Source organism: Musa acuminata, chromosome BXJ3-2 (assembly GCF_036884655.1).
Source record: "Musa acuminata AAA Group cultivar baxijiao chromosome BXJ3-2, Cavendish_Baxijiao_AAA, whole genome shotgun sequence".
Lineage (NCBI taxonomy): Eukaryota > Viridiplantae > Streptophyta > Magnoliopsida > Zingiberales > Musaceae > Musa > Musa acuminata.
Genome location: NC_088350.1, coordinates 27,503,522 through 27,786,058, shown reverse-complemented (window position 1 = coordinate 27,786,058; position 282,537 = coordinate 27,503,522). Strand labels below are relative to the sequence as shown.

At 38.5% G+C, this 282,537-nt stretch overlaps 33 protein-coding genes, 2 long non-coding RNA genes and 1 pseudogene across 61 annotated transcripts in view; 15 read left to right on the top strand and 21 right to left on the bottom strand.

The window, feature by feature from the left end:
* Positions 1-28,015, bottom strand: part of LOC135585636 (uncharacterized) — a 30,147-nt gene extending 2,132 nt beyond the window's left edge. Inside the window, exons 1-15 of one of the 3 annotated variants that reach the window (XM_009390943.3) lie at positions 27,462-28,015; positions 23,919-24,324; positions 23,756-23,827; positions 23,577-23,639; positions 20,956-21,168; positions 18,372-18,558; positions 17,980-18,278; positions 13,239-13,985; positions 11,436-11,717; positions 10,630-10,785; positions 7,880-8,277; positions 7,036-7,498; positions 6,602-6,955; positions 4,757-5,543; positions 4,610-4,668 (exon numbers count right to left, since the gene is read on the bottom strand). In XM_009390943.3, the coding sequence (XP_009389218.2) occupies positions 4,610-4,668; positions 4,757-5,543; positions 6,602-6,955; positions 7,036-7,498; positions 7,880-8,277; positions 10,630-10,785; positions 11,436-11,717; positions 13,239-13,985; positions 17,980-18,278; positions 18,372-18,558; positions 20,956-21,168; positions 23,577-23,639; positions 23,756-23,827; positions 23,919-24,324; positions 27,462-28,000 (5,025 nt within the window). In that variant the 5' untranslated portion in view covers positions 28,001-28,015. Of the gene's footprint in view, positions 1-4,609; positions 4,669-4,756; positions 5,544-6,601; positions 6,956-7,035; positions 7,499-7,879; positions 8,278-10,629; positions 10,786-11,435; positions 11,718-13,238; positions 13,986-17,979; positions 18,559-20,955; positions 21,169-23,576; positions 23,640-23,755; positions 23,828-23,918; positions 24,325-27,461 lie in introns of all 3 variants that reach the window. The other 2 variants (XM_009390944.3, XM_065139559.1) reach the window with 2 other exon arrangements.
* A 4,645-nt stretch (positions 28,016-32,660) lies between these two features.
* LOC108952193 (kinase-interacting family protein-like) lies at positions 32,661-36,257 on the top strand. Of its 2 annotated transcripts, XM_065138755.1 has the most exons (4): positions 32,695-32,756; positions 33,772-33,992; positions 34,123-34,262; positions 35,122-36,257. In XM_065138755.1, exons 2-4 carry the CDS (start codon positions 33,985-33,987, stop codon positions 36,072-36,074), a joined length of 1,101 nt encoding a protein of 366 aa, XP_064994827.1. In that variant the 5' UTR covers positions 32,695-32,756; positions 33,772-33,984; the 3' UTR covers positions 36,075-36,257. The 2 variants fall into 2 exon arrangements, with proteins under 2 accessions (XP_018677928.2, XP_064994827.1); XM_018822383.2 differs by lacking the exon at positions 33,772-33,992 and having other exon boundaries at positions 32,661-32,756.
* Positions 36,258-36,644: 387 nt separating this feature from the next.
* On the bottom strand, positions 36,645-65,653 carry LOC103976321 (uncharacterized). Its single transcript, XM_065139316.1, has 7 exons — positions 64,891-65,653; positions 64,072-64,221; positions 62,672-63,890; positions 40,938-41,893; positions 39,224-39,718; positions 38,390-38,497; positions 36,645-38,182 (listed from the first exon to the last, which is right to left on the bottom strand). Exons 1-7 carry the CDS (start codon positions 65,342-65,344, stop codon positions 36,960-36,962), a joined length of 4,605 nt encoding a protein of 1,534 aa, XP_064995388.1. The 5' UTR covers positions 65,345-65,653; the 3' UTR covers positions 36,645-36,959.
* On the bottom strand, positions 49,254-54,071 carry LOC135631124 (putative wall-associated receptor kinase-like 16). 2 transcript variants are annotated; one of them, XM_065138554.1, is made up of 5 exons: positions 53,915-54,071; positions 52,607-53,589; positions 51,618-52,073; positions 50,782-50,934; positions 49,254-50,683 (listed from the first exon to the last, which is right to left on the bottom strand). In XM_065138554.1, the coding sequence occupies exons 3-5, from the start codon at positions 52,048-52,050 to the stop codon at positions 49,461-49,463; spliced, it is 1,809 nt and encodes a 602-aa protein (XP_064994626.1). In that variant the 5' UTR covers positions 52,051-52,073; positions 52,607-53,589; positions 53,915-54,071; the 3' UTR covers positions 49,254-49,460. The 2 variants fall into 2 exon arrangements, with proteins under 2 accessions (XP_064994626.1, XP_064994625.1); XM_065138553.1 differs by having other exon boundaries at positions 51,618-53,589.
* Positions 65,654-82,172: 16,519 nt separating the features above from the next.
* Positions 82,173-87,062, bottom strand: LOC103976322 (wall-associated receptor kinase 3-like). Its single transcript, XM_065137987.1, has 5 exons — positions 86,930-87,062; positions 85,628-86,604; positions 84,616-85,092; positions 83,784-83,933; positions 82,173-83,602 (listed from the first exon to the last, which is right to left on the bottom strand). Exons 1-5 carry the CDS (start codon positions 86,956-86,958, stop codon positions 82,380-82,382), a joined length of 2,856 nt encoding a protein of 951 aa, XP_064994059.1. The 5' UTR covers positions 86,959-87,062; the 3' UTR covers positions 82,173-82,379.
* Positions 87,063-95,300: 8,238 nt separating this feature from the next.
* Positions 95,301-99,454, bottom strand: LOC135630792 (wall-associated receptor kinase 3-like). Of its 2 annotated transcripts, XM_065137985.1 has the most exons (6): positions 99,333-99,381; positions 98,886-98,961; positions 97,751-98,760; positions 97,169-97,642; positions 96,847-96,999; positions 95,301-96,749 (listed from the first exon to the last, which is right to left on the bottom strand). In XM_065137985.1, the coding sequence occupies exons 1-6, from the start codon at positions 99,343-99,345 to the stop codon at positions 95,527-95,529; spliced, it is 2,949 nt and encodes a 982-aa protein (XP_064994057.1). In that variant the 5' UTR covers positions 99,346-99,381; the 3' UTR covers positions 95,301-95,526. The 2 variants fall into 2 exon arrangements, with proteins under 2 accessions (XP_064994057.1, XP_064994058.1); XM_065137986.1 differs by lacking the exon at positions 98,886-98,961 and having other exon boundaries at positions 99,333-99,454.
* A 2,729-nt stretch (positions 99,455-102,183) lies between these two features.
* LOC108952008 (uncharacterized) lies at positions 102,184-104,829 on the bottom strand. The gene is made up of 2 exons (XR_010494441.1): positions 103,881-104,829; positions 102,184-102,578 (listed from the first exon to the last, which is right to left on the bottom strand). It is a non-coding gene; the product is annotated as an uncharacterized LOC108952008 (long non-coding RNA).
* An 839-nt stretch (positions 104,830-105,668) lies between these two features.
* Positions 105,669-120,064, bottom strand: LOC103976329 (uncharacterized). 7 transcript variants are annotated; one of them, XM_065139495.1, is made up of 9 exons: positions 119,742-120,064; positions 117,846-118,268; positions 117,090-117,154; positions 116,596-116,988; positions 113,402-114,755; positions 112,544-112,606; positions 111,372-111,469; positions 109,371-109,509; positions 105,669-106,617 (listed from the first exon to the last, which is right to left on the bottom strand). In XM_065139495.1, exons 1-9 carry the CDS (start codon positions 119,956-119,958, stop codon positions 105,944-105,946), a joined length of 3,426 nt encoding a protein of 1,141 aa, XP_064995567.1. In that variant the 5' UTR covers positions 119,959-120,064; the 3' UTR covers positions 105,669-105,943. The 7 variants fall into 7 exon arrangements, with proteins under 7 accessions (XP_064995567.1, XP_064995565.1, XP_064995566.1 ...); XM_065139493.1 differs by having other exon boundaries at positions 113,402-114,902; positions 119,742-120,062; XM_065139494.1 differs by lacking the exon at positions 112,544-112,606 and having other exon boundaries at positions 113,402-114,902; positions 119,742-120,060.
* A 4,374-nt stretch (positions 120,065-124,438) lies between these two features.
* Positions 124,439-127,792, top strand: LOC135631582 (receptor-like protein EIX2). The gene has a single exon (XM_065139315.1). The coding sequence runs from the start codon at positions 124,439-124,441 to the stop codon at positions 127,790-127,792; it is 3,354 nt and encodes a 1,117-aa protein (XP_064995387.1).
* A 5,985-nt stretch (positions 127,793-133,777) lies between these two features.
* LOC103976331 (receptor-like protein EIX2) lies at positions 133,778-137,215 on the top strand. The gene has a single exon (XM_065138061.1). The coding sequence runs from the start codon at positions 134,008-134,010 to the stop codon at positions 137,035-137,037; it is 3,030 nt and encodes a 1,009-aa protein (XP_064994133.1). The 5' UTR covers positions 133,778-134,007; the 3' UTR covers positions 137,038-137,215.
* Positions 137,216-141,286: 4,071 nt separating this feature from the next.
* LOC135631581 (receptor-like protein EIX2) lies at positions 141,287-144,379 on the top strand. Its single transcript, XM_065139314.1, has one exon. The coding sequence runs from the start codon at positions 141,287-141,289 to the stop codon at positions 144,377-144,379; it is 3,093 nt and encodes a 1,030-aa protein (XP_064995386.1).
* Positions 144,380-144,827: 448 nt separating this feature from the next.
* LOC108952176 (uncharacterized) lies at positions 144,828-145,649 on the bottom strand. Of its 2 annotated transcripts, none has more exons than XR_010494383.1 (3): positions 145,508-145,649; positions 145,266-145,425; positions 144,828-144,919 (listed from the first exon to the last, which is right to left on the bottom strand). It is a non-coding gene; the product is annotated as an uncharacterized LOC108952176 (long non-coding RNA). The 2 variants fall into 2 exon arrangements; XR_001976764.2 differs by lacking the exon at positions 144,828-144,919 and adding an exon at positions 144,997-145,163.
* A 3,056-nt stretch (positions 145,650-148,705) lies between these two features.
* On the top strand, positions 148,706-151,880 carry LOC135631580 (receptor-like protein EIX2). The gene has a single exon (XM_065139313.1). The coding sequence runs from the start codon at positions 148,706-148,708 to the stop codon at positions 151,778-151,780; it is 3,075 nt and encodes a 1,024-aa protein (XP_064995385.1). The 3' UTR covers positions 151,781-151,880.
* A 237-nt stretch (positions 151,881-152,117) lies between these two features.
* On the bottom strand, positions 152,118-155,419 carry LOC103975843 (dihydroceramide fatty acyl 2-hydroxylase FAH1). 5 transcript variants are annotated; one of them, XM_065138787.1, is made up of 8 exons: positions 155,138-155,419; positions 154,574-154,643; positions 153,775-153,867; positions 153,491-153,687; positions 153,305-153,410; positions 152,968-153,114; positions 152,726-152,885; positions 152,118-152,378 (listed from the first exon to the last, which is right to left on the bottom strand). In XM_065138787.1, the coding sequence occupies exons 1-7, from the start codon at positions 155,305-155,307 to the stop codon at positions 152,766-152,768; spliced, it is 903 nt and encodes a 300-aa protein (XP_064994859.1). In that variant the 5' UTR covers positions 155,308-155,419; the 3' UTR covers positions 152,118-152,378; positions 152,726-152,765. The 5 variants fall into 5 exon arrangements, with proteins under 5 accessions (XP_064994859.1, XP_018677269.2, XP_018677258.2 ...); XM_018821724.2 differs by lacking the exon at positions 152,118-152,378 and adding an exon at positions 152,419-152,623 and having other exon boundaries at positions 155,138-155,418; XM_018821713.2 differs by lacking the exons at positions 152,118-152,378; positions 155,138-155,419 and adding exons at positions 152,421-152,623; positions 154,872-155,013.
* A 261-nt stretch (positions 155,420-155,680) lies between these two features.
* On the bottom strand, positions 155,681-158,807 carry LOC135631262 (receptor-like protein EIX1). The gene has a single exon (XM_065138786.1). It carries the CDS (start codon positions 158,773-158,775, stop codon positions 155,845-155,847), a length of 2,931 nt encoding a protein of 976 aa, XP_064994858.1. The 5' UTR covers positions 158,776-158,807; the 3' UTR covers positions 155,681-155,844.
* Positions 158,808-160,735: 1,928 nt separating this feature from the next.
* Positions 160,736-163,674, top strand: LOC135631478 (uncharacterized). The gene is made up of 3 exons (XM_065139189.1): positions 160,736-161,292; positions 161,712-161,842; positions 162,735-163,674. Exons 1-3 carry the CDS (start codon positions 161,065-161,067, stop codon positions 163,447-163,449), a joined length of 1,074 nt encoding a protein of 357 aa, XP_064995261.1. The 5' UTR covers positions 160,736-161,064; the 3' UTR covers positions 163,450-163,674.
* Positions 163,675-163,723: 49 nt separating this feature from the next.
* LOC135631479 (uncharacterized) lies at positions 163,724-165,404 on the bottom strand. The gene is made up of 2 exons (XM_065139191.1): positions 165,087-165,404; positions 163,724-164,275 (listed from the first exon to the last, which is right to left on the bottom strand). The coding sequence occupies exons 1-2, from the start codon at positions 165,312-165,314 to the stop codon at positions 163,883-163,885; spliced, it is 621 nt and encodes a 206-aa protein (XP_064995263.1). The 5' UTR covers positions 165,315-165,404; the 3' UTR covers positions 163,724-163,882.
* A 570-nt stretch (positions 165,405-165,974) lies between these two features.
* On the bottom strand, positions 165,975-167,902 carry LOC135631309 (sugar transport protein 10-like). 2 transcript variants are annotated; one of them, XM_065138869.1, is made up of 2 exons: positions 167,874-167,902; positions 165,975-167,191 (listed from the first exon to the last, which is right to left on the bottom strand). In XM_065138869.1, exons 1-2 carry the CDS (start codon positions 167,900-167,902, stop codon positions 166,123-166,125), a joined length of 1,098 nt encoding a protein of 365 aa, XP_064994941.1. In that variant the 3' UTR covers positions 165,975-166,122. The 2 variants fall into 2 exon arrangements, with proteins under 2 accessions (XP_064994941.1, XP_064994940.1); XM_065138868.1 differs by lacking the exon at positions 167,874-167,902 and adding an exon at positions 167,586-167,724 and having other exon boundaries at positions 165,975-167,510.
* A 761-nt stretch (positions 167,903-168,663) lies between these two features.
* On the bottom strand, positions 168,664-169,248 carry LOC135631579 (E3 ubiquitin-protein ligase RING1-like). The gene has a single exon (XM_065139312.1). It carries the CDS (start codon positions 169,246-169,248, stop codon positions 168,664-168,666), a length of 585 nt encoding a protein of 194 aa, XP_064995384.1.
* A 1,617-nt stretch (positions 169,249-170,865) lies between these two features.
* LOC103976336 (E3 ubiquitin-protein ligase RING1-like) lies at positions 170,866-171,474 on the bottom strand. The gene has a single exon (XM_009391533.3). It carries the CDS (start codon positions 171,472-171,474, stop codon positions 170,866-170,868), a length of 609 nt encoding a protein of 202 aa, XP_009389808.2.
* Positions 171,475-173,321: 1,847 nt separating this feature from the next.
* LOC103975846 (transcription factor TCP7) lies at positions 173,322-174,745 on the bottom strand. Its single transcript, XM_009390949.3, has one exon. The coding sequence runs from the start codon at positions 174,628-174,630 to the stop codon at positions 173,884-173,886; it is 747 nt and encodes a 248-aa protein (XP_009389224.2). The 5' UTR covers positions 174,631-174,745; the 3' UTR covers positions 173,322-173,883.
* Positions 174,746-179,708: 4,963 nt separating this feature from the next.
* On the top strand, positions 179,709-196,506 carry LOC135631990 (myosin-1-like). 2 transcript variants are annotated; one of them, XM_065140207.1, is made up of 22 exons: positions 179,709-180,876; positions 183,051-183,152; positions 183,241-183,384; positions 183,461-183,611; positions 183,706-183,733; positions 185,393-185,558; positions 185,779-185,842; positions 185,964-186,146; positions 186,824-186,927; positions 187,018-187,156; positions 188,073-188,191; positions 188,287-188,439; positions 188,555-188,644; positions 190,654-190,731; positions 191,586-191,744; positions 191,829-192,032; positions 192,175-192,380; positions 192,451-192,583; positions 192,983-193,112; positions 193,254-193,400; positions 193,487-193,575; positions 195,711-196,506. In XM_065140207.1, exons 1-22 carry the CDS (start codon positions 180,208-180,210, stop codon positions 196,377-196,379), a joined length of 3,927 nt encoding a protein of 1,308 aa, XP_064996279.1. In that variant the 5' UTR covers positions 179,709-180,207; the 3' UTR covers positions 196,380-196,506. The 2 variants fall into 2 exon arrangements, with proteins under 2 accessions (XP_064996279.1, XP_064996280.1); XM_065140208.1 differs by having other exon boundaries at positions 179,710-180,876; positions 193,487-193,566.
* A 72-nt stretch (positions 196,507-196,578) lies between these two features.
* LOC103975847 (putative GEM-like protein 8) lies at positions 196,579-197,929 on the bottom strand. The gene is made up of 4 exons (XM_009390950.3): positions 197,698-197,929; positions 197,516-197,581; positions 197,150-197,424; positions 196,579-197,036 (listed from the first exon to the last, which is right to left on the bottom strand). Exons 1-4 carry the CDS (start codon positions 197,912-197,914, stop codon positions 196,860-196,862), a joined length of 735 nt encoding a protein of 244 aa, XP_009389225.2. The 5' UTR covers positions 197,915-197,929; the 3' UTR covers positions 196,579-196,859.
* Positions 197,930-200,974: 3,045 nt separating this feature from the next.
* Positions 200,975-201,679, top strand: LOC103975849 (putative ripening-related protein 1). The gene has a single exon (XM_009390953.3). The coding sequence runs from the start codon at positions 201,001-201,003 to the stop codon at positions 201,562-201,564; it is 564 nt and encodes a 187-aa protein (XP_009389228.2). The 5' UTR covers positions 200,975-201,000; the 3' UTR covers positions 201,565-201,679.
* A 3,167-nt stretch (positions 201,680-204,846) lies between these two features.
* On the bottom strand, positions 204,847-209,356 carry LOC135631227 (CDT1-like protein a, chloroplastic). 2 transcript variants are annotated; one of them, XM_065138714.1, is made up of 9 exons: positions 209,182-209,356; positions 208,673-208,946; positions 208,524-208,593; positions 208,330-208,449; positions 208,027-208,258; positions 206,284-206,979; positions 205,394-205,595; positions 205,212-205,302; positions 204,847-205,043 (listed from the first exon to the last, which is right to left on the bottom strand). In XM_065138714.1, the coding sequence occupies exons 2-9, from the start codon at positions 208,914-208,916 to the stop codon at positions 204,986-204,988; spliced, it is 1,713 nt and encodes a 570-aa protein (XP_064994786.1). In that variant the 5' UTR covers positions 208,917-208,946; positions 209,182-209,356; the 3' UTR covers positions 204,847-204,985. The 2 variants fall into 2 exon arrangements, with proteins under 2 accessions (XP_064994786.1, XP_064994785.1); XM_065138713.1 differs by having other exon boundaries at positions 208,673-208,931.
* An 837-nt stretch (positions 209,357-210,193) lies between these two features.
* LOC135631208 (aquaporin TIP3-1-like) lies at positions 210,194-211,366 on the top strand. The gene is made up of 3 exons (XM_065138688.1): positions 210,194-210,444; positions 210,517-210,764; positions 210,849-211,366. The coding sequence occupies exons 1-3, from the start codon at positions 210,312-210,314 to the stop codon at positions 211,230-211,232; spliced, it is 765 nt and encodes a 254-aa protein (XP_064994760.1). The 5' UTR covers positions 210,194-210,311; the 3' UTR covers positions 211,233-211,366.
* A 4,661-nt stretch (positions 211,367-216,027) lies between these two features.
* Positions 216,028-219,814, top strand: LOC135630876 (alpha-galactosidase-like). Its single transcript, XM_065138141.1, has 15 exons — positions 216,028-216,175; positions 216,428-216,486; positions 216,826-216,882; positions 217,006-217,040; positions 217,165-217,268; positions 217,512-217,587; positions 217,665-217,723; positions 217,836-217,901; positions 218,292-218,375; positions 218,469-218,533; positions 218,625-218,707; positions 218,784-218,874; positions 218,981-219,033; positions 219,312-219,455; positions 219,553-219,814. Exons 1-15 carry the CDS (start codon positions 216,045-216,047, stop codon positions 219,637-219,639), a joined length of 1,194 nt encoding a protein of 397 aa, XP_064994213.1. The 5' UTR covers positions 216,028-216,044; the 3' UTR covers positions 219,640-219,814.
* Positions 219,815-220,817: 1,003 nt separating this feature from the next.
* LOC103975853 (uncharacterized) lies at positions 220,818-223,272 on the bottom strand. The gene is made up of 2 exons (XM_009390958.3): positions 222,167-223,272; positions 220,818-222,076 (listed from the first exon to the last, which is right to left on the bottom strand). Exons 1-2 carry the CDS (start codon positions 223,187-223,189, stop codon positions 221,084-221,086), a joined length of 2,016 nt encoding a protein of 671 aa, XP_009389233.2. The 5' UTR covers positions 223,190-223,272; the 3' UTR covers positions 220,818-221,083.
* Positions 223,273-224,247: 975 nt separating this feature from the next.
* On the bottom strand, positions 224,248-229,633 carry LOC135632135 (ultraviolet-B receptor UVR8-like). Of its 6 annotated transcripts, none has more exons than XM_065140571.1 (8): positions 229,348-229,633; positions 228,928-229,067; positions 228,462-228,825; positions 227,112-227,321; positions 226,921-227,031; positions 225,640-226,008; positions 225,408-225,515; positions 224,248-224,705 (listed from the first exon to the last, which is right to left on the bottom strand). In XM_065140571.1, the coding sequence occupies exons 3-8, from the start codon at positions 228,798-228,800 to the stop codon at positions 224,364-224,366; spliced, it is 1,479 nt and encodes a 492-aa protein (XP_064996643.1). In that variant the 5' UTR covers positions 228,801-228,825; positions 228,928-229,067; positions 229,348-229,633; the 3' UTR covers positions 224,248-224,363. The 6 variants fall into 6 exon arrangements, with proteins under 6 accessions (XP_064996643.1, XP_064996647.1, XP_064996644.1 ...); XM_065140575.1 differs by having other exon boundaries at positions 229,457-229,612; XM_065140572.1 differs by having other exon boundaries at positions 228,462-228,856; positions 229,348-229,607.
* A 603-nt stretch (positions 229,634-230,236) lies between these two features.
* Positions 230,237-230,952, top strand: LOC135582780 (uncharacterized). The gene has a single exon (XM_065140592.1). It carries the CDS (start codon positions 230,313-230,315, stop codon positions 230,820-230,822), a length of 510 nt encoding a protein of 169 aa, XP_064996664.1. The 5' UTR covers positions 230,237-230,312; the 3' UTR covers positions 230,823-230,952.
* Positions 230,953-236,186: 5,234 nt separating this feature from the next.
* On the top strand, positions 236,187-240,487 carry LOC135631341 (uncharacterized). The gene is made up of 6 exons (XM_065138931.1): positions 236,187-236,870; positions 237,069-237,488; positions 238,056-238,763; positions 238,863-238,956; positions 239,028-239,192; positions 239,392-240,487. Exons 1-6 carry the CDS (start codon positions 236,376-236,378, stop codon positions 240,228-240,230), a joined length of 2,721 nt encoding a protein of 906 aa, XP_064995003.1. The 5' UTR covers positions 236,187-236,375; the 3' UTR covers positions 240,231-240,487.
* Positions 240,488-240,946: 459 nt separating this feature from the next.
* On the top strand, positions 240,947-246,243 carry LOC135631728 (monothiol glutaredoxin-S11-like). The gene is made up of 3 exons (XM_065139537.1): positions 240,947-241,177; positions 244,046-244,120; positions 244,727-246,243. The coding sequence occupies exons 1-3, from the start codon at positions 240,986-240,988 to the stop codon at positions 245,975-245,977; spliced, it is 1,518 nt and encodes a 505-aa protein (XP_064995609.1). The 5' UTR covers positions 240,947-240,985; the 3' UTR covers positions 245,978-246,243.
* A 4,050-nt stretch (positions 246,244-250,293) lies between these two features.
* On the bottom strand, positions 250,294-253,459 carry LOC135630867 (membrane steroid-binding protein 1-like; annotated as a pseudogene).
* Positions 253,460-260,796: 7,337 nt separating this feature from the next.
* LOC103975859 (DEAD-box ATP-dependent RNA helicase 8) lies at positions 260,797-272,287 on the top strand. 2 transcript variants are annotated; one of them, XM_009390969.3, is made up of 10 exons: positions 260,797-261,244; positions 263,021-263,081; positions 263,647-263,881; positions 264,283-264,521; positions 265,310-265,561; positions 265,650-265,830; positions 270,543-270,631; positions 271,012-271,085; positions 271,180-271,330; positions 271,993-272,287. In XM_009390969.3, exons 1-9 carry the CDS (start codon positions 260,994-260,996, stop codon positions 271,256-271,258), a joined length of 1,461 nt encoding a protein of 486 aa, XP_009389244.2. In that variant the 5' UTR covers positions 260,797-260,993; the 3' UTR covers positions 271,259-271,330; positions 271,993-272,287. The 2 variants fall into 2 exon arrangements, with proteins under 2 accessions (XP_009389244.2, XP_064996419.1); XM_065140347.1 differs by lacking the exon at positions 271,993-272,287 and having other exon boundaries at positions 270,535-270,631; positions 271,180-271,246.
* Positions 272,288-272,829: 542 nt separating this feature from the next.
* Positions 272,830-274,530, top strand: LOC135631578 (shikimate O-hydroxycinnamoyltransferase-like). Its single transcript, XM_065139310.1, has 4 exons — positions 272,830-272,861; positions 272,961-273,270; positions 273,638-274,000; positions 274,045-274,530. Exons 1-4 carry the CDS (start codon positions 272,830-272,832, stop codon positions 274,528-274,530), a joined length of 1,191 nt encoding a protein of 396 aa, XP_064995382.1.
* Positions 274,531-274,842: 312 nt separating this feature from the next.
* On the bottom strand, positions 274,843-281,071 carry LOC135631447 (uncharacterized). Of its 2 annotated transcripts, none has more exons than XM_065139134.1 (3): positions 280,935-281,071; positions 276,038-278,047; positions 274,843-275,533 (listed from the first exon to the last, which is right to left on the bottom strand). In XM_065139134.1, exons 2-3 carry the CDS (start codon positions 278,030-278,032, stop codon positions 275,207-275,209), a joined length of 2,322 nt encoding a protein of 773 aa, XP_064995206.1. In that variant the 5' UTR covers positions 278,033-278,047; positions 280,935-281,071; the 3' UTR covers positions 274,843-275,206. The 2 variants fall into 2 exon arrangements, with proteins under 2 accessions (XP_064995206.1, XP_064995207.1); XM_065139135.1 differs by having other exon boundaries at positions 276,038-278,044; positions 280,935-281,059.
* Between the last annotated feature and the right edge of the window lie 1,466 nt (positions 281,072-282,537).

Below are 282,537 nucleotides of genomic sequence, written 5' to 3'. Positions count from 1 at the left end.
GATCAACTAATAAACATAAAAAATTATGGTGATATTCTCAGCTAGAAGTGGAGTAAATTACAAACAAATATAGATATCAACGATTAAAGGTTCCTTATACTTTTTGTTAATATTTCTCCTTAAATTATCCAGATTACAGTTTAGGCATTACACAATTCAAAACTACCCAAGCATTGCCTACTCCATGACAATTTAGAGAACAAGGAACAATATTGCATTTATAAAAGTCAGACTAGTGCACAAGTCTCCTTCCAATGCGGCATCTAGAAAGGACCAGCCAATTCCCTACAATCATAGAAGTTTCTGTGACAATTTGAAACCTAGTCACCTGCCACCGAAAAGCAACCTTACTGTGACACCAAGGCTCAACCTCCAAATGCTCAATCTGGCTAAACTATATTTACATACCTAGACCATAATACACTAATAATTATATGTATTATCATGTATGGAATATAGAATAAACTATTGTGTAAAAGCATTTAGTTATTTATCATGTGAGCTAAGGTTATACTGATGAGTTTCAACCTTTTATTATGTTGAATCATGAAGTTAATGAACTTCAGAAGATACATCTTATAAGTAGACTCAAAAGCAAGCTTATTAAATTCGAGTACTAGACCTATGTTGGTCTTGGCCTAGATTGGTGCTGCTCCTAGTCATATCGGCATATGTATCGGTACATACCAATTACCGAGTTTCGGTATTCACTAAAAAAAATTTGAAAAATTATAAAAAAAAGTTACTACCCAATACAGACCATGTATCAGACACATCATCAGGCGTACCTTGGTCCACATGTTGGTAGGTTGTCAGACTGATAAATAACACCCATTACCAAACCATGCTAGGCAGCATTGCAAGACTTGTTCAAATGTTCATGGTCGTTGCAAGAGTCAAAACATCTTGAACGGCTCGTTTTTAACAAATATTTCTAAATTGAATACATGCTATGTCTAACTAAAATAATAATAGTGTGGTCTTCTTGACCGGGACTCATGGTCTAGGTGCTTAACTACTGCATGGATGTTTAAATTAGTAAATCACGTGCCACTTTCTAGGCTTTTTTTATCAAAGATGAAACCATGAATGAAAAGTCAAACATCATTTTATCTCCAATTTTTTCTTTGAAGGAGCCACATGTCTATACCATGATTCTTTGTTGGTGATTCAGGACATCATAAACCAAAGTCCGAAGAGAACTCAAGAAACATGAGGGGAAAATCCAACCAAAAAAATGACATAAGGGGAGGCTTACATAGCAATTTGGGTTGATACAAGTAGTTTGTTAATGTTGAGAACTAGTGAACCATTCAACAGTAAACAAGTGTTCATTAAACAGGAGGTCAACCTAACAAGCTAAAAATCATGAACCAGTTCTGTTTAAAAAGCAATCGTATAAATTTGGCACCCCCAAGTTGCAAAGGAAGAAATTCTTAATCAAAAGAAATTTAAACCATGGTTCACCTTATCGATCCATACCGGTGTACCGATTAGTCATCAATATGGTACGTACCAATATATCGACACATGATACGGTAAAGTATACTGACAGACTAGTATGTACCGCCCATACCAATCCCTTATCGGATCGGTATGTACTGTCCGTACCAATCCTCTGTTGGATCAGTATACACTGCCCGTACCGGTGGTATATCATGGTACGACGAACCTTGATTTAAATCAATAATAAAAATAAAAAAACAATATAGAAATAAATTAGGAGTCCAAAACTGAATATGTTTAAGCACTTAGCACGGAAAAGCACCAGTCTTAGAAAACATTAAAAAGGTATGAAGAATGTGCAACTTCTAAGAATCTGAATCACATTAATTGTGAATGAAGAATTTATGGATTTTTCAATCATCAATTAATTCTTGATACTTCATTCCAAAGTTAAATGGCAAGACAATACGAATGAGGAAAAATCAGCAATAATTGGAAACTTTGCAATCATCACCATATGACTATTTTTTTTAAAAAAAATTGATATGATTTTATGATTCTTATAGATTAAACATATTAAAGAAAGAAGGTGAGAGAGGGAAGAAAGTACAGATTCAATATTGAATATGAAACTATGGAAGTTTTGGATCTATCACCAGTTTATGATGTGCATACTAAATGCTACGGTTCTTAAGGCAATCTGAAATTTAGCTTATAATGATCTCTGTCAGATGGTTGACACAGCAAAACATAATTTTCATCAGGATTTAGTCGGCACTTAAATAAACTTGAACAATAAGAAAACTGAGATTGATCCGCATGGCCTCCATGGGGGAACAATAACACATAGCAAGCAATTGAGCCATCACCAAATCAATGCAGACAAAATAACCAATGGAGTCTTCTTTACTTTCTGATAATTATCCATCAAATGTTGTACTTGTGAACCAAGAATTAAATGGATCTTATACTACAGAAAAGAAGACAAGCTTCAAATTTCACTGCTTGTTGCCACAAGATGAACTGCATGACCCCTTACAGAGAAAATAGAGCAAATATATCATAAGTAGTCAAATCCAGATCCAACCTCGTTAAGAAGGTGAACATAATTTGTCAACATTGCCATCCATGGGTCAGCTTATCTAGGTAGGGTTGCCAGGTTAACTACTACTTTATATTTAAACAATATCAGCAAAAATCTCCAACTGGTACAGGTAGGCCCAACCTCTGTTACTAAAATAAACCTAAAACAATCTCAAACACTGAAAGTTTTATAGTTGTTCAAACTTGTTACCTAAAACAAAAATTTACTTAAATGACAAGGTGAGAACTGCTCAATATAGGCCAATTTTTAGTTCCTTGTGAGATTTTTGTAAACTAGTTATGACTGGTATTTATTAATTCCGCAGCTAATCAGAATACAAACCAAGGGCTTTCACTTGGTTAGGTCTGGTATGGATTGTATCATGTGTATCACGGAGCAAGCCCATTGTAACGGATTTTATTGGACAGTAAACAAAAGGGTACCAAACTGTAACCAGTCCACAAAGGACCTACACAAAGAAGAAAAGGTTCGAAAGGCAAACATGTGGGAAATATACCATCGTCATGCATAAAAAGGGCAAGATAACCGAGATCACAAGCAACACAAAGCAACCAGCTTTTATTAGGCACAAATGACTCTCAAAACGGGTTGAACAAACACACACCAAAGGGGTTCCAAAGGCAGATGCAGGTCCAATATTCACCTAGCATTTTTGTCGAATAGAAAACAAGCACGCAAAAGGAGTTCCAAAGGCATATGCAGGCCCCATCTGCCCACTGCCACCCAGTGGTTCTAAGGTGCTAAGACGGTTGAAGTTTCACATCGCAAGACTGTCAGCAAGAAATTAGCTCATGGTACACAAGAATAGGGTTGTTTTGGCTATTTTTCACTTCGCACGGCATCGTACGTTTCCATGTTTTACATGATAGAAACAAAAAATGAAAACACTAATAACAAATCAAAATGGGGCTAACGGTAGAACTTTCTTCCACATACATACTACCTATAGGAAAACAATTGAAAACATAAAAAAAAACGAGAAACAAGAATTGAAAAGCATCATGGACATGCGTCAAACACCTTGACTTGATTGCTCCATGATAGACCGCTACAGACCGGTCTGGACAAGGTTCGGAACGGTTCCAATACACAAAATGGCAATCCTTCATCCATTGTAGATTAGTTTCACATAGAAGTTTTTTGGCTGTTAAAGATGTTGTATTTTGCTTAATTTTTATGTGATTTTTTCCACAAACCACTTCTTTAATAATTGATCTGAACTTGTATCATCATGTGAAACATTATCTATTTTTCACAAGAGAGAGCTATTTTGAAAATATAAAGCTGATAAAACAACTATAATTTAGATTCTGACAGTACCAGTAATATTAAGTTGACAGAACATGCTTTCAGCACATAATCAGTCAAGTAACTGGACAATTTTAAATAATAGTAACAACCTCTAACTTAAAGTACCTTGGAAATCTGATTAAATAAATGTAATAAATAAAAACCCAATAAAGGTGCTCACACCGAAATCCTGTCAGACAGGTATATACTGACTGGAACAGTATACATCAGTATACTGATGCAAAAAAATGTTAAATATTTGTTTAAAATATTGGTAACTAGCATTCCTCGGCACAGTGACATGCAATACCCAATCAAATCCAGATGTATTTAACAGTATGGAAGGTATGGACTGGTACTTCAATTCATGATGTATTGATTTAAAATAGAAAAAACAAGCCATGAATGGTAAGCAATGCCAATGACATATGTAAGACAAAATTATATATATTCTAGGAAATGAAAGTTCAGGGTGCTGTTTAAGTTGCTACAGCTGATGAGATATACTACCTTGACTTTTGACAATAAAAGATTGTTCATCTAGGAATTATCTAGTATAATTCCTAGATAAAATCACCAATATCTCAAAATTTCATGAGTGAAAAAAGTTCATAAACATCAAAATATGGAAAAAAAATCACTTTCACAATATCAAACGCCTTGTATCTGAAATATGTTGAATAGTAAACAATTTCTGCAAGTAAGAATGCATATTTCGAGACTAGCGGCAAACTATACCCATAATTGAAATGTTGAAAATGAATATACCTTGATTATTAATTGAAATAATTCCATAGTGTCCACGACAACTTCTGTGAATTGCTCCCCTATAAAAAATAAAACAGAAAAATGCATTAGGCTATGCCTTAGATTCTCATTGCATTCTGGTGCATGTGCAAGGGAGACAAAATATACCTTGAATGTCCATAGCTTCAGATAATTCTTTCATGTTCAATCCTTGTTCACCAGCTTGACAAACAGCAGAATGAACAGATTTAAAAAACTCAGGTGAAAAGGTAGTTGCTTTGTTCCCATCAAGCTGTACCGCAGACAAACATTCAGCATAGTTGGCTATGGCATCCCAAGGCACTTCATCAACAACTGCTGTTACACTTCCATAATTCTGACACATTAGATTGCCACGCAAGCCTGCACCAATTTCTTCAGATGAGAGTCCTTGACTGTTCTTGTCATATGAAGAAGAACACTCGAGGTTTTCCTTCATGAGGTTTGAAAATGTGTCAGCTGAAATAATTTTACGTTTTAAAACAACTCTAATGCCTGGGAATCCTTTTTCGCGACGAGAACAATAATCATTGTCGATTATCATTTCAAACTTGGGCTTCTTAATCTTTTTCAAATTCCCTAACTTAGTTTCAGCACATTTTCGTTTTAGGCTATTTGAATTATTAACCTTATCATGTTCCACTGGTTCATCAGTCTCTCCAATCCCTTCCTTTGGCATGCATGGTGAAATAGAGAATTCTCCTGATGAAACAAGAGCGAATAGGTGGCAAATTTCCCCACATTGTAAATCTTGAGTCAGACTTACTCTATTATCTATTAAATCTTTTTCTTGCTTGCTAAGCCAACTAGAAAATTCAACAGCCCTCTTCCCTGAATCAATTGGAAAGGGAGAAGAAGATAAATGATGCCAGAACATTTTTGAAAGGACAAATGGTCGGCTACCATGCCCAACAACCTGTCAACAGGCCAACAGAACTTGTAAGAAAAGATGGAATAGAACAATATCAATAACAAATATGCACAAATTCATCAAAATTTAAATGTAATCGGTTAGTTTGCCATCCTAATGCCATGACATTATTTGTAAACTTTCACACACATTAGACTAGTTGCAACTACTTTGCTTGCACTTGGGTGCTTCTTAGTTCTTACTAAAACTACCGTGGAATTTTGGGACATTACTGGAAGGAATAAAAAACAGCATAGTATCACAATTACCTCATGACAGAAATTAGTACATCTAGTTAAAGGTTCACTAATACCAGTGTTTAAACCTATAAGACCAGTAGGGTCCAGATACTCTGGACAATATACCGGCTTATATTGCAAGATATCAAGGAATAAAATAATTTAACAATTAAAATGAACAATACTGCATTGACATTGAGCTACATGTTGGATTCCGATATTCATTGGACCAATAAACACCAGCCGGTGTATGTACCAATTTGAGCAATATCTAAAACCTTGCTCCAGAACTGCTAACTTCACTAATATATGACATTTCTGGCTGGTATGCGTTGCTTTGATTAGACACAGCATGGACAGAAAACACTGATGCAGCATACCTAGGCACATGTTCAAGCACAAGCCAGCAAGCACAATTCGGCACATCATAGCGAGACATCATTCTATACATAGCGAGACATCATCCTATACAAACATTTTTTTGATAAAGGACCTTCAATGCATTGGTAAGAATGAGGAGATTCTGAGTCGTGTAGATTGGTAATGCACGAGAGAAACCACCCTCATTTTTGTCATTTTGTTACACAATATTGTTCATTTTCCAAACACAAAACCATTCAGATATCCTAGTTATGGTCTTTTTTCCCTTTGCAATAATTTAAACAAAACATGTATAATCTACATCAATTAGTAGAATTGAGATGCATAAGCACAAAATGATTTAAGAGGTTCAAGCAGACACAAATTTTGCCTATCATAATAGTAATGTCAGTTCAAATATTGCAAGTTAGCTCAAAATTTTATAAATATGAAGGCAATACTTACCATGAAGTTCTTTTCTTTGAGATAATTAAATGCTGCAAATATGTCATGTTCTGAATAAAGCTGTAGAGTTGCTACTAAAGAGCTTTGCACTTCAGTTGTTGGAGATGTACTAAGAAAGACAAGCTTAAGGAGCTCGACAGCGTTGGCAACTGCTAATGATTCATACACCTTCCTTTTCATGAAAATGTATCGACTATTCCAAATTTTCACAAGATTCCTGCGAGAATGATGGGACCTCAACCTGCTTGGCCTAGTGGAAAGAACATTCACTTTTTTGTGTCTCAAAATGCGCTTCTGAGATTCATTTCCGCCACATTCTGAAATGATATTTTGGTCCTTCAATGCAGGCTGAGACTAAAAAAGTAAGTTTACTAGTCAGTTAAAAGCTTTGCTTCAAAAACTATGTTTAAAGCCAAATATCATTAATAACATACAAATTCCTGGATATCTGAAGTTTTGCCATCAATCGGAGGAATATCTGGCCACTCTTTTCCTTGTCTGGTTCCTAGTCTCTTAGCATACTGAAATGTTGCTGATCTTTTGCACCGAAGAACTTCATCAACAGCAATCCTTACATCTGGATCTTCAAAGTTGTCCCAGAAATATTGCTGGCAATTCAACTCAGAAATACTTTCATCATGGGTAAGAGACAAATTTTGAGTAGTAACAGGTTCCTTCATTATGCGTATTTTTTCCAGGTATGTAGCATACCGTTCCCCAAGGAGATTACACAATCTCATTATTGATCTTCTGATATGAATATTAGCATTCAAGACAGCCATTCTTCTAGCACAAGTTGAAGGAAGTGCTGGAAGATCAGAAAGTGAGGTCCAATCAACTCGATAAAATCTTGCCCCAAGCATTGCACGATGTCTTGCATACTGCATCACTAGCCGTCTGTAGAAGCAACATGCCAACAAGAAAAGCATAACGGCTTGTAATTAAAACAAAACCCATCAAGCATTCAGAAAATAAAAATATATATTTATTAGAAATATTTTAAATACAGGTTCAACACTGATTTCAACAGCCTGTCAGATTGATGCAATACTGAGACGTCAAACAGTACACTGACATACACCACCTGGTATCACTAGAAAAAGCAGTGTACGGAGCCATGCCAGTACCAACTTGTATGGTCTGTCGCCAATATTTGGCCAGACCATTAAAAATGTCAATCTCAATTTATATTGCCTCGACAAGCATTTTAAGCTATGCTAAAACAAAATACAAATAAAGTTTTAGCAGATCCTACCTATAACAAGTTGACTAATATACCTGTCCAATGTATCAGTCCAGAAGAACCGTTTAGCACGCATGGGTTTTTGCCTTGGAAATGCACAATTGATAAAAGCACTATTTCTACCATCTTCCACATGCATATCAGAATCGCTAGCATGCTTAATGTTATCATGATCTCCTGTAGGAAGTAAGTTTGTTTCCGTGCTTTGATCATCAACACCAATTGAGTGGCATATCTTTGGTTTACCAGTTCTTAAGGATTCATTCTGTTCAAGATCATATTTTGGAGACCCATCTTTAGAAGATCTCTTCCTCTTGCTATTAAACGGTCTACAATTATCTCCATCAATACGGTTGTCCTGCTCACTGGACTTTGAGCTGCTAGAATACCTGTAAAGACGGTTTTGCCGCTTGTCGTATGAAACACGAAGTACCTACGAAAAATGAAGTTCTATATGGATTAAAATCTAGACAAACAATTTCATGATCAGCTGGTGCATAGAAGTGCCAACATGGTTAAGAACCAAACAATTGCCCTATAAAATGCAGGTCAAACCAATAATCTCATATTCGCCATATGCCTTGTGAAGCAACTTGAGAAATAAAATAACCCAACTCATGGTTTTTTCCGAAACTGTATATTACAGCTAAAATGATGAATGACAAGGTATCTTCAGAAAGAATGAGCCTTGGCCAATGATGAATGTAGTAACCTGTATCATAAATGTAAATCCTAATGCTAACCAAGCTAGTAAGTAGATCACTTGGGACCAGTTTGCTTCAAGTTGGAAGTTCACAGTAGAGCACCTTGATAGATGAGACTCTCACTCATGCAAGATCTATGGAGAATCAATATATGTAACTTACGCCATGACAAGAGGTTTTGTTTCCATGACTAAACACTAGACATTCAAACTGCAAAAGAGCAACCTAACAGAACACCAATGCTCAAGAGTCTGGAATCTGGATATACTTGATAATCTTAGTTAGCTTCATTAAAAAACAAGGCCTGAGAGTCTCGATATAATTAATCACCTTGGTTAACATCAAGAAAATTTTAATATGGAAAAATAAGATAGATTTCTTTATCCTCACCCAAAGAAAAAGAAACAAATCCATATGCACAACGCATTTTAGAAGATGCTTTGCTGGATTGTTGACCCATTTGATCCAAATTGGAATGGCCGCCTGATCCAAAAACAACTGAATTTTCTTTTCAAAGGATTGTATATATTTGGCTTTTGATCCCACCTAACCATCCTATCTAATTTCCAGCCAGTCTTGAGAGTCCAGCAAATTTCCATTCAATCAAGCCAACTTTTTGTATTAAATCCAACTTCCAGCAAATTTCCTCAATCGCTCTTCCCTCTGTTCCCCTCTTCCCTGGTCACCGCTGCCCTCCTACCATCCTACAATCCTCGCTCTTCCCTCATTTTTGATGTGTCAAATTTAGAGTATTTGGAATTGTTTCTTTGGATGTTTTTATGCTTGAGTCTTGGATTTTTTTCAGTGAAATTTCTAGAGGTTACGTTTTCTACCCAATCAATAGTAATCGGTTTGGAATTTGGTTGTACAAGAATCTGACATGCATGCAATGAGTGTTTATTACTTATTGTTAATTGGGTGGAAAGCTTTTAGTGGAAATAGCATTTGAGCATTCCCACATAAAGTGGGTCTGTGTATTAGTTTGTATGAATTCATTGGACACCTGATGTTGTTCCAACAGCATTAGGAGGTACTGGACATGCACAAGATACAAGTTTGTGCATGACTGCATGTAAAGTTGCACATCATTGTGCACTGGATCAGTTGAGAACAGCAGCTGCCTGCTATAGTGAACAGTAGCTGCCTGCTCTAGTGAACAGAAGCTGCCTTCTTTGCTGTAGTGAATCAGTAAAATGTCGATTATTATTGCTATTGCTGTAGTGAAATTTGCACATCTTATTTTATTGTCATGTCAGTTATTGGATATGGACAATGTAGTTTGATACTTTAAATGAATCAAAGTTTGATGTGTTATTTTAGTTTTAGTTTATTTTTATTAATCATGATATATAATTTTTAAATTATAACATTCGGGAGTGTCACGTTTTGCTCGGGTGAGCACCTAGTGCCTCGGGCATTTTGGGACCGTGGTGCATAACAGTTTTGACTACACTAAAATGTACATAATTTGGTATCTTGGTAGTAATTATCTTGTATATATAACAATGTAACTCATGTTTTGATTGAAAATTTTGCTTTAATGATTGTCTTAATCCGTAAATAAACTTTTATCAGTTTTGTAAGATAAGTTTCCTGCTTGTTCAGACAAGCAACTAACACTAGATGTTAAAGGATTTTAGTGCCTTATACCACCAAATACAGTTAGCAACATGGGAATAAACACCAAGATCCATATCCTAACCAAGATATACAAGTCCAACTAAAATTGAATAAGGATTACAAATAAAACTTTTTGTATCACGACTTCTAGGTAAAGACAAAAAAATAATGATAAGCAGGTTTTATATTTCTCCATCATACTGTCCCATATACTCATGAGCAATAATCTCTAAATCATATTAAGAAACATTTACCATCATCCATAGAGCCTGTTTGTAGCATAAAAATGAAATGCCCTATGTAGCAACAATGCAGAAATAGCAGCCCTTGAAAATTAAGAAAAATAATTTTTCAAATTTTTTAATGTGCATTTATAACTTAACAGTAACATAATCATCATTTCCATCCATCAATTATAAGATTTAGATGACAAATTAAATGAAGCTGAAATAAATGCTGACCTGTTCAACTGTAAGGTCTAACTCCCTAGCAATCCTTATACAATCTTTAAACGATATTTTTTTCCTTGGGTCAGCATTGTTCACACGCTTCAAAAGCTCTATTCTTTGTTCAGTGTTCATCACTCGAACTGAAGTCCATGAACGAGTATGAAAAACCTAACAAACCACATAGTCATTACTTCAAACTGTTGAAAAAAATTGTGCAGTAAATTTAGAAAATTGGAAGAGTTAAGATTGTGAATTGCAATTATAATGGATCATGTCCAATATATTTTAACAGTGTGTATAAATACAAGATTGTGAACTGCAATTATAATGGATCATATCCAATATATTTTCAGAGTGTATAGGTACAAGAAGGGAATTTCTATAGCACGATCATCATTTTCTACTATGCATACTTAAATGTACTCAAGGAAGATGATTTAAGTCCTAGAGGAATGTTACTATACATATTGTCCTCCCCCATGGTGTAGGGTTGGACACGTAACAGGGATGTCAAACTGTTGTTATGTCTGTAATTAAAAAATATATAGCAAACAAGTATTTCATGATGCACATGGAAGTATACCATGACATTTCAAGTGTATGCATTAAAATAAATTGTTTAATAGGTAACAGATAGCAGAATGCAGAACCAATTGATTTTGAGTTTCAAGCATTTAAAACAACATTTTCATTCTGAATGTGACATTTTTAATTTTGGGCACCATCTTTATGCTCATAACTAATCAGTAAGTTCCTGCAAAGTAATGAAGGATATTTACACCAAAAAAAGCAGAAAATGAGTTTAGAAGAAAATATACATCGCAAACAGAAGAACCAGGAAATGCACATGAAGCTGCTACTTGATCAGCTGCTGCATAGCAATACTCCAATGTTTCCCAATATACATCAACGGCCTCTGGCTTTAAAAGAAGAAAATCATGTCGGATTCTAGGACGAAGGTCAACCTTGAAATGTGAAGGTGTTATTGTTCGTGTCATTGGTTCTTCAATATATGGTTTCAGTTCCATGGCATATGTAAGAACAGCATGTGATAGCCCATTGTCATCTTCAGCAGTTCCTTCTTTCACTACTCGTATCAACTAGAAATATGTGAACAAACCATGTTAGCCTTCACCTATATCTGCTTCAATAATATTATAAAAAAGTAAAAATAACTAAAGAAACTAGTTGCCCAGCATCCTTTGGAATTTGGCAACTCTTGCAAGGCTAAAAGGTATTTCTGCAGCTAGGTGAGAATGAGAGTATATATGGTGTCATAAACTGCAAGAAAAGAAGTTTCACACAAAGCAAGAAACAGATTTGACTGCAGAAGTCTTTGAAAATGTCCTTTTTAATAATTCAGCTGAAAAAATTTGTAATAACCATATACCTGAGGTCCAATCAAATCAAACACTATGGTAAATCTCATATAACATGGAAGCACACAAGAAATGAAGCCAAACAGCAAGGCAAAGAATTCATACACCCTGGGTTACACACCATTGAACTGGTAAAGTGTTTCTACTTTCTATACATAATGGATGGTGGATACAGAAACGGTTAAGAAAAGCTACTATATATAACAAAAGACAGAATAATACTCTGAGTTCTCCATTGGTCATTGATTAGTGTATCCAACAAAGCAAAGCATGTGATAGGCAAATATAAAAGATATAAGATAAGAGAAAAGATTATAAAAAAAGAACGCACAGACAGAAGTAACCATGGTCAAAGAAATAATCATTCATCAAATATGATAAACTGCAACTGTTGTGTGGTAATTTATTTAAATACCTACAAAAAAATCATAAACAAATGAAAGAAATTGCAACAAAAGAACCTTTCTTAGAGGACTCATAATGCTACATAATAAAAAAAATAGGACCTCTACAACTCACCAAACACAGTTCCTAACAACTATAGTATTCCCGATGGAACAGATCAGAACATACCATGCAGAGAGACGTTGTTAGCATGAGTCATATGTCAAACCATACCAGAGGTACTGACATATGACTAAGCCATTTTTGGTTTATGCCAATCAATGGGGGAGCATGCAGACCAGCACAAAACATGAGATATTAGAACTGCATCAGTATGTCCCTGTGCCATGATCTGGCAATCTCTGCACCTAAACAGTATCCCCATGCCATGAACTGGAAATCTCTGCTCCTAAAAGCCACACACGTTTCTTAACTCATATAATACCTAGAATAAAACTAGAACAATATTCAAATTAAGACTCTAGAAACACAACAAAATAAGGACTATTAAGTATTAACAATGACACAAGGACATATATTTCAACCAAATGTTACCTGGACCCTAGTTGTGAATCAATCCTAACTTGAACAAGTCTTATGTTGCATCAAATAGGAGTTTACTACCATTTGTGTCAGATTTCAGGAAAAGAGGTGTGAGAAATCATAATTTTCTAAATTCTAAGCACCAAAACATTATGTAATGGATAACATAAATTTCTGCATACAAATTAAGCACTGGGAATAAATTAACAAGTCCTTGTTGGTGTTTCAAAGTAGAGAATTAAGCATAACTTATCAAGCAAACTAAAAAATTCAGGTTATATCTGTCTCCTGTAGTCCTAGGAACAAGATAATTACCTTCATTCGAACCAGAATATTAATTATATTTGAGAGTCGACATGTCGCTCTGGAGTCAAACAAGCTCTTGTACTCAGAAATAGATACATCAGAGAGCCTTAAGCCAAGTTTACAACGCTCGACCATATTTTCAATCTCCTTTGGAGAACCTACAACTTGCAAGAACAGTTCAAGAGGCATTGTTTTTATAGCTTCATCAAGTGCAAATAATTGGCATGTGCTGGGACTCTTCAGGTCATAGCTGCATTGATTAGAATTAACAGCACCATGCCAACTAGGCAAATTGCTAACATAACTCCACAGAAATCTATGCAAAAGTCTGGCGCGGACCATCCTAGCAGATGCAAAACCATTAGCACGCATAGCCTCAAGCAGAACAGGTTTGTTATCCACATGCTTTGATGTCATTCCCAAACTTGTTAAATTGTGCACAGGTTGTCCAGTCCTTGATCGAGCTGATGCTTGTCCACGAATTCGACCATCAAACTCTCTCTGTCTTCTGTAGATTTTGTCTAAAAGTTCTGGTGACAAGTTGTCGACAGAAGGATGCAAAATCACATCAGTTATGCGATGGCGATTAAAATTTGTCACCACAGGGAAGCTAACCTGGATACATTTGCATAAGCCCTCCTTTTGCAGCTTATTCAGTGTACTAGTTAAAGTTCTCCTGCCCATTTTTGTGTTCTTACCCTTCTCGAGTTCCTCTAGCCACCTATAGAGCTCAGCTGTCAAAATAAACTCCTCTTTCTGCAGGGATGAAGAGTAAGCATGTTAAAGAATACTGCCTACAACCATAATTTAGGAAACAAATTATCTTTATGATGTAGCAGAGATTAGACATGTTTTCTCATGTTATTCTTATAATTTTAGAAAAATGACAAATAAATTATTAAAAGGAAATGTGCAACAAGGGCATTCTAAATGTTGAGTGGCAATCTATACATGTGCATGATACCACATAATAGGACCCTGAACTTGGATTTTGTTTGAAGCAACTATAGAGTATAGACTCAATTTCTTGTAGCAAAGACATAAAATGAAATGGCATTATTAAGCAAGAATGTTGACCTGCCATCAGTGGAACAAAATTCACCAAGCAAATGCAACCTTTAATTTTTATTTATTTATTTATAATATGTTGCACTATTTTTCTAATGAATAACAATATGTTAGCACTATTTATTTTATTTGTAGAAAATATGTTTTCCTTCAACCAATTCTATCTTTTCTTCTTATCCTGCAAAAATAAAATAGATACTGCACTATCTATTACTTTATTTAATGCTGCAACGCCCAGTTGTCCCTCGATCAATAACTATTGCCAAAGATACTCTTCCTCACAATCAAGCTTACAAGAGAGTTCAGTTGATGCCAAACATACATGGATCCAGTGCTAAACGGTTAATATTTATTGTAATTAACAAAATGAGGAAACTGTAGTAGTGCTTTCCAGAAGTATCCCCTGTCTAGATGGCATCTAGTTAATGTTTATTGTACTTATCAAAATGGGTAAGTGTATTTGTGCTTTTCAGAAGTATCCTGTCTATATATATTGCATCTATGTTAGTCACTCATGTCCAGAACAACTCCAGATGGAACCCATCATAAGGCTGCAAAAGGGTTTCACAGCTAGTAAGAGAGGTGTCCATATTGATGTGCAATGCTTGTGAATCAATGGAGGTCTCAATAAATGAGCAAAAATCCACATCTGCAATTTTAAGTGGCAATGGGTCCAGGGAAATGGCCACTCTTAATTTGTGTTGAAGCCTCAATTGTTCAGACCATTAGTTTGCCAAACCCCACACTGCCGGGAGCCCTTGACACTAGGCTTTCCTTTTTTCTTCTGCTATATAATGAGAAAGAGTGGCATTATGGTGAAACATGTCTACGCCACTGCTACAGCACACTTTCACATGCCTAGAATTAATGCAATTAAAGTTCTTAGAACCTGCATTTTAGCAAGTAATTAAATGCAAAACAAGATATGGATCTCATCCAATTACGTGAAAAAATGATAAGATACCCAGGGTTTGTCAAAGATCTGATGCTAATCTATATAGTGAGCCATTACCATCACATACTGATGGACTCCCACAAGGGTGATCAAAATTTGCTATTAAAGTGAAAAAGAATAACTATTACCGTCAGGTAGGCCTTGTACAAGCATTGGTCAAGCATATACCCTAAAAAATATAATGACATTTAACAATCCTCATTCTGTACTATGGTCACATTTGCAACTAAGATAAGTACATATTTACAGAGCAGAACCCTAGACCGCTCCTGTGATGAGCCCACCTTGACTGGCCCAAGACAAGGGCCTTTTGGTTGAATTATCTATTTTTTATGTATTTCACCATATATTAAGTTCTTAATTAAGGTCAATTTTGTACTCATATATCAGGTTATATTCTTATATATAAATCCTATTCTGGTCATAGATAGATTTTAGACTTTGGAGTTTGGAGTATTCCTGAACCATTAAAAGTTGCATTTAGAGAATTTTAGACATATCCTTCAATATGATTTCAGTTTTCCTAAACAGGAAACTTCTCTCCCTAGTTCTGTTGGCTGGTTTATTGTGTATATGGCATATTGTAAGTCTTCTCTCTTGATATTGGTTGCTTCATTATTACAACAGATCTATAAATTCTCCCACTTTTATCCTTGGTTGAAAGTTTCATCCAATTACAGGATACCTTGATAGGGACACGTCTTATCAAAATGTGATGTATTTCTAAAGGAAGCACAACTCAAGAACCTTCGTGTCCTTACAGAGCATGTAATAAATTTGGTGACGTATACAACATAAATGAATGTACGGATGAAGAAAATTCATTGTAAAATGAATAGAAGCCAAGATGAAAATAGGATCCCTGTATAGTAGATATGAAATTAATATGATAACCTTAAACTCCATCTTCTCCAATGTTATAAGCTTATTAAAGCATACAGCAGGCTTGTAGCAGATGTCACTGGGCTGTAAGGTATTTTGAACACAAAGAGGACAACTAATAAATCATCAAAATTTATCTATTAGAAAATCATATTGTATACTGAGCAGAGAACCAAACACCCAATGTTCATATATAGTTTACAACAATTTTTTAAGTAAAGTGGTCAACTGGTCATGATATACAATATCAAATATCCAATAATATGATCATCCACAATTGTAATATGATTTTACCCACAATTATCATCATCAAAAAAATGAGAACTATGAAACCAGTGCCTATACATTTTGTGGGAACAATAGCAAAAAATAATAAATGTGCATTAAATAATAATGATTTCAATCAACATATTCTCAAATGATGAATTTAAACTTAGAGAAAAAGTGTGATAAAACATCATTAATGTGGACAGGTCAAAATCTATTAGACCAGAGGATTTAGCTTAAATTAAACAGTTTTCATTAGTTAACATGGACATCGATCAAAAGGGCATATAGGCCCATTGCTTAATAGCCAACAACTGGCTAGATGCAGCATATATAAGGAGACTACAACTGCAGTTTACAAAGAACAATATGACAGCATGGTGAAAATGCAACTAAATATAGTACCAAGTTGAAGTTCCTAAAAGATATCAAGGTTAATGTATAATATCATCTCGTATAGGTCAAGGTACCCCTTTAAAAGATGGCGGGATGAAAACCTAGCAGTGGACCAGTGATATGTCCGCAAAATAGAAAACAAAGATGTTATTTCCACCAGCAAGACCAATATTTATAAGTGACATGCACTGAAGCAGGTGGCACATACCCTTATGAGCTAAGAACCCTTTGTTTCACCAAAAGTGGATGTGTCAACTGTCAAGTAGACTTCAATTGGCTTGACTTAAGTTTCAAGAAGTTAGCAACACTTTAAAGTGTGTACTTATTGCACTGATGTGATTTTGTGATGGTACCTAAAAAATTTTACAAATATGAAGTTAATCAAACATAACTCAGACCAGCTAGGCTTATCCTCGTGCTTGCTTGACCACCTTGAGGTGTTCGACAGAAGCCTAAACTCGATCAGTTTTACAACATTAAATTTGCTAGTTATATACTTAATAACTCCAAACTAATATAGTCCAAACTTGTCAAACCAAACTGACCTTAAATTTTCTTCCCTACCAATGCCACAACAAACAACAAAAGCTCTATTGAATTTCAAAGCCAAGAACTTGACTTTGGAAAAAACAATCACCTTCAAGTAACTTAAGCTCAAATGAACTTTTATGAGAACATATTCCAAGACCATTTTAAACCTTGTCTCATGGTAGAACATGGTCTCTAAAACACAATAGTTACTACCAAATACCCCTATGAACTCATTATACCTATTATACACCACAGAGCTCCTTTCATCAAGTTACATGCAGGAAGATAGGATTCCCATATTTCAAGCCTTTCCAATACTTTTTTTAGTTTTTGCATCTGAATACCATCATCTCATGCATCTCGTCATGGATTATAACATATCCCCATTATTTCCATGAATAAATCATGCATACACAACAGCGGTTCAATGTTTGTCACCATAAAGGGTATTTACTTTAAGAACAATTCTGAGCAAAATAGAATTATATTTTTACTCTAATAAATAAGAAAAGGAAAAATAAGATTAAGTTGGATGATCATAAGTAAGTTTAAACTGACTGGTAATTTAATTATGCTAAACACAAATATAGGCATCAAGAGGGAACTCAAAAGAAATTAAATAAAAAATGATGGAGAATGATAATTTATAACCTTCAGCTTCTTTACTATTCTTTCTTCCCTCCTAGTTCTATTTGAAGTCGACAATGGGTGATGCCGTTTCACAGCTTTAACTTCGGGCGAAACCGATGAAACAAAACGGCTTTCTTCCCATTGGCAAGCATTCTGTTTCAGCATTATCTCCACAATTGCAGGTTTTGAATCATAAGATACACTTGGAAGTTCAGTGGCATTATTTTGCTGGTCCCCTCTGCATTTGATCTCTTGTGCATCTCGATCATGTTCAGGAGGCATGCCAGAAGGTGCCAATCCAACTGCACAATCTGTTTTCTCTATGGATGAAAGCTCACCAGTGGAGCACGAATTTATCGATTGGAGCTCGAGCAATGTTAAATTTTTTGATTGAAACAAAAGCTCATTTGTACCTTGAAGTGCTTCATGCTTGCCAGGAAAAGTGTTGATTGTGTGATGTGGGTAATTTCTGAATGTCCACATTCGATAAAGTGGCGTTTTCTCATGAATTTCAGCCTGCCAACACATCCTAAACCTCTCACGCATTGAACTAATCCGGCTGTATAGCTTTTTAGGGGTGAACCCAAGTCGTCTGCAAACCTGATTGCAAGTCACAACATTTAATAAAAACACAATTCTCTTGAATAATAAAATAAATAGAATTGAGAAGCTTGCATTAAAGAACTAATTGCTCTATTCTTAAAGAAGACAAAATGACCATTACCTATCCTATCTCAATACTGGTGAGTCAGGATAAATGAATAGATCAAAATTGACTTCTCAATTAAGTAATGAACTATCTATTGTGTAAATTAATACAACTTCAGCCATAATATAGGAAATTAACAGTGTAGCAAACTCCACAGAAATTTACTTGCAGGGACAAGTCAAAGCATGAAATTTTGCACAAGCTGATCACACAATAAACAAGATATAATGTCCACAAATTAGAGTTTGTAAAAACTAAAAAGACCATGATCAGAAACATGGGCATCAAGTAGATACAGTGATGTGATTACAGAAATGCATGACACAGCATAAAAGTAGTAAGGTGGGAACTAAACATCAAAACATAAAAAAATATAGATAACTTGTCAGTAATCATATGGTTGCACCAAATGTTTGAGTCCTTATTTGCACAAGTCATGAATGAACCTAACAACCAAATTCATTTCTCAAGATGATGTTTCTATTATAAGATGGCATCCCATGTTTCTTGTTTGAAGACCAGTCTAAAGGAGAAGGTATATTCTTTTATTTAATTTTTAAATCATTTTAGAGACTTAGAACAGTCTTCTACATATATTATAAGTTGCAGCAAGAAAACATTTTCTACATTTCTAATTACTTATCCATATTCTTAAGAAAGGACGGGCTTGATTAAAGATTCCAAACAAGGATAAAAATCTTGAGCCTGATTGGAGGATCCATTACCACAAGGAAGCTTAATTATCATCAAAGAAAAGGAAGACTATCAACCAAACATCTTATCAAAAAGAGAGTGTATTTGTCAAAACAAATTTGAAAAATATATACCCCCAAAAAAAGAAAGAAGAAATGATTAATATTCCTTGATTTACAGAATGCATTTTTCTTGATCATATAATTTCCATATTTTTGTAGTCTTCTTTTTGTTCGCATACTGTGTGTGCATAAGAAGAAAGGGGATGTAACCAATAACCCAATAATGTCCATGTGTGATATGAAGCCACATCTGTAGGAATGATTTTTTAAGCCAACGCAAGTCTAGTACTTATCCTTCGTTGGTGTGATAATATCGTTTACGCATGAGGCATGTCTAATAAAACGATAGGATTCCTAAGCATGATGCCTAGGAACCAGAGCAAATGTGATATCATCCTCACTCCCTCTATATTTTATCATTTATTTTTCACTATTATTATCTCTCTAGTCTTTCTCATTTTCTTTCCCTATTCTTAAATCCAAAATTCTTGTCTTCATTTGTTTGTCATGTGTCATATTTAACATATGAGCATCTATCCAAAATTAGGTTTGGCATCATAACAATTTTTCTACTAATAGACCCAAACCTTCATTTGTTGCTTCTGCATTCTGTCATGTCCTCCAACATGTCTCTTTCAGTGTCCCCAAATGACCTAGTAGCCCTCCTCACTTTGCCTACCTAATTGGTCGAACCATAGACCGAATTAGGCACTGGTAGAGTAGGCATAAGACGCTTTTCTGATCCAGAAAAAGGCTCTTCAAGTCTCTTCCCAATTAGCAAGGAGACAAGGAGGACCATAGTTCAAAAGTCGATACTGAACCCTATACTTGTTGTTGGCCAGATCTGTACTAGTCTATCAGAATATCATGACACAATACACCAGCATTCGTTCAGCACCATGAAGGAGGGAGAAAGAGGAGGACAAAGAGAGGAGGAGGAGGAGGACAAGGAGATCCAGTGTAGGGGGACGAGGATAAGGAGAGCTGAATAGCAGGTGGAAGATGCGGAGGAGAAGAGGAGGAGAAATAGAATAGAAGAGGAGCAGGAGAAGAGAAGAGAAGAGAAGTACCAGAGGGTCAGCGGGCGAGCTGATAGCCAAAGGTGACACGAGGTGCGACGAGAGAGAGAGAGAGAGAGAGAGAGAGATGAGATTAGTGCACTGCAAGACTTTTTTCTGTGGAAGTGCATTAAAAAATCCTAAGCCCCACTGACCTTGAAAAAAAATACAAGACTTTTGTCCACATGACGATTCAAGCCTGAACCGACAAACTCAGCCAAGTATGTCTTAATCCAGGCAAAATTTAAAACCATATTGGGAACCATTGCTAGCCGCAAAGTTCCTGAATTACATTTATTCATTTGGATAGCCCAAAAGGACTATAATCCTCAACATACAAGGAAGTGACTCAGATTGTGTAAACAGTACATGAGGCCAACAAAAGTAGTATAACCAGAACTCATGAAATTATAGTAGAAAACTAGAATAAAGTTGGAAAGGTAAGAGAAAAGGCCTGCTGATTGTTGATGAGTACCTCAGAAATCGTTAATCCTTTTTGTCCTTCAGAATCAACCATATCATATATGCGATGCTCTAAAGGAAGCTCAACAAACTGATCAGTAATATGACCCCTTTTTCCAATTTTTATCAAATTTTCATTATCAAAGTTATCATGTGAATGCATTCCTTTTTTGGGCTGGAAATCTCTCGAATCAAATTTCTTTAGTAACCTTAAACAACTGACAACCTGCAATAAATGAAAGAAAACCACAAGAGTCTGCGTTCATGACAACTTAAAGCATCCAATAAACTGAAAGCATAAAAAGATAAATTATTGCAGGAACTTTGACAGAAGAAAAATATTTCATGATGCAAAAAATGAGATATGAGCTACAAAATGGAGCACTGATGGTTTTAGAAGTTAGCAAAAAGATTTTATCCTGTGTCCTTTACAACTTCTCCTGAACTTCTTTGCCAACACAAGTTTAAGCTCTTTCTCTTCCAGGAGTGTTTCAGACCATTGATAATTACAGATTTAAAACTGCTGCAATAATCACAAATTTCATTGGACTTCTTCCACAATCATAATTGTGCAGTTCAATAATCCAACCATTAAAACATATGATACTTCCAACCAAGAACAAAAATCTTGATCCAACAACATACCACACTGCCAGCAAAAGAGAGAGTGAAACGACGAGGAGGCAGTGAAGGAAAAAAGAGATGGAAGACGGAGGAGGAACAACACCATGCAGCAAAGTAGATACCATGACATGAACAAGTAATGGAGGAGGGACAGCAGTGGTGCCGGAAAGGATGATGCAATGCTGCAGTCCAACGGAGAGGAGAAGAAACATGGCAATGAAGAGGTGTAATTGCCACCAATTGCAGACCAAACAGGTGTACTTGCAACCAATTCACCATTGCACCTGTAAGAATCGGACTGTACAAACCGGTATGGTCAGTTGATAAAACCTTGCTTTCAAGTTTCGGCCCTTTTTTTTTTCATAAGTTCAGGTTCATGCATGAATTTAAGGTAACCATGTAAAAGTTCAAAAACAAAAATGTGAGAATTTATATCTAAACACTTCTAAAGATCCTCACATGTTACCCGACCCATTAAGTATTACATATGCCTAGACAGGCCCCACAGGCCCACACCATGTATCATGCAGATGTGGTACCCAGCAGACCAGCACTATAAAAATCCTGCTAGTTTACTCTTCCCTCATTCCCTTAAAATTTGAAGAAAAAGAAAAATAACTTTAGAGATCACATGTCTTGCATGAACTCTTCCTTTTGTGTCAAGGCCTGTATTTCAAAAAAGATGTTTGCTTCTAAGTTCTGGATATTATGATCTCTTAGTTGAAAGTTATGCTCCATTAACTTTTGGTACATTGTGAACCAACATAAATTTAATATATACCAGCATGCAGCAAGAATGCAAACAATCAAAATTTTGGAATCCCATCAGCACAACCATTTTCACAAGGAACAAAATGAAAACATTGCATAAAGAGTAGAACAGCTCATTAAATGTGAAAAATTGTGGGCAAGGTTTAAAATTATGGTTCAGTGCTGATACTGGTCGGCAACTAGATGGGTATGGTTTCCTTAGAAGTACAAGCAGAAGAACAACAGCAGAAATTCCAACAGTAAATGATTTATAATAGAAGTTTCATCTGTGCGTGCATAAGAGAAATCTAATAGCGGAAGAAACACGAGAATGTCAGCATAAGGTATAGGATAAGATGTTGTGACTCTCTAATTATTGATAAACATATGAGAAATACAAGCAAAGTTGCAGTGACAGAGTCCCCAACAAAAATTATTCAGAAAAGAAGGTTGATCTGTGTGCAATAAGAGATATCCAATAGCATAAGAGAGCGCAAGAATGCCAGCATACAGCATTAAAGGCAATAAAGTGTTGCAATTAGTCAAAGGTATATCCAGTTAGGGCTATTTATAGATTATCTCCTATAGTTAGCTATGTTTAGTATCACGGTTCCTACCATTTAAAAAGTTATATTAGCATCCCTATACTTACGAAAGTGAAACATTTAACCTTGTTTCTCCTCACACCGTCGATTCTACTAACGGAAGAAACCGCACATGTTGTCACGTGCAAAAATGATGCTAAAAAAAGGATAAAAGGTCATTTCGATCCTCATAGTCCAAAGATATTAATTTCATAGAAGGGTCACTTATGTGAAAGCTTATCTATCCTCTCGGATGACCTACCCAACGACTGTCGGTGGTGATTCTCATCTCCTGAAGTGTCTCATTTCTCCTACTTCGCTATCCTCCCAAACGGCCTACCCAACCACGGTATCGATGGCAATCCTCATCTCTTGCACTGTCTCATTTCTCCTACTTTGCTATCCTACCCAACGCTTTCAGCTTCACGCAAGACCGGTGGCTCTCTGCCAATGGTGAGGATCAAAATTATCTTTTTATCTCTTTTTTAGCACCATTTTTGCACGTGACAACACATGTGGTATCTTCGGTCAGTAAAGTCAACAGCGTAGGAGAAACGGGGTTGAATGTTTCACTTAATTATAAGAATATCAATGTAACTTTTTAAAGTGTAGGGACCAGGCTGCTAAACATAACTAGCCACAGGGGGTAATCTGTAATTACAATTCTTACACTTACCCTCTTGTTCACCTCTGCTTGAAATTCTTCCACAAGATGAGCATCCTTCAGCCTTTGCAAGATCTGTAAATGCATATTATAACAATATCATCAAAATAAAAGTGAAATCTGTTAGAGATATAAAAGAACTATACCCATATCGAACTCAAATAATTGGTCTAGCTCAGTAAACAGCTTACATTTCTCCATGCTCTATGGCCAGTGGTCTTTCTATAGCCAAGAGACATTTTAATATCTGATACAACTGAAACCTGAAAAGAAAAACAACCATAAATAATCAGCAATATGTTAAGTTACATTATTTGAACACATCAATGTACATATGTGCAAACATAGGTTGACCTTCCCACTTGCTTCTTCAAGTTTATCACAAATAGCTTTCATTTCAGGTAGGTAATCTTTTATTGAAACATCATCCTTGGCAAAATCACCAGAAATTTCATCACCATTTACAGAAATCCCATCAACGGTCATACCTTCTAATATGTCTGCCCTTGTAATCTCAAATCTCTGTTGTGAATTTAAATTTAAGTTTTTTGCATAACGGTGTAAATGTAGTAAATTGGTAGACACAACAGAATTATTTTTTGCTGCATTCTCCCATTCAGTTCCTGAATCTTTTGCCCTTACAATGGTTGATTGTCGCACAATCAGATGCTGGGATTCAAGGTGTTTCACTATGTAAAACAAATTATTTCCCTTGATGCGAAATTCTTTACCAAGTTCACTCTGAGTGACTCCATTAGTTCTGCAAACATATAAGATGTATTTCAGAGATTTTTTTAAAAAAAAATTTAAGCACATATATAGTGGGAAGATTTTATTTTTGTGATTGCCGATAGAAATACTGATGCATAGTTTCAAAAGAAAACAAAACATAAAAGAACATATAGGGAGATTCAAGAGTTTTGCAACAAGCAATAAAACCTTGGTTCCATCACAGAAGCAAGTAGAAGAAACCAATGACCACAGTACCATGCCGACCAGTGGTATCGGTCCATGGGCAGACCGACATACGAGTCAATACTGGCGTATGACATGTCAATATGCTGGTACATACCAGTTTTCAGAAAAAGGTTGAAAAATGATCGAAAATTCATAAAAATTCTTTTCTAGATTTTTATCCTAATTTAATGATAATTTTATTGTATTTGATTAAGAAAATAGTGTACATAAGGCATATTTATAAATGCATAAGGCTGGCGTGATTAACCCTAAAAACCCTCAATTTGGTCCTAAATGTAAGACAATAGATACCTTCAAATTGGAATAAATTCCACTAGATATTGAGTTCCAACCCCTCTTTTATCCAAATCAACATTTTGATTACCACTAATCACCAATTAGGAACTTCAATCACAAGCAAGTGTGAGAAATAATGAGAAAGAAAGTGAGTGAAAGGGGGGGAGGTGAGAATTTAAAGACCAAAAGACGCCCCAGTGGTCAATTTGACCGTTGGGGCCAAACTTAAGCCGACATGGGTTGGTATTGGTCAAATTCCAACTGAAACTGACCCATAACGGCCAATACAGCTGATACAGCATGAGTTTCGACCGTATCAGCCGATACATTACCCATACCAATCATTACCTAACCCTTTTCTGCATACTGCCCAAAATGGCATACCGGTCAGTCACGGACCAGTATGTACTGCACGTTTCGTACCGTTTCAAGCAGTACATCAAACCTTGAAAGAAGCTACATATTCATTCAATAAAAACAGAGGTTCTACTTGGTTTTAGTTATAATAATTCTCAACGAAAAGCTTAGGTTATTTCTTAAAAATAGTGTGAAATCCTGTAAATTTAGGTGAGATTTGCATACGGATGCCTCTACAACGAACCTCTTCTATCCTAAAAGAACATTACTCAAAACCCAATGGAGTCAGGTTTGGATGATTTGAGCAACATCATTCATGTAAAAACCATTAAACAAACTCCGATTACATGAAAGTGGCAGGTCGAAGGAAAAAAATATTTTCCATGTAAGACTCAAGATTTAAATACTAGCTAAAAACATCCCGAAAATTAATAACTTCTCTGGTCGCTGGCTATGCAAGTGGTCTTCAGTTACAGATGTGTGTGTTAAGTTATTGATTACAGAGAAGAAAATATAAACATCATATACTTTAAGCAACAATAGAACGCAAAGATCTCAGAGAGTCATAATGACAATGATCCTTGTCAATCATGTTATAAAGCAAAAGGCCACAGCAATATGTAGCATCCACTTAACAGCTACAAAATCAACTTTAAGGTCAGTTAGTCAGAAAGGTATATGATGAAATAGTTGCAACAGTTTTCCTGTTCTCATAACATAAGAGTTGGGTAAGAGTATCATGGCAAACTGCGTCATGCTGGTGCTGGCTATTTAATACTATGATCAAGTCAATTTTCAGACTGTTCCCATCAATACATGGGCATGCCATCACCAACAGTTCGTGCTGGCAACCCACAGACACCCTTGTGCAGTCAATAACTTATCCAGAAACCAGTTTTCGATCCAACCATATAACAGAATCTGGAATCAGGTTCAAGAAAGTTTAGCATGTGAAAAAAAAAGGTTTTGAACAGAAAAACCTCCAGCTACAAATTATTAACCCTTGGACGACCATCCAGGTTTTCTTCTCCCTCCTCATTTCCCCCACTTCCCATATCAAAAATTTATCTAACTGGCCTTGACCTGAGCATCGAAGGGACCAAATCGTGAACACCCCGACAGTGGACTTCTTTTTAAGATGAGGGCACGAGATCTGCCTCAGCTCTGAGGGCCATCATCATCGACTCTCTCCCTTTCCCCTTTTGTGAAGTGCTCATCGTGGATGGCTTCTATTGACTCCGGAACGAGGCCAAATCGGGTTGTCTCTGTAATTCAGATTGACGACCGGTCATGGGACCAACATATGGTGGTGGCAACATTGTTTTGAAAGCCGTGATATAGACAAGTAAAGGAAAGAGAGAGAACCTCAGTTCCATCTATTGCAAGCAACTGTGCATCCAAGTCAATTCTGAAACCCACTTTTGTTCCGAGTCGTTTAGCCTAAACCACACCTAAAGGATATGCTAGATGAAGAAAACAGACATTTTGAACTTGAATCCATGACTTGATGGAACAGCCATGAAATTTAGAATATAGGTGGCAATATTTTTAGCTTAGTATTTGTTTCCGCGTGAAAAATGTATGTCATCCACAGAAAGAGCCTAGAGGAAGTTGACATTTCTTGGGAGGTTGCTACAAAAAACCATAATAGTCTGCTACAGAACTGGGGCACAAGGATACTGCACGTCTATCTATTCAAGCACCAAGAACATATGCTCAAACTCCAATATAGAAAATTACTTCCATTAAAAATCAGTTTTTTAAAGTTTTGATAAAAGATTAACTGAGACTAGCATCTCCAAGAATTGCTATTTTCTTCAATGCTTTCACTTCAATTTCATGAAGATCTCCGACCAGTTCAAAGCTTCTGGTTGCACTATATAAGACATAAGCATGACATGCTACAAAAGATTTTTTAAGGAAAAAAGGAAACTTTACTGATTAATAGTGAAAACGAGTGCAACCATAAAATGAAAGATTCAATAGCAGTTAGAATGCTCCTCGAGCCAGAATATAATCAGCAACGACTTTTTGTTCATAGATCACAGGGGCAAACCTCAGCAGAAGCAAGTCACCCCTCGTTTTCACATGAAACCATAACTTCAGCATAGATAATCGGACTCGTTAAAATAATACGCTTACAACTAAAAACCAAGTTAAATGCAACATCATAATTTAAATGCTTCGAGTAACGAAGCAAGCAATTATTTAGCTTGATTCTACAGGAAAAAGAATGAAAAGAACTGGCATGTATTAGAATCAGACTAAAAGATGTGACCATTGAACCTGGCAGCGGCCAACCGCTCGAGAGCAGCCCTCTGAATCTGAGAAATATCCGAAGAGGAAGCTTTGAGATCATAAATCCCCAGGAAACTATCCCTAAGATGGTCCTCCGCGACGATCCTCACCCCAATCCGCTGCGCCTCCTCCAAGGACTGGATGGACGGGTCTTGGGAGCCGAGAGGCGAACCATGGGCTTCGAATCGGAGCCCTGGGTGGGCGAGGAGACGAATCCATATAACCTTGTAAACGGCGTCGCAAGGGGGAAGACCGGCGCCGGAGAGGGCACCGCGGAGGCTCGGCCAGAGCTCGGCGACATGGATTCCGGCAGCCGCTCGAGCGCAGACCTCTTCAATCGCCACTAAGACGATGCAATCCATGGGTGGATGGCATGAGAGACTATGGCTTTCAGGAGACGGGAAGAGCGTGGGAAATTTAGGGTTTCCTGTGTACTGCTCGAACGATGGTATCCGTTGAAGACGACTCCGTAAGGACCGAGGCCTGTTTTGTGGGAAAACGCCGTTCAGATTGGCTGAATCACACATACCCCACAAGCCACGTTACTCAGGTAGCACTTCTTGGTCGATTCGGTCAGCCTTTGGAGTGGTGTTCCATTTTCCGCTCTTTGGAGGCCATCGGCAACAGATGAGACCGCCTATAAGTTTCCGGTAGATGAAAGAGATGCCCCGTGATCCAACGGTCCTCGTGGCTTGCACGCTGGTGAAAGAATATTTTCCGACGTTTGAGGGGTCTTATTACAATATATGTTGTGTTGGGAGGTGATACTTTGGGTGTCTCCTGTAACGGGGTGTTGCATTATGTTGTTGCACGTGGACGCCATCGTCCGATGTCTCTTCTACGGTCAACGTTGCCCGGGTCGGTTCCCTCGATGAATCTGATCCGTCCATTGTCTCCTGGTGTAGCCCAGGTCGTTCCCTCGATGAATATTAGCCGTCCATCTTTCATCCGACGATACTTTCCCTATCTAGATGCGGTTTCCAAGCTACGTGCTTTTATATTTCTGATGTCCGGCCTGAGACACTTGGATTGGTTGATACAAGTCTACATTTAGAGGTCCTTCCTTCGTTTGTGTATTGTCGTCTCATGTGATCGTCATGGGGAAATGATTAAATATTCTTTAAAAAAACTCATGGAAGTCGATCTTATATAGTTAATTTCAACCCAACTAAAATTTAGGTATGCTTTGTTGAGGAGAGATTTCTTAATCTAAGTCCGAGTTCAATTCGATACAATCCAAAATCAAAAGCACAAGAATGATAACAAGGGTGCTTTTCGAGATGGCTGCAAGGAGAAAGTGTCAAGCTTCCGATGCACTACCTACACTAAGATCGATATCGAAAGAAATTTATTAATCTAATCTCTTTAGTGCTCAAATTACTAATTAAGATCTTTAATGGATCAAGATTATCATCGAGAAGAGTGCCCTTAATATAACGTGAAGGGATAATTTTTATACCTAGTCTTGAAAGGAATAATCTATAACTATCCTAATATCTCTCTCTTGACGTTTAGTTCATATGTGTGATGAATGAGAAATATCTCCGAATGATCTACCTTGAACTGTTGTCCACAAGTGTAACGGGTGAAAGATGACAAGTATCTTTTCCTTCTTTGATAATTTTCACATGGTGATTATATACCGAACAATGATTGATCGTTAATATATTTTCTATCATTTTTATATTTGATTTTTTATTTAAATCCAATTAGAGGTGTTAAATCCGATTTAAGTGGAATTGTTGGACCAACATATAAAAGAATTCTACTCGCTCTCGTCCATAACTCGTAATGATAAAGGATGAAATTTTTGAATCCTATTTGCTAAACAAATGTTACAAGATTATCTATTTTTACTTATATTCATACTAAGGTGCGATTGGAGGATGTCTGAATTAGTTTAAATGGAACAAATATATCTCATAGAAGATGATAGATACTATATTTTTGACGAGAGAAACATAAATAGAAATCATTTGCTTGTGTATTTACGGATCTCACTGCTTTATGACTACCAAGATATTCACCAAGTATAATCCGAACATCAACAACAATGTGAATGATGACTCCCATCAATCCCCTGACTTGTGAAAAAGAATATACATCTAAGAAATTTCCCATTAGTCAGACGTAAAACAAGCTCAAAATCCAAATATAAAATGCAAATATTTTAGCTGTTTAAAACTTCTGTTTTATGGTTGATACGAGATCATGACATAAATAATCCGATGACATATCGTTTTAATTTAACTAACACATTAATCAGATCATAATCTCATGAGGATGACAATGCAACGTGGACAAGGATAGTCATCCAAATGCTGATACTATAATAACATTGGATAATTATAAGCATACGACGAGTCGCATATAATTATAGTTTAATAATTTAATACATGATTTCATGACTCATCGATTAGCAAATAACTTTTGTAACTATTATCAGTATTAATCATGATCTTAACTCAATAATCTACCTATCACGTTATAAATGACACAGAACCCACACATATTCTTTAACTTTGATTATTTTAATGAATCATCCAAATCTCTAATTAATTTATGCATCAGAAATATTTTATCGCGTGCGTTCTAATATAGTCATTATAGAATCTTTATCCGAATGTATGACTTCTTGATACATTAACTTGGATTGGAAGTGAATCCCAATTGACTTTAGATATTTTAAGTGACTTAATAGATCATATAATATGTCAATGAACTTTTATGACTTTATAACATGGATATAGATTGAAATCATAATGAATGGGCATATATAGATCGAAATCATAATAAATTTAGGTATATGTTAGCTGAAAGGGATAATAATCGATATATCCTAAATTTCTTCTGATTATTCGCATACATTCTTTCAATTTCGCCTTGTTATGGCGTGAGAGAAATACTAATGCACAATTTATGCTATTTCCCAATAGGTTTGAATGACAACGTCACAGAAAATGAATTGTTGCCATAGAGATACGAATACGATCCTAACTTCATTTATTGCTAACATCTATAACTTATTTGAAATGTCAGAAATGCAATCGAGTGTAATGGGTCAAACCTAACAAATGTACAATTTTATATCGGATCGATTAATTTATTCTTAACTGACAACGAATTCGAATGTATGAAGATACGAGACACGTCAAATTCATATAAACAGAGCATTCGTTGATAGATTGGCACAGTCTTAACACCGATGAAAGATAAAAAGTATTGATGCTTAGGAACTGATGCGTTGTGGTCGATGAGTCAGCATAGTTTGGTCTACGGGTCAATGTCAGGAGTTCATGATCGGTTGAAGGAAATGCTGAGACTAACTGTATTAGGAAGTTGGGATGCGAACGTCGTTGGAGGAAGATGTCATTCGATCATGACGCTGACTTTGTCGATGGGAAGACCCCTCTTGGTTAGGATGCTGACTCCGCCGATAGGAAGACCTCTCTTGGTCAGGACGTCAAGATCGTCTTCCGGGAGAGGGTCTCTTGGTCGAGGAATGCCGAAATCGTCTTCCGGGAGTGGCTGAGCTCTTGCATAAAAAACCCTCGTCAGGGGATTTCCGACTATGGTCCCTCGTAGCTTAAATTAGTAGTTGTATGTTTCTTTATCTTTTTTTCCCTCCTCCGACCAGATGCCAATCATATTACTATATAAGTAATACACGGCTTTTATATTACTATACGAGGATAGGTCGTACACGGGTTTAGCGCAACGATCGATCCCCAAGCAATGAGTTAGTACCTTTATGCGGTCGTCGCTTGAGACGCACGAAATGACACCAGACGACATCATCCTGAGTTTTTTAGGATGGGACGTACCGCCCTCCTTCGTGCTGATGTGGCAAGGGCGCGGGTGGTGATGAGGAATGAGATGTTGGCTTATTCTTCGTTGCAACAACACGTGTTTCGTTTGAAAGGTGTAGTTATATAAGTAATATGTGGACATCATATAACGAACCAATTACTACAAAGAGAAAAGGCTTATGCATGCGATGAAGGAAAGGTCGCCAAAAAAGACCCCTCTTGGTCAAGATGCTGACTCCACCGATGGGAAGACCCTTCTTAGTCAAGATGCTGACTCCGCCGATGGGAAGACCTCTCTTGGTCGGGACGTCGAGACCGTCTTCCGGGAGGGGGTCTCTTGGTCGAGGAACGTCGACATCATCTTTCGAGGGTGGCTGAGTTCCTGCACAAAAGACCCTCGTCGGGGGATTTCCGACTATGGTCCCTTGTAGCTTAAATTAGTAGTTGTTTATTTCTTTATCTTTTTTGCCCTCCTCCGATCAGATACCAGTCATGGGCTTTTATATTACTGCACGAGGATCGGTCGTACACGGGTTTAGCTCGACGATCGATCCCCGAGCAATGAGTTGGTACCTTTATGCGACCATCGTCCAAGATGCACAAAATGACGCTAGACGATATCATCCTGAGTTTTTCGGGATGGGACATACCGCCCCCCTTCGTGCTGATGTGGCAGGGGCGCGGGTGGTGATGAGGAATGAGATGTTGGCTTATTCTTCGTTGCAACAACTGAACGTGTTTTGTTTGAAAGGTGTAGTTATATAAGGAATATGTGGACATCATATAACGAACTAATTGCTACAAAGAGAAAAGGCTGATGCATGCGATGAAGGAGAGGTCGCCAAAAAAGATACATGTTGAGACGGAAAACACGAGACATGCCGAGATGCACAAGTCCAATAATAATAATAAATGGAAGAGGGCGTCGGATTATAGAAAACAGGAGACATGCTATGTTGCACAAGTCTAATAATAATAATAATAATAAACAGAGGACATGACATCGTGGGGTTGATTATAAGAAAGATTTGTGACATAACGAGACGTAAATTGCCGCCGTGGAATGGAACGAGGAATTCTGCCCATCACAGCGGGGCAATTCCGTGAATACGGGAAAGCTCGGGCAGCGAGGAATCTCCCGTATGCATCAAGGACATCTGCCGATCAGAGTTTGAAAACACGGGAGCCAGGAAGTCCACGCGTCGGTTCTTAATGGCTAAACATCGTACACCGAGAACTGTTCACGACAGCCGTTCATCGTTACCGATTCGAAGAATGGACGTTTCTGATGAACAGAAAAGACTGGTTTCTGTTTTGGACGAATCAGCAGAACGGCTCCAGTATCTGTGTACTATAGTGTAGTTTGTCACTTTAATAGCTCATTCCCTCAGGTCTGCCACTTCTCATACTAATGTCGCTCCCCGGGTAGCGTCGCAGAGCTTCTCCGGCGAGCAGCGACTTTTCCTCGGAAGAGGTATGCTTTCCTTTCAGATCATCTTCTCCATTTCTTTTCTACGTCTTAGTTTTTCTATCTTCATGGATGCTCGATTTACCGGGCAGAAAACTTTAGTTTTGCAAAAGATAGGGAAATCGATTGGGTTTTTTCTTAGAATGGCAGTAGGGATTATGAACATTTTGCAATTCATGTTCTTGGTGATCGAGGAGGAAAAATCCAGTGGCATAGCGAGTACAATGTGTTATCTCGTAGAGTTTCTTAGCATGTTCTTAATTAATGCGGTCAGTAAAACTGGAGTTCTCTTCCTGTAAACTGAGAGTCTGATTCTTCCTGTTCTTTTATGTTGTTCTGCAAAAGAAACAGAGTCTAAAGAAAGAAAAATCCGACCTTCTCTTTTTAAGAATGGCAGTAGGGATCATGAATATTTGTATACGTATGTTCTTGGTGATCAAAGCGACAAAGATCAAGTTGTCCAGGGTAAAAGGTTACTGATATATCATAGGGGAATTGTTCCTTGGATGTTTCTTAATCAATGCTGTAACAAAACTTGTCTTTTTTTTCCCTTGAAGTAAGATTTTCTGATGCTTTTAGCAGGCAGAATTTCTGATAAAGAGAAAAAAAATCCAACCTTCTCTTTTCTCGGAATTACAGAAGGAATCATGAACATTTTGTATTGCATGTTCTAATGATCATGATCAGGGTGGAAAGAACCATTAGCTTGTGCAGCACAGATGAATGTTTCCTTAGAAGTTCTTAGCGAACGCATTCAATCAACCTGAGATTCTCTGCTTCATTCCTGTCTCTGTTTCGCATTCCAAAATTTTCGCTGGTTAACTGCTAAGGCAGTCCAAGCTTTTCCGGTGGCTCTGATTTATTTCCTTTAAAACGATATTATTTTCCAACTTTCTCGATTTAACTTATGGGATTTCATCGGTTTTTAATTATTTTTACTGTCGCCGAGATCACGAGGATAATAGTAAAGCTCTCGACCTTATCGGATTCCATCACCTTCAGCCATTTTTACGGTCTCCAGAATCAAAGCTTTTCACCTCACGGCCGTGCATGTTTGACAACCATCTGAAACAGAGTTCAGAACTCACGCTGCCGTGGGGCTGCTTGCTGTCCTCCTGGCGAACATTATTCACCAGCGCAGCGTCGTACGTTCACATGGCGATCTAACGCGGGTTTCTTTTTCTTTTACCTTTGACGATGAGAGGAACATGATGTAAACCTCGGGCCTCGCGACATGCTCTCGTTCGGTTCCCAAGCCTTCTTGTATTCTTTTACTCTTTACTGCACTGTGACTGTTCTGTTTGGCTGATCTCTTGTCGCGCTCGATTGATGGAGGAGGCCTGCAATGTTTTCTTGTTTTGTTTGATGGCAGCGGTACGAACGGCCACAACAAAGCGGCCTCTGTGGCTACGCATCTCAGCGCGATGGCGACGACGACTGCGACGACAGCGAGCTATCACGCCTCGTGTCGGTCGTCCACATGCCCGCCTTGGCTGCAAGCGGCGCTTGCAGGTGAGCAACCACTGTTCCCCTTTGCTTTTTCTCGCTGCCGCTGCTCTTCTTCTCTCGGATAGAGGTTGGATAGGAACACAACAACACTCACGTACTTGAATGTTTGACAAGTTGCAGGCGAATTATTGAGACGCATTAAGATGCGAAAACATCTCTTCTTTTCATCTCTCTCCTCTTTTAAGCTTCAAATAGCTGTAATGTCGCTGTCTGTGTAGTGTTTCTTCTAGGGGGAGTAAAGTGGTCGAATTGTCTACGATTTCTTTGGATTGCTGCAGTCATCTTCTTTTAGTTTGAATTCGAAATTTAAATTAAATGCAAAGGAAAAGTCAAATTTCATCGGGACATTGTTGTCAAAAAGTAGTGCAATTTAAAGGGGAAGCAGTGTAGCCTGATAGGTTATATAGGTATATAAATCTCCACTGTCCTCTTGTCAATACTTTCTACTACATGTTGGACACTCATTATTGCGACCCATCGTAGTGTTTGTTACCCCTAACATCTGCCTTCTTTTCAGCAAAAGTATATAAAGTTAAATTGCAATCCATGACAAGTGTAGCATCCATTATGACCATCTTAGATTAAAAGTAACATTTTATATTTTTGATGCAGGATGACTTGTAGCTTATTTTTCTATTTCATTCTTCTTTGAAAACACACCATACTCTGTTTAGTTCCAAATCAAAACATGTGTTGTCCATGGCACATACTGCAAGCATTGTGCAAAGATTTACGAGGAGATGTTCATTTTTCCTTCATAACGTCTTATTTCGACGCCCAAAAAATGTCTCTTTTTGACTTTATAAATCACAAAATTCTTTGCGGTGGGAATTGTAAGTTGCATTTGTTGGACCGAGTGCAGATATAGAGCAAAGGGTGCAATCACTTGCGGTGAATATACCGGACGACCCGGAATCGGACTCGTTTGCTGAGCGGGCGGAGAACTACTACCAGAAGCGGCCTCAACTCATCGCCCTCCTCCACGACCTCCACCACCGCTACCTCTACCTGGCCGACCGCTACGCCCAGTCTCTACTCTACCGCCACCACCGTCGCACCTCCTCCGTCCCCTCCGACCTCGACGCCGATGAAGACACCGACCTCCCGGACTCCACGTGCTCCGACGCCGAGAGCTCCCTCTCCTTCCAAACCTTACCCGCTCAGCCCCGTCCGCAGTTCCAAGGTCCGAACCCCGCCGTCGCGGCCGCCGATCTAGACATGATCATGGCGGAGCTGGTGCTGGCAGCGGTGGAGCGGGACCTTGTGGAGGCGGAGGGGGCGGAGGTGGAGCGACGGTTGGCGGAGTCGGCGCGCAAGATCGAGCTGCAGGGGAGCTTGGTTGAAGTGCTCGAGGCAGAGCGGATGGTGCTGCTGGGTGAGAACGCTCGGCTAGGGTTCCGGGCGGCGGCCGCGGAGGAGGAGGCGCGGGCAGTGGCTGCGGAGTTGGGGTACATGCGGCGGCGGGCGGGGGAGCTGGCGCGGGCAGTGGTGAAGCTGCGGGAGGACCACCGGGTGTGCCTGCTGGGCCGGAGGATCGAGGGCCTCCAGGCCCAAATCTATGGCCTGGAGCGGCGCAACCGGGAGTGCTTCGAGGCCATGGCGAGGCGGGAGAAGGAGAAGGGGGAGGCGCGGGCGGAGGTGGACCGCCTCCGGGAGGAGAACCGCCGGCTGAGGCAGGAGGCGGAGGCGGCGCGGGCCAGGCGGCGATCGGGCCGGAGCTGGTGGGAGCGGGTGCGGCGGTTCGACTGGGCCCCAGCCTCGTGTGCGCCGCACGTGAGGGAATCCAAGGTGCCCAAGAATTGTTTCTACATATAGATAAATGCACTTTCTTTTTCGTCTTCGTATGTTTTTGCTTTTTGCGCTCCAAAAATATGGCTATGTGAAGGACAGCACAGAGTTGGTTGTGGAGAGTCCGTGGTAGTCCCCTTGTACTATAATATTATGGGTTGGACTAAACCTATAAGTATGGCAGTGTATCTGATGATACGTTGAGTTGTCTCGCGGGATGGCTGATCGAATCATGGGTGATGGACATGGCAAATTATGTATTCATCACGCTAATTAGTATACATGAGGCGTGCATCGATGATGATGATTTAGGATGGCATTTGCACGCCACATTTACATGTTCGAAGTGATACCAGGGTTTATAGCCGAGGCTATTCATTAAATATTGTTACCAATATTGTAACCATCTTTTAACTAAGTATATGCAAACTCAAACAATTAACGTAGGACATTAAGCGAAGTAGATGCCTATAAATGATCTGATGCACACTAAGGATATCACTGTATTAGCATTTATGGGATACAAACTTTCTAGTGACATAACAACTCATACGAGAACTATACGAAACATTTCGATGTATACAAACAATAACGCTGTATAAACATTTATGGGATACAAACTTTTTGATAATAATACAAGACACAATAATATTCACATGAGGACTACATGAAACAAACTTTTTGATAATAATACAAGACACAATAATATTCACATGAGGACTACATGAAACACTTGACGTACACAAAAGATAACGTTGTATAACCGTTTATGAGACAAACTTTCTAGTGACAATACAAGACACATTAATATTGACACGAGAACTTTATAAAACATGCTCAATATTATACATATAACATGTAATATCACACGAAATAGAGATATAAATATGAATTATTAAGTGGAATACGAGCTCATCGTGGGTTATATAATGACCATAGGAATTCCTTTTCTAAGCTGTAATTTCTGGATGTCCCCTCAGTTGTTTGGTCAACTGAATCAGAAAAGGTATAAGATGAGTCACTTAGCAGATACTCGGTTTCTTCCATACCTTCTGGAATAGGATATCGTTTTTTCTTTCCGATCCTTCTTAAGCTTTGTAATTTATGCTCCACTTCTTTCATCGTTGGCCTTTCAATCCCATTCAACTTCAAACACATTTCTATCAGTTGAATAATTTCCAGAAGCTCTTGTTTAGTTCCTTCTTTCATGATACGATCTTCCACGAGATCAAAAGAATGCTTCTCTCTTATTGCTTGAAGAAAATACATAGATAGGTTTTGCCTATTCTCATGCTCAATGGAGAAAACAGGTTTCTTTCCCGTTAGAAGCTCCAGAAGAATAACCCCAAAGCTATAAACATCACTTTTCTCCGTCAATTGACTAGTCTGGTAATATTCTGGATCCAAGTATCCAAAGGTGCCTTGGATAACAGTAGTTATATGAGTTTCATCAAGTGGGATAAATCTTGAGGCTCCAAAATCCGATACTTTTGCCCTGAAATGATCATCCAAAAGAATATTTGATGACTTAACATCCCTATGTAAAATTGATATTGAAGCTGCCGAGTGCAGATAGGCAAGTGCTCCGGCAGTTTCTGCAGCGATCCTCAGACGAGCTTCCCATGATAATACAGAATTACCATCTGAAACATGGAGGTGGTCTGCAAGGGTCCCGTTGGAGATAAATTCATAGACTAACAAGGGGACTTCTGTTTCTAAACAACATCCAAAAAGCCTGACGATGTTTCTATGTTTAATTTGAGAAAGAATTGCAACCTCATTGATGAATTGATCTATCTCACTCTTTTTTACTATTTTAGATTTCTTTATGGCGACTACACGTTGATCTGATAAAATCCCTTTATAAACTGTGCCATGTCCTCCGCGACCGAGTACTCGAGTTTCATCAAAATTGTTGGTTGCCTTTTCTATCTCTTCTAGAGAAAATATCTTTGTTTTCTCATCAACGTCTTCGTCAGAAGAGATTAACTGTTGTAATAGTAGTCCATGATTTTGGTGGAAGTGTCTTTCTCTTATTTTCTTTTGCTTTCTGATCTTCCATTTCCTTCTTAGGATGATAAAACTTATGCTTAAGAGCAATAAGCCACTGCCAAGACTTACACCGATTATGACACCTGCACAATACCACCCAAGTTTTAGCTTCACAAGTATTTCCTTTTTGTTCTCACACTGCAGATTGTGTACTTCAATATTCAAGCACTTTTTTGTGTGTTTTTTTTTCTATCTAATCAATCATAGGTATTTATGCACTTTTTTATTTATGTCAAACATGGTAATATTCATTTTGGATTTTTGTAAGCAAATAAGTTTCGAGAACTTACCTAACAAAACAGTCTGTTTTTTGTCAGGAAGGCACTCATAACCACCAATCGTATTTCTGCATATCCCATTGCAAACGTTATTGTTGGGACCGCTGCACTCGTCAATATCTAAGAAACCATCAAAAAATTAGTAGTGTTATATCACGTTAACTTCAGAACCCAAATTGCAATATATATATTGTGTCAGAAATAAAAAAAATGATTAGCAGCAAAGGCTTAGTCACATAGTTTATTACATAATAAAATTTTATGAGGTGCACATTGACAATTTGTTTTTTTTTTAAAGCAGAATATATTAACAAAATATGTGAAGTACAAAAAAAACTTAGTCGGTTAGAGCACAAAAGACATGCGCATTGACAATTTAGTTTCCATTTTTAACATCACTATTGATAAAATTAGTTTTGTGATGCACGGTATTCATTCCTAATTAATATTACTTTCTACAGAAGGAAGAAGATTCTGAGCATTTCAGGAGTCCTTTTATCAAATAGAAGAACAAATAGTGTAAACTTGACAGGCTCTGGAAGGTGCGATCATCCTTAAAATCTCGCGTAGTGAAGTTAATTCTAGCATGTAAATTTAGTTGACACCATCTTACATGTATTAGTTCTAATATGTTATGGAGAACATGCAGTTAAAATAGCTTAAGGACCGGTATATGCAAAGATCGACAAGGATATTTAGGGAATTTTGCAAATAACATCTATCGTTGTACTTATGAGGAAGAAAACTTTGGAAGGTTAATGTTTCACGTGTGTTTTGCTTTTCAACATTTTGAGAAGTGGTCCTGTTGTATCCAAGAGAGAGAGAGAGGATTTGGCATTTGAGTACCTTTGCATCCATCGGCAATATATGGATTTCCTTGATAACCATTCTGGCATTTGCAACGATATCCCTGGATATCTTTGGTAGAAGTTTTGGAAACGTCCACACACGAACTGTTTTTGTCGACACATGCGAATGTGGTCATGTTCTTTTTGGCTTCCTCGCAATTCTTAGACTCAATCACCCAACTAAAGGTCGACAGCTGTTCAAGTGGCGTGAACGGTCCAGTTTCATCGAAGTAGTAATAGTTGTCATCAATGTAAGAACTGTCTGTTGTTCTGTTTGGTGCACTGAATTCCAATTGTCCTTCCTCCAATGAGATTTTACGCACTATGTAATTGCCCATGAAGAACAGAATAGGAGGATTGAATGTCGTGTTGCATGTTAGAGCAAATGACTGGCTTCTGTAACAACCCTTGCTTAGCCCGAATGGAAAAGAGATGTTAACACCCCCACATTTTGCTCGACAGCCTTTGCTCGGAACCAAAGTTAAAGATGCATCTGTTGATATGAACAAACAGGTCAGCAGCAGAAATCGCCATAAGCCTACCGTGTTTTCTCTTTTTCGGATTGCTTTAAAACGAGCTGTACAAATGATTTATATCTTAAAAATCAGCATCCACCGAGAGAGCATATGTTTGAAGATGCAGAATTGTAAGCCCAAGTATTATAAATGAGTGAGTAACGATCATAAGAGCTCAAAGCTACAAGATTGTAGTCATGACAACCAGGCCATTTTCTTGTGTTTTTATTGTAAGAATAAAATAATCTAATGCAAAGATCAAGATTAAATAACGATAGATGAAGTTTAGATTTGTATTTCTTTGGATGCTATTTTAGAATATCTTTCATGATTCAAGGAAACAACAATAACATTGATATGTAAAAGTTAGACTCACATTTTTAAGGTCGTATTTATAAAAAGGGATAGAGAATAGATCTCTATTCATCAGCATCGTCATCCTCGTCCACATTTCTAAGAGATCTTATCAATAAATAGATGAAAATCTAAAAAAAATAATTAGGAGAATCTTTATCATCAAGATATCTTCTAAGATATCTTATTATAAGTGAGCATTCTTTATAATCATAATCAAAATTTAATTGAAACTGTAATATATCTTATTCAATTAAACATAATCATACAATCTAAGAAGTAGAGATGGATAAGGCAAATTACCAAGGTTATATAACTGGTAAACTACGATTGTTTTTAGTTTTATCTTTTGCTATTGATTTTAAAAGAAATATACGAGTACAACGGTATAGCCCCACTAAAATATTAATACACAAAATACACTCAATACATTTTAGAATGTGGGTTTTAAAATCTTACATTGAGAGATTTATCTGAAAGGGTCACATTCAATAGGTTTGAGAAAACTAAAGTTGTTTCCTTTTTATATGTTTGATAAAAAAAATCAAATATGATTAGAAATATGTAAATGCCCTTTGTCGAGAAAATCTGGGTCTCATGTATGTTGTACCATTTTATTATCTAATGTGCATGCCATTTGATTCAAACAATCATATGAATTACACACTATTGTTTGACCGATCAAAGTTATCGTTAATCAATCATAACCGAAAACCATGATTCTTTGACAATGTTTAACCTATAAAAAGAAAATTAACATGTCTGAAATAATATCTATCACTTGTTGCACTTCATGCTTATCTAATCAAACTCACACAAAACTGAGATGAGGTGGAATATTACCTTCACAACCATTGGCTAGGTATGGATTGCCTTTATAGTTAAGAGAACATCGACATATGTATCCAATATTATAATTCGTGTAGCCATAATTAAGGAGGTCATAGCAGTCGCTATTGGGATTGCTGCAGGCAAAAGTTTCCATATTCTTCTTGGCCTCTTCACAGGTAGGATAGTCTTTGATGTACCATGATAGGGCAGTCTCCACTTCTGAGCCCCTGCCTTGCACTATTCCTTGGAGATCATCTTTGCTAGCATTGTAATAATCGTACACGAAAACTTTGATACTGGAAGCATGAAGCAAATGAAGGTCACTCTGATTGAGTCGAGTTAATCGAACCTCCAATGAAGTACTATTCCAATAATATAAACTAAGTGAGCACTGCCTGTTGTCAGTGGAAGTGCATCTAGTTATGCAAGTACCGATAGTCTTATTAGTAGTGGGATCCACTAGGTCGGCAACGACGCTGCAACCAGACACATACAAACGATTATATGTATCTATTGTGTAAAAATTCTGTATTTCTTGTTCCAATGATGTTAAAGAGTAAGGCCAATCCTGAAGATCAATTAATGGAGCAGCAATGAACTCCTCAGCTACACTCAAGGTGACAATGGGTGTCTTGACGCGCACAGTCCCAGTATCCAAATCGATTCTAGTGACCTCGAGGATTCCATCGCCCAAGGAGAGCCTTGGAGGTTGGTCGGTATAGTTCGTGCAAGTAAGATTAAATCCCGGTAGATAACAGCCATGGCCTATGCCGAAAGGATACTCAATACTGATGTTACCGCATCTGTTCGTGCAGTTGGAAGGTAAAGTGAAATGTTTCTCTGTGGATGCACTTTCCACTTTTGTTGAACCCAATAAACTCAATGTCAGCGGCAGCAGCAACAGCTCCACCCATCCCATCCCTTCTCTCTCTCTCTCTCTCTCTCGGACTAACCTTGCCCTCTTCCAGCTGCCTCAGTCCTATTTGATAAATGATGAATGGTGCAGGTCAGAAGTTGCTTGAATCGGTGACATGAGCAATACATAAAACACTCTACGGTAACACCATAAACGCAGCTACAGGAGAAGCTATGTATGTCCGATAATTAACAGTAGCAAAATTCCCAAGCATGATAACACTGAGGTTGTCTGCATATTTCTATAGCAGGATATGGAGTATATCTAGCATAAGAGAATTCATCCGATCATATACATTCGTGTGCAGTGAAAAAACCAAGAAGCGGAGCAGAGAAATCAAATGTCAAGCTTGCGAAGAAGACGGGAGTGATGGGAGAGCACCTTGGGCAATACATAGAACACTCTACGGGAACACAATAAGCCCAGCTACAGGAGAAACTATGCATGTATGTATGATAATTAACAGTAGCTAAATTGCCAAGCATGATACGACTGAGGTTGTCTGCATATTTCTAGCTATAGCCCAAGATATGGAGGATCTCTAGCACAAGAATCGAATTTATATGATCATATACATCCGTTTTGCATCGAAGTTACCAAGGAAAACGAAGAAGCGCAGCAAAGAAATTAAATGTCAAGCATGTGAAGAAGACCGGAGTAATGGGAGAGCAAATTCCACTCACTTTCGCGTCTCTGGTTGTTGCTCTATCTTGAAGGACACCTGCAATAGGGAGTTAGGTCGTTGATATAGATGATGTGCTCGAAACAATTGCTGGAGTTATAATTAACCACGCTTGCAGATGGAGATGGCAAGCCAATCAACAAAGTTGACTAGACTTGTAGTGTGTACTGCTTATCTCTTTGAACTCGTCAGAGCTGTTCCATCGGCCACCAATTGTGATGCAATGCATCTTTTTTTCTCCAAACGACTAACTTGGTCGGAATCATTGCCACTTCCAAAGGCTCGGGAAACCTAATTCCATTGTCCATCGTACAAAAACAATATCCGGGTCGATCTCAATGCTACGGTGAAAAAGAAAATAAAATGAACAACCCGCTACTGCATGCAAATATGTCTACTTCGAATTATATGTATGGTTGCTGAACAGCTAAACTGACCAAGTGTTGCGTAATTTACTCGTGTATATTATGACCATTGTGGAATTGTTAATCACGCATAAACAACTGACTTTGGAAGGCTTCCGGGTATCGACCTGAGATCGTACTGGACTCATAAAGTCAACCACACCCTTATAAGCCATAAATTTCGTTCAATGAGAAGCCAGTCTTCCTTCGTTGGTGGCTCGGCTTAAGTATTGTCGTAAAACCGGCATTGTCGTGGTCATATGGCCTCACCTTTTACATTACGTGATTGAGACAACTGAAGTTTGATGAATCGCTTGCATATCTTTCAACGATAAAGTCAATACAACCCATCATCGACGCCAATAGCTTGAATGGGATAGATTGAGAAAAACCCACCTGGAAATTAAACCATTCTCATTCCGTTTCTCACCTGATAAGATGGTCGATGACATCCAATTGCTGCCTCCTATGATCTTTCAAAAGAACAATCGGTTCTTTACTCGGTTTCAAGTTTGCCTTCGGATTCACATCCAACAGGCATTTGTGAATTCCAGGAAAAGAGAACAGAATTAGGAACAACGTGCAACAGCACCTACAATGGAATGCGAATAAATGGGTGGAACGAGAATGGAGCATGATTTCATAATGACAGGGTGAGGATCAATTAAGTTATCATCACACCTGCTTCACAACCATCTATTTAGAGTTTGCATATGGTGGTAATATATATAAGGATAAAAAAAATTGAAAAGTCTCCATTCTTGCAAATATTATAATTGATTTCTTAATTTTATCTGGCATGCCAGTTCAAACAGGAGAAAGATTAATGCCATGAGTATCACATCTCCAAAACGACAATGGACCTTGACTTCCAAGTCTTTACACCGAGTCCTATGGTAGAATATGTTGTGATGCTAAATTGTGTTATCTGTCCTCCCTAGAAAAAAAAATCCCTGTGCTCGTGGAAATTTCAAATAGGAGGCAAAAACATGCATTTTGACTTAAAAACTTGACTTGAGCCCTAAAATAAATAGAACTTACCAATATTTAGATTAATAATTTGCAAGCAAAACGCCTCAGATAATTTAGGAAAACAATTTAAATCAATATTAGAGTAAAATAATAAAACCACATAAGTAAAATTATAATTTTAAAATATTTTTTTTCTGAAGACCCAACCATTCTTGTTTAAGTAATATCTAACCAACACTTCAAAGGTTAATCGGGAATGAATGGGAATAAAAATATAAATGTTGTCTTCCGAGGATTTGTTTCAGAGCAATAATTAGAAAGATACTACGGAACAGGCTTGACTAGAATTGTAGATTATCTATTTCGACTTATTGAAGTTATTATGGCTTGTGAAGTAATGTTTTATCTTTGAAGTTAAATGTAGACTTTAAGGTTAGCATATACTTTTCATATTTTCTCTTATTAGCCTACAGTGATAGTCGTCTAAAGCTTCCATCTATGAGTGAGACATCATGTTTGGATTTTCTATCGGATTATTGGTATCTCTTCGTTCGAAGAGAAACTAATTTAGAGATTTTCACATAAGGCGTTCTCACTTCTATCTTCTTATTACACTATGATTTATTTTGGGTAATATACCATGATTGTAATCTAAAAACTTATGTTATTTAGTTTATGAAGCAATGTTGATAGCGGGACTAATCCTAAACTACTCATTTCTTAATTTATTTTAGATATAAAATTACTTTCTAATAGAATCCCACTAATAGTAACAGAAATAGGGATTTAACTCATATACTAAAAGCCAAACAATGGTCATTTCAACGTCCAAATATGATGGTGCAGTATCGTATAGTTGAAGTTATTGTTGGATTGTCAAGAAATGTCTTTATCTTTGAAGTGTATATATAATTTTTCAACCATAAATATGAACTTTCGGGTAGCTTATCCTTTTCTTTTTCTTTTTTTCTCATCAATCAACGCTTGTAGTCCATTTATGAGTGAGAATCATGTTTGAATTTTTCATTAGGTTGCTGTTCGACATAACTCGTTCTCGCTCCTCTTTGTCACCAAAAGAAGTGACTCGAGGAATCTGATAGGTAAGGCTGATATGAAGACGAGACAGTTTATAGCACAAGAGTGAAGCATTTTTTTTTGAAGTTTTTTTAATTTACCCAAGCTAATATCTATCTCATAAAAATTAATCCTTTAGATTTTTTTTGGTCCCTTAATCTTTCATCATGTGCTATTGTCACGAATCATAGATAACTAATATATTAACTTCTTTATATATATATATATATATATATATATATATATATATATATATATATATATATATATATATATATATCACATAATTTTTACACCTTTTTGTTAGCTGATACTATCTTTGTATTCAAGTTTATATTAATTTAGATTCAAAGTCTTGAGAAATCTAACATCACTTACCTTCATACGAATAACTATATATACGAGTTAATCTTGATGCTATGGTGAAAAAGAAAATAATGAATGAATGACCCATGATTATTGTAAATGGATTGCCAGTTATAGTTATATATGTATGGGTGCTGATCGACTAAACCGTGTCACATATTTTACGCACGGTGTATGAAAATGAAACGTCACATATGTTGAAGATCATTCAAATTAGAAACTAACGGAGTGCTCAAGTACTTAATAATAGTGTCAAATGTTTAAAACAATAACTACAAAGGTTAGAGAGAAGAAATTATGGTTGGCTCCTCTTGACTAACCATCATTTTTCACAATGAAGATAATCACACAGTTTTGAAATAATTCGTTTGACATAGAAAATGATATATTAAAATGGATCGACTTCGCCCTTTCTTGACAACCTCCTGAACTTAAAAGAAAAGTAAAGAGCACGATTCCAATTGATATTAACGTAATGTTTCAACAACTCGTATCTTAGAAAGTCAACAAAGCAGTCAGTTTAAGCCCGCCTCATTAGATCATTAGTGGTCAAAGCAGCAGCACGAGACTATCTAGCGTGAACAGCACGTTCACGCTACAGAAGGTGTGGCCCTTGTGAATCCACCCCTTTGCAGAAGGTGTGGCTGATTTCAATAGAATACAAATTAACATACCAAGTTTCTGTCCCAAAAATATTCTCATTCTATGTGGCTCTCACATGATCTTTGAAATGTATTTGGGATGAAAATTTCAAACACAACATTACCCAAAACAGCATTACATTATATCATTAAACCCAAAGATGATACACTGCAACATTATATAGGCAAACGTGGAGATCAAATGATCAACAAAACATGAATATTTATCGGATACAGACTCACCTTGGATAATTGTGTGACCACAAGAGTTCCGTCTCCAAGCTATAATTTGAGACAGAATTACAACCTTATTTAGAATTGATTTATCTCACTCTTCTTCTTAATTTTTTATTTTTTATGGCAACTACACCTTGATCCGGTATAATTCCTTTTGAACTGCTCCATGTCCTCCACCATCGAGTATTCGATTCTCATAAAAAATTGTTAATTGATTTCTATCTTCTAAAGAAATATTTTTGTTGTTCTCCATGCAATATTTTCAATGGATTAGATTAACTATTGTAGTGGTAATCCATAATTTTGACGGACGTACTTTACCCTTATTTTCTTTTGATATCTTTTCTTCCATTTCTTTCTTAGAACCACAAAAACCTATACATAACAGTAGCAGCCCCGTGCCATTCCTTGCACCGATGATAACACCTGCGCAGTACCAATCAAGTTTTAGCTTCATATAACTTCCCGTTTGTGTTTCATAGCTTTGTCAATGACGTTTAGTTTCTTTTCTATTTCTTTTGCTTTTTTTCCATTTCAATTGCTCAATCATGCAGTTCCACGTACCTAACAAAAGAGTTTACATGCGCACGCAATTGTAGCTGCCGTTCGTATTAGCACAAATCCTATGCCAAACATATTTCTCAAGAAAGCTGCATTCATTGATGTCTAACAGACCATCAAAAGATTAAAAGTTATGTCTAACATCGGGATTTAACTTTTGAATCCAATTTTTAGGGAAGCTACTATTCATAACCTCCTCTTTGAATTGACAATCTCCTTACTATGTGCAATCATTTAAAAAATAATAAAATATTATTTTATTATTAACCATCCTTGTATTATCATTTTATTTTATTTTTATTTTTTTCTTCTCACAATCACTTATTTCATCATCGCAATCAACATTACTTATTGCTACCGCTTGCCGACGACTCTACTCGATCTCAATATCATTTTTTAAGGAGAAGAAAGAAGATGATGATATTTATATCTATTTGTGAGATAATTTTAAAATATTTAAAAAATTAAAATAAAATTATAAATAATAAAAAATGAGTTACAAATAGTAATATCCTCTTTTAAAAAGAAGATTACTTTGTTTAATCTCTTCTTTTATTATAAGATCTTCTATCAGTTTGTACAAGTGTCTCTCTCATTGCCTGAAGAAAATAGATTCTGTTTATTCTTTGGAAAGATAGGTTCTATTTATTCTCGAGACTCCAAAATATGATACTTCTGTCATGAGATGATCACCCAAAAGCATGCTCGACGACTTAACGTGTAAAATAGATATGGAAATAGCTAAGGTGCAAATAGGCAAGTGCTGTATAAGGGATGTTGTCAAGTAAAAGAAAGAAGCGCAGCAAAGAAATTAAATGTCAAACTTGTGAAGAAGACAGGAGTAATGGGAGAGCAATTCCACTCACCTTCGCGTCTCTGGCTGTTGCTCTGGCTTGAAGAACGCCTGCAGATGTATGGGACCTGCAGCAGCTGTGATGGAGGAGCGAGAGACTTGTAATATGAACTCAGATGGTACAGCGGTCAACAAAGTTGATTTGACTTGTCCTATGTACATTCGTAACATGAACTTCATGTTGGTCGGAGCTTGTCTGGGTTCTATTCTAATCGAAATATTAGAATTATAATTGAATCGAAATCGAATTTAGGTGGTTCGATTTTGATATCTGATTTTGGAAAATTAAGATCGATGATTTGGGTTCCAAATCAACTATTTCGATTTCAAACCGTTTAAATATTTTTAAAAATAATTATATATTATATATAGTACAGTGGCTAAAATATTAAATTTAAATCAATGTATATGAGTTTCAGAGCGACTTTACGTTTGATTAAAGGATTTCTTTGAAAAGAGCTATTCAGTTGGATTAAAAATTTTATAATTTTATTTTTTTATAACAGCCTTGCCTATTATAATTATACATATATATATATTTTTTTATTTTAGAAAGGAAATTATTATTTTTATATTTTAAATTATTTTTAATTAAAAATTTTGAGGTTAGAATCGGAACCAAAATAGTCCGAATCAGAACCAAAACCGATGGTTCTGATTTCTAATTTCGAGAAATCAAAACCGATGATTCCGGAATCACGAATCGATCTGGTCAGAGCTGTCCCATTGTGTGTGAATATATATTGATGCTTGGCTTCCTTAAATCGGCAAAGTTGGCATCCACTATTAAACCTTTCTATTATAGAAGTTGGTCCGTTACAATTTTTCGTGGAACAGAGTCTCCTTCTTGGTCGTGATTTTGACCTCAATATGGGAAATTGGTGCCATTACAGTTAACAATAAAATGACAATTTTAACTAATTAATAATTTTAACTAATTTTAACATGACTAATATTTAATTCGTTTGTGGTGAATAAAAGAGTCGGATGTCAAACTAATAAAAGTAATGGGTCCTATTTCTTCGCTTTTCTCGAGTCTAATCAATGCCATCGTGTGTATCCGTTTTTGTCTCATATGTCGGTGATGTAAAATCCTCGTGCATTGTTGAGAGTCGAACAAAATATATCAAAGATACAATATGTATCTGTAGCAACAAAAGTATATCCTGATAGCAATATACGATTGAATCCATTTATAATTTATCAATGAGATTTATGATGGGTGTACGTGAAGGTTATCTAAGAAAGAATATGTCTTTCATTGGTTCTTCATATTTTGATGTTGAAATATACTAGTCATCATAAAGAGACTACTTCTTTGGTGTGGATCAGAAAAAAGCAACCAATATCAATGAGTGACATATCATTAGTTATTGTCATTCTTATATGTATGAAAGTAGTATTTAACTGCTAGAATAAATATCTCATAAGAAGCATCATAATAACTGTCATTAACACTATAAAGAGACTACTTCTTTGGTGTGGATCAGAAAAAAGCAACCAATATCAATGAGTGACATATCATTAGTTATTGTCATTCTTATATGTATGAAAGTAGTATTTAACTGCTAGAATAAATATCTCATAAGAAGCATCATAATAACTGTCATTAACACTATAAATTCAAACAAGAGAAAAATTAACCTGGGCCATTAAGCAAACAAGCTGTGTACATAATATGATTAGATACATATACCTGATAACATATATGAGCGTTTATAAGATACTAGTTATTTGGGTACATAACGTTCCACATGATGACTACATGATATAATGACCTAGGTTATGTTGTCAATACATACAAATGTAAACACTAGTACAATACACACTCATCGTGGGTTATAATGTGACCACATAAATTCTTTTTCTAAACTATAATTCCTGGATGTCCCTTCGGTTGCTTGGTCCATTGAATCAGAGAAAGTATAAGATGAATCGCTCAGCAGGCACTCAGTTTCTTCGTTACCTTCTGAAATATGACGTCCTCCATTCTTTCGAATCCTTCTTAGGCTTTGTAGTTTATACTCCACTTCTTTCATCGTAGGCCTTTCGCTTCCTTTAAACTTCAAGCACATTGCTACTAGTTGAATAATTTCCATAAGCTCTTGTTTAGTCCCTTCTTTCATAACACGATCTTCCACAAGATCAAAGTAGCGTTTGTCTTTTAGTGCTTGGAGAAAATACATTGATAGGTTCTGTTTATTCTCATGTTCGATGGAGAAAATAGGTTTCTTTCCTGTTAAAAGCTCCAGAAGAATGACCCCAAAGCTATAAACATCGCTCTTCTCTGTCAATTGACTTGTTTGATAATACTCTGGATCCAAGTATCCAAAGGTTCCTTGAATACCGGTGACTATATGAGTTTGATCAAGTGGAATAAATCTTGAAGCTCCAAAATCTGATACTTTTGCTGTGAAGTGATCATCCAAGAGAATATTCGATGACTTTACATCCCTGTGTAAAATAGATATTGAAGCAGCCGAGTGCAAATAAGCAAGTGCTCCTGCGGTTTCTGCAGCGATCCTCAGACGAGCTTCCCATGACAATGCAGAACTACCATCTGAAGTATGGAGATGGTCCGAAAGAGCTCCGTTTGAGATAAATTCATAGATCAATAAGGGCACTTCGGTCTCCAAGCAGCATCCAAAAAGCTTTACCACGTTTCTGTGATTAATTTGAGAAAGAATTGCAACCTCATTGACGAATTGATCTATCTCGCTCTTCTTCACAATTTTTGACTTTTTTATGGCGACCACGCGTTGATCCGACAGAATCCCTTTGTAAACTGTTCCGTGTCCTCCGCGACCGAGCACTCGAGTTTCATCAAAATTATTGGTTGCCTTTTCTATCTCTTCCAGAGGAAATATCTTTGTTCTTTCAGCAACATCTTCATGGGAAGAGATGAGTTGTTGTAGCAGTAAACCATGATTCTGACGGAAGTGTTTTTTTCTTATTCTCTTTTGTTTTCTTTTCTTCCATTTCGTCCTTAGGATAATCAAACTCGTACTCAAGAGCAATAAGCCCGCGCCATTACTTACGCCGATGATGACACCTGCACGTTAACACTCAAGTTTTAGCTTTCCCTGACTCTTGGTTAGCTTTGTCGATGGCATTTATCCTCTACTGTGTGAATTGGTATCCAGGACTTACCCAATACAAGAGTATGCTTTTTGCCAGGGATACAGGCTTTTTGAGTAGGATCACCGGACGACCCAGGTGGGCACGTGCAACTATAACTGCCGTTCGTGTTAATACAAGTTCCATAGCAGAAGTATTTGTTGGGGAATTTACACTCATCGATATCTGACAAATCATCAAAAAGAAAGTTAGTAGCTATATCTCACGTTAAACTCAGAACTCGATCTTTTAAATGATCATTACCATGCACACAGTTTGCATAATTTATTTTTCTGAGCTGCACACTGACGATTAATTATTAGTTTTTGACGTCATTTGACAAAATTATTTTTGCGATGAAATGGTACTCTTTGGTAATTAACGTTACTGTTTATAGAAGGAAAAATATTGTAATCATTTCAAGAGTAATTTCTCCCCCATAGAAGAACAAGGAGTGTAAATTTGATAGGTTCTGGACGATAAAATTGTCCTATAAAAAAAATATGTAGGTAGTCATGTACTAAGTCGGCACCATCTTTCACGTAATAAATTCGATTTCGTTATTCGGATATGAAGTTAAGGTAACTGAAGATATCGGTATGCACAATTCTCGAGAAGGATTCGTAGGGAATCATGCAAATAAATAACAGGCACGTATCAGTGCATAAATAAGAAACAAGGAAAACTTTTGAATGGCTAATTGCACAAATAAAAAAAGCGAAGTCTGTGAATGTGAAAGTATTCAGTGTCTATTTCGTGGCTAAAGATTGTATATGTTGTGTTTTTTTTTTTTTGCTTTTAAAATCGTGTAGATTTTAGTTACATGACTAGTTTTCAACATTTAAGAGAGAGGTAAATGAATCAAGTACCTGTGCATCCATTAGGAAGGTATGGATTTCCTTCGTAACCTTTGGAGCAATTGCAACGGTACCCCCAGAAATCTTGACCATCGCTTGTTGTGGTGTTAATGTCCAAACATGAGCTGTGTTCATCGACACATGCAAACATGGTCCTATTGCTTTGAGCATCCTTGCAACGCTGACCCTCAATGACCCAACTAACAATAGGCAGCTCGTCAACGTAGTTGAAAGGTGTCGTTTCAGTATGTTCATACTCAATTTCTATTTGTCCTTTCTCCAACGATATACTGTGCACTCTGTAATACTCTCGGAAGAGGAGAGTGGGAGGACTTGATGTGTCGTAGCACGTTAGAGCAAATGCCCCATCTCTGTAACACCCTTTCTTTAGCCCGAATGGAAAAGGAATGTTAACAGTCCCACATTTTGATGGACAATCATTCATTTGATATAGAGTAAAATTTGTATCTGTTGACATGATCAAGCAGGTCAGCAATGGAAGTTGTCATAAGCTTACCATGTTTTTCTTTTATGGATGGCCAAAAGAAGCTTTGCGATTGACTTATATGTAAAAACTAAGAATTGTAAGCCAAGCTTTGAGAATAAGTGAGTAGCGATCATAAAATCCGGAAGCCGTAGGATTGTAGATACGGCGGCAAGACTTTCTCCTGTGTTATTGTGGGGATGAATAAGGCAAATGGCCTTGGTATCTAATGCATATTGTACCATTTAATTATCTAATGAGCATGCGACTCAAGCCGTTACATGATTTAGACTCTTTTACTATGTAAGAGTCTTATTTAATAGTGAGATGGATGTCTACACAAGTAAACATCTCTTTTACCGGTTTGACCGTCAAAAAAAGAAACCATTATCAGGCATAACAGAGAACCACGAAGAATATTTAAACTTATCATGCGTGTACTATATTTAATCACTTCTATTGCAAATCTTGTTTTTCAAATTGAACTCATACAAAGAGAGATAAGGAGGAATATTACCTTGACAGCCATTTGGTAGGTATGGATTGCCTTGATAATTAAACGAGCATCGACATAAGTACCCAAAATTATAATCAGTGGAGTAATAATATTTAGTGACGTCATAGCAAGCACTATTGAGGCTAAGGCAAGCGTAAGTCGTCGTATTCTTACGAGCCTCTTCACACGTAGGATAGTCTTGGATGTATCATGATAGAGCAGCCTCCACGTTCGTGCTCCTTCCCTTCACTATTCTTTTGAGATCGTCTTTCGTAACATTCCTTGCATCGTATAAAAAGACTTTGATGCTCGATGCATTAAACAATTGGGTGTGAAATCGAGTTAATTGAATCCTCAGTAAAGTACTATTCCAACCAGAGAGGTCAAGTGTGCAGTTTCTATTTCCACCGGAAGTACATATAGTTGTGCAAGCATCAATAGTCCTATTGGTAGCGGAATCCACTAGATGGGCAACGGTGTTACAACCAGACACATAAAATCTCTTATCTGCAAAACCACCTCTTCCTATATAACGTCGTTCTAAGTCCAGTGATTTGAAAGTGTAAGGCCAATTCTCAACATCAATGAACGGAATATTAATGGATTCCACATCCACATCCATGGTGACAATGGGTGTTTTAACGTGCACAATTCCAGTATCCAAATTGATGTTCGTGACCTCCATTTTTCCATCACCCAAGAAAAGCCTCGGAGGTTTGGTGGTGTTGTACGTGCAAGTAAGATTAAAGCCCGGACGATAACAACCATTGCCTATCCCGAAAGGGTACTCGATGCTGATATTACCGCATCTTTTTGTGCAATTGGAAGGTAAAGTGAAAGGTTCCTTTGTCGATGCGCTTTCTACATTTGTTAAACTTATTGAACACAATGTCAGAAGCAGCAGCAACAGTTCCACCCACCCCATCCTCTCTCTCTCTCTCTCTCTCTCTCTCTAACGTTTCCCTCTTCCAGCTGCCTCAGTCCTGTTCGATAAAGCGGGATTCCTGCAGGTCAGAGAGTAACTTGAATCGGCGACATGGGCATGGCATAAAACACTCTACGGTAACACCAAAAACGCAGCTACAGGAGAAGCTATGTATGATAATTAACAGTAGCAAAATTCCCAATCATGATACTACTGAGGTTGTCTGCATATTTCTAGCTATAGCCCAAGATATGGAGGATCTCTAGCACAAGAATCGAAATTATATGATCATATACATCCGTTTTGCATCGATGCTACTAAGGAAAACGAAGAAGCGCAACAAAGAAATTAAATGTAAAGCTTGTGAAGAAGACCGGAGTAATGGGAGAGCAAATTCCACTCACCTTCGCGTCTCTGGTTGTTGCTCTATCATGGACACCTGCAATAGGGAGTTAGGTCGTTGATATAGAAGATGTGCTCGAAACAATTGCTGGAGTTATAACTAACCACGCTTGCAGATGGAGATGGCAAGCCAATCAACAAAGTTGACTAGACTTGTAGTGTGTACTGCTTACCTCTTTGAATTCGTCAGAGCTGTTCCATCGGCCACCAATTATGATGCAATACATCTTTTTTTCTCCAAACGACTAACTTGGTCGGAATCATTGCCACTTCCAAAGGCTCGGGAAATCTAATTCCATTGTCCATCGGACGAAAACAATATCCGGATCGATCTCGATGCTACGGTGAAAAAGAAAATAAAATGAACAACCCGCTACTGCATGCAAATATGTCTACTTCGAATTATATATATGGTTGCTGAAAAGCTATACTAACTAAGTGTTTCGTAATTTACTCGTGTATATTATGACCATTATCGAATTGTTAACTATCCGAGTGCCGAAGTTTTCATGAACTGTAATAGTGTCATATGTTCAAAAAATAACCGTGTTCTTCGGTTCATCACACGTATATGCTGACCTTCAACTAAAGATCATTCTCCGCATTGAGGATATTCACACGGTTTAGATTAAATGAGTTGCAAATATGTGGACTCGATCCGTTCCTGACGACATTATTAACTCAAAGCAAAGAAAACGACATGTGTTTTGAATGATATTAGTGGCTTAGAAATTCTAACGACTCACTTAATGTTTAACGTAGAAAGCACGCCTCGATAGATTATGAGTCAGTTTAGAGCAACGAGACTATCTTAAACATCATAATCACGCATAAACAACTGACTTTAGAAGGCTTCTGGGTATCGACCTGAGCTTGTGCTTGACTCATAAAGTCAACAACACCCTTGTAAGCCATAAATTTCGTTCAATAAGAAGCCACTCTTCCTTCGTTGGTGGCTCGGCTTAAGTATTGTAGTAAAACCAGCATTGTCGTGGTCATATGGCCCCGCTATTTACGTTACGTGATTGAGACAAATGAAGTTTGATGAATCGCTTGCGTATCTTTCAACGATAAAGTGAATACAACCCATCATTGACGCCAATAGCTTGATTGGGATAGATTAAAGTATAACCCACCTGGAAATTATACTATTCTCGCTGCGTTGCTCACCTGATAAGATGTCTGATGACATCCAATTGCTGCCTCGTATGATCTTGCAAAAGAACAATCGGTTTTTTATTCGGTTTCAAGTTTGCCTTCGGATTCACATCCAACAGGCATTTGTGAATTCCAGGAAAAGAGAACAGAATTAGGAACAACGTGCAACAGTACCTACCATGGAATGCGAACTAATGGGAGGAACGAGAATGGAGCATGATTTCATGATGACAGGGTGAGGATCATTTAAGTAATCGTCACACTTGCTTCACAACCATTCCCTATTTAGAGTTTGTATATGGTGGTAATATATAAGGATAAAGAAAAAGGGAAATGTCTCCATTCTTGAAAATATTATAATTGATTTCTTAATTTTATCTGACATGCCAGTTCAAACAGGAGAAAGATTAATGCCATGACTATCACATCTCCAAAACAACAATGGACCTTGACTTCCAAGTCTTTGCACTAAGTCCTATGGTAGAATATGTTGTGATGCTTACTTGTGTTATCTGTCCTCCCTTGAAAAAAAAATCCCTGTGCTCGTGGAAATTTCAAATAGGAGGCAAAACATGCATTTTGACTTGAAAACTTGACTTGAGCACTAAAATAAATAGAACTTACCAATATTTAGATTAATAATTTGCAAGCACAACGCCTCAGATAATTTAGGAAAACAATTTAAATCAATATTAGAGTAAAATAATGAAACCACATAGGTAAAATTAGAATTTTAAAATATTTTTTCTGAAGACCCGACCCTTCTTGTTTAAGTAATATCTAACCAAAACTTAAAAGATTAATTGGGAATGAAGGGGAATAAAAGTATAAATATTGTCTTCCAAGTATTTGTTCAGAGCAATAATTAGAACTACACTAAGGAACAGACTTGACTAGAATTGTAGAGTGTATTGCTATCTGTTTGGACTTGTGGTTGTTCCATCGGGCACGAACAATGATACGATACATTTGTCCCTGCTGAAAAATCGAGTCCGTAACAACATATCACGGTTTAAAGTTTTGATAAAAATATAAAATAGAAATAGTGGACTTGACATCTGTCCCAATTCACGTAATCAGTTTATAATATTTGTGTATCATGTCATTCTGATTACTCCCACTTCATTTGTTGTCTTAGATGTAGCTAGTATGCGAACTAGAACTTCTTTTAGGACATTTATAATATGTGTCTTTTGGATTCCATAAATATGGTATATCCTTCACAACTAGTAACAAAAATTGGTATTTGACTCATGCTAATAGTCGATCAGTTCAAAGTACTAATCGGATAGTGCAGTATGCTATGTTTAAAGTTATTATTGGTTTGTCAAATAATATCTTTATTTTGAGTTCGTCTATACTTTCATATTTTTCTCACTTTAGTCTACGCTTGTAGTTATCTAAAGCATCCATATACAAGTGAGATATCATATTTAGATTTTTTCATCGAGATGCTGTTATCTTCTGATTCAGAGAGAAACTATCCATAGAGACTTTCACGTCAAGTCGTTCTCGCTTCTTATTTTCTGTTATAGTGAGATTTATTCTTCGGATTTAATACGGAACAACTAGTCAAGCCATCAGTAGGGTAATATAGCATTATTGTAATATAAAAACTTATATTATTTAGTTTAGGGACTAATATTGATAGTAGGATTAATCCTGAACTAATCCTTTCTTAATTTATTTTAGATATGAAATTACTTGCTAATAAAATCCCAGAATTAATAACAAAAAATTGGGATTTAACTCATCCACTAATAGCCAAACAATTATCATTTCATTGTACTAATCAAATAGTGTAGTATCATATTATTAAAGTTATTATGGCTTGTCAAGTAATGTTTTTATCTTTGAAGTTAAATGTAGACTTCAAGGTTAGCCTATACTTTTCATATTTTCTCGAGTCTACGCTGGTAGTCGTCTAAAGCTTCAATCTAAGAGTGAGACATCATTTTGGATTTTCTATCGGGTAGTTGTTATTTCTTCATTCGAAGAGAAATTATCCTTGGAGACTTTCACGTGAGTCGTTCTCACTTCTATCTTCTTGTCGCACTATGATTTATTCTTCAGATTTAGATAGGGAACAACTAGTCAAGCCATTAGTAGGGTAATATATCATGATTGTAATCTAAAAACTTATTTTATTTAATTTATGGACCAATATTGATAGCGGGACTAATCCTAAACTACTCATTTCTTAATTTATTTTAGACATGAAATTACTTTCTAGTAAAATCCCATATATTAAGAGCCAAACAATGGTTATTTCAATGTACAAATCTAATGGTGCAGTATCATATCGTTGAAGTCATTGTTGGATTGTCAAGTAATGTCTTTATCTTCGAAGTATATATATAATTTTTCGAGGATAAATGTGAACTTTCGAGTAGCGTATATTTTTCATATTTTCTCTTATTAGTCTATGCTTGTAGTCTATCTACGAGTGAGAGTGAGAAGTGGCTTGCGGAATTATCTATTAGTCTATGCTTGTTTTTCTCTCCTCGTTTAAAGAGGAATTATCTTTAGAGACTTCCACATAACTCGTTCTCGCTCTTCTTTATCGCCAAAAGAAGTGACTTGAGGACTCTTGATAGGTAAGGCTGATATAAAGACTAGTCATTTTGTGGCACAAGAGTTCAATATTTTTTTTATTTTTTTAATCTACCCAAGCTAATATATGTCTCTTACAAACTAATCCTTTAATCTTTTTTTCATCCTTTAATCTTTCATCATGTGCTATTGTTATGAATCGACCTGACAAATAACTAACATATTAACTTTTTTAATCTGAACTATTAACTTAAGGTACTTAAGCATAATTTAGCAGTAATATATCTATCACATAATTTTTTACACCTTCTTGTTAGCTGATACTATATTTATATTACAATAATTTAGATTCAAAGGCTTGAGAAATCTAACTTCATTTACCTTTATATGAAAAACTATATATGAGTTAATCTCGATGCTACGGTCAAAAAGTAAACAATGAACCAACGACCCGTTATAACTATAAATAGATTGCTAGTTATAGTTATATGTATGAGTGTTGAACGGCTAAACCGTATCACATACTTTACGTATGGTATATGAAGACGAAACGGTAAAAACATAGGATGAAGATCATCAAGTTAGAAACTAAGGGAGTGCTGAAGTACTTAATTGAGAATAATAGTGTTAAACAATAACTACAAAGGTTAGAGAGAAAGGAAATTATGGTTGGCTCCTCTTAACTGACCATCATTTTCCACAATGAGGATAATCACACAGTTTTGAAATAATTCATTTGACATAGAAAATGATGTATTAAATTGGATCCTGAACTTTGTAGACTTCGCCCTTTCTTGACAACCTCCTGAACTTGAAAGAAAAGGAAAGAGCACGATTTTAAATTGATATGAGTGGCTTAGAAATTCCAATTGATGTTAACTTAATATTTCAACAACTCGTTTCTTAGAAATTCAACAAGGCAGTCAGTTTAAGCAGCCTCATTAGATCATTAGTCGTCAATGCAGCAGCACGAGTCTATCTAGCGTGAACATGAGGTGTGGGCCTTGTGAATCCACCCATTTGCATTCGTCCCACAGGAACTCGTGCTTGAATCATGTAGTCCAACACTAAGCTACAGCTTTGGATAGAAGAGACAGAGACTCACCTTTTGTTCTACAAGTGGCCTTGTCCTGCTAAAATGACGATGCTACTTGGGTTACACCATGTAGACAAACCAATCACTGTGAGTTACCTTATTCGAAATGAGAATAACGAGTCCATGTAGCGTGAACATCACGTTACCTTATTCGAAATGAGAATAACGAGTCCATGTAGCGTGAACATCACGTTCACGCTGCAGAAGGTGTGGCCCTTGTGAATCCACCCGTTTGCAGAAGGTGTGGCCGATTTCAATAGAACACAGATTAACCTACCAAATTGCTGTCCCAAAAATGTTCTCATTCTATGTGGCTCTCACATGAGCTTCGAAATGTATTTGGGATGAAAATTTCAAACACAACATTACCCAAAACAGCATTACATTATATCATTAAACCCAAAGATGATACACTGCAACATTCAATAGGCATTAATGGAGATCAAATGGTCAACAAAACATGAATATTTATCGAATACAAACTCACCTCGGGTGATCGTGTGACCACAGGAGTCTTTCTCCAAGCTATAATTCATGGATGTGTATCCATGAATTATATTAATTATATGTGTCTTCAAGCTATAATTTGAGAAAGAATTACAACCTTATTTATGAATTGATTTATCTCACTCTTCTTCTTCTTAATTTTTTATTTTTTATGACAGCTACACCTTGATCCGGTAGAATTATTTTGAACTGTTCAGTGTCCTCCACCATCGAGTATTCGATTTCCATAAAAAAATATTAATTGATTTCTATCTTCTAAAGAAAATATATTTGTTGTTCTCCATGCAATATTTTCATTGGAATGGATTAACTGTTGTAGTGGTAATCCATAATTTTGACGGACGTACTTTACCCTTATTTTCTTTTGATTTCTTTTTTTCCATTTCTTTCTTAGAACCACACAAACCTATACATAACAGTAGCAGCCCCGTGGCATTGCTTGCACCGATGATAACCCCTGCGCAGTACCAATCAAGTTTTAGCTTCATATAACTTCCCGTTTGTGTTTCATAGCTTTGTCAATGACGTTTAGTTTCTTTTTATTTCTTTTGCTTTTTTTTTCCATTTCAATTACTCAATCATGCAGTTCCACGTACCTAACAAAAGAGTCTGCTTTTTGTCAGGGATGCACAGTCCATGTTTAGGATCACCGTATGTCCCCGGTTTACAGGCGCATGCAATTGTAGCTGCCGTTCGTAGCAGTACAAATCCCATGCCAAACATATTTCTAGAGAAAGCTGCATTCATTGATATCTAACAGACCATCCAAAGATTAAAAGTTATATCTAACAGTGGGATTGAACTTTTGAATTCAAATTTTAGGGAGGCTATTATTCATATCCTCCTTGTTTCACAATTGATAACTATTTAAAAAATAATAAAATATTATTTTATTTTTCACGACCCTTGTATTATCATTTTATCTTTTTTTTTTCAATAATCCCTGATTTTATCCTCGTGATGTTGTTTATTATTGTTGCTTGCCGATTACCCTCGATCTCTCAATGTTGTTCTCCTAAGAGAAGGAAGAAGAAGATGATATTTACATCTATTTGTGAGATAGCTTATAAATATTAAAAAAATAAAAATAAAATTATAAATAGTAAAAAATTAGTTATAAATAGTAATATCCTCTCCTAAAAAGAAGATTACTTCTAACCTGAAGTACAGTTCTATCATGATGATTTCCATAATATGTTGTTTAGTCCCTTCTTTCATAACAAGGTCTTCTTTCATACAATTGTCTCTCTCTCTCATTGCCCGAAGAAAATACATTGATAGATTCTGTTTATTCTGTGAAAAATATAGGTTTTTTTCCTGTTAAAAGTGCCAAGAGAATGATTCTAAAACTATAAATATCACTCTTCTCCGTCAATTGATTAGTTTGATAATACTTGGATCTAGATCTCCAAAGATACATTGTGTAGCAATGACTATGTGAGTTTGATCAAGAGGAATGAATCTTGAGATTTCAAAATCTGATACTTCTGTCATGAAATGATCATCCAAAAGATTGTTTGACGACGTAAACATCTGTGTGTAAAATAGATATGGTAACCACTTAGGCAAGTGCCGTATAAGTGATGTTGTCAAGTACAAGTAAGAAGCGCAGCAAAGAAATTAAATGTCAAACTTGTGAAGAAGACAGGAGTCATGGGAGAGCAAATTCCACTCACCTTTCGCGTCTCTGGCTGTTGCTCTGGCTTGAAGGACGCCTGCAGGGGTGTACACAGAGAGAGAGAGAGAGAGAGAGAGAGAGATTGTTGATACAGATGATGTATCGAACCTACAGAGGCTGTGGTTGAGGAGCGAGACTTAACGGAGGGACGAATTGCAGAAGCTCACAAAGTGGTATATTGCTGATATAGATGACGATGACTTGGAACGGCAGATGGACTAGAAATTGGCACGACTCAAAAGACGGTACAGCAGTCAACAAAGTTGATTAGACTTGTACTATGTACACCCGTAACATGAACTTCATGTTGGTCGGAGCTTTTCTGGTTATGTTCGAATCCAAATCGAATTAAGTTGAAATTATAATTGAATCAAAATCGACTCTTGGTAGTTCGATTTTAATTTTTGATTTAAAAAAAATAAAACCGATAATTTCAGTTTCAAACTGACGATTTCGATTTTAAATCATTAAAATATTTTTAAAAATAATTATATATTATATATAGTATAGTGACTAAAATGTTAAATTTAAATTAATGAATATGGGTTTGAGTCTTGAGAGAGGTTTTATGTTTGATTAAAGAATTTTTTTGAAATAGGTATTTAGTTGGATTAAAAATTTTATAATTTTGTTTTTTTTTATCAGCCTTGCCTATTATAGTTATACATCTATTTTTTAAAATTTTTAAATAAAATCATGATTTTTTATTATTTTAAATTATTTTTTAATTAACAAATTTGAGGTTAGAATCGACACTGAAATTGTTCAAATCGGAATCAAAACCGATGGTTCCGATTCTTGATTTCAAGAAATCGAAATCGATAATTCCAGAATCACGGTCTAGTTTGGTCGGAGCTGTCCTATTGCATGTGAATACATATTGATGCTAAGCTTCTTTAAATTGGCAAAGTTGGCATTCACTATTAAAACTTTCTATTATAGAAGTTGGTCCGATACATTTTCCATGGAACAGTCTCATTTTTTTTCGTGATTTTGACATCAATATGGTAAATTGGTACCATTACAGCCAATAATAACATGACAATTATAATTACTTGATAACCTGTGATTAATATTTAACTCGTTTTCATGTAAAGAAAAGAACAGGATATCGAACTGGTAAAAGCAGCGGTCCTGTTTCTTCGTGTTCCTCGAGTTTAATCAACACCACCGTGTGTATCTATTTTTGCCCCATATGTTGGCAATGTGAAATCCTCATGCGTTGTTGAGAGTCGAACAAAAGAGAGCAAAGACACGGTGCGCATATGCAACTATAAAAGTATATCTAGACACCAATATATGATTGAACTCATTTAGACCCTACCAATGGAACTTCTTATGGGTGTACGTGAAGTTCATCTTAGAAAGCACATGTTTTTCATTGGTTCTCCATATTTTGATGTTGAAGTATACTACTCATTTGGCATGAACCAGAAAAGAGAAACTAATATTGATGAGTATCGTATCATCAGTTACTATTATTCTCATATCTATGAAACTAGTATTTAACTGCTAGAATAAGCTTTTCATAAGTTTCATCACTATAACTATCATTAACACTACAAATTTAAACAAGAGAAAGATTAAGCAAATATATATATTATGATCAGATACATATACATGACAATATATATGAGCTTTATAAGATACAAACATCCCACTGACAATATTAGTCTCTAACGTTCCCACATGATGACTACACGATCCACGCATAAGATACATTGATTGGTACACACAAATGTAAACACTAGTACAATACACACTCATCGTGGGTTATAATGTGACCACATAAATTCTTTTTCTAAACTATAATTCCTGGATGTCCCTTCGGTTGCTTGGTCCATTGAATCAGAGAAAGTATAAGATGAATCGCTCAGCAGGCACTCAGTTTCTTCGTTACCTTCTGAAATATGACGTCCTCCATTCTTTCGAATCCTTCTTAGGCTTTGTAGTTTATACTCCACTTCTTTCATCGTAGGCCTTTCGCTTCCTTTAAACTTCAAGCACATTGCTACCAGTTGAATAATTTCCATAAGCTCTTGTTTAGTCCCTTCTTTCATAACACGATCTTCCACAAGATCAAAGTAGCGTTTGTCTTTTAGTGCTTGGAGAAAATACATTGACAGGTTCTGTTTATTCTCATGTTCGATGGAGAAAATAGGTTTCTTTCCTGTTAAAAGCTCCAGAAGAATGACCCCAAAGCTATAAACATCGCTCTTCTCTGTCAATTGACTTGTTTGATAATACTCTGGATCCAAGTATCCAAAGGTTCCTTGAATACCTGTGACTATATGAGTTTGATCAAGTGGAATAAATCGTGAAGCCCCAAAATCTGATAGTTTTGCTGTGAAGTGATCATCCAAGAGAATATTCGATGACTTAACATCTCTGTGTAAAATCGATATCGAAGCGGCTGAGTGCAAATAAGCAAGTGCTCCTGCGGTTTCTGCAGCGATCCTCAGACGAGCTTCCCATGACAATGCAGAACTACCATCTGAAGCATGAAGATGGTCCGAAAGAGCACCGTTTGAGATAAATTCATAGATCAATAAGGGCACTTCGGTCTCCAAGCAGCATCCAAAAAGCTTTACCACGTTTCTGTGATTAATTTGAGAAAGAATTGCAACCTCATTGACGAATTGATCTATCTCGCTCTTCTTCACAATCTTTGACTTTTTTATGGCGACTACGCGTTGATCCGACAGAATCCCTTTGTAAACTGTTCCGTGTCCTCCGCGACCGAGCACTCGAGTTTCATCAAAATTATTGGTTGCCTTTTCTATCTCTTCTAGAGGAAATATCTTTGTTCTCTCAGCAACATCTTCACGGGAAGAGATAAGTTGTTGTAGCAGTAAACCATGATTCTGACGGAAGTGTTTTTCTCTTACTCTCTTTTGTTTTCTTTTCTTCCATTTCCTCCTAAGGATGATCAAACTAGTACTCAACAGCAATAGGCCCACGCCATTGCTTACGCCGATGATGACACCTGTAGATACCAACCATTGAGTATTCTATTCTCACATTGCAGCCTGTGTACATTAATTTTTGTGCATGTTTTGGTTCTTTATTTCTATTTGCTCAATCATTTGTATATATACTTTGATTTATATCAGACGTACTAATATTCCTATTGCGTCTTTATAAACCAATAAGTTTGGAGGACTTACCCAATAGAACAGTCTGTTTTTTGTCGGGGATGCATGCTCGTTTAGGATCACCAGTTGTCCCTCGTGGACATGTGCAGCTATAACTGCCCATCGTGTTATTACAAACCCCATTGCAGACGTATTTGTCGGGGAATTTACACTCATCGATATCTGAAAAATCATCAAAAAGAAAGTTAGTAGCTATATCTCACGTTAAACTCAGAACTCGATCTTTTAAATGATAATTACCATGCACACAGTTTACATAATTTATTTTTCTGAGCTGCACACTGACGATTAATTATTAGTTTTTGACGTCATTTGACAAAATTATTTTTGCGATGAAATGGTACTCTTTGGTAATTAACGTTACTGTTTATAGAAGGAAAAATATTGTAATCATTTCAAGAGTAATTTCTCCCCCATAGAAGAACAAGGAGTGCAAATTTGATAGGTTCTGGACGATAAAATTGTCCTATAAAAAAAATATGTCGGTAGTCATGTACTAAGTCGGCACCATCTTACACGTAATAAATTCGATTACGTTATTCGGATATGAAGTTAAGGTAACTGAAGATATCGGTATGGACAATTCTCGAGAAGGATTCGTAGGGAATCATGCAAATAAATAACAGGCACGTATCAGTGCATAAATGAGAAACAAGGAAAACTTTTGAATGGATAATTGGACAAACAAGATAAAAAACGAAGTCTCTGAATGTGAAAGTATTCAGCGTCTATTTCGCGGCTAGCCTTTTTTTTTGTGCTTTTAACAGTGTGTAGATTTTAATTACATGACTAATTTTCAACATTTAAGAGAGAGGTAAAGGAATCAAGTACCTGTACATCCATTACGTAGGTATGGATTTCCTTCATAACCTTTGGAGCAAGTACAACGGTACCTCCAGAAATCTTGACCATCGCTTGTTGTGGTGTTAATGTCCGAACATGAGCTGTGTTCATCGACACATGCAAACATGGTCCTATTGCTTCGAGCATCCTTGCAACGCTGATCCTCAATGACCCAACTAACAATGGGCGGCTCGCGAACATAGATGAAAGGTGTCGTTTCAAAGGTAAAGCTGTAGAGCTCATTGTGTTCATACTTAACTTCTAATTGCCCTTTCACCAACGATATACTACGCACTCTGTAATACTCTTGGAAGAGGAGAGTGGGAGGACTTGATGTGTGGTTGCATGTTAGAGCAAATGCCTGATCTCTGTAACACCCTTTCGTTAGCCCGAATGGAAAAGGAATGTCAACACTCCCACATTTTGATGGACAACCATTCATCGGGTATAGAGTAAAATTTGTATCTGTTGATATGATCAAGCAGGTCAACAAAGGAAGTTGTCATAAGCTTACCATGTTTTTCTTTTTCGGATGGCCAAAAGGAGCTTTGCGATTGACTTATATAAAAAAAATCAGAATTGTAAGCCAAGCATTGAGAATAAGTGAGTAGCGATCATAAAATCCCGAAGCCATAGGATTGTAGATTCGGCGACCAGACTTTCTGCTGTATTATTATGGAGATGGATAAGGCAAATGGCCTTGGGATCGAATGTATGTTGTACCATTTAATTATCTAATGAACATGGGATTCAAACAATTACATGATTTAGACTCTTTTACTATGTAAAAGTCTTATCTGAAAGTGAGATGGAAGGCTACACAAGTAAACATCCCTTTTACCAGTTTGGTTGTAAAAAAAAAAAGAAGAAACCATTGTCAAGCATAACAGAGAACCACGAAGAATTTTTAAACTTATCATGCGTGCACTATATTTAATCACTTGTACTGTAGATCATGCTTATCTAATTGAGCTCACACAAAAAGAGATGAGGAGAAATATTACCTTGACAGCCATTTGGTAGGTATGGATTGCCTTGATGATTAAAAGAACATCGACATAAGTACCCAAAATTATAATCAGTGTAGTTATAATAATTAGTGACGTCATAACAATCACTATTGAGGCTGAGGCAAGCGTAAGTCGCCGTATTGTTACGAGCCTCTTCACACGTAGGATAGTCTTGGATGTACCATGATAGAGCAGCCTCCACGTCCGTGCTCTTTCCCTTCACTATTCTTTTGAGATCGTCTTTCGTAACATTGCTTGCATCGTATAAAAAGACTTTGATGCTCGATGCATTAACCAAATGAAGTTGGGTGTGAAATCGAGTTAATTGAATCCCTAATAAAGTACTATTCCAATCAAAGAGGTCAAGTGTGCAGTTTCTATTTCCACCGGAAGTGCACATAGTTGTGCAAGAATCAATAGTCCTATTGGTAGCGGAATCCACTAGATGGGCAACGGTGTTACAACCAGACACATAAAATCTATTATATGCATAACCACCTCTTTCCATATAACGTCGTCGTTCTAAGTCCAGTGATTTGAAAGTGTAAGGCCAATTCTCAACATCAATGAACGGAATATTAATGGATTCCACATCCACATCCATGGTGACAATGGGTGTTTTAACGTGCACAAATCCAGTATCCAAATTGATGTTCGTGACCTCCATTTTTCCATCACCCAAGAAAAGCCTCGGAGGTTTGGTGGTGTTGTACGTGCAAGTAAGATTAAAGCCCGGACGATAACAACCATTGCCTATCCCGAAAGGGTACTCGATGCTGATATTACCGCATCTTTTTGTGCAATTGGAAGGTAAAGTGAAAGGTTCCTTTGTCGATGCGCTTTCTACATTTGTTAAACCCATTGAACTCAATGTCAGAAACAGCAGCAACAGTTCCACCCACCCCATCCTCTCTCTCTCTCTCTAACGTTTCCCTCTTCCAGCTGCCTCAGTCCTGTTCGATAAAGCGGGATTCCTGCAGGTCAGAGAGTAACTTGAATCGGCGACATGGGCATGGCATAAAACACTCTACGGTAACACCAAAAACGCAGCTACAGGAGAAGCTATGTATGATAATTAACAGTAGCAAAATTCCCAATCATGATACTACTGAGGTTGTCTGCATATTTCTAGCTATAGCCCAAGATATGGAGGATCTCTAGCACAAGAATCGAAATTATATGATCATATACATCCGTTTTGCATCGATGTTACTAAGGAAAACGAAGAAGCGCAACAAAGAAATTAAATGTAAAGCTTGTGAAGAAGACCGGAGTAATGGGAGAGCAAATTCCACTCACCTTCGCGTCTCTGGTTGTTGCTCAATCATGAAGGACACCTGCAATAGGGAGTTAGGTCGTTGATATAGATGATGTGCTCGAAACAATTGCTGGAGTTATAACTAACCACGCTTGCAGATGGAGATGGCAAGCCAATCAACAATGTTGACTAGACTTTTAGTGTGTACTGCTACGTCTTTGAACTCGTCAGAACTGTTCCATCTGCCACCAATTATGATGCAATGCATCTTTTTTTCTCCAAACGACTAAGTTGGTCGGAATCATTGCCACTTCCAAAGGCTCGGGAAATCTAATTCCATTGTCCATCGTACAAAAACAATATCCGGGTCGATCTCAATGCGACGGTGAAAAAGAAAATAAAATGAACAACCCAATACTGCATGCAAATATGTCTACTTCGAATTATATGTATGGTTGCTGAATAGCTATACTGACTAAGTGTTGCGTAATTTACTCGTGTATATTATGACCATTATGGAATTGTTAATCACGCATAAACAACTGACTTTAGAAGGCTTCTGAGTATCGACCTGAGCTTGTACTGTACTCATAAAGTAAACAACACCCTTAAAAGCCATAAATTTGGTTCAATGAGAAGCCGGTCTTCCTTCGTTGGGGCCTCGGACGAAGTATTGGTGCAAAACCGGCCTTGTCGTGGTCATATGGCCTCACCTTTTACGGTACGTTATTGAGACAAATGAAGTTTGATGCATCGCTTGCATATCTTTCAAGGATAAAGTGAATACAAACCATCATCGACGCCAATAGCTTGATTGGGATAGATTGAGTATAACCCACCTGGAAATTAAACCATTCACAGTGCGTTTCTCACCTGATAAGATGGCGGATGACATCCAATTGCTGCCTCCTATGATCTTTCAAAAGAACAATCGGTTCTTTATTCGGTTTCAAGTTTGCCTTCGGATTCACATCCGACAGGCATTTGTGAATTCCAGGAAAAGAGAACAGAATTAGGTACAACGTGCAACAGCACCTACAATGGAATGCGAATAAATTGGTGGAACGAGAATGGAGCATGATTTCATGATGACAGGGTGAGAATCAATTCAAGTTATCATGACACCTGCTTCACAACCATTCCCTCTTTAGAGTTATTATATGGTGGTAATATATACAAGGATAAAAAAAAGGAGAAAAGTCTCCATTCTTGCAAATATTATAATTTATTTATTAATTTTATCTGACATGCCAGTTCAAACAGGAGAAAGATTAATGCCATGACTATCACATCTCCAAAACAACAATGGACTTTGACTTCCTGTCCTCCCTTGGAAACAATTTCTTGTGCTTGTGGAAATTTCAAGTAGGACGCAAAACATGCATTTTGACTTTCAAACTTGACTTGAGCCCTAAGATAGATAGAACTTACCAATATTTATTAGTAATTTGCAAGCACAACGCCTTGGATAATTTAGGAAAAAACTTTAAATCAATTTTAGAGTAAAATAATAAAACCACATAAGTAAAATTAAATTTTTTAAAAATATATATATATTTTTTTCCGAAGACCCAATCCTTCTTGTTTAAGTAATATCTAACAAACACTTAAAAGGTTACATGTGAATGAAGGGGAATAAAAATATAAATGTTGTCTTCGGAGTATTTGTTTCAGAGCAATAATTAGAACTACACTACTGAACAGACTTGACTAGAATTGTAGAGGGTATTGCTATCTGTTTGGACTTGTGGAAGCTGTTCCATCGGGCACGAACAACGATATGATACGTTTCTCCATGCTGAAAAATCAAGTCTTTGTGGTGTATCCTTCACAACTAGTAACAAAAATTGGTATTTGACTCATATACTAAACGAGGGTCATTTCAAAGTATTAATCGGATAGTGCAGCATGGTTGAAGTTATTGTTGGCTTATCAAGTAATATCTTTATTATTGAAGTTAAATGTGAATTTTCAGCTAGTCTATACGTTCACATTTTTTCTCTCATTAGTTACGCTTGTAGCCATCTAAAGCATCCATATACAAGTGAGATACTACCATATTTGGATTTTCCTTTGGTTGCCATTATCTTCATTTGAAGAGAAACTTAGAAATTTTCATGTCAATCATTCTCGTTTCTATCTTCTTGTATGAATATTCTTCAGATTTAGACAGGGAACAACTAGTCAAGTCATCAATAAGGTAATATAGCATGACTGTAATCTAAAAACTTATATTATTTAGTTTACGAACAAAAATTGGGATTTAACTCGTATACTAATAGCCAAACAATGATCATTTTAATGGACTAATCGGATGGTACAATATGAAATTTCAACTATCCTATACTTTTCACATCTTCTCTTATTAATCTATGCTTGTAGTCGTCTAAAGTGTCAATATACAAGTGAGATATCATATTTGAATTTTCCATTGGGTTGCTATTATTTCTTGTTCGAAGAGAAATTATCCTTAGAGACTTTCATGTGAGTCATTCTCGCTTTTGTCTTCTTATTTCAATGTGGTTTATTCTTTGAATTTGGACAAAAAACAACTAGTCAAGCCATCATTGGGGTAATATAGCATGATTGTAATCTAAAATCTTATGCTATTTAGTTTATAGACCAATATTGATAACAGGACTAATCCTGAACTACTCATTTTAAATTTATTTTAGATATAAAATTACTTTTTAATAAAATCCTACAACTAATAACAAAAATAATGATTTAACTCATATACCAACAGCCAACCAATGGTCTTTTCGACGTACTAATTGGATAGTGAAGTATCGTATGGTTGAAGTTATTGTTGGCTTGTCAAATAATATCTTTATCTTTGAAGTTAATTATGCTCTTTCAGGTAGTCTCTACTTTTCACAATTTTCTCTTATTGGTCTATGCTTGTAGTTGTCTAAAGCGTTCATGTATAAGTGAGACATCATGTTCGGATTTTCTATTGAGTTATTGTTCTCCCTTTGTTCGAAGAGAAATTATCCTTAGAAACTTCCATGTGAGTCGTTCTCTGATTTATTCTTCGAATTTGGATAGGAAATAATTAGTCAAGCCGTAATATATCATGATTGTAATATAAAAAACTTATTTAATTTATGGACCAATATTGATAGCAGGACTAATCCTAAACTATTCATTTCTTAATTCATTTTAGATATGAAATTACTTTCTAAAAAAATCTCACAACTAGTGGCAAAAATTAGGACTTAATAGCTAAACAATGATCATTTCAACGTTTTGATGGAATCTGATGGTGCAGTTACGTATAGTTGAAGTTATTGTTGGATTGTCAAGTAATGTCTTTATCTTTGAAGTATATATATATATATATATATATATTCTTGGATAAATGTGGATTTTCAGGTAGTTTATACTTTTCATATTTTCTCTTATTAGTCTATGCTTAGTGGTCCATCTACGAGTGAGACATTATGTTTGGATTTTTCTTTAGGTGTTGTTCTCTAGTTCTTGTTTAAAGAGGAACTATCCCGACTTCCACATAACTCACTCGTTCTCCCTTCTATCTGTCATGAAAAAAAAATAACTCTAGAAATATGACAGGTAAGGTTGATACAAAGACAAATCATTTTATAGCACAAGAGTACAGTATTTTCTTTTTAAAATTTTTTTATTCTATCCAAGCTAATATCTAACTCTTATAAATTAATCCTCAATCTTTCATCATGTCCGTTTGTCTTCAATCAACCTAACAAGATACTAACCTATTAACTTTTTTATATCTGAACTATTAACTCAAGGTGCTTAAGCATAATTTATCAGTAATATATCTATCACACGATTTTTTTACACTTTCTTGTTAGCTGATACTATCTTTATATTCAAGTTTGCATTAATTTATATTTAAAGGCTTGAGAAATCAAACTTTACTTACCTTTCTACGAAAAACTATATATGAGTTAATCTCGTTGCTACGGTGAAAAAGAAAATAATGAATGAATAACCCATTATTACTACAGATGGATTGTTAGTTATAGTTATATATGTATGGTACTGAACGGCTAAACCGTGTCGTATACTTTACGCATAATATGTGAAGATAGAACGGTAAAAATATATGATGAAGATTATGTTGAATCTCGGATTTTGATGATAAAATCAATTGATGGGTTAATTGATCTAATCCATATTATTGAGCTAAGTGTGCAGGATTAACTACGATAACCAGAAAACACAAAGCAAGAATATCGGAGTCAAGATCGATGGACGTTTAAGAGTCCAAAGAATCATCGGAGATGCTACCGGAACCAACCAAGAAGAAATCGGGAACCTATCGGAATTTTCGGAAGTTCGCCGAAGAGATCGTCGGAGGTTCACGGAGATCACCGAGAAGGCTCGGCTACTCGTTAAAGTCATCACAAGATCGGGAGCTTGATGGGAGTCCGTCGGAAGAAGCTCGTCGGAAAGCTCGTCGAAACAAGACTCGACGTTCACGGTTGAAAGCTTGCTTAGGATGTGTTTTTGTTATGTAGTTCACTTGTAATTAGGATTAGGATTAAGAGATAATCCTATATCCTGGTTAGGGGCCAACTGGGCCCAAAGTCAGATATGGTTTGGGCTTAAATTAAGCCAAACCAGTGAAATCGGAGTGCTAGGCGGTGGCACCGCCCAGCACCCGAGAGCTGGGCGGTGACACCTCCTTGGCTGGGCGGTTGCACCATCCAGCACCCGAGCGTTGGGCGGTGGCACCGCCTGGCTAGGCGGTGGCACCTCCAACACCGGGAACCCTAAGAGAATTCAAATTTTGGAGCCCAAAATTTGAATCCTCTTGAGGCCTATAAATACCCCTCAAATCTCAACTGAGGTTACAACTTTTGAGAAGCATTTTGATTGAGAGAAAAGTCTTAGAAAGTCTTAGCAAGTCTTGTTTTCAATTTGCTAGAGAGTTCTCCTCCTCCTTTCTTATTGAAAATTTGTAAGAGGTTGAGCTGCTTGTAAAAGGTTGTAAGAGGGGTGTTTACCCTTCCATTTCAAGAGATTTGCTAGTGGAAGGTGGGAGCCTCATCGAAGAGGGGCATCGCAAGTGGAGTAGGTCATTTGACCGAACCACTCTAAAAATCGGCGTAATCTCTGGTTTGCATTTTATTATTGTCATTTACATTACTGCAAATCTTCTTACTACTTTAGTTCCTTATTACCCTTGCTGCGCAATTTTAAGAATACGCTTTCAAGTTAAACTTTTCAAGTTCCGTTCTTATCGTACGAAAGATCTTGTTAAAATCGAAGTTTTAATCCACTGCACTAATTCACCCCCCCCTCTTAGTGCCGCTCCGATCCTAACAAGTGGTATCAGAGCGAGGTTATCTCTCATATTTGGTTTAATACCCAAGAGAGATGGCTTACTCCGGCATGCAAGAGGGCCACTCTATTGCATGACCACCTTTGTTTAATGGGTCGGATTACACATATTGGAAGACTCGCATGAGGATCTTCCTCATTTCTATGGACTTTGAGCTTTGGTCTATTGTTGAGAATAGATTTCAAAAATCTTCTCTTCCGATGAGCGAATGGAATGAATCGGAGAAGAAGGTTTTTGCTTTAAATGCAAAGGCTATGAATGCCTTGTTTTGTGCATTAGACAAAAACGAATTTAATCGTGTTTCAATGTGTGATTCAGCTTTTGATATTTGGAGAACTCTTGAGGTCACTCATGAAGGCACTAGCCGAGTGAAAGAGTCCAAAATCAACATCCTTGTGCACTCTTACGAACTTTTCCGAATGAAACCAAGTGAGTCCATCGGAGACATGTACACCCGGTTTACGGATGTCATCAATGGACTCAAAGCTCTTGGTAAAGATTTTACTAACTTTGAACTAGTAACTAAAATTTTAAGATCCCTCCCTAAAAGTTGGGATCCAAAAGTTACGGACATTCAAGAGGCCAAAGACCTTAAAACATTCCCTCTTGAAGAACTCATTGGGTCTCTAATGACCTACGAAATGACATGTCAAGCTCATGACGAGCTCGAGAACCCCCTTCCAAAGAACAGGAAGGATATGGCACTCAAATCACAAGAAGACCACTTGAAAGGAACATCAAGTGATGAGGACAGTGACAATGACATTGCACTTTTGACTCAAAAATTTAAAAAATATTTAAGAAAGAACAAACTTAAAAATAATATAAAAAATAAATTTGAACAAAAGAAGGACCAAGTGATTTGCTATGAATGCAAAAAACCGGGACACTACAAGAACGATTGTCCTCAAGCTAAAAAGAGGACATCAAAGAAGAAGGCGCTCAAGGCAACATGGGATGATTCAAGCGCGTCCGAAGAAGAGGAGTCCAACACCGAGCAAGTTGCTCATTACGCGCTAATGGCTTTAGAAGAAGAGGTATGTGATTTATTTAATGAAGATTTATCTTTTGAAGAACTCTCTATCGCTTTTCATGAATTATTTGATGAATGTAGAACTGTTAGCAAGAAGTTAAGTATCTTAAAGAAAGAGCATGCTTTGCTACAAGATAAGTTTGATAGTCTTCAAACTCCTCTATGCTCTAAGTGTGAGCATTTAGAAGCAATAAAAAATGAAAATTTGCTTCTTAAGGAAACCTTAAACAAGTTTAAGGTTGATAGCAAAGGATTAGATATGATCCTTGCACACAAGGGTCACATCGCAAATAGAAATGGAATTGGATTTGTAAAAGGATTACATCAAAATCCTACCACTTTCATAAAAGGACCTACATTACATGTTTCCTCTTATATGAAATGCAACTTCTGTTGCAAATCCGGACATATTGCCTACAAATGTCCATTTAGGAAAATTAGTTCACAAAAATTAATATGAGTTCCTAAAGGAACTATAAAGGATTCAAAAATAAATAACAAGGTTAGTGGGTCAATTTTTGAGGCACCCAAAATCAAATGGGTACCTAAAAATCATCCTCTTTTGTAGACAAACCCACAAGCTAGGAGCAAGAGATGATATCTCGATAGTGGATGCTCAAGACATATGACTGGAGATCCATCTCATTTCTCTATGCTCACTAGCAAAGAAGAAGGGTACGTCACCTTCGGAGACAACAACAAAGGCAAAATCATTGGCAAGGGAACTATTGGTAACAAATTTAGTTTTTCCATTGATGATGTTTTACTAGTTGATGGATTAAAACATAATCTCTTGAGTATTAGTCAACTATGCGATAAAGGTTATATCGTTAGATTTGAATCAAATATGTGCATTATTGAAAAACCAAATCATAACATGACTATGATTGCTTTAAAACAAAATAATGTCTATACCATCAATCTTGATGAACTAGGTAATGAAATGTGTTTCTCCGCCGTAAATAATGATGCTTGGCTTTGGCATAGGAGATTAGGTCACGCAAGCATGAAAACAATATCTAAAATCTCATCTCAAGAATTAGTACGAGGAATTCCGAATATGAAGTTTATTAAGGACAAGGTATACGATGCATGTCAACTAGGCAAACAAATAAAAACAAGCTTCAAACCAAAAAATCAAATTAGCACCACTAGACCATTACAATTGATCCATTTGGACTTATTTGGACCAATTGATACAACAAGTCTAGGTGGAAGCAAATATGCTTTTGTGATTATGGATGACTACTCTAGATACACTTGGACCTATTTCTTAGCTCACAAAAGTGATTGCTTCAAGTGTTTCTCTAAGTTTTGTAAACTCACTCAAAACGAAAAAAGCTTCATGATTTCATCAATTCGGAGTGATCACGGTGGTGAATTCCAAAATCGTGACTTTCAAAATTTTTGCGAAGTAAATGGGTACAATCATAACTTCTCAACTCCAAGAAATCCTCAACAAAATGGAGTAGTTGAAAGGAAAAATAGAAACCTACAAGAAATGGCAAGAACTATGTTAAATGAACATAGTTTACCCAAATATTTTTGGGCCGAAGCCGTAAATACGGCTTGTTACATCATGAATAGGGTCCTAATAAGACCATCTCTATCAAAAACTCCCTATGAATTATGGAATAACAAAAAACCAAATATTTCTTATTTTAAAGTTTTTGGTTGTAAATGCTTCATTTTAAATGAAAAGGATGCCCTAGGTAAATTTGATGCTAAATCCGATGAAGGCATTTTTCTTGGTTACTCCTCCGTTTCTAAGGCCTTTCGTGTCTTTAACAAAAGGACCTTAGTAATAGAAGAGTCTATTCATGTAGTTTTTAATGAAATTTCTGATTTAAAGAAAAATGATTTTGATGATGATCTTGGTTTTGATAATTTGAATTTAAACGAACCGCCTCCTCAAAATAGCCATTTGAATGCATCTTCTTCCGAAATTTCTTTACCCAAAGAATGGAAGTATGTAGATGCTCATCCAAAGGAGCTAATTATAGGAGATACAACAAAAGGGGTTCAAACTCGTTCTTCTTTCAAGAATTTTTGTGCTAATGCCGCTTTCCTTTCTCAAATTGAACCTAAATGCATTGACGAAGCCTTAAAAGATGATTTTTGGGTCATTGCAATGCAAGGAGAATTGAACCAATTTGAGAGGAATGAGGTATGGAAGCTTGTTCCTAGACCAAGTGACCACTTAGTCATAGGTACTAAGTGGGTCTTTAGAAACAAGCAAGATGAAAATGGTATCGTGGTTAGAAACAATGCTAGATTAGTGGCCAAAGGTTTCAACCAAGAAGAAGGTATCGATTACGAAGAAACCTTCGCTCCCGTGGCTCGATTAGAAGCCATAAGGATGCTCCTTGCCTATGCTAGTAGTAATAATTTTAAACTATTTCAAATGGTTGTCAAAAGTGCTTTCTTGAATGGTTTTATTTCCGAAGAAGTATATGTCGAACAACTTCCCGGATTTGAAAATTCTCTTCTTCCTAATCATGTATTCAAATTGACTAAAGCTCTCTATGGCTTGAAACAAGCTCCTAGAGCTTGGTATGAGAGGCTTAGTTCCTTTCTTATTTTAAATAATTTTACCAAAGGCAAGGTTGATACTACATTGTTTATTAAACATTTTGAAAATAATTTTCTTATTGTGCAAATTTATGTTGACGATATTATTTTTGGCTCTTCGGATGAATCACTATGTGAATCATTTGCCAAATGTATGAGTCATGAATTTGAAATGAGTTTAATGGGTGAATTAACTTTCTTTTTAGGATTACAAATCAAACAACTTAGTGATGGTATATTTCTTAACCAATCCAAATATACATTAGAATTGTTAAAACGATTTAACATGGATAATTCAAAAGCAATAAACACCCCTATGAGTACTACGACTAAGTTAGATATGGATGAAAATAGTGAAAATTTCGATCAAAAAACATATAGGTGAATGATAGGTAGTCTACTCTACCTCACCGTGACTAGACCATATATTATGTTTAGTGTAGGACTTTGCGCTAGGTTTCAATCTAATCCTAAATTATCTCATCTAAAGAGTGTTAAAAGAATATTTAGGTATCTTAAAGGAACTCCAAATTTAGGATTGTGGTATCCAAAATCTGAAAAATTCGATCTAATAGCTTATGCAGATGCCGATTTTGGCGGATGCAGGATAGATAGAAAAAGTACATCCGGAACATGCCAATTTTTAGGACATGCACTTGTTTCTTGGACTTCTAAGAAACAAAATTCAGTTGCACTATCTACGACGGAAGCCGAATACATTGCTGCAAGTGCATGTTGTGCACAAGTCATTTGGATGAAAAATACATTAGAAGACTATGGAATTCACTTTAAAAACATTCCCATAAAATGTGATAATACTAGTGCCATATGTCTTACTAAAAATCCAATTCAGCACTCTAGAACTAAGCACATCGACGTTAGGCATCATTTCATACACGATCATGTCCTTAACAATGATGTTGTTCTAGAATTCATTGACACAAAGCATCAATTAGCAGATATATTTACAAAAGCTTTGAATGAAGACCAATTTGAATTCATTAGAAGGGAATTAGGTATGTTAAATTGTCCCTAAGAATAAACTTGTTTGAATGGATTTTTCGTAAAGTTTTTCATTCTCTCTCCGTTCCTCGGTGACTTGTTAAATTATCTTATCCTATCTTGAGTCAAACACCGCTTCCATCTGATCAAGATTAATGATTTTATGATATTTTGAATCTCGAAATTGATTTTGATGGCTTGATTATGAGTTTCAAGTTGACGACTTGAATTTGAATGGATTTGTATTCGAATTATGATCTTGACTTATTGGAGTTACTACTTAAAATTTTTTTTTCTTATCCCAATCTCTTCTTTGTACATCTACAATTTTTGTTATTTATAAAAAGAAGAGATTTGATAATATGGATGAATGCTAAATTTTCCTTTAAGATGAACTCTACGTAAATATTTTAGCATACTTAATTTTGAATGATAAAATCTTTGTATGATCAATGATAATATAGATGAGTGATGTATGATCAATGATAAAATCTTTGTATGATAAATTATGTGCTTCAAGTCTCATTCCCTTTTTTGTTGATGACAAAGGGGGAGAAAAGTGATGACTTGTATCATTTTAATAGCATGACTTATATGAATTGCAAAAGCTTGTGTGATATGAATGTCTTATATGCCTTGTAAAATCCTTGAGAATATCACAAGATTGATTGATCATATTGAAAGCATGCCTTATATCGATATCATGAAATTCATGTTGAAAATCTTTATCTCCTATCGTAGTAAAAATTGTCCCATATCATTTGACTTATGATTTTCATCGAAGTTTCGCATTTACTATTGCTTAATGAGAATAACGATAAGTTCTACGGTTAGAACTTATCGGTTTATGCTTGAATTCAATGGATGAAATTCAAGTGTTTTCATCTTCTCATAATATGGCATATAGATAGGGGGAGTTATGTTTAACTCCGTCATCAATTGATTGTCATCATCAAAAAGGGGGAGATTGTTGAATCTCGGATTTTGATGATAAAATCAATTGATGGGTTAATTGATCTAATCCATATTATTGAGCTAAGTGTGCAGGATTAACTACGATAACCAGAAAACACAAAGCAAGAATACCGGAGTCAAGATCGATGGACGTTTAAGAGTCCGAAGAATCATCGGAGATGCTGCCGGAACCAACCAAGAAGAAATCGGGAACCTATCGGAATTTTCGGAAGTTCGCCGAAGAGATCGTCGGAGGTTCACGGAGATCACCGAGAAGGCTCGGCTACTCGTTAAAGTCATCACAAGATCGGGAGCTTGATGGGAGTCCGTCGGAAGAAGCTCGTCGGAAAGCTCGCCGAAACAAGACTCGACGTTCGCGGTTGAAAGCTTGCTTAGGATGTGTTTTTGTTATGTAGTTCACTTGTAATTAGGATTAGGATTAAGAGATAATCCTATATCCTGGTTAGGGGCCAACTGGGCCCAAAGTCAGATATGGTTTGGGCTTAAATTAAGCCAAACTAGTGAAATCGGAGTGCCAGGCGGTGACACCTCCTTGGCTGGGCGGTTGCACCATCCAGCACCCGAGCGCTGGGCGGTGGCACCTCCAGCACCGGGAACCCTAAGAGAATTCAAATTTTGGAGCCCAAAATTTGAATCCTCTTGAGGCCTATAAATACCCCTCAAATCTCAACTGAGGTTACAACTTTTGAGAAGCATTTTGATTGAGAGAAAAGTCTTAGAAAGTCTTAGCAAGTCTTGTTTTCAATTTGCTAAAGAGTTCTCCTCCTCCTTTCTTATTGAAAATTTGTAAGAGGTTGAGCTGCTTGTAAAAGGTTGTAAGAGGGGTGTTTACCCTTCCATTTCAAGAGATTTGCTAGTGGAAGGTGGGAGCCTCATCGAAGAGGGGCATCGCAAGTGGAGTAGGTCATTTGACCGAACCACTCTAAAAATCGGCGTAATCTCTGGTTTGCATTTTATTATTGTCATTTACATTACTGCAAATCTTTTTACTGCTTTAGTTCCTTATTACTCTTGTTGCGCAATTTTAAGAATACGCTTTCAAGTTAAACTTTTCAAGTTCCGTTCTTATCGTACGAAAGATTTTGTTAAAATCGAAGTTTTAATCCGCTGCACTAATTCACCCCCCCCCCTCTTAGTGCCGCTCCGATCCTAACAGATTATCAAGTTAGAAACTAAGGGAGTGCTGAAGTACTCAATAATAGTGTTAAATGTTTAAAACAATAACTACAAGGCTAGAGAAAGGAAATAATGATTGGCTTCTCTTAATTGACCATCACTTTCCACAATGAGGATAATAACAAATAATTCGTTTGACATAGAAAGTGATATATTAAAATGGATCCTGAGTCTGTAGGCCTCGCCCTTTCTTGACAACCTCCTGAATTAGAAAGAAAAGGAAAGAGCACGATGTTAATTGATTTCTATCTTCTAAAGAAAATATTTTTGTTGTTCTCCATGCAATATTTTCAATGGAATAGATTAACTATTGTAGTGGTAATCCATAATTTTGACGGACGTACTTTACCCTTATTTTCTTTTGATTTCTTTTCTTCCATTTCTTTCTTAGAACCACAAAAACCTATACATAACAGTAGCAGCCCCGTGCCATTCCTTGCACCGATGATAACACCTGCGCAGTACCAATCAAGTTTTAGCTTCATATAACTTCCCGTTTGTGTTTCATAGCTTTGTCAATGACGTTTAGTTTCTTTTCTATTTCTTTTGCTTTTTTTCCATTTCAATTGCTCAATCATGCAGTTTCACGTGCCTAACAAAAGAGTTTACATGCGCACGCAATTGTAGCTGCCGTTCGTATTAGCACAAATCCTATGCCGAACATATTTCTCAAGAAAGTGCATTCATTGATGTCTAACAGACCATCAAAAGATTAAAAGTTATGTTTAACATCGGGATTTAACTTTTGAATCCAATTTTTAGGGAAGCTACTATTCATAACCTCCTCTTTGCAATTGACAATCTCCTTACTATGGGCAATCATTTAAAAAATAATAAAACATTATTTTATTATTAACCATCCTTGTATTATCATTTTATTTTTTTCTTCTCACAATCACTTATTTCATCATCGCAATCAACATTACTTATTGCTACCACTTGCTCGATCTAAATATCATTTTTTTAAGGAGAAGAAAGAAGATGATGATATTTATATCTATTTGTGAGATAATTTTAAAATATTAAAAAATTTAAAACAAAATTATAAATAATAAAAAATGAGTTACAAATAGTAATATCCTCTCTTAAAAAGAAGATTACTTTGTTTGATCCCTTCTTTTATTATAAGATCTTCTATCAGTTTGTACAAGTGTCTCTCTCATTGCCTGAAGAAAATAGATTCTGTTTATTCTTTGGAAAGATAGGTTCTATTTATTCTTGAGACTCCAAAATATGATACTTCTGTCATGAGATGATCACCCAAAAGCATGCTCGACGGCTTAACGTGTAAAATAGATATGGAAATAGCTAAGGTGCAAATAGGCAAGTGCTGTATGAGTGATGTTGTCAAGTAAAAGAAAGAAGCGCAGCAAAGAAATTAAATGTCAAACTTGTGAAGAAGACAGGAGTAATGGGAGAGCAATTCCTCTCACCTTCGCGTCTCTGGCTGTTGCTCTGGCTTGAAGAACGCCAGCAGGGGTGTACACTGAGAGAGAGAGAGAGAGAGAGAATTGATGATACAGTTGATGTCTGGGACCTGCGGCAGATGTGATGGAGGAGAGAGAGACTTGTAATATGAACTCAGATGGCACAGCGGTTAAGTTGATTTGACTTGTCCTATGTACATTCGTAACATGAACTTCATGTTGGTCGGAGCTTGTCTGGGTTCTATTCGAATCGAAATATTAGAATTATTATTGAATCGAAATCGAATTTAGGTGGTTCGATTTTGATTTCTGATTTTGGAAAATTAAGATCGATGATTTGGGTTCCAAATCAACTATTTCGATTTCAAACCGTTTAAATATTTTCAAAAATAATTATATATTATATATAGTATAGTGGCTAAAATATTTAATATATGAGTTTCAGAACGACTTTATGTTTGATTAAAGATTTTCTTTGAAAAGAGCTATTTAGTTGGATTAAAAATTTTATAATTTTTTTTATAACAGTCTTGCCTATTATAGTTATTCATATATTTTTTTAAAATTTTAGAAAGAAAATTATTATTTTTATATTTTAAATTATTTTTAATTAAAAATTTTAAGGTTAGAATCGGAACCAAAATAGTCCGAATCAGAACCAAAATCGATGGTTCTGATGGTTCTGATTTCTAATTTCGAGAAATCAAAACCGATGATTCCGGACTCACGAATCGATCTGGTCAGAGCTGTCCCATTGTGTGTGAATATATATTGATGCTTGGCTTCCTTAAATTGGCAAAGTTGGCATCCACTATTAAAACTTTCTATTGTAGAAGTTGGTCAGTTACAATTTTTCGTGGAACAGAGTCTCCTTCTTGGTCGTGATTTTGACCTCAATATGGGAAATTGGTGCCATTACAGTTAACAATAAAATGACAATTTTAACTAATTAACTAATTAATAATTTTAACTAATTTTAACACGACTAATATTTAATTCATGAAAAAAAGAATAGGATATCGAACTAATAAAAGCAACGTATCATATTTCTTCATTTTTCTCGAGTCTAATCAATGCCACCGTGTGTATTTGTTTTTGTCTCATATGTCGGTGATGTGAAATCCTCATGCGTTGTTGAGAGTCAACAAAACAGAGCAAAGACACAATATGTATCTGTAGCAACAAAAGTATATCCAGATAGCAATATACGATTGAATCCATTTATAACTTACCAATGAGATTTGTGATGGGTGTTCGTGAAGGTTATCTAAGAAAGAATAAGGTTCTTCGTATTTTGATTTTGATGTTGAAATATACTAGTCATCATAAATATACTACTCTTTTGGTGTGGATCAGAAAAAAAACAACCAATATCAATGAGTGACATATCATTAGTTATTGTCATTCTTATATCTATGAAAGTAGCATTTAACTGCTAGAATAAATATCTCATAAGAAGCATCATAATAACTGTCATTAACACTATAAATTCAAACAAGAGAAAAATTAACCTGGGCCATTAAGCAAACAAGCTGTGTACATAATATGATTAGATACATATACCTGATAACATATATGAGCGTTTATAAGATACTAGTTATTTGGCTACATAACGTTCCACATGATGACTACATTATATAATGACCTAGGTTATGTTGTCAATACATACAAATGTAAATACTAGTATAACGCACACTCACCGTGGGTTATAATGTGACCACATGAATTCACTTTCTAAGCTATAATTTCTGGATGTCCCTTCGGTTGCTTGGTCAACTGAATCAGACAAAGTACAAGATGGATCGCTCAGCAGACACTCAGTTTCTTCATTACCTTCTGCAATATGACGTCCCCCATTCTTTCGAATCCTTCTTAGGCTTTGTAGTTTATACTCCACTTCCTTCATTGTAGGCCTTTCGCTTCCTTTAAATTTCAAGCACGTTGCTACTAGTTGAATAACTTCTATAAGCTCTTGTTTAGTCCCTTCTTTCATAACACGATCCTCCACGAGATCAAAATAGCGCTTCTCTTTCAGTTCTTGGAGAAAATACATTGACAGGTTCTGTTTATTCTCATGTTCGATGGAGAAAATAGGTTTCTTTCCCGTTAAAAGCTCCAGAAGAATGACCCCAAAGCTATAAACATCGCTCTTTTCTGTCAATTGACTTGTTTGATAATACTCTGGATCCAAGTATCCAAAGGTCCCTTGAATACCGGTGACTATATGAGTTTGATCAAGTGGAATAAATCTTGAAGCTCCAAAATCTGATACTTTTGCTGTGAAGTGATCATCCAAGAGAATATTCGATGACTTTACATCCCTGTGTAAAATAGATATTGAAGCAGCCGAGTGCAAATAAGCAAGTGCTCCTGCAGTTTCTGCAGCGATCCTCAGACGAGCTTCCCATGACAATGCAGAACTACCATCTGAAGTATGGAGATGGTCCGAAAGAGCTCCGTTTGAGATAAATTCATAGATCAACAAGGGCACTTCGGTCTCCAAGCAGCATCCAAAAAGCTTTACCACGTTTCTGTGATTAATTTGAGAAAGAATTGCAACCTCATTGACGAATTGATCTATCTCGCTCTTCTTCACAATTTTTGACTTTTTTATGGCGACCACGCGTTGATCCGACAGAATCCCTTTGTAAACTGTTCCGTGTCCTCCGCGACCGAGCACTCGAGTTTCATCAAAATTATTGGTTGCCTTTTCTATCTCTTCCAGAGGAAATATCTTTGTTCTTTCAGCAACATCTTCACGGGAAGAGATAAGTTGTTGTAGCAGTAAACCATGATTCTGACGGAAGTGTTTTTCTCTTATTCTCTTTTGTTTTCTTTTCTTCCATTTCCTCCTAAGGATGATCAAACTAGTACTCAACAGCAATAGGCCCACGCCATTGCTTACGCCGATGATGACACCTGTAGATACCAACCATTGAGTTTTCTATTCTCACATTGCAGCCTGTGGACATTAACTTTTGTGTATGTTTTGGTTCTTTATTTATATTTGCTCGATCATATGTATATATACTTTGATTTATATCAGACGTACTAATATTCCTATTGCGTCTTTATAAACCAATAAGTTTGGAGGACTTACCTAATAGAACAGTCTGTTTTTTGTCGGGGATGCATGCTCCTTTAAGATCACCAGTTGTCCCTCGTGGACATGTGCAGCTGTAGCTGCCCATCATATTTCTACAAACCCCATTGCAGACGTATTTGTCGGGGAATTTACACTCATCGATATCTGACAAATCATCAAAAAGAAAGTTAGTAGCTATATCTCACGTTAAACTCAGAACTCGATATTTTAAATTATAATTACCATGCACACAGTTTACATAATTTATTTTTCTGAGCTGCACACTGACGATTAAATATTAGTTTTTGACGTCATTTGACAAAATTATTTTTGCGATGAAATGGTACTCTTTGGTAAGTAACGTTACTGTTTATAGAAGGAAAAATATTGTAAGCATTTCAAGAGTAATTTCTCCCCCATAGAAGAACAAGGAGTGTAAATTTGATAAGTTCTGGATGGGAAAATTGTCCTATAAAAAAATATGTAGGGAGTCATGTACTAAGTTGGCACCATCTTAGACGTCTCAATTCAATTACGTTACGCAGATATGCAGTTTAGGCAGCTGAAGATATCGGTATGCACAATTCTCGATAAGGATCTTTAGGGAATCATGAAAATAACAGGCACGTATCAGTGCATAAATAAGAAACAAGGAAAACTTTTGAATGGCTAATTGCACAAATAAAAAAAGCGAAGTCTGTGAATGTGAAAGTATTCAGTGTCTATTTCGTGGCTAAAGATTGTATATGTTGTGTTTTTTTTTTTTTTTTTTTTTTTTTAAATCGTGTAGATTTTAGTTACATGACTAATTTTCAACATTTAAGAGAGAGGTAAATGAATCAAGTACCTGTACATCCATTAGGAAGGTATGGATTTCCTTCGTAACCTTTGGAGCAATTGCAACGGTACCCCAAGATATTTTGACCATCTCTTGTTGTCGTGTTAATGTCCACACATGAGCTGTGTTCATCGACACATGCAAACATCGTTCTATTGCTTTGAGCATCCTTGCAAAGCTGATTCTCAATGACCCAACTAACAATGGGCTGCTCGTCAACGAAAGTGAAAGGTGTAGTTGTATAGGTATAGCTGTCGGCCCCATTGTATTTATACTCAATTTCTAATTGCCCTTTCTCCAACGATATACTGCGCACTATGTAATTCTCTTGGAAGAGGAGAGTGGGAGGACTTGATGTGTGGTTGCACGTTAGAGCAAATGCCCGATCTCTGTAACACCCTTTCTTTAGCCCGAATGGAAAAGGGATGTCAACACTCCCACATTTTGTTGGACAGCCCTTCACCGGATGTAGAGTAAAATTTGTTTCTGTTGATATGATGAAGCAGGTCAGCAGCAGAAGTTGTCGTAAGCTTACCGTGTTTTTGGTTATCGGATGGACAAAAGGAGCTGTAAGATTGACTTATATCTAAAAAATCAGAATTGTAAGCCAAGCATTGAGAATAAGTGAGTAGCGATCATAAAATCCCGAAGGCGTAGGATTGTAGATACGGCGACCAAACTTTCTCCTGTGTTATTGTGGAGATGGATAAGACAAATGGACTTGGGATCTAATGTATGTTGTACCATTTAATTATCTAATGAACATGGGATTCAAGCCATTACATGACTTATGACTCTTCTACTATGTAACAATCTTATCTAATAGTGAGATGGATGTCTGCACAAGTAAACATCCCTTTTACCAGTTTGATTGTAAAAAAAAAGAAACTATTATCAAGCATAACAGAGAACCACGAAGAATATTTAAACTTATCATGCGTGTACCATATTTAATCACTTCTACTGCAGATCATGCTTATCTAATCGAGCTCACACAAAGAGAGATAAGAAGGAATATTACCTTGACAGCCATTTGATAGGTATGGATTGCCTTCATGATTAAAAGAGCATCGACAGAAGTACCCAAAATTATAATCAGTGTCGTTATAATAATTAATGACATCATAACAGTCGCTATTGGGACTTATGCAGGCATAAGTTTTCATATTCTTCTTGGCCTCTTCACAGCTAGGATAGTCTTTGATGTACCATGATAGGGCAGTCTCCACTTCCGAGCTGCTGCCTTTCACTATTCCTCGGAGACCATCTGTGGTAGTATTGTAATAATCGTACACGAAAACTTTGATACTGGAAGCATAAAGCAAATGAAGATCACTCTGATTGAGTCGAGTTAATCGAACCTCCAATGAAGTACTATTCGAATAATATAAACTAAGTGTGCACTGACTGTTGTCATTGGAAGTGCATCTAGTTATGCAAGTACCGCTAGTCCTATTGGTGGTGGGATCCACTAGGTCGGCAATGACGCTGCAACCAGACACGTACAAAAAATTATATGCATGTATTGTGTAAGAACTCTGCACTTCTTGATACAATGATTTTAAAGAGTAAGGCCAACTCTGTAGATCAATTAACGGAACATTAATGAACTCCTCATCCACACCCATGGTGATAATGGGTGTCATGACGCTCACGGTCCCATTATCCAAATCGATTCTAGTGATCTCGGGTTTTCCATCACCCAAGAAGAGCCTTGGAGGTTGGTCGGTATAGTTCGTGCAAGTAAGATTAAAGCCCCGACGATAACAGCCATTGCCTATGCCGAAAGGATACTCGATATTGATATTACCACATCTTTTTTGGCAATTGGAAGGTAAAGTGAAAGGCTCCTTTGTCGACGCGCTTTCTACATTTGTTAAACCCATTGAACTCACTGTCAGCAGCAGCAGGAGCAACAGCTCCACCCAACCCATCCCTTCTCTCTCTCTCAGAGTAACCTTTCCCTCTTCCAGCTGCCTCGGTCCTGTTCGATAATTCCTGCAGGTCAGAGAGTAACTTGAATCGGCGACATGGGCAAGGCATAAAACACTCTATGGTAGCACCATAAACCCAGTCACAGGAGAAGCTATGTATGATAATTAACAGTAGCGAAATTCCCAAGCATGACACCACTGAGGTTGTTTGCATATTTCTAGCTATAGCCCAAGATATGGAGGATCTGTAGCACAAGAATCGAATTTATTTGATCATATGCATCCGTTTTGCATCGATGTTACTAAGGAAAACGAAGAAGCGCAACAAAGAAATTAAATGTAAAGCTTGTGAAGAAGACCGGAGTAATGGGAGAGCAAATTCCACTCACCTTCGCGTCTCTGGTTGTTGCTCTATCATGAAGGACACCTGCAATAGGGAGTTAGGTCGTTGATATAGATGATGTGCTCGGAACAATTGCTGGAGTTATAACTAACCACGCTTGCAGATGGAGATGGCAAGCCAATCAACAAAGTTGACTAGACTTTTAGTGGGTACTGCTTACCTCTTTGAACTCGTCAGAGCTGTTCCATCGGCCACCAGTTATGATGCAATGCATCTTTTTTCTCCAAACGACTAAGTTGGTCGGAATCATTGCCACTTCCAAAGGCTCGGGAAATCTAATTCCATTGTCCATCGTACAAAAACAATATCCGGGTCGTTCTCAATGCTACGGTGAAAAAGAAAATAAAATGAACAACCCAATACTGCATGCAAATATGTCTACTTCGAATAGCTATACTGACTAAGTGTTGCGTAATTTACTCGTGTATATTATGACCATTATGGAATTGTTAATCACGCATAAACAACTGACTTTAGAAGGCTTCTGTGTATCGATCTGAGCTTGTGCTTGACTCATAAAGTCAACAACACCCTTATAAGCCATAAATTTGGTTCAATGAGAAGCCGGTCTTCCTTCGTTGGGGCCTCGGACGAAGTATTGGTGCAAAACCGGCATTGTCGTGGTCATTTGGCCTCATCTTTTACATTACGTGACTGAGACAACTGAAGTTTGATGAATCGCTTGCATATCTTTCAAAGATAAAGTCAAATACAACCCATCATCGACGCCAATAGCTTGATTGATATAGATTGAGAAAAACCCACCTGGAAATTAAACCATTCACACTGCGTTTCTCACCTGATAAGATGGCTGATGACAACCAATTGCTGCCTCCTATGATCTTTCAAAAGAACAATCGGTTCTTTACTCGGTTTCAAGTTTGCCTTCGGATTCATATCCAACAGGCATTTGTGAATTCCAGGAAAAGAGAACAAAATTAGGTGCAACGTGCAACAGCACCTACAATGGAATGCGAATAAATTGAACGAGAATGGAGCATGATTTCATGATGACAGGGTGAGAATCAATTCAAGTTATCATGACACCTGCTTCACAACCATTCCCTCTTTAGAGTTTGTATATGGTGGTAATATATACAAGGATAAAAAAAAGGAGAAAAGTCTCCATTCTTGCAAATATTATAATTGATTTCTTAATTTTATCTGACATGCCAGTTCAAACAGGAGAAAGATTAATGCCATGACTATCACATCTCCAAAACAACAATGGACTTTGACTTCCAAGTCTTTGCACTAAATCCTACGGTAGAATATTTTGTGATGTTAACTTGCGTTATCTGTTATCTATCCTCCCTTGGAAACAATTTCTTGTGCTTGTGGAAATTTCAAGTAGGACGCAAAACATGCATTTTGACTTTCAAACTTGACTTGAGCCCTAAGATAGATAGAACTTACCAATATTTATTAGTAATTTGCAAGCACAACGCCTTGGATAATTTAGGAAAAAACTTTAAATCAATTTTAGAGTAAAATAATAAAACCACATAAGTAAAATTAAAATTTTAAAAAATATATATATTTTTTCCGAAGACCCAATCCTTCTTGTTTAAGTAATATCTAACAAACACTTAAAAGGTTACATGGGAAAAAAGGGGAATAAAAATATAAATGTTGTCTTCGGAGTATTTGTTTCAGAGCAATAATTAGAACTACACTACTGAACAGACTTGACTAGAATTGTAGAGGGTATTGCTATCTGTTTGGACTTGCGGAAGCTGTTCCATCGGGCACGAACAACATTATGATTCGTTTCTCCATGCTGAAAAATCAAGTCTTTGTGGTGTATCCTTCACAACTAGTAACAAAAATTGGTATTTGACTCATATACTAAACGAGGGTCATTTCAAAGTATTAATCGGATAGTGCAGCATGGTTGAAGTTATTGTTGGCTTATCAAGTAATATCTTTATTATTGAAGTTAAATGTGAATTTTCAGCTAGTCTATACGTTCACATTTTTTCTCTCATTAGTTACGCTTGTAGCCATCCAAAGCATCCATATACAAGTGAGATACCATATTTGGATTTTCCTTTGGTTGCCATTATCTTTTCATTTGAAGAGAAACTTAGAAATTTTCATGTCAATCATTCTCGTTTCTATCTTCTTGTATGAATATTCTTCAGATTTAGACAGGGAACAACTAGTCAAGTCATCAATAAGGTAATATAGCATGACTGTAATCTAAAAACTTATATTATTTAGTTTACGAACCAATATTGATAGCATGATTAATCCTGAACTACTCATTTCTTAATTTATTTTAGATATAAAATTGAGTTTATGACCAATGTTGATAGCATGACTAATCCTGAACTACTCATTTCTTAATTAATAACAAAAATTGGGATTTAACTCGTATACTAACAATGATCATTTTAATGTACTAATCGGATGGTACAATATGAAATTTCAACTAGCCTATACTTTTCACATCTTCTCTTATTAATCTATGCTTGTAGTCGTCTAAAGTGTCAATGTACAAGTGAGATATCATATTTGAATTTTCCATTGGGTTGCTATTATTTCTTGTTCGAAGAGAAATTATCCTTAGAGACTTTCATGTGAGTCATTCTCGCTTTTGTCTTCTTATTTCAATGTGGTTTATTCTTTGAATTTGGACAAAAAACAACTAGTCAAACCATCATTAGGGTAATATAGCATGATTGTAATCTAAAATCTTATGCTATTTAGTTTATAGACCAATATTGATAACAGGACTAATCCTGAACTACTCATTTTAAATTTATTTTAGATATAAAATTACTTTTTAATAAAATCCTACAACTAATAACAAAAATAATGATTTAACTCATATACCAACAGCCAACCAATGGTCTTTTCGACGTACTAATTGGATAGTGAAGTATCGTATGGTTGAAGTTATTGTTGGCTTGTCAAATAATATCTGTATCTTTGAAGTTAAATATGCTCTTTCAGGTAGTCTCTACTTTTCACAATTTTCTCTTATTGGTCTATGCTTGTAGTTGTCTAAAGCGTTCATGTATAAGTGAGATCATGTTCGGATTTTCTATTGAGTTATTGTTCTCCCTTTGTTCGAAGAGAAATTATCCTTAGAAACTTCCATGTGAGTCGTTCTCTAATTTATTCTTCGAATTTGGATAGGTAATAATTAGTCAAGCCATAAGTAGGGTAATATATCATGATTGTAATATAAAAAACTTATTTAATTTATGGACCAATATTGATAGCAGGACTAATCCTAAACTATTCATTTCTTAATTCATTTTAGATATGAAATTACTTTCTAAAAAAATCTCGCTACTAGTGACAAAAATTAGGACTTAACTTATATACTAACAGCTAAACAATGATCATTTCAACATTTTGATGGAATCTGATGGTGCAGTTACGTATAGTTGAAGTTATTGTTGGATTGTCAAGTAATGTCTTTATCTTTGAAGTATATATATATATTTTCTCGGATAAATGTGGATTTTCAGGTAGCTTATTCTTTTCATATTTTCTCTTATTGGTCTACGCTTAGTGGTCCATCTACGAGTGAGACATTATGTTTGGATTTTTCTTTAGGTTGTTGTTCTCTACTTCTTGTTTAAAGAGGAACTATCCTGACTTCCACATAACTCACTAGTTCTCCCTCCTCTCTGTCACAAAAAAAAGTGACTCAAGAAATATGACATGTAAGGTTGATACAAAGATGAATCATTTTATAGCATAAGAGTACAGTATTTTCTTTTTTGAAGTTTTTTTATTCTATCCAAGCTAATATCTGCCTCTTATAAATTAATCTTCATTCTTTCATCATGTCTGTTTGTCACCAATCAACCTAACAAGATACTAACCTATTAACTTCTTTATATATGAACTATTAACTTAAGGTGCTTAAGCATAATTTAGCAGTAATATATCTATCACACAACTTTTTTACACCTTCTTGTTAGCTGATACTATCTTTATATTCAAGTTTGCATTAATTTAGATTTAAAAGCTTTAGAAATCTTACTTTACTTACCTTCCTACTCAAAACTATATATGAGTTAATCTCGTTGCTATGGTGAAAAAGAAAACAATAAATGAATAACCCATTATTACTATGGTTGAATAACTAGTTATAGTTATATATATGTATGGGTGCTAAACGGTTATACCGTGTCATATACTTTACGCATGAAGATAGAACGGTAAAAATATATGATGAATATCATCGAGTTAGAAACTAAGGGAGTGCTGAATTACTCAATAATCGTTTTAAATGTTTAAAACAATAACTACAGAGAAAGAAAATTATGATTGGCTTCTCTTAATTGACCATCACTTTCCACAACGAGGATAATTACAAATAATTCGTTTGACATAGAAAATGATATATTAAAATGGACCCTGACTCTATAGACCTCGCCCTTTCTTGACAACCTCCTGAACTTGAAAGAAAAGGAAAGAGCACGATGTTAAATTTATATGAGTGACTTAGAAATTCCAATTGATGTTAACGTAATATTTCAACAACTCGTCTCTTAGATAGTCAACAAGACAATCAGTTTAAGTCGCCTCATTAGATCATTAGTCGTCAAAACAGCAGCACGAGTCTATCTAGCGTGAACATCACGTTCACGCTTCAGAAGGTGTGGCCTTTGTGCATCCACCCGTCTACATTTGTGCCACAGGAGCTCGTGCTTGAATTATGTAATCCAACATTGCTACTTCTTTGGATAGAAGAGATAGAGACTCACCTTTCGTTCTACAAGTGGCCTTGTCCTGCTACTTGCATTACATCATGTAGACAAATCAATCACCATGGGTCACCTTATGTGAAATGAGAATAAAAAGATCAATGGATTGACTTCCACCAAGTTTTTGCATCGCTCCCTAATGTGGTACGTATTGATAAAACAAATGTATAATGTGCATATGATGTGGTACATACAAAGGCTATACCGAACGAAAATTGACTTTATACAAGCTCATTACCAGCGATTTCAATAGAACACAGATTAACCTACCAAATTTTCGTCGCAAAATTGTTCTCACTCTATGTGGGTATCACATGAACTTTGAAATGTATTTGGGATGAAAATTTCAAACACAACATTACCCAAAACCGCATTACATGATATGGTTAAACCCAAATCTAATACACTGCAACATTATATAGGCATGAGTGGAGATCAAACTCACCTTGGGTAATCGTGTGACCACAAGAGTTCCTTCTCCAAGCTATAATTCATGGATGTGTATCCATGAATTATATAAATTATGTGTCTCCAAGCTATAATTTGAGAAAGAATTACAATCTTATTTTTGAATTGATTTATCTCATTCTCCTTCTTAATTTTTGATTTTTTATGGCAACTGCACCTTGATCCGGTAGAATTCCTTTCGAACTTTTCCATGTCCTCCACCATCGAATATTCGATTCTCATAAAAATTGTTAATTGATTTTATCTTCTACAGAAAATATTTTTGTTCTCCGTGCAATATTTTCATTGGAATAGATAAACTGTTGTAGTGGTAATCCATAATTTTGACGGACGTACTTTACCCGTATTTTCTTTTGATTTCTTTTCTTCCATTTCTTTCTTAGAACCACAAAAACCTACACATAATCAAGTTTTAGCTTCATATAACTTCCCGTTTGTGTTTCATAGCTTTGTCAATGACGTTTAGTTTCTCTTTTATTTCTTTTGTTTTTTTTGTTTTCCATTTCAATTACTCAATCATACAGTTCCACATACCTAACAAAAGAGTATGCCTTTTGTCAGGGATGCACAGTGCATGTTTAGGACCACCGTATGTCCGCGGTTTTTTTAATCCAATTTATAGGGAAGCTACTGTTCATAGCCTCTTTTTTTTACAATTGACAATCTTTCTTACTTTCGACAATCATTTTAAAAAATAAAATATTATGTTATTTGCTGCTGTTCATGTCTAACGTCGCTTGCTGCTTGCCGTAAATCATGCTTATCACTCCTTGACATCATTCCTCAAGGAGAAGAAAGAAGAAGATGATATTTACATCAATAATTTGGAAATATAAAAAAAATTATAAAATAGTAAAAATAGGTTAAAAAGTAATATCTTCTCCTTAAAAGGAAGAATATTATTTATAACCCTTTTTTGTTATTTGTAATTCTATTATACTATCCTCTGTAAATAAAAATAAATATTCTCTTTCCCTTCCTCTTCTTCTTGTTCTTCCTCATTCTCCTTTGTATCATCTTTTTTTTTTTTTTTTTCTAAGAGGACAACGTTCAAGGGACAATAAGTGGGGTCAAACGATATCAAGCGACATCAATAGGATGAAATAAGGGGTTTTGGAGAATAAAAAATATCAATAATACCATAACCATAAATAGTAAAATAATATTTTTATTATTTTAAAAAATTATCAATAATAAAAAGGACTTTAAATTGTCAAAACTACAAAATCTTAACTCAAAGCAAAGAAAACGACATCCCGTTGCTACCCTCGGATTCACATCCAACAGGGATTCCTGAATTCCAAGAAAAAAAGAACAGAACCTGTTATCTATTAACGTTAGGAAAGACGTGTGACCATACATACCTATAATGGAATGCGAACTAAAGGGTGGAACGAGAATGGAGCATGATCTGACCATTCAAACGAGAGAAAGATTAAGCAAGCGCGCAATACACATGATCTGATGCACGTAAAGCATAGCTTGTATGACCATTTATCGGGCATAGTTTAACTTGCCAGTGGAAGTACAAGTCGATAACAATCCTGGAATTATTTGGAACTATATTCTGCAACATCATGCCACCCACATGAGGGTTTCGTGAGATCCTTGACCCCAAATATTATACACACATTATAGTAGGCACAAGAGAAAGAGAGTTCAAGTGGTCAATATAAATGTGAATACTAGTAGAATCCGAACATCACCCACATGAGGGTTATTTGGCGACTACATGAATTCCTTCTCTAAGCTATAATTTCTAGATGTCTCTTAAATTGCTTGGTCAGTTGAATTAGAGAAAACATAAGATCAATCACTTAGCTGATACTTGGTTTCTTCGTCACCATCTACAATATTATATGCTCCTCTATTTTTAATTTTTCTCAGGTTTTGTAAATTGTACTCGTAGGTCTTTCAATTCTTTTTAACCTCAACCACATTTCTATCATCTTGATGATTTCCATAAAATCTTGTTTAGACCATTTCTTTCATAATAAGATCTTTTATGAGTTCGTACAAGTGTCTCTATCTCATTACCTGAAGAAAATACATTGATAGACTCCGTTTGTTCTATGGAAAGGATAGGTTTTTTCCTGTTAAAAGTGCTAAGAGAATGACTCTTAAACTATAAACATCGCTCTTCTCAGTTTATTGATTAGTACGATAATACTCTGGATCTAGGTATCCAAAGGTACCTTGTGTAGCATTGATTATATGAGTTTGACCAAGCGGAATAGATCTTAAGACTCCAAAATCTGATATTTCTGTCATAAAATGATCATCCAAAAATATGTTTGACGACTTAACATCTCCGTCTAAAATAGATTTGGAAACAGCTGAGTGCAAATAGGCAAGTGCTGTATAGTGATGTTGTTTAGTAAAAGTAAGAAGCGCAGCAAAGAAATTTAATGTCAAACTTGTGAAGAAGACAGGAGCAATGGGAGAGCAAATTCCACTCACCTTCGCGTCTCTGGCTGTTGCTCTGGCTTGAAGAACGCCTGCAGAGGTGTACACAGAGAGAGAGATTGTTGATGTATGGGACCTGCAGCAGCTGTGATGGAGGAGCGAGAGACTTGTCCTATGTACACTCGTAACATGAACTTCATGTTGGTCGGAGCATGTCCGGGTTCTGTTACTGTTCTAATCAAAATCGAATTAAGTTGGAATTAAAATTGAATCGGAATCGTGGTTCGGTTTTAATTTTTTATTTTAAAAAAATAAAACCGATGATTTTGATTCCAAACTGATGATTTCGACTTTAAACTGTTGAAATATTTTTAAAAATAATTATATAATATATATAGTATAGTGACTAAAACGTTAAATTTAAATCAATGAATGTGGGTTTGAGTCTTGAGAGTGGTTTTATGTTTGATTACAGATTTTTTTTCGAAGAGTTATTTAGTTTGATTAAAAGTTTTATATATTTTTTTATATCAGCCTTGCCTATTATAGTTATACATCTATTTTTAAATTTTAAAAAATTATGATTTTTTATATTTAAAAATATTTTTTAAAATCGGAATCGAAATCATCCAAATCGGAACCAAAACCGATGGTTTCGATTCTTGATTTTGAGAACTCAACATTTCATAAGTATCATCATCATAACTGTCATTAACACTATAGATTCAAGAAAGGGAAGATTAACATGGGCCATTAAGAAAACAAGTTGTATACATATTATGATCAGATATATAATAAGATACAAGCATACCAATGGCAATACCAGTCCTTAACAATCTTGGGAGTTATTTGGAACCAAAATTTGCTACATAACGTTCTCACGTGATCACCACATGACATATAATGATGACCCACACATAAGATACGTTAGGTTTATATTGCCAATACACACAAATATAAATATTAGTGCAGTACACAATCACCGTGGGTTATAATGTGACCACATGAATTCTTTTTCTAAGCTATAATTCCTGGATGTCCCTTCGGTTGCTTGGTCAACTGAATCAGAGAAAGTATAAGATGAATCGCTCAATAGGTACTCAGTTTCTTCGTTACCTTCTGCAATATGACGTCCTCCATTCTTTCTAATCCTTCTTAGGCTCTGTAGTTTATACTCCACTTCTTTCATCGTAGGCCTTTCGCTTCCTTTAAATTTCAAGCACGTTGCTACTAGTTGAATAACTTCCGCAAGTTCTTGTTTAGTCCCTTCTTTCATAACACGATCTTCCACGAGATCAAAATAGCGCTTCTCTTGTAGTGCTTGGAGAAAATACATTGACAGGTTCTGTTTATTCTCATGTTCGATGGAGAAAATAGGTTTCTTTCCTGTTAAAAGCTCCAGAAGAATGACCCCAAAGCTATAAACATCGCTCTTCTCTGTCAATTGACTCGTTTGATAATACTCTGGATCCAAGTATCCAAAGGTCCCTTGAATACCGGTGACTATATGAGTTTGATCAAGTGGAATAAATCGTGAAGCCCCAAAATCTGATACTTTTGCTGTGAAGTGATCATCCAAGAGAATATTCGATGACTTAACATCTCTGTGTAAAATAGATATCGAAGCGGCTGAGTGCAAATAAGCAAGTGCTCCTGCGGTTTCTGCAGCGATCCTCAGACGAGCTTCCCATGACAATGCAGAACTACCATCTGAAGTATGGAGATGGTCCGAAAGGGCTCCGTTTGAGATAAATTCATAGATCAATAAGGGCACTTCGGTCTCCAAGCTGCATCCAAAAAGCTTAACCACGTTTCTATGATTAATTTGAGAAAGAATTACAACCTCATTGACGAATTGATCTATCTCGCTCTTCTTCACAATCTTTGACTTCTTTATGGCGACTACGCGTTGATCCGACAGAATCCCTTTGTACACTGTTCCGTGTCCTCCACGACCGAGCACTCGAGTTTCATCAAAATTGTTGGTTGCCTTTTCTATCTCTTCAAGAGGAAATATCTTTGTTCTCTCAGCAACATCTTCACGGGAAGAGATGAGTTGTTGTAGCAGTAAACCATGATTCTGACGGAAGTGTTTTTCTCTTATTCTCTTTTGTTTTCTTTTCTTCCATTTCGTCCTTAGGATGATCAAACTCGTACTCAAGAGCAACAGGCCCACGCCATTACTGACGCCGATGATGACACCTGCACGTTAACACTCAAGTTTTAGCTTTCCCCGACTCTTGTTAGCTTCGCCGATGGCATTTACCCTATACTGTGTTAATTGTTATCGAGGACTTACCTAATACAAGAGTCTTCTGTTTGTCCGGGATACAGGCTTTTTGTCTAGGATCACCGTATGAACCAGGTGGGCATGTGCAAGTATAACTGCCCATCGTGTTATTACAAGTTCCATAGCAAACATATTTTTCGGGAAACCTACACTCATCAATGTCTGACAATTCATAAAAAAATATTAGTGATGCTTGAGAAGGAAATTTTAGAAGGTCATTGCAAAAAGAAAAAAGAAGCCTGTGAATGCGGAAAGATAATTCTATAATTAGATGTTGCTTATACGACTAATAATCTTCGTTTCAAAGAGGGAGGGAAACAGTTCCAAGTACCTCCACATCCATTAGGGAGATATGGATTTCCTTCGTAACCATCGTTACATTGGCAACGATATCCTGAAATCTCCTGGCCATTGCTATTAATTTTCTCGTCCTTGCATGAGCTGTGTTCGACACATGCGAATGTGGTCCTGTTCAGCTTAGCATCCTTGCAGGATTGGTCTGTGATTATCCAATTCAAAATGAATAGCTCTTTAAGACCAATGAATGGTTGATTTTCGTATGTGAAGAAAAAGCAGTAATCAGAATATTTTCTCTTGACTTCCAATGTCCCTTCATCCAATGATATATTCATCACTATGTAGTCATCTTGGAAGAAGAGAGTGTGAGGCTCAGTTGTCCTGTTGCATGTTAGAAAAAATGACTGGTCTCTGTAGCAGCCCTCTTCAATCCCAAACGGAAAGAAGATGTTAACATCCCCACATTTTGTTGAACAGTGATTTGACGGAGATTGTGTGAAAGTTTTATCTGTTGAGATGATCAAAATGGTCAGCAACGGAATTAATACAACACAAATTTTCTTTTAATACATTTATACATTTAAATATACACAAAGAGATGAGGATGAAACATTACCTTGGCAGTCATTGGGTACGTAGGGATTGCCTTGATAACTTAATGAGCACCGACACATGTATCCAATAGTATAATTTATGTGTAAAACATCAGGAAAGACATCGTAGCAATCACTATTATAACTATGGCAAGCGTAAGTTGTCATATTATTTTTAGCCTCTTTACATGTAGTGTGATCGGTGATATAATAACCTAGGGTGGTCACTGCCACTTGTGTTTTCATTCCGTTCACAATTCCTTTAATATCTTCCTCAGTGAAATTGCTCGGATTATATATGAAGACCTTAATAGGAGAGGCATTAAATAAATAATGCTCGGTTTGATTGAGTCGAGTTAACCGAACTCCCACGGAAGTCAAATTCTTAATATTCCAAAGATACATGTCAATTGTACAATATCCCGCACCAGATGAGTACCAGTATTCATGTGGACTTGAATTATTGGCATAACAAGTAGTTGAGCAAGTTTGAATGGTTTTATTGGTAGCAAGATCAACTAGATCAGCATCAGCGCTGCAACCAGCGACTAAAATCTCGTTATATGCCAACGAAACACTGTAACTGTCTGTAAGGTTTGCCGCCAAGTTAAAAGAGAAGGGGAAATTCCTCAGATCAATCAATGTGTCGCTGAAATATTCCTTATCGACATCCATGGTGACAATTGGAGTTTTCACGTACACGATTCCATCGTCCATGTCAATATCAATGACCTCAACGGTGCCATCGCCCAAGAAGAGGCTACGAGTAGGAGGATCAGTGGAATGGCTCATGCAGGTAAGGTTAAAACCTGGACGAAAGCAGCCGCTGCCTATACCGAAAGGGTACTCGAAGCTGATGTTACCACAGCTTTTTGGGCAGTTAGGAGGGAGGGCAAAAGTAATGTTTATGTTTGTATTTTCTTCTCCTGTTGAACCCATTGGTCCCACTGTCAGAAATAGTAAGAACAGCACCTCTGCTAACCCCATCCCTTCTCTTCCCTCACTCAAACGCCAACGTCCAGATGTTACCAACCTATTAGAAAAAGAGAGTTGGGCTTAGTTAGGGAAGCTTACTTAAGTTGGCCACATGGACAATACTTATAACAGGAAATCTAACACCATAAAATTAATTAGTGAAAAAGTCGATTTCTGCGACACCAGAGCACTTTCATATCGATCAAATATGGTAGTATTGAAATCTTAAAGATTCTCTGCAGCCCATGAAAAGCACCCCCTGCATATGTATATATTATTAATTTATATCAGTGTCCATTATAAATAATATTTAGCGGTTTGATAGTATAGTGGCGATGACAAGTGTGACCCAGAGCTTATAGAGGATGAGCAGAGGAACTCTGAAAACACGTGGGATAAAGAATGGGCTTGATGAATTCTAAGCAATCAATAATTCTCGGACACAACTCCATGGCATCTGCGAGGTTAGGGAGGTTCTCTCTAACGGATCAGCCAGGATGGGTGGCAAACGGAGGCAGAGAGAAAGTAAGGGAAAACTTGTATTTGACATTAATCTAAGAATACCTTAAGAAGAAAATTGGTTTAATGATATAAGAAATTGCAAGAACAGCCAACGATAGCTCTACTAACCTTCGCATAGCATGAAGCCTAGCAACTCTCTTCACCTTTCTCCTCTCCGCTTCTGGCTCTTACAGGGACGAAACTGTTGCAGTGCACAGAGGGGTAGATTCTCGATGTAGATAAATAACGCTGGGGCAATAATTAGCATTAGACTGGCCAAAGTATTGACTTAGTCTGGATTGCTACCTGTTTGGATTTCTCAGAGCTGTTCCATCGGCCATGAACAACGATGTTATGCATTTCTCGGTGATATCGGATAAGTTCGATTCCTTGGAAAACAATGATTCCACCGATTTATCTAGCTGAAGTATGTATTATCTAATTTCAATCTGATTGGTCTTACTAAAACTTTAGTCAGTATATATTTGCAGTCCACTTCAGGAAAGTGAATCCAGAGTAGTCCATTTGTAGGATGTGACGTGGTTTTCAACAAGTCATTTAAAAAATTATCGTTGACATGTCAACGATATATAATGACAATACCCGTGGGCCCTATTGTTTCAGTTTCCTCCAAAGATCTAATCACGTGATTTCCTTAAGACTTTGAGTCTAGTTTTTCTCTGTGTCTTAGAGTACACTTTGAATTGTCTAAATGACTTTGTTGTGGTACGAAGAATATAATAATATAACTCATACTTCTTTATCGATGAAAGTGATTGTAGGATTAATACTAGGAATTGCAAGTCATTAGTTGAGAGAAGAAGATGACTGACATGAGAGATTAGACTTGATGACACAAACTCCTTTTAATATTATAAGAAAAATTACATGCAATAACTTTCTAAGCGAGGTAGCCCCACGTGCTAACGACATCACTAGGCTTCCAACGTATATATATATCAGGTTTTTTTTTTTCTAAAATAAACAACAAACTTATTTAATAGAAAATATAATAGTTACAAAAATCATCTCACCATCAAAACGAAACAAATAGGTTAAATGGGAGAGAATTCCCTCGCCAAAAGAAATAATGCTTCTTGTATTTTTCTTGGCTATAGGTATCTTAACCTTTGAGATAGCACATACTATAAGATAAATATGGGTAGCTGCGCAAGAGGGTTTGAAACGTGTTTGCATCAAGATGGATTCCAATACAAACATCCTCAACCGATATATTTCTTCACCTAGGTTTTGTTGAGTGTGAATTCACACATACATTTTGTAAGAAAAATAATATTACTAATTGGTTTGCTTTGAGCCACCCAATGTTCTTACGTATACAGACATAATGACTCTATTTCCTATTGGTAAAGTATAGTTTATTTTTTAAAAATAAAAAGTATTAGAAGACTATCCTCTTTGTGTTTGTGTCGTGGTGTTAAGAAAACAAGGACACAAAGGAGTGTTCGATCCAACCTCACTCCATCGGACCGCCTCAAAAGACTTGGTTCCTCACTGCCTACTTTTTGCACAATTCTGCTCAGCGCAGTGGACAACAATCTCAAATTGGGACACCGAGCAGGTTTTCTCAAACATATTTGACTATCCAATTACGTGTGCTCTACGAAATCTCCAGAATAAAAGTATCACATATGTCACAGCAGCCCGTTGGGACAATTTTCTTTTTGGTTAAGTTTTTTTAATCTCCTCAAGCTAATATTTACTTCTTATAAATTAATCCTCAATCTTTCATCATGTGCAGTAATATATCTATTAAATCAAGGTACTTAAGCATATTTAGCAGTAATATATCTATCACACAATTTTTTACGCATGATACTATCTTTGTATTTAATTATGTTAATTTAGATTCAAAGGTTTGAGAAATCTAATTTAACTTATCTTGGTACAAAAAACTATGTATGAGTTGATCTCACTGCTACGATGAAAAAAGAAAACAATGAACGAATAATCTATTATTACTGCAAAAGGATTGCTAGCTATAGTTATATGTATGGGTGCTGAATGACTTCGTATCTTATACTAAATGCACAGTATATGAAGATGAAACGGTAAAAACATATGACGAAGATTATGAAGTTAGAAACAATGGAAGTGCTCAATCGAGAATAATAGTGTCAAATGTTTAAAACAAAAACTACAAGGCCAGGGAATAGTAATTATTGGTTGGCTCCTCTTAACTGATCATCATTTTTCACAATGAGGATAATCACAGAGTTTTGAAATCATTCGTTTGACATAGAAAATGATATATTAAAATGGATTGTGACTATGTAGAATTTGCCCTTTCTTGGTAACCTCCTGAACTCAAAAGAAAAGTAAAGAGCACGATTCCAATTGATGTTAACGTAATATTTCAACAACTCGTCTCTTAGGAAGTCAACAAGGCACTCAGTTTAAGCCGCCTCATTAGATCATTAGTGGTCAATGCAGCAACACCGTGAACATCACGTTCACGCTACAAAAGGTGTGGCCCTTGTGAATCCACCCGTTTGCATTGGTCCCACTGGAGCTCATGTTTGAATCATGCAGTCCACACTATGCTACAGCGTTGGATTGAAGAGATAGAGACTCACCTTTTGTTCTACAAGTGGTCTTGTCCTGCTACATGCGTTACATCATGTGGAAAAATCAATCACCGTGGGTCACCTTATGTGAAATGAGAATAAAAGATCAATGGGCTGACTACCACCAAGTCTTTACATCGCTCCCTGATGTGGTACGCAATGATAAAACAAACAAGAACCTGAGCTGTTTGATAAAACAAACGTATAATGTGCATATGATGTGGTACATACAAAGGCTATATATACTGAACGAAAATTGACTTGACACAAGCTCATCACCCGTAATTTCAATAGATTTAAATACCAAATTTCTGTCCCAAAAATGTTCTCATTCTATGTGGCTCTCACATGAACTTTGAAATGTATTTGGGATGAAAATTTCAAACACAAAATTACCCAAAACAACATTACGTTATATCATTAAACCCAAAGACGATAAACTGCAACATTATATAGGCATAAGTAGAGATCAAATGGTCAATGAATCATGAATATTTACCCAATACAAACTCACCTCAGGTAATTGTGTGACCACAAGAGTTCCTTCTCCAAGCTATAATTCATGGATGTGTACCGTTTACATACACATATTATAATGACATTACTGGTGGGCCCTGTTGCTTCATTTTTCTTCAAAGATCGAATCACATGATCTTCCCAAAACTGAGTATGATTTCTCTCTCGGCAACGTAACGTAAACTTTGAGTTGTTTGAAGGGCTATGTCCTCATTTGAAGAATAGAATGATGTAACTCAAAGTTTCTTTATCGATGAACATGATGGTGGAACTGATACAAGGAACTGTAAGTCATCACTTGAGAAGGAGAGACAATTGATATGGAAGACTAGACTTGGAGGACACAAACTCCTTTATATATATATAAGGATTATATGAGATAATTGAAACTGATATTTTATCTAAACATGTTCAAGGCATAAAAGGTTGAGAGCAAGTAACCAATACAAACATAAGTACTAACCGGAAACAAACTCTTCAAGGAATATTGTATTAGTTGTGGAAATTATTGTTGACATGTCACCTAGCATATTCACTTTGGACTAGCGTATACTGTTCATATACACACATACAATGTAACGACATTACCGGTGGGCCCTGTTGCTTCATTTTCTCCAAAAATCGAATCACGTGGTCTTCCTAAGACCAAGTCTGGTTTCTCCCTCAATAACATAGCGTAAACTACGAGTTGTCTGAATAGCTCTACCCTTGTTTGAAGAATAGAATGATGTCACTCAAGCTTCTTTATCAATGGACATATTGGTGGGACAGATACTAGGAACTACTAAGTCATCACTTGGGAAGGGGAGATGATTGGCAAGCGAGATTAGACTCGGAGGACACAACTCCTTTTGATACTATGATACTATAAGGATAATTGCATGCAACAATATTCTAAGCGAGGTAATCGTGTGTGTGTGTATATATATATATATATATATATATGGGGATTACATGAGATAATTGATACTGAGGTTTTTTCTTAACATGTTGAAGGCATAAGAGGTTGCAAGCAAGTAGCCAATATAAACATAAGTAATAAATGGAAACAAACTCATCAAAGAATATTGTATTAGTTGTGGAAATTATTGTTGACATGTTAACTAGCATATTAACATTGGATTACTGGTAGGCCCTATTGCTTTATTTTTCTTCAAAGATCGAATCACGTGATCTTCCTAAGACTAAGTCCAGTTTTTCCCTCAATAACGAAGAATAGAATGATATAACTCAAGCTTTTTTATCGATGAACATGACAGTGTGACTGATACAAGAAACTGCAAGTCATCACTTGAGAAGGGGAGACGATTGGTATAGAAGTCTAGACTTGGAAGACAAACTCCTTTTAATATTATAAGGAGAATTACATGCAATAATTTTCTAGGTGAGGTAAGCCCATGTGCCAGTGACATCTTCGAACTTCCAAAAAAAAAATATATATATATATATATAAGGATTACATGAGATAATTGAAACTGAGATTTTATCTAAACATGTTCAAGGCATAAGAGGTTGAGAGCAAGTAGCCAATACAAACAAAAGTACTAAATGGAAACAAACTAATCAAACTCACCTTTGATTACCATCCTCATCCTGGATGCAACATCCTTTGCCTCATCAACCCTTGAATCCTTCAACGGACCATGCGTCACTCCTTTCACAACCTCAAATGGTGGTGCCAATTTCTAGTCAAGCACTCCTTACAAATCCCCATTGCCTCGTCGAACTCTCCTTTCTCAATCAAACCTCGGATCAGGAAACCATATATGTCAGCGTCAGGCGACACACCCTCGCTACCATTCATCCTTTTCATGTCCTTCATCCTCCTGAACGCTTGAACTACAGCATTAACGTATTTCCTTCTCAACAGAACCCATCAATATGGTATTAAAAGTGGTCAAGTTAGGTTGGATCCCTTTCAAAACCATAACATTGAGCAACTCTTTGGCTTTAAAGTTATCCGAATTTTGACACAGCTTGGAAATCCTACAATTGTAGGCAACAACATTAGGTTCCAATTCCTTGTTCAAGACTTCCTTCAGAATCTCTTCAAACTAATCGCCATCCCCTTTCTTCAAGTACCCATTCAAGAGAGTCTCGTAAGAGACGATATCCGGCCTAACTCTTGTTTTGCACATTTCGTCGAGCACATTGCGGGCGGTTTCAAGATCACCTTTTTCACACACAGATTGAAGCAGAATGTTATAAGAAACGATGCCAGGAGCAATACAGAGTTCCCTCGGTGCACGATCAACGGTCTCGATGATGAGATCAAATAGGCGATTGTGGAAGTAGACGGAAAAGAGGCCGGAGAGGGATTTATCGGAGCGGGGCCTGCCAAGGAGGTCTGGTATGCGGTCGAAGGGGCGGCGGCGGCGTGGTTAGGCATGCCAGCGGCAGAGTAAAGGGAGATGAGACGGATGATGAAGCAACGGCGGGATTTTGTCAAATAAATCACTTGAAACAGCTAAATAAGATATTACGAGATTGCCATGTGCTTAGCTAGCAATGCCATAAGCATGTGATAGCTAACTAGTGATCCATCATAGTTCATCTACATATCTCGGTGTGCATATTCCAAGGACATTTAAATACGTTCGACAATACATAGGTCAATCTTTGGCCTTGTACATATCCCACCAAGACGCAGCCTTTCCTACTACTAAAAAAATATATAATTACAAATCCCATCTTTCACCATTTACTCTTTGAAAAAAATATATAATTATAAATCCGTATATGATCATGCACAGAGAATAAATACCTCTTCCTGTTCGTACAATGAATCGATACGAGAAATCAATTGTTGCGTCTCACATGCGTACCATTTTTTTATATCTAGATTTAGGTTAGAACACTAGTAACGAATGTTAGAACTTTGACATCAAAATGACTGATGATGCCAGATTCTTTGATTCTGCTATTCTTCCGATGCCCCGTTGTATGATACATAATACATAGAATTTAATTTCTTTAATCAGCTTATGTACAAGTTTCCGCTATTTCTTTATTTGGTCGATTCCCATCGCCGACAGTATTCAAAGTCGAATACATAGACCAGATTAAAAACATATATCCAAGCAGGAGAGTTTGGCAACCAAAATAATGCAGCTAAGGAACTGTTGGGGAAAAAATAAAAATCACATCATCTTTGCATGAAAAGCCCAAAAAAGCAATTAACCACTACTCACCTCAACGGCTTTCAAATACAAAAAAAAAAAAAAAGGAAAGGGCGACAGCGAATATATCATTACTAGTTGTATAGAACATGCTCTTCTAGAAATTAAAAAGATGATTCTGTAATCGTGAATACTTATGATCAAAGGGCAAGGCCAGATCAAAATGTAAAAGGAGCCATGAATTTTCTGAGCAAAGAAAGCTATGATCTACTTTTTTACTTATGAAAATTGTATGCTGAGAAATTTCACAGGTCAAACCTAGAAGAAACGGTTTGTTCCGCTTACAACATCCAAAATTGTACAATTACAAATTCTCATTCAGGCCGTTCATTTGAGTTCCGACTTCTGTGACCAGAGCTGTCAAAACTGCATCATACTGCCTACCTCACGAAGCATCCACCAAATGCATCATTGATCCAATATCTATGTCAAAAGATCTAGGCAGATGGAGAATCTGTTAGTTCTCTGGCCAATCTAAATGTTCAATAGGATCTCCAGTCAGCCGCCATGCTCCTTCTGTAATCTCTTGGAAAAGCTGGTCATATCCCCAACTTGAGAAACCCAAGAAGAACCAATAATCATCAGGAGATTCTTCTTTCAATTTAATTTCTTCAATCACCTGACGTGTTATGACTGGATTTCCAAAATAAACACCTTTCACGATCTCTGTATAACCCTCTTTAGCTTTCCAAATCAAACTGACAAGAGGTAAAGTCTGAAACCTGACAGGACCTCCATAGTAGAGAGGAGCATGCTTTAGTGAAACCAGATCACTGTCTAGTTCCTTAAAAATATCCCAGCTTATCCGTTTGTTAATGATCAAACCTTGGAAACCCTGGTTCTTGTCCATGGTCACTATCAGCACTGTAGAGTTGTCAAATGGAGCAGCATTGAAGAGTTTATCAGTGGCAGCAAGAATGGATCCCACAACTACATGTATGTGTTTATCATGAGAGGTGACTGGTGTACATGTATTAAGGGGATGTTCGCTGTCTGCAGAAATAGCTTTATTCAGCACAATTTTGTTGTATTTGTCTGCTGGTGAATGAGGTTTCTCATCAGCAGCCAAAGTGGATGCATATAACACCTGTTCATCCTTGTTTCCCTTCCTTGAATGGGTCCACAGAAGGCCTAGATATATATAGAAAAAGATTGGACTACATGATGGAGAAAATGAGAGACGAAAACAGTGTGTCAAAAGAGTAGAATGATTCTTCAATTACTGGATATCGATACAAAAGCAGTGCCAAATACTACATTGAATATATGATCTGCTGGACAAAATTTCTGTTCCATTTAGGACTCAAACTCGTGGTAGCTAATCTCAACTTAAAGACATGCAGGCAGTTGAGCTTACTGTTAACTTAAAGGGCAGTTGGCAAAAAAGATTCCTATCAGACAACTAATGTAGATAGTGGCCAGAAAGGAAACTAACTGCAATATCTATTAAGGAACCAAAGATACCACATCTATGTAGGAGCTGTAGAAGTCAAACAGGGCTGGTGTAATAGCTAAGTCATAGTATCCCAGATCATTCTCATTTTAGACTGACATTGAAGATGCCAGGTACATATGAAGAGGCAGTTGTGCTACAATAATTTCTGATGTGTAGTCATCAGATCCATAGACCTTAATACTGTAGCATGTCTATAATTCCATGACCTTTCTGTTTTCCAATCAAACAACAATTGAAGAATTCATGGCATTAGTAATACCATCATCAAAGCCAAAAGTTCTAGGGTGCAAGACCTGATTCACAAACCTTCACAAATATTACTCCACTATTCCTCCGAGAAGCTTTTTCAGACACCAATGTCACATTTCCATGATCATGTAACAAATGACCATTAAGCCTCTGTTTGGTTGCTTAATAAGTAAGAGAAAAGGAAGCTAATAGATGAAATCTAATTTTCCCATTATCTGGCAATGAACAACATTCAGGAAGAGAATTCAAGAAGTAATTCATGGACTTTAGGAGACAATGTTCTAGACAATTTTATCATACTAAAAAACAAACATTGCAATTTCCTTTATAATATTTGTGCAGCTTTTTATCTGACCAAACAAGAGAAAGTTATATATTTCTTTTCTTAGCTAACGTATTCCAAGATAACATACACCAAATCCCATAAGAAATGAGAAATGACATGAAAGGTATGGGGAGGGTCAACGTATGCATCTTTACTCCTACAAGAGGCTGTCCCGTCATCTGAACCCTGATCACCTAAGTTGCAAAGAAACAACCCTCACGTGGCAGCAAGGCTTGCAAACCCTAATCAACCAGATCATAAAGAGATAGTGGTATGCCAAAAAAGTGAATATGCTAATACTACAAGGAAACTGGCCCCTGCGGAGCTTCTCTTTCTTCCCGTGATGAGTGGAGAAGGAGAAGTAAGACGGTCACAGGCCACCTGATGGCAACAATATGAAATCAACTCCACAATAAACTAGGTATCACATAGAAGGACCCAAATATTAGCAGTTTGAAGAAATAGAAAAGAAGCTCATGCAGATAGTTGAAATGGCTATTTCTAATGTCTGGAACATGTTGATCCAACTTATAATCAAGATGTATTATCACAGATGATCTAATCACCTTGGGTTTATGACAACAAATAAATAACCAATACTTAAGAAGTTAGAACAAACTTCAAAAAAAGAATAAATATTGTGACTGTGAATGTAAAAGTTGCAGTTCCGTGCATGAGAGAGTAAAGACTTATAAAGCATGACTCCTACAAGTTAGTAACTGCTCATGGACAAGTGAAAGAAGTAAACAACAAAGGCACAAAGTCCAATACCTTTCAGAAATATTAAATCCTTAAAGTCAGAATAAGCAAAAGACGCCAAGTTTCAGTAACAGAGTTGGCAAAAAAATTTACTAACCTTTACATGTAGACTAAATTTTGACACCCAATTAATACATAGGCTATTTAAAGTCAAACAAAAATATGAGCAATGTCGTCTGCTTTGCAATATTAACATATTCTTCCATTTAGAGTCAATAGACACATGAGAAATGAGATCCAGAGTTGTTTTGTGAAAAACACCATTTTGTTTTCCCAGAGATAACTGTAAGATTACTAACATTCAATGTAGCATTAGATGGGGAGATTCTTTCTCCCTACATGTTCATTTTTCATCCAACAAATGTTGTAAGATTACCCCATTTAAGATCAAAGGCACTTCTATTTCTCATTTATTGTTTGCTGACAACCTTCTCCTTTCTTTTCGTGCCAACAAAAAAATGTGTCAACATTCTTGATTCCAACGTTCAACTGACTAACCTCAAAATTAGTCTTGCTAGGTCCAATGTTTCTTTTCCTATGCATTGTGACCCTTAGACCAAACACCATACTTGCTCCTTTCAAATCAAGGAGAGCTCTTGGCCCATGAAGTGCTTGGGAACTTACTTTCATCCTACTAGTTTTCCTAAAAGATACCAAAACATCATGGTTGATGAAGCCTTAGCCAAGATTAGTTGTTGGTATAAATGTCTCCTGAACCAGACTGGAAAATATTTCTTAATTAATGCTATCATTAACTCTATCACCACTCGTACTCTCAACAGTTAGATTTCTGACCCTGGATATAATCATGAGTATCAAGAATAATTCCATCAAGGACGTCTTAATGATCAAGTCTTTCCATATCAGAATCAAAGCGAGCTCAGAGTCAATACACCTACCTATTAAATTTCGATTGTCCTAAAACTTAGGAAGAATGCCACAAGGAACATACTGCAGCCAAAACAGAAATTCATGAGTTCGATCAAATAGTTGGGTAAGACCAATCTGAACCACATGGAAGTAGTTAAATATGCCCAATAAGCTACATCTGTGTAGAGTTGCTATAATATACAAAGAAATTCAAAATAAAAATACCTTTATAATTATGATTATGAGAATTGCCTCCATAAGATTCTAGAAATTCCATGATACTAACAACTGACATATTGCCTTCATAGGTAATTGCACTTTTGTTCTCAGCACGAAATAACAACAGTATTGGATAATTTTCCTTCTGCAAAATCATTACAAAGAGACAAAAAAGTTACGTGAAAACCTTTTAGTTAAGACTTGCAGGATAGTACTCGTGAGGAATAAGTAAAGACGAGGCTGCTTCCTGTGTAGTTGCAAGCTAGAATCTGAAACGCTACAAGCCTATGTATTACCAACTAACTAATTAACATTAATCTCATAGCTTCAACATGTTTCAAATAAAACTTACCAACAATTTAAGTTCATGGTTCTAAAAATGGGCTGAATTGATCTAGGATTGGATATAGAGCACTGAAATGCTCCTATTTACGAGACCCTTGGTATTTGTTCAACTAGCAAAATATAGTATGTAACTTCATGAAAAATAATCTACATATTATGTGATAGTATATGTTAAGATTTTAACTATCAATCATATCGTCAAAGTTGGGCCAGTTGCCAACTGATATTTACTGGTCAAACCAAGAACCAATAGTAGATTGGTAACTATTCATATTTATTATTATTTTTTTAGTGATATTAAGTGATGTAGATTGATATACCATCCACTACACTGCGGCCCAACCAGTTGGAAAATTTACTAGTAATAGATTGATATAAAAACCTTACAAACATGACACATTACAAATAAAAAGTAACAAAAGCGCATGACAAGATTGTTTATGATATAAGTCATAAAATACATATCATAATTCAATTATTCATAGTTCATAATAACATCAAGAAATAAAGAATATAATAAATTGAGTGTAATCACATCATTGTTACAAAAATATTAAAATGTTAGCTTCAAACTTAAAATTTAAAATTTTAGTTACAAATTATTGATAACTTGAAGAGTTGAAGTAAAATTTTAAAAACTTTAATGAAACTTAATCATCCATTTCCTATCATCTAAGTCAATTGGTCTAAATCAGTCAATCCTGACCTAAATTTAAATGATAATCTAGGATATGATATTATCAAATTTTCAAATGGCATAAATATAGGCCAGCAGAAGTAATGACCAATCAATTGCTGTTATATTAACTATAAGAAATCCTACTCAAAATTTGGAAAATCTTTTACAGGTATATCAAGAATCTATTACAAGATAGGCTATGAGCTTTGCGAGAAAGCACACTATAAGACAGGAGGCCATTATAAATCATATGAGTCAGGAAAATAAGTGCCTTAAAACATCAGTCAATTTTCGCTGGCTTTCTATTGAGAAGCAGTTACAAAATAAAATTACAGATTCATGAGAAACAATTAGACCATCAAATAGACTGAGAAACACTTACACCATCAAATAGACAAATTATAAATGAATCTCCTGCTCAAAAAAAAAAAAAATCAAATACCTTTTTCATTCTAAGCATTTGGTAGAAAGTCTTAATTGATTAAACTACCTATAGCACTTTGGAAAATATATTAAGGATCAACTCCATGCATGTATGTTTTCTATAAGCAATATGAAAATACTTCTACTGAAATGAGTACATATTTTCAACAGAGAATTAAGGAAACTGATATATTTGAGTACACAATGTAAGGGAAAAGAGAAATAAATAGACAAAGCAACACAAACAACATGAGAGAGAGAGAGAAAGGGTCGGCAGATGACATGTAGCCGACCTCATATGATGGGCACCTTATGGTGGGAAAAGATCCATGTTTTGGTTATCGTTGTTAAAGTTTCTATAGATCATTAGTTTATTTTGATGTCCACCAATGTCAGAAAGCAATGGCAATATGGATCTACAAAAGAAAATTCAAAAGCAATAGATATCAACAAGGAAGAAACATGTCAAAAACAGCAATTTCTCCAGGCTCGAACAGTGTGTTTGAGAAAGAGCATAGTTTTAAGTATCTGAAAATGCTTGGCATGTTTAAATTGGTTACCTTGCCAAGTGGCTTTAAGAATAAACCACAATCATTAAGGGTACAATCCATTAAAAATATTGCTGGAAACTTATTCAGCACCAGATCTTCTTTCTTATCTGCAAGGAACTTGTGCACTATTAGTGACCATAAATTCATGCACTGAGAATATGGATTCCAGTGTAGTATTTTAGAAGATAACATCTAGATGGAAAAAGCATACATTTAAAACAATCTTATTTCTGGATAGAGTATAATATAATTATTTTTAGAAGATGACATCCATATGACAAAAAGATACAATCAAAACAAGCTTATTCCTGAATAGAGTAAAATAACATGAATAAATATTTCCACAGGTGATGTTCCTGCTTTCAGTGTCTTGCATTAGAGTAAGGTTTGAGGAAGATAGTTGTACTAAATGGGCAAGATCACTGATGGCACAAATAGGTTTCAATGTCTTTTAACTTGAATATCAAAAGAAAGGACAAATATAACATCATGACAAAACAGCAAGATAATAAAGCAGCAATAAACAAACATATACATTAGTGTTTCTAAAAGTTTATCTTCTCTGGGTATAATTACATATGTGCTTAAAAATAGCAAATGTAATTCCATAGTATGCAATCCACTTAACAAATGAAGCACACATCATCACAGTTATCTAAGTTACTGGATAATCAAGAGAACTACTTTATGCATTTATAAGATGGAATAGATAAAGCTTCTCTTGAACAAGTTGATTAGACACCAAAATAACATGCAAAATGGAACCAAACTCTTGTTGCATTATCATTAGGGGCTACTCATACACAAACATAAAGTATATGTGATGCAAGCTTAACAACAGAGAAACATAATATATGACTTCTTTAAGTTACACGCTCAATGTTGATTTAATAACAGTTAATAGTGACAAATTCTAAACATATCATGAACAATTTGATACTAAAAGAATTATTAATAATATACCTTTTGTTTAGTTTATAGACGTTTATGACTTTCAATAAGTTCAAGTTTAAACTGTCATTGTCTTTGATACAACACCTAGAGTACTCTGTTATTCCAGAATGAAATTCAACAACCAGAATTTAACATCTTTTGTGGAGAACTGGCTGTGGAAAGCTGAAGGCAACATTACCATATTTTTCAGTTTCTTTCTATGAGACCTATCATGAAACTAATCATACCTTTGAAAATAAGAATGAAATCCAAAAGATGAAATCCAAAATGAGCAACCAGAGTTGGCTGACCTAACAAATAATGATCCGAGTCATTATGAATGAACACTAATAGGTACTTTGCAGCACAGTATATGCATATATAGAACAAAAAGACAATATCCCTAATTATTTCATAAATCTCAAATTGCTCATGGTTTCCACTCAGTTCAATTTTTCACCAAATATTCTCCAAAATGGAACCTAAATAAATTATGATCATGCAGATTTTCACAGATTCCATTCATGACTAATTCAACAATGGATTAAATTAGTTAACATACTGTTTGCTTACATTGGTGGCAACTATTATTAATTCATATACATACAACAGTAGGAATTCTTTCCCAATCTTTTCTGTATTAATTAAAAATCTTCATCCTGAAACTCACCTAATACATTTCTGAACAAAAATCATCATCATGGATATTCTAGTTGTTATGTTATGCTACATCATACACCATTCAAGTTATTTTGTATTTTTCTACTTTCTAAACAAGGGACACATACTGGAGATGACATTTTGATTTTCAATCTGGCAAGGTGTTATTTGAATTTGTGCTAAATTATGCAACATTCAAGTTCTTTTGTATTTTTCTTCTTTCTAAACAAGGGGTAAATACTAAACATGACATTTTGACTTTCAATCTGGCAAGGTGTCTTTTGCTTTAGCTCCTTTTCTCTAGCTGATGCACATGAAGTGGCTTCCAGTTGATCTATCTTACGAGAGTACCCACCAAATGGAACATAAAGAAACATAATCATGAAAATATGCAAAACATAAAACAATAAATATTCCCGCACATGCTTTTATTTAAGGTGGAGTACCTTTGATTTGTGTAGGATCATCATTCTTGGATTGACTTATTGAGAAATTTATAGAGTTCTTAAAAGCTCGATGTACTTCACGCACAATCAGCTCCATACGCTGGCAGAATCCACACCAAGGAGTGCTAAAAAGCACCAAAACATCGATCTTCCAAGCAGATTTAAGTTCTCGAGAGTTAGAAAATGGCAATTTATCATTCATTTCACAAGGTATAAAACCTATAACCAGTTCACAAAATGTGCTACTTGTAACTTGAGGTATAGAATCAATTTCATGGAAATCCAAATTCACAAGTGGTGGCTTTGGCATATCTCTAGAAGTTTTAAGAGATAATACTGAATGTTGATATGGTGTAAGACTTCCATTTAAAAATCTGTCTACAAAACTAACTACAGAAGGGTAATTAATATCCGTTGCCTCGGAAAATACGAAGTGCTGTTGCATAACCGGGTCAAGAATTACTAGAGATGGGATCCTAGATTCTGCAGTCAATGTTCTCAGCAACCGGTAGCCACCATCGATGAAGAAAAAAGAGCCTAAGAAAGGTTGGTGCTGATAACATGGTTCATCTGCCTTTCTTAATCTGTTGGATATCCTAATGCTTCCCATATCATCCCCTGCTGAAAGAACTGATGAACTGTGTCCAAAATCTGACTTAACTTGTCTGATGCTTGATGTAGAATCAATTTTATCAGCTTGCTCTTCCTGAACGTGTTCCTCTGGAGTAGGTAACTCTTGTTCCACACAACAAGATCTTTCAACGTGACATGAGAATGCATTGTCATTATCATAAGGAGCTGCTTCACGAGTTTCAAGAAAATTGGCAACATCATCTGGATGCTCAGATTGCTTTCTTTCATCGGTCATAATATTTTCAGTAGTATATAATAACCCACCACTACTCACATCATCCTGGCTTTCAGTAAGTTCATTGGGATCATTTAACATGGTAGTGGTACTCCTACCCATTTCTCTGAACTGATTATCGTCATTATGTGATTGGAACGACTCTATTATCTGAACTTCAAAATCATCAGACAAGAGCTCAAAGCCAGCTTTCTTTGCTACTTCACTTATTTTGGTTTCTTTATTCTTCAGTGCCGGACTTTCTCGCTGAAGTAATCGTGTCAGGATATCATAGACAGGGTTGCCTTGACTTTCAAGTGCAGTGTTTTTCAATGAAATATGTTCACCTTCATTAACTATCATGAAAGCCATATTATCCTTAATTTTCACAACCTTGGGGGTCTGAGAAACTTTTCCTGATTGATGACTAGAGGACCCTGATAAACTTCTGGAACTACTCATGACTCTGCTGTCTCGTCCTCTAACTGTTTGATAGCAAAGCTGATTCTGCAATGAGAATTTTCTAAGAACCTCAAGAGATAACTTGCTCCCTTCCCTAACTTTCGAAGAATTTGAGGATCTATCAATAAATAGAATGATTGAAGGTCTATTTGCTGGAAATGCAGGTTCAAGATTGCGTCCATCAACATCAAACTATGTAACAAAAAAAAAAAAGTAAATCCAATACACTTATGCCCATAAAAGATATAATTTAGTAAATCCAAATAACAAAAGAAAATCAAATATTGAACAAAAGAAAACATTAATCAAACAGATGTCAGAAATGGGCCTTAAGGAAAATACAGTCATGGTTTGTGGATTAATGAAACTGGTATGACATTGAAAAACAAATATCTGTTGCATTGGGTAAATAAACCATGGCAGGTATGCAATAGTATATCATAAATAGAAGGATACTAAATCATCTATCCTGACATGAACTTCAATTAGTTTCTCTATAATGTGCTTAAAGTCAATTAAGTCATTATCTGACTTCCTCTTCAAGAATTTAGATAGTAGATCTCAGCTTCAGCTGGTTCAAGTCAGTGTCATGGAACTTTATTAGTAACTCCATCCATTAAATCTTTCGTAAAATTTCTATAAACACACAGATATCCTCTAGGACATATTGACTAGCAATTGTTAGGTCAATGAACCTGAGTTAATAATCAACATTCAGTAAGCAGAAGAACACTAATAGAGTTGCCTCTAGACCCTCTACTGCATGTGCCACTACACACCGTCCAGAATGTAACACATCAAATAAGTATATGTCAGCATGTGTTGGTAAAAGCTTTTCCAATATACATTGAAGCATGGTTCGCCTTACCGATTCATACCAGTGTACCGATCAGCCATCAGTATAGTATGTACTGACATACTAACACACGGTATGGTATAGTGTACTGATGGACTGATATGAACCGCCCATATCGATCCCCTGTTAGATTGGTACATACCGCTTGTATTGGGCGGTACACCATGGTACGACGAACCTTGCATTAAAGTAGCTTTTAGTTTTTTACTTAATGCTACTTAGAACCCTCCATATGTCAACTGGCAAATACCATTACAACAAAGAATCCCCATTGTACTAGAGCATGTAAATCATAACTCTTCCATGTTTAAATATTCCAATTTTACATTTGAACAATCAGTTAATGTTGTTTGATTTGACACCTAAAAAGTGGCAGAAAGCACTAATAAGTATAAATATTAATTTCTGTCATGCAACTATCAACATAAGACCTTACAGTATAGACATTACACAATTTAAATGAGTGTGTGTATAGATCAATGTGCATGAGACAGAGATGAAAAAATCCATTGTCAATTATGTATAAAACGTCATTCTAAATGTTGGTCATAAAAGGCCATTGGGGAATCTTATTACCAGTAACAGCCTTATAGTTGCAACAAAAGTCAAAAACTTATCTTGTTATAAATGCATATGAGAAGACCCTTAGTTACTCTTGTTTTCTAGAACTCACTCTTAAAAATCTACATACCGATCCATCTGATTACTGGCCAACAGTGAGAATAGTAAACTATGAGAATACAGCACAGTATACCTTGGCATACTACTGGCAAAAAAAAAATTGTAAAACAAAAAAATTATATAGTGTCTGAAGATGTCAGTATGGTTGGTACACATACTGTTTGGCCTCGGACCAATACAGCCTGGTTGTTATTAACTGGTAATTAATTTTTTATGACCTTCGTGTGACTATTAAGATGTAAAAAATATATATTACTGGTAAAGTTGAAGACTTTTGGTGCAATCTTTCAACCCAATTTCATCAAAATGAAAGCATGAAAAGTTGTCAAACAAGTTTCAAGAACATACCTCCATGATCAGAGAGTGATGTGTTTGCAAAATGTTCCTCAGATCATCTCCTTGTTGGACTATCATTGTACAATTAGAACATCCAGAGAAATGAAGCATAACTAACCATTTATCTGGACTGCTAATACCAAGGAAAGATAACAAAGCTCCATCAGATATCAAACCAAACCTTTGTCTCTCAGGAGGTAGAAAAAACTCTCTTGCAATAGCAGTGAACTTCATAAAAAAAGTTTCAAATTGCTTAAACTCTTCATCTGTACACAGCATTCTAGTACCAGCACCTCCATCATCTAATTGCTCTAGAGTACTTTGATTTGCTAAAGTATATTCCTTAAGCCAAACTGATCTTCCTAGTCCATCTTCAACTGCACATGTAAGTCTATTTTCCATTCCCTGTAATGATCACAAATGAATGTGTAATTAGCACTTCCATTACCTTCCTGGATCCCATCTGCTTTTGTACCATAAGGTGCCTAATTTTAAGAGCAAACAACCTTGTGGTGTTCAACATGAAAGTCATCCACCATTTCTCTGTTGATGCTTTGTCCAATTATGCCAACTGCAATATGTTGTTACATAAACAACCTTACTACAAGAATAATGATTTACTCTGAGCATAGAATTAGTTGTGTAATCAACAAAGTATGTCCAAAGGTTGATCATTATGAAAAACAGTGGCTTATGGCAGGTTATCTAGAGATTTTTATCTATAAGAAATTAAAAGGCCAAACAGAAAGGTATAAGGAATGCTTTTTTTTAACTTAGCACAACACCACTTCCAAGATATCTGCAGAACCTCTTAAAAGGAACATACTTTGCAAGCACCTAAAATTGCAGGATGAATGAAAGTGATATCAATTAGATTTATCCAGGCTAAATGGGGTTGAAAATTTTTAATTAAAAACACACTTAAAACGGATATATATGTCAATGTGAACCATTAACTAACACATGGCAGTTTTAAGTGTTGCTATTAGTTAAAAGGTTACTTGCCAAAAAACAACTGGCCTAGTGCTCCATGACAATGAACCTATAGATTATTTTTATACAATAAAAGAAACAAAATCCCTATAATGCAATACCCTTTATCAAATTTGTTTTATGTCTACTAAGAATGTCATTGACATTTGGCATATTAAACAGCAAGGTGTCAGTGCTAAACGAGGGTTGATTCTACATGCTGCTTACATAAAGTAAGAAGACCTGAAATGAGCCATCAATAGGCAAAAGAGTAAGTTAAGATGGAAAACCATTCTCTGAATGATTAAATGCAGACATAGGAGTCTCATAATTTCCATTATTCTTTCTGCGCAACAATTTAGCTGACCATCCACAGAACTCAAGGAGTAGAACAGCTTTATCTGTTGATAGGAAAAAGTTCTCCACGTCTTCTGGAGTTTGCAGCAGCTTCAAAGGAAGTTCCTCAGGTTCAAGTGATTGAAAACGATTGACTGAAGAAAGTATATTTTCTGCACGCAGTCTTCCATGATATTTATATGACATGGAATTATGATAGTAGAATAATGTTATTTCCTCAGTAGCACCAAGGATATCAGCTAGCATCTTCTCAGAACTCCTATATATGACCATTAATTTTAGAAAGTCAAGTTTGTCCTGATTATTAGCCACCAAATGTGCCACTTCCTTCATTAGAGATCGTGACTCCCCAGACCCTGCAAAAAAATTTAGAACAATCATCAAACTTGGAACCCATAGTGCATTAAGAATATCTAGCACCCTGCAGATAGTTTAAGCATTCTTGGAAGGCATCTAATCCCCTGAAGAAGCAAATCTTACAACACTATAACGTGGAAGTTTCGTTTGAACAGGAGAAAGAATAAGTTGGTCCTTTGAATAGCATTTGCTTTTCAATGACAGGAAATCATGTACACCTATCTTAAGCCAAGAATTCTCAAGAACAACTGCTATATGTTTCGATAATTGATAATCTTGCCTACCAGACACATAAACATAGATCTAAGTGTCTTGCCCAATGTCATGCTATTTAATAGTGATTTTGAAAACAACAATGAACAGGAAGTCACAGTTGCTACAAGGGGAATCAGTAATTTCATGGAGATAAAATTATCATTAATTTAAGTAATGTTAAACTTATCAAATTTACCAACCATTAATCACCACATGTCATATTGATACAATTTACAAAATAGGAAATGGATGGTATCAAGTGCACATCACACATCCATAGACACGTCCACTTACATACACGTGGTCACACAAGGCATGCACACTCACACACACTGTTCAAGAGGAAAGGCTCAAAGAAGAAGGTATTAGGACATCAAGAGCCAGAGATTCTATGAAGTCTCAGTTTAGGCAAAAAGAAACATGTTAAATTTGATAAGAGGGGCCAAAAGTAAACAAGCTCTGATACCAAAGAATACAAATACTAATCTTCTTATCAACAATAACCTAGTCAAATACTACCTTAGTTCGTAAAGACTTTGATAATTGATCATAAGGTCCCAGGCTCAAATACCACCATCATCACTTATCCTTTATAAAAAATAAAAATAAAAATAACCCGGCCAAAGAGAAAATAAATTGAAATTTGCTCATAAGGTTCACTACTATGAAATCACAATATACATTTTTCGGCATCACATATATTCTTATCAAGGTAGAACCACATAAATAACTGTTATCCCATTTTAAAAGAAATTTTCATCTATTGGATTTAAATTTTTTATCTCAACGTCTACTACTAAAGTGGCAAGGGCAGATGAATATTAAGAATATTGTTACCAGATAACTTTCGGTCTCACCAACTAAGTCAAACTCTTTTCTCTGTTGGAGCAGAATTACTGAGACCGACCAAAGAAAGCACAAGGATGTGTCTTAACTGCCTATCTACAACCAACTAACCAATTACATTTCACATTGGTAAAGCCCTCTATCATATGCGAAACGGTTTGAATGGCAATAATCGAAGCAATACGATTCAAACATCAAGAATACTCAGAAAGATAACCAGAGCAAAATTAGTTCCAGCAAACCCTTGATCGAAAAAACAGAATCAAGAATGGTATGGACCTCGTGATTCACCTAAAATCCATATTCTTGATCGATCTAGTAGTGCGCGAGCATCAAGACAAAAGGATAATCAAGAAAGGGAAGCGGCGTACAAGGGACGGTAACCATGAGGAGGATCTGGGGATGGAGACGGATCTGCGAGGAGAAATTTCTCTTGGTAAGGATCTGCCATTCCAATCTCGCACCGGAGCTCCTGCTGCTGCTCGCGTCGCCTCCGGTACCGGCGACAGACTCCGAAGAAGACGAGAGCAGCAACGAAGAAAAGATCACGTAGATGAGGAGGAGGAGCTGCGACAGCGGCCCTCCCATCGGCGGCGACACCTTCGACGGGGTTTCTGGAGACCAAGGTGGGTTCTCTCGATCTTCGTCGCCCGTTTGGGCCAAAATTCAATCTAAAATATCATTTGGGCTTTTCGTGATTCGACCGTGTGGTACGGGCTCGGGTTTTGTCGGATCCGATTTCAAGATTAGACTCATCAGCCTGTCTTTTATGTAACCTTCGAGAGTTTGAACAAATTCTGAAGAAGATTCGAGCTCAGAATTTGTAGAAATAAGATATCGTTATAAGCTATTTCACAGGTTAGATAACAAACATGTTTCGGTACAAATTCGGGTACTTGGCCACGATGACACATCATGTGCCAACTTGGCAAAGAGATGGATCGAATTCATATGCCCCATGCCTTGAGCCTTCCATTGTGATGGCAACATAACCAAATATAAGCAATATATACATTGGTACAAGCTTCTTGATCTGAACATTCGAAGGGGTAATGCACCCTTTACGATGGAGCTTGTCCTCCTTCTCTTCTGACAGAAGAACAATGTTTTCTAACAGAACAGACATTAGTGGTGTATGTTAGGATCGAGAGCACTAAGAGGGGGGGGGGGGGGGGGGGGTGAATTAGTGCAGCGGAAATCTTACAGCGATTAAAAACGAAAGCTGCGTTTGTTCGATAAAAACTATTATGATGCAAAAACCGATTCACAGTTTGTATCTAAGTGCAATTTGCGCAGTTTGCGTCTAAATGTAGTTTTGCGTCTAAATGCAGATTGCGTCTAAGCGCAGTTTACATCTAGGCGCAGTTTGCGTCTAAGCGCAGATTGCGTCTAAGCGCAGTTTGCGTCTAAGCACAGTTTGCGTCTAAACACTGTTTACGTCTAAGCGCAATTTGCGTCTAAACACAGTTTGCGTCTAAGCGCAGTTTACGTCTAAACGCAGTTTGCGTCTAAACGCAGTTGGCGTCTAAGCGCAGTTTGCGTCTAAGCGCAGTTTACGTCTAAACGCAGTTTGCGTCTAAACACAGTTTACGTCTAAACACAGTTTACGTCTAAATGCAGTTTGCGTCTAAACGCAGTTGGCGTCTAAGCGCAGATGACAGTTTGCAGTTTTAAATGAAATCAAGACGTAAACGTAAACTGCATAGAAACTTGTTCGTAAAAGCGCAGAAAGACAGTTTTGCGGAATCAAAACGTAAACGTAAACTGTAATGTATGAAAACACCGATTTACGTTTGAATGCAGATTCGGAAAGATCAGCACTTAGAAACTTGTAAAGGCGCAGAGAGCAGTAGCTATGTAGGAGGTTTGCAGTAATGATAAAGTGCTCAAAATAAACGCAAACCAGAGATTTAGAGTGGTTCGGTCAGTCTTGACCTACTCCACTTTTGGCTTCCTCCACCGACGAGGTCACCGACGTCAACTAGAAGCCTTCCTTCAATAGGCGAAGGCAAACTACCCTCTTACAGATTCACTCCTTTTGACGGGCTTAGGAGACAACCCTTACAGAAGTTTTCTCTCCTCTTTTTACAACTCAAACTTGAAGAATAGAAAGATGAGAACTAGCAGTTTTGAGCTCTAAGAAACACAGAAAGATAGCAAGATTTCGAGTGTGTGTTCTTGTTCTTTCAGTGCTGAATGGGTGGGGTATTATAGGCCCCAACCCAATTCAAATTTGGAGCTCAAAACGATCAAATCCCGGAATTCCGGGATCAGGCGGTTGCACCTCCTGACTGGAGAGGTTGCACCGCCTGGCAGAGCTCGAAGACTGAGCCCAGGCGGTGCCACCTCTTGACTGAGGCGGTTGCACCTCTCTGCTAGAGCTCGAAGACCGAGCTCAGGCGGTGCCACCTCTCTGTCAGGGAGGTTGCACCGCCCAGTCTTGCTCGAAGACTGAGCTCAGGCGGTGCCACCTCCTGGCTGGGGAGGTTGCACCGCCCAGTCTCGCTGGGAGGCTTAGCCCAGGCGGTGCCACCTCCTGGCCTAGGCGGTTGCACCTCCTGGTGCAATCAGGGTCCGAATGGTTAGCTCCATTCGGCCCAATTTCAATCTTTCAGGGGCCCAATTGCCCCAAGATTAAGCTAATGGGATCACCTCCCATTTTCCAACTTAATCAACGTGCTAACTACGATTAGATCTAAGACAATTTCTGCAGCTTTGCTTCGGTGCGTCAATCGCTTCTTCCGGCGAGTTTCCGGCGAACTTCCGTCGATCATCCGATGAACCCTCGGTGATGCTCCTGCGGACTTCCGGCAAACTCCTGGACTTTGCGACGATCCACTTGGCAAGTTCCGACGAGCTTCGCTTGGCAAGCTTCTGGACTTCTCGGATCTGTTCTCGCAGAACCTCCGACGACCGTCCGAACTTCCGTCGAACTCTCGAACTCCCAACATGATCATGAACTTGACTCCGGCGCAACTCCTGCTGCTTGTCTATCTTTCATCGTAGTTAATCCTGCACACTCAAAACAAAAACTTCGATCGAGACAATTAATCCTAAGCAATTAACCAAGTTGTCCGGCATGTCATTGGTCCCTCGACGCTTCGTCCGATTCTTCGGCGCATCGTCCTTTCCTGCAGCCTATTGCCCAATCGGCCAGTTGACTCCGCAACTCCGATATCCTTGGCACAATACCCGCTCTTCTTGGCCCGATGCCCGAGTCCACGGCCCGAAGCCTTTTGTCGATACGTCGACCGATCCACCGACCTGACGTCCAATCTTCTGACATGTTCCTCCGGCACAACATGATGTTCCTGCTTTAATTGTCTCATCCTGATCAAAGCATCCTGCGTCACTTAAAACGCAGATTAAATCATAAACATATATCAAGTAGTTTCATCATCAAAATACGAGATTCAACAGTGTAATCGTCCTGAACTATGTAGGAAAAAATAAAGGGTTGTGCTACATCAATTACGATCAATATAAAACTACGTTTTATGTCACTTTTCTTTTTTTATTATTATTTTTATTTAAAGTCATGATAATAATAATAATACATTTGAAATGAAAAATATTATACTAACAATACTAATGCATGTCCTAAGCTCAAACGAAAAAAATTGTAGAGTTATCTAAAGTCACTAATAACCGCCATAATATTGTAAGTCCAAAATCTCATAAAAGATATGCATTTTAATTCATGATATGATAGAGCTACAAATTGGTTAGCTAATTTTGTTTAGAATTTTAAAGTATGTAACTAGGTGAAATAACTGATACCATGAGTTCTATCATACATGAGCGAGGCACGCTCTTTATTATATCTTTAAAATTATATATTTATTTTTTCTTCTCAAAAAAATTCTACTACAAATGCTTCAAACACCATTATACGTCTCTACATCCTTCAATCACGATTGATATGGACATGAGCTGTAGAAAAAACTACTATTTATATTATTATTTGGTTATATACAATCGAGTTATGATTCTATGATAATTGACGAGGCATGACTTGTGTACGCGTCAACTTCTCACTCCTTTATAAGATTAAATAAAATAATTATTGGGTCAACTTTGGTTGGCAAATTCCTCAATCTTTTGAAAGACTAAATACGATAATTATCGGGTCAAGTAAATGATAGTGCTTTTTATCTTTTTTTATTCATTAGTTACTCTTTTCAATAGTAACTAAATTATTAACTAGGCCAAGTGAATGATAAGGATTTTGGTCGTATTTTTCTCTAATACCTTTCTCAGTCATGACTTTCTTCTTTGAATATGGCGTAGTGTCTCTCTCATCTTTTTCTGTCGTCAATTTTATGCTACATTGTCAACCGAAGCGAAAGAGGACTTTTGACTTCCACCACCAATCTCTAATCATACTATTAGATGTCTATATCTGTGGTCAAGCTCGGTTGGTGATACAGTTTGATGTATAGCAAATATATCATTTCCCCCAAGGTTTGATTGATAGATTAGAATTATGATAAAAAAATGCAACACATATGGTGTAAATTAAGCAATGGAAAAGCCTCCCATAGGTGTCGCATTTCTATCAATCAATCAAACCTTGAGGGAAATGATGTATTTATTATACATCAAATTGTATCACTAACCGAGCTTGACTGAACATATAGACATCCCACAGTATGATTAGAGATTGGTGGTCAAAGTGAAAAGCCCTCATTCTCTTCGATTGTCAACCTAGCATAAAATTTACGACAGAAAAAGATGAGAGAGAGAGCCACTACGACATGTTCAAAGAAGAAAGTTATGACTGAGGAAGGTATCAAAGAAAAATGCGACCAAAATCGTTATCATTCGCTTGGCCCAGTAAATAAGTGAGTTTCCAATTTGTTTTGGACATTGACTTGTTTCCATATTACTTGACTTAGACTCGTGACAATTTTGTTAGGGACATCTTCGTGTGGAACGTTCAGCCTCCAAGAGTTCCCTCTTGACAACTTTCCCCTCTAACGGGGCACTCACGCACGCGTTAGGCAAATATGAGCTTATATACACATATGAGAGTTGCCTGCTTTAGGGGCAGAGCTCACCATTAAACATGGGTGGGAGAACTCCTCTTCTTGTCCTCACCTTTTCTCTTGCTGTTCTGAGCATTGAGCTTGGGATTTCTCACGGTTGTCGTGAGAAGGAGAGGAAAGCCCTCATCGACTTCAAGCGTGGACTTCATGATCCTTCCGATCGTCTCTCCCCCTGGGTCGGGGAGGACTGTTGTGCGTGGGAAGGTGTTGGCTGCAGCAACATCTCTGGTCATGTTATCAAGTTGGATCTTCGGAATAGACGTCGAATGGATCTATATGAGGGCTGCTCTCAGCAGGAAGTTAATGATGATCCAGGATGCAAATGGGCAGTGCGTGGTGACATAACTCCATCTCTGCGTTCTCTCCAACAACTTAATCACCTGGACCTCAGCGGCAACTATTTTACGCATAAACCTATCCCCAAGTTCTTGGGAGCTTTCAGAAGACTAACATATCTTAACCTGTCAGGTGCAGGCTTCATGGGTAGAGTACCTGACCAGCTCGGAAATCTATCCACTTTGCAGCATCTCGACCTTTCTTATAACTGCTTTAGGGATGATGAAGGTGGTGGCTTCTTCTGCTTGTACCTTCAGAACACGAGATGGATCTCTATGCTCAATTCCCTTCGGCATCTTAACATGACTGGTGTCCGTTTTACAAATGCGGCCAACTGGTTCCAAGATTTGAATGCACTACCACATATACAAGAGATTGAACTAAGTTCTTGTGACTTGGGGACCTTTCCACGTTCGCTGTCTCATGTCAACTTCACATCTCTTATCACTCTTGATTTACGATACAATTATATAAACTCCACCATACCAGATTGGGTGTTCAATATTACTAGCCTCGAGTTCCTTTATCTTGGTGGGAATGACCTGCATGTATTCTTTCCTGATTCTGTTGCAAAGTTAACATCTCTCAGGGCACTCGACTTGTCTGGGAGTGTGTTCCAAGATGGCTTCATGCAAGTAGCTCCTATATCCAACATCTGCAAGCTCCAAATTCTCTACCTACGCTCTGTTCCTATCCATGATGTGCTTGCCAATCTAGAAATGGTTTTCTCTGGATGTCTTAGGTATAGCATGGAGGAATTAGACCTCAGCAACACCCATCTCAGTGGTTCCTTTCCGGATTGGCTAGGGAACATCAAGAATCTCAAATCTCTTAATCTTTCTTTCAACTCCCTCTATGGATCAGTGCCTCCGTCTATCGGGAATCTGTCATTGCTGCAACATTTGGTTTTATGTTTCAATGATTTGAATGGGACGATTTCGGAAGGCATCGGACAACTGAAGAGCCTTGTTTATTTGGATCTCAATAGTAACTCGTTGAGCTTATCAGAGTTCCAGTTGGCTAATCTATCAAGTTTAAGGTATTTGGACATTTCAAACAACTGCAACTCGAGAAAAAATGGTGATTGGATCCCGCCCTTTTCAGCTTCAAGCTCTTTATATAACATGTTTTTTAATGAAATAGCCTGTTTTCCAAAATGGTTTCAAACACAAGCATCTATTCATGAATTATATTTTTCAGGTGCAGGAGTAATAGACATGATTCTTGACGGGCTTCCTTCTGGTCTTGAGTATTTGGATCTTTCTCACAACTCTCTTAATGGATCATTGCCTGCATCTCTTGGAAATTTCTTGTTGTTGCATTCTTTGATTTTAAGTTCCAATTATTTGACTGGAATGCTTCCGGAAGGCATCAAATGGTTGAAGGGCCTCGTCAGATTGAATCTCTGTAATAACTCTTTGAGATTGTCGGAGGACGACCTTGCTAATCTATCAAGTTTGAAATATTTGGAAATTGCATACAACTCTATACAATTCAACAAAAGCGGTGATTGGATTCCTCCCTTTCAGCTTAACACTCTTTACATGGGATTCTGTCAAATACTGCCCGTGCCTCATTTTCCGAAATGGCTCCGAACACAAAACACTCTTTGTGAATTAGATTTATCAAATACTGGTATCGAAGAAACAATTCCCAACTGGCTTTCATCCAATCTGCGATATTTGTATCTCTCCAATAACAGGATTACTGGTAAGGTGCCACAATTCTTTCCAAAACTGAAGTATTTAATTCTTTCAAACAACTCGTTCTCAGGGGATCTTCCACCAAGAATCTCAAACACAATGCCGCGCTTACAATGGTTAGATCTATCTATGAATAATTTGAGCGGCGGGATTCCCTTCTCTTATTGTCGATCGAGGTATTTGGAAGGGCTACTGCTTTCCGAAAATAATTTGTCAGGAGGTGTTCCTAATTGTTGGAAAAATCCCTCAAATTTACTTCTTTTAGACTTATCAAGCAACAAATTAGTAGGTGGAATCCCTGATTCAGTCTGTAATTTGCAAACGCTGGAGTCACTGCACTTGAGGCGCAATAATTTATCCGGGCCGATTCCTCTTTGTTTAAAGAGTTGCACAGAACTCGTTACTCTAGACCTCGGCCACAACAATTTTATCGGGAATATACCAACTTGGATCGGAGAAAGCCTCTTGTACCTGAAGACACTCAGCTTACGCTCGAATGCTTTCACTGGCAGCATTCCTCGATTATCTTCTCTAGCATCTCTTCGTATCTTGGATTTCTCCAACAACAATCTTTCAGGAATAATACCACGGAGCTTTGGAAACTTCAGTGCATTAAAAAGCACTCCTACCTATCATTGTTGTTACTTCAACAACAATCAACCCTATGAGGAAGTTATGTGGCTTTTCGTAAAAGGAAGTGAAATCAAGTATACTACCACCAGTCAACTTTCAATTGATACACTTATTGATCTCTCCAACAATAACTTATCTGGAAACATCCCTGAAGAGTTGGGGAATTTGCATGGATTGCGGAGCTTAAATCTATCCAAAAATTATCTTATAGGTCAAATACCAAGAAGTATTGACAGAATGAAACAGCTAGAAGTTCTCGATCTATCAAGAAATAATCTCTCGGGTGCAATTCCTTCCGGTTTGGCAACTTTGAATTTCTTGAACCAATTGAATTTATCATATAACAATCTTTCAGGAAGGATTCCCACTGGCAATCAGTTGCAAACTTTTACTGATCCATCTGTCTATGCTGGCAATCCAAATCTTTGTGGCCCTCCTCTCCCTAAAAATTGTACGGTGAATATGACGAAGGCTGATGAAGAAGATCAAGATGAAGATTCTTACGAGAGTAGAATGGAAGCACTTTGGTTATACACGAGCATCACACTGGGATTTATTACTGGATTTTGGGCGATTTGTGGAAGCCTTTTGTTGCGACGAACATGGAGGATCGCGTACTTTCGCGCCATTGATAACATGTATGACAAGCTATACGTGGTGATAGTAGTGACCGTGACAAAATACAAAAGAAAGTTACGATGACTCTGTTGTGAGAGGGGGTCAACATGACTCATCCAACTTCCATAACAATAGCATTAGTATCGATCAGTATGTAATAAGCTCATGGTTTGCATGTCTTATCATAACACACCATCACATGATTTTAATTTTTTCTTTTTGTGCATGCTATAAAGACTCTGTTATATTATCGATTGATGTTTGTCTACGTAGTTGTTTGTCAAAACTTTAGGTCACCAAAATATGAGTTCTCTGCCTATGGTTTATGAGCTGTTATTTACCTCATGCTGCAGTGGAAAGCATAAATTAATGTAAAGATTAATAATAGTGAATCTTTTGTCATCCGAAATTTATCTTTCTGTCAATTGTGTTGCAGTAAGTTGACATCACTGGCGGTATGCATACATGAAACTAGATCTTTACATATTTTTATCAAACTGATAAATATAGGTGATGTGGCTCCTAAACTGGCTAGTCTAAACCTGAGAGCCTTGATTGCTAATGTCCCGTGGAAGGTTAAAAATGATTTCAAATCTAATGAAAAGTACACTAACCGCTATGTGATTCTTCTCAACGTTTCCATCTTACTATTGTTCAGGTGATCATTTGTCTGAAGGACCCAAGGGTTATGCCAATTATATGCAAAATGATACCCTCACTTTGAGAATTGGCATCAGCTCAATTATACTGACTCTAGCAATATGGATGCTGCTGGAGAGACTGGTTTTCTTATCCGGAATAACAATGAGCTTACTTTGATTGTTGCATGCAACCGAACAATGAACATGCCGATACTCTACAATTAATCGGTTGCATCGATGGAAGGGCTTGTTGTTGCATGTAGAACTTGATGCGCTTACATGTGGCAATGGCTATTGCAGCAACAAAATTAAAATTTATATCACAGAATAGCAATTAACCTGATACAAAATGATATCCTTAATACATTGTAATAGACTTTACAATAGAGATTAACACTTCAAAATCAACATAAAAGACATGGTAGTTGATAAAAAAGGATAAGAAATGCTTTGGAGTTAATATTGGCTTAATAATCCATTTAAGAAATGCTTTTTAGTTAATAGAAATAAGAAAATATTGCCACGTTAAAGAATCTGCAACGTATATTAATAAGAAAACTAGCGTCTACGAAAAGTCATCTCCAATGTCGTATTATCTAGGAAAAATCCATTCATTGAAAAGACAAATATCTGGCATCTTCATCAACAAAAAAAAATTCGGGTAATTAATGCATACTAACATAAGCGTTATGGTCAACGTTGCAAGTGCTTCAGCCATCAATGGATTGTGCGTTTTGTATTGAAGCAGACTCAATACCTACAGTGAATTCAAGAGAAGAGAATGAGCCATCACATTGTAAAATATAATCAAAAGCTCCATCCCCTAAAATTAAATTTTTTTTATTGAAATAGTAACAACTTTCATCCAAATTAAAGAAAGACAACAAGAGGATTAGATGATATATCAGAATCACCCACTTTATAAAAACATGAGAACCCATTGGTTCTTAGAAATGCAACAAGCTGATGAACTTTGCTGTCGAGAGCCTTAGGGAAAAAACTGTGAGCAATGATGTGAAGTTTGGCCATCAAAAACTTTACATCAGAAATAATGACAGTAAGGAACCAAGGGATTTCCTCGGCACTGTTCACAATAGATATTAGTGATTTTAAGATCCAATTATTTGAATGGGATACTTTTAGAAAGAAGTTGAAGGATCTCGTCAATTTGGATCTCTACGATATCTCGTTGAGATTGTTGAAAGATGGCCTTACTAATAAATCAAGGTTAAAATATTTGGACATTTCATATAACTCTGTACACTTGAACAAAAGATGATTGGATCCCTCCTTTTCAGCTTAACACACTTCTCATGGGATTCTATCAAATATGGCACAGACCTCATTTTCTAAAATGACTCCTAACACAAATTATTCTTTGTGATTTAGATTTATCAAATACAAGTATTAAAAAAAAGATTCCCAATTGACTTCCATCTTGTCTCGAGTATTTGGATCTCTCCAATAATATAATTGGCGGTGACGTGCCATATTATTTTTCAAATCTAACTACTTTTTCTCTAGGCATCTTTTACTGAGAATCTCAGATACTACCAAGCTTAAAATGGTTTGATATGTCCTTGATCCTCTTTTCTTATTATCGAATCAAGTCTTTACTAATGCTTCGGCTTTCTAAAAATAATTTTACGAGAGAGTTTTCTAAAAATAATCTTAGACTTATCAAGAAATAAATTACAAGGAGGAATTCCCAACTCCCTTAGCAATTTACAAAGTCTAAACCCAGTTATCTCATCTTACATCCCTTCGGATAGTGGCTCTCTCGAATAATCGTTTTCGGGAACAATACCAAGTAGCTTTGACAATTTTAATGCCTTGAAAGGTTCTCCTATAATTTCCATAATTTCTCCTACAATTTTGATGAGTTTTTATTATAAAATAGTATTAATTGAGGATCACATATGACTCTTTATAAAAGGGAGTGAACTCGAATACAACACCAGGGTACTTTCGATCGATGTAGTTATTGATCTCTCTAATAATGATTTGTCAGTGTGCATCTCTAGAGAGTTAAAAATTTTACATGGTCAGCGAAGCTTAAATCTATATGGGAATTACCTAACAGGAGAGATGCCAAACAACATTGATGGAATGCAACAACTAGAAATCCTCGACCTCTCAAGAAACAATCTCTCGAGTATAATTCCTTCGACCTTGGCAGCTTTAAACTTCTTGAATGATTTAAACTTGTCATGTAACAATCTCTCGGATAGACTGATAGTCAATTGCAAACTTTAAATGATCCATCTATCTATATCAGCAATCCAAATCTTTGTGGGTCTCCTCTCCCAAAAAAAAATTGTACAGATGACCTGGCAAAACATCCTGAACAAGAGAACAAAGGAGACTCTGGGAGTAGAACTGAAATAATTTGGCTGTCCATGTGGACTGCACTGGGATTTATCGTGGGATTTTGGACGATCTGTGGAAGCCTCATACTTCCAAGATTTTGATAACATGTATGAGAGGCTCCGCGTGCTGATGGCAATGAACGTGACAATGTTCAATAGATTGCCATCGGTAGGAGGTCGAGATGGTGAATCCAACGTTGGCATTTTCAATTACTGTCGAGCATTATGTAATAGAGTCATAATTTGCATATGTTTTCTTTTCGTAATACGCTGGCCACATGATTTCAGTTTTTGTAAGACTTATCGATTCGTCTTCGATGCAACCTTCCTTCTCTTATCTAAAAAGCTTGGTTCATTGAATTATGTGTTCTCTGCTTATAACAATATAATAATACAAAATAGTGTCACATTTTCACAACCCAATTTATGCTTAATTTGATCACTAACAAATTTCGAAGAAATTTATGATCCCTTGTAGATCGATCCAAGTTGGTGGGTCAATATGACCCATCAAATAATGGATTGATTCAAAATACTTAAATTTAAATTAATAATAATATATACATACAATTATTACAATTGCATTTGTGTTATTTCTTTTGGTATAGGTAGGCCATTGGTCTTAGAATCCCAAAAACCAAATTAATTGGTGGGTTGGAAAATTGAATCCAATAATTCAATCCATGTGATGGTGAGCGTTCACAAACTTTCTCACATATTGACTTGGATGAACTTTTGATTCATGACACGGTTTGTGATACATGTGCTATGACAATTTCAAACTCTCTTTAAATCTCTATATCCTTTGGTTAATGATTGATGTAGACATAAGCTGTGGGAACAACCACTCCATGTACAATTTTCAACAACATGGGTGACATTTCAAATATTTATAAAAAATCATAAAAGTCATATTCTTTATTGATAAATTTGTTTGGAACATTAAGTATCTTCATTTGATCAAGTAAATGAGAGTGATTTAAGTGGTTTTTTTTTCTTGGTTATTCTTTCGTCAAATAAACAAAGTAAATGGGTCAAGTCAATTATAGTGATTTTGAGTATATTTCTCTTTATATTTTTCTATAGTCAATGAACCTCTACAAGTTTCCCCGTTTTACACTAGCAAAATTAGTTCCTTGGAAAAACGAATAGCTGATTGATGATGCATTTAATGTTTGATGATTCTACTAAAAATAATAATATGAATTGTTATAACCATGCAAATGCAATAGATTATTAAAATTTTATATTTTCATTCTCTAAAAGTCTTGTTACAAATATTTGAAACTCCCGATTAGATCTCTACATCCTGCGATAAAGAGTGACGTCCATATAAGCTGTGGAAATAGTTACTGTTTCAAAGATTAGGCAAATGATAGTGATTTAGAGTAGTGTTTTTCTTTGTTATCTTTTGAATGAATATGTACATATCTTCTACACAATATGACAGTATATCTTTTTCTTTTTTTTTAATTATGTCCCTTTTGATGATGATATTTTATATCCCTTTGAAATATCTTTATTCCGTTGAGAGAAATCTATTTTAAAAATCTTCCCTCGTAATTTATATAAATAGAAGAGGGACATGTTAATGCATTCAAGAAAGCTTCTTCAATAAATTTTTTTTAATAATTCTTTTTATCCTCTATTTTCTTATTTTCTATTCTTTCTATTAACTGGATTGTAGACAGATGATCTTCTTGTTTTTGCCGTAAACTTAGTGAAGGATAAGCAATTTAGATGATTGCTTAATAATTCATTTGAGAAATAATTTGGAGTTGATACAAATAAGAAGCTTGCAACTCCTTCGAAAGATTAGACATGTATTTATCTTTTAAAATAAATAAAAAGAATAATTGGGTCAAGTAAATGATAGTAGTTTTAAGTAATTTTTTTTCTAATATTTTCGATGAATGGATTTCTCCTGAACAATACCGGGCACCATCTTTTAGATCCATATTTTAAATTCAACAAAATTAATAAATTAATTATCTCGTCAAATTTGACCACAATAGGATTGACATATTTAAGTTGTATTATTGCTTTGTTAATGAAAGACACTCTACAATCCAATGTATGCTTAATTTAATCACAAACAAAAAAAATTATTGTTTTAATACCTCAATCACGATTGATTTGTCATGATCCCAATTGATGAATCGATATAACCTATCGAATTATTGAGTCAAAACGAAATATACAAAATACTTAAGTTTAAATTAATAATAATAAAATATATAATCCTTACTATTACATTAGTAATACAAGACACAGGCCATTAATCTTAGAATCTTAAAATCTTAATCAAACAGTGGGTTGGAAAATTGAGTCCAATAATTCGAGAATGAACTTTTGATTCATAACACGACATGCAAGATACAATGTGTTCTACGATTATTTCAAACTCTCTCACTCCATTGACAATATCTTATAACATGTGTGACATTACAAACATTTATCATAAATCATAAAAGTGATATCCTTTGTTGCTAAATTTCTTGATTTCTTTAGAACATTAAGTATATTCATTTAGTCAAATACTTGAGAGTGATTTTAAGTGCATTTTTTTCATTGGTTATTCATTCATAGAATAGACAAAGTAGATCAAGCAAATGATAACGATTTTGAGTTTTTTTTTTTTATATTTATTTATCTACAGTGAATGAACATCCATAAATTTTATTGTTTCACACGGACAAAAGTTGAGTCCTTTGGAAAGACGAGTAGTGTTTAATAACTCCTATCGCATATGATAAATGGAATGTCGTAGCCGTGCAAATTTATCGGCTAATTTTGCAAGGCCATGTCTGTAATCATATTGAAATGGGATTGGCACAACGAGCTTCATCATATATTTTCTACAAATGAATGAAGTTGGCTTGCTCTGTATTAGATCATTAAAATTTTAGATTTGCTTTTTCTAAAAGTCTTGTTACAAATATTTGAAACTCTCGAATTTTTACAGCCTCCAATATGAGCAAAGGTATGAAACTCCAAATTGAGATCACCATCGTGTAAAGCGTGGAGGGAAGATGTGGAGGAAAAGCTCCCCGACCTATCTACGGCACCCAATTTCCATTGGGTGTTGAATGATTCTCACCTCAGACGACTTTGACTACCAGCCGAATAATGACATCTATCTATGGATATCCAGCACCCACCAAGTCCATAGTCCTAATGTTCATGTTCACAAGAGGCTAGAGCGGAATATTAATATAAATACACACACATGGACTGCTGCCTGCCGCACGAGTAATAAGAAGTTAGTTAGATCCTCTAATATCCATCCATGGGTGAAAGATCTCCTCTCCTTGTGATCGTCATCTCTCTTTCCGTGCTTTGCATTGATCTCGGGATCTCGGATGGTTTCTCCATGATCCGCTGTCAAGAGACAGAGAGGAAAGCCCTCATGGAGTTCAAGCAACGAGTCCGTGATCCTTCCCGTCGTCTTTCTTCCTGGGTTGGGGAGGATTGTTGTAGTTGGGAAGGCATCCGCTGCAGCAACGTCACTGGCCATGTTATCGAGCTCCACCTTCGCAATAGACATCGGTCGGATGTTTCATACATGGATTGCTCTGAGACTAACTTCGATGATGATGATGTTGGATGCAGATGGGCACTGCACGGTGGCATAACTCCATCATTGCTTTCTCTCCAACACCTTAATCATTTGGATCTTAGCGGCAACAACTTTGAAGGAAATCGTATCCCAGAGTTCTTGGGATCCTTTGGAAGACTAACATATCTTAATCTCTCAGGAGCAGGCTTCGGAGGTAAAGTACCTGATCAGCTGGGAAATCTCTCCACCTTGCACCAACTCGATCTTTCTTATAATTTCTACTCGGAAGATGATTTTTATAAATTCTTATACATCGAAAACATTGGATGGATCTCTCGTTTGACTTCTCTACAGCACCTTAACATGAATTGGGTTAGTTTTAGAAATGTGTCCAACTGGTTACAAGCACTGAACGTGCTCTCTAGTATTCAAGTGGTTGAATTGGCTTATTGTGGCTTGAGGGCCTTTCCCCCTTCACTACCACATGTCAACTTCACATCTCTTACAACTCTAAATTTGTACGATAACTTGATCAACTCTACTGTGCCAGACTGGCTGTTTAACATAACCAGCCTCGAGGTGCTTTCTCTTGGTTGGAATTACCTCTACTGGCACACTCCTGATTCTATTGCCAAGTTGACAAATCTCAGGTCACTCGACTTATCTAGTAATATGTTCCACGACGGCTTCAGACCACAAGCTCTATCCAACCTCTGCAAGCTCCAAATTCTCTACCTAGAAGAGGTACCAATCAACGATATGCTGTCCAATCTAGAATCGGTTTTCTCTGGATGCCTAATGTTTAGCTTAAAGGAATTGGATCTCCACGGCACCCAGTTGAGAGGTTCCTTGCCGGATTGGTTGGGGAACTTCAAGAATCTCAAGTCTCTTGATCTTTCAAACAACTTCCTCTACGGATCAGTTCCTGCATCTCTTGGAAATCTATCATCGCTGCAATCTTTGTTTTTATACTCCAACGATTTGAACGGGTCGATTTCAGAAGGCATCGGAGGACTGAAGGGCCTTATCAATTTGGATCTCTCTAATAACTCATTTCGCTTGTCAGAGGTCGACTTTGCTAAATTATCGAGTTTAAAGTTTTTGGACATTTCTTATAGCTATATTGATTTGAATAAAGGTGATGACTGGATCCCTCCTTTTCAACTTCAAAGTCTCTATATGACCTTTTGCCAAATAGTGCCGAGGCCTCATTTTCCGAAATGGCTCCGATTGCAAACAACTCTTCGTGAATTATCTTTATCAAGTACAAGTATCAAAGGAAGGATTCCCAACTGGCTTCCTTCCTCTCTCGAGTATTTGTATCTTTCCAATAATGAGATTAGCGGTGATGTGCCACAATATCTTCCAAACCTAGTAGATTTGGATCTCTCAAACAACTCGCTGTCAGGCCATCTTCCTCCAAGAATCACAAACATCATGCCACATCTTCAGTTTTTGGATCTCTCAAATAACTCATTCTCAAGCCAACTTCCTCTAAGAATCTCAAATACAATGCGATATTTATATTGGTTTGATTTATCTATGAATCATCTGAGTGGGAGCATCCCCTTGTCGTTTTGTCAAAAGAGGTTTTTGCAAGTGCTTCGACTTTCAAAAAATAATTTATCAGGAGAGCTTCCTAATTGCTGGAAAAATTCCTCAAGTTTGTTTATTTTGGACTTATCGAACAACAAATTCCAAGGAAGAATTCCTGACTCTCTCAGCAATTTGCAAAGCCTACAATCACTGCATCTGAGCAACAATAATTTAGTAGGGCAAATTCCTCTTTCTTTAAAAGGTTGTACAAATTTGGTTACTCTTGATTTGGCTTACAACAACTTCAACGGAAATATACCAGCTTGGATTGGGGAAAGCTTACCACACTTAAAGACTCTCAGCTTACGCTCGAATGCCCTCACCGGAAGAATTCCTGAACTATCTCATCTTACATCTCTTCAAATATTGGATCTCTCAAATAACAATCTTTCAGGAGCAATACCACATACCTTCAGCAACTTCAGTTCATTAAAGAGGTCTTCTTCTTCAAGTGATTTATATTTCAACAACTATAGCTACGACGATGAAATGTGGCTCTTCATAAAAGGGAGTGAACTCGAGTATACTACAAGACAGCTTTCATTTGATAAAGTTATTGATCTCTCCAACAATAGTTTATCTGGCTTTATTCCTGAGGAGTTGGGAAATCTACATGGATTACGGAGCTTGAATCTATCTAGAAATTACCTAACAGGGGAGATACCGAGCAACATTAATGGAATGCAACAATTAGAAATTCTTGATCTCTCTAGAAATAATTTGTCTGGAGCGATTCCTTCAACCTTGGCGGCGTTAAATTTCTTGAGTTATTTGAACTTGTCATATAACAATCTTTCAGGTAGAATTCCAACGGGTAGCCAATTACAAACGCTTACAGATCCATCAATCTATGCCGGCAATTCAGATCTTTGTGGCTCTCCTCTTGCCAAAATTTGTACGGATGATATGCCAACAGAAGGTAAAGAAGAAGAGGAAAATGAAAATTCTAAGGATAGACTTAAAAGTATTTGGCTATACATGTGCCGTGCAGTAGGATTTATCGTGGGATTTTGGACGATTTGTGGAAGCATCTTATTGAACTCGAGATGGAGGATTGCTTACTTCCAAGCTATTGATAGCATGTGTGATAGGCTCTACGTGGTGCTGGTACTGAATGTGGCGATGTTCAAGAGGAAGCTACTGGTAGGAGGTCAAGTTGACTAAGCCGATGGGAGCGTTCACCATTAGTATCAGGCAGTATGTATTGGGCTCATGGTTTGCATGTTTTTTCATAATCCACTGGTGACATGATTTTAATTTTTGCAAGGACTATCGATTTGTCTTTCTGAATTCTCTTAGCATCAAAATTTTAGTTCATCAAAGTATGAGTTCTCTTCCTATAGTCTATAAGCTCTAATTAACATTTAGCCAGCAGTATTGTTCGACTCTGTTTTTGCCATAAGCTACACTGTGGCTTAGTTTATTGAATAGATTCTATTTGTCATGAATCATCTATGAAAATATGTAAAAGTATTCCACCATATGCGATGTGTAATAACATTTGCGATGTGTCACAATCTTTGCCGTAACACTAATTACAGGATTTATAGGACTCCACTCATAACAAGAAAAATCTTTCTAGCCTTATGCCTCGTTTTCACTTGTTGAGTGGTCTATAGCTTATACACATCCTCTATTTTGGATTCTTTTATTTTCCTTTCCATCTCTGCTAAACACAAGACATTCATCACCGTACAGTGTCTTAACAGGAAAAGTTGAAGATAGAGTTCTGCATGATGAAGATTTGGATTAGGATGCAGACCATGAACAAATTACTGACCAATTAAAAACTCATATTAAGCACCATGAGAGCCTCCACTGACATGGCACAGCCATTTTACCTTTGCTGCTAATCGAGACAGTTTAAATTTTTCAAAAAGAGAAAATAGAAGTCATATATACCAAAATGCTCAAAAGCATTAGACGAAACATGGCATGCTCATTAATTCCAGCACATATATAAAATGGATGAGAAAGATAAGTGCTAATACCGGCACACATATGATGGCTGTAGCAGCAGGTGGAAAAACAAGGCGCAGTCCGTCCGTGGGGTACTCGTGATGGCATCCATGAAACAGATAATGAATTGTGTTTCCCCTGCATCATGGTTCTCAACAAGAAGCTAGAAGGTTACTTGCCAATAAGTAACTGGCCCAGTTCTCCATGACAATGAACCTATAGATTATTTTTATACAATAAAAGAAACAAAATCCCTATAATGCATAACCCTTTATCAAATTTGTTTTATATCTACTAAGAGTGTCATTGACATTTGGCGTATTCAACAGCAAGGTGTCAATGCTAAACGAGAGCTGATTCTACATGCTGCTTACATAAAGTAAGAAGACCTGAAATGAGCCATCAGTAGGCAAACAAGTTAAGGTGGAAAAGCATTCTCTGAATGATTAAATGCAGACATATTAGTCCAATAATTTCCATTGTTCTTTCTGCGCAACAATTTGGCTGACCATCCACGGAACTCAAGGAGTAGAACAGCTTTATCTGTTGACAGGAAAAAAGTTCTCTACGTCTTCTGGAGTTTGCAGCAGCTTCAAAGGAAGTTCATCGGGTTTAAGTGATTGAAATTGATAGACTGAAGAAAGTATATTTTCTGCACCCAGGCTCGCATGAAATTTATATGACATGGAATTATGATAGTAGAATAATGTTATTTCCTTCGTTATTTTCTGCACCCAGGCTCGCATCTTCTCGGAACTCCTCCTATACATGGCCGTTAATTTTAGAAAGTCAAGGTTGTCCTGATTATTAGCGACCAAATGTGCCACTTCCTTCGTAAGAGATCGTGATTGCCCAGACCCTGCAGAAAATTTTATAAGGATCATCAAACTTGGAACCCAAAGTGCATTAAGAATGTCGAGCACCCTGCAGATAGCTTAAACATTCTCGGAAGGCATCTAATCCCCTGAAGAAGAAGCAAATCTTACGATACTATCAAGTGGAAGTTTCCTTTGAACAGAGGAGGTACCAAACAACATTGATGGAATGCAATAGCTAGAAATCCTCAACCTCTCAAAAAATAATCTCTCGGGCACAATTCCTTGCACCTTAGCAGTTTTAAATTTCTTGAATGATTTGAACTTGTGGTATAACCATCTCTCGGGTAAAATCCCCACCTAGTAGCCAATCGCAAACTTTAAATGATCCATCTATCTATATCGGCAATCCAAATCTTTGTGGCCTCCTCTCCCAAAAAATTGTATAGACGACCTGGCAAAACATACTGAAGAAAAAGAGAACAATAAGAATTCTGCAAGCAGAACTGAAATAATTTGGCTGTTCATGTGGACTGCACTGGGATTTATCGTGGGATTTTGGACGATCTGTGGAAGCCTCATGCTTCACATGAGATGGAGGATTGTTTACTTTCAAGCTTTTGATAACATGTATGAGAGGCTCCGCGTGCATTTTTTTCTCACATATTGACTTAGATAACATGTATGTTCTCAAGCTTTTTGATAACATGTATGTGATGGTGAGCATCCGCAAACTTTCTCATATATTGACTCAAATGAACTTTTCATTCACGACACCGTTTGTGATACATGTCCTATGACTATTTCAAATTCTCTTTAAATCTCTACATTCTTTGGTTAATGATTGATGTGGACGTAAGCTGTGGGAACAACCCACTCCATGTACAATTTTCAACAACATGTGTGACATTTCAAATATTTATAAAAATGATATTCTTTATTGATAAATTTGTTTGGAACCTTAAGCACATTCGTTTGATCAAGTAAATGAGAGTGAAATGAGAATGATTTAAGTGGTTTTTTTTTCTTTGATTATTCTTTCATCGAATAGGCAAAGTAAATGGGTCAAGTCAATGATAATGATTTTGAGTATATTTTTCTATAGTCAATGAATCTTCGCAAGTTTTCCCGTTTTACACGCGAAATTAGTCCCTTGGAAAGATGAATAGCTGAGTGATGATGAATTTAATGTTTGATGATTCTACTAAAAATAATAATAGGAATTGTTATAACCATGCAAATGCATTAGATTATTAAAATTTTAGATTTGCTTTTTCTGAAAGTCTTGTTACAAATATTTGAAACTCCGATTAGATCTCTACATCATGCGATAAAGATTGACGTCCATGTAAGCTGTACAAATAGCTACTGTTTCAAAGATTCGGCAAATGATAGTGATTTAGAGTAGCATTTTTCTTTATTGTCTTTTCAATAAATACATATCTTCTGCACAACACGACGGAGTATCTTTCTCATTTTTTTTAAATCATAGCCCTTCTAATGATGATATTTTATAATGTCATGACACACGTAACCATCGATCTTCGTTATTATATGTTTCATCTGCTTTGGAGGACTAAACATAGTAATTGAGTAAAGTAAATGCCAGTGATTTCTAGTTGCTTTTTTTTCTTTGGTCAAGTAAATGACAGTCTTGTCTTTGGTAAAGTAACGAATGTCTTATACACAACACACATGGGTTGACTCGAAAACCACATTGAACGTCAAGTAGGAGACTTCAAATTGTGATCACGATCACTATTTAAATGAATCATTCAACATATTAGTTGAGTCAGGCAAATAACAATTATTTAAGTGAAATTTACTAGGTCAAATAAATGATGATGATTCATAATAACTTTCCTTGATTCCCTTACGTGAATAGATTGTTTAACACAATACCCGATTGTAGATAGATGGTGGCTGATAAAAAAGGATAAGCAATTTAAATGACAGTGATTTTAGTAGCTTTTTTTTTGTTATAGTTTTTTTAAAGATTAGACAGATTAATTGAGTCAAGTATATGATAACAATTTTGAGGAGCTCTTTTGTTTGATCAAAGTTTTTAAGTGAAGAAATGTCTGTTACACAACAGGCATATGTTGACTCGAAAACACGCATTAAGCAGCCTCGTATGATCAGTTTTGTAGGATGCGGTGAATTTGAACGACCACCTTTTCCTCCTCTGTGACTACTTTAGGATCATATTTCTACAAAACTTCGCTCTAAATAAGTTATAATCTTGAATCTCCAAATAAGTTATAATCTTGATATGTGATACATAAAAAATCATTTTGATGGAACCATCAACGTATTCGTAAATCTTAAAATCCAATATGAGAAAAGGTAGGAAACTCCAAATTGAGATCACGATCGTGTAAAGTGTGGAGGAAAAGCTACCCGGCCTCTCTACGGCACCCAATTTCCATCGAGTGTTGAATGATTCTCACCTCAGACGACTTTGACTACCAGCGGAATAATGACATCTATCTATGGATATCCAGCATCCACCAAGTCCATAGTCCTAATGTTCATGTTCACAAGAGACTAGAGCAGAATATTCATATAAATACACACACATGGACTACTGCCTGCCGCACGAGTAATAAGAAGTTAGTTAGATCCTCTAATATCCATCCATGGGTGAAAGATCTCCTCTTCTTGTGATCGTCTTCTCTCTTTCCGTACTTTGCATTGAGCTCGGGATCTCGGATGGTTTCTCCATGATCCGCTGTCAAGAGACAGAGAGGAAAGCCCTCATGGAGTTCAAGCAACGACTCCGTGATCCTTCCCATCGTCTTTCTTCCTGGGTTGGGGAGGATTGTTGTAGTTGGGAAGGCATCCGCTGCACCAACGTCACTGGCCATGTTATCGAGCTCCACCTTCGCAATAGACATCGGTCAGATGTTTCATACATGGATTGCTCTGAGACTAACTTCGATGATGATGGATGCAGATGGGCACTGCACGGTGGCATAACTCCATCATTGCTTTCTCTCCAACACCTTAATCATTTGGATCTTAGCGGCAACAACTTTGAAGGAAATCGTATCCCAGAGTTCTTGGGATCCTTTGGAAGACTAACATATCTTAATCTCTCAGGTGCAGGCTTGGCAGGTAGAGTACCTGATCAGCTGGGAAATCTATCCACCTTGCACCAACTCGATCTTTCTTATAATTTCTACCCAGATGATGATTTTTATAAATTCTTATACATCGAAAACATTGGATGGATCTCTCGTTTGACTTCTCTACAGCACCTTAACATGAATCAGGTTAGTTTTAGAAATGTGTCCAACTGGTTACAAGCACTGAACGTGCTCTCTAGTATTCAAGTGATTGAATTAGTTTCTTGTGACTTGAGGACCTTTCCTCCTTCGCTATCTCATGGCAACTTCACATCTCTTACAATTCTAAATTTGGAAGACAACATCATCAACTCTACCGTGCCAGACTGGCTGTTTAATATAACCAGCCTCGAGGTGCTTTCTCTTGGTTGGAATTACCTACATGGGCAAACTCTTGATTCTATTGCCAAGTTGACAAATCTCAGGCAACTCGACTTGTCTTATAATATGTTCCACAACGACTTCAGACCAGAAGCTCTATCCAACCTCTGCAAGCTCCAAATTCTCGACCTAGAAGACGTACCAATCAACGATGTGCTGTCCAATCTAGAATCGGTTTTCTCTGGATGCCTAATGTTTAGCTTAGAGGAATTGGATCTCGGCGACACCCACTTGAGGGGTTCCTTGCCGGATTGGTTGGGGAACTTCAAGAATCTCAAGTATCTTGATCTTTCATACAACTTCCTCTACGGATCAGTGCCTGCGTCTCTTGCGAATCTATCGTCATTACAGTCTTTGATTTTATACTCCAACGATTTGAATGGGACGATTTCAGAAGGCATCGGAGGACTGAAGGGCCTTATCAATTTGGATCTCTCTAATAACTCATTTCGCTTTTCGGAGGTCCACTTTGCTAACTTATCGAGTTTAAAGTTTTTGGACATTTCTTATAGCTATATTGATTTGGATAAAGGTGATGACTGGATCCCTCCTTTTCAACTTCAAAGTCTCTATATGATGTTCTGCCAAATAGTGCCGAGGCCTCATTTTCCGAAATGGCTCCGATTGCAAACAACTCTTCGTGAATTATCTTTATCAAGTACAAACATCAAAGAAAGGATTCCCAACTGGCTTCCTTCCTCTCTCGAGTATTTGTATCTTTCCAATAATGAGATTAGCGGTGATGTGCCACAATATCTTCCAAACCTAATATATTTGGATCTCTCAAACAACTCGCTCTCGGGCCACCTTCCTCCAAGAATCACAAACATCATGCCACATCTTCAGTTTTTAGATCTCTCTGGCAATAAGATTGCTGGCGAGCTGCCACAACATTTTTCAAAGCAAACTTATTATTTGGATCTCTCAAATAACTCGTTCTCGAGTCATCTTTCATCAAAAATCTCAAATGCAATGCAATATTTATATCGGTTTGATTTATCTATGAATCATCTGAGTGGGAGCATCCCCTTGTCGTTTTGCCAAAATAAGTATTTGCTAGTGCTTCGGCTTTCAAAAAATAATTTATCAGGAGAGCTTCCTAATTGCTGGAAAAATTCCTCGAGTTTGTTTATTTTGGATGTATCGAGCAACAAATTACAAGGAAGAATTCCTGACTCTCTCAGCAATTTGCAAAGCCTACAATCACTGCATCTGAGCAACAATAATTTAATAGGGCAAATTCCTCTTTCTTTAAAAGGTTGTACGAACTTGGTTACTCTTGATTTGGCTTACAACAACTTCATCGGAAATATACCAGTTTGGATTGGAGAAAGCCTGTCATATCTAAAGACTCTCAGTTTACGCTCAAATGCCTTCAACGGAAGCATTCCTGAATTATCTCATCTTATATCTCTGCAGATATTGGATCTCTCGAATAATGCTCTTTCAGGATCAATACCACGTAGCTTCGGCAACTTCAGTGCATTGAGAGGCTCTCCTTCATATAATTCATACTTCTATAACTATAGCTTCAGCTATGACGATATAATGTGGCTCTTCATAAAAGGGAGTGAACTCGAGTACACCACAAGACTGCTTTCAATTGATAAAGTTATTGATCTCTCCAACAACAGTTTGTCTGGATACATCCCTGAGGAGTTGGGAAATCTGCATGGATTACGGAGCTTAAATCTATCTAGAAATTACCTAACAGGGGAGATACCGAGCAACATTAATGGAATGCAACAATTAGAAATTCTTGATCTCTCCAGAAATAATTTGTCTGGAGCAATTCCTTCAACCTTGGCGGCGTTAAATTTCCTGAGTGATTTGAACTTATCATATAACAATCTTTCAGGTAGAATTCCCACTGGTAGTCAATTACAAACATTTACTGATCCATCTATCTATATCGGCAATTCAGATCTTTGTGGCCCTCCTCTCACCAAATATTGTCCAGAAGATATGCCAACAAAAGGTAAAGAAGAAGAGGAAAAAAAAAAATCTAAGGACAGAATTGAAAGTATTTGGCTATACATGTGCCGTGCAGTAGGATTTATCGTGGGATTTTGGACGATTTGTGGAAGCATCTTATTGAACTCGAGATGGAGGATTGCTTACTTCCATGCTATTGATAGCATGTGTGATAGGCTCTATGTGGTGCTGGTACTGAATGTGGCAATGTTCAAGAGGAAGCTACTGGTAGGAGGTCAAGTTGACTAAGCCGATGGGAGCGTTCACAATTAGTATCAGGCAGTATGTATTGGGCTCATGGTTTGCATGTTTTTCCATAATCCACTGGTGACATGATTTTAATTTTTGCAAGGACTATCGATTTGTCTTTCTGAATTCTATAAGCTCTAATTAACATTTAGCCAGCAGTATTGTTCGACTCTGTTTTTGCCATAAGCTACACTGTAGCGTTGTTTATTGAATAGATTCTATTTGTCATGAATCATCTATGAAAATATGTAAAAGAATTCCACCATCTGTGATGTGTAATAACATTTGCTTAACACATGACAAGAAATCTTCTCACTGAGTGTCACAATCTTTGCCGTAACACTAATTACAGGATTTATCGTACTCCACTCATAACAAGAAAAATCTTTCTAGTCTTAAGCCTCATTTTCACTTGTTGATTGGTCTATAGCTTATACACATCCTCTATTTTGGATTCTTTTATTTTCCTTTCCACCTCTGCTAAACACAAGACATTCATCACCGTACAGTGTCTTAACAGGAAAAGTTGAAGATAGAGTTCTGCATGATGAAGAGTTGGATTAGGATGCAGACCATGAACAAATTACTGACCAATTAAAAACTCATGTTTCCATATAAACTGGTTTAATACACAAGGTAGCTTTCATCAAATAGTGTCCTCAATACATGATGATCAAGGGCACTGATCTGTGATGTATACAAGGAAAGAATTGGAGAGCATTGTTTATTTATTTGGGATATGCAGGAGGAAAAAAAGGAACCACCAAAGAGAACAGTAGGGAATCTGAAAAAAAAAGAAAAAAAAGAATGAATAATGAATATATGAGAACAGATGGCATCGTGGTTAATGTAAAACTGTTTTAGTGAATAAAGGAAGGAGGCTAACCTCAATAAATTACAAGCTATTCTTGCATTGTCCAAAAGAATCAGTTTTTCTGATGAGAGGTTTTTGCTGGTGGCAATGTGCCAAAGATGATGTCCCAGAGTGAAGAAGTTATTCCAAACCCCTTGTTTTGAACTTTGAAGTGATGGTTTAGATGATACCGCTGTGCAAAAGAAGCAGCATTTTTCCTCTTCAGAACTACATCCGAGGTTGCCAAAACAAAATGCAATCCTTTTCTTTCTCACCTTCAGGTGTTTAGCTGGGTGTTTGGATGGATGTCCATGATGCAGGTAGTAATGGGTGCAGTCATATATAACGTATCCCAACAGGCCACCTCCAAACACGGCAGGCGCAGCTGATGGAGCCGTGAGTAGGTGCAGCAAATGCCAGAACTGAGAGAGAACGTTAAACACCATGAGAGCCTCCACTGGCATTATACAGCATTTTACCTTTGCTGATCGAGACAATTATATTTCATGTCAACTTGATTATGGGCTCATTGGGTCTATTGAAAGACTAATTCAGTAATCTAAAGTTAGGCCTAGTACCACCTATGAGTTTGAAAGTACAAAGTGTACTTTTTCAACAAAAAAAAACCTGATAATAGTACCGTCAAGATCAGTGGTGGTACTGCCTAGTGTTAGATGATGGCACCATCCAAACACAGTCTCCTAGACTGTATCAAGCGATGACACTATCAGTGCACAAGGTGACAGGCGATGGTACCACTAATATCTTGAAAATCTATGTATTTGAATTTTTGACTCCATTTTTGAAGTCAGGCTTATAAATACCTCATTCATTCTTGCTTGAGATAGCAAAAAAAAAAAATTAAAAACTTGTGATTCTAAGTATAAACTCTATTGAGTTCGGGAGATGTAAGAATCACTTATAAAAGAGAGTTGTAAATATTCTCTCCTAAGCCTATAAAAATGAGAAAATTATTATAACAAGGGTAGTTGATCTTTGCCCGTTGAAAAAAAGATCGGTAATGAAAGTCGATAACCTTGAGGGAAGAGGAATCCGGAGTGAACATATGTCGGGATGATCAAACAACTATAAATCGATTTGTATTTTTCTTTATGCTTTTCATTATTATTACTAACTGATTTACTTATTCACTATTCTTACTCACATTTGAAATTAAACATATTTTCGATATGGATTTCATTGAAAGTTTTCGAATTATTTTAACTTTTTCGAAAGCACTAATTGCCTCTCTTTCGGATACGGGTTTCACCAAACGAAAGTCTTTGAATCGTTTCAACCTTTTCAAAAGCACTAATTCACCCCCTTTCCGATTCAAGTTTCATCGAATGAAAGTCTTCGAATCGTTTAAACTTTTTCGAAAGTACTAATTCACCCCCTCTTAGTGTCTTTACGGTCCTAAGATATACAAAGCTTAAATATTTTTAAATTAATATTTCAAACTTAACAAAATTAATAAGTTAATTATCTCATCAAATTGGATCACGATAGCATTGATATTTTTAAGTTGTATTAGTGCTTTGTGAAAGACACTCGTCATTGCTTCTACAATCCAATTTATGGTTAATTTAATCACTAACAAAAAAAATCTTATTTTAATACCTCAATCACAATCTGATTTGTCATGATCCGAATTGATGAATCAATATTACCTGTAAGTTATTAAGTCGAAAACAAATATCCAAAATACTTAAGTTTAAATTAATAATAATAAAATATATAATCCATATTGTTACATTCGTAATACAAGACATAAGCCACTAGTCTTAGAATCTTAAAATCTTAATCCAACAGTGGGTTGGAAAATTGAGTCCAATAATTCAATCATATTGATTTGAGAACAATCTTTTGACTCATGACATGGCTTGTGATACAACATATTCTATGACTATTTCAAACTCTCTCTAAATCACTGTATCCTCTGGTTAACGATTGATGCAATTTCTCGATGTACAATTTCTAATAACATATGTGACATTTCAAATATTTATCATAAATAATAAAAGTGATATCTTTTGTTGCTAAATTTCTCGATTTCTTTGGAACATTACATTAGGTATATCCATTTAGTCAAGTAACTGAGAGTAACTTTAAGTACAATTTTTTCCATTGGTTCTTCATTCATAGAATAGACAAAGTAGGTTAAGAAAATGATAGCGATTTTGAGTTTTTATTTATTTATTTATCTAACATCCACAAATTTTCCTATTTCACACGGACAAAAGTTGAGTCCTTTGGAAAGACGAGTAGTGTTTAATAACTCGTATGATAATTGAAATGTCGTAATTTTGCAAGGCCAAGTCTATAATCATATTGAAATGGGATTGGCACAACAAGCTTCACTATATATTTTCTACAAATGAAGTTGGCTTGCTCTGTATTTGATCACTAAAATTTTAGGTTTGCTTTTTTCTAAAAGTCTTGTTGCAAATATTTGTAACTCTCGAGTTTTACATCCTCGGATAAAGATTGACGTTGATAAAATCTATGAAAATAGCCACTAATTCAAAGATCAGGCAAACTAATTGGGTCAAGTAATTCATAGTGGATTTTCTTTGGTGTCTTTTCAGTAAATGCATTTCTTCTCTTCTGCATAGCATCGGGAATGGCTTTCTCATCATTTTAAATTATAACTCTTCTGTCCATGATATTTTATAAAGTCATGACACGTAACCATCAATTTTCATTATCAAATTTCTCATCTATTTTAGAAGATTAAACATCATAATTGAGTCAAAGTAAATGATAGTGATTTTAGTAGCTTTTTTTCTTGGTTATAGTTTTCAAAGATTGGACAGATTAATTGGGTCAAGTATATGATAACAATTTTGAGGAGCTCTTTTGTTTGATCAAAGTTTGAAGCGAAGAAATGTCTTCTACACAGCACGCATATGTTGACTCGAAAACACGCATTGAGCAGCCTCGTATGATCAGTTTTGTACGATGCGATGAATTTGAACGACCACCTTTTTCTCCTCTGTAACCACTTTAGGATCATATTTCTACGTAACTTCTCTCTAAATGATCTGTACAACAGTGAACAGATTACATTCCCATGTTTTGAATCTCCAAACAAGTTATAATCTTGATATGTGATACATCAAAAATCGTTTTGATGGAACCATCATCGTATTCGTAAATCTTAAAATCCAATACGAGCAAAGGTAGGAAACTCCAAATTGAGATCACAATCGTGTAAAATGTGGAGGAAAAGCTCCCCGGCCTCTCTACGGCACCCAATTTCCAATGTGTTGAATCGTTCTCATTTCAGACTACTTTGACTAGCAACCTAATAACGATATCTATCTATGGATATCCAGCATCCACCAAGTCCATAGTCCTAATGTTCATGTTCACAAGAGACTCGAGCAGAATATTCATATAAATACACACACATGGACTACTGCCTGCCGCACGAGTAATAAGAAGTTAGTTAGATCCTCTAATATCCATCCATGGGTGAAAGATCTCCTCTCCTTGTGATCGTCATCTCTCTTTCCGTGCTTTGCATTGAGCTCGGGTTCTCGGATGGTTTCTCCATGATCCGCTGTCAAGAGACAGAGAGGAAAGCCCTCATGGAGTTCAAGCAACGAGTCCGTGATCCTTCCCATCGTCTTTCTTCCTGGGTTGGGGAGGATTGTTGTAGTTGGAAAGGCATCCGCTGTAGCAACGTCACTGGCCATGTTATCGAGCTCCACCTTCGCAATAGACATCGATCAGATGTCTCATACATGGGTTGCTCTGAGACTAACTTCGATGATGATGATGTTGGATGCAGATGGGCACTGCACGGTGGCATAACTCCATCATTGCTTTCTCTCCAACACCTTAATCATTTGGATCTTAGTGGCAACAATTTTGAGGGAAATCGTATCCCAGAGTTCTTGGGATCCTTTGGAAGACTAACATATCTTAATCTCTCGGGAGCAGGCTTCGGAGGTAAAGTACCTGATCAGCTGGGAAATCTCTCCACTTTACACCAACTCGACCTTTCTTATAATTTCTATCTAGATGATGATTTATACATCGAAAACATTGGATGGATCTCTCGTTTGACTTCTCTACAGCACCTTAACATGGATCAGGTTAGATTTAGAAATGTGTCCAATTGGTTGCAAGCATTGAACGCACTCTCTCGTATTCAAGTGGTTGAAATGGCTTCTTGTGGCTTGGAGACCTTTCCTCCTTCGCTGCCTCATGTCAACTTCACATCTCTCACAACTCTAAATTTGGAAGGCAACATCATCAACTCTACTGTGCCAGACTGGCTATTTAACATAACCAGCCTCGAGGTGCTTTCTCTTGGGTCGAATCACCTATATGGGCAAACTCTTGATTCAATTGCCAAGTTGACAAATCTCAGGCAACTCGACTTGTCTTATAATACGTTCCACGACGGCTTCAAACCAGAACCTCTATCCAACCTCTGCAAGCTCCAAATTCTCGACCTAGATAAAGTGCCTATCAATAATGTGCTAGCCAATCTAGAACAGGTCTTCTCTGGATGTCTAATGCTCATCTTAGAGGAATTGAATCTCAGCGGCACCCAATTGAGGGGTTCCATTCCAGATTGGTTGGGGAACTTCAAAAATCTCAAGTTTCTTGATCTTTCACACAACTCCCTCTCTGGATCAGTTCCTAGATCTCTTGGAAATCTATCATCGCTGCGATCTTTGTTTTTATACTCCAACGATTTGAATGGGTCGATTGCAGAAGGCATCGGAGGACTGAAGGGCCTTATCTATTTGGTTCTTTCTTATAACTCATTTCGCTTGTCGGAGCTCCACTTGGTTAATCTGTCGAGTTTAAAGTATTTGGACATTTCATACAACTACATCGATTTGAATAAAGGTGATGAGTGGATTCCTCCTTTTCAGCTTCGAAGCCTCTATATGACCTTCTGCCAAATATTGCCGAGGCCTCATTTTCCGAGATGGCTCCGATTGCAAACAACTCTTCGTGATTTATCTTTATCAAGTACAAGTATCAAAGAAGGGATTCCCAACTGGCTTCCTTCCTCTCTCGAGTATTTGTCTCTTTCCAATAATGAGATTAGCGGTGATGTGCCACAATATCTTCCAAACCTAATGTATTTGGATCTCTCTAACAACTTGCTCACGGGCCACCTTTCTCCAAGAATCGTAAATATGATGCCAAGTCTTCAGTTTTTGGATCTCTCTAACAATAAGATTACTGGTGAGCTACCACAACTCTTTTCAAAGCAAATTTCTTATTTGGATTTCTCAAAGAACTTATTCTCAGGACATTTTCCATCAAAAATCTCAAACACAATGCCAAACTTAAATTGGTTTGATTTATCTATAAATAATCTGAGCGGGAGCATCCCCTTATCTTTTTGTCCAAATAAGTATTTGCTAGTGCTTCGACTTTTCAAAAATAATTTATCAGGAGAGCTTCCTAATTGCTGGAGAAATTCCTCAAGTTTGTTTATTTTGGACTTATCGAGCAACAAGTTCCAAGGAAGAATTCCCAACTCCCTCAGCAATTTGCAAAGCCTACAATCACTCCATCTGAGCAACAATAATTTAATAGGGCAAATTCCTTTTTCTTTAAAAGGTTGTACGAACTTGGTTACTCTTGATCTGGGGAACAATAATTTTATCGGAAATATACCAGCTTGGATTGGAGAAAGCCTACCATACCTAAAGACTCTCAGCTTACGCTCGAATGCCTTCACCGGAAGAATTCCTGAACTATCTCATCTTACATCTCTTCAAATATTGGATCTCTCGAATAATAATCTTTCAGGAATAATACCACCTAGCTTAGGCAACTTCAGTTCATTGAAGAGATCTTCTTCTTCAAGTGATTTATACTTCAACAACCATAGCGACGAGGATGTAATGTGGCTCTTCATAAAAGGGAGTGAACTCGAGTATACCACAAGATTGCTTTCAATTGATAAAGTTATTGATCTCTCCAACAATGGTTTATCTGGAAGTATACCTGAGGAGTTGGGAAATCTGCATGGATTACGGAGTTTAAATCTATCTAGAAATTACCTAACGGGGAAGATACCGAACAACATTAATGGAATGCAACGATTAGAAATTCTTGATCTCTCCAGAAATAATTTGTCTGGAGCAATTCCTTCAACCTTGGCAGCGTTAAATTTCTTGAATTATTTGAACTTGTCATATAACAATCTTTCAGGTAGAATTCCCACTGGTAGCCAATTACAAACGCTTACTGATCCATCTTTCTATGCCGACAATTCAGATCTTTGTGGCCCTCCTCTCACAAAAAATTGTACAGACAATATTCCAACAAAAGAAGAGGAAAATGAAAATTCTATGGACAGAATTGAAAGTATTTGGGTATACATGTGCCGTGCACTAGGATTTATCGTGGGATTTTGGACGATTTGTGGAAGCATCTTATTGAAATCGAGATGGAGGATTGCTTACTTCCAAGCTATTGATAACATGTGTGATAGGCTCTATGTGGTGCTGGTATTGAATGTAGCAATGTTCAAGAGGAAGCTAATAGTAGGACGTCAAGTTGACTAAGCCGATGGGAGCATTCACCATTAGTATCAAGCAATATGTATTGGGCTCATGGTTTGCATGATTTTTCATTATCCACTGGTCACATGATTTTAATTTTTGCAAGGACTATCGATTTGTCTTTCTGCCTTATCTTGGCATCAATATTTTAGTTCATTAAAGTATGAGTTCTCATCGTATTGTCTATAAGCTTTAATTAACATTCAGCCAGCAGTATTGTTCGACTCTGTTTTATCCATAAGCTACACTGTGGCGTAGTTTATTGAATAGATTCCATTTGTCATGAATCATCTATGAAAATATGTAAAAGCATTCCACCATATGCGATGTGTAATAACATTTGCAAGTTACGTATAACACAAGACAAGAAATCTTCTCACTGAGTGTCACAATCTTTGCCGTAATACTTATTACAGGATTTATAGTACTCCACTCATAACAAGAAAAATCTTTCTAGTCTTTAAGCCTCATTTTCACTTGTTGATTCGACCAGCTTATACACATCTTCTATTTAGATTCTTTTATTTTCCTTTCCACCTCTGCTAAACACGACATTCATCACTGTACAGTGTCTTAACAGGAAAAGTTGAAGATAAGAGTTCTGCATGATGAAGAGTTGGATTAGGATGCAGACAATGAACAAATTACTGACCAATTAAAAACTCATGTTTCCATATAAACCAGTTTAATACATAAGGTAGCTTTCATCAAATAATGCCCTCAATACATGATGATCAAGGGCACTGATCTGTGATGTATCCAAGGAAAGAATTGGAGGGCAATGTTTATTTATTTGGGATATGCAGGAAAAAAAAAAAGGAACCACCAAAGAGAACAGTAGGGAATCTGAAAAAAAAAGAAAAAAAAGAATGAATAATGAATATATGAGAACAGATGGCATCGTGGTTAATGTAAAACTGTTTTAGTGAATAAAGGAAGGAGGCTAACCTCAATAAATTACAAGCTATTCTTGCATTGTCCAAAAGAATCAGTTTTTCTGATGAGAGGTTTTTGCTGGTGGCAATGTGCCAAAGATGATGTCCCAGAGTGAAGAAGTTATTCCAAACCCCTTGTTTTGAACTTTGAAGTGATGGTTTAGATGATACCGCTGTGCAAAAGAAGCAGCATTTTTCCTCTTCAGAACTACATCCGAGGTTGCCAAAACAAAATGCAATCCTTTTCTTTCTCACCTTCAGGTGTTTAGCTGGGTGTTTGGATGGATGTCCATGATGCAGGTAGTAATGGGTGCAGTCATATATAACGTATCCCAACAGGCCACCTCCAAACACGGCAGGCGCAGCTGATGGAGCCGTGAGTAGGTGCAGCAGATGCCAGAACTGAGAGAGAACGTTAAACACCATGAGAGCCTCCACTGACATGACAGCCATTTTACCTTTGCTAATCGAGACAGTTTAAATTTTTCAGAAAGAGAAAATAAAAGTCATACCAAAAGCATTAGACGAAACATGGCATGCTCATCAAATCCGGCACACATATAAAATGGCTGAGAAAAATAAGTGCTAATACCGGCACACATATGATGGCTGTTGCAGCAGGTGGAAAAACAAGGCGCAGTCCGTCCATGGGGTACTTGTGATGGCATCCATGAAACAGATAATGAATTGTGTTTCCCCTGCATCATGGTTCTCAACAAGAAGTTAAAAGGACTCATGAAGTTTACATCAATCATACAAAGACTGGAAACAATTGTACCAGTAGCCTTTTGTTTTCATGTGGAAAAGGAAGCGATGCAAAGAATACTCAATCATGGTCCAGAGAAGAATTCCTGATGACACCAGTGGGACCAATTGAGGGAGTGTGTTGCCCATTCGAATAGAGATGGTCAGACACCAGAAAACAACTGGGAGCCATATCACTGGAACAACCCACCACACTGTTCTCGTTAAGCACTGAATAATTGCAACAAAAGCATATTAGTCAGGAAATCTTATCAAATCTATCATCTCATGCTGCATTAATTCTCGTCAGAGTATTACCTCCATGAAGCCATTTGCAAAGAATCGTGGGATCTCCTTGGTAACGATGGGCCGGTGAACCCAGTCCTCATAATCTTCCCCAAGATGACCAACCTTTAGATATATACATGAGCAAGAATGTGAAATGTTTGAAATGTTAAATCTGTATCAGGTGAGAGCAATGATAAACATTAAAACATGTGGAAAGGATGAGATCATATCTTTATTAGAAATGTGATTGATTTTACTATTCAAGATTCCAATAATTGTGAAGAAATGATATCATCAAAATTGTCAAATCCTCTACATGGTCATCGATGGTGACCTCCTTAGATGTATATGTAAATGTAAAATATATGGAAGCCTATAGTAAAAACAGGTAAAATTTTATGCAAATTCTATGGGTATTCATCAAAAAATTTTAGATTGCTTGATGCAAAATTACTGAAAAGACATCATGGTCTAAGATAATAAAAGCATTGTGACAACTGAAGATGTGGAATATTGAAAAAATTGTTGGCTTTTTCATGTGTAATGATATTGATTTTTCACAAAATAGATTAAGATTCCAAGCAACCTTGAACTTTTGATTAGTTCTTGTTAGGGTATCTATATAAATACAGTAATGATCAGAAATGTTGCAAGAGAGCGAATTAGAACAATTATAACAAAATCAGCATTCATTTTATTGAGATGGTTATGTCGAAGATACTTATGAAATGTATGTGTTTTTGCAGTAAGTTTTTACATTATCTTCACATTGGCTTGGTATAATAAGAAAGAGAAAAGAAATCAAGACATGAAACCACCACAATTGTACCTGGAAAACCAGAGGCTTGTTCAAGTCAACCGAGAACCCCTGGGCAACCATTTCTGTATTGTAAATTCTACTGCAAGCAAATCAATTCATTATTTTGTGCAATATAGAGAGACGGATTATGAAAAAGATCATTCAATTCCTCAAATTGTATGTTCTGCAATCAAATGAACTTTTCAGTATCATATTTTTCAATTCATTAACCAAATCTTACTTTTCAGTATCATGTGTTCTGCAATCAAACAGTACTAACAACGAAACATGTTTGGGGTAGAAATGCATAATGTAAAAAATTACTAACGTGATTGCAGAATGCGCTTTGGAAGAACAAATCAACTTTTTTTCCTTTCGACAGGAATTTATCTGAATAAATGTTACAACATCTGAAACCATCCATTTAGAACCAACGAATCACGAGAGACATAAATCGTCCCCAAAGAGAAAAGACCGCATTGGAATTCCCTACCGAAAAGCAAGCGCAGGGGCGAACCAAAACTCCGTCGACAACTGAGTCGGACCACAAATCCCACAAGAAACCACCACTCTTCTTCAATGGAAGAGGAAAACCTGAAGAATAGCGTGGGAATGAGGGGCGTCGAGAACCGCGGGAGGGATCGCCTCTCCGGCTTCTCCTCTCCGCGCTCCGAGGCGAAAATGCCTAATTCCTCCTCCTTGCTCGTTTCTCGTTCTTTCTCTCGTATAAATAGGAGGCTGTGACTTCGTCGCGGGCCGTACATCGTGTAGCGCTTCCGGAATCGAATCCATGCCGTCGACTTCCCAACGGAACGCCCGGGTGCCAGCTCGGCTTCGCGACGTAAGGATGAGGATTCGATGGCTGAGCCCAACAGGGCCCAATCCAAGAAAGACATGACCGACGCTTTCGAATCGTAGGATTCGGAGCGCGAACCCGTTGATGATCATCGATAAGGATCACAATTCTAAATGGTATCGGATGACACTTAATCGAATCTGTTTAAAGAATGTGACTAAATTGATGTACACAAAGTACTTTCGTTTTCTTGCTCATAATTATTATAGCATGTAATCGTGCTTATTAATCCAATTTGAATGGGAATATCCAACTGCAAGAATCAAGGACGAGGTCATAGATGCGAAGAAAATATCTTGGTTGGCATAAAAGTTAAAGCCGTCTTATTATCGTGAAAGGACACACAAGTAGAAGATACAACTGCAGATAACTAGAAAACCTGTAAACATGCCTCTATCAGGTACTTGATTCTTGATGTTTCCCCTGCCGTAGTGCTTATATCGGATCACCCATCTTGACCACTTCCTCGTAGCTTCCTTCTGAGCTTTGCCATGTTCAATACCGTCACGACGTAGAGCCTATCGGACATGTTATCGATGGCGCGGAAGTAAGCAATCCTCCATCTCCATTGCAACAGTAGGGTTCCACAAATCGTCCAAAATCCTACGATAAATCCCAGCGTGATGCTGGCGTACTCCCAAATAGTTTCGGTTCTGCTGTCAAGATCTTCGCTTTGCTTTTCTTTGTCATCGATGGATATGTCCTTTGGACAGCTTTTGGTAAGAGGAGGGCCACAAAGATTTGGGTTACCGGCATATATAGATGGATCAGTAAAAGTCTGCAATTGGTTACCGGTGGGAATTCTGCCTGAAAGATTATTATATGACAGGTTCAAATGGTTCAAAAAATTCAAGGTGGCCAAGGTTGAAGGAATTGAACCTGAGAGATTATTTCTTGATAGATCCAGAGTTTCTAGTTGTTGCATTCCATTGATATTGTTTGGTATCTCTCCCGTCAGATAATTCCAAGATAGATTTAAGGTCTGAAGACTTTGTAGATTTCCTAACTCCTCGGGGATACTTCCTGACAAGCCATTGTTGGAGAGATCGATCATAGTGACGAGCGGCAGTAGGCTGCTGTACTCAGATTCGATTCCTTTGACAAATAGCCACATATTTTCTGCCGCACCTCCGATATCATAGTCGCCCTTTTGAGGAGAGAGTTTCATGGCAGGGAAGTTGCCGAAGCTCCGAGGGATAGTTCCAGATAGATTGTTGTTCGAAAGATCCAAGATTTGAAGAGATGCCAGATGAGAAAAGCGAGGAATACTGCCGGTGAAGGCATTTGAGCGTAAGCTGAGAGTCTTTAGGTTCAGTAGGTTTTCTCCGATCCCGGGCGGTACATCTCCAACGAAGCTGTTGTAGCCGAGATCAAGAGTTTCCAGTTCTGTGAGACTCTTTAAACAAAGAGGCATCTGACCCGATAGATTATTGTTGCTCAGGTGAAACGACTGTAGCTTTTTCAAATTGCAGATTGAGTGTGGAATCCCCCCTTGTAAAGTGTTGTTTGATAGATCCATGACAACTAGGATTGAGGAATTTTTCCAGCAATTAGGAAGATCTCCCGACAGATTGTTCTGGGCAAGTCGAAGCACGTACAGAAACTTATTTCGACAAAGGGAAAGAGGGAGGCTCCCACTCAGATTATTCGTAGATAAGTAGAGAAATTGTATTGCCGGCATGGTGTCTGCGATTGTCGAGGGAAGGGGCCCTGACACCCGATTATTTGAGAGATCCAAAAAACTTAAGTTTGGAAGATATTGTGGCATGCCTCCGGTGATGCCATTATAGGACAGCTCCAGTTGCTCGAGACTGGGAGGAAGCCAGTTAGGAATAGCGCCTTGGATGCCTGCGCCAGCTAAATCTAAATACGTAAGAGCTGTCTGTGTTCGAAGCCATTTCGGAAACTGGGGTCTTGGCACTATCTCACAGAGTTGCATCGAAAGAGTATTAAGCTTAAAAGGGGGGATCCAGTCATTGCCTTCTTCCAAGATAAACGAGTTGTACGAAATGTCCAAATCCTTCAAATTTGATAGATTGGCCAAGTGGACTTGAGACAATCTCAACGAATTGTCAGTCAGAAACAAAGAGACGAGGCTCTTCATCTGCCCGATGCCATCCGGAATCGACCCATTCAAATCATTAGAACTTACATCCAAAGTTTGCAGCATCGACAGATTTCCAAGCGACGCAGGCAGTGATCCGTAGAGGAAGTTGGAGGAAAGATCAAGAGATTTGAGATTCTCCATGTTTCCTAGCCAGTCCGGCAAGGTACCACTCAGCTGGCTGTGTCTGAGGTACAGTTCCTGCAAGCTAGACATAAGACATCCGGAGAAAATTACTTCTAGATTAGCCAGTGTATCATTGATAGGCACATCTATTAGATAAAGAAATTGGAGCCTGCAGAGGCTGGACAGTGCTGCTGGAATGAAGCCGCCATGGAAGGTATTCTGAGACAAGTCGAGTGCCTTGAGCGACGTCAACTTCGCGATGGACTCAGGAATGAGCCAGTTCAGGTCATTCCCACCAAGATAAAGGAAGTCGAGGCTGGTTATGTTGAAAAGCCAATCTGGTATGGTAGAGTTGATGTTGTTGTATCCTAAATCAAGAGTAGTGAGAGATGTGAAGTTGACAAGAGGCAGGGAAGGAGGAAAGGTCCCCAAGTCACACGACTTCAATTCTACCGCTTCAATGTGAGGGAGTGCATTAAATGCTTGTAACCAATTGGATGCATTTCGAAAGCTGACCCAGCTCATGTTGAGGAGACGAAGGGAAGTGAGACGAGAGAGCCATCCAGGGTCTTCAACGTACAATTTGAGAAGGCCATAAAAATTGTAAGAAAGATCGAGGTGGCGCAAGGTGGAGAGATTTCCGAGCTGCTCGGGCACTCTGCCGGCGACGCCTACGCTCGAGAGATTTAGATACGTTAGTCTCCTCAAAGATCCCAAGAACTCGGGAATCCGGCGACGTTCAAAGACGTTGCCACTAAGGTCCAGGTGTTGAAGGTGTGGGAGAGAGAGCAGCGACGGGCTTATGTCACCGTATAATGTCCATTTGCATCCTTTACTATCACCATACCAGTAGTCAAAATTGTCAGAGCAATCAGAAAATAAATTGACGCGTGCATTCCGAAGGTCGAGCTTGATAACACGGCCGGTGACGTTGCTGCAGCCGACGCCTTCCCACGTACAGCACTCCTTCCCGACCCAGGAAGAGAGACGACCGGAAGGATCATAGAATCCTCGCTTGAACTCGATCAGGGCTTGCCTCTCTGCCTCCTGGCAGAGGACGGTGGTGGAAGCATGAGAAATCGCAAGCTGAATGCTCAGCACTGTAAGAAAGAATGTGATAGAAAGAAGAGGGCATCTCCTCTCCATATCAACCCAACGACAAGGAATTGGGTATTATCACACGCAAGGCAGAAGACAGATCTCCAGCGTCTTATAAAGCTCACAAGAGATGGCGCGTGAATTGGTGGTGCAAGTTCGACGGTCAATTTGGCGACTGGCGTTTGATGACTTGACCCATGACTTTGGCCGCACATTTTCGAGTGGGTGGGGTCATTTTTGGTGGTTGTTCTTTCGCCGACACTGCCGCCCTTCATATTGCAGCGTTTTCCGAGCAAACAAGCGTATATTGTAAGAAGACTTGAGCGGGTCATCGTGGATAGTCATCATCGGACAACTTCAATTTTGACCAAACAAGTGTGAATTAACGTGCCACAGCTTGGACTTAGTGGTGCTTTGTCTTTGAATAAGACCAACTTGTTGACTGTGTGGGTACAGATCAAATCAGCCTACGATAGCGACATCAATAGGTAGGACGTATGTGTGTGTGAACTCGATGTTATGTTTGGATATATAATGATGCATGTGAACCTGTTGAAACAAGATGGATTAGTCTTGGTTTGTCCATCATCTAAATGATTGATATGTCCTTAGTTACACATCATCCTTAAATTATAATTTTTTCATATCAATTAAGTATTAGAAAAAAAATGAAAGTTCAAGATACATCCAATTTGCTGGAGCCCATCAGCCTTCACGATCGCCATCGGTATCTCCTCCCACAGGATCGGCTCTCTCAATTACAGTCGTTGATTGTGCAAGAAACAAAATAGCACGGTAAGGTGAGAACAGAAATGAAAAGAGAGGTGACTAAAAGGTGAGATGGGGAGAGTGTTTTCGGAAATATTTTGGATGTTTTTATTTTGTTTGATTAGTTTAAAATGATACATGGATTTAGTAAGAAATTCATCTATAAATTCATCTAATTAATTAATTAATGGAGGACTATCTTATGTCGGAAGTAATGATTGTAATCGTTTTGTCGAAGGAATATAATTTTATTTTTTTTAATAAGAAAAGTATGAGACAATCAAAATAAATATTGGTAGTTCATTAAATGAAATTTTAAAAAATATATCCATCCTATTTAGCCTAATAAATTTTGTTAGTGAATTTATCAAATAGTTTTTTTAAATATATGTATGAATTTGATTTTCTCAAAAAGATTCAAAATTAAATATATTATAAATAATATTTTATATGACCCTCAGAGTAATAGGTCCTTAGGGAGACGAGGGCGATAGGATGTCACGATGTTAATTATGATAAGAGAAAAAAAATTAAAATAAAAGAAAATATGAGGTGAGGGTGATGAGTAACATAGGCAAAGTTAAAAGTAATTTTATCTTTTAAGACATAAGGATACTATGAAAATGAATAAAAAAAGAGAAAACTAAAAATAAAGTTTTTCTTAAAATTGCCCTTATTTTTTTATCAGTTGTCACCAAAAAAAAGAAAAAAAATGTTAAAACATGAAATGTCCAAATTGAGATATGCATAAAGTTGTCCAATCTTGATGTTTAGGATGTCTACAATATTTGCCATTGCACTTGCTGTAGACTAGATTAATATTGTTAGTCTCACAGGTACCTATAAATTTAGTTATACCGAGATCCAAATCCGTCTAAATATTTAGATATATAAATTCATATTGTTTTTCTTCAAACTTGTTCGAAAGACCCCTAAATTGCACATTTGGATTCGGATATATAATAAAAATTTAACTCATAGTCATCTTTATACATGCATCATTCTCTCATCAATACATTTCCATATTATACATGCATCATTCTCTCATCAATACATTTCCGTAATAGATGATGTTCTCATTACTTTACTCTCCTCTATCATCCTTCTTGTTGTTGTTATTATTATTATTATTATTAAACAACTGGAGCCAAAGATTCGAAAGGTTAAATTTGGTGCTCGCCCGCTTAGAAACCGCGTAGAATGCAACGTACGCGTGCTGTAACTCGTTTCTCGCGGCCTCGCTTCCGTCTGCCTATTTGTGGCCGGATTTTTTGACTTCCATGCCCGATTGCGATCCCAACGGCTTTCGATTCCACGAATTCCATGCGAGGTTAATCGAATCCTCATAGGATCTACCGGTGTAGGTGTGTCTTTCTCTTGCTTCGCCAAGTTCCCTCAACTCTGGATCCCGTCGTGTAGAATTCCCCATTTCTTGGAGGTTTAGCTGTTTGAATCGTACATCGGACTGGGAAGTCGATAAAATTAGGGCTCCATATGTGAGGAAGTCTACATTTTGCTGGAAAGGATTGGGTTTTTTGGCCGAGGGGAAGTGCATTTGCGCCGTCGAAGATGATGCTGGCGGAGGGAAGCAGGAGGAATTCTCAGCTCTTTTCTGATGATTCCTTGGATGGCGACGTCGCCCGTCCAAGAGAGATAGATGGTATCGCGACGATCCCCGTGTCCTCGTCTTTGTCTCCGTCGTCGCCGCCTGGTTTCTCTCTTGAATCTAATCATATCCAGCATCGCGTCTCTAGGATGGATACTCTTGCTGGTGTTGCGATAAAGTATGGCGTCGAGGTAATTAGAGTTCTGTTTGAATGCTTATATTTGTAGTGATCAAATTTTAACCTCATAAAGCAATAATATGTTAAAAAAATTTGAATATCTTGATATATTTTCCTTCATTTTTTGACTAAATTTTGGATTTTGCTTTCGAATAGATTTAATTTAAGAACCATAATTTCTTTTGTATCAGTTCTATCTATGTGCCATTTGTGGTATGAGGTCGATGGATGAATAGGTAGCTAAGGAAAACTAAGAAAAAGAGTAACCAAGTTTTGTATGTGCAGAGCATAAATCTTTGTTCTGTCTATTTAATAATTTTGTTGTGAGACGTAACAATATTGGTTAAATCATATACAATTTAAAAAGACATATATCTGCCTTTTTTTTTTCTCTCATCTGATATGTGATAATTTCTGTTCTTCATTAATTAGGTTGCAGACATCAAACGATTAAATGGATTAGTAACGGACCTTCAGATGTTTGCTCACAAGTCATTGCAGATTCCTCTGCCAGGAAGGCATCCACCGTCGCCTTGTCTATCCGATGGTTCTATTGAGAATGGGTATTTCCTTTTGCCTTTGCCTTCAAACCATATTTCTTCTTAGTGGCTACGAGGTCCTTTTTTTCCCTAATATGGCATTAAGATATTGCTGATCCTCATGAACTGAGACTTTCAATCACAGATTGCTTTGCATTTTTCATATTTTTGTAATTGTTGAATGACCTATTTTTTATTGTCCTGTAATATCAAAAACAGAGTGTTTTTTGCTTGTTACTTTCTCTGTCATCATTGTCCAAATTGTTTTGATTAAATTGAATGATAATAACTGGAAAAATCCTTGGTTATTTCTACACTGATCATCTTGCATTATCATCATTTTGGAAGTCTTCCATTAGCAGTTGAAGGCTTGCATCCGATTGTAACTTTCATCTAAACATTCCAACCTATCCTAGAATCTTACCAAGTCCTAGATATAGCCAGATCTTTCTGAGGGATAAGTGTTGCCCAAAATCTGGGGACATCTTAAATTTCATGATTTTGATTTGATTTTTATACAAATATCATTGCTCCTGCTCTTTCTGTAATTGACCACTAGCCTATCTTTAACAATCATTTGGATGAATGTTCTTTAGTCGAACGATCAGGTGTTGTTGCTGGGTTTCTTCTAATTGTGATAAATACTACATTGCTCTAACCTTTCTTTAACAATGTTTAAGAATGCCATGTACTGTCATGGAGTATGCTAAGTTTTGGATTCAAGATTGTGTGCTGAGTCTTCCTCTTTTTGGTAAAAGTGTGTATTATGAATGTGGCAAGACTGTCTCTAGCAACAGTCAATTCATTATAGATTGAAGTTGAACAACTAGCTGCAGCTTTTGTGCTACATCATGTTTGTTCTACACTCATTCCATCGAGATTACCAGTTCTCTTATCATGGTTGTATTTGTTGCAGAGATCAGAGTCCGCCCCATCGACCTTGTAATGACGTTTTAGAATTGATCGAGTCAATCAACATGAGACCTCGTCCACGTAAAGTTTCTCCTGCCATGAGCAGGTTACAGGGATACTATGGTCTCGGCCACACTAAAAGAAGGCCGGTTCTTGGAGGCGAGGATATGTCACTCTATGGAACAAGAAAATGCTGCTTCGACGATGAACTACTATATAAAAAGTCACCGACTTCTGATCCACCTCCAAGCAGGCACAGGAAGTCTAGGAGTCTGATGAATGGATTCTCACTAGAGAATGGTTATATTGCCGACGAAAAAGCAGTTTTTGAAGCTGGGGAAAACAGTGACATTGAGAGATCTATCAGAAGGCGTCAAAAAACTGATACCCCAGAATTGTTTCTCGAGGACAGCAATGGTGGATTCTCAGGGAGGACAGGAAAGGGTATAGCACCAAGACCGAAATCAGGGTACAGGATCGATACGGATGTGGGTCGGTTGAGTGCTCTACCCAATGGGGACTATGTCAAGAACGAAGCTCTTGCTTCTGTGAGGAAGTCATCCAGCACCTCGTGTTTGCAATCGCAGGACTTCGATAACATCTCTTCCATGTGGCCCATGAGCAAGTGGAGTTTGAAATCAGACGTCCTTGCTAGGCCGATATTTGATGGCTTGCCGAAGTCCATGACTGTGAGGAGAAACAAAGCTGCTCGGGATTAGCCATCCATGGCTCATGTATAGCTCTACGTCTTGGTGTTCACAATTTATGGAGATTCTGATGGGTACTGCACACGAGGCCTTCAATTGTGCAAGACAAAAACTGGCTGCATTCTTTTAGGGCAACTGACCACTGTTCCTGCAGAGCCTGTGTAGAAGGATTCGTTTGTATAAATGCAGTTGTTTGATTAAAGAGGGAAGGAACATCGATTGTTGTACGAATCTTTTAATTTGCATTCATATAAAATTAGCTCCTCATCTGAGTTGCAACTCTTATTCCCTGTTGGACCGTTTCAGCTTTAAGCACTTTTACTGTACTGTATAAAAATGGTATGCTTCCATGCCTTGCTCTCTCTCTCTCTCTCTCTCAGAAAAGAATACAAAATCTATCATGCCTTGCTCTGGTGGATCAACGCATGGTACTGCCCATTCTTCTCTAGCAGTACCAAGTCTTCCACCAGGGCTGGCCACCATAACGCGGCAGAAAGTATAAGCAAGAGCACAAGCAAATGATAGCAGTTGCACGACCGGAGAATACCGTCACTGCCAGTGTCGCCACCACAACCCATGTTCCAACAGAAGGCATGAGCCTGTCGGACTGGACCTGATTACGGGAAGAGGAGGAAGGGGCGGACAGGGATGATCTTGGTCCGCTACTCCTCGCCTCACTTTGAACGGGAGTCTGGTGCGTATTTGGTGGAAGTGGATCTCGGCGAGCATCGATCTCAGTTGAGATCTGCGTGACACTGTTGCCTGGCCGGACCTTGTCCTCTGGGACCGCTTCTTGTTGCTGGTTCTCTATATCGATTTCGCTACCATTGTTACAACCCTGGACTCACAATTTTCATGAACCAGTCTCATTAGATCCTGCAATATGGTTATTTTTGTGGTGAAACAAGTCCTATGTGCTGTTCCTTGTAAATGTATGTGCACCTGTGATTATTGATCATGGCATTATAAAGCATCACCGTGGATTTTATGCATCAGTTTGATAAACATGGATATGGTTCTGAAACACGTAAGACGGACCCCACAAGATCCTATAAATTACAACTCACCGCTCAAATGGACCCACATGATAAAGACACCCGAGCATGTCTGGGGGACGACAGCTAACTCCGCGCGCGGTTAGGTGACGCAGGCCACCTACGGAAAACGAGAAATCTCGTCTTCTAGGAAGATGATGGTGCGAAATTTATCCGTAGAGGTGACCACGTCATCCCTTTTTTTTCCGACAAGAATATCTAATTAAGAAGTTTGCCTTAAGATTCGCACACGGGAAGGATGGACATAGACTTAAGCTCGTAGTGATTGGGTGTGACTTTACCTGTTTATTATACCCATTCTTTTCCTACCTGTTTAAGATATAGCCACTCACCTCCCTGCCTTCTGATTGGAGCTAAACATGATTCGAGGAAACAACATTAGGACTTGAGGATTGTGATAAATCCCTTGAGACTGTAACATTAAAGTGCATCACAAAACATTTCGTTTGAGTCGCGAACGTCTCTGATTCACGGAAAAGTTGTAGAGGGGGTGTGATCGTGTCAGGGATGTAATCAGAGATATGATCCAAGAACCAAAGGTAACGAAACAGGACGCAAACGAAAGCAATATAGGCACGGTTCCGTCTCTCTTACCTTATCAGGTAATGACCTCCCTTGAGCTGATGGCGTCGCATTGGAGGGAACCGCCTTCCTCTTCTTATGCTTCCTTTGGAACCAGGAGAACCGCCATGAGAGCTTGCGCTTGGAGCCCGGCCGCTCTGGCTTCGACTGCTCCGGAGAACCCAAGAAGCAGGCGAAGCAGAAATACGATCTCTTCTTCCCCTTTCGGACCCTGAGGGAGCTGTTCTTGTCGATGGACATAGTTGTATGGGTAGAACGCGGAGCTGGAGAGAGGGCAAAGATATAGTTTCAGTTGTAGACCTGAGTTTCTTGTTTGATAAGTTTCACCAACACGGAAAGGATAATGGCGAAATACGGAATCGATACATTTTGAAATTTGTCAAGTTGTTCCTTCATCAAAGTCTATATATAAAAAAGGCTAAAGCTGACGAGCTTTGCCTGTGATGACGTCCGAGCTAATAGAAGAATTCGCTCACCATGGACTTAAACGACAAAGGGTGCTGTTACATACGTTCGAGGGATGGCTTGTGAACGACAGAGATCTATTCTTCTATTGTGCCACGTTATAATTTTATTGGTCGATAAAGACATTGGGAAATGTTGATTTTGATCCTCGTTCGTCCACGTTATAATCGATCATGATCACCTGATCAGAACAGGAGAGAGACTCCTTAAATTGAGAAAACAGAGGATGATTTGGAGCACATTAATCAACATTCTATCTAAAACTTATAGTGCACGGAGAGAGCTAAGAAGTAAATTTTTATGGAAACATTGCATACTCTTAGTTGATTAATTGTAGTTGTCTTTTTTCTTGGAAAATTAGAAGATCGCAAAACATGTTGGGATGCAAGAATGGTGTTTTACTTGTAAATTGTGAGTATAAACAATAAGGGAAATTTGAGGATATACGAGCCTACACAATTGGCTTGGATGTCCTCTGATGACTTTTCTGGTGTTCTTGGCGCTGCCAATAGCGAGGATACCTTCCCTCCTGTGTGTTGTGTACAAGGAAAAAGAGACATCTCGAAAGAGTTGGCCGTTTGGTTTAAGCTGTTCTGACATGGTCCTCCGGCATGTACTTCTTCCAAAACCAGTGCTTCTTCCACACTAAAGCCATCTCTTCGATGGGCACGCCCTTGGTTTCTGGCACCAGGAAGATGACGAACAACGTCATCACCAGCACGAAGGCCGCGAACAGATAGAACAGCCCGGCCTTGAGGTGGCAGAGCGCCATGAGGAAGAGCTGAGCGATGATGAAGGTGAAGAAGAAGTTGACGCCGACCACGATCGCCTGCCCCGCCGACCGGATGTCCATCGGGAAAATCTCGCTGGGCACTAGCCACCCAAGCGGCCCCCATGACCACGCGAACGCCGCGACATAGATGCAGATGAGTGCCAGCACCAGGTTGGCCATAGCAGGCGAGAGCTTCCCTGTTCCGGCCGAACCGAAGAATGTCCCCAGGATGGCCCCGACAGCCACCTGGCTCACCAGCATCTGCACTCCGCCCTCGAAGAAGAGGATCCTGCGGCCGAACTTGTCGACGGTCCCGATGGATACGGTGGTAGCGAGGACGTTGACGAGGCCGGAGATGACAGCGGACATGAGAGACGCGCTGTTCCCGAAGCCGATGGTCTTGAAGAGCACCGGCGCGTAGAACATGATTACGTTGATGCCAGTGAGCTGCTGGAACGCTGGGATGGCGATGGCCATGATGAGGTGGGGGCGGTGCTCCCGGCGGAGGATGCTCTGCCAGGGGTGGCGCACCTGCTTCGACGCCTCGCTCGCCTCGATCATGTCGTGCAGCTCCACGTCGACGTCCTCGGTGCCCCGGATCTTCTGGAGCGTGGCCTTGGCCTCGGCGCGCAGGCCGCGCTCGACGAGGGAGTTCGGGGTGTCAGGGAGGACGATGGCGCCAACGGTCATGACGAGGGCTGGCACCGCAGCGAGGGCCACCGAGATGCGCCACCCGTATCCGCCCTTGAGCTTAGCCGTGCCATAGTTCACGAGGCTGGCTACGAGGATGCCGATGGTGGTGGCCATCTGGAATCCCATATTCAGCGCTCCTCGGAGCTGCGCCGGGGCCATCTCGGACAGGTAGAGCGGGACGGCCTGGTTGGCGAACCCCACGCCAACGCCGAGCAGGAGGCGGCCAATGATTAGCATGGCTACGTTCATGGAGATGCCGTTGATTGCGGAACCAACGAGGAAGGCTGCTCCTCCAAACAGCATGGAGGTCTTCCGGCCGAAGGTCCGGGTCACCGTGGACGCGAAATACGTGGAGATGAGCCCCGCGATGTAGAGGGATGACGTAAAGGCCGTCAGCAGAGCGCTGTCGAATTGGCACCACTGATTTTTGCCAGCGGCGTTCTTCTCGTCCCTCAACACCGATGGGAAGAACTTCTGGAGGAACTCATCCATGGAAGTCACACCCCCTCCACGACACAACACAACACATTAGCCATTTCTCAGTTAATAGTCAAATAGGCATTTGGGCGTCGATCAATCACCAGAAACGCCGATGTCGTATCCGAAGATGAGACCACCAGAGGCTGCTATCACGCAAGTGACGATCACGAAGACCGTCACATGCCCATTGTAGTGCTTCACCTCACCATCAGGCGTCGGTGCTAATCCTCCACCGGCCATCTCGACACCGAGCAAGCAAGTTTTCCGTTTCTATGGTGATGGAAGCAAAGGTAAAGGTTTTCCACTTCCCTTGGAGCTCCCACGGTTGCAAGGATAATACAGGTGGTCCTTTCCTTTTATATCTCCTCTTACCTCCATTTTTGGTCTCCAAGAACATCAACAGCCTATGATGGGCCATGAAATCCCTAGCCACTCCCACTTTCGTCAACGGATAGGAGGAATTATCTCTGGTCTTATCCGGATAAGGGCTCACCCCGTTGACTTCCAGATTGCGAACCAGAGCATGTACTCTGTCGTGTTCCCCCTGTACCTCGCCCGAACCTTGCCTATGCATCCTTCTGTTGCCTTCATCGACGCTTGCATCTTGTATCAGAAACCAGCCGACACAAGTTGCTATGAATGCAAACATACTCTCTTCCAGCATAATATCATGTCACCACATTTGGGTCATGCAATCCTGACAACTTATTTATGGCCAAACCAATATGCAGTAACCAGATAAATTCGGTCCCACAAAAAAGTCAATATTGACCAGAGCAAGCAATATTGATCCTTCACCTGAGTTTGTGGCTGGGATGGCTGATACCAATCTGTTATGGGCTGCTTTCAACTGAGTTCCAGCCAGACGAACTGGTAGAAACTGGAAATCTCATTAATTTGGTCAACTGGAAATCCCATCCATTGGCCCTGTTTCATCCAACACCTAATTGATCCACACTGCAAGTAACTTTTTAAGTATGTCGTGCATCCTATTCTAAGACAATCAACTAACTAAACCGAAATAACGTAAATATTATTGAGCCGCAAAATCCAGATTGTAAATCATATTCAGCAAAGAAACTAAGTTTGCTACTTCTACATGTTCAGTAAACATACAAGGAAGAAAAAGCAATTCAATGTTTGTGTGTGCATTATGTTCAGAACAATATGCAGTCACAATCATCGGGGCAACTCATATCGACAGAGCGGGCAGGAGTTGTGGCAATCGAGCCACCGGAGGATGCACCGGTCGTGGAACATGTGCTTGCAGGGCATCTGCTTCACCACCTCGCCTGCGTCGAACGACTCCATGCAAACCGAGCAATCGATCGGATCGTCCCCCGGAGCTGCTACGGAGATCTTGACGTCCGGTAGGGCCTCCACGGCGGCCCTCGAAGCTGACTGGGTGCCGGAGCTGGAAGCAGAGAGGTCGATTGGTTCCTCATACCATTGTTCGAATTCTTGCTCTAACTCATCAAGAGACACCACTCTGGCGTTGAGGAACCCCGCGGAGGGCAAGCCGGTGATGGAGGAAGGGAACATGTCAACATCGTCGAAAGGCGCAGGGTCTGGATCATCATCGTCACTGGATGAGGGTTGCTGGTCGCCGAAAATGACCACTCCAGGGTTTGGGTTAGCGAGGACGACGCTTCTGCCGCAGTGGAAGCACCAGATGATGTCGCCGCCATTTACGGCGTTGGCGAGATTGAAGGGAAAAGTGCAGCCGCACTGGCAGCAAAAAAATATATTAGCAGCGGAAGACATGTCTTTCCCGGCGACGAGACAAAGCGACGTTGAGACGAAGAGCAGAACTCCCTGCTACGAATTCTATAAACCTCTGCACATCAACGAAAAGGCTGTTGGAGTATGGCTCGGATAGGATGACATCCACAATAACTTGGTCAGAATTTTATTCGAAATAAATTCTGATTTTTTTTTTCTTCCAAGACAACAAAAAAAACCTGTATTACTAAAAATGGTAAAGAGCTCAAGCCATGCAACTGCTGCTTCCAAAAACAAGAAACCTATTAACCCTAGCAAAATTAATCAACCATAAAGGTTTTGCAACAAAGCCATAATGTGTATGGTGTGGTTAATAAGCTTCCAAGATGGATGAGAATTTGTGTTCAAAATTCTGACCACCAACTCTGCATCTGACTCGATCACCAACTTAGTGCAACCTTCCTTCACGGCCTATTCACCATGCCTTCTTTAACAACCTGCGAAAAGAGAAGTCCACAAGCATGCTGCTCGAAAGAACGATCTTGTAGCACACCAACTATCTTCCCTCAGACTCGCAACCAAAGTTACAGCTCATCAAGTGAGCTATCACCCAGTGTGCCACACCCATAGGAGAAGAATTTTCTTCTTTGGAAATCAATCGTATTATTACGGACCTTTCAGATCAACCTGAAAAGAAAGTATGGCATCCCCTGATTGCCCTTTTTTTGCATTCCTATCTTGCTAACGCGGTGGATGTTCGGGACTGGTGATAACGTTTATGGCAGCTCCAAATTCTACTTAGAACTAAGGTGTTTTGTTGGAAGCTACTACGTATCGTCGCTTAGCTTTAATAGGCATCAATGTGCAGTGCATCTGTAGTTTCTATCGTGGGTTGCAAGCAATCGTTGCTTGCTTTTTCTTTTTGTGCGACGGCTTCCAGAACGAGGAGGATTCCTATGCAATAGTTTCCTCTACTGTTTTGATCCGAATATGTGACTGCCACTATACTTTGGGTGTTCTTGGATGCTCGAAATGATGATATCTTTCATGCTAAGTCACCAAAAGTCATTATCCTATTACACTTAAATCATATTGTATTTGCACTTACTATGAGACCTTCAGTGTCCGAAGAGGACCCTCCCATTCAACCGAACCATATTCTATTGTGGATTGGGTCAAAATTAAGGAGCTTGAGACCACAACTTGATGGTCGTAATAGTTTGTTGCCCGTAAGACTGATGTTTCGTACATTGTTTTTGGATGCATTATGCTCTGCCTTCAACTGAGTTCCAGTGAGAAGTGGTGGTGAAAACTGGACATTTCATTAATTTGGTGAATTAAATCCGAAACCAATAGACGAAGTGGGAAACAAAGATCATGTAAGTATCCCCTCCATTGGCCCCGTTTCATCCAACACCTAATGGGTCGAAACCGCAAGTAATTTGAAGTATAGTGAGCGACATATTCTGAGACAATCAATTAGATCAACCGAAATAACGTAAATATTATATATTGAGCCGTAAAATCCAGATTGTAAATCATATAAGTTTGCTACTTTCACCTATCATCGCCGTCTAAATCGCAAATCTACAAGGAAATAGGAAACCTATTCGATATTTGTGTGTATATTTTGTCCAGAAGAATATGTAGTCGGAATAGTCAGGGCAGCTCAGATCGGCAGAGCGGGCAGGAGTTATGGCTGTCGAGCCACCGGAGAATGCACTTCTTGTGGAACATGTGCTTGCAGGGCAACTGCGTCACCACCGCGCTGGCGTCGAACGAGTCCATGCAAATCGTGCACTCGATCGGATCGGTCCCCGGGGCCGCTTTTTTGATATTGATGTCCGGTAAGGCCTCCACGGCGGCCATCCATGCTGGCTGGGTGCCGCGCCTGGAAGGAGCGAGGTTCAGTGATCGCCTAGACCATCGTTCGAGTTGTTGCTCTATGAACATCGCGTCAAAGTAGAAGTCCGTGACAGACGAGCTAAAAGGGGGCATGATAAGCTCGTCGAAAGGCACAGAGTCTGCATCATGGTCAGAAAGGTGGGAGGGCGAGGGTTGCTGGGCGTCGAGAGAGCCCAAGTCAGAGTTAGGGTTCTCGAGGTTTGGGAAGTTGGATGCCTGGGCGACGCTCCCGCCGCAGTGGACGCAGCAGACGACGCCATGATCTCCGGCGTCGGCGGGGTCGAAGGTGAAAGTGTGGTCGCACTGGGAGCAAAAGTATAAATTCGAAGCGGCGGCACCGCCGGTGGCTCCAGCGGACGACATGTCTTTCCCGGCGACGATACCAACGTTGAAGCCCACATGTCTCCGTATATAGATATATATGCACACAGGCTGTTGAAGTCCAACTTCGATCAGGATTCTGATACTACTCCTGTTTCGACTGGTACTCTGATTTATGTGTCTATATCTTGTTAGAATGATTTAAAATTACTTTGTCAGAATCTTATTCGAAATTACTTTCAATTAGATTTTACTATGAAGTTTATGTTATGATGCTTAGATTATAATTCATTTTTGTCAAAGAAATAAAAGAAGATGTGTCTACTATCTACAAGAATCATTAATGAACAATAAAACATATCTTATTATTGGTCTCAATCTCCATCACAAATGAAACTATAGATCAGCAAGTTCGACAAATATAAGCAATCGAAATCGCAGACAGTAAAGCAGGAGCTGGCAGGCTTTCACCATTACTTCTGAGAACATCCTATTGATGTTCCCGAGTCAGAAAGCAGACCTCTCCACCATCGAGGACTTCATGTGCATTGCTCGCGCATGTCCGCGACAAGCGGAGACGTATCCGTGTGACCGTCCGTCGTTTCATTTCCATTTGTACTTCGTCTAAGGTACTCATCGTACTAAGCAATCCTTCTCTACGGGTCCTTGTTGAATTGCATGAGACTAAAGTGAAACTGACTCTTGCGAGTAACTCTTATTTTGGTATCGCATGTTTAGGCAATCCCCGTTAAAGATCTGCGGCCAATCTCTCCCAGAACTGATACAAATAACGTGTTTTTAGTGCAAGGCTTTTTCGAACACAGGGTTTGAGTAGGATTAGTATAGGCAACCTAAAACCGACATCAGGTATCCATGAAAGAAGCAAAGAGGGCACTGCTGCTTGCAACTCCTGATGTAGAATATATGTGGAGACATCCGAAGCTATAAAGTCATGTCATCAGATGTGTAAGCAACAGCATATGATATTTATAAATGCCAGCATTTGCTTTCCAAAAGCCCAGTTGTGAAGCCAGCAAATAAAGGCACAGAGGTTGGGTGTTCAATCCAACAGTAGAGAGGTAGGTGAGGTGGACACAAATTAAAGATGTCCACCTCCATCATATCAGCACGCCTACTTTATTAGATTAACAAAGTGCCATTACAAGAAGTTGAGCCCAGCCATGACGTACAGGGATCAATCACAGATGTTATATTCCTTCCTTTATATGATTGCAGCTGTAGATTATTCTTATCCCATGTTTGTCAAACAAATAGGCTGCGTTTCACATGCATGACAGTGAACGCTGAAGCAGATGTGAGTCAATTCCACGACCGCAACGAGTACCTGCGGAAGCTTCCCAGCCACAATCTTTATGGGCATGCATAGGCTGCAGTTTTGTTGAAGGAATCAGCATGTTTACATTGTAAGCTTTACAAGATTCAGCTGCCTCTGCTTTCTAAAGTTGAAGGCTATCTGAATCCGTGAAAGCAGATTAATGATATCAAATTCTGCAAATAGAATATAAGCAACATTGTTTCTTTAAATGCGATATCAATCCATCAAATAGCTTAAACTTTTGGTCATACAAATTGACAATAATGCAGAGCAAGAAGGTAAGTGATGGGGCATGTCGAACTGCATAGAGCTCTGTTGATGATGCTCGGGCCACTCTGACTTCATCACAGAATCTGAAACCGGGTAGAGATGAATTATTCCTAGTGTAAAATGGATTTAGGTTTAGATTCTGCAAGTTGTTCAACGACCAACTCTGCTGCATAATGTTCTACAAGAAATTCCCCAAAAAATGCATAAAGCAAGATTAAATTGCGCATGGATAGAAGATTGCAGATGTATCAATCCAAACTATACAGTAGGTAAGATAACAGAATGCAGGAAGAACAACTAGAGTTTATTTGCACTCGCACATCTCAAACAATCCAGAATTACATACGCAGAAACCACGTTATTGTCACACAGGCAAAATCCAAGAAAAAACAGAGAAAATACTCGTAGAGTACACATGGAGCTTTGACAGTGGAGAACTTACGGAACTGGAAACAGAGGCTTCCATGCAATCGGATTCTCTCGGGTTCTCCCAGCCATGCTGATACAAATATGTCACCTATCTAGAATCACAAACCTTACAGCTCCCAGGCCTTGTTCATCATAGCACATTGGACTTCTTGATTTCCAATGCACATCTTCACGGTGCTTCTTCACAGGATTTCAACTTCAGCAGTGTCTACATTTGACTTGATTCCTCCGTCACGAAGCACTCGAGACCAGACAACCATGGAATCTGAACTGAGACTAATCAACAAGAAAGGGGGGTAACGAGAGAACCAATCGAACTCTACTCTAATGCCAATCCAAACTCCACAAACCTAATCTTTTCTAATTCGATAGGAGGTGGGAACACTAATCAGCTAAAGCTAAAAATACCGAAGCTATCAGCGGGTTTCGTCTTCCGCCTGAGCGGCTGCCGCAGCGGAGGTGGCACCAGGTGGTCCTGACAGCGAGGCCAGCAGGTTGAGGTGCCCAGCTAGGGGGAGGTAATTCCCTACTCTTGCAGCGGATGCTTCCCCCATAGGCTGCCCGGCGAACGTCCCGGTGAAGGCGGCATGCTGCGACGCCACCATCTCCGGCGCGGCAAAGCTCCAGACCTGCCCGAAGTCCGCCCGGGCGGGCAAGGCCCAGAACCCGGTCGCTGGCCCGATTCCGATCGTCGCCCCACCTCCGGCAGCAATGAAGCGGTCGTACTTGGCGGAGTCGTCTGCGGCGTCGGCCCGGAGGCGCTTGCCGAGGATGAAGGGCGCCGGAGAGGAGGTGGGCTTCGAGGAGGTGGCGACGGAGGGCGAGGTGGTGGAAAAGGAGGCCGGGATGGTACCGGAACCAGTGGCAGCGATGATGGAGGGCTCGGCCTGGCGGAGAAGCCACTCGATGGTCTGGCCGTCGGACTTGTGACCGAGCTCGCGAGTGAGCTGGAAAACCCGGGCGGCGCAGATGATGGGCATGCGGATGCGCCGCCCTCGCCCGTCCACCTTACTGTGCCGGTCCTTGGGTGGCGCCTTCTTCACGGCCACGGTCCCGCCGCTGCTTCCTCCTCCTCCCCCCACCACCACCCCCGCCGTTATCTGCCTCTTCTGCTGCTGCACTGGCGCGGGCCCGCCGTTCATGGCGCGGTCAGCGGTGCTCATGGCCCCCGCGCGAGAGAAATTGAATAGAAAATAGAACTAGAAAAGGAGAAGGGATGTGGGGTGTTCAGAGAGAGATGACCCAAGTCTAATGATTGAGAGAGAGAGGGAGAGAGAGAGAGAGAGAGAAAGAGGCGGGCGGAGAAGAGGGGACGACGCAGAGAGTGCGGGTGGAGACAAAGAGGGAAAGAGCACATGGGCCGATGGGACCCTCTTGATCACCTGTCTTGCCCGGCCAGGATCACGATGCAAGACACCTACGTGTCATCTTTGCAATGCTTACTATAGCGGGTCGATCATCTCACAGTTTGACATCCACGAGTATCGTCCAACCGGAGGCGACATTTTTGTGTCTCCTGCCTCGGACGATATAGCCCGAACTTGATTTCCCTCATCTCGTCCCCATGAGCTGTCGCCACGATTTTTGAGGCAGTACGGCTGTTCTGGGCATTTACTCATACACTTCACTACTACTTGGCCTGCTGTAATTGGCAGGCGGCAAAGCGAAATCCATCTTTGCTTTCACCTTGTCCAGCAATAGAGGAGTTGCAAATGGATAATGACGACGATGCCACCGAACGACCTTCCGACGACCTCGTGCGCAGTATGGCCGTGCTGCCGTAGGGGGGCAGCACAGTCGGGTATCCCATCAAAGGCACCAAACATGCAAAATAGCTCTCTCATTGGTTACCAGATAGGAACTGTTGGAATACACGACCGACAACCCAATTGGAGAACGCCCTTCTGTGCTCGGTCTCTGGTTCGATGAACAGCGACCGCGGCGAGCCGGAGTCATAGGCGGTCAAACATGGTGGGCTCGAAGTCTCTAACTTTGACGCCGACGGAAGGGTTCGACTTTGTCTTCACTAAGCTGCCACTCTGGTTGCTCGCAATGGGCGAGTCAGTCGGGGGTTTGACAACGGTTGCTACCATTAGCGTGCAGTTGAAGGTCAAACTTGGTGGCTCGATAGTGACCAGGATTACGATCGAGTCCACTAAGTAATCATGACAATTAGCAACATAAATATCACCGTAAAACACTACTATTTTGACAGTAGAAGTGTTTGTTGTTAAAGACTATTATCCCTAGGATTTGAGTATCAAAGCTAGAATCATATTTTTATTTTATGACAATATTAATATTATCAAACATATTAGTCATTCATAAATATTTGTCCCAGATTAATTCATAACTTTATTTAGTACACGCATAAAGAAGCCTGACATTATGTTCCCTCCTATCTTCCCACCGTGCCAGTACTTAGATCACGGTGGATTTGTCGGATGACATCCCAAAAGAAGGTGAAGGTAGATAATCTTAACGAAGACTTGCTGTGGGAGGAGCTATGGGACTAATAAAGATAGTTATCGCATCTCTTCATCGATATTAATCCTACACTTCTCCATGAATACCATACTGGTCCTTCTTTTCCTTATGCATTTCATGAATCTTAGAGCTTAGGGTGTGTTAGCTTCACTTTATTAGGTCAGCGTTGCACTAGCTTGAGTAGCGAATTAACAGAAACAATATTAAAAATATATTACTAGAAAGGATTCTAATAACTAATCTTATAATAAAGGACGAGATAAATCAATTAGGAGAATTGCCTTTACAATACTTGAAGATATTATTTATTGATTATTCCATAAGCTTAAAAGGAGATTAATGTGAAATAAGCTAACAGAAGAGACTACTTTCAAAGAACATAAAATTGTTCACTTATCATTTTTATATTTCTTTTGTCCCACATTGCTAGTTAACTAATTTTCAAGACTTCAAACTGGTATAAATAAAATCCCCTTCTAAATCTATAGAATTATTAAGAAATAATATTTTCAAGTATTATAAAGATCTTCTCTGTTATAAAGATTTGATTTCTCTCGTCCTTCATTATAAATTCAGTCAAATAACAAATTGATCTCATAAGGAAGGACGATAGAAATCAAAATTTTATAATGGAGAAGACCTTTATAATATTTGAAGATATTTTTCTTTGATAATTTTATAAGTTTAGAGGTTATTGATACTAGTTTTAGGTATTTAAAACAAGTTAACTAATAATTTGGGATAAAAAAATATAAAATTGATAAGTAAACAACTTTAAACTGTTTGAAAATAATCTTCTTATATTCCACATTACGAATCTAGCGCTGAACGAGTATGTTTCCTTACATCAGAGTAATATACAGATCGATATTTCATCATTCATGAGACTGAAGTGTTTGCATGACAAAATGCAGAGTGCCACTTTCATCCATATTTTCCTAAATGTTGATCATAATGGTCGGATATCAAGCTTGCATCTATAAACGCAACAGAAGGAACATAAAACTATTGCATCTGCTTACAGACATGGTGATGTACTATGCGAAGCGATCATTAGATTTTGCAGCTCCACCTTAAGACACACGAACTAGCCTAGACATAGTTCGAAACCTGAGTTCAATCAAGGCCATCGATGTCCCGGAGTGTTCGTTTTGTTCATACCAAGGAATATTGGTGAGTTTGCTCGATCGTGTGGGACTTTTCCAACGTCGAGTTGACAGGGAACCAAACTCGATTAATCTTACAAGATTTGAACTGGACTTGCCTTCTAAGGATCCATGGTAGACTTCTTCCTGTGATCTTGAGGTGTCAAGTAGGTCATCCACCTTCCTTTCTCCACCAATTGTGCCACTCGGATCAACGTCCTCGACATGTCGTGGCTTCAGGACTTCCCTCTCGGTGTTGGGGTGTCGGCTTCACGTACATGAGAAGTCAGGCATGGAGCACACGCTTGCATAATTGCCTCATGGCATGGGGGTCACCCCCCAACTTTTTCTTCCCCTCCCTTTTGATTCTTCTTCCCATCCCCCAACTTTTTCTATTATACAACTCATGTTCACACATGCATGGGGTCAGGTGGTTTTGATCCCTCCCCTTCACCATCTCCTGCTTTGTCACTTCTCTACCTATCCTTCACCATCTCCTAGCTCCAAAATCTAGTATGACCTCAAGAGCTGAACTAATAGATGCTGCCATCAAGCAGAATTTTCATTGAGTGCCAACCTCCAATCTGACTCAAAACAGTGGTCGGATTTTGGCAGTAGTGAAACTTAACGTCACAGTCGAGCTCTCCGATGTCACATGAGTTTCACAAACACATCTCTTACCACTCTTAAAAGTTCATGACATGATCTATATCTAATGCATACCTTCTGCTGTTTGTACCGAATGTGGTCAAGGCCATACTAAGGATAATCTATCATTCAAGGTTTTGTAAGAAGGGGTTTGTTGCCCTTGATTTGTGTCAGCTTCTCCATTTTACAGTGGCATCAAAAATCTATTATGCTCTTTATGTCATGGAGTTTGCTCCAACTTGATTAAACCGGAAAAAGTACAAGATAACTCATCTGGCTGTAGACAACTGATGCAACAAAAGATTTGACATTTACTCAGCTGTTTTAACCACTGGTGTTACGAATTAAGAAACATAAACTCATGAAACTAGGAGTTAAATTGAATTTTCTTAGCCATACATAGGCCCTGATTAATTACGATATCCCTTAACTGGGTAAGCTTGTAATGAGATGCATGGAGCATACATTGCCACTGACATCTGCAGATTAATGTCACAGGCATGTGTAGGTAAACTACAGACCTTTGTCCTTCAATGCTGGGAGAGAAGACTGTTGATTCAAGTAACATTTAAGGAAACATCATGAGATATCTAATAATGAGATACAAGAAATTTTCCATTGATTTACTACTACTCAATATTTCTTTTTCGAAGAACAACTGATGTATCTAATCACTTGCAAATTAGGCAAGCTCTCAATATTAAAATTCTCACCAGGATAGTGAAGCAAGAAAAATAATATAATCATTAGTATTAAACCTAAATTTTTTTTGATAAATAATATAAAAGATTACGGATAAAGTTGACTGTACCACATACCCTTATGAGTAAGGGGATAAAATTAATCACACCACTAACTAAGTTATGATTATGGATAAAATTAATTATATTATATATTTTTACGAATAATGAACGATTATGATTATGATTATGATTAAAAATATTCACGAATGATAAACAAAAGAGAATTAGAAAAAAAAGAGAGAGGAGAGCAGGTTGTAACAAAGTTAGCCACACCACTAGAGCAGCCAAGTCTCGAATCAAAGCATTGAAGATTTCGACGATGGAATGGATTTAGTGGAGTTATATTAATTCAATGATGAGGACGTGCTTAACAGTTCCACATACATAAAACAACAACGAGTCAATTATTTTTGATACTGCGTTCGTGACCCCATTGACATGATATATAGCATAACTAATCAAAGCGATCTTTGTTGTACTCTTTTCCTTGTCTTCTTTTCAATTCATTTCTATCTTAAAACAAAGTTCTCTTGTAAACACCATAGTTCTAATGTTACAAATCAACATAAATCATACATCGTTGCATTCCGTACTCTTAATGTGAGTGCAGAATAACAGTATATTAGGGGATCATCCTAATTTTGGCATTGTCACATTCAACATGCATTTATGATGAACAGTGATTTAGATGAAATTGAGAGATCTCATCGCAATAATAATAATGGGTGGGGTAACCACACCGACCGTGCTGGAATCCACCATTCCAACTGACGGCAACAGCCAATTTAAACTTTCTCCTTTCTGTCGGCTCTGTATGAAGCGTACGATCCTGATCCAACGGCCAACGTTCAAAACGGGCTCATGATGTTAACCCGTCCTCCCTCGCTTGCCTCTTTCCTAAAACACGCCTCCTGCGTCCGAAAGCCGGGCGAAGAAGCTAGTTTTAATTACCTTTTTTGTCCCTGCATTAATTCTGAAATAACCCATGTTTTCTTGATATATTAGCCAAAGGAGGTGTAAATTAGTCATTTCGCCCGAGAAATTTCTTCCGGAGAAAAAAAAGGAGGGCAACAACCATTCGAAGGGAGAGAGGTGTACGCGCGTGTAGGTTGCTTACCGACACGCGGCGGTGTCGGCAGCCACGTGGCGATGAAAACCCCGTTTTTTTCATTGTTACTTCTTCTCGGCTTCCTTTCCAAAGCTGATATGTTACCGGCTGAGACGGGCTCCCACCGTTCGGTTGTTGACGTCACCGCGTCCAGATTACGAATGGTACACGCGCGTGTACTCCGTCCATGAGGAGGAGCAAACCATTGCAGTTTGACAGCGGGGAAGAACAGATCGATTCTTTACTCTTTCTCGACTCCCAAACTACTCAATTTTCCTCTTTCCACCCATTTAATTCCCTCCAGTTCTTTCTTGCCTTTGATCCTTTTATTTTGGTGTCTTGGAGACGACCCAGATTGTTCAGATTTGTTCTTTTATCCCCATTGTTGCGGGGATTCTTATTAAAAGATCATTTCTTTGGTTGTTAGTTGTTCGATTTTGTTTCCTGGATGACGTTTCACACCGGAAGATCGTTCAGGTTGTATGGTTTGGATCTCCAGTTACTTTTTCTTTTTGGTTCTCGATTTTTTTAGGGTTCAAGAAAGGACTGTTTTGGAGATCAACAGAACTTTCTAAGGTTTGTTCTTGGGGGCTCTAGACTAGGTTAAATATGTCATCCGCGAGAATGCCGTCGTCCAGAACGCGGGAATCAAGAAAGACAACCAGGACAGAACGGCCGAAGGTGAAGCCCCGCCCACCGACCTCGCTGCAGCCCGTGAGATCGATGCCGCTCGATTCCAGGATTGCTGGCGGCTTGCCTTCCATGGACGGGGGCAGAAAGGTCGAATCGGGTGCGAAATTTGCTTCTTTGAAGGAAAAGGATACGAAAGAGAAGGGTAAGAGGGATGCCAAGCGGAAGGAAAATTTATCGTACAGCTCGAACCGCGACGAGAGACCTTCAGCGGATGCGAAAGATGTGGGGGATGCCATGGGGAACGAGGAATCGCCGTGCAGATTGGAGACCACTTCTGGCGTGGAGAGACCACCGGAGGAAGCAAAGGATATGGGGGACGCCAATTGGAACAAGGATCTATCATACATTTTGAAGAGCCCTAATGGTGAGGACAGATCTCTGGGGGAAGCAAAGGATGTGGGGGACGCCGAGGGGTACGAGGATTCGCCATACAGCTTGAAGACCACTTTTTACAAGAACAGGCCTCTGGAAGAAGAGGAAGGAGAAGTTCGATTGTCGAATCCAGCGACTGCTAAAATGCTTCCAATCTCCCCATCGAGGACCGAGTCCAATTGGGGAGATACCAGTTCGTTTGTGATGAAAAAGGTCAGTCTTGTTCTTCTTTCTTTTAGTTTGTCGTCTGAGATTATTCTATCTGACTTGAGAATAAAGGTGTTACTTTGTTGATTGCAAATTACTGTTCTTTTTCATACAATGTAATTTGTAATACGTAGCTGTTCTTTTTTTTTTTTATCCTGATAAAAACTATCAGGAATATGAAAGAATTATAAAGATTTGTTACGTTCTTTGTGCTTATTAGCTTTAAAAAACATTAAGAAATATGAAATAATTGATTGGACGATTGGTATAATTTATTATTCTTTTTTACTCTGTTATTGTTTTATTTACAAACTTTGCTGGAACTTTCCAGGTGAGAAAGGTCGAATAGTGATCACTGTGATGGTTTGTAGTTCATCTGTTTTGTAAATGAGATTGCTCAATCCCATTGTTAGTGTAAAACAACAGAAGCATATGTCACATCCTATCAAGTGTTATCTTTCTTCAAGGAAGATTGGAACATCCATCTCTTCAAGGAAGAGATGGGGAGAGGGATTAGAGGATTGAGATAGATTTGAAGAAGGTTTGTTGCTGCAGTAATTTTCAGTGTTCATGCCCAAGGGCTAGAATCAAGTATAAATAGACTATTTGGATTCTATATTTGTCTACACTAGCTAAGACTTGAAAAAACATACAAGATCAGACTACTTCACTAGGTTGCTGCCCTACTCTTGACTATCTTGCTCCTAAAACTGTCTACGCTAGTTAGAACTAAAGAAAATATGAAATAAGACTAATTAATTAAGTTGTTGCCATACCCTTGATGAACCATGAGCAAGTGATATGTGCAACTTAAGGCAGACCAGCACTAGGTTGGTGACAGGTGACAAGTGACAAGGGACAACTGTGGCTATTTGTCTCTTGTTTTCCCTGGTTTGGGGTAATTTTCGTCCATCTCCTAAATCGGCTGGGAGTCTTCAACTTCTCTGTTTTGATTTGGAACTACTCCAACAGAGGAAAGTTATGGTGGACCTATCTTGCTGGTTGACAAAACATGCTTGCTCGAATCACAATCAAGTTAAGAATATGCACAGTTTGTGTCAATAAACCTTCTAATTCCCATGTGGCATAATCTCTGTCTCCATTACTCTATCAAAGTACATTTTGGTATCTGAATAATACATTATTGTCATTGCTGTAGAACTTCCAGTAGTTTATGCACACGGTTTTCAATAAGCTCAGGTGGCAAGATGGGCTGAGCATTTGATTCTCCTTGGTTTGGCTTTAGCTTGGATGCATAAACATTTCATGGATTTTTGCCTGAGGTGAGAGTTTAAACCTTTAGGTTGTTGGTCTTTTTTGTTATTCCTGTTAGAAACGTCCATAAAATTGAGGAGATAGATTGTTATAGTTCTTATCCCACACAAAACTTGTTGGTACCATGGTAGTTGAAACAATACCAAGTCACCTGTAAAAGCTTCTAATTATTATGCCGATCATTATGAACTTCTTTCATTCTATTATGGGTGGCTGAAATATGTTTCTTTCATTCTAGATTGATATAATCCTTTTTTCTTTCTTATTCTCAATGCTTACTGCATCAATCTCTTGATTGTTTCCACGTATTATGAAATTGAGAGTGGTGGCCTTATATCATCTCAACGGTGTTATAAATTTAGCAGAGCGGAAGGAAATGCAACAATGATAAGAAATTAACAATGCTTTAGAGTACGTATAACATTAGTAGGCAATGTTTTAGGCTGCATATAGTATCAGTAGGGTTTTCAATCTATATGCAACACCTTGGACTAGTCATCTGTCTGTGAGGGATAGTTAGAGCTTCTGCCAAATCTTGTGCTGCTAAGGGACTATTTTTTGTCAAAAAGGTAATAAAAAATCTTGATATTTATAACATAAAATGGTTTGTTGCATACCATATAGTTTAGCTCCATACTCCACGAATAGTTTGCCCTACATTTTTTAGAGTATGTGGATGAAAATCGACAATAAAATGCACATACTTAGTTTTACCATCTTTAATGGTCTCTGCCACCAAGAAATGTGGAGCTAATGTTTCTCTGTTAATCACCAAAAAAGTGTCAAATATCCTAGAGAAATGTATTGATGCTGCCTTTTTAATTTCTATATCTTCAATTGGTATGATATGATCCACATATCATATATTGATTGCAAGATCTACATGTTAAATTTTACTGTTTCAGAAACTTCAAGTTTGGTGTCAACTTTCTAATGGTGACTGGGCACTAGGGACCATACTATCATCTTCTGGATCAGAGTCTGTAATATCTCTTTCTGAGGGTGGAGTAAGTCTTTCAAGTCTTAGTGGAATTTTCCACGTACTTGACCTGTATATTTGTATTATTCAAATTAGGTAACTTCTTCATTTTTCAGGTTTTAAAGGTCAACACTGAAAGTTTGTTAGCTTCAAACCCTGAAATTCTTGATGGGGTGGATGATCTTATGCAACTTAGTTATCTAAATGAACCATCTGTCTTGTACAACCTACAACTTAGATACTCTCGAGATTCAATATATGTGAGTATTTTTGCTCATTTCTAGCTATCTTCTTGAAGAATGCCTTGATCTATCCATACTTTTTATGTGTTTTTAGACTAAAGCAGGACCAGTTTTGGTTGCTATCAATCCATTTAAAGAAGTACATCTTTATGGAAATGAGTACATTGAAGCATATAAACATAAGTCTATAAACAGTCCACATGTTTATGCAATAGCTGATACTGCCATCCATGAAATGATCCGAGGTATTTCCTATCTTGTTTATAATTTGTTTCAGAAGTGAAACTGACTGTTGCCTCCACTGTAATCTGATTTATGCCGTGGTTACCTCAATTGCAGATGATATCAACCAGTCAATTGTTATAAGGTTGGTATTTGTTTACATAATTAGAGAATGTTTCCTAATTCAGTAGTTCTTAGGATTGCTGTTCCCTCCACTTTCTCCATCTTATGCAACTGTTCATTCTTATATATGGAAGAAAATCTTATTTCCATGCATGAAATATTAAGCTTAAATTCAATATGTTTCATACTGAACTCAATAATAAATTAAGAAAAATAACACACTTCTCCTAGTTGACCAATTGAGAAATATAAATTCCAAGATTAGGCAGATAATTTGATGGTTATTTCAGACAGTTCAGGTTAATCAGGTTTTTGGTTTGTAATTGTGTTTTGATTGATTATGGGTCATTTGTTTGGAGGAGCTTTTCATTGTCAAGGTGTTGGACATTTATTAGCATACCTGATCTGTTGAAGGAAATTGGTCTAGCTTTGTCCTACCAGAAGTGTTTCCTTTTCTAAAAGAAGATTTGTTACATGAAAAGTTGTTAGAAATATGGGAAATCTACATCTTCATTTTAATTGGCCAATAATTAGCTTGCATGTAAAGATTAGAAATTTTGACTTGCATCTTCTATCGTATTCAGTGATCTTGAGCCTTTGTGTCTGTTTTAAGTCCTTGTTTGATGAAGCTGATACTTTTATGAGCCTAGTAAAATAGTGTTGCAGTTTTTGTCCTTTAGTAACAATGATGTCATCTAACAATGTCAGATGCGAATGGAACCCATGGAAGGATATGTAGTATTATATTGTAAGTTTGTAACTAATTTGTTTAACAATGGTTTCTTGTCTTTTTTTCCTATAGTCACATTGATTTCTTGTCTTTTTTCTTGTCCAAGATTAGAACCAAGGATTACAATACCAAATGATACCACCCATATCGGGTGGTACGTACCGGTCCACCAACAGACCGGTACGTGGATCGCCTGCTACCGGGTGGTACCATTGATCTAGCCCCATATCGGATGATACGAGGCTGTATTGGGTGGTAACGGTTGATATTTCAATCGTTACCACCCGAAACAGGTTGGTGACAATCGATTTCGATCGTCGCAGCCCGCTACCGAGCAGTATCAGCCTAGCTACAGCGAGGGAAGAAGAAACGTCGAGGGAGAAGAGGGAGAAGGCGCTCGAAGAAGAGGGAGAATTGAGAGAACCTCGACGCTTCCCGATCCGACACCACCCTCCCTCAACGATCTCGATCTAGGAGGTAATGGAGAGGCGATGACTCGACTTCTTCTTCGCCACGTTCTTCGTCGAAGGCCGGAGACGTTTGCGACCTTCGATGTATTCGCCGAATGTTGCAGATGAGGAGAAGACCACATTATTCTCCTCGTTTGACGCGACGAGGAGAAGAAAAGGAGGCGATGCCGTCGAGGCAGCATACGCCTCCTTTTTTTATATTTTTAATATTATTTTTATATTTTTATATATTGATTTTTATATTTTTTATATTATATATATATATGCACCGGGCGGTACACCCTGACGTACTGCTCGATACGCCCGTACCATACTGTATCAAGCAAGGCTTGATAAGTCAGTATGTTACGAAATTATGAACCTTGATTAGAACAACCTAAATCTAATCCGTCTAAGTTGCTTAATAAGGTAACAAGTTGGAGTTTATGAGGCTGTGCATTTTCGGAAGGTGAAATTGACTAATTCTTTGTTGGATTTGCAGTGGTGAAAGTGGAGCAGGGAAAACTGAAACGGCAAAAATAGCAATGCAATATTTGGCTGCCCTTGGTGGAGGTAGTGGTATTGAATATGAAATTCTACAAACAAATCCAATACTTGAAGCATTTGGGAATGCAAGAACATTACGAAATGATAATTCTAGCCGCTTTGTAAGTCAATTAACTCTTTCTATTCCCCTGCTTCCTATTTAGCCAATTTTTCCCAGAACATTTTAGGGAAACCTTTTATTACCATTTTTTTTTTAAGATATAACAATTTCTCGAATGCACAAACTTAGATTTTGACAGTGTTTGTCATAGTTATCATGTATAGTTATCAGTATCTATCAAGTCTATTATTGTTTACAAAATTTCTGTGTTGCTTTTACAGGGAAAGCTCACTGCAATTCATTTTAGTGTGACTGGCAAAATATCTGGTGCCTCAATTCAAACATGTAAGTGAAATGGTTTTCTGTGCTTTGTTCACTTTCAGTAGTGAATTTGTTCTTTGTTTCTCCGTACTTAATAGCTTCATTCTTTCTGTTTTTTTCTTCTTGACTTTGTACGTGTTGACAGTTTTACTTGAGAAGGTACTCTATCTGCCTGTTAGTCTGATCTTTCCTTTATTTGCTTGCTGTCCATTTTTGATTTGGAGTTCCTTAAACCTCATGCAGTCAAGAGTGGTACAATGTGCAGTGGGTGAGCGATCTTATCATATATTTTATCAGCTATGTGCTGGTGCTCCCAAATCTCTAAGAGGTATGGTATCGTTTCCACTATTTAGCCTCACTTCAGCAATTATTTCTACTGGCACGTCAAGTTGTTAATGCTTGCAAGCAAGATGATTTGAGATGTCAGTTAGTGCTCATCTTTAAGTTAAATTAACTAACTTCAAATTTTATTACAAATAGTTCCTGGTATTTTGTGAACCTGCTATATTGATTCTTTGATGATATTCGATCCCTTTACGCATACCATGACCACAGAAGATAATGATGGTAATTAAATGGTAGGGAATGAAGCATCCAATGCTCCAAATGATCTCATGCCCCTGGTATATTTCTTAACTTGTCTGCATATTCATTCACTGCTAAATGATACATTCTGTTGTTTCTGTAATTTTGGAAATTGTTTTGTGCATTTATCCTGTGAGATCATTTGCTTCTTAGATTTTACATTTGACTTGACTCTTTATGATCTACTTTCTACATGCATTGGTAGGTCTCGTCTCACATATACATTGCATTTTCGTTTTTGGCATATAGGAATTATAATTTTTTAATGCCTTTTTACACTAGGTCATGTTTTGTGAGTTTACATTCTTTATGTTTGCAGGAAAAGTTCTTTCTGTAAATGTAGATCTTCATTAAATTCTTATCAGCAGTTAGTTTATCATGCTACGCTGGCTTGTTAATGTTTTGCTTTTCTGAACTCAGCAAAATTAAATCTGAGGAAAGTGGACGAATATAAATACCTGAAGCAGAGCAATTGCTATACTATTGCTGGGGTTGACGATGTTAAAAGGTTCCATCTCGTTATGGTACATCTTAAACTGCTACAAAAGTTTTCTTATGCATATTCTTGTTAAGGAATGGAGCTTTTTGGTTGACATGCTTAAGAACTATCACAGAAAGCTATGGATGTTGTTCATATCAGCAAAGTGGATCAAGAGAGTGTATTTGCTATACTTGCTGCAGTTTTATGGCTGGGTAACATATCCTTTATGGTGATTGATAACGAAAATCATGTTGAAGTTGTTGCAGATGAAGGTAGAACATTTAGATGTCAATGAAAATTAAAATTTTCCTGTATTAGCTTTTGCTAGTTGATAACAATTTTGGTTCATTTTATAAAGTCAAATACAGAAATTCTTTGTTACCCCATCTTTCCTTTTCTTGTTATTTTCATTATTTAGTCTTTTGTTACTTTATAAATGAGTAAATGACTACTAATTTGTGTCTTCCAGCCTCTTTTCTTCTTCTTATTTGTCTTCTAATTGTTTATTACACTATTAATTTTTCTTCAATTGTCTTCAGTTCTCTCTTTCTGAATAAATTCATTTACCACAATTGTTTAGATGTGTACATGAGATTCCCGAGACTATGACCAAACTGATAAAATCCTAATCATGAATTATAGTTGAATTGATTCTTGACTATTTTACCTCAAACAGCTTAAGGTTCCACCTTTGCACATCTTTCAAATATTCAATCGATTTTCTCCTGTTCCAGTGGGAATTTGTTTTTAGTCACTTGTCATATATGTAGTCTTATTCAAGACAACCTATGAAACTCTGTCAATTGAAACCTATTTTGAAGTTTGAACTACAAAACAGATCCTATTGTCAAGTATGCAGATGATTGCCATTAATACTTGTTGAGATGGTTCCTGGATTAACATAAGATTCCATTTTGACATAAAATTTTCTTGGAGCATGATGTACATGATAAAGAAATCATCACCAGTATGACCAGACCAATATATGTTTTATTGCTTACGATGGGACTGCAATGATCTCTATCAAGAGAATCATGGTAGTCTTCTCCATACTCTTGATTGTCTTCTTGCATCTTTTGTTTTAGTCTCTGGATCATCAATTTTGGTGCTTTTCTTCTTTCTACTATAACATATATATATGCCTTTTTCTAAAAAGCACTCATAATATAATACTGACTGTTGATTCAGGTGCACAAACTGTTTCTAAGCTTATTGGATGCACTGTTTCTGAACTCAATCTTGCCTTGTCAACTCGTAAGATGAAAGTTGGCAATGATAACATTGTCCAGAAGCTTACACTTGCACAGGTTTGTTTTTATCTACCTGGAAGCCAAATTATTGGTTTATTTGGTTTTGTCCTTGGGTGACTCATTTGCTTTCTTTTTTCTTTTTTGTTCCATAGGCAATTGATACAAGAGATGCATTAGCAAAATCATTATATGCTAGTCTCTTTGAGTGGCTTGTAGGACAGATCAATAAATCGCTTGGAATAGGCAAGCGTCACACTGGAAGATCCATCAGTATTCTTGATATCTATGGATTTGAGTCTTTTGATGTAATGTTCTTCCAACATGTGGTTCTACAACTTCTGCCTAATGATTCAGTTGTACACATCTCATGACAAATTCTCTTTCTCTTTGCTTTCTGTTTTTTGTTTTTGTTTCTTGCAGAAGAATAGTTTCGAACAATTTTGCATCAATTATGCTAATGAAAGGCTGCAACAACATTTTAATCGCCACCTGTTTAAACTGGAACAAGAGGTATATTTTATCAAATAAGCAGCTAGTTAATTGTAGTGGGAGCATGGTGGGGCATTACAATTAATTATTAGCTTCTGGTGGAATTGCAGTTTGTGCTTAACTATCAAAACATAGTTTTATTTCAAAACATATTTTTCTCTGTTTGATGCCAGCCCGTACTGAAAGTAAAGGATTGCACTTTGTTCCAATCTGAAACTCCCATTGAGATCCACAAGGCTGAAATTTGTTAATTTCTTCAAATCCACCAGCATGGATTTCTGGATTTATCAAGCATGAGTGCTGAATGAATTTTTATCATACATATTTTTTATTCTGTTAAAGTGAAAAAAATTTTGATGTCATGCTTTTCTAATGCTTATTTACAAGAGACCTAAGTTTGGAAAAATTGAAATAATCTAGCTGACTTATGTAGCTGAAAATTTCTGAAAGTGAAGAAATAACTGAGATTGCTGAAACTATGTAAACAAAAATGCTTTTAGTGGGTTGAAACTGGAAGAGAATTGAAATTAAAATAATTGGATCAAACACTACATTTAGTGTGTCATGATCTATTTATCTGCACTTGTTATTGTCTTTGAGTTTCCTGTCTTTTCTAATATGTTAATCCATCATCAAGTTTTGAATTGGAGTGCAAATTGTATCATTAATCTACAGTACTGTCAGAAAGACCACTAGACATGTCTCCCATTAGGCTGGTCGGTTTATGCTGTTCAAACTGTTCAGTATGGTTTTACTACCATTTTAATTTTGGATCCTTACCATCTTGAAAGCATATTAACAATGACAACTATTAAATGAAAATTTTGAAGTCAATTTAAATGTGTGATATGCAAATTGCAAACATTTTCAGAAATCTAATTATGTACAAACCTTATGTTCCACATATTCTGGTTCTACATCTCTTTGCCAGCTTTCTACTTGTAAATGTTAACTATGCGTCTTTCACATATTTAGAAGTAGCATCTAAATGTTAACTATGCATCTTTCACATGATCATATGTTTTATAGATGTTTTTAAACAAAGCCTGGTCAAAGATAACTTGATCCATAGAAGTGATATATTTGGCCTAAGGATGAGAAATTGTAAGAATTTTTCGAGATTGTGAAATTCTTTTCCTTATGCTTTTCTTTTCCTATATAACACTAAGTTCCAAGTGCTTTTTCTTTAGAGACAACCATAGTATATTCTCTAATCATATTGAATACTAGGTGGCAATTTATTGTAGTCAAATCTCTACCACAATCATCATGTAGCATCTCAGAACCACAAGGGATATGATCTTATTATGCTTCTTGTAAGACAAATTTTATTCACAGACTTTTCCTCATGAAGATTTTTCACCTGGAATTTTGAACTATTCTAAACCATCCTTTCCCACATAATATGGCATGAATTTACCTGTAGGTGATGAGCCCCATGCTGGTTGGCATCCAGATTTGATAATTATCTAGAATGTGATGCTTCTACATGCAATATTTAGCTTACTTTGATCTTTATTTAATCTATAAACTATTTTTAAAAACTATGTTTATGCTTATGCAGTATTTTATAATAAGTTTCACGTATTGTATTTCCCCAAAATTGCATCACCGCATTGTTGGAGCATGCCAATATTGGGCAGGCACATTAAATGATGCTGCATGTAATATGAAACGTGTATTGTGTTTTACTCATTCTAGTGGTGATACAATTAGATGGGCATTGATGTGAACTTAAGTTCTGTGGCAGTTGCTGCTACCTTGGTGGCTTATTACATAACATAGGCGCAGATAGACATGCCTGGAATAATAAATTCTGCATGACACTGCAGTTGTTTTGTATTTGGTTTGAAATTGGTATGCACTTTTTTAACCATAGTTCTATGATTTTTTTCATAATTCAGGAGTCTTGAGTGCTTGCTGAACTGTTACCATTTTCTTTAACAAGTTTGATGCGCTTACCTTCGTTGCAAATTGATGTTCTTGATCCCTTTTTGGATATGTTCACATTGTTATGATATTTTTACCAGGAATATGTTCAAGATGGCATAGACTGGGCAAAAGTTGACTTTGAGGATAATCAGGACTGCCTTAATCTTTTTGAGAAAGTATGTTTTCTACATAAGCTTCACTAGATTGAAGAATTTAACTTCACTTCTATCACTTCAAATTTGAAAGTTACAGTTGCTAGTTCTGTCATTATGGCAATCAGGGAAATAGAATATCATGGCAGCTTTCCTATTAAGTAACTCTTTCCTATATTTATTCTTAGTTTAAAGGTGAAATGGAGATAAATAATTAATTTAAAAACAAAATATAGAAAAGGTTAACCGCGTCCAAGAATCAAAGGAGGCTGAGTTTAAGTTTATGATGTGGAGTACAGAAAATTTTCAAGGCTGAAGGATTTTTTTAAAACTGTTTCATGCTCTCTTTACAATTATCTCTGGCAGACAGATATTTTAGTTAAACAAGAGTCTAAATTGTTGAAATATATACTGATCTTGAGATTATAGGAGTAATATACAAATATGAAGAGTGGAGGGATCAATAAAAAAGCACCATACAATTCAGTGCCTGTTGTTCTGTTACATGGAGCATAAATATTAAAAGAAACAAATTGCTATATTTATTCTTCATTTGGTCGTTATGTGCTCGGAAGTTGGTGATTTGTATATACTTGTGCTTTTAATTACTTTTGCATTCTAAGTTAAAAGGCCTATAATATATGTTATCAGACATTCTATTTGTTGGACCAATCATATTCTATCCATTTGGGACATGCTTGAGATATTATATTTCATTGCACAATTATGATAAACATATGATATTTTTCAGGATTTTGATTATTGTTGCTTATAAAATTGAGACTTCCACTCATTTTCTCTTGCTGTTCTTATTTTTTATATACATTTATCTTAAAATGACAAAAAATTATTAGTTTTTAAGATACTTCTTGGTGCAGAGACCACTAGGGTTGTTGTCTCTTTTGGATGAAGAGTCTACTTTTCCAAACGGGACTGATCTTACATTCGTGAATAAGCTTAAGCAACATCTTCATTCTAGTCCATGCTTTAAAGGAGAAAGAGACAAGGCTTTTACAATACATCACTATGCAGGGGAGGTTGCAATTTAGACATTGTCTATTTTTCATTGGATATTCTTTGGTATTTTGTTCAAAACTTTTGATGATAAGCAACTTAATTAGGTGGTCTATGACACAACTGGGTTTTTGGAGAAGAATAGGGATCTACTGCACATGGATATTATTCAGCTCCTTGCTAATTGTAAATGCCATCTTCCTCAAATCTTTGCTTCAAAAATGCTATCTCAATCTGAAAATTCAGCAGCTAGTCCATATAGATTCAATGTTGCAGATTCCCAAAAGTTAAGTGTTGCATCAAAGTTTAAGGTTAGTATCATTATCAAGTAGATAATTTTCAAGTTGTGAAAAGTTAGGAAATTGCGAGTTCTTTTTTTTTTGTCACAACTCTGATGATTCTGTTAGTTGGGTGAACTCTACACTTTTTCTTCTTTTTCACTCGTTTGTTCAGGGGCAACTATTTCAACTGATGCAAAGACTTGGGAATACAACACCTCATTTCATACGCTGCATTAAACCAAACAACTCGCAACTTCCTGAAACATATGAACAAGGACTTATATTGCAGCAGCTTAGATGTTGTGGAGTTCTAGAAGTGGTTCGTATATCAAGATCTGGTTATCCTACCAGAATGTCTCACCAAAAGTTTGCTAAGAGGTAAAGATATTCCACATGCTGCATAGTTATTGTTTTGTTCATTTTTTGAACTTAATTAAGATTATATCAGGTATGGCTTTCTCCTCGAGAATGTTGCATCTCAAGATCCTCTAAGTGTCTCAGTGGCAATACTCCAACAGTTTAGCATTATTCCAGAGATGTATCAAGTTGGTTACACAAAATTATTTTTCCGAACTGGACAGGTGAGAGTAAAACTTGATATTGATGTGCAATTTTTTTTTCCCTCCTCTCTCTCCCTAGGTTCACAGACTCCCTACCCTAGGTACCATTGCCATTTACCAAAAGAAAGATCTTTCTGCTGGTGTGGCATGTAATAACCACTATCTCCCTCTTTCTCTATCTATTCTCCAGCTTTTCTTCTCTTTCACTTGTCCATTGACCAATAAAACCCTATATAAAAAAGCAGGCTTTTGTACCATAATGCCATCCTTTCTTTCAAGTTTTTTAGGTCATGTGGTGCACATATATGGTGTTTATGGCTTAGATGTGAACAAATGAATATTAGCATTTCATTTTTATATTTGTCTGCAGAGTTTATTTTAATTTTATTCTAATTTTTCCTGTCATGTTACAATACATAGATTGGTTTACTTGAAGATACAAGAACTCGTACTCTTCATGGCATTTTAAGGGTGCAAAGCTGTTTCAGAGGTCATCAAGCTCGGCTTTATGTGAAAGAACTTAAAAAAGGAATTGTTGCATTGCAATCATGTAATTTCTCCTCTTGGACCATAGGACATGTTTCTTCTTACAGGAAACAGACTAATACTTGATCTTAGTTGATGAAATTTTTTTTGGATATGAATAACAAGTTATAAGATCTGACTAGAACATTGTTGTATCATGTTATAGTTATTCGGAGTGAGAAGACGAGGCGTGTGTCCTCAGGTTTGCTTCGGAGGCACAGAGCTGTGATTGCTTTGCAGAGAAATATAAAATGCCGAGCTGCTAGGAGGAACTTTGTTGACGTCCGTAATGCATCAATAGCAATACAATCTGGTAAATCTGTTCACGTCTGGAGTTTTGTTACAAGTACTTGCATCTGGAATAATCTATCACTTACTGATCATCAAAGTATTGAAAAGTCATCCGTGGATGGCTTGTTAGGAGGTGTTCCAGAGATGTCGCTTTGCTCAATGCAAATAAGCATATTGGAGGTACAAAGGTAATCTCTGTAAGTTCTAGTCTTCTTCTTCCCCAGCATAAAAATATATGCTGTACTTGTTTAGTATCAATCATCTTCTTATACTTCTGTTGATCACTGGATTTAAATTTAAACTGAAGAAATTTCCCTGTCAAATGAAGGATTTGTTAGAATTAATAATGGCACCAGTATGTTTATCAACTGAAACTTTTTGGGATCCAATGATGACAATAGGCTTTATCATTAGTTTTTCTATACAGGGAATATTAATAATTAATTGCATTTATCCCTGTCAACCACAAGGAGTTAGAAGTATTGATACTTCAAGCTATATCACTTAACATTTGACATTGAGTTCAAATTATTTTTTGGGGTTGTTGTGCAGATGATTATTAGAAGTCATTCTAATACCTTTCCACCATGTAATTAACTTGCCTTTTTGCATCATATTGATTTTGTTGCATGATTAAAGCATTGGCATGACTTTATGCATTGTTTGACGTATTGTCTAAAATGGTACGAATTGGGCAGTATATCAACTGATATGCGGACCAGCCCGTTTTGGATGGTATGCAGGAAACAGGTTAGGTATTGGCCGGTATGGGTGATGTATCAGTCAATAGTTGAAACTTTTGATATATCTACTAATACGGGTCCATGTCAATTGAAATTAGATCGATACCGAGATCAATAGGTTCAAGTTTGACCCCATCAGTGAAATTGTATGTTGGGGCCTTCTTTTTGGACTTTAAATCCCCTTCCTTCCCCCCTCTTTCACTTTCTCACGCACTCTCATTCACTCTCTCATCCTTATAACCCAGAATTCCTATTCTTCTATGCTTCATATACACTATATTCTTATTTAAATATAATACAATTATCATTAAATTGGATAAAAACCATAAAAAGGGTTTTCTTGTGAATTTTTTATCATTTTGGGCTTTTTCTTTTGAAAATCGATACATATTGATGTATCGACATACAATATGTCAGTATCTGATGAGTATGTACCGGTCTGCCCATGGACTAATATCATCAGACGACATAGTATGGTGGTCAATGCTTTCAGGTTTATTAAATAATATGATGACTCCTTGTTATTGTCATTTACAAACCAATAGTTAGATACCTATTGCCATAATGTGTTAATTTTTTAGTACCTTAGTAACTTTGATGCATATGCTTGTCATGCCTACACTGGGCATACACCTTGTAACATTGCACCAGGCAACTTTCTTTGTGGTATAATATTCAGGTTTTATTCTGAAGTTATGAACTCACATTTGAGGTATGACTTGGAGTCTATGGTTCACAATGGCTCCTCACAGGCTTGATTAATTGGTGTGGGAATAGATATGGCCATAGAGGATTTCTTTCAGGACAAGTCTGCATTATGTTTCACCCAAGAGTGAAGCCAAGATTTTTGGCCAAAACAAACTATTCTTTTACAGCTCAGTACATCTAACCTTACTGATGAAACATATAGAATATATTTTGACCAAAGAACTAATGAGAGTGAAAAAAAATAATCTTATCAATAAACTTTGGAGAACTTTATAGTGAAGATGCTTACTATAGACTTATGACTTGTTGAATATCACATGTACCAATTTAGTGGTTTGGCCTTAATAATCTTAAATTAGTTTCTATATTTATAAAATAGGTTCAAGAGATTATAAACTAATTAGATATTATTTTTTTAAAAACAATGTTGAATGAGTCTCTCTTGCTCTCTCTTTTGATATATATATATATATATATATATATATATATATATATATATATATATATATATATATATATATATATATATACACACACACACACACACATTATATAGCTTATAGTTACAAAAGGGGAATTAAATAATATTGCTACTAAATTAACAATTATATATCATAGGGATCAATTGCAGCAACAGCTCCCCTTGGCCATGCAATAGCTTCTTCACTTGTCGCACTATTTATTGACGGGTTTAATTAATCTTCAATTTTATCCTTATTAGATTGTATATTTCATTAAAATTTGCTTGATGTTCCATTCCTGCTATATATTGCTTAAGCACCTGTGGAGATGATACTAAAAAGATTTATAACAAGCTCAAAATTCTTTTGCTGCTCTGCTTTGTTGCTGGTGAACTGAAGGTAAGTCTGAATACATTTCAGGGTGAGGAACCAGAAGAGAATTTGGTGAAGTCATCTGTCCTTGCGGAACTAGAAAGGAGGGCTTTAAAAGCCGAGGCGGCACTGAGGGACATGGAAGAAGAGAACAACATTCTTCACCAGAGGCTTCAACAGTATGAGAGTCGATGGTCCGAGTATGAGCAAAAGATGGAATCCATGGAAGAAGTGTGGCAGAAGCAGATGGCATCCTTGCAGTCTAGCCTCTCGGTCGCAAAGAACAGCTTTGCTATTGATGACATTGAACGACATTCTGTTGCATCACTAGATCAAAGTTGGAGCAGCACAGACCCCATCAGGGCCAAGGGATGGGAGAATGGAAAGCGATCAGTTTCTCGAGCAATTAACAGAGATATGAGCTCTGGCCTGAGCGTCATCAGCCGTCTGTCTGAAGAATTTGAGCAGCGGACACAGGTGTTTGCAGATGATGCAAAGTTTTTGATGGAGGTGAAGTCTGGTAAGTCAGAGGCCAGCCTGAATCCAGAAAGAGAACTGAGGAGGCTAAAACAAGACTTTGAACTATGGAAAAAGGACTTCAACTCTCGTTTACGAGAGGCAAAGATGGTCATAAACAAGCTTGGAACAGATGATGCAGGTTCTGACAAGGGAAAGAGAAAATGGTGGGTGAGATTGAATAGTAGAAGGATAATGTGAAACGGCAACAAAACGGCCATATTGCACTGTCATAAGCCCTTGTGATTTTATATGCATATTGAAGGAGAAGACTTCTGTTGTGTATTATTCGCTGAGTTACGAATGATGAAAAGCTTGGCATTTATTATTAGCTTTTGCTATGTATCTGCTGTATATTGCCCCAAAAAAACATCATTGTTTATGAATGATTATCCAGATATGCTCCATTTCCAAGTATCATAACATTGTTTATATATATATAACTTTCAACATATTGGTCAGCATAGCATTTCTGAGGATTTTTGTTCTTTCATGGCAGCATTACATGTAAGAGAAAAAAAAGAAATAACAAATCCTTTTCTTTTGCTAAACTTGCTCGTAAAAAAAAAAATTGTAGAGCATGACACTATTTACTGCGACTGGAGATTGTACGGGTGGCTTCTCTTCATTCCATGTACTTGAATCATTTGGTGAAGACTGCGAAGTTGATGCTCTCGAAGCTTATTGTAATGCTGAGATTGCCTGCCGTAAGTACCTGTAGGTTGTGGCATAATTAACCAAACCCATAAACCAGAACTCGAACTCATCCTCTGTGACTATTTGGATATATTTCTGATTTGGCTTGCTCATGTTCTGACTTGGAATGGCTTCCTTTATCCTCCTCAATGGAACCAAAACCTACATAGCATACAGATGCATGGTACGTTCGGTGTTAAATCTTCCATTTTATTTCTTCTGCAGTACCTTTGAGGGAAAGCATACATGCAAGCAGCTTTGAGCTTTGAGATTACCTTGTAAGGTACTCTAACCAAGCCTCCTTTGGGAGAAGATAATTTGAGGGATCGATCACTGCGGAACGCTATCTTCTCGTTCGAGATAAAGAGCATCCCTGAGATAGGACCTGCTGTGGTTGATAGATAGCACTGAAAGGCCTTCAGCAACCTTTCTCCTTCTCCGACAGAGAAAGCTTGTCTGAAGACCCTCTCGACCCCACCTGCTTGAAGAATCCGTGCACCCATGCTCAACTTTCCCTTCATAGTTTCAGAGACCTTGGGGCCCAAACTCACTTCATTTAAGATGTCAAAGATCAGTTCTAGATCAAGGAGTAGAAAACCTACAATTATGGATCAATCATGAAGGTAGGGGTTGAAGCTTACCATGCCCTCGGATGCCTTCTGCTTTTTCTCCAAGCTTACTCATCCAGTCAACGATCAAGTCCTTTTCTGCAACCAGAGAAGGATCCACATAAGTTACATAGCCCAAGACATGCATGTAGATCTGAAACCTACATCTTAAAGTGCACTACAGAAACCAAGAGTGGGAAAGAGCTGATCATTACTCTGTTTGCTGTGGGAAGAACTGCGTGAAGCTACAGAAGCAGACGCAGGATTTCCAGGCAGTCCCTCTGCAGCAAACGTCACAGAATTCACAGGAATTCCCATGACATGGTCACAATTTGCGTTATCCATATTGGGGTGTAGCTGCTCTTGCTCTTGCTCTTGGGTTCTTAGGCTCTGAATCTCTTGAGATTGCTTCCGGGATCTTCCTGGCTCCATAACCAGAAGTGACTCCCTTTTATAACACGAAGCAACCTAATCTCAATCAGCACCTTATTCTGCAGTCATCATCAGCTCATCAAGGATGAAGGCAATGTAGTATAATGGGTGGTCCCATAAGCCAGAAAAATAAGGAAATTCCACTGCGTTTTGCCATCAACCCATATAATGGAAGAGGATAGCATGACCTTTCCATATTTTACAGCTGCTACTTGAATATTTGCAGTATCCAATTTAGTGGATTGGCTACTATGTCTTAGTTTCTAAGACCATTCACTAGCTTATTTCTGGTTAGTGTCTGCTTCATCAAAAGAGAGAGAGAGAGTTTGCTGACCAAATCAGCTTCTTTTTCGTGTAAAGTGTGTCAAAAATTGTTCCTTGGTAACTTTCCAGTGTGGATTAGGTCAAAGTTGCAGCATAGTATCTATCTTTACATAAAAGCTCCTGCCTCTGTGGATCACACTCCTGTCTCTGTTCCTAAAATCTCCACGTTTCATGTCAATGTTGGATTGCGCAGCACTGAGTCAGCACACAGTCATACTTAACCACTCAGTCGGCAAATCATTACAGCTAATTGACTTTAGAGGATCTACTCTCTCCATGTGGATGTTGACTTGTGCAGCAGCATGGGGTCAGCATCCCCTATCATACGCAGCACTGAGTCAGCATGTCATTACACCCAACTGCCCTGGCGAGGACAGCAGAAGCTTCTCTCATGTTCGAACAGGTTAGTATCTTCGTCTACAATAATTATCTTAAAGACATTAATTAGGTCAGTGAACCTAATTTGAGGTTTGAAATGCTTGTCATTCACCAGTTCTTGGCACCTTGATTGTGATAATTCTTCTCATCATTTGAAGGTAGGTTTGTATCAGACTTTAAGTATTTGACCCACACAATTCTCCACCTACATTTCTTTTCCATCCTGTTTTCGGTAGCAAAACTGCAGGCTTTGAGTTCAATGATGATTCTAATGCTAACAGGATCAACTTTCTTTGAAATAAGAATGATATTAATGGAACTCCGACGCTGGAAATCTTGCTTCCATCAACAAACAAACGTGGAACCACAACAAAAGGCAATACATGTTTGTTGTTTTATTCCAGGAACAAAGCTTAGAAAAAGTGAATCCAATGTCAAAGGAGGACAAAAGAGAGGTGTCATCTCACAAGGCTTATCTATTAAACTTCTTTGTTCTGAGCTGGAGGTACATTTGATGAATAACACAAGCTACTGGCCTTCCAAAACCTGCGCATTTCCAAAGAAAAGGTGCCGACAAAAGGTGCAGTGGATTAGTCATGAGTTCCCCACCTAAGATCTCCCATATTTTGATTGTTGAAAGCTGGCGTTTCCCTCCATCAACTACCAACTGATGAGAACACACAATAAGATACAGCGAGGTATTCGGTGGATTAGGTGAACCGATGATTAGGATTTGAATCATGAAAGCGTTCTCTTTGGTAAAAGGTTGCTGATGCTGAGCTGATACAAGTTTCATTTTATCTGTTTATGGGATTTAGTGCTACTTGCTTAATAAGGACTCCAAACGTAGTCCTCATGTCCTCAACTATTGACACAAGCTTTACGATTCATCTTGTTTATGGCTTACTTGAGTTGGTCGTCTAATGCTAGATTCTATGCTAACTAAATTTAAATACACAAAGAATAATTTTCCTATGAATATGAGGGCAAATGAGAAGGAAGTTTGTTGAAAGGGGATATCGACAATTTAAGTATGAATATAGTACCAAGTGTTGTAGTACAAACAAACTTGGGAAATTTTCATGAGAAAGCTCATGTATTTTCTTTTTTCTTTTTTTTGCTTTTTAGGAGGTGCTCATGTTTTCTTTCTTTTGTTTTCTTTTTTTGAGATGGTGTCCTCTATTTTTAATAATAATGTAAATATTTCTCGTCAGTATTTGCAATGGCAAGGCTCTCGTTATTATCCTCACCACCTCCCGTCACGTTGGTCATCGAACTGTTCCCTCCCTCCTTCCTTATTAGGTCATCCCTCACCTATCGTGCCCACACTATCTCAGCCCTCACCTTCGTCATCGTCTTTGCTCTCGTCCTTGTCTGTCATTATCGTCGTACTGCTAAGGCCACACCACCCTCATCAACCTCCTTCCCCTCCATTAAGGTCAACGAGCACTATGGAGGCAAGGGCCTGGGCAATGTGGGCATGATTGACAGGGCTCGGGCAAGGGAATGAATGGTGCCACCTATTCGAACGGGAGACTAGATGATGAACCATGCAGGGGAGGAGGGTGGGGAAGCCGCACCGAGGCTGCCTCCTTCCCCGTAATCTCCTTCTCCTCCGCTAAGGTCGACGATCGACGAGAGGGAGGGGAGGGAGGGCTTAAAGAAAGGTGAAAAGGGTCTTGTGGGGCAATGGCAATGGGGCCTCTTTGGTTGGACGAAGGCAATGAGCAACCGACTAGTTGAAAATCCTCAAAAAGTATATTGTTTTTAGGAAAATCATCCAAGAAACTTTCTTCTTTATTGATATAAATACGCGTGATCGGTAGTGTGATGATGAATAAAGAATAAAAAGATTAAAACGATGCTAATGGTCTCCGATAGCATACTTATTCTAGTTTACTCACCATGAATGAATAGGATCTAAGCTTAAAGAAGACGTGAATCCCCTATAGTTAGGGTCGTCATGGCAGCCAACCGTCCGCTCACATTAATGTTGGAACTTATAGAACAAGTGGTTAGAAATTAGAATATAATTTAGATTTGATAGGTAAAGTTTGTTGGTATCTATCAGATTATAGTTTGAACTTTTCTTTAATTAGAAACTTGGATGTCGAAGGAGGTTCTTGTTGCATAATCCTATTGTATTATATTAGATGTTATCAATGTAATGTCGGAATGCATGGCAGATAAAACCGAGATCAGATTTAATAGAAAATTGAGTTTTGCCTCTTTTTCTCCACTAATCTCTTCCCTCTTCTATCCAGTTTAATATTGCAGAACCTTTGATTGGTTCTAACAAGCAGTCTATATATACCTATCAATCCACATTCAAACCAAAGATCGATCCTTTAGAGCAGTTCTTACTCACAAGTAGTAAGCGAGAGATGGCCAAATCTTCACTGCTGCTTATGACGATACTGCTACTTGTAGCTCTCATGAATCTCTATCTTGCAAGCTCACACCGTCAACTGGCTAGTTGCCATCCCAGCGGACACCTACCGGGCAAGCCCGGCCATTGCGACCCGGGCTACAGCTCTGACTGCTGCAAGGCCGGCAAGTCGTACCCGCAGTACCGCTGTTCGCCACCCATCACCGGACACACCCATGCGAAGCTGACCGTCAACTGCTTCGAGGAGAACTGCGACGGAGGTGGCCCGTCGGAGTGCGACAATAGTTACCACAGTGACAAGGAGATGGTGGTCGCGCTGTCCACCGGGTGGTACGCCGGTGGAAGCCGCTGCCATCAGATGATTAGGATCCACGCTAATGGGAGGTCTGTTCTTGCCAAGGTGGTGGACGAGTGCGACTCGGTGAATGGATGTGATGACGAGCATGACTTCCAGCCTCCTTGCCCGAACAACATTGTGGATGCTTCCCCTGCCGTGTGGAAAGCGTTGGGGATCTCCACAGACGTGGGACTCTATCAAGTCACCTGGTCTGATGCGTGAGCAAGCAATAGTCTACTCGCTCTATATAAGTAAGCGTATTATCAATCAGGCACGTACGTGACTTTGGACATCTGTGTGTTCGACCTTTAAATAATCAAAACTATTTAGTTTGAAGGCTAAAATGTCATCCTCCGACAAGATATGCTGTTGTTATGCTTTACCTGATAAGAAAGCATCTAAAACTCACTATTTATCACTATCTACAAAGACTTTGGACTGATCACCCGTAAGTGTTCTCGCATACGTTGTCAGTTTTCAGAAATGATAATAGAACTAAGATTTCTTCGAATAAATGCCTATGAAAGATCATCACCAAACATAAGTCAACGTATGTAATATTTTGGTGGTGTGCAAAAACAGGGCAGATGAAACATCATCACATCTGTTAACTGCAAATCATCAACAACAATCACTCCTTCTTCGATGTATAATTTATGGACTCGACAACAAATATTTTCATGTAAATTCCATCAAGTACTAGGATGCTATGTTAGAAAGCATGGTCGTGTAGCATCATTGAAGAGTTAGATCTGCAATACGCGAAACAGAAGGGATCGAGTTTGAATGCAGCTGTTAAAACTCACGTATGCTATCAGAGGCTCGGAAGAAGATGCACAGAAGAAGGCCGCACGCACAGAAGCTTATAGGGCATCTGATGATCATGGAGGATAGCACCCCGAGAAGAATTGTGGAATGGTGGTATACTTGAGGTGGCCATGGGCTCCAGATATACCGGGATCGATCGCCTAGGATATACAGATAGCTGGGACGAAACTGGCAGAGGAGAATATGCCACTCTTGCATGGATACGTTAGTGGAGCTCGATGTCGTCGAGGAGATGAGATGATCCCACAGAATATGCTCCATGAGTACATGCGGTCTCTTAGCCAGAAGGCTTATTCTGCATCATCTGAAGCTTGTTTACTGTAGCTCATAGATTAGTTTAATGTCCTCAATCTGGCTCTCAAGTGCATTAATTCATTTGCTTATGTATAGCATCAAAGGCCAAATACCATGATCCATATCAGATCTTGGTTAGGCTACACAGAGGTTCTTAGTAGATCCATGGCAAAGTTCATGTTTAGCTTGGGACACAAACTGAAGCTGGAATTCTTGGACTTGTCAAGCAATGAGCTCGATGACCATATACTTCACCGTGTGTGGAAATAGAAAGCAGCAAATCCTTGTGCATGTAATCAAGAGAGTTTTATCAAGCAGTTGTGGGCCTGTGGCACGTGCCACCCTCCTCGATACAGTTGCATTGAAGGGTGAGGGTTCAGAACAGAGAAGCAGCAGAAGAACAGTGGAATCAAAGAAGCCATAATGGCCTTTCTACGGTTCATCTGTTCTGATCCTAAGACAGCAGCAGCGGTAGAAGAAGCAGAGACACTGCTACTCGCAATTCCTTCTCAAGTTTTGTTCTTTAGAATGAACTCTCTTTTTTTTCTTTGTAAGATCACTTCCTACGTTTGCTCGGGAAGAACAGTCGAGTAGAACTTGATTGATGGTTTAGAAGAGCATTCAACGAAAGAAACAGACAGTGATCAAGGAGAAATATACAAAGAGAAGCTTCTGGCTCAAAACATCAGCATTGATGAGCTGCCATGAGTTCGTTCACCCTTTTGCTGCATCAAGCTCCGCTTCCTTTCATCCCAACCCAGCGACGGAAAACCAGAAACAGGCTTTCGAAAGGCCGTCAAACCACTCATTACTACTGCAACACTTCCCTATATACATCACTCAGAGCTACAAAAGACAAACCAGAAGCTACAGGGACAGGAAGCCGGAGGAGCTGCAACCGTCGTCGAAGTTGAGGGCATAGCTGAAAGGGTCATAGTGGAAGCTGAAGCGCTGCTTGCTCTCCCTTGCTTTCCCCAGCTGCCTCCTTATCTCCGCCCTGAGCCGCCAGTAGAGGCTTCTAAACCTCCTCTTCCCTCCTGCCAGCGCCACCCCAGCCTCTCCCAAGGTAGCCGCCACTGCTCCAACGGCCACGGCCATCCCCGCCACCTCACAGACCAGCAAATGGAATAATATTCTTCAACCTCTGAGGGACGTAAGAGAACACCCCACTGCTAAGAGTCGTCTCGCCCGACTCAATCCTTTTCTAAGTAGAGAGAGCGGGTGGTGGGGAGGGAGGTGAGGTAAAAAGAGGCTTGTTGGATAACTCTGAGGGTATAGTGGACGTTGCAGAGCTATATAGGACAGACAAGGGCGGGGGAGATGCTCGCTTTTGATCTCTCTTTTGCTTTGTTTAAGATTCTGGGTCCGCCGTGTTATGGAATGTGGCGAGGTTTTGGTCATCACATGGATAAAGGAAGATGAGCGCTGCAGTGCTACAGTTGGTCATACTGTAGCTTCTTGCTCTTACTTCTCCCATACCTATGTGTGATTTAGATCAATGTTTGTCACGATCACATGGTTGAGATAAAGACTCGCATGGATAAAAGAAATAGCTAAGTAGCTGCTGCTACCTGCTTAAACTATACATTTCTGTCTGAGAGATGCAAGTGGAATGTCGAGCCTTATCGACTAATATTTTCAAAGCCTCAGAGTACTTTGATTCGATCACTTTGTAGGGGCTACATTGCCTCGGGGGTCCCTAAATTCCACTTTTTAATGCGGGTATTGACAGTGGTGGAGGCAGAGATGCTGTCCCTTCTCGGCCTCCGAGCATCTGAAAACCATTTCATTTGCCCACTGTTTCCTCTGCTGCTGGAAATCATCACTCACCAGCGTTTCCTCTACTGCTATAAATCATCATAAAACCATTTTACTCAAGGATTGTTGTGTTCGTGCCTCAGTAAAGTCGATGCAGAATTTACTTCGCTTGGCCTACTGCCAACCTTTCCTCAGTGTCCTCAGTTCACTTTGCTCTCCTTTTTCTCTCCCATTATATTAACTATTATTAAAGGTCAGCTGATGAGAAGGATCAGGCCATCATCCCACTCATGCCCTCACAGTTCCCAGTTTTTATGGCCACGTTTGTGGTCCATAAAACCTTTTCAGAGTCCGGAGAAAAAGCTTGAAAAAGAAAAACTGATCCGCGTCCTGCACGAGGAACACCTATATTCTTAAATTAGTTTTTTTCTATTTTAAGATGAATATCTGATGTTGTTCCAACATTTATAGTCATTATGTGAGCAGCTGTACCATGCAAACTTGCATTGCTCGACAAATAAAATGAAACAGATCTCATGGCACTTCAATAATCAAAGAGACAGAAAAAAGACATCCAACTTTTTCTGTTAATAGTCACAGGCTATTAACAGAAAAAAGCATTCATAAGAGAAAAAGAAGACTGATTGATTAGAAAAAAGCACAAAACAGAAACTTTTAACACTTACAGGTGTTCTTTTCAACTTTGTGCACTCATAATTGGCAATTAGACTAAATCAAGTAACTCTTACAAGAAAAGAAAATCTCACAAAGCTTCTAGTAGCTTAGCACGTAAGGCTTCTCGATCTGATGTTTGCTCGATACTGCAAAATTAACAAAAATGATATGAATAGAAAACATAGCACTGCATAAAAAGAAAGTGCTTCACTGGATTTCTAACTCAGGTAACATTGAGTTTAGATTGTCCAGAGATCTAAAGGAAATTCTTGCAAGAAAACATAATTCGAATGACTTGGTTAGAAATAACTTGCCGATAAAAATGCTGGCCATTAGATGCTGCCTTCTTAGAAATCCAATCTGGAAGTAGACGTTCTAATAAACTCAAGTGCTCCTCTGCTTCTCCTGCCATGCAAACACATTAGAATAGTTAACCATCTGGCATGAAAAAAATAAAGATTCCAATATAAGAATAGGTTGTCAAAAAAAATCATACTGGTCTCCTCAATTTCCAAGTTATTAGAAAGTATTTTGTGTAAAAGCTCCTCCTTTGTGATTATTGAACAGTTGATGGACCGAGAAATGAAGCAGATTGCATCAAATGTTTCTGACAAACCAGCTAGCATCTCATTGTGCTTCCTATCTCCCATTTGGACCAACTTGTAATCCTTAGAATTTGCAGCTGTTAGATTATGTACCTATAATTATATATCAGAAGTCAATTTATTATGTAATATCAAACAAACTACATTGACTGATTAAAAGACTGAACCTGATGCTCACGAATGCCTGATTTGCAAAACAAGAATGTGACCGTAATTAAAAGAAAGAATGTTATAAAAGGGTTATAAAAGAATGTGGTCGTAATTAAAAGAAAGAATGTTACAAAAGGGTTTGTAACAATGACTACTAAGTCATTGCTATGTCATGGTATAACGTTAAAATCTTGATAGATATATATCATCACCAAGTATCGCACAAGTTCGCATATCATATAGAAGGCTACAAACTAATCAAAACATGCATCAACCTATGTCAGTCAGTGTCACTCCATGTGGATGTCAATGAAAACAAAATTTAGTGCAAGAATGATATGTGACACTTAAGTAGCAACATATATAACCAACATCTTCGAACTTGATGATAAACAAGTTTTTAGAATCTTAAATGTAAGCACCTCTATGGAATGCAAATTCAGCACAATGCTATCACTTAATTTGGAGGCAACATTTTACATACTGAGGCAATAAGTTATGAGTCAAGCTACACAAAACCTAGAAATTTCAGGCCATATGCAATTACTAATAAAGATACACGAACAAGAACATAAGACGAGACTAACATTACTGCACATTGGCCACATCATAATCACTACAATAAGCATACCATGTCTACCAGATGGGTACGGGATTTTCCAGTTTCTTCTTCCCAAGTATAACTTCTAGTAGATGGAGCTTCATGTGAAGAATACTCAACAACCATGCATTTCTGAGATGTATTGGTAACTGAACCTTTGACAGTTTCCTCCATGTTTGTAGAGTAAATAAGTGACCTACGAGCTGACGTAGTCAATCTGGCTTCATCAACTGACTCTTCACTTTCGGTAGTCAACTTTTCATGAGGAGTTGGAACTGGTCTTTTGGGTGTCTGCTGAGCTGGAGTGTCTGTCATCTCGCCTAATTGTAAAGCACCTTTCACAGGTGTGCTTTCAAAATACTGGAAAATCGTGGGGCTATCTGAATTAGAGGTCATATCAGCAGATGAATTTTTGGCCGAACCAGAAGAAAGGCTATCAAACTTTGGGGGGCTACTGCTCTCCTTGGCCGCATCACAACTGCTTGTAGATTTAAAGGAAACTGAAGCAGCAAGTACTTGAGTTGTATGAGTTTCTGATATGACACCTTTTTTAGAAAATTGCCTTTTAAATGATGATGGTAAGAGAGAAGAATTTGACAAGAATCCAAGCTCAGCAGAAATTTCTAGTGGTTCAATGCAAGAATTCTCAGGTAATAATTCTAGAGGCAGACTATGGCTTCTTTGATTGAATGGCTCTGGTAGCTCGGCCTCAGGGATATCAGTACCCTATTATCCAGACAACCAAGGAAAAACATAAGTTCTTGAAGAAACCATGTAAGTGAAAGTTCAGCAAAAGGACCATTTACCTTCTGTGCAATTATGAAATAGCTTAATCTACTAACAACAACAACAACAATAATAATGATGATGCAACCAAGTGGTTAAAGAACGCAATGTTCAGATAACAAAATTTTCCATTCTTGACAATTGAAAATTGTGAAGAAAAAATCAGAAAGTAAACGATCTAATCGTCAAACTATCAAATCTGCAAGGGATACAAAAAGGCCACCAACTAGTGGTGTTGCTGCACTGGAAACATATGTGTTGATCCTCAGGCTTACGTGCTTCAAGATTGTCATCACTTTCTAATTTCCTGTCGTTATGCAGGTGTGTACTATGCAATTATTTTTTTCCTCATCACAAAATCCATAATTAGTGCTGACAATTAATTAACACATCAATCATACAAAGGCTCATCAGGAATTGTATGCAGAGCCACTAGATCAAATAGATAGGAAGATATATTCAATTTTAACATCATAAAAATGCATTGCAGACATAGAAGTGAGAACTGAAACGATTTTATCAAATACTTCTAAAAAGATCAACAAATTGATACAAGAATTCTACTAAAATATCCAAGTCATATTAAGCACATATACCAACTCAATTACAAAACGCATTATACCAAACCTATGGTACTTCAATCACCTCCAACAAGTATGACACATAATCCATTTTAACATATAATATTGACTGTATGAACCCTGCTTCACTGTTATAATATTCATTTTTAATCAAGTATAAGCAGTAAAATGATCTATTATATAATACAATATCTTTCAACTAACTCTTCCATAAAGCATATCATCTAAAAACTACAAAACCACAAGAAATGTTCTCAACCTTTTGCAAGAAAAAACAAGTGAACTTTACAGCATTTAGAAGTCAAATACCAAAGAATTTAATAGAAAACAATAAACAATTGCTTTCAGTAACCCTCATTTGTTCAGATAACAACTAGGCCTGGATTAAAGCATCATGGAAGAATACCTCTGGATGTGTAATGAAGAAATCCAAGAGCCTTGCACGAAAGGTTTTGCATAAAGCGACGGATGCAGATTGGCAGGAATGTGAATTATGATCCGCAACCTCTTTTAGTAGAGTAATCTTCATATCTGGAATGACTAATAAGCTCTCCTTGTCATGTACAAGTATCTTTTCTGTCTGAATTGCTTCAGGGAAGATATATTTCATCTGTGCAATATGGCTGTATAGAATCTTCCTGGCAAAAGAGAAGCCATATGAATGAGTAAAACAATGTTTCTTCAAATACTTAACATAACATTCTAGTACCTCTTCGTCAAGACCTCCACCTGTGTGCAAATGTTGCGAAAAGTTGGCAACAACTTACGCAACCCAAGCAACCTTGTAGAAGTCTCTAATCGACTAAATAGTTCAGCCAAAATCTGGTAACTGTTATTAAAGGCATGCGATCACTACTGGTTGCAAAAAAAAATAAAAGAAGGATGTAATATCATGTAACACACTTCTCTGGAAGTTCATCTGATTTATGTTCCTTCTTTTGTCCATGCGAAAGACCATTTTTTTCGACTGGCTCTGAGACCAAAGAATTTGTATCAGAAAGCGAGTCAAAATTTTACAAACTTGAAAAAAAAAGCAGATTGGTCACCATCACCTTCATTTCTTAAATCTTCAGCAAGTTGTTTCCTAGAAAGAGAAGAAATTACTCTTGCTTTGCTGCTCCACTCAGGTTTCTCAGGTGTTGGAGTTGCAAGGCTACTTCCAAGTCCTTGCTTTTGATCAATTTTCATGTCTTCAAGAGATTCGCTATCCGAATCTTTCTTGTTTGACATCACAGGCAGTGTCACCCCAGACCCCAAGTTAGTAGGAGTGTTCATCTTGCATCCTTCATGCTCCATAAGTTTTAATTAACTCTGCAAAAATTTCAACTAACAGGAATAGTCAAATGTGGAGCTATTTGATGCAGCCACACGCCCTCATGTGAGAACAAACTCATTTGAACCATAACAGATCAAGATTGCTTCAAATAATCCAAAATTTAAACCATGTGAAATGCACAAAGCAATACAAATACGCAAGAAATGAGCTAACAAATCTAGCGGTGCCTGGGATACCCAAATACTATAAGGTATAAAGAGAAGATTAAGGTCGACTATACCAAACCTGAAGATGCGGAGAAAAACTAGGGTCAGGAATCAAGATCCGATGTCGAGAACAAACAGAAGCGGTAGATCTCGGACGGCCCGGAGAACTCACGACGGATCGAGCGGAGAGCACGAGACGAGAGCGAGGACTTCGAGGGGAGAGGTAGGGTTTCTTCGACAGCTAGAGAAAGGAGCGACCGCGGAGAAGATATAATGTTACGACCTATGGCAAATTTCACTTGTAGAATTTACGGTCAAGGAATTTTACGAGTAGGCCCCACATCAAATACCACAGCACCTTCGCACGACACCTCATCACGTAAGGATTTCGCGTTAGTCATAGACGTGAGAAAGACCATTAAGGCAAAATAGCCGTTCGAAAAGAGGCATCTCTTCGGCTTTTGGAACACGGGGGCATTCAACCCGGTAATTCAAATTTTAAGCGATATGGGCCTTGGCCTGGGCCTGTGCTTTCGAAAAGGCATTTGCAATGATCTTGGAATACCAACTTGATCACACATAATGCACGAAATCAAAAGCAATAGAGTATCAAACCGATCTTGATGTGAATTGATATCTTTTGGTGCATGGCTGGTTTTGCTGACAAGTGCAAGTCCTTGGCCACTCCACTTCCTGTGGAAACTGTGCTTCTCCTTTACTACACGAGAGGCGACACGCACTGGTAGAGCAGCTCTCACATTTTATCATCGTAATTGGCAATGATCTTTGCAAAACCAATGCAAACTGGATAAGGTCATGTATCCACTCCTCAATCCATAGATAAACCACTGTTACATAAAGCCAATTTTTGGGGAAGGCAACGCTGATATCCGGAACATCGAGTTCTTCCCCTGCATGCAGGAAGCACGAACCGAGCGAGCGTCACGACTCGAAGATAATAAGATAAGAAGATAAAGAAGACACCAGACTGCACTGCACTATGAGCAGGTTTTGGCCACCTCAACACTACCCTCAACGTGCCACTCCTCTCAGTAACCTTCTTCCCACGTGTCCCCTCACTCCTCGTTTGGAACCCTCTTCTCGGCACGATCCTCATCCTTTTCTCCTCCGCAATTCCCCGTTCAGAACGTCTATCGGTACCGGGAAGAAAGAGGAAGGGCTGATTGAGAGTTAGATTGAGCTGCAGCCATGCCACCTCGCAGGTTCGCCTTCGGTCGCGCGGAAGATGCCGTTCACCCGGACACCATGCGTGCGGCACTCTCCGAGTTCATCGCCACGGCTCTCTTTGTCTTCGCCGCCGAAGGCTCCGTTCTCTCCCTCGGTAAGTAGATCACATGCGTTGTACGCACATGCGTGCGTGTCGTTACCAAGGGTAGAGGCTAATTGGTCGCAGGAAAGCTCTACAAGGACACCTCCACCGCCGGAGGGCTTGTGGTGGTGGCCATAGCCCACGCTCTGGCTTTTTCTGTCGCGGTCTCCGTCGCCTTCAACATTTCCGGCGGCCATGTCAACCCTGCTGTCACACTCGGCGCCCTTGTCGGCGGCCGGATCTCTCTCATACTGGCGGTCTTCTACTGGGTGGCTCAGCTACTCGGCGCTGTCGTCGCCGCTCTCCTCCTCAGGCTGGCAACCGGGGGCATGGTAAGGAACGCTTGCAATCCACTGTAACATGTCATTTGTTTGTTTATGGTGAGGTTGTTCGGTGTATGTTTTTCCGACATGAAGAGGCCGCTGGGATTCGGGGTGGCGTCGGGCGTCAGTGAGGGGCACGCAGTCCTGCTGGAGATCGTAATGACGTTCGGGCTCGTCTACACCGTGTACGCGACGGCGATCGATCCCAGGAGAGGCCATCTCGGCATCATCGCGCCTCTCGCCATCGGCTTCATCCTGGGCGCCAACATCCTTGCCGGCGGGCCATTCGACGGCGCCGCGATGAATCCCGCGCGGGCCTTCGGACCGGCAGTCGTCGGCTGGAGGTGGAAGAGCCACTGGGTGTACTGGGTTGGCCCCTTGGTAGGAGCAGCTCTTGCAGGGCTTATCTATGAGTTCCTTGTGATCCCGGCTGAGACTCCCCGCACTCACCAGCCCTTGGCTCCCGAGGACTACTAACTTCTCTAGCCCTACCTGTTTCTTCTCCTCTCACGTTCTTTGTTGTTGAGTGTTCGCTCTGTAGTACAGTATTGTAATCAACTGCCGAACTCTTTGAATGGTTTATAATTAAATAAAAGTTGTGGTGTCTTTAATCTATGTATGTAAATGTTGGCTGGAAATTTGAATGCCTGGTCGTGGAATGGCGATTTGAAGTCCTCGTGGGTGTTGCTCCTGGTACCAGACAATGATCTCGGATGGCAACTCACAGCGCAGATATGAAAACAAAAGACGACAGCTTGGTTTTTGATCTCGTACATATATACACTTCCGACTGTGCATTAGATGAAATGATTCTACAAACAGCCGCAGGAGGTGGAATTTCTTCTCGGATCAGATAATCCAGAGTAAATCTCTACAGGATTGGAAACAGAGTCTACATGCAGAAATCACAACATAAGATGAGTATTATACCTTTTGTTTTCTCCTTTTATGACATAGGGTGGAGGTTGGTGACGGCGTAATCATGCAAGGATCACGTACGTTTGATTTGTTCGACCATCACTCATCACTGATATTGGGCGATATTATAATTAAATTTCGATGAATCATAAATCTAAATTTTCACTATCTTATTATCATAAAATTTAAATTATAGATAGTATTACCATTGTCTTAGATGATATTATTATCCTAGTGGATATTATTGTCAAAAAAATATTGATAAAATAATATTTATACTTGTCAATTGACTCTGGCCTATTGGTATCATCTCCTAGGCCTGGTTTAGGCCACTAGCATGACTTTTTAGTAGGCTCATTTTGATCACGCTTGAAGTCCAAAAGCTTTTTATGATAAGCGGGTTTTATTTTAGCTCAATATTAATTTAAAATGATCTCAATCAAAATCTTGACTCATCGATTCATTTTTGAAACTTTTAGCCAAGCCATACCACTTATGATTAGTAGGTTGAGGTGAAAAGAAGGCTTAATGTCATCTCGAGGATCTATCAATTATGACACCTCTTTTAGAAGAAAATTCATTACCAAGTAGCATTCACGAGACTTCATTAGATTGCTCTTGAATTCCTTTTGACTCTTGATCATATTGGAAATTTTATCGATATGTGATAAGCTGAGACCATAGCCCGAAGCTACTTAGTATAGGTTAACCAATAATAACATCATATGCTAACAAAATATTGGCCTCTATGAATTTTGTCAACATTATCATTGAGCAAGGCTATGAGTCGGACCTGACATCTAAGTCGATGATGCTGAGGAGGGTAGAAGGAATCACTAATGAACCATACCAAAAACTAAGATGTTGGGGTAAGATCATTAATAGTCAACTTTCTTTTGACGGAGACGGTGTCATTATAGTTGGAGTTAAGGCTTTTCGCCTCCTCTTTATTGGATCTGATCATAAAGAATTTAATACTATCTAACATAGTCAAATTTGGTTATGAAGTTTTCATTATCTACGAGCATGTCTATGAAGCATCCAACTATAAAGCTTTTGAGTCTCATATTTTAATGATAAAATTAATTGATAAATTTGAGAAATTAATGTTATGCTAAGTGGTGCAAAAAAATACTTAACTATGGATTTGGGCCATTGAAGGGTTAAATTTTTTATTATATAATTAGATATTATGCTTGAATATTATTGTGTTGAAAAATTGGATGTTAAATCAACAAAATTGGTTAATATGCTAAAGATCAGACTTCGTGTCAAATGTCAGGCATTATATTACAAGATCGAATATTATGTTAGAAGATCAAATATCATAGTGAAGTTAATATACTGAAGAATTAGATAATATATCGAATGATTAGATAAAGTACAAAAGGATTAGATGATATACGAGAAAAATGGACAATATATCAAAAGTTTCAATGGTGTATTAAAAGAGTGGTTGACATATTTAGTATTAGTTAAATTATTAGGCCCGTACAAATGCTTAATAGAAGTTGGTAGATAAACTCAACATAGACCTTTATGAGGTTAGATTGCTTAGGTTAGTTTTTGGGCTATTTTAAGCTCTTATTAGGCTTGAAAGCTTGTCACCCAACCTGATGATAGTACTATCCTGACTTGTGGTAGTACGTTTCAAAGTAATGCGATTTTGGTTGTTTAGTATTTGTACTACTCGGAGCGATTGGAGTACCTTCAATATTATGTTTTTAAATATTTTTCCTTGATTCACTTCATGTTTTGAGGCGTTCGGAGCCTTTATATATACCTCATATGGTTTGTGAGTTGAGATAAGAGTTGCTAAAGATATTTTAGCTTAACTACGAAAAGTTTTCTCTTGTATTATAAAAGTTGTTCTTTGATGAGAGAGGTGTTTCGAGTATAGAGTTTTTTCCTAAGCCTTGAAAATGAGAAAGGGTAAAGGATAGATAATTTTCAACCTTTGGGTCAAAACATGAAGTGTTCAAATCAGCTAATGCTAGTAAGTATAGTCATGAAGCATCTATTATCTCTTGATGTGTTTGAATTTAGCCATTTCAAATCTCTTAACACTAGTAAGTGTAGTCATAAAGCATCTATTATCTCTTAACATGATCAAATCTGACCATAAAGCATCAAATCAAATCAAATAATTAATCATTTATTAATGAACCCGATTACGAAGCATCTATTATCTTCTGACATAGATAAATTTGACCATAAAATATCCTTTATGGTCAGATGAATTTGACTATAAAGTATCTTGATGCTTCTAAATTTAGCTTTGAAGTGTCTGTTATTTTATAACAGAGCATAATTCATCCATGAAGTGTCTACTATCTCCTGACATAATAAAATCAAATTCTCGTTATCTTTTGACAATGTTGAACCCAACCATAAAGTATCTATTATCTCCTAACGCAACCAAGTTCAACTGTGAAATATTTGTTAACTCCTAATACAATTGAGTCTGGCCATGAACTATCTATTATCTCTAAAAGTAATCAAATTCAATCATGCAGCATTTTTGGTCTCTTGGCACAATCATGAAGATACATATTTGAACCTCTACGACTTGACATGGTTGAATCATTAAATTATTATTACATTTTGCTTTGGTACCCTTTACGTGTTAACAATAGCGTAAATGATAAGGATGTCGATTATATGGAGGATTAAACATGATTATCGACACTACATCGACTTGGAATTTTTGGCAACTCAACACGTTGACCAAATGGTCCACTAGTTTCATGTAGTTTTACAAGAAATCTAAGGTTTGAATCCACTCACTTCTAACATTGAGACTTACAATAAGGGTTGACGATGGACCTAGGTTGGCTCTAAATTCTCGACATGTCAAATAACTAGATCTACTTTAATACGTGAGACGCATCCACCTAGGTGAAAAAAATAAAATAAAATTGAAGCACCTTACATATCCCAAATGTCTCATTGTAACAATAAAACATTTGAAGCGTTTAATGAATTCCAAAGCATCTCATGTGTATGTGATGCATTATCTAGGGCAAAAAAGTATTTACTGCATTTGATACATCTCAAAGCATCTCATTTGTGTGTTATATCGATCTAAGACAAGGAAACATACGAAATATTCGATGTATCTCAAAATATTTCATTGACATATGAGGTATTGATTCATGATAAAACACAATTGAAGCATTTGATGCATCCCAAATCATCATGTTTGCATGTAATATGCCTATCAAGCATAAAAGGTTTAACGTACATCTTATTTATATGCTAAGCATTCATGTAGGGCGAAAACAACAACAATAATCAAGATCCCCAAAATATACACATCTTCTATCCTTGAATTAAAAATGGGAGGAGATACATGTTACGGACATTTTCTATTTTAAAATTATTTTTAGGTCCAATCTTTATATACTCAACTTGTCAGTACTCCATAAATGGACTTGTCAGGATCAATTTCATTCGGTTGAATCGACAACCAAATTTGCTCAATGAATACTAAAATTTATAATCATTTATAGAAACAATATATAGCAGATATGGATTCAAATTTTATAGAAACAATATACAACATATATGGAGTCAAATTTTATGTAGTTAATATGATGGTGTTTACTTAATTTGTTCATTGCCATATTCATATTTATTTTTCTTTCCCAATTAATCTCTTCGTGGAAATCTAAAACCACTTTTTCTTCTATCTTTTTTTTTTCTTTCACCCACCAACTAAAGATAGTCATAGCAATAATGGTAGAAACGGAAGCTGTTAATAATGATGACTATGAAGATTACAACAACAACAACGATAATGACATTCGAAATACCGATGATAGTGGTGGAAATAGTGATAGTAATTATAGTAATGAATAATGATAACAATAGTAATAACACTAAAAATATATGAGTGGTGATAGCGATAATTGTTATGGAAAATTAATGATGACGATGACGAGAACAACGTCGGGAATTATGATGACCAAATGATGGTAGCGACGATAATTAATCGTATTCGATCGCACTGTGATGATGCATTTATTACAGCATATCACTGTTTATCCTAACGAATACATTCTTTCCCTTCCCACCAATCTGGATAAGTCCGTAACATACATTGCATACGATTCGGGGAGCTGGTTTGAGCTAATTAGGTGTACCCCTTAACGCGACGCCGACGTACGTCACCCACGTTGACTACGGTCGCTACCGCCGTGGCGGGTCCCACGCCATCCGTCGCACTTCATTGGTGGAACAGGTCATCGACGAACTGCACCTTTCTCTCTTCGCCCACTCCTCTCTCCATACGTTGATGCTGTATAAATATCGGTGTATGGTGACTTTGGGTTGGATATCAGGATGGCTCGAGCTGGCGGTGAGGCAACGATGACAACTCTCCTGCTCTTCGTCTTGCTTCCGACGATCGTAACGGAAGGCAGAGTCACGAAAGGTGGGGCATCGGCGGTGGAGAGGAGAAGCGTGTTGGACGATGGCCTCGGCCGGACTCCTCCCATGGGGTAATTATCTTCTCCTGCAACAGTGCTTCATAGGCAAACCTTGTTATCTATTCACGTGGGAGTTTTTGTTGTAGGAACGTTCATGTTCTTCTTTTATGAGTATTATTCCTCAAAAGGGAAAACAAATCATCCTTTTTCTTCCGTAGAACATTGTTGTTTGTTCTTTACACTTCACGTGAATCATTTTTGCTCTATCTTTGAAGCAATAAACATATATGTGATACCGATACTGATCTGAAAAAACTGGATCAGGTGGAACAGCTGGAACCATTTCCAATGCAACATCAACGAGCAGACCATCAGAGAAACTGGTACCACTCGTCTCTCTTCTTCTCTTCGTGTTTTAGGTTTTGTTCATGTTGCTGTACCCTCCCGACCTAATCCTTGGTATGATGCAAAGTCATTTGCAATAACGTCGGTGTGCTGTCCGGGGAATATTTAGTCGAGTCAACACGTGAAGGGACAGCAATACCGTCGTTGACCTGAGGATTATTAGATCATCATATTTCACCAAAAGTCTTCGTCTTCTTCCCTTTTACAACCCACCAGAAGTTACTGTCAAAAAGAAGATGACCAACTTGCGTCGCAGTCTACCAAACAAATCATGAAAACAGATGCTAAACTATGAAATGTTTTGCTGGTTTATGCAGCTGATGCACTGGTGAACACTGGACTTGCCAATCTGGGTTATCGATATGTCAACATAGGTCGTCTTCTCCTCTATCTCTATCTAACCTTATCGTTTTGATTGACTGATTCAGTGGTTAAAAGGTTTAATTTACTGACTCATTTTCCTGTTGTCGTGGTGGTGGTTTCTGGATCACTCTCAGATGACTGCTGGGCAGAACTCAACAGGGACTCTCAAGTGAGAATTATTTCCCATCTCATCTCCTTTCTCCTGCGCCATGGATGCTCATGAACTCAATTTCTGTATTCTATCACAAATTCCTGTTCTAATCCATGATGCTAACGCATTTGAGCTTTATCAGGGAAATTTAGTACCAAAGAAGTCGACATTCCCCTCTGGCATTAAGGCGCTTGCAGATTACGTGCATGGAAAAGGGCTTAAGCTTGGAATCTACAGTGATGCAGGGTATTAATTTTATGACATCGGACAAAGATTAAATCATGCACCTTTCTGCGATGTAGGGCTTAGTCAATGAGTAGGCATTTGAGATGTCATTAAATGCGTTATAGGATAGCCCTATAAAACTATGTAGCATCATAAATTTTGCAATGCAACAATGGGCTACATTCAGTTGAATCTACCAGTAGTTCTTTGGAGCTTTATTGTTCCAAGCAAACATAGATGTAGCCTAATGGTGAGAAATCTCAGGACGCTGACATGCAGCAAGACAATGCCCGGCTCCTTGGGACATGAAGAACAGGATGCAAAGACCTTTGCCGCCTGGGTATGCAATGGTTTCAACTACCTACTTTAACGTCTCAGCCGTTTGGTATGTCTGCATTCTCATGGCTTCGATTTCAGGGGATCGATTACTTGAAGTATGACAACTGCAACGACCAGGGTATCAAACCAATTGAAAGGTAGCTATATGGTCAATGTCTAAAAAGAAGTTGGTTTCTATATCAAATGATCAGATTCCAGCAGGTGATCAAACTTATGAACTGGCATCTGAATTGTTCTGTCGCAACGTAGGTACCCCAAGATGAGCAGAGCTCTAAAGAATTGTGGAAGGCCTATTTTCTTCTCTCTATGTGAATGGTAGGTTTGATTACCCCAAAAGTTCATTAGAGCAGAATTCAACATGAGTTTTTATATTTATAGATTAATCTTAGCTAGGATACGAATGAGTGGATGGGATCATATTTGACTTGACGGCTAAAGCAGCAAAGCATTTCTGATTAGTTTCCTGTTCACATCAACCTGCACACAAAATTTGCTAGACAAATTAGCAGTAAGATTCCTAGTGGTGCATCATACTAATCACTGTGCCTGTGATGACACTGAAGTCATTTTTGTACCTCTTGTCTTGTGGATTTGAGTTTGCTTGCACTAAGCTGATTATTCCAGCGAATTTGGGTCAAACAGTGCATCAGATGGAAATTAACAGAGAAATTTGACTTGTCTCTCTGCAAAAAAATTACTTCACAGGGGTGTCGATAATCCAGCAACTTGGGCAAGCACTTTAGGACACAGTTGGAGAACAACAGAAGACATCTTCGACAAATGGGACAGGTTGAAGAGATTACCTGATCGAGATGTTTGTTTCAGAAGCTACATTAGATTTCTCTAATCTCGCTCAGAAATTGATATTTTACATGCTATTAGGATGATATCGCTTGCCGATCAGAACGATAGATGGGCAGTTTATGCAAAACCTGGTGGCTGGAATGGTACTTCACCTTCACATTGATATTTATGGTTACAGTCGTGTTGCGAGCAATGACCAAAAGCATCTTCCCATATTTATCTGAATGATGTTAGATCCGGACATGCTTGAAGTCGGAAATGGCGGGATGACAACAGAGGAGTATCGATCACATTTTAGTATATGGGCATTGGCCAAGGTATTTACTCTCGATATGGGAAACATTTGCCTCCCATCATATCCTTCAGCTGCATTACTGATCTGCAATCTTTTAGGCTCCCTTGTTGATTGGATGTGATGTAAGATCAATTACCAAAGAAGCATACGATATACTGAGCAACCAAGAAGTCATTGCTGTTAATCAAGGTAAGAGCTTAATGAATGCTATTCCATTTGCCATTTCAAATAGGCTTCACAGCAAACAGTAGGACCATATAAAAGAGTTCTCATTCTGATTGGTCTCTGCCAACAGACTCACTTGGAGTTCAAGGGAGGAAGATAGTTTTGGGACCCAATAATACAGAGGTTTGCTCCTTTCTTTATGCTGCAATCCTTTTACACGGAGACTTCATAAGTCTAATGCATCTGCCACAATGTCAACTACATCGACAAATTACTACTTTATATCTTTTGTTTTCTGTATCCTAAAGATCAAATTCTGGAAGAGTAGTTATCCAAACCCTAAGAAGAACTCTTCTGATTTAGACTGCATATAATGGAAGATGAAAATGTATCTCGGAGATAAGATCTTGAGAATTGATGTGATTCTTTCCTTACGTTGCAACTGTTGCCTGCTTGTGTAGGTTTGGGCAGGTGTACTCAGCGGCGGGAGGGTGGCTGTCGTCCTGTGGAACCGAGGAAGCTCAAGGGCAACGATCACAGCCCAATGGCCTTACATCGGCATTGTGTCACCATCGGCTATTGTTAAAGCTCGTGATCTTTGGGCAGTAAGTATCGGATATATGTTGTTGTTCTATGATCTAAACATCTTCCAAATGTTGCTGGAAATTTTTCCTGAGCTTCATGTTCTTGATTCATGTTCAGCATGCGGATATTGGCAATCTTCAAGGGCAAATCACCGCTACGGTGGACTCTCATGCTTGCAAGATGTACATTCTGACACTGCAGTAGAGCATTGTGCTCGTTGCCATGTAAGACTTGGAGTTGGAGCACAAAGATGCAGAAGCCCGTTTCTTTCACATATTTCATGAACAAGCTTGCTATATTTTTCGATTCAGTGAAGACTACACCGTTGTGATTGATTAATGGCCAAAAAAAACAACTAAAACAGTATCTAGAATTCAAATTGTTTTCTCACGATGAAATGCATTACAATTAAATCTTAGCAATTACACCTTGTCCGATCTTCTCCATGACAACCACAGCATGAGCCTTTCTCTATGGAGCAATAGCGTGAGACAAACTTCATTATGTTCCTTGAAGCATGATTTCTATGACAGTTTTAATAGCGTTCGCTGACCAAAGTATGAAACATGTATAGATCATAACTCCTCACAGATCAAAACAACGACTCAAAGAAAATAGATTTGCAGAGAACCGTGCAAACAAAAAAGAAAACGAGAACTCGTAGCAGAATGTTACGGCAGCTCCTGAAGACTAATCAGAAAAGGCTTTTGAATATAAACCAACCAAATTGATTTGAAGAACATCCTAATGCAGGTTGTGATCTTCGTTGCGGTCTACCCTTTGGTTTATAAAAGAGGCGTGCAATTGCAGTCTCATCAAATGGTTTGAAAGAGAAAGCAATCTGCCAGCTTATAGCATCGATAAAAAGTGGTCGACCCTTCTCAGATCACCTGCAGAGTGTTTACCTCAATAAAAACATCAAAACCTAGGACCACTTAGATCAGATATATCTTTATTGGCCAAAGTCTATGTTTGCTTTCCAACCAAGAGAATATTAGCAGAAGTTCTGCAAAGTGAGGACATTTACTCCAACTAATACCTCTGAAGGGCAAGTTACTTTTTTTGCTACTGGCGCTCAATGACAACTTTGGAGGATGAATGGTCCAAACCTTGGAACCATCTTAAATTGTTCCTTATCAAAGGTTACTGAGATAGTGGAGAATGATGTGTAAATAGATTTGACCAACAAATACTGGATGTGACTGTCAATGAATCCCAAGTTTGGTTTCCCACTCTAAGATCTAATTGGTTTGGATTAGGAAGATTTAAATGAGATGTGATGTTTGACACCTCTTATTAGATGAATCTGGAGATCAGATGCTTTTTCCCTCCTCCTTTGCTTTACCTTGTGACAGTTCTCTGATGTGTCTGCTAAAGAAGAAAGTTAGCTTTTTTTACTTTTTGCTGCAGCAACATGAGCAAGCTTGTAACATGCAAAAACTACTGTTACAGCATAATAAGAAGGAATTCTACCTAGAACTAAACAAGATTTGAATGCCAACTACAAGCATAGATTGCCACAACCATTTCCACCACAGCATCTGAGATTGTGTGGAAAGAAGGAGAAGAGAAATTACATCATCAATGGCAAATTCTCCCTTGCCATGGCACCAAAAGATTGTAGAACCAAGGCGCATTGGTGCAGCCACTACGAGCTCGAACCAGCAGCAGAGTAGGCTCGGTTACTGCCAGGCTTACCACCACCACTGTCACCACTACCAGTTCGGTGAAGCTGGACACGATGATGAAGTTCTCTCTTACTGTTCTTGCTCGACTTCGCAGGAGACCGATGGTTGCTGCTGTTACCGGAGACACCCCTCGATCTTCTTCCTCGGGTTTCCGGCTCTCGTACAACCTCGGGAACTGGCTGCTGGTGGTACCGACTCCCATGGCTCACCGGGCTCTGGTTGGCTTCTTCTTCCTCCACCTCCTCACCATCAATCGATCTTGAATTCTGGTAGTGGTCCGTGGAATCGACCGAATTGGGCTCCCACCCCGAAGACCATGGCTGTCCCATGAAGCTGTTGCTCCCCGCGGATTCCTGAGGCTCTACATCGCTCCTCCTCATGTCCCTCACTGTAACATACTTATGGAGGCTTGGCTCCAGGAGATCATCCTTCACCACAATCTCCGATTCCACAAATGGCACTTTCGATGCCGAACCTCTCCTTTGGTGCCGTCCATTGAGCGAGCCATTGTTCTCCGACGAAGCGGAGTTGAGATCAGCCACTGCTTCGAGGATCGAGCAGGCCTTGGACACACAAGCAGGGAGGGAGAAGGATGCTTTCGGAAGCTGCTGCTGGTAATTATGGATGTCTTCAAGAAGAGAAGAAGCATAGGAATTGGGATTGAGAAAGGTTTCCTGGTTCAGCTCAGAAGGGTGGTCGAGATCTCTGGAGGATCTAGTTCCTGAAATGGTCTTCAGGATGTGGCTTTCCACCCCTAGATTCGGCGACTCTGTAACCTTGGATGACGCTTTTGCTATGGCTTCTCCCGCCACTGCAGCTTCCGTCTCTTGCTCTTTCGCTCTACAGCTCATCACCTGCACATCGTTGCTTCTTGTTGCGCTTGTGAACTCTGCTGCTGCTCCATTTCTTTGCGAAGAAGATTTGCTTGCTCGAACATTGTTTTCGCTTGTTTTCTGTGATGAATTAAGTTGAAATCACAATCTACGAACGATACTTGCGAAAACGAAGGGAGAAAATGTGGGCAACACATGATTCTTGCTCACCTGCGTGTGCGATTGGCTCGGCTTCCGAATTCTTTCCTCGCCTTCTTTGGTCTTCTGAATCTTGTTATCAATGCTCGCATGTTGGTTTGCTCTGAGGGCGTTCTCGTCAATTTCTGCCATCGGATTCCTGCGAAACGGCGATTGCTCGGCCTTCCTCGACGAGCTCCGGCTGAGGGATTGCGGCTGGTTCGGAGGCGGAACATGATAGGCAGCATTCTCATTAGATATCGGAGTAGTATTCGCCGGCGACCGCGACCGAGGTGAAGCGCTCCTCAAGGCTCCGGCCTCGCCACCTCTCTTGTTAGAGGCAGCAGGGGAGACTCCCCTCCCCTTCTCACGTGCCGGAACAGCCACCATCTTTGCTGGCGGCTTCGACCTCTCGTTGGGGGTGCCCGACGAAGCCGGCACTTCGGAGCGCCTCCCGGGAGATCGGCTCACCCTCCGTCCTCCGCCACCGCTTCCTCGCTCCCTGCTCCCCGACCGCTCCCGGCTGGGCGTTCTCCGGCGAGGGGAAGGCCTCGACGCGGGCTTCTCCCCCCACTCCCCTTCCTCCTCATCCCCCTTCTTCTCATTGTCAAAATCATAGCTGCGCTTCGAACCCGAGTACTTTCTGTGTCCAATCCCCGTCTCGTCGGAGGCCTTCCCCGACGAGCTGCGGCTGAGGCGGCCGCACTGGATCAGTATGGCGTCCACTTCCTCCTTGGTGCAGCTTGAGGTCCTGACGGCAGCAACCGGCCTGAATTCCTCCACCGCAGGCACCACCACGACCCCACCAGCGCCATTAGTCTCGACCTCTTTGCCGGCCTTCTTCGTCGGGGTCTCGCCACGCTTCTTCTCCTTGTCGTCTTCGGCCGCGCTCTTCTTGGCGTTGTGGGCGACGACAAACACCTGCTTCTTCTCAGCGGTTGCTTCCACCACTCTCTGAGATGGCTTCTCTACTTTCTTGTCGCTCGGGGCGCTACAGGAAGTGGGAGTACTCCTTGGCGGCGAGACCGCCTTCTTCTTGCTAAGGCAAAGTCCCATTTGGTGGCAACAGAACGAAGGCTCGAAGCTTGACTTCTTCTTTGGAAAGACGCAACCGCTTTTGCGGAAGTAGAGGAGATTTGAACTCGTGGAGATGAAGAAGAGGGGTATTTAAGGAATAGAATATGGATTTCAAATTCGTGGAGTGGGCGGGATGTGATGCGCGTGTGAAGGGCATGGAGCCGTTGGCTGTGGTATCTTTACGAAAAGGTCTGTTGCACTTTTGTGAGATCGTAAATGATAAGTCCCCTCGTTATTAACATACCTCTACATCAAATACAAAGATTCTTGTTGTTCTCTTCGTCGTTGTACTGTCGGGTTTTAAGGGTGTTTTTAATCTTTTTGCAACGGCTATGTCAACTGTCATTTTCGCTGTCTCGTTTGCGGCATGTTCCTTTTCTTCCTCCTACTTACCTGTTCCTCTACTGTGAGTTGCCATGGGCTTCTTCCTTCGTTCTTCTTCTTCCTTGGAATGAGGATGGCATATACAGGACCTTTTTGTGTGCATTTGAAGCAACCGTACGTGCTTGCAGCAACTTATGTTTGACTGACCAAACTACAAAATTGTCTGCAGAAGGCTACTGCATAGAGTAATAATTCCTGCAAGGAAAACTTGTCCTAATATTTGTAGACATCTGTTGACTTCAATGAGACGTTGGAAGATCACATTGCTGATGGTAGTGGGAAGCCCAATTCAATGGGAGCGCCCCAAAACTCGTTGGAAGCTCGTTTAAGATGGCCCAAGAGGGTCGCAGCTCATCTTGCCTGCAATCGCGAAGAATGAGACAACAACTCTCTCTCTCTTTCTCTCTCTCTCCAAAGAGCATAAACCTCACTTGGAGTATATATATTTACACACAAGGAAGGCAGAGATTGGCTCTCTTCCATGGCGTCCAAGCTGGTCCTTGTCGTCATCCTCGGCCCCGACTTCATGTCCATCGGCCTCGCTGTCGCCGCCGAACAGCAGTCACCACGAACTAGTAGTTGCCACCGCCTTCTTGTTCTATAATGGAGCAGTCCACCCTGTAATTAACCCACCACTGGAAGACAAGTCAACAGGAACCAAAACATATTGGAGTCTCTTATTTATTAATAACTACATTAGCAGAATCCATGACCACTCTACATTCATTTGGAAGCTGAACAAAATGCATATAGGTACACAACAAAATCTTCAATTATCTTGCACTCCAATGTACGTATCGTCCATTGCCTGATGAACCATTATTTCGGCTGGCTTCAGGCAACTTCGCATCTCATCATGCCCAAGCTGTGCCCGCTCGTTGTCCCCAAACCCGAATAGGAGACCTCTGCTGGTGACTGCAACAGTGTGGTACAGTCCAGTGCTGATTTGGGAGACGCGGTGGGGTCTCAAGCTGTCCAACATACATGGCTGGAGAACTTTGTCAGAGATTCCTCGGTCAGAAAACCCCAAACTTCCAAAACCCGTCCATCCAAAGGCGAAAACGCAGCCTTCATTAGTAAGCACGAAGGTTTTTCTTTTCCTTGCACACACCTGCACTTGTTAGTGGCCAAGCAGACGATCAGTAGACATATTGTACTGCCAAATCAAGCACAATGGTCATTCATTATTCGGGTGCTTATGAAATTTAACCTTGACAAGAGGGAACCAGATAAATTAGTCAATTAATGACAAAATAACATACGTTCTTGACGTAGGTGCTTACGAAACAAAAAATGGGATAATATTCATGGTGTAGAACAATACTTTTGTTTTTGTCAACATTATTGTTGCATCATCAAAAAATTATTCACTAATCTTCCAAATTATAATAGCAAGTCTTAGCAGTATGATAACTCGTCATAGGCACAATATGTGCTCCTCCTATTTCAATATTAATAACTAAAACATTGTAGGGTCTTTAAATATTTTCAAATGGCAAGTTTGGATTAATAAACACAAAAGCTAGAAACTTGTACTGTAAGGATCTTGCTGGCTTCTCCTACGTCCAATTGCACTTAGAAACGATAAGAAAACTGGCAGAACATTGCTTTAAAGGCATTATAGTTTGTTATAGGATATTTGGATTTGCATAACTATTAATATCCTTTTCTTTCTTGAATAAATGCCATTGAAATTCCAAAAGATAGTTCACTTGTCTCGTTTTAGATACTACTGTATCATACCAGTGTGCTGACAATTTGGAAATATATTGATTTAGCATAGCTGAAATGGAGGAAAGCGAAGACATCAAACCTGCACGGCAAGGTGACACTCCAGGCTGGTCAATAATTCCGGACTGGTCTTATCGGTTTCATCCCCATGGCCTAAGGCTCCACAATAGCCTCTACCCCATGTATATACCTGAAAAGTAATTGTTTGGTTAATTTCTACCACAGATCCAAGAGAGTTAGAAGAGAACAGTTGAAAATTTGACTTAGAATTTACAATCCAAAAATAAAATAAAATCATTAGAAATGAGCCATACATATCCACTTGAATCAACTGCCACTGCATGCTCATCTCCGGCAGCGATACGTATTATATGAATATTCCTCATCTTAAATGATTCGATGGCACGTGGAACAAGTTCATCAAGTTGATTCCCATGCCCGAGGCAAAAATTGGTACAAGAACCAAAAGAATGAACTACCCCATCATCTGTCACAGCAAAGGCATAACTCGCACCCGCAGCAATCTGCACCACATGTCCCAGTCCCTCAAACAGTTCAATCTTCCTTGGAGTTGGTCTGTCTAGAGTGTCACCATGACCAAGTTGGCCATGTGCATTGCTCCCGCATGTGTAAACTTGGCCTTGCGTTGTAAGAATCACAGTAAAGCTTAACCCAGTGGCAACCTGAGAACAAATTAAAAAAAAGTTTCACAACGAATAGTACTTCAAAAAATTTGACAACACGATTATGCATTATCATGTATATCAGATAGGAAACTAGAGGAACACACCTACGTACAAAGCAAACACTCCGTCAGAATTCAAGGGAAAAAGCAATTCTCCAGAAAATTGATACAAACAGACAAGAAAACCAAAGATTGGATTAACGCCCTTAAAAATAGAAATTCTTCAATAATAGAAAAAATTCCATTAGAATATAGCAGTCAGTATTTTTCGACAAGTTCTTGATGACATTATTGAGAATTTAGATGTCCTTGGCATGATTCAAGGCACTAAATTAACTATAAACTTTTGCTTATGTTGGAATTATGATTGATTTGCACTACCATGATAGCAATGTTAACATATATAGCTGACATTAAATAATTGGGATCTACAGCTTGTTGCCATCCATAGCACTGTCTGACTATTAATAAAAACATTATGGAAAGAATGAGAGATTATATTAAGACATAAATTGATCACCTTAGACAAGTTATTGTTCTTCATTGATCACATAGTGATGATACATGGTATATACCTATTTCAAGGAAATCATTCATTTTCTAGTTGGTCCACTGCATTAGGATCAATTTTTCAACAAGTCCCAAAAGGTACATTGATGGCTGAAAATGTGATTTTACAATGTCAAAAAATAACGAATATCCAATCCTACCAAACCTGCCTGCAAATATTTATCTTTTCTCTTAACAATACTAGGTTTTCTCCTTTCATATTTTTGTAAACTCCTTAAGAGTATCTTTGTGGCTTGCAGAACAATTTAAGCACTAAGCACTTGGTGTGCTCCTGCCACAAAATCTCTCTCAGTACCAAAAATGTGAAGTATGAACTACATGATGGTACATGATGATATACCTGCTTGCAAGGAATCCCCTTCAGTGCTTCGATTCGTGTAGGCCTGAATATGGCATGACCTACTTCTCCAAGACCACAACAGAATGATGAATTATCACCACAAGTGAACACCTAAAAAAGCAACAAAACATTCAGCCAAGCAAGAAAAATCTCTAACTGCTGTACGAAATTCATAAATTTCAAAGATTAACCTCTCCAGATTGCACGACAAATGCTGTATGGTTGTGAGAGGCTGAGATATGGGTGACAAAAGATTGAGATGGAAGACTAATGCGGCTGAATGCAGCACGTTGTGTTATCTCTTGACCATGACCAAGTACCCCGCATGAACTGGATCCACAAGAGTACACTGATGAGCCATGAACTAGTAGTGTGTGATATCTTCCAGCAGTGACCTGCATCTGCATAATTAAAATAGATTTCAGCAAAAATGTAGCTGCAAATTCGGTTGTTTGTTCATAATAAAGAACAAAATTTAAATGCTCCGCCATATATGTCAATGTTTTTCTAATAGGAAAGCCTCAGTTAAAATACTGCAAGTCTTTTGAGAAAGCAAAATTCATAACTTGGGTTTTGTGAGCTCAAGTTTGGACACTCATGGCTCAAATAAATGCTAATACAAACACCTCATAACTCAAGATACACACTTTACTTTTCTGCTATCCTAGATTGAAATTGTTAATTGTGTAGTTGTTGGAAGAGATAGAGTCTACATTAATGTTCCATTACAGACTAACATATTCCGAGAGGCCATATTAAATGTAAACATATTGGTATTTTTCTATAAAATGCCATAACGACAAAAGCTGTTTTATCATTTCAATAGAACTTCTATAAAATTATAATATTAAATTTGGTAGCTCGAATTTCCCAAGGTTTGTAAAATGATGGTCGGATTTGAGATAGGTCACAGGATATACGATCGTGATTGATCTAGATCAACTAAATAGATTGAATCTGATTGTGGGTTTAGTTTCTTGAAATGATTGGAAATTGACTAGGATCAATATGATCGGTGGATCAGCCCGATCAACGGAAGTCATTTGCAAGGCATGGCTATGCAGACAACAAGGATCACAGAAGTTGGTCGGATCGACATTGGTCCGGTTGATCTATGAGTCTTAACGAAGCAAAAACAAGGGACGTAGAAACAAAAATCTAGCTTCCTTGATTAACCAGCTTATTTAAAGGTTAAATATGTTTATATAGAATAGATATGAGTGCCATTGTTTCTACAAGACATATGATCTTTTGTCAAAGATGACAAAAGGACAAACAGCAGTATCAAAGAGTTCCCTTAAAGCTGATGTAGTATTATTTGTTACCCAACAATAGTAGAACCTTGCCAACAGGACCTTAAAAACTCAAGTCTTATTTGAGTTATGGAAGTGCAGATTAATTAAATGAGCATAACAAATTTAGAGGATATGGCTTCAAAGTTGCCCTAAAGTATATAAATATAGGACATAATTTCATCATGGAATACCAAAAAAGATATATAAAAAAGCATAAGCAACACTATATATGAAAAAATGCTATACATTGCCTGATGATGTCTCAACACTGCTGGAAGAATGCTCCACAGATTGCAAGAACCTCAGGACCTTTTTCCAGTTTCCACCACAACGATCAAGCAGCTTAGTTCGTGCAGTTGGAGGGAGAGAACTGAATATAGAATGTTCCTTGCAAAGATTGAATGCAGCTATTTCAACCATGGATTGAAACCTGTCCGGAAAAAGCCCATGATCACCACAGAACATCCGACAAGTTGCCTCGAAGCATGTAAGGTCGGCTGCACCTAGATGACCAGAGCTCAGTATCTCCAAAATTAGATGAGCGGGCAGCTCTTCCATACAGATGGCACGATTGCATCCCGTCATTGGAGGCACTGTCTTTCTTGATCCCCTGAATCAAAAGCAGAACTCTAACCTCTGTTCTGTTCGAAAAAGAGACGAACTTTACTGCAGAAAGAGTCCAAACATTGATAAAGAATGAAACAGTTCTTACCAAGAGTAGCTTCCTTTATGCGGTTATTGGCTGCTACAAGAAAGAAGCATCTGGAATTGATTCCGATCCGAAAGAAACGCTTTTTGCGACTACGATTCGCGGGTCTTCGAACGGAAAGGAGCAAGATATTAAGAAAATATCTGATGGAAGGAGCAAACCAGAAATCAAACAGGCGATCGTGGCTGCCAGCAATCAAATCGACGTTCCAAAATCGTGGAAATGAAGCAAGGAAATGAAGCATCGGAAGGAATCAAAACACGCCAACAGCAACAAAACAATGTCCCGTCGCCCAATTGCGAAAACCCTCAAGATCTCAAGCAGAATTAGATGAGATCGAACCAAATCAACACGAAAACGAACCGCATCAAAGAGGGGGAAAAAATAACAGCTCGACGAGTGCGATCAAGGTAATAACATTACCGACACGATCTTACACGAAGTCAACTCCGACTGACGCAAGAAACGAACAAAGGAAGGCACTGAGGGGAGGCAAAGAGGAGAAAGAAAGCCTCTGTTGGCCGATCGCCACCTTTTGCTTTCGTTCGTCCGTTTCTCCGCCGAAACCAACAAGATAAGGAGTGCGGCGAAGAGGGAGCTTGATGACGAAGCTTTGCACCAGTTCGGGGTTTATTTTAAGACGATCAGTATCGAGCGGTGAGGAGCGACGGAAGCTGTCGGTGTATTGGGATCAGCTACTCGGGGCATGCGACACAGTCACCGTATTTTCTTGATGAATCTTCATGATATGTTGATTTATCTGGTACGTGGCACTTGATGGTTGGTGCTGTAACGAACTTGATCAACACCGTCATGAGCGTTTAACTGTACGGAATGGTGGAAAAGACCAACCCGATCGCAACTTGTCGGGCTGTTATAAATGAAGGGCTTATCTCTAATCATAACCATCATCACTGTATACTATCTATGGTGCCAGCTATTACTCTTTAGTTTATGAAGGGTGAATTCGACATTTGGTTATAAATGGAGGGCTTATCACCAATCATTATCATCACAATATGTGAGCCAATTAAATCGAAATGAGATAGACTCTGTGCTCAGTGATAAATGATATAATATTTTCATTAACAGAATCGAGATATAAGAAGAAACGAATTAAATATTTTAATTTTATAAGCATAAAAATCTGTAACTTTTAAAAGTAACAATAAGGATGAAGATGGATAATATATAATTAGCCATTTGTGACACAAACCATTGCTCCTTAATATATGGAGGGTAAATTCGACTTTTTAGTCCAGCAATATCACGGAAACGACTCGTTTCCTGATCCACAAAGGCGAGGGAAGGCTATCGATCGCAGCCCCAACGATAACAATAACTCCAACACCTATCGGGACTTCCAACCACAAGTCGAGATTGTCGACATGGCTTCCTCTTCCACGGCGCTCCTCCTCAACCCTCTCCTTTCTAACTGCGGCGCCGGCCGCCGTGGCGGCGTCCGCTGCTTCATCACCCCCTCATCCTCCCCTCAGCCGGCGCCGCGGCAAATTCTCGGCGGCAGGAGGAACTGCCTGCTTTTCCTCGTCCTCTCCACCGCTGCACCCCTCGCCGCTCTCGCTCCCCAGGCCAGGTCGCAGGAAATCCCGCTCTTCGGGCTCCGGAAGAGGATAAAGAAGATCGAGGAGGAAGCGGAGGAGATCGTGGAGGAGGGGGAGAAGGCGGTGGAGCAGGGTATCGCGGCGGCCGAGAAGGGCATCGTGGCCGCGGAGAAGGAGATCCAGGCAGCGGAGGAGGGAATCGTGGCGTCGGCCGGCGTCGGTGTTGCTGGGGATCTTCTGCAGGCCGGCGCGGTGGCCGGGGCGGAGGCCGTCGGCGTGCTCGTAGGCGTCTCCGTCGTCAATGGGATTCTCGCGCCAGAGCGCCAGAAACTCTAGCCCTTCGATTCTCATCATTGAGGTCGTGCCTCGTTTGGTATCTCTCAGAATTTTCACGAACCCATTGAGGCATGTATGATATGCTGTAACTACTACCATGTTATATCGGTTAATTTGTGTTCTGGGTTTACGCGTTGTTGTTGGGGGGAGAATAACGTCGATCGTGAGCTAGTCTGGTCTGGTTTGGTCTTGACTTAAAAGATGTTTGAGGGATCTTCGTGGCAGCCTCACGATGGAGTTTCTCGCAATAAAGGTCAGCGTCGGGTGAGTTTCTTATGCTTAGATTCCTCAACACTAAGTGTTTTAGAATTGTCTAGAATATGAGAGGTTTTTAGAGAGAAGTTTGACCTTTGGGTCAGCGTTGGGAGTCAACTTTTATATATGACTGAATGAGGGAATCATTTATAACGATTGTAATGCACTCTCTTTGGCATTTTATCCATAGGGGACGACAAGCCTGAATAGTTTCTCATAGACGATTGTCCACGGAGACCAATAGAGGGGCGGACGACAAGACCGAATGATGTAGACTATGATCCATGAAGACCAACAAAACTAGTCCGAACGACCTCCCATGGACTGTTGTCCACGGTGGTCGACAGACCGTAACCTCCCCCATGTCATCGCCCAATGGAGGGGATGACTTGACACTTTTCTTTTAAGTTAGTGCCTCTAAAGGGGAGATGACTTGACCCTTTTCTTTCACGTCAATACCCTTGCAGTGTCTAGCTAAATGACAAGGATCGGTTGCCAAAATACTTCTTATCAACTTGTGCGTCGTTTGATTCATTTAGGAGCGTTCGAGATCTCATCTTACGGGTTGGGTTTTCTCGATTCATGTGTCTCAAGCACGTTGAGCATATGTTTTTGTCATAGTGGATTTTTCTTAGTGTGGGTTGGGTTTTTTTGAATCACAAACATTGGGCACATCTAGCTTGGGACTTTTGTCATAGTAAATTTGTTTCAGCATAGGTATGGTTTTCTCGCCTCAAATGCTTGGGGCACATTTGGCCCGAGACTTCCGTCATAGCGGATTCATCTTAGCGTGAGACAGGTTTTCTCGACTCACACGCTTGAGGCACATTTGGCCCGGGACTTCTGCCATAACGAGTTTAGATGTTCTACTATATTAGTATTAAGAATCACATCTTTTGATGTTTAACCATGTTGGCATTAAGAGCTACCTCTTCGGGGTCCAACTATGTTAGTGTTATGAACTACTTGTTCGGGTATTTGACTATATTGACATCAAGAGCCACTTCTTCAGGGGAATCACCTCTTCCGGGGATTTAACTATGTTAGTATCGAAAAAAATCTCTTTAGGAGTTTCGATCATATTGTATGGAGAACTACTTTTTCATGAGTTAGATTATGTTAACATCGAGAGCTTTAATCTTATTTATATCATGAACTATTTATTTGGGAGTTTTATTATGTTAACTTTCGTAAACTATTATGTTGGTCTCGAAAAATATCTCGGATCCATCATTTCGGAGGTTTGACCATTATAGCCCTTTATGTTGTTGCTCAGTTTAACAGTAACTTTTATAATTAAGAAATTGAATCGATTTATGTGGATCGATCTAAAATCGGTGAACTGATTCACTCTAGGAATAGATCCAGCAAAAAGGAGATCTATTGTTATGTTATTGTTATGTATGTCAGGGTCTTGACATCAGTAATGGTGGCGTACATTCAAAGATAAGAAAAAAGTTTTACCTCATGGACGGAGTATTTATGGCTTTTTATAACAAAGCAAATGAGTGGACTCCGACAATTTACTTCTGCAGAGGCTGTTGGTACGGTTGTGCCCTCGCCCCGATCGCTCGCCTTTGCACTTAATCACGGTTGCAAGACGAGGCGTGATGAGCTCCGCATAACCTCCTCCTTCTAGTCGCCTCACCGCCGCCCAACTGGAGAAGCTGGTGAAGGAACGCCATCGATTGGGGTCTCTCCAAATCGAAGAGGCGTCCGGCCTCTTCATTCGAATGCTGAAATCCAACCCCAGACCATCCATCGTTGCTTTTAACGTCCTACACACGACCATCTCCCCGATGAGGAAGACGCAACACTACCCAACTCTCCTTTGCTTTTCAGCCGGAAGAATGGGGCTCTGATGCCGTCACCTTTGCCATCCTGATCGATTGCTGCTGCCGCATGAACCTCGTGGATTTGCGTTTCGGTGTACTCGGTAGCATGCTGAAGCGCGACTGCAGTTCGACGACCGTAATATTCGGTACCCTCATCAGAGGGCTCTGTCCGGAGAAGAGGATCGGGGACGCCGCCAACCTGTTTGAGATAATGCCTGAGATGGGTTGCGTACTTGATCTGATCACATACAATATTTTCATCAAGGGTCTTTGCGATAGCGGGAACACGGGCAGGGCACTTTGATTGCTTCAGAAGGGTTTTTGCAGGAAGGGAGATATGCACAGTGTCTTCAAACTCTTCGAATAAATGATTTGTGAAGGTGTTGCACCAGATGCTGTAACTTATGGTGCGATCATCAGTGGCCTCTGCAGAGAGGGATTTTTGGAGAAGGCTTTCAAGATATTTCAAGAAATGGTTGCTCTAGGGTATATGCCAAGTGTTTTGACATACAGTGTACTAATCAGTGCCCATTGCAAAGTCGGTGCTGTGAGTAAGGCCTTTGAAATGTTTCAGCAAATGGTTGTTACAGGTGTCGAGCCAGACATCGTCACGTATACTTCTCTTATTCATGGAGATTCTAGTTTAGGCCATTGGATTCTTACAGGAGATGTTGAATTGAGGTCTTATACCAAACACCGTGACATACAACACTTTAATGAATTCTCTCTGCAGAAAGGGAAGGCTGGTGAAGCACATAAGCTATGGATCCAATGATTGTGAGAGGTAATGAGCCTAACATTAGGTCCTATAATTTATTAATGCACGAATATGTTTTGGAAGGTCACCTTAATGATGCAGCAAAAGTTGTTAATTCCATGGTGCAAGAGGGACTTGAGCTCAATGTTCATAGTTATGGAATCCTGATTAGTGCATGTTGTAAGAATGGGAGAATGAATGAGGCCATGTCTTTGTTTAATGAAATGATAGGTGAAGGAGTGACACCTAATGTTGTTATTTACAGTACTATCTTCGACAGATATTGCAAGATTGGGCAACTTTCAGAAGATCGTACACTCTTCAATGACATGATTGATCAAGGGCTGAAACCTGGTGTCTACAGTTATAGTTCGTTGATCTGGGGCAATTGCAAATCTGGTGAGTGGAAAGAAGTCAATAATTTACTTGAACAGATGAAAGATCAAGGAGTTTATCCAGAGGATGTGTCTTTTAATATATTAATTGATGCTCTATGTAAAGATGAGAAAGCCAACGAAGCACAAAACTTAGTGGGTATGTTGACTCAAGGAGGTGTTTAGCCTGATACAGTTATAACATATTTATTAATGAATATTGTTTAGAGAAAAGAATTGATGAAGCTGCCAAATAATTGATTCTATGGTTTTGATTGGTTTTTTGGCCAATGTTGCTACTTACAGTACATTGATCAGTGGCTTTTGTGAGCTTGGAAGCAGATGAGGCTTTAGGATTTCTTGGTGAAATGAACCATGAGGTATTGAAACCCACAGTGATATCTTATAACAGTGTTAGATGGATTGTATCAGGTGGGGATGGTTGTGCAAAATATTGCATAAGAAGATGCTTGTAGCAAAGTCAGCACGGACATCACAACCTACCACATAACAATGGATGGACTATGTTAAGATCAATAATCAAAGATAGCTTGTCTTAGAAAAAACTCTTGATGGAAACCTTCGACCTTTTTTTTTGCGAAGGCGAGATTCGAGCCTATGACCTTGCGATAAACTGTCAAGATCTCAACTTGTTGACACATTAAAAAAAATCTTTGACGTCATAATAAGTGAACTTTTAGACTGATAAAATTGGTGCAGTAAGAGATATTTCCAGTGCTATTCTCACGGAAGACTTGAAGCCAGATGTTATAGCATACACCTTGTCGTTAAAGCTTTCCCTAAAGAAGTGTCACTGGATGAGGCTAATGAGTTGGGTTTATCAATGTAGTAAATGGTTGTTCCTCACATTCTGCCATGCTAAATGCAATTATTCGAAGTTTACCTGAGAAAAAAGAGGTGATGAAAACAATTTCTGTAATTTCTCTTAAAATATGCTTGTTTTCGAAGGATGGAACATTTCGATAGCATTTGAAATTGCTTCCTGTGTTTTGTCAAGATTGTAAACAAGGTCAATGATATAGTAGGAATGTCTCAATTACATGCTCCACTGTCAGCTTACAATTTTATTTTCTATGTACATTATTAGGATTTTTATTTCTTGCCATATCTTTTATCTTAGCTTTCTACACAAATATTCATGGAATTACTTGCTGACCGTATGATATTACTGCAACTTTTATATAACCTGCCATCTTGATAGCGTAATTTTCTGCTGTGTTGACATTTTGGCCAAATTGTCTTTGAACTAAAATGGTTAGAGTTTGCAACTCCTGTACTTAGGAAAAGATATTCTACTGTATAAAGCATGTGGGGAACCATATATATATATATATATATATATATATATATATATATATATATATATATATATATTCTTATAAATTTAATTTGCCTCCCTTGCATCTCCTCACATATGAAGGTGTCATCAACATAAATAAAATAATAAGTTGGTTCAGTGCATGAGGTTTTTGCTAATATAGGTCGAAGACGGAAGGCCATTTCATGGGTAAAATAAGTCCCTGTGTGTTAAGATATCATTCAGTGGATAAATGTCTACCACCTAAGCCTGTCAGCCCATTCATATAAATTGTAGATTGCGGGGTAGTCATCTTCTATTTGGTTCTCTGGCAATCTTGATAAGGTGCAGGGGTAGTCATTTATGGTACATCTCTTTACGAGGCATTGCATCGAGTGCAGTCACTTCCTGGCACCACATCCATGAGCACAAGGCAGATGAGAACAGTGGTGGCATCTTTTGGAACTCCAAAAGTGTTTCTTATTTTTGTCTCGTCGTTGTTTCAACTAAATAAATATAATGTTATTTTCTACCGCATAAAAGTTACTAATACCGCTCACATGTACATCTGTTATAACTATAAGATAATAAAAAGATATTAGTATGAAATTATAAAGATTCGTTTTCTTCGGTCAAATTGTGGGCAAAAATCATTTAAGAATCCATGACCTGGAAAGTGATGGACGGTCCTGATGTTCCATGAGAAAAGATTTGAACGGCAGATTTCACTTTCCCGCATTTTTGTGTTTCGATCCGCGCACTGGTACTGGTGCGTCCTTCGACCTCTCCACTTCTTTCCCTTCACCCACCCTGTCGCGGACACCGGGGTGCGTCTTGGGAAATTCTCACCCACTCCCTTTCTCCCGATGTCGCGGTTCCCGAGGAAGCAAGATGATGTCAGGTAAGTAAACCGCAGGGGGTGGACCACAGCAATGGTCTTGTCGTCGTCTCTTCTCACTCTCTCTCTTCCGTTGCCCCCTCGTTTGGTGTTGGAAATATCGAAGCCTAACCCTGATGGGGAGATCGGACAGACCCCGCGGCATGAAGAGGAGGAGGAGCAGCGGCAGTGCGTTCGCGGTGGGGGCGAAGGTGGAGGTTCGGAGTGATGAAGACGGGTTCCGAGGGGCGTGGTACGAGGCCACCGTCGTTCGACAGCTCTCGCAGCGCCGCTTCGAGGTCGTCTATGCCTTCCTCGTTGAGGACCACGATCCATCTCAGCCCCTCCGCGAGGTTGTCCAGCGCTCTAATTTACGCCCCCAACCACCGCCGCTACTGGCCGCGGACGCAGCCTCCTCCGGCGGAGGCCGCTACAGTCTTCACGATCTCGTCGAGGCTTTCCACAACGACGGGTGGTGGGCCGGCGTCATATTCGCCGTCCTCCATGGACCGACCACTAGTCGGTACCTCGTGTCCTTTCCTACAAGCAGGGAAGAGGTAGTGTTCGAGGAGTCTCAAATGCGGCCCCAACTTCAGTGGGTACGCGGCCGCTGGGTACCTGTGGACGAGCAGGTAAAGGTCGCACCTCTCGCAATGGTTTTATCTTTGGTACATTATGCTTCATTCTGAGGACTAGGGTTTTTGTCTCCGTGGAACTTTTCTGTTCCACCACTGTTTGCTCTAGCTATGAGTGCGTATGAGTTAGGAGACCCGTTTGCTTTAGCTACGAGTAATTATTGTATTAAAGCTTTCTCCTTTGCCTAATGTCAGAGAGCTGAAGATCCAGCGTTCTCAAGTGGAGCTCAAGTCGAAGTCAGTCGGGACAGAGAGAACTATGGCGCAGCCTGGTTTGGCGCTAGTGTTGTGGAAGTGTTCAACAGCACTACAGTCTTGGTAGAGTATGAGAATCTGAAAGCTGAGAATAACGATGAACTTCTGAGAGAGATTGTTGATGCTCAATACATAAGAACCTGTCAGCCAAATGCAGCCCTGGTGAAGGATTTTGCCTTGAATGATGAGGTGGAGGTGCTTCACCATGGCGGGTGGGTGCCAGGAATGATTTCAAAGATAGTCAATGGGTCCAAGTACATTATCAAGATGTTGCACGATGAGAATGAGACTGAGTTTGGTCATGCTGAGCTCAGACACCGCCGATTTTGGAATGGTCAGCAGTGGGTTTTCAAGTCTCAGGTGTCACTTTTGCTTTAAACGAGGCATTATTATTGGTTTCCCATGATGCTTTAGATTGGCATAAAACTAAATCACATAAGTTTTCAGAAATTATTTGTTTGTTAAATCACTTGTTTGCTAGCTTATATGAATTGTTTAATCTATTACTTGTAAATGCCTATGGATGATTAGGGCTGTTTGTTAACCTGGATATTAAGTGTAACCAATTTGATTTTAGTGTTTTGGGAGGGTGCTTTCAGCCACTATGCCATTATATGTCAATTCACTGTAGAATTGAATAGTGATGGTAGAATCTTTACTTGTACTTAGTGGTTTGCGGGACTAAAAACACATTAGTATACAATAAAGTTAACAATGATTAATTTATATTGATGGTTAGACTGTTCAGTCAGTTACATGTTTAAGTATTTTAGTATGCAACATAGGCATGCAGTAGTTCGCAGCGAGGAATGTGGAATTTATTGTTGATTGTGGTTACTCCAGTCAAGGCTGGATACATGATGTTTTCATCAAATCTTGGTAATGCTTATGAACATTCGTATGCCATTGTGTTTGATATCTCAACAGATGACATCAACAGCTCTAACTGAAGCCAGGTCTACTGGTAGTAAACGGAATTCACATTCTGGCAAAAGATATCATCTTCCCATTTCAGTGTCAACTTCTAGTGATGATGATGATGTTGATGTTGATGTCACATGTGAACCTGGCTCTACTAACTTGAGTCTGAAACATAAGAAAGCGGAGGGTCAGCTTGAGTGTTCACAAGTTTGCAACAACATGAAGAAAGTGGATTCTTTGGAATACAGCATGGGATCACCATGTAGTTCACTACTTGTAGGATACCCTGCAACTCCAATGACCGAGATTAACCTTTCCGTTGCAATGCCAATGATAGAATATAGCTCTTCAGTGGAGAAGCATCATTCTGAAAGCCCATTTTTAGGGGAAATTGCTGATATGGCCAATGTGGGTACAACATTGCCACCTAACCCCTTATTAGATGAGCATCTTAATGCACATAAGAATGGTTTACCCAAAATACCAGTCAGGGATGAAGTTTCTCCACGTAACAGTGGCAATGGATCAGAGCATCAATCAAAGGTAACTCAAGTCAGTGGTGCACCAATTAGTCATGAAATCAATGGTTTTTTCCAATATGCAGAACAGAGGAACTCTGAAGGTGTCCATGGTTCTAGTCTGAACATTACAAAGGGAAGAAGGAAGCTCATCATTAAGGCTCCACGACGTCTAAAAATGGCCAATAGTGATGATGTAAGAACATTTTTCTCCATGGTTCTATCATATTTTTGCATAAATCAATATTTCTTACATGAGTCTTTTTTTTTTTCTTTTTCCTCTCCTGGTTACTAGAGTGTGAGACAGCAAGCACAAGATGATACCCAAAGGAGGCCAAGCATTGTAGATTCAATGAGATGCTTCAGCAGCATGTGTGCCTCCATAAGATGTAAGCCCTACTATCTTAAAGTTTTGTGTGGTAAAATTTATTTGCTGACGTCTGTAATACTAAATTATTAGGTGAACCTATAAATTCTAACAAATCAGCTAATGAGGTCTTCACAAGCGATGGTAGTAGGGATACGAATGAGTTATCAGGTTGTTTATGCCAAGCTACTTCACCACTTTGCCAACAAAATGATGTCTTATTGCTTCAAGGAAACACACCAATTCTGGATGTAGTAGGTGAGCTCAATTATCAGTTGGTTTATGTTTGAAGGTCAGAATGATCTTTATTCCCTTTCTTTTTTTCGTTGACATTGTCTTTGCTTCAGCATATTCATCTGTTAGTGATGCCATAGGCATTTACAGGGCCAAAAACGAAGTTAATTATTGTCAATATGATTATGCCCAATGCTATAAGAAAAAAACCTTTTGACTGCAGGGAACTCAAGAATCAGGTGTTTGGTAGCACAATCTTTGCCAGATGTTGTATCAAGCTCATTAAGAACTACATGTGGTGGTATTCTTAACAATGCAAGGGTTTACACTGTAGACCAGATTATTCCATCTGTAATTGGGGAAAGCTGTACTGAGATTAATCACAATAAAGCACCATCTGAGACAGTTATCTTTGAGAGTATGGGTGCCCTGATTGATCCCATCTCTACAGGGTCACCTTTAAAAGAGGAACTGATGCCATTCTCAAAGACTTCATCCATGTGGGAACCAATAGAGTCAATGGAAATCTTCCAGGTAATGCCTCAACAGCCACATTTTCACCCATTGGAGCAGTACTCTATGGAGTTTCGCGAAGGAATGGCTATTGGTCTTATGATATCATTTGCCAACTTAGTTGCCAATATTCAGCAGATACATATTGATGATGCACAAGCAACTATTGAGGGAAGGTTGAGGGCACTCAGCGCCTTTGAGGCAAATGGATTCAATGTTCATTGTTTGCGGTCGCGTCTTCAGGACCTGCTTGAGATGCATGTCAACCGAAGGCAGTGTGAGACTAGAAAAGCAGCACTCAAAGTGAAGATGTTAGAGAAAAAAGATGATAATGAGAGGCTAGACTCTTTAATTGCAGCATTTGATAAAGCTATCTTGGAACTGGAGCAAAATCTTGCCAGCTTCCGTGATAAAAAAGATTCAGTTATCAGGGAAAGGAGCAGCAATGATTCTGAGATATCAAAATTACAAGTGAATATCCTGGAAGCTGAAGTGACATATAATTCTGCTGAAGAAAATTTCAAAGCTATCTTATCTGCCCCATGGTAAACGTCCACAACGAAGTCTTCTTAAGATGTGTTTTTCTTTTTCTTTTGTCTAAGTGTGAGCTTAAATTAGGAAGTGTTTCTTTTCTGACCCATGTGTAATTTTGAACACTGATGTAATCATCAGATGCTATGTAAATTGTGTCTGGTAGTTTTGGCTCTTTATCATGTCAACCTAGTATGGTGTTTGAAGCATATGATTGGTACTGTCGTCTGTTGATTTTCCCCTTGTAGTCAATTTTTAGCCATTTTAGTATTCATGCATTACCCGTAGCATTCGTATAAACTTTGTTCTTATGAGATGGCACGTTAAACTATACGCACTGCTAGATTGTTCTACAAATGCCAAGGATGATATATAAACACCAAGGCCAAAAAAAGGTATGTGAATAGATGATGGAATTTGCTTCTCTTTATAGCTGTATTTGTCAAGAGGATGATATGTACTGTAATGTTTGTTTGCGGGCTACATAATTATTTGTGAATGAAAGCATTTGTAATATGAGTGATCGTGTTATAACGGCAGTTTAGACACCTCAAAATCATTATAACGGCCGTTATAATGTTATCGTCTTATTCGCTGTTCGGTGCTTCAGGTGTCGTGTCCAATCAATCTTTATCAGAACCTTTCAACATCAACGCACGAATAATAAAGAAACTTTAAAAACGGACCACAAACCCGAACTTTATTAAAATTATAAATACGTCGATATCGGATGGTGAGAAGAAATCTCTCCTCCACTCGATCGGCTTGACACAATGGGTGGCGGCGGCGGTGGTGGCGGCGGCGTGGTTAAGGACGTCGAATCGAAGGCACAGCTTGATGAAGCGCTCCACGGGGCGGCGCCGGTGGTGGTCCACTTTTGGGCGTCGTGGTGCGAGGCCTCGAAGCAGATGGATCAAGTCTTCGCCCATCTCGCCACCGACTTCCCTCAAGCACTCTTCCTCAGAGTCTGTATCTCCCTTCCCCTTCTCCCTATTTTCGTCGTTCGCTTGTTGTGTCTTCCCTCTGTGTTGCAATTTTTAGGAAACGATTCGTTCTTTGATTCGCTGTCTCCTAGATTTTGTACGGGGCTTAGCGTTCTGAACTCGTTTGCGTCGCTGATGATATGATTTTCGGTGTTCTTTTGGTTTTATCGGTGCCGAACCGGAAAGGGGTTAGGGTTTTTATGGGCGTGGTATAACGTTCTTGTTTGTGGCTGGGGTTTCTGTTAATTAGCACCGAACCTGGTGAAGATAGACGTCTGCTGATAATACCCGAGAATTTTTTTTTACTGTTCAAACGGGTAATTTTGACAAGGTTCTGCCAACTTAGGTTCCTGCATTTGATTGCTTTAATTGCAACTGTTGCTTTAGTCTCCCCACGCACTCGAAGATGCACTGCTTCAGTCTGAATAAGATCATCTAAACGGACGACTTGAGATAGGTTACAGTATATCTATGGTGTTTATCATATTGGAGGTTCTTCTCTATGTTGCTTGCTGCACTATTGATCTACTTATCAACCTATCCTATCTTTTTTTTCACGTAGACTGACTTCCAAACAAAAGCACAACCTATTCTTGTAAAAAACTGATTTTGAATAATTGATTCCTTGTTAAAAGATGAATAGTACTCGATCAATATTTGCTTGCATGTTCATATAAGTGCTGGTAGTAGTAAGGATCATTCATGCTTCTTCTTGTAATCCTTAGGTTACTCTATCGGTTAGCTTTATATAGTTCCTGTTATTTGCTCTTCAGTGTGGTCCAGGGTAATTTTGAGCTTTCACCTTGAAACTTGTGATGCTTCTGGTTGAAAATGCATTATTTCATTACTTTTGTACTTTTTAGTCAATTCAATGTTCTCCGTTTTGATAGTATATTTAGTGTTGCAGCTCACAGCCTTCCACTCTTCCTTCAGTCTTCCATGTGGAGGAATTACATGTACATAATCATAGTTCATTCAGATCTGATATTTAGTATGGACAACTACTTTGATAATACATTGGTGTTAGTGTGAAGGATGATTTTGTAGATCCTAATCTTTAGCACCAACATACAGTATCAACCTAACACTAATAATGAGTTTAAAATGTGCTAGTAGTTGCTAATCACACTTAATGTGAACATATCAACACATGGCTATCATGTCAGAATCTATGTTCAGATACACACTAGTTGAAAGTATATGACAGGAAGTCCTAGAAGTCAAAGCCTTACAATAAAAAGGCTCAGCAGAAGAAAGAGCGGACAGTTCGAGTTGGTTAAGCCTCACCATTCTACTTTTTACTTTTTTTGAACCATTAAGGCCCTCTATCTGCTCTAAGCCATGACAGATAGAGGCACTCTCCTAGCCTTCTTGAGCCCCTGATCAATGAAGGAAGATCTGCTTAATCTCACCCCAGTTGAGTCCACCATCATATCATCATGTTGGGATCTGCTATGGTCTTTGTACATGTAACCTTCTTATTGTTGTGTAACGATATGCATGTGTTGGTTTAGAAAACTGGATTGGTTAAGACTATGTTGGAACTCATTAGCATTAAACTCGTTAACAACATTATCAACTATTTCTACTTCTAGCTGTTTAGGTTATTGATAAATCAGATTGAAACTTTCTATGAGTTTTACATCATGGTAAATAACATATTCCATTACAGGATATTTTTTCTTTACAGGCGGAACTAACTTAATACCTCTATCACTTGACTTTTACCATAATCAACACTTAAAAGGTTTTTAAAAAAATTATGATGATTTTGTATCACAAGAAATTTCTTGTCATATTTGTTCAAAAATGATAGACGAAGCAAAGATTAACATTGAAGAGATTGAGGAAGAAGGACACCAATGGTTGATAAGAAGGAAAGAGATCATTTTTGTGTCCACTAAAAGTCTGGTTCATCATAGTTAGATTTTAGATTTTTCATTTTTCTACATCTAGCATATGAGATCAACTTATAAGAATCTGAATGTTAAGAACAAGTGCTTGTACTATTATTTAGACTTGGTGCGATGATATTGTCCTCGATCACATGTATGAGTTCTTAGTCTTGGAAAGTTACAAGAATGTTATCCCTGTCCTTGTTTGCTTGTCTAGGTTGGATTGTATTGCATGCTTTTATGCCAATCTTTGTAACATACTTGATTATTTGTGTTTTCTAGGGTTTCTTGAGAAGATTCCATCTTAAGCTTTAACAGGGGGCACTACCTAAAAAATAGTTCTCACCTAATAAAAACAACATAAATTATATTTAAATATAGGACATTAAAAGTCAAGTGAAACCTAAGTGCAAATGTACAATGCACTAGAAGGTTAATCAGGGATTTTTTTTTTAATCTAAGGAGAAATGATTAGGCTCCAAGTCTCTTGATTTTGATTAAGCAGGTGGAAAAGTCTATGGAAAGTAAATATAGCTTACATTGTATTAATGCACAATTGAAACATATAAATGTTTCCACAACCAGAAAATAGATGTGATTATCCTTTGTATTATTTTAAATATAAATAGAGTTCTATAAATGTTATTTCTACCTTAAAACAAGCTATATTTCACCTACAATAAATTTGTTGTATGGAGTAAAATATGTCATATAAGATTAATATTTGAAGATAATTTTTTATGGCTCGATCTTATTATTTCCTTCTTGCTAAATCTTTAGGTATATCATTATTTTCAATAAGAAAGCATCCTTGTGTTGGTCTAGCTTCTCCTTTTCTTGGTTAAGGTTGGGTTTCTTCAAGTTCATAATCTCTTCTGGTCTTTTGACATTGAAGGTCAATTCCAGCTCCTGTTTTGTGTAACATCTTGATACTTGAAGCTTGTAATTTTCTCAGGTTGAAGCAGAAGAGCAGCCAGAAATTTCTGAAGCGTATGCAGTTGCAGCTGTTCCATACTTCGTTTTCTTCAAGGTTAGTGCTTTCAGGACAGCAATTTATTTGTTAATGGTGGACATAAATTGACCTTTTCTGATCTATAAAAGGTGCCCCTCGAAGATTAGTTGAAACCAAGTTTATATTGGGAATGTTCTGTAAAATTAGGAGATTTTCTACTGTTGAACAACATTGTATCAGGATTTTGATCAATTCTGAGTATTAACATGTTATATTGGACTGAACTTAGACTGCTAACAGCAACCAGATTCATATTTCACTTAAATAAGATTGTAGCACCTTCATCCTTATCCTTGTGAGAATTCACTTTTTTTTAAGCATCTATGTAGTTAGGGCTATGACCAATTTTTTAATGATAATATTTGATTATTATAGTGTTTGTTGGAATATTTTAGCAGTCTAATTATTTTTTTAATTCAAACATAAGATGAACCTGGGGAATTTAAAATTCAGTTCATCGCAGCAGGGATATCTCATAACCTGTGATTTTGTTTGGTTTGATGAATTCATCATGCTACATCAGTGTGGAGTGGAAGTGTGACATTGCACAACCTCCCAGGATTTTGTTTATTGGCTGCCAGCTTCCAAATACATTAATATATTTGTTAAATTACCTTTTGTCAGGATGGTAAAAGTGTGGATAAACTTGAGGGTGCAAATCCGTCCATTTTGGCTAACAGGGTTGCAAAAGTTGCTGGATCCACAAGCCTTGTAGAATCTGCTTCACCTGCAAGCCTTGGGATTGCTGCTGGCCCTACAGTTCTGGAAGCAGTGAAAGACATGGCAAAGGAAAATAATTCTTCCAAAAATGAAAATGTAAACTCTGACCTGAGTGGACTGACAACGCGCCTATGGCAGCTTGTCAATTCTCACCCTGTTTTCCTATTCATGAAAGGAAGTCCAGAGCAACCAAGGTGTGGATTCAGCCGAAAGGTTGTTGAAATTTTGAAGGATGAGGGAGTGGAATTTGGAAGCTTTGACATTCTTACTGATAATGAGGTCCGTGAGGGAATGAAGAAGTTTTCCAATTGGCCGACTTTCCCTCAGCTCTTTTGCAAGGGTGAGCTTCTTGGTGGTGGTGATATTGCAGTTGCTATGCATGAAAGTGGTGAGTTAAAAGATGTATTCAGAGATCATGGAGTTCCTATGAATTCTAAAGAAACCAAAGTTGCAGAAAGTGCAAAAGATGTCTCCGAGACTTCTATTCCTGAAAAAGGTGGAGGCATTTCTGATTCCACGGGCCTTAATGTTGAATTGGCTTCTCGTCTTCGAACTCTTGTAAATTCAAGCCCTGTCATCATCTTCATGAAAGGTAGACCAGAGGAACCGAAGTGTGGCTTCAGTCATAAGGTTATTGAAATTCTTCAGCAAGAGAAGGTTGCTTTTGAGAGCTTTGATATCCTCTCCGACGATGAAGTGAGGCAGGGTCTGAAAATTTTCTCTAACTGGTCTAGCTATCCACAACTTTATATAGGAGGTGAGCTGATTGGAGGATCCGATATCGTGATGGAGATGCTGAAGAGTGGGGAGCTGAAGAAGATTCTAGCTGAAAAAGGAATTGTTCCAAAGGTCACTCTCGAGGACAGACTAAAAAATCTGGTCACCTCATCACCAGTAATGCTTTTTATGAAGGGCACACCAGATGCTCCTCGGTGTGGTTTCAGCTCCAAAGTCGTCAATGCCCTTCAGGATGAAGGAATCAGCTTTGGGTCTTTTGATATTCTCACCAATGAAGAAATAAGGCAGGGATTGAAGACTTACTCTAATTGGCCGACATATCCTCAGCTTTACTACAAAGGCGAGCTGATAGGGGGATGCGATATCGTGTTGGAACTGCAGAACAGTGGGGAGCTGAAGTCTACACTTTCTGAGTAGATGTTGCCGTCATCTATGCTAAACTGTTGGTCATACAGTCGTGTCTGAAGAGTTTGCCATCTTAGAGTCTTGTCTACTGAGAGTTTATGTATGAGGGATCTAGTTATATGCTTCTAAGTTATCCTGTGTCGTTCACAATTGTGTTGCGGTTCTGCTATCACTCCATCTGCTATACCTTTCAGTTTCTCTTCATATTTTGTCTTTGGTTTAATGGTACTCTTTGCCCCAGACAATATAACTTGAAGAGATGCTACCTATTTACATTACATTTGCACTTGGTTCTATGGTATTGCGAAGACAGCCCTATAAACTTTTATTTTGGACGGTCGAAAACATTTATTTATTAGCATAATCAGATTAACTCGATTTGCCAAGTTGTTTGGATCTTTCACATGAACTTTACGATAGAGTTCCTTTGAACGAACCATCCTATGATATTAAATCTGAACTATTTTACTTTCGATATTTATTTAGGTATTTTTCGATTGTTTTTTGTCATAGTAGTATAAAAACCTTATTATTTAATTTGAGTTACATTAGGTAAGTGTACAAGTAATAAATATTATTATAAGGCATCTTTTCATTTGTAGAACGAGATATGGATACATCAACTCAAAGTTAAGACCGAGTTATTTACAATAAAAGAAAATGTTATTCGGATAGGAGAAAGAATGAGAAAACATTGAGATTTACTGGACCTGTGAAGAGATTTAGTGCCAATAGTCCAACGGCAGGATTGGTAGAGCTTTGATCTAAAAGGAGGATGAGTAAAGCAGAGATCTTGATTGACCAACTCAAATGACTTGATCTTAGAGCTGTCTTTCGGGAATTCTACAAGATATCGGATTAAAGACCAACAATAACTTGCATGACATGTAATGGTGGTTGAATTGGCTACCTTGCTCAACACTACAAGACAGAGGCTAACACAGTCACTCGAGGAAAAAGGATTTCCATTATTCTCTTGTTGCTTCTTCAAGTTTTAAACTCGCCTACTTCTTCAGAAGCATTCTACAGAAGGAACAAAAGGCCGGTCAGCAGCGTGGGGTAATTGAGACTCCACACCATGTTTCATCGGTTGTCTTCTGCTCACCAATCATGGCTAACATCAAAAAATATTAGCACACAACCTTTCCTTGGAAGCTAGAGTACATTGATCTGCAGTTACCCCTGTCACAGGTGTTGGCCACCATTCTAGTGCATGGTACCAACTATATGATTACTACTTGCTATCCTCCGTAGTTTACACACCCCATTCTCTCGTTACTTACTGAAAGGAGAAGGCTTAGAATTATGCTTCCTCGGAATGTAGATTACATACAATAACTATATCATTATAAGCATAGATGAAATAATAATGGTCTGTAACTTCGTTTTGTGCTCCAGTGGAAAGGAAGACGCAGTAACGTGCGCCAGACGCCGATCAGTTGTGCAGTGGATTTGGACCCTGAGGCACCAATCTCTTGGAAACTCCATGAATCGGGCGGAAGCGGATGCCATCGTCGTCGTCGTTGTCGCCGTGCTCTTGGGAAGGAGCAATCCGGGGGAACTCGCTCTTCCACCTCTTCACCTCTCGGTTGACCGTTCTTGCACGGCCGAGGCTGGCAAACTGCCCAGCCACCAGCAGAAGCAGGAGAACGAAGGCCATGCGCGGCAAAGGAGAGCTTGGCGACCTCATGGCGACAAGGCGAGAAGCAGAGCGAGGTAGAATCGAAGCCAGCCGAGACTATAAGAAGGTGGAGAAGCCTGCTCTGATGGGCCACCTGCTACAGCGAGCAGACCACCCATCAAAATGGGACATAAGCTTGCTCCAACTCGCTCAAGTATCCCTGCAATGCTGTTGTCATATATGATGAGTGTTGACTACGTAGGAGAAGGTGATTCCCCTCTTTTCCATTTGGCATCACATGGTAGAATATATTAATACTCCTCGAGCGTAATTTATCGACATGATCTTGACAACCCTGAAACCCGTGTGCCGAGGACCCAACGAGAGTGCCACCGCAGGACAAACGAAACCCAGCAAAAGAGCCATGAAGAACTCAGATCGAGCTTAGCCGGTAATAATTAATACGAGTATAAAGGATTTACTGAGGTGTACTGTGTTCCCATCAATGCAGCATTGGAATTAAGGGTGGATCAATGAGATCCAGGCGACATGGGGCCCATCACTTGTACTCCAATCGCCGTCTTTTAAATAAGGTTTTAATGGCTTTGCCGACCACTTCACATCTTATTAGCATTGAATAAGATTTCTGTAGCGATACTTTGCAGACCTTTCTGGAACCAGTAAGGAAGATGTGGATTTGGTAACTGTGGTGGAAGATTTGGCCATTAATTTGCAGCTTAATGTCAACTTTTCCTGTGACCTGATAATGCTATCAGGTCTAAATTATGAGCATGAATTCACGTAGATAAATAGCGTACTCATCAACTATAAATTTTAGTAAATAATGTATATAATTCGATAACTTACATCCTAATTCACATATATTTCTTTCAGTAACCTTCATTCATTCAGAGAACTCAGGTTAAACACTTGCATCAGAATTACACACTTTGTATCTATTTATATACAATTAAATAAGATTATTTGTGTGCCAAATTTCATACGTCAGCAGACCATATTGACACATGTCATTTAGGTTAGGCAGGCTATGAAAGAGGTGGTTGATTAGTCGATGGTATTTGTTACACACACAAACTAGTTTGATCTGACCAATGTAGACAATGTGAGAGATGATGCACTAAACACCACACGTTTGCGAGACTACCCCATTGTCCGATAATGCCAATGGATGGCAGCAGCAATTTGGGACGTCATGCGGACATTTTATGTGTGTAGTGCACAGTAGTATGTTCAAAACATAATGAGACTCGCACTGACTGACTTTTTCTCATTCTATAAATACGTCAATTAATTTTACATTAAAAAAATTAAATATTTCTTAGAAAAATTACCATCACGATATAATAGTTGATGAGGGAATTAAAGATTAAATAGCCGACCCTAATAATTAGACACTACGAGTTCTTGTTGTTGATGCCGATGATGAGTCACATCGCGTTAAAGAGAGGCGGCAGGAAAAAGATGGCTCCAGCTTGCGCTCTCGATGGAGAAAGGCGACGATTTAACTCATCGTATCTAAGAACAATGACGCCGTGAAGAGGGAAAAGCAAAGCCTCCGCTCATCCTATTTAAGAACGATTTACTCCGGCTTGCTGAAATCGTTGACGTACAGTGAGTCTCCAATCTCCATTCAATAAGACGACGCCTTGGTCTCCATGTCAACCATTCTGCTGTGTCAGTAACAAGATGAACATCAGCTTTCTCATCCTTCGTTTTCGCACGGATGAAACAGACCACAGATTAGCTTCCTCGTTGCAGGCTCAAGAGTCCAGAGCTCTGCAATGCGTTACCTCTCTCTCTCTCTCTCTCTCTCTCTTGTGTGTGTGTGTGTGTGCATCGGAGGAATTAGAACTCTGCCCAAGCCAGAGTCGAAAAGATTTATGTGAAGGAAGATTCTCCTCCCACTTACAGATTGCCTCAAATATTAACATAATTCGCTACACAAATTGATTGTATGATTAGTCTCTCTAAGAATGTATCCTAACACTGCCCAAGTCCAATAATCAACAAAAAAAGAATTTGCACAAGGAGAAAGGATTCAGAATTGAATGAAAAATGATGTTTATAAAAACAACAATGGCTCCATGCAGTCGAATACTGATGTTGCCCTCTTACGTAGCAACTCAAACAATAATATGGTTCTATTTAATTAGATAAGATATATTAAGAATACTGATGTTGCCCTCTTACATAGCAACTCAAAAAATAATCTGTTTTCTATTAGATTATATGATTTTATTTAATTAGATAAGATATATTATACATATGATTGAATTCTGATTATGATTATTGGTCAATAAAAAAAAATTTATATTTATTCTTCTGAACAACAATAAAAAATACGCATCGTAATATTATCAGATCTAATTTTATTTGATTTTAATCTTAACATAATTTTTTTTTCTGCATTACAGATAGTATAATTATAGATTTTATGTTAATATTTTTATCAATCTTGGTAAGAAAAAAAAATGCCGACTAACATAGAAAACACTATTCAATTACAGAATATTCACACATTGGTTGGTCCCATATGACATAGAATGGAAGCTGAACACAAAAGGAAGATTTATGTAATGAGATATCACTGCTTCTAAAAGCAGCAAGGCCAACCAACCAGGCACAATAACACTTCAGTTCGTGAACTGTCCCCAATGATGCCATAGATCACACTACCATTACCATCTGATGGTATAACAATAGGCAATCACCCAAAGACACATCCAAGAATATACACCCAGCATATTAGTGAAATCCCTACTTTCTTATATCAGGCTGGTTTTTATTAGTGAAAAACCAACATCTGCTAGCTGCTAAATATGAGGTCCAGAGATAGACAGACAAAGTACTGTGACACGAAAAACATTATATACTACTATCAATGAGGAATGATCGATGGAACTTGATCTCTAGTACTTCACCTTGCAATGATTTCCATTGATTATGCATTATGGACTGCTGCATCATCCTCACCTGACGGACCATTCTTCTTTACTTCATCCCTCTATTCTGCTTCATCAGCATGACTTGCAGGACCATCCTCCTTCGACATTTTGCTAATGTTCTGCTTTGGCACCAAGGGCTGCTGTAACATCTTCCTTTTGTGCATCATGATCTTCTCGACTGCTTGTACCTTTTGTGGTCTCAGCAATTCGTTCCATTGTGTCTGATGTACCGACATCAGACCCCTCAGTCACATTCACTGTCTTCTTGATTGTGCCCACTTTTACATATTTGCTCATGAACTTATATTCCCAGTCTTGCAAGGCCTCAAGCTCAAAGGGACCAAGGACAGAAATATCACCAGTCTTAACTCTTTGGCTCAAAAGACGTCTTTGCTAGTGCTCTACTTGCATCTTTGCCAGCAAAAAGTGCTTATGGTCCACCAGGTCCATAAAACATCCTGGGAACGACAGCACTGAAATGTAAAGATACGAAAGATATGTGATGCTAATGATGGTTGTCGACGATAAGCAAAAGCATACGTAGTTCAGTCTCAAATAGATGATGCAATACCTGTTCACTTTAGTGTCAGGCAATGTAAAAGGTAGCAGGCATGCATTTAAAGAAAATTAGCAGCTAAAATTTAGTGTGTGCAGATTTAGGGGATCACGATAAGGCATTGAACAACAAAAATGTTCATTCAACCAAATTACCATCTAGACATAGGCACAATTTAGACACTAACATACACCTATTGTGAAAAAGGTGTATGAAAAGAAAAAGGATGAATCCAGTGCACAAGACTCCTAAAGTTTCAGGAAAGAGGCTGTTTCATGCACATACAGCCTGTTAATACCAATGCTCAACCTCAGTTAACAATGAATATTGTCTACATGAGGTCATGCCTATACAGCCTCTTACACATTAATTGTAGGTAAAAAAAGAAAAACGTTTCAATTTCTGAAGATGGCAATCCACTTTTAGCCAACCACTATAGAGTACAAATAGAGACAGATTACTATATTACAAGGAACAAGCAAAACAATTTCCTGTCTTATCATTTTTCATTTAGAAAAATAATACAAAGTAGACTGTAAATATAGATGGTAGCACTTACTAATATCACAAATAAAATTTCTCCCAAGTGTATCAACCGTACAAAAATTATTGGCTAAAAGGAGGAAAATGTAGTTCAACTTAAAAAATCAAGTGCTCATTTGCTAGATGTCGCTAACAGATATGAAAACAACCATTTTCAAAGATGATATCCAGGTCACAAACACGTAGAAGGACATAGAATCTGGCTTGGTAAAGTCAATGAATTCATTCGGCTGCCAACCTACTAATACTTTCAGAGAGCAGCATATAGTTACAATTCAAGACATAAGCAGCAGGCAACGTACTTGATATGAAAGTTTACAAGCATACAATACAAAGTGAAGCTAAAATATCTAATTAAATGAGAATAGCTGGCCAGAAAGATTTAGAAAGAACAAATTAAAAAATAAGAACTAACATCAGTAACCATTAGGAGCTAATCATACCAAGTAAAGCGAAAAGCCTCTAACTACCAATATGGACTATATAATATGCATAGTTGCAGAAACTCCATAACAAAGACAAGATTATCAACCAAATCAAGCCTGATGGCTAAATCAATAGGAATATCCACAGCTGATGAGCTCAGAGTCTATGTCAGCTCAGAAGCAAATATCAAACGGTTATCCTTGCAACGCACAATAGTATGTAATAGCTTCCATTTCTTCAGGATTTAGATTGTTGTAAGCATGGTATGCAATTTCGAATAGTACCGGGCGGTACATATCGGTCCGACGGTATACCGGTACGCGGATCATCTGTTATCGGATAGAACGTGCTACAGTGCTACAGTAAAAGAAAAAAAATTATTTAAAATAACTCGGTACGTCTTGGTATACCGAGCGGTATATGGTACCGTATCGTACCGAACCAATCTCGAAACATCAGTACGGTACGGTATTGCATACCTTAGTTGTAAGCATAGTTAGGTATATTATAATAACATAGGATGAACATGCTATTTGATATAATGTAAAAACCAACCATAAGGAATCAATAAGCAGACAGTGACCTATGAAAAAGAATCCTAAAAGTTGTCCGCTTTTAATCTCATCAACAAAAGCTTACACCATCTTAAAAATTTAATGAGAACTTTTATACAAAAATCAAGAAAGAAAAGATGAAATTTAACTGATGGTCACTCAAAGTTCAATACTCAAAAAGCAGCGAAGGACATCAACAGAAAGGAAAAATTGGTCCAAATGAGAAGGGATCAGGTAAAGACAACCGACAGGCGGACAAGAAAAAAAAGGCACTTGGCTCTAAACCTTAGCAGAACGAAACTAATCCACACGTGAAATTTGAGATGCAATTAGGGCTTAACCAAGAGATCCAAGGACAGACAGAGGGTACGGGGTGAAGACGGACCTGCTCTAGGTGACGTCATAGACCTGGCCCTTGATGGCCATGAGGAGCGGCTACTTGGGGCCGGAGCCGTCGTAGGCACGGAGCTCCTCCTCGGTGATCTCCCCAAGCTGCACGGGCAGCGGGAGGGGCTCTACCGTCTCCCGCTCCCCAGCACCCCGGTCCCGCGGCACCTGCGGCTGGGGCTCGAGGAACCCCGACACGGCGTAGTAGAAGTCCAACGCCAACGCCACCGCCACCGCCAGCACCGTGAAGAACGTCACCGGTGATGGCCCCATGTACGCCTCCACCGCGTCCTTCAGCGTCTCCCACGCCCTCGCCTCCGCCTCCGCCTTCGCCTTCCACATCGCTCCGCTCCATTCCTCTCCGTCTCCGCTCCATATCAACGTTGATGACGTCTCCGATTCTGATTCGGACATCGTTCCGCGTCGTTGGCTCGCTTCTCCTAACCAAACCGAGAATGCCGCCTTATGATATAGTTAAATGCGGCTCGCTCCGCCCGGGGATTCACCGAAGGGTGATCTCCTGAAGTTTAATCTCAGCCGCTTATTCGATTTGACGACAATAAGTACGAATCAAAATGAACGCGTGGGATTCTACGATTGGAAATGTGAACTTTGTCTTGGTAGTGAAATTGCATCTCCTCGAATCCGACCTGGCGGAGGTCGGTGGGGTATAGGTATGGCGAGTGCGTGGGAACGGTCCGTAGAAATGCGTCGTCAGCACCCAACAAACATTCTAGGAACTTAAACACTAAGATAAGGTGGTTATCCGAATCTCAAATTTGATTAAAATATTTATTGTTAAAAAATATTCTAACAATCAATCTCATCCCATCAGATCATCTCTCACGAGGAGTAGTTTTGTAGAAGTAATTATGGTCTATTGTCCACGGAAGATCATTTGGGTTAGCTTTGTTACCTTCGATGGACAATAGTCTACAAGCGATTGTTAGGATCCACCCCTTCTCAATCGATCTTTATGGACAATAATTCACGGGAGGCCATTTAGGCTTATCGTCTCCCATTGATAAAACGTCAAAGGGAAAGTGTTACAATCATTATAGGTCTATTGCCCCTTAGATAAAATGTCAAAGGAAATATATTACAACTGTTATAGGTGATTCCCTCAATTGAATAGGTATAAAAGTCAACTCTTAGTGCCAACTCAAGGGTCGGATCTCTCGATAAATAACCTCTTTGTCCTTCATTCCACCCCAAAAACTAACTTAGGCGTATGAGAAGTCGAGTCAGGAAACTCACCCTAACATTAACCTTTGTGCAGAAAACCATTAAGGAACCATACTTCTCACCTTGGCCCAGCCTCGGGACCACCTCAGACACCCAGATTCCAACCGAAGACCACCTCGGAGCCACCTCGAGTGGCCTAGTGTCCTCATCAACCACCTTATAGAATTGTTGTGTAGGTTTCTCGGACATTCTTGCACCTTTAAGTCCATACCAAATCGAGCAACTCACGGTCGATGGTACTCCCCCCATAATATTTTGGCGCTTGAGGAGGCTCCACCCCTAACTTATGGTACATTAATATAAGGAGGGCAGTTACTCTCCTTTCATCAAGTGGATGTATTCATCTTGACTCAAACACTAGGGCATTATTGACGCTTATCCAATGACCTTGAACTCTCGCCTCTGGGGACAAGCATAGGGCACCTGGTTATCCCCGTCGAAGCCTTCCTGAACCTCATGCACTAAGTTCAAGCATTCACAAGGATGATGCAAGTTATCATCTCACTTTTGCCCCAACTAGCTCAATAAACTATGACATCTTTACAACCATGACTAGTGTCTCAACTGCGAGTCATAGGTGCCCTGTAAGCTAATCACGTAAGTGATGACACATGTAACATGATACACACTCTTTTTTGCTTATTATTTATTTGATATTTTTCTCACTTTATATTATATGTTACATATATTGTGATATTCTTAAATATGTGTAATGAGAATCGAATTATGATAAAATCACGATAATGTGAATGATTCATTTTAAACATAAACCCTAAATAATCTCGATTATAGATTACTCGAGAAGGACATTGAGATAACCGGATAAACTGGTGTATTGTATATCCGTCTATATGATGGAGGTGACTAATCTTATAACCGCTTATATGGGGACACTAAGGATATAGTGTAGGTGCTAATTGGAGAATGAGTTCGTTGATTGATTCGCTCATGGAATGCTTGATGGTTGATGATACCTTATTGTCAGATAATGATTTTGTCGTCTCAGTAGTGTATTTGGTCCTTAGACTTGAGATACCAAGTTTATCTTGTATGAGTACTCAACTCTTTGATACCATACTTATATGTTTGGAAGTTTCAAATCTAGCACGGTCGTCATCGGGAGTGACAATCGATCTTACAAGGGCAATTGAGTGTCGATAGAAGATCATCCGCTCTTGGTGTCATGAGAGTAATATCCTATATTTTTTGCTTAGGTAAATCTCTAGAGTCATTCGAATTGTGAGAGAGAGAGAGAGAGAGAGAGAGAGAGAGAGAGAGTTCTCCGAGAAAATTTGATTAGAGTGAGACTCGAGTAGAAACTGTTTGAGCATGGCAACACCATGCCCAATATATGATCTTTGAAATATTAGATAAATAAGGGACTATAAATACATGGTAATTGAGGATAGATAGATATAATGGATTCGATTCTCCTGTATCGTTTGGGGACTACGATGTAATGGCTTAGTATGTCCATAGTCAATGAGTCGAGTGAATTATTATGAAGATAATAATTTACTAAGTTAGAAGAAGTTCTAATAGATATGACTCATGGCCAGCTCGATATTAGGCCTAAAGGGTCACACACACATGACAAGTGTTGCGACGAGTAAATGTTCGTATATGAGACATTTGTTGTGTTCGTATATGAGATATTCGTTAGAGCTATTATCTTATTGGATATCCAGTAAACTTATGAATTATTGAATTTTATAGATAATATCCAATAAATGTTAATAAAAGATCATTGGGTAGTTATCTATTAATTTGAGAGACATGGATAGTTAGATGAAAATCCAATACCTAATAAGGTAGGATCCATTAGGATTAAGTTGATATGAGATCTTTATAAATATAAGGGAACCATAGGGGCATAAACTAGACCCTTTTTAGCTACCACCTCTTATACTCCTCTCTCCCTCTCCTCATCAGCCAACAACCCCAGTTTGGGATGTGTGGACAACAAGAAGAGTCGGCCCTTTCTTGATCATATGGTGCTTGTAGAAAGGAGGATTGTGCAGCGATTTGAGGGGTGTATTCGTAGCGCTTGCTACATGGATCATTGTTAGATAAGAGGATAATTGACCTCCTTCATCCTCTCTCATAGATCTATAAGTTTTAAAAAATATATGATCTCCCTAAATAACACATTTTTCATATACGTGTAGTTTTTTTTGTTTTGTTGATTTTTGCGCACAAATCTTCTCACGATGATAAAAAACTTTTTCTGTGAGAAATTATGAGATTTTATTTTTTTGTTCTTCCACTACGCATGTGATTCTGCCCTAGATTTCTTAACATCAACCACCACTGAAATCCATGCCCGCCGGGGTTCCCCTAATTAACCCAATGCCGATAACCTAGGACTGCTCCTAATTAGTTGAAATGTTGATCGAAGCACCATGCTCCCCAATAGTGGAATTCAACACACTTCTGCACTTGGGGTTTGTCTTACTTGAGTCGGAGACCTAATCGACAAATTTGATGGTTGACTCCTTAAGGGTCGAACTACGATAGGTGGATCAACATCTAGAAAAGATACACTGGGAGTTCTAACGATCAAAAGGGGAAGGCACGGACAACCCCACCTTGGGCCACTCCCCATTCATTTAGAGCATTTAGGAGGAGCCAATCTCAATGAACATTTATCTGCCATCACTAGAAGCCTTCGATAACATATTTGACCTAATGGAGCACACCATAGCTTTCCAAGCTCATATGTCATTATATGGTACATCAGATGCTTTGATATGTCAAACATTCCCAACGACATTGAGGGGCTCAGTGCGAGAATGATACAATCACTTGAAGCCACTCTCGATTTCATCATTCGCTCAGTTCACGAAGGAATTCGAGCCCCACTTCTTCAAGAACAGACACCGGAGGCCATCTATAGCAATGTTGCTTGGGTTGAGATAAAGAGAGGTCAAGACCCTCTCTGACTTCATCACACAATTCGCTGGCAAAGTCCAAAGCGTGTAAGACACCCTTTTTATATGCTTCTGGTTGTTAGTGGAGAGACCACCGATGATAATCCCCGAGATGCTCCAAAGGGTCAATCAATATATAGTTATAGAAGTAATGATCTCAGATAAGCAAGAAGAAACCCACAAAAGACCATGTCAAGAATCACTTTTGGCACCAAATTCGAGCTCGCCACAAAGGAAACATGATTGACCGAGATACCTCACCCGAGATTCTGGTAAACTCCCTTCAATATGACAATGATTGAGATATTCTCATAAATAAATGATAAAGAATTCTTGAAAGACTCATTGTTGATGAGGACCCCCTTGGAAATGAGGGACAAATCAAAGTACTATATCTTCCATCGGAATTACGATCACAACACCGAGGAATGTCATGATTTGAAGGACAAGATTAAGGAGCTCTCTATCAAGGACACATCGGGAGGTTCATCTATAAACCCTGAGAACCTTTGCCTCGCTCATAAGGCCTAGTGGAAAGATAAATTGATATCATCAGCGGTGGACTTGTCTCGGGAGAGATAGTTCCTCGAAGTGGAAAGCTTACGCCCGAGCCACCATCGAGAAATGCACAAAGCCAAAAAAAGGTGCAAAAATCACTTTCAAAGAAGAAGAGATGAATTACTTTGACCCAAACTATGATGATATATTGGTGGTCTCCGTGAGGATGATCAACACTCGGGTAAAGAGGCTCATGTTCGACACAAGTAGTTTTACCGACCTAATTTATTTCAACGCCTTTCAAAAACTTGGATTGTTAACTAACAACCTCTCCTCAGTGACATTTTCGCTAATGAGATTCATTGATGACTTATCTGCCCACTCGAGACTATAAGCTTACATGTCACATTCAATGAAGAGTCCTACCCTAAGATGCTAGTGACCAAGTTTATTATGGTGGATATTCTCAAACTAGAAAACAATTATTAGTTGATCCACTTTCAACTAACTAAAAGTCATGGTATCTACCTACCATATTATGATTAAATTCCCAATGATGATTGGTGTTGGGAACTAAGGAGCAACCCGAAAGAGTTCTGACAATACTACTTGATGATAGCCTCACTATCGAAGAAAGCTAAGTCTGAGTCATCGCCGATGGACCCCTAGATTTTATCAAGCCTCTCCCTCACCTAAAGCTGATAGGGCAATTGATGAAGGTGTCCCTGGATAAGACTCGACCTGACTAGGTCATTAAGATCAGAGCAACACTCCCTAAGGAGAATCACATATAACTTATCAACTTCCTTAGGAAAATCATCAAGGTATTTGTTAAGTCACAAAGGGACATGTTGGGTATTGATCCAAATATAGCCCAACATTGCTTGAACATATCCCCCCAAGGTTCAACCGGTAAAGCAAAGGCCTCACAGGTTCACTCTCGAGTGCCAGCAAGCAATTAGTGCTGAGGTTGATAGGCTATCGAAAGTGAGGTTCATTACTGAAGTTTAGTACCCTTAATGGCTTTCTAATATTGTATTAGTTAAGAAATCTAATAGAAACTAGAGAATGTGCATTGATTGAATCAATAACAAAGTCTATCTGAAGGACAACTATCCTCAGATCGATGAACCTGTGGACGTCACCTCGGGTCATGAATTTATTACTTTTATGGACATTCTCGGGCCATAATTAGATCAAAATGATACCATAGGATTAGGAACATACATTCTTCATTACCGCATATACTAGCATTTCAAACTAATAAACATGGGGCAACATATCAAAAATGGTGAACAGGATGTTCAAGTACCAGATCGGGAGAAACATAGAAGTATATGTAGACGATATGATAGTTAAAAGTAAAACGATTGACTCGTACTTGGCCGACATGGTCGAGACATTTCATGTCCTAAAAAAGTTCAATATACACCTTAACCCATCCAAGTGCGCTTTCGAGATCAGTTCGAGAAAGTTTCTCGAATTCATCGTTCACCAAAGGGGAATTGATGCAAACCCCAAGAAGGTTCATGCCATAACCGAGATGCTCCCACCTTGGTCCACGAAGGAGGTGTAACAATTAACGAGATGACTAATAGTGCTTATTCAATTCCAATTCCAGTTAGGTAATAAGTGCCTACGCTTCTTTCAGACGTGAGGAATTCGAAAGACTTTTTATGGACTAAGGCATGTCAGGAGGCATTCGAACGACTAAAGCATCACCTCGCTCGGTTGTTGCAGGTCTCCTTCACCTTGAGCGAAGTGCTAAGTTTGTACTTTGCAGCTACCGAACATAATGTTAGCTCGGTGCCACTGTGAGACAACACGAGAGCCTAACAACCCATATATTATGTCAATCACATGTTGAGTGAACTCGATGAATGCTACTCTTCCATCAAGAGACTAGCAATCACATAAGTGTTGGCGATAAGGAAGTTACATGCTTATTTCTAAGCCACACCCAATATAGATGATTACTGACTAGCCATTGAGATCGGTCCTCTCACGATTTGATATCTTGGGGCGAATGCTGAAGTGATTGATAGAACCGAGAGAGTTTAACATCCAATACATCCTAAGAACCATCATCAAGGCTCAAGCATTAGCGGATTTCATATCAAAAATGACCCCCACACTTGAGGTCGAGGCAGGCAAATGTGCCTCCCTGATGTGGACTTTGTTCGTAGACAACTCAGCTACTTTAGAAAGGGGATGAGTGGAGCTCATTCTGAAGGGCCCGAGCAACCAAGTGTATGAGCAAGTCCTTTTGTTCGAGTTTAAATCTCTAACAATGAAGTCGAGAATGAAACACTTCTACCAAGGCTTTGACTCACTCGTGAACTCTAAATGGAATACGAGGGCTAAGTTACCCCCTCATAAGGCAATGACATATTGGCAGTTACAACCTATTGAGCCCTATGGATAATAGTCCACTCGAGACCATTCGGGTTGGCCCTATCGATCTCCATGGGTAGTAGCCTACGGGTGGTCGTTCAGGTCTGACCCCCTCTTAGTCGGCCTCCATGGACAACAGTCTATGAGAAATCGTTCAGACCTAGCCCATGGACAAAACACTATAGGAAAGACATTATAGTCGTTATAAGTGATTTTCTTAATCAGACAAATATAAAAGTCAACCCTCAATGTCAACGCAAGAGTCAGATCTTTCAATAATTAACCTCTTTGTCCTTCATCTCACCCTAAGAGCTAACTTAAGCGTCAGAAGAGTTGGGTTGAGAAGCTCCCCTCAGTGACTTTTGTGCAGAAACCCACTAAGGAATCAAACACTATCTCAAACACTCGGATTCCAACCAAAGATCACTTTGGAGTCATCTCAAGTGTCCCGATGCCCTCATCAACCACCTTATAGGATTATAATTATAGCACAATGACGAATGTTTCACGGACTCGCCCATAATATTTATGTAGTTATTGTTAGTCCTAATATTACGATTGAAGCAGAAGTAAAATAAGGAAAAAGAAAAATGGTAAGGAAAATAAACAGAAATATTTAAATTATACACGTGTGATGCGTGCTTAATACCATTAGCAGTTTTACTATTAATACTCGAAGGGCTGCATCGTCATTCCATTCGTCGTCGACGCCCTAAAAGCAAAAGAAAAGGCTCGATGCAGTTGTAGGGAAAGAAACCCTATCACTTCCCATCCATTGATCTCAAATCCTTCCCTTAGTTTCGCTTGCAATCTTTCGATCTTTGCCCTGCGATCGACGAACTGTTGCTTCAATCGCAACTTCCGGTTCTTTCTTCCTTGCGTGATATAATTGTTTCGGGAAGTCGTAGATGAATCCTCGAAGTAGGTATCCTCCGCCCGGCATGGGCAACGGCCGAGGGGGCGGTGCGAGTACGAACCCTAATTTCTATGCAAGGAGCGCTCACCAGCACCAGCAGTATGCTCAGCAGAGTCCGGCGCATGGTCAGCCAAGCCAGCAGTTCCAGCAGCAACAGCAGTGGTCGAGAAGGAATCAGCTTGGAGGTGACTTTGGTGCTGGCCAAATAGTGAAATCGGTTCAATCTGAGGCCACTAATACCAGGTATACAGGAAGGAAGGGTCCTTGATTAAAATTGCTAGTTATGTTTGTAAATTCCCTCGTAGGCTTTCACTTCTTGAATACTTGAAAACTACCTCAGAGAATCGAATTATGTGGTCCGCCATTAATTGTTTTAATCAGCGGGTGTCATTTGTTAGAGACATTGCAGTTAGGGCCAGTAATGATCAGGTGATTTCCAGCGTAAGTTGTGATCTCTAACCCATCCTGTCGGAAATGATAGTTTTTTCCCCTGTATGTGCCGGGTTATTTTGACATTTGTGTCTAATGTTCTGCATAAAGTTGTCAGAATGATGTAAGATTGTGTTTTGTCTTATGGTTTGGTAGTTGTCGAATTTTGGGATGTTCCAATATAAATTTTAGTGGACCACATCTGGAAGTTTTGGGGAGAGAATAATTCAGAGTCAAAATCTCTATAAAATGGAACAAGGTGAAATAGAAAGATTATTTCTCCAAAACACTTTTTTTCTACTTCTCATTAGTGGAGTCATCTGGAGAGAAACTGAAAAGCAGAGAAAACCCAAACCTTTTTTTTCTCATTGTCTCTTCCATATGCCTAATTGCCTATAAAATTAACTTATCTAGCCCGATGGGATAATTGATAATTAATTTATTGTGCATGAACTACTAGTCCAAAATGTTTAATCTCAAGTTAACAATACTCCATCTGTCAGATCCTTATAAGTCACTCTAAATATTTGTTTATTTTGATATGAGGTTAAACCAGTAGTCATGGTTAAATCTTTTCATTTCTTCTGCATGAGGTGTATATTAATTAATACCATTATCCTTCTGGATTTTTTCTACCAACATATTGCATTTTGCTGCTTGAAGGGAGAAAAAAAAGATAAAAATAATGTAGAAGATGAAGTTTGCCTTGTTTATGTAGAAAATATTGTTTTCCTTCTTTAGGTCACATAACCTAGTGTTTAGTACATATACAACTATGTAGGACATAATTGATCTAGGATTGGTCCAAAGGATTCCTTTTTACCCCAAAGGAGATGGTGTCTTATTTGACTGGTATTTTCAGCAACTAGTAATCTCAATTGCCGGATACTTTTGATGCTATTAGGGAGTTTTTGGGCAATGTCATCCCATTTGTTCTTTTATCAAGTCTTTCTTGTACTAAACTAACCAGTTCACTTTGGGATGTTTTGCTTGATGAAAACGGTGCTCCAAATTGATTTGAACTTTTTTGGTCCAGCGAAAATGGAAGAAAGTCAACCTTCGGAAAGTCCCAGCCCCTTGATTTTGTCTTTTTTTTTTTGCATGGTTTTCTGGTTATTGTAGCTGGTGTTATTTGTGTATGTTTCTTTCTTTTTAGTATTGACCTTTTTTAACCAAGCCAAATAGGATGGTTCTATTTAAAAAACAAAACTTAGTATGACATGATCCAATATAATCTTTACTTTTCCTGCCCAATCTCACCTGAACCATATGATCTAGTTAAATCAATACAATAAATTAAAACCAAACCAATTAAATATGGTTCAACTAAACCAACCCTTTTTTTAACCATGACAAAAGAATGAAGTAATGCCTTTCTCTTCTATGATCCCTAAAATAATATTAAAATGTCATCATATTGAAATTTTAAAATTTGAGTTATTGCTTAGGAACTGCTTTATCAAATATTCATGTTGTTATTTGGTTCAATTTATTTGAGTTATACATCATTCTTTGTTGCAAAATCAGTTAACACATATTGGGATTTATACTTTTGTTCCTTTTTTAATAAATTGATCTTGATGGTTTCAGTTTGCAAGATTGGAAGGCACAATTGAAAATGGCACCTCCAGACACACGCTACAAGACAGAGGTAAAATTAGTTCTTATCTTTCTGTGACTAAGATAAGGGAATAACATTGGCTTTTGGAAGTTTCTTGCAATTAAATAAAGTAATGTATCTGCTAAAAAAGTTCAACCAACTTCCATTATGATTTCTAAAGGTGCTTTTGCGCTTGGGTTTCTTATCTTGAATAAATAGGCTAAGGATGCTGGTTAAATACTTGTTTTCGCTTATTGTACTATGTAACATCTAAAACACTATCTTTACGTCCGTCTGCTGCACTTGCCAATATACACAAGAATATAATGTACTATTGTATCTTATGTCGCATAGGTATCCTCTGTCTATATCCATGCTTCATATTTGTCCTGTAATGATTTTCAAGCTTAACCTTCTTATTCATAGTACATGGTGCTAATGTTTAAGTAGCACTTTCTGTTATGCTTGTTAACTGATATGAATATGTAACCTTCTTTCGTCTTCCATTGGAGTATAACACAAACATATAATAATTTTGGAGCATTGTTGATTTCTTGGCGGGTCACTTTTTGATAATTATCTACAACTGTCAAAATGTTGGACATATATTTGCCAGGATGTGACTGCAACCAAGGGGAATGAATTCGAGGACTATTTTCTGAAGCGAGAACTGCTTATGGGAATATATGAGAAAGGTTTCGAAAGGCCTTCACCAATTCAGGAAGAAAGCATTCCAATTGCACTCACTGGCAGTGACATTCTTGCCAGAGCTAAAAATGGGACTGGAAAGACTGCTGCATTTTGTATTCCTGCACTTGAGAAAATTGACCAGGATCATAATGTCATTCAAGGTTTCTCATTATACTTTATTTTTATAAAAGTACAAACAAATTGTTCATCTATTGAATTTTTTTAAAGTTTTATACATTTTGAGTATTAGTGAGTTTTATCGCATTTGCATGTCTTGCTTTGTCTTTTTTTATTTGTGTAGAGGTTATATTTTGGCTGCCTCTTTGGTATCAAATATTTGAGTTTGATGTCCAACCTTATGCAGATCATTTCTGATAAGTTTTGTAATGCAGATTTGATATGCATGCTGCATAATTTCTAGTGCATCATACTTGATCTGCATTAGTAGATGACATCAAGAAGATTACACCAAATATATTCATGTAAATTGTCTGTTGTGGCACTGAAATTGTTGCATGTTCTATTTTTCTCCACCTAATGATTGACAATTTTTCATGTTCAGTTGTCATATTGGTTCCTACAAGAGAGTTAGCTCTTCAGACATCACAAGTTTGTAAGGAACTTGGGAAACATTTGAATATTCAAGTCATGGTTACTACTGGAGGAACCAGCTTGAAGGATGACATTATGCGTTTATATCAACCTGTTCACTTGCTTGTTGGAACACCTGGTCGAATTCTTGATCTTGCACGAAAAGGTGTCTGTGTTTTGAAGGATTGTTCAATGCTTATTATGGATGAGGTAATATTTTGAAGCTTAGTCTAGCTTTGCCATTCTGAGTGGGAACTTTTGCATGGTTATTGAAGTTACTATATTGTACTAGAAACCCTATATTCTCATCATATTCTGTTTCTTAAAAAGCTTTTCCTCAAATATTTAAGGTTCTTGGGCATATCTCTCTCTAATGCGAATCTCTTATAGATGATGCTGCTTTCTTTTTGTTAATTTTTCATTTGGATTCATCTGATTTGAGAATATATGTCTCGCTCATTTTTACTTCTGATGAACCTGTTTGTCAAGATTTTCCTAACCATATGGAAAGAAAGAAAGAAAGAAAGAAAGAAAGAAAGAAATATATATATATATATATATATATATATATATATATATATATATATATATATATATGTTGGCATAGATGTTCTTTTTCCTCATAAGCAGGGTAGAAAATATTATACAGATAATTTGATATATATAAATGGGATGTTAGCTTGCATTACATTTAGCCTTTAATTATTACCTGTTTTATTAATAAAGTATTCTTCTTTGGATTTTGTAAGTTGCATTGTGTTTAATGTAATTATTTTTGAAAGGAATATTTGTTCTTGGAAAATATTTTAAGTTAAATTTCATTGTAAAATCAAATTTATTTATTTGATTCTTGAAGTGTTACAATGTTAATCATTAATTGCTTCTGCTCACTGCTGTGGTCAACATGTAACTTTCAGTGTTCTCGTTGCATTTGTTATGTTTTTTTCTTTGCACACATGTTCTTCTCTGATGGCAGATACATGTTTTTCATTTCTCAGGCGGATAAACTTCTCTCTCCTGAGTTCCAGCCGTCTATAGAGCAGCTTATTCAGTTTCTTCCTGCCAATAGGCAGATTTTAATGTTTTCCGCAACATTCCCTGTTACCATAAAATATTTTAAAGACAGATATCTTCCAAAACCATATATTATCAATCTAATGGATGAACTGACACTGAAGGGAATAACACAATTCTATGCTTTTGTAGAGGAAAGGCAGAAGGTTCAATGCCTTAATACCCTTTTCTCAAAGGTTTGTCCTCAGTTAGGAGTGCTTTGTCTTCTGAATGTTCTTCATAGTTCATAGATCTGACAATTGTGAATGTTTTTTGTTTTGACAGCTGCAAATTAACCAATCTATTATCTTTTGCAATTCTGTTAACCGGGTGGAGCTATTAGCAAAGAAGATCACTGAGCTTGGTTATTCATGCTTTTACATTCATGCTAAGATGTTGCAAGATCACAGGAACCGCGTCTTTCATGACTTTCGCAATGGTGCATGCAGGAATCTTGTCTGTACAGGTATGACATTGTTGTCAGAAGTCCTTTTTTAAACTTCTATTTAAAATCAATTTTGTGGATCTCTGGATTCACTAGTTGTTAGAATCATGTTGCAATTTTCTTTTTCATCTGATACATTTCATACATAAACAATGACACCTATTGTTTGTGACTTTGTGCCTAGTTTATGTATCATGTCTCATGGAGGGTCATGGCTTTCCCATCCCTTGTGACTTTTGAGAAAACTGGAAAACATGTAAAGTTATGCACTTCAGTAGGTATCTGTTAGGAACCTTTTTGTGAGCTTTTGAATAATGTTTATTGAGTCTGTTTAGTCCAGTTGTTTATTGAATCGGTTTGGTTCAGTTAGAGTCAGGTAGAGGTTTATTTAATATTTATTTATTATTAGAGTTCAAGTCCTGATGGACTCTGGGTGAAACTCTATAAATAGGGATGTAACTGCTTCTTTTCGGTAATCTATGAAAAATACTATCCTGTCTTTAGACAAACCCTAGGAGGCTGCTTCTTTTCGGTAATCTATGAAAAATACTATTTTGTCTTTGGACAAACCCTAGGAGGCCGATCCCCTCGAAGTGATCAAGGAGGGTCGATCCCCTCGAAGTGATCAAGGAGGGCCGATCCCCTCGAAGCGATCAAGGAGGCCGATCCCCTCGAAGTGATCATTATCATCCTCATTTCTCCCATTTCTTCGACGATAAGATTTTAGGGTCTTATCATTTGGTATCAGAGCCTACGATAAGACTTTAGGGTCTTACCATTTGGTATCAGAGCAGCGATCCTCGGCGTTCTCGCTGTAGTTCGTCATCGCGTTCAAAAAAAAAAAAAAAAAAAAAAAAAAGGGAAAAGGAAAAGAAGAAACACGAGAGGAAGAAGAAGCCGCAGCCACCCCTGCGTCCCCTGCTTCCCCTGCTTCCGGCCAGCCCACCCGCCGCTGCTTCTCTCCGGCCAGCGCCCACCATCGCCCCGCTTCCCGGCCGGCGACCACCGCCGCCGTTGTTCCCCGGCCAGGAGACGACGCTGCCAACGTCCATCCCAGCCCTACTACCGCCGCCCGCCTCCCCTTGCGTCGCAGTGCAGCCGCTCGACCTCTCCTCCTCGGCGATCGTTGGTGACGCTGCTCCCAGCCGCGCCACCACCGCTGCCTCTCAACTGCCGCCTGCCTTCCCTTGGGTCGCAGCCGCAGCGGCCGATTGTCGCCCTCCTCGCGGCGACCGAAACAGGGCCACTCACGGATTGCCCTTGTTCCCAACAGCCGATCCTCCTTGCTCTGCATCTTTTGTAACCGAAACAGGGCTATCACGGCAACTCACATCTGCTGCCCTTGTTTCCAGCCGCCGACGTCGCCTCGAGCGCCGTCGCCGTCGCCTTCCAACCGCTGCTCCCCCGTGCGACGACCGCCGCTCAGGGCCACTCACGGATTGCCCTTGTTCCCAACAGCCGATCCTCCTTGCTCTGCATCTTTTGTAACCGAAACAGGGCTATCACGGCAACTCACATCTGCTGCCCTTGTTTCCAGCCGCCGACGTCGCCTCGAGCGCCGTCGCCGTCGCCTTCCAACCGCTGCTCCCCCGTGCGACGACCGCCGCTCGCCTCCCAGCCGCTGCTCCCGCTCGCTTCCCAGCCGTTGCTTCCCCTTGCTCTGCATCGGTGGTGGCCGAAACAGGGCAGTTACCACCGTCGCAGTCGCGGGTCCCCTTGCTGCCGCAGTCGTGGATCCCCTTGCTGCTGCGAACGCCGGCTGCCACCAGCGTCGCCACTGCTGCCCAGCCAGCGACGACGCCGCTCGCCGCCCAGCCTGCCACGACCCTCGCTGCCTCCTTCTCCACCGCCGCCGGCCAGCAACGACTGCTGCTGCTAGCCACCGTAGCCTTCACCTCAACCCCTTCGATCTGCACCGTTGTTGCAGCCCACCTTGCTCTGCATCGTAGCCGCAGCCTCAACCCCGGCCGCTTCAACGCCACCTCCCTCTTGTTCTGCCTCTGCTACTGCAGTTGTCGGTTGCCATCATCGCAGCATCAACACGGCTGCTCGGCGATTGCTTCCTCGGGTCACAACCATCGTCTTTCAGCCTTGGTGCTCTCATCTCACGCAGTGACATAAACACAGGGTAGCTACTCTTCCTCTAACGCAGCAACCACAGCACTGCCTTGGCGTCCACCTCCTCGGCAACTTCGCATCGATAGTGTTGATGCCCTTGACCCGACACCAAAAATAGGAGTTGAGATTACAGATTTGCAGTCTTACGCAATGGCCATTGATAACTCGGTGAAAACACAAATGGAAGCATTGGAAATCAGAATTGAGAATCGACTGCAAGAAACACTTAATGATTTCAAAAAGAGCCTACTGGAGAGCCTCAGTAAATTTCAACAAAATGGGAGCTCAAGTTCGACATTGCACAGATCTGAAAATACAGGAAAATGGCCCCAAGATTGTGACACAAATTACTCACACATGAAGATGGAATTTCCGAGATGGAAAGATGGAGATCCGACCAATTGGATCTCTAAGGCAGAAAAGTTTTTTCATCTTTACAGAACCCCAGAAGAATCCAAGGTAGAAGTGGCCTCAATCCAACTCGAGGGAGATGCACTCCAGTGGTACGATTGATATGAAACTTTCCACGGAGTTCCTTCGTGGGAGCAGTTCAAAAGAGGGCTTCTTGTTCGCTTTGGCCCATCTGAATATGAGAATGTTGATTGCCAGCTCGCCAAAATTCGTCAGACTTCTACAGTGTTAGAATATCAGAGTAGGTTTGAAAGATTATCAAATCAAGCTAGAGATTGGTCAGACCGACAACTTCTGGATACATTTATTGAAGGGCTTATTCCAGAGATCCGGTGTGAAGTTAAGGCTCGTCAACCCCGTACTATGATAGCTGCGATCTCATTTGCAAATCTACATGAGAAAACAATTAGCAAGGAAAGATCAGTAAGGGGTTTGTACTATGATGAAAAATGGAGTATGGAGCACCAATGTAAACAAGGGCAACATCTGATGATTGAGCCAATTAGAGAGGAACCGAAAGCAGAAGAGTTGGACTCCGATTATGAAGGTATGGAAACTGATGAAGATATTGAAGCCATCACACATACAGTGCATGCATTGGCTGGCTATGCTAACCCAAAAACTATAAAAATCGGAGGAAATTTGAAGCATCAACCTGTCACTATTTTGATTGATACAGATAGCACTAATAATTTTATGGACAGGAAAGTTGCAGCCCAATTAGCCCACCACATTGAAGGCTGTGATATATTCGAAGCTGATGGACGGATCTTAACTTATGATAGCAAAGGCCATGAATTTCTTACAACGATTACTACACTGAAAGATCGACCTATTGCTTACACTGTCAAAAAGTGGAGATCATACTTACTTGATCAACGGGTTGTGATGCGTTGCAGATAGTCTATGGCTAGTGCTGAAAGAGAAGCTCCCCGAGATTGATGTTGCTCAGCCTTGAGGACAAGACTGATTTGAAGAGGGAGGAACTGTTAGGAACCTTTTTGTGAGCTTTTGAATAATGTTTATTGAGTCTGTTTAGTCCAGTTGTTTATTGAATCGGTTTGGTTCAGTTAGAATCAGGTAGAGGTTTATTTAATATTTATTTATTATTAGAGTTCAAGTCCTGATGGACTCTGGGTGAAACTCTATAAATAGGGATGTAACTGCTTCTTTTCGGTAATCTATGAAAAATACTATTCTGTCTTTGGACAAACCCTAGGAGGCCGATCCCCTCGAAGTGATCAAGGAGGGTCGATCCCCTCGAAGTGATCAAGGAGGGCCGATCCCCTCGAAGCGATCAAGGAGGCCGATCCCCTCGAAGTGATCATTATCATCCTCATTTCTCCCATTTCTTCGACGATAAGATTTTAGGGTCTTATCATTTGGTATCAGAGCCTACGATAAGACTTTAGGGTCTTACTAGTATCACTGCATTTATTGTGGATTTGCCATGCTCTTTTTTCTAACCACTTCTGGTTGATACTTGACCTGAACTAAATGCACCATCCTTTTTCTTCCTCTCCCTCGTCTTACTCAGTTGGAGGTAATTGTGGATCCATCACGTTAAGGTGGGAAGTGATATACAATATATGAGGCACTTACGTATAATGAACCATTCAATGTTTTATGTAAAACCTTGTCCACAACTTTACTAACAACCAGTTTAAACAGATAAGCTATCCACTGCTTAGGAATTTGCCTTGTGTTGATTGCTAGATGGACCAATGTGGTCCTTGGTGATGTTGAAGAGAGCACTCTGGCTTAATGATGTTCCTTAGCTGTCTAAGCAAAAGACCATCTAAGTCCTGCTTGGAATGTGGCTACCCATCGCTTAGGAGTTTGCATAGTGTTGATTGCTGGATGGACCATTATGGTCCTTGGAGAGGTGTGAAGAGGGTCCCCTTGTCTAATGATCTTCGAGCTGTTTAGGCCAAAAAAAACCTATCCAGTCTTGTTTGTAATGTGCTATGGAGTCACCGACCCTCAATGTACTTCTCCATGCATTTCTCCTTCAGGACACAAACTGACCTGCTGAAACTCTTGGAATCTGGGAAACAATAATCCCTGGGTTTAGTACAATACATCACAGCTCATTGTAAAGAACTGAATTGGTGTTTATTACAAATTGTATCTGTCTTCATTTCATGTCACTTTTTATATTAAGATGCTTTTCTACCTTGTGACATTTTTGCCTAGCTTTGCAGATCTGTTTACAAGGGGAATCGATATTCAAGCTGTTAATGTTGTGATCAATTTTGATTTTCCAAAGAACTCTGAGACGTATCTGCACAGGGTATGTTTTGACAACATACTGTTTATGTTAGTGTTCTATCTGCAATGCCAGTTTACTGGGCATGTTAGCCAACATGAACTGCTGATTGAGTAGTTTTTCTTCATCTGTTCAGATGGGAGGGAAAATAAATAAATAAATGAGCTGCCAATCCACAAGATTAATCGGAAGGATCCATGTGTTTTTGAATTCGTCTAAATTCACAGCGGTCATTGCCTCGAGTTTACTTGTCCATTATTGGATTAATTAACAGATTTGCTTATTTGCTACTTGGATACACTCTTTTATTGTCTGAAATTTTCTATGCTTGTGTCCTAAAAACAATAGAAGTTTTTAATATTGAAATGAACCTGCTGAGACTAGCAGTTGTTGGACAATTTCAGGTTGGTCGTTCAGGCAGATATGGTCACCTTGGTCTAGCAGTCAATCTTATCACCTATGAGGATCGCTTTAACTTGTATGATCATTTATCAATCCGCAAAATGCTAAAACATTCTTCTTGTCTTTGGTTCATCTTTCTCATGACATGAAAAATAATCACCTAATGCCAGGTATAGGATTGAGCAAGAACTCGGAACAGAAATAAAGCAGATTCCTCCGCAGATTGATCAGGCTATATACTGCAGGTGATCTGCAACGACGACTATTCTGATATTTTCATGGCGAATAACTAGAAGACTTCTTGTAAATATGGCGTGCCAAGTATGGAACTCTTTCACAATTTTAATTTCCATCTACAACTTGGTCCTTTCAATTAGTTGTGGAACTTGTCAGATTCCAAATTTACATTTTCCATGTCATCCAGAGTCTTGTTCAGGGCTGTCATTCGGTGATTATTTCATTGCCTTCCATAGATTGTTGTTTTTTTATTTGAGAGTATTAATTATATTGTTCTTATTGATCAATAACCATCAGTGCCACCATAAAAAATAAGCCACCATGTCCAACCATTTGGGGTTGGCTAGTTGGATCTATTCCCCCATTTAGCATTATAAATGGCATATCACTTGTCCATGCCACCACTAATCATAATTGAATCGTTTTTTCTCACCAGTGAATCGGTGAAGAATTGTGTATACATTTATGGTGCTACTTTCATCTAGAAAAAAATTGTGTTTTCTATTTGCTCTTATTGATCACAAAGTGAACTAATTCTTTGCATTAAATTCCTTCTGCCTTGGATGTTCTCTGCTAATCTTGAAAATTTGTCACCTTTGTTCATCTTTTAAGCAAGTCAGTCTGAGTAGATATGGTATTTAAGTGCATGAATATATGGCCATGTAAAAGCAAATGGTCCTTTTTGATGGATTTAATATTAGTTTCTCTGTGTGCCTGACATCTTCTCTCTTTGCGCATGTATACAGGGTTTGTTTTGTCACCTTGTCCGTGGTCTCCTAGTGGTGTCAGATGGCACATTGGAGATGTCATTATCAGCTCTTATTTTAGGCTATATGCTGATACCCATTGGTGACTTCATAACATGATTGCTGCTGTCTTTGTATGTTTGTCATATCAGTATTGGATTCTAATGGTACTCAGGCTGAAGAAGGTTCTAAATTGCTTGTACTAGTTTTCCTTTTTCATGTTGAACGAGTACTGATGCTTATTATCTACCATATGCATTAATCTAAAATAGAATTTAAAATGATTAAAGATCAATCCATCTGGATTTTATGTCTAATCAATCTGGATCCGATCTGTTTATGGGTAATGTTATCACCTTGATGTCGTTGATCGGAGAGTCAACATGATTTGATTTTGTTCCGAAAACATAACCTCGTCTCAATGGCTCACGTGACAATATGAGAGGTGGTTGGAGTGAGGGAAGATTCGACCAAAGCAATCTTGAGGTGATTGAAGCTTTTTCGAGGTTTTAGGGATGAGCCAAGGTATGCCTTGCACAAGCGGTCAAAGTTAGCGTTTGAAGGGAGTGGGAATAGTAGGGTTTTTGTGTGTCGATCCTCTCTTCTATTCAAACCTTGGGGACTAGTTTTTAACCTTGGGGAGTGGGAATAGTAGTTTGCGTAGGGTCGACGATTGATGTTGATGGACCTGTACGTCCTTCAGGGTTCGTTTATGTAGACTGGCGTAATTGGAGGGATTAATGTTCTCTGCAGTGGGTTGTGGGGATTCAGAGTATATACTGAGAGTAGTTGTTGACACAAGGACGTAGACGTCACTGTCCTAACGCTGTAAAATCCATGGCAGCACCTGGTACAAGATTCATCACTCGGCAAACATGGTGGTTCGAGTGCTGAACTCATGCCTTGTGGCCCCGGAGGAGGAGACCCCAAGGCTATCCATCTGGCTCTCAACCTTGGATCTGTTTCAGATTCGGTCTCACGTTCCCACCGTCTACTTCTACCGGCCGCCCATCCAAGGAGACGGCTCCGGTTTCTTCTCCCCGGAGGTGCTTAAAGCTGGCCTGCGCAAAGCGCTGGTGCCGGATCGGAACCGACGATACTGGCCGGACGGAGATCGAGTGCAATGGGAAGGGCGTGCTGTTTGTGGAGGCCAAGGCGGAGGAGCTCACCATCGACAAGTTCGGCGATTTCGCACCCTCGCCGGAGTGCAGGCGAATGCTAATACCCACTGTAGATCCTGGTGAAGGGGACGATGCCATCCCTCTATTGCTGCTTCAAGTTCTTTGGCACTCCAACTGTGTGTGAAAAGATATTTAAAAATTAAATTATAAATTTTATTAAAAATTAAATTATAAATTTTAGACATATATGTTTATTTATAAAAATAAAATAAAATATTCAAAGTTTTTTATCATGCGATTGTAAATAAAAATAGAGGATGACAAATATTAATCTTCTAAAAGAATAATTTTATATTAGTATATATTGAATTTAGCTCATAATCGAAAGATTTAAGTTTTCAACTAGGATGTTTATCATCCGGATATATGTTAATTTTGACTAGTTTGACCAAGTTCATCGTTAGCAAACAAGCTGATGGTCAACTTGTGATATTTATATTCGCACTCGAGAATAACATTTATAGGTGACATATTTGAAGTGTGGACGGGTGTGCCTGGGCGTCGGCGCGCACCACCTGGTCTCCGACGGCGTCGCCTCCCTTCTCTTCATCAATGCATGGTCCGACATCACCAGGGGCATCGAACCCGCGGTGCCGCCCTTCCTCGACCAGTCCCTCGTCCTGCCTCGATCCCCGCCTTCCGTCCGCTTCCCCCACGTCGAGTTCAAGCGCTATGCTGCCGGCATCCACACCTACGCCGACATTCCTGCCATCTCAACCGCCATTCTCGAGCTCACAGCCGACCAGATCGCAGCGCTTAAGCGCTCGTGCGCCGCGACGATGCCCTCGCCCCGGCGCGTCACCACCTACGAGGTGGTGGCCGCGCACGTCTGGCGCCAAGCATGCATGGCCCGCCGTCTGGACGCCCACAGCGAGACCAGGGTCTACATCACGACCGACGCCCGTCGTTGCCGGAGGGCTACATCGGTAACGTGATATTCCCGACCGTGGCGATCGCGGCGGTCGGCGACGTGGTGTCAGAGCGGCCCGGGGACGTCGCGAGCAGGATCCACCGCGCCACCGCGATCGCGGACGACGAGTACCTGCGCTCTGCGCTGGACTTCTTGGAGATGGAGGAGGACGTGAGGAGCCTCGGGCGGTGGGCGGGCAACTTCACGTCGGCGGATCTTTCGATCACATGTTGGACGTCGCTGCCGATCTACGAGGCAGACTTCGGGTGGGGGAGGCCGGAGTTCATGGGACCGGCTTCCATGTTCTACGGTGGCCTGTGCTACATCATGCCCAAGCCACCGGGCAAGGACTGGGGCATTATGGTGGCCGTCTCAATGGAGGCGGAGTACATGGACTACTACAAGGAGTTATTCTACGACTTCAGCTCCGATCAGTGCAACGTTTAGGTAGGTCTTGTCGTTGCAAGTGTGTGACTTGTGTCAGATGTTGAACACCACTATTTGCTTAAATAAAGACCATTGTCTCAGATTACGTTCAAAGATTTTATATTCATATTTGAGAGAGTTCAGTGTTAATGTAAAGAATGAACATTAAGGGAAAGGAATCCAAGCGCGAAACAAAAAATTTGAAAGATCAATAATAATAATAAAATATACTAAAAAATTAATACAAGATTAACGTGATTCGGTATTTTCTATAGGATGTGATATGAGCTTAAGGAGACTTTTAACTATCAGAATCATGCGAAACAATAACACTGATCAGCGGCTGGACTTCAGTTTTCCTTGAAATAACTCGTGCACATAATCGTCCGCAAGGCTTCAAATGTCTCAAAAATCAAGTATTATTTGTTTCTGAGATTGCTTACCAACTCAAGATCAATCATGACATCCAGCAAGCAATCGGACAAAAAGGTGTACACCTCTTCTTTATATACAGAAAAGAACATCCTCGTCTCACTTGTAAGTATGAACATGGACATGATTTCGCACCCGTCATTCTCATGAACATGTAGTCGCAATGACTTGAATATTTTGGCATGTTTCCCATCTTCTCTTGAGGACTTTGCTCCATTGAAGTAATCATCCTCAACTTCTTCAGTAAGCATGTGGTGCTCAAAGTTTACACCCTCCCAATGGGAGAAAAGGGTGGGTCTATGCAAAAAGGAGGCATTTGTTCTCCTCCCTTTTTAGATTTTCTTTTCTCTTCATCTGCAACTGCTTCGATCAAATGCTTTACTTCTTCCTCAAGGAGTGATTTCAGTGAGTTAGAACAAGATCTGTGTCTGCTTTTCTCCAGAAGAACGGGTGTAGAAATGTTGGCACTGTGCAACATGGCCATGCAGATTGAAAATGCCTGTAGAGATGAGAATCGTGCATGGAAATCGACTGAATACTGTCCTTCCCCATCTGCTGTTATCGATAGAGAAGGTTCCTTTTCCTTGCTTCCCTGTTTAAAAAAATGAGTCAGAGGCAATACCTAATAATTTCACTAAAAGTAATGTATGTAAAAGATTGAGATCAGATAGACATTCATCCTCCCAAAGAATATACAAAGAAAAATTTAGAATGGTTCTCAAAAGATTAGTTGTGTTAACTGTGAAGGCAGAGCTAAAAGTGTATAATCTGTGATTCAGGAGTTGAAAGTGGAAACCTAAGTAAGTCTGTATGTCCCAGATAATTTGATCTGCCAAACTACACAGTTTTATTGGAGACAGTCATGCAATCACCCAGCATGAGTATACACACTGGCTAACTCTCCTAAATCAAAGAACTATGAAGTAAATCTATGAATCCATGCCAAAGTACAAAGTTAAAATGAATGTTGATGCAGAAACTTCCAGTTTTCCATCAAATAGTAGAAAGGTTGAAACTGCACTACACTGGTGGATGTGCAGAGAGACTGAGGAATCACACTTTAACAAATTTATCATAAAAAATGAGATAGGCATACCTGAACAAAAAGCAAAATGGGATTTTGAAATTTCCCAGTTGAATGATCTATCAAATCATCAGCTTGGGGATTGTTATATACAAGAATTGGGCAGGCCATATCCCAACCACCACAATCACAGCCTCCACCAGACCTCCATCTATCTAGAAGTGCAGATGGGCTACCTTCATCAGTATCTGGCAACCCATGAGGCCCATTCGGAATCATGACCTTCACAAACGCAGGATTCAGGCTGTTCTTGGTCTCCCTTCCTGGATCATCTGTGGGCAGTCTTGATAAATTTTGATTTTCTTTTAGGTCGAACACTTTGATATCTTTCAGATTTTCTGTTTTACTGAAAGGAATTTGAACTACCATAGCTGCAATCTCAAGTTGTGGATGCAAATCTTCTGGTAACCAAGGGTAAGAAGTTGAAGCATTTGTGTCACAACAACTAAATCCATGTCTAGCAGGATTAGGGTGCCCCACTGGAATGTTTCTCTCTAGAGGTCCTGTGATCAGGCCTTCTGTAGCATTACTTGCAACAGAATGAATGGAATCTAAAGAGCACTTGGATCTTTCTTCGACAGCAAAGCTGCATCTTGCTCGTGCAATGTCATATAACACAAACTCTGTGACTGTTGAGTTAGCCAAAGATCCATTTTCTCTCACTTCTGAGCATAGGTGACAAGAAACCTGCATCTGCCCGACTAATGGAGGTGACTGCCCATGTTTATCTTTGGTCCCTCGACCAGTGTTCATTTTCTTTTTAGACCTGTGGAAGGTGTAAACCCAGTTATATGCAGTATCTGTTCTCCATGTCTTTGTGGATAGGACATCTTCTGGATCTTCTAGAGTAAACTGAAATGAAGGGTTCCCATTCTCTGTTTCCAGTTTAAGAATTCCATGTAGATGAGCAGGCAAGACAGCAGCGTTCAAGTGCTCTCCACCCATCAAACATGCAGCATGCTCTATCTTCTGTTCCGTTATTGAGAATTCATTCAGTAAAGATTTCTGGAACACTCCATTCCTCCTGACGTTTGCAGTTTCAGTAACTCTGCTCCCAGTGCTTTGTCTTCCCGAGAGCGGTAGATTTCGGACAGATTTGGATTTCATTATAGGATCAAACATTCTCTTGAGTGACCTAAAAATAGTTTTTGGACCACTTTCTTCAGCTAAACCACATTCCAACTGAGAAACTGTATGGGACATATTTGCATTTTCTGAAAAGCACTTTGGAAGAGCTTTTAGCGAATCTCTCTCATAAGTGATTTTCCTGTAACTTTCAGGACATATCATTTCATGGAAGTTGGACTTCTGTAACGTGAGAGATCCTGATGTTCGCAGCCTAGGAGCTGCTTTTGTACAATGAGTTCTTGCATCAACAGTGTGATCAGAGATATCCAAGAGATCATCTACAAGACTACTTTTTGCTGGCACAATGTCTGAGCATGAGTTATTGGTATTCAGAGGCTTGTCAAGAAGATCACGGAATGAAAGATCCAGAAACTCCATGGAGCTTGTTGTGATAGGATTAACTGTGGCAGCAGTATGTTTTGAGTTAGCATTTGATGAAACAAGAGGCAAAAGCTTCTGATGTAGTGACTGATTGACTTTGTCCATGCCATGCTGTGGCAGATGATCAACAATCTCAAATGAAAGAAAATCGTCACCTCTGCATTCCAATTCTACTTTCCTCCTTTCCTCTTGCAGTTTTCTCATTCTCCTGACCTCTTTAGAGCTCTGATACATAGAACCTCTTTTTAACACTTCATTATCACCATTGGCTCGAAAAGATTTGGAGTGCATGCTTTCATGATGAAGACTTGATGAATAACTGCGGTTAAGTTCTCTCAGATCATCATCCAATATCTTGAAGTAGTGGTACCTGTCAGTTGTCTCTCTTTTTCTCACTCTCTCTTGTACCTTAGTGCTAAGACTAGAAATGTGGACAATTTTAGGCTTCATTCTTGCTTGTAAATGATTTCCACATTCCAAAACAACATTTTGACCCATGGTTACAATGAACTGCTGAAGCATAAAGATAGGTTAGCTTTCACAAGAGTAGGCAAAAAATCTCTTGATTACTTAAAGCTAAAACTAAGCAAGCTTTGAATCTAAACTAGCAAATGGAACTAGTTCACTATCTGACCAAGTCATCAATTAGACTATTGTACGAATTATTTAAAAACACTTGCCTTGGCTAACTTTAGTCTAGCATAGGATCCATCATCTTAAATTAATAAGAAAATTTAAGTATCAAAACAAAAGAAAATCACAAAATGATGGATTTCTTGGAGTTCGCTAGGAATGCTTCAGTCTCATAACACTACCAAAACCTAGTAACAAGTTTTGCTGCAGAGAACTGTACCAGATGTTGATGCACAGACATGAGCAAATACATGTAAGTTGGGCAAAGAGAACCAAAATATCTCAAGAAACGTCCATCAAAACAACATAAATAAAATCAATAAACAATTACCATTCTGTGTAAAAAGGATTTTCCTTTTCTCCTAAATCTACTTTTAGTTGGTTTTGACTAAAAGTGGTTAGAACAAATTGGGCTTAGTATTCGACTAACCTAGACTAAAACTGGTTAATATGAGATCTTGGTAGACCAAGCCTAATCAAATTCGCACTTCTCTTTCAAGCCAATAAAATCTTGGATCAAGATTTAGCCAATACCCCTTTCTTCAGATAGCCACTGCCAAAATTATGGTGTCCTCTGATGTTGACTAGTGAAGCAGATGGCCTGCTTCCTAAATAGCTGGAGTGGAAAGGCAAGAAGAGGGAAAAGTGGGGACATGCTCAACTACTCAATTTCCCTTTCCTTTTCCTCCATGTCCTCAAGTGTTCCCTCAATGGGCCAGTTAACCACTACAATTGCTGCGAAAGGTGCAGCATAATTTTTTCTGTTCCTTTTTATCTTATACTTTTTAAGTTCATGCAACAGCTGGAAAATGCGAAACATTGTCTGGTTACATATTAGACCTGATCCATATCCCTAGTTTGATGGTCTTCCCCAATTGTTGAAATTTGGATAAAAGAGCAAATACACCTGTTGGTCAAGTTTTGAGGAGTCTAGTTCTCAACTAGGTTTAAATATGCAAAATAAGTAAATAGAATGGAAATATCATAAGAGTTAAGGAGCACAAATTAGAAGGTATCAAAGTAGTAAAAAGATCCACATACAGAGAACGAATAACAATAATTATTGGCTGAAAAATGAATACATTAGATGCATGTCACTAACTCGAGTTTACTAAACTGACATTATAATGGAATACATTGCTTGTAAATAAAAGTATTACAAATGTTGACTTCTGATTTACTGATATTGTAACATGGTAGACAGCAAAGAATGCATAACCAATTCAAAGGAGGCAATACTCCGACCTATGAAGACATCTCATAAGAAAATCACGGTTTATTTAGGAGTCAACATTTGCAAAAGAATCATATCTATTGCAGCTTAGAGACTTCTATGTAACAAACATTTTCACTTAAGAATTAAGTTCAATATCTGATTCAATGAATAATATCATCCCAAGACTTAATCGTCGAGATAAGTAATACAATGGATATGCACAATTTTTTTGTTACCATTGGATGGAAATGAAAAATGATGGTGATGATTACTGTACTGAAGTTGAAGCAACATAACTAACAAAACATCGATATATGGTATCTCCAAGAAGGAAAAAGAATTAAGAAAGACAAACAGCGAGTTTTGGTGCATAAACAATACATGATGATAAAGAACAAGACAAAAAATGGCATCATAGATTTGCTTTGTTATGCTGTTCTAACAATTATCAGAAATCTCTGTGCAGCAATTCTTTCATGTATTTGAAAAGCATAACAAGAGTAGTAAATAACAGTAATGTAGTGAATAACACTAACATTTTCGCGGTGATTAGTTATACAACTAAGGAGGGCATTAAAATCTAGGTCTTCTTTATATAGGACAAAGCTCTCCCTACTCTATGGCATGTTGAAGATTCTGATACTCACTTGTACCAAATTCCCATCCTTCCTAAAACTCCCTTTCCTGAATCTATATATGTTCTTGAACCCATCAGATCAATGACATTTTGTACCTGAAGGGCACGTCCAACCCACTAGTCAAACATAGTGCTGCAGTTACCAATTTCTGTTGTTTATAGGGAAAGAGCTCTTTCCTTCTAGCATTGCATGGATAAAGTAGTTCTATCAAATTATTCCATTACAATTGCATAAAATGACTTCTTTCTACTGAAATTTATGATGCAGTAGAAAATCTAGTGGACCCATTTCGTTAATCTACCATCATATTAATCATTATCTTTCGCAATGAAAGATAATGGGTACCCATTTGGATGAAGGAAATAACCAGATGGTACCAGCAGCAGAAGGATAACGACTCGAGGTTTATAGCAAAGAAGAGAGATTTCAATGTTCTAAATAAAAGTACCAAAAGGCGAATGGATATGACAATAAAGTAACATGCAGAAACGAAGAAAAACAATAGCGAAACAGAACAATAAAATCCAGTGCAGAATAGAAGATCCTATAATATCTCATCCTTAATACGAGTAAAAGTGCAGACTAATGGCAAATCTCCAGCAGTTTGAATTATCATCTCAAGTCTAATTCGAAATCACTAGCAGGATAAGTGCTGGCCAAGCCGGTACCCTAATTTCACCAGATCTCAGGCATTTCACCGCGGAAATTTACCATGCATTTCCAAAATACTACACGACACCTGAGTCGCACAAAGGTGACATTTTTCTTCCTAAAGATCACATTTTTCGCCCAAAGAATGCTCAACCTTTCAAGCGCCATTTCTTAGAAAATCCGTCCTTAAACCCCATCCACTTTAAAAGATTTTACAACTCGTTAAAAATCGGAGGAAAAGCTACATCAGGATGGAGACTACCTGTGTTCAAGAGCAGTTGATAGATTGAGAGATATGTATTCCTCTGCCACTGGTGTTGGCCGAGGAGAAGGGAGAGCAATGGCGGCGATCAGATACTCTTTGGCTTCACAAGCTTCAGCTCTTTTCATAAAAGAAAAGTAGACATTTGGCGACAAATGACCTGCACCTGTAAAATATAGGAGATATATATATATATATATATATATATATATATATATATAGAGAGAGAGAGAGAGAGAGAGAGAGATGTATAGTTTTGTCTTACTTCTCCAAGCTTAACTCAAGCTCTCTTGTTGTCCGGTCTCTCTAATAAAGAAGCTTATGGTTGATTACTTGTCCCAAAGCTTGCATTGTCCACATTCAGTCATGTTGTAGCTTCTGAAATTACTGATACCTCCTTTGCTTTCTCTTAAAGTAATCCAACGGAACTTGGTCTGTGCTGATTGCGTACTCTGTCCCCGCCACACCAAGCAGCATCATTTGCTCAAACATCATCTGGCCATGGCCAAAAGGTGTAGTGAATAGGTGTTTAGGTGTTGCAATCCCTTCCCTTATAATACCAATCCCATGTCTACTCCTCCTCCCAACTGTTTGATAGCAATCTATAATGTTCTTTCTCCCTAATGATCACACAGTAAACACACTATTAGGGCCCCCTGTCAAATGATGTAAAGATTGCATGGAGAGACAATTGTGTCAGATTGTGCTCGTGGCCCTTTGACTGTGTCCCCACGTTGATGTACTGTTCCCAAAGACTAAACTGGACATGAAACTTAGATTGTCACGATACTGAGACATTTTTCGAACACTATTCGGCCCTACAGAACGTGACGTGATCCTTTAAAGTAATTAAAGATCTATAAATATTTAGGTGGGTCATATGATCAACCCTGTGAGAAGACATCCTTTCAGAACCACATTAGATGATCTTTTCCCCCCTCAATGGGCATTCAGCTCAGAAAGTCGATATGGACTGCAGAAGAGGCAGACAATCCACGTGCAGGAAGAGTTGGGGCCACGCCATGAATGATCTTGAACAACTCTCTGCTATGGCTCGTCTTGCATGAACATGGAACAAATTTCCTCTGCTTTTGAGCATGGGGTAAAGTGAGACTGTAGTAGGTCTGAATTCATGAGAAGAACATGCCTCGTTGTCCATGCATCAGGTTGCACAGAGTGCAGCGTACGCCTTGTAGACTCGCCACAGTCATTGTCTGGCATTGTCCTCCGGAAGAGATCATGCAGACATGCTATTGCTGGTGACTCCATAGCAGCAAAAATACGATCTTGCGTTTTCATCATCCAGGCGAACACTCCTATCAAGACGCTAAATCTACTTATTACGGAAGAAACATCAAATATTGACGGGGTGTTAAGAGCAAACCGATCTCTTCCCCTTGATCCTTTTCCCATGAACGGGTTGAGTTGACCATCTGCGATCTTGACTAGTCAGCGTCTGGCGCGCTGTTGACTACGGAATCACGGAACGCGGGTGTATAAAGAGCAGGCATCTTGTCCAACGACATCCATGGCATTGGATCCGTCGAGTGGTCACAGTCACAAGACGCGCATGTGGGCAGGTCCAGAGAACTCGGACGCTTCA

Coding starts and splice junctions, on each gene's coding strand:
- LOC135631227 (XM_065138714.1), bottom strand. CDS start 208,916: ATGGAGCATGAAGGATGCAAGATGAACACTCCTACTAACTTGGGGTCT. Junction 208,594..208,672: donor TGAAGATTTAAGAAATGAAG/GTGATGGTGACC, acceptor CTTTGGTCTCAG/AGCCAGTCGAAAAAAATGGT. Junction 208,259..208,329: donor GTGGAGGTCTTGACGAAGAG/GTACTAGAATGT, acceptor CTCTTTTGCCAG/GAAGATTCTATACAGCCATA.
- LOC135631124 (XM_065138553.1), bottom strand. CDS start 52,083: ATGTCAACAGATACAAATTTTACTCTATATCAAATGAATGATTGTCCA. Junction 50,935..51,617: donor CCTTCCTAATGGATGCACAG/GTACTTGATTCA, acceptor ATGATTTGTCAG/ATATCGATGAGTGTAAATTC. Junction 50,684..50,781: donor AAAGCATACTCTTGTATTGG/GTAAGTCCTGGA, acceptor GTTAACGTGCAG/GTGTCATCATCGGCGTAAGT.
- LOC103976331 (XM_065138061.1), top strand. CDS start 134,008: ATGGGTGAAAGATCTCCTCTCCTTGTGATCGTCATCTCTCTTTCCGTG.
- LOC103976321 (XM_065139316.1), bottom strand. CDS start 65,344: ATGAATGGTTGTCCATCAAAATGTGGGAGTGTTGACATTCCTTTTCCA. Junction 39,719..40,937: donor CCTAGCCAATGGTTGTGAAG/GTAATATTCCAC, acceptor TCATATCAACAG/ATGCATCTTTAACTTTGGTT. Junction 38,183..38,389: donor AAAACAGACTGTTTTGTTAG/GTAAGTTCTCGA, acceptor GGTATTGTGCAG/GTGTCATAATCGGTGTAAGT.
- LOC135631479 (XM_065139191.1), bottom strand. CDS start 165,314: ATGTCCATCGACAAGAACAGCTCCCTCAGGGTCCGAAAGGGGAAGAAG. Junction 164,276..165,086: donor GGAGGTCATTACCTGATAAG/GTAAGAGAGACG, acceptor TTGTGAGTCCAG/GGTTGTAACAATGGTAGCGA.
- LOC135631478 (XM_065139189.1), top strand. CDS start 161,065: ATGATGCTGGCGGAGGGAAGCAGGAGGAATTCTCAGCTCTTTTCTGAT. Junction 161,293..161,711: donor CGATAAAGTATGGCGTCGAG/GTAATTAGAGTT, acceptor TTCATTAATTAG/GTTGCAGACATCAAACGATT. Junction 161,843..162,734: donor GATGGTTCTATTGAGAATGG/GTATTTCCTTTT, acceptor TATTTGTTGCAG/AGATCAGAGTCCGCCCCATC.
- LOC103976329 (XM_065139493.1), bottom strand. CDS start 119,958: ATGGGAGGGCCGCTGTCGCAGCTCCTCCTCCTCATCTACGTGATCTTT. Junction 117,155..117,845: donor ATTTAATCATTCAGAGAATG/GTTTTCCATCTT, acceptor AACATATTGCAG/TTGGCATAATTGGACAAAGC. Junction 106,618..109,370: donor TCATAATCATAATTATAAAG/GTATTTTTATTT, acceptor ATATATATCTAG/GCCTTCTGTGGACCCATTCA.
- LOC135630876 (XM_065138141.1), top strand. CDS start 216,045: ATGACAACTCTCCTGCTCTTCGTCTTGCTTCCGACGATCGTAACGGAA. Junction 217,724..217,835: donor GGTATCAAACCAATTGAAAG/GTAGCTATATGG, acceptor GTCGCAACGTAG/GTACCCCAAGATGAGCAGAG. Junction 219,456..219,552: donor AAGCTCGTGATCTTTGGGCA/GTAAGTATCGGA, acceptor ATTCATGTTCAG/CATGCGGATATTGGCAATCT.
- LOC103975846 (XM_009390949.3), bottom strand. CDS start 174,630: ATGAGCACCGCTGACCGCGCCATGAACGGCGGGCCCGCGCCAGTGCAG.
- LOC135631447 (XM_065139134.1), bottom strand. CDS start 278,032: ATGGGTCAAAATGTTGTTTTGGAATGTGGAAATCATTTACAAGCAAGA. Junction 275,534..276,037: donor CCATTTTGCTTTTTGTTCAG/GTATGCCTATCT, acceptor TTTTTTAAACAG/GGAAGCAAGGAAAAGGAACC.
- LOC103976322 (XM_065137987.1), bottom strand. CDS start 86,958: ATGATAGAGCAACAACCAGAGACGCGAAG. Junction 86,605..86,929: donor CAACAACCAGAGACGCGAAG/GTGAGTGGAATT, acceptor TCTGACCTGCAG/GAATTATCGAACAGGACCGA. Junction 85,093..85,627: donor CCTATCAAATGGCTGTCAAG/GTAATATTCCTT, acceptor TCATATCAACAG/AAACAAATTTTACTCTACAT.
- LOC135631581 (XM_065139314.1), top strand. CDS start 141,287: ATGGGTGAAAGATCTCCTCTTCTTGTGATCGTCTTCTCTCTTTCCGTA.
- LOC103976336 (XM_009391533.3), bottom strand. CDS start 171,474: ATGTCGTCCGCTGGAGCCACCGGCGGTGCCGCCGCTTCGAATTTATAC.
- LOC103975859 (XM_009390969.3), top strand. CDS start 260,994: ATGAATCCTCGAAGTAGGTATCCTCCGCCCGGCATGGGCAACGGCCGA. Junction 264,522..265,309: donor CAATGCTTATTATGGATGAG/GTAATATTTTGA, acceptor TTCATTTCTCAG/GCGGATAAACTTCTCTCTCC. Junction 270,632..271,011: donor CTGAGACGTATCTGCACAGG/GTATGTTTTGAC, acceptor GGACAATTTCAG/GTTGGTCGTTCAGGCAGATA.
- LOC135631341 (XM_065138931.1), top strand. CDS start 236,376: ATGGGGAGATCGGACAGACCCCGCGGCATGAAGAGGAGGAGGAGCAGC. Junction 237,489..238,055: donor AGTGGGTTTTCAAGTCTCAG/GTGTCACTTTTG, acceptor ATATCTCAACAG/ATGACATCAACAGCTCTAAC. Junction 238,957..239,027: donor CATGTGTGCCTCCATAAGAT/GTAAGCCCTACT, acceptor CTAAATTATTAG/GTGAACCTATAAATTCTAAC.
- LOC135631579 (XM_065139312.1), bottom strand. CDS start 169,248: ATGTCTTCCGCTGCTAATATATTTTTTTGCTGCCAGTGCGGCTGCACT.
- LOC135632135 (XM_065140571.1), bottom strand. CDS start 228,800: ATGACGGGATGCAATCGTGCCATCTGTATGGAAGAGCTGCCCGCTCAT. Junction 227,322..228,461: donor TTGAGACATCATCAGGCAAT/GTATAGCATTTT, acceptor TTAATTATGCAG/ATGCAGGTCACTGCTGGAAG. Junction 224,706..225,407: donor AGTGTCACCTTGCCGTGCAG/GTTTGATGTCTT, acceptor TAACAAGTGCAG/GTGTGTGCAAGGAAAAGAAA.
- LOC135631582 (XM_065139315.1), top strand. CDS start 124,439: ATGGGTGGGAGAACTCCTCTTCTTGTCCTCACCTTTTCTCTTGCTGTT.
- LOC135631309 (XM_065138868.1), bottom strand. CDS start 167,724: ATGGCCGGTGGAGGATTAGCACCGACGCCTGATGGTGAGGTGAAGCAC. Junction 167,511..167,585: donor ATACGACATCGGCGTTTCTG/GTGATTGATCGA, acceptor TGTGTCGTGGAG/GGGGTGTGACTTCCATGGAT.
- LOC135631990 (XM_065140207.1), top strand. CDS start 180,208: ATGTCATCCGCGAGAATGCCGTCGTCCAGAACGCGGGAATCAAGAAAG. Junction 183,612..183,705: donor CATCCATGAAATGATCCGAG/GTATTTCCTATC, acceptor CCTCAATTGCAG/ATGATATCAACCAGTCAATT. Junction 183,734..185,392: donor AACCAGTCAATTGTTATAAG/GTTGGTATTTGT, acceptor TTGGATTTGCAG/TGGTGAAAGTGGAGCAGGGA.
- LOC108952193 (XM_065138755.1), top strand. Junction 34,263..35,121: donor GCTGCAAGCGGCGCTTGCAG/GTGAGCAACCAC, acceptor GACCGAGTGCAG/ATATAGAGCAAAGGGTGCAA.
- LOC135631580 (XM_065139313.1), top strand. CDS start 148,706: ATGGGTGAAAGATCTCCTCTCCTTGTGATCGTCATCTCTCTTTCCGTG.
- LOC135582780 (XM_065140592.1), top strand. CDS start 230,313: ATGGCTTCCTCTTCCACGGCGCTCCTCCTCAACCCTCTCCTTTCTAAC.
- LOC135631578 (XM_065139310.1), top strand. CDS start 272,830: ATGGCAGCACCTGGTACAAGATTCATCACTCG. Junction 272,862..272,960: donor GGTACAAGATTCATCACTCG/GCAAACATGGTG, acceptor GATCTGTTTCAG/ATTCGGTCTCACGTTCCCAC. Junction 274,001..274,044: donor ACGAGGTGGTGGCCGCGCAC/GTCTGGCGCCAA, acceptor GGACGCCCACAG/CGAGACCAGGGTCTACATCA.
- LOC135631728 (XM_065139537.1), top strand. CDS start 240,986: ATGGGTGGCGGCGGCGGTGGTGGCGGCGGCGTGGTTAAGGACGTCGAA. Junction 241,178..244,045: donor CTCAAGCACTCTTCCTCAGA/GTCTGTATCTCC, acceptor TAATTTTCTCAG/GTTGAAGCAGAAGAGCAGCC. Junction 244,121..244,726: donor CATACTTCGTTTTCTTCAAG/GTTAGTGCTTTC, acceptor ACCTTTTGTCAG/GATGGTAAAAGTGTGGATAA.
- LOC103975849 (XM_009390953.3), top strand. CDS start 201,001: ATGGCCAAATCTTCACTGCTGCTTATGACGATACTGCTACTTGTAGCT.
- LOC135630792 (XM_065137985.1), bottom strand. Junction 97,000..97,168: donor TCTCCCTAATGGATGTGGAG/GTACTTGGAACT, acceptor ATGAATTGTCAG/ACATTGATGAGTGTAGGTTT. Junction 96,750..96,846: donor ACAGAAGACTCTTGTATTAG/GTAAGTCCTCGA, acceptor GTTAACGTGCAG/GTGTCATCATCGGCGTCAGT.
- LOC135631262 (XM_065138786.1), bottom strand. CDS start 158,775: ATGGAGAGGAGATGCCCTCTTCTTTCTATCACATTCTTTCTTACAGTG.
- LOC103975843 (XM_065138787.1), bottom strand. CDS start 155,307: ATGTACGGCCCGCGACGAAGTCACAGCCTCCTATTTATACGAGAGAAA. Junction 154,644..155,137: donor ATTCCCACGCTATTCTTCAG/GTTTTCCTCTTC, acceptor ATTTGCTTGCAG/TAGAATTTACAATACAGAAA. Junction 153,411..153,490: donor ATGAAAACAAAAGGCTACTG/GTACAATTGTTT, acceptor ACCATGATGCAG/GGGAAACACAATTCATTATC.
- LOC103975847 (XM_009390950.3), bottom strand. CDS start 197,914: ATGGAGCCAGGAAGATCCCGGAAGCAATCTCAAGAGATTCAGAGCCTA. Junction 197,582..197,697: donor TTCTTCCCACAGCAAACAGA/GTAATGATCAGC, acceptor CTCTGGTTGCAG/AAAAGGACTTGATCGTTGAC. Junction 197,037..197,149: donor TGGTTAGAGTACCTTACAAG/GTAATCTCAAAG, acceptor TATGCTATGTAG/GTTTTGGTTCCATTGAGGAG.
- LOC135631208 (XM_065138688.1), top strand. CDS start 210,312: ATGCCACCTCGCAGGTTCGCCTTCGGTCGCGCGGAAGATGCCGTTCAC. Junction 210,445..210,516: donor AGGCTCCGTTCTCTCCCTCG/GTAAGTAGATCA, acceptor AATTGGTCGCAG/GAAAGCTCTACAAGGACACC. Junction 210,765..210,848: donor GGCTGGCAACCGGGGGCATG/GTAAGGAACGCT, acceptor TCCGACATGAAG/AGGCCGCTGGGATTCGGGGT.
- LOC103975853 (XM_009390958.3), bottom strand. CDS start 223,189: ATGGGACTTTGCCTTAGCAAGAAGAAGGCGGTCTCGCCGCCAAGGAGT. Junction 222,077..222,166: donor CGAGCCAATCGCACACGCAG/GTGAGCAAGAAT, acceptor AATTCATCACAG/AAAACAAGCGAAAACAATGT.